Source organism: Tachypleus tridentatus, chromosome 12, assembly GCF_004210375.1.
Source record: "Tachypleus tridentatus isolate NWPU-2018 chromosome 12, ASM421037v1, whole genome shotgun sequence".
Lineage (NCBI taxonomy): Eukaryota > Metazoa > Arthropoda > Merostomata > Xiphosura > Limulidae > Tachypleus > Tachypleus tridentatus.
This window is the reverse complement of record NC_134836.1, coordinates 13,844,896-14,118,330: the sequence shown is the minus strand read 5'-3', so window position 1 is coordinate 14,118,330 and position 273,435 is coordinate 13,844,896. Positions and strand designations below refer to the sequence as shown.

At 33.4% G+C, this 273,435-nt stretch overlaps 1 protein-coding gene and 2 long non-coding RNA genes across 14 annotated transcripts; 2 read left to right on the top strand and 1 right to left on the bottom strand.

Moving 5' to 3' along the window:
* The first annotated feature begins 31,292 nt into the window (after positions 1-31,292).
* On the top strand, positions 31,293-40,062 carry LOC143234870 (uncharacterized). Of its 2 annotated transcripts, none has more exons than XR_013018839.1 (2): positions 31,293-32,097; positions 36,997-40,062. It is a non-coding gene; the product is annotated as an uncharacterized LOC143234870 (long non-coding RNA). The 2 variants fall into 2 exon arrangements; XR_013018840.1 differs by having other exon boundaries at positions 36,983-40,062.
* A 24,871-nt stretch (positions 40,063-64,933) lies between these two features.
* On the top strand, positions 64,934-71,596 carry LOC143234871 (uncharacterized). Its single transcript, XR_013018841.1, has 2 exons — positions 64,934-66,122; positions 66,328-71,596. It is a non-coding gene; the product is annotated as an uncharacterized LOC143234871 (long non-coding RNA).
* A 656-nt stretch (positions 71,597-72,252) lies between these two features.
* LOC143234868 (uncharacterized) lies at positions 72,253-200,292 on the bottom strand. 11 transcript variants are annotated; one of them, XM_076472565.1, is made up of 11 exons: positions 199,769-200,292; positions 139,552-140,193; positions 138,009-138,318; positions 100,128-100,241; positions 93,035-93,195; positions 92,345-92,444; positions 89,329-89,431; positions 84,514-84,696; positions 82,444-82,611; positions 77,935-78,142; positions 72,253-74,685 (listed from the first exon to the last, which is right to left on the bottom strand). In XM_076472565.1, exons 1-11 carry the CDS (start codon positions 199,777-199,779, stop codon positions 74,445-74,447), a joined length of 2,241 nt encoding a protein of 746 aa, XP_076328680.1. In that variant the 5' UTR covers positions 199,780-200,292; the 3' UTR covers positions 72,253-74,444. The 11 variants fall into 11 exon arrangements, with proteins under 11 accessions (XP_076328680.1, XP_076328682.1, XP_076328681.1 ...); XM_076472567.1 differs by having other exon boundaries at positions 82,444-82,599; positions 199,769-200,248; XM_076472566.1 differs by having other exon boundaries at positions 82,444-82,599; positions 92,345-92,450; positions 199,769-200,247.
* Between the last annotated feature and the right edge of the window lie 73,143 nt (positions 200,293-273,435).

The following is a 273,435-nucleotide window of genomic DNA, read 5'->3' as shown; positions in this document are numbered from 1 at the left end:
AAAATTCAGCCATTGCAGAGCACTCAACGTCAACTGGACACAGAATAAATTGGGAGAAAATTAGAATTATCAACACAGACAAATTCTGGAAAATAAGACACCTTGGCCGGGATTTGGTTTAGAGAGAGAGAAGTCTGAGGAATTTTCTCCCCAACAGGGGTGCTCAGGAACGTTGTAGTTCCTGTTTGACCCCACCTTTGGAAGATTATTTATCTATCTGTGTGTGGGGATTTTTCCTATACTTTAATTTGGTTTGTTTGATGCTATGAAGTAAAGTGGGGCAGTGTGGACCTTCCAAGTGAGAATACCGAGCAAGACGAAGACGGCACAAGGGAAGTAGGCAAGGCCAGAGCCCACAGTCCAAAGGACCGGATGGCAGGCGAGACAAAACATCAACTCAAATGGCACAATTTGGGGCCAGGCAAGGATAAATAGATCAAGTTGTCCTGGCTAGGATATAAAAATCCAATGCCTCAGATTTAGGTGTGGGGGAAACGGGAGTACCTCGAGAAACCCACTTTCACGGCCAAAGCGCCGAATATTGAAATAAAAGAAAAATAAAAGAATCATTTTATATTAACACTATTAAACCTTCACTAAACAGAGATTCCAGATTACAGGTGAGTAACCTGTGGCTGCCATTGGTTGAATCTACAGGAAATCTCTCCTCCAATCAGAAACAGTAATAATCCGAACAATCATAACACGCTCTCCACAATCCACCAGACAATATAAAAGACCGACAACACCTACATACACACTGACCTGAAGACGAAAGCCCGAAGACTTTCTAAACGTCATCCTTTGCACTTGTGTCTTCACAACAGGCAATCGCCATCCATTCTACAAAGTTTCATTGTGAATACTCTGCCAACACAATCTATCAAAGAATATCTTAGTACTTAAACTTAATATAATGGTATAGAAACTGAGGTTCATCCTATCTCTGAATAATGAATAGATGTCAGTTACTTTCAAATTTACAGTGGTTTACAAAACGTCATATTACAGTGTATTTTTTGGCTGTTTTTGATCTTAAGACGCGGAAAGTTCAATAGACTTAGCAAAAAAAATAGTGAACAGTCGGTAGAAAAACAAACAATTATTGAAATTAAAATTGAAGCTGTTAACTTGTATTAAATTCAAAACAATTCTGAAACTTAAAAGTTTGTTTATTATACAAATTATTGGTCAGTATATTTAAGAAATAATTCAAATAAATTGAGCATGAATGCCCAAAATACACAAGTTCATAAGCAATTACGAATTGTCTACTCTGACTAGTTATTAGTTATATATTTAATTTTCAGTACACTATGTAAAAAATGTATAAACATTTGTGGCGTTGAAGTCGTTTTCGTTGGTATGCATAAAGTGAGTTATCATTTCTTAATAGAATAACACACGTATTAAATCAGAGAATTGTAACAGTAAAAACTGGATGTACTTTACACATTTATTTGAAGAAGTTCATTATCAAGTGTGCTAAAAAAGAACATGAAAAAAGTCCAGTTCTATGATTCTAAGTTTCATGTATAACAACTCACATTAATCCTGAGTGGAAACATGGGCTCTATAAGGCATACTGGCAACTTAATAAAAGTTGTCTCAACTGTTTCTACATTGTTGTTATAAAGCCTGTAGCTTTTTTTTTTCCTTAAAGACACAATTCGCAAGAATCTAATATTTGGAATTTTAGTTGATTCCTGTAGTAAGTGTGTTAATTAAATATTGTTATTTTCCAATTCCAATAATGCTTCTTATCCTCATGAGAGTATACATTCTGCATTATCGCACTAGTAGCTCGATACTGAACGATTGCAAAATTTCTAATAGGAATTATTGCCATGGCCAAGTAATGGCAGTATAATGGTATAAGCTGCCATAAAACAGTATACGTTGTAAAATCTTAAATCTTTGCCGTAGCGGGTTCTTTGGACACGTTAGCTATTTTAATATGAAATATATTAGCTCAATTTAATAAAAAATATAACAACCAAGTAAAGACTAGAAGTAGCTGGTATATTGTTCAACTTTATGGAAATTTATTTAACTTTTAGCAGGAAAGTGTTTTGGTGCAATTATTTTTTAATATGCTTAAAATGTTCTTACTTTGTTATTAACATTGAAATAAGTGGGTCTGTAAAGCTATATAGAGTAGACGAGAGAGTGTTTTATTTCAGTATTTTAATTTATCTCAGATTGTGTGAATGATGTAGGTTATACTACTTTGTATTAATAATTACAGCATTCAATTAATTTTGTTAATTGTTTTATCCAGAAAGAATAGTTAGTTTTTTACACATTTTATTAACATGGCGATTACTCAAACAATATTTGTATAACTTTTAAATCTGGATTGAATGAGCTACTTACCTTCATTTTATATTAATTAATTATTTATACAGCCTTACCTGAGGTATAATTTTTCATCTAATTTTAATTCAATATAATTACCGATGTATGTTATTTAGAATTATTATGCTTCCTGTTAGTAAATTCACTCTTTATATTGTTTTTCAAATTAAAGTAAAAAATGTAATATATTCTCCAAAGCTATTTTAATTACGTTTTGTAACGATTATACGACATTGATAAATGTTACATAATATAATATCTTAATCCTAGCATATACTCTGACCACTTCAAGTTTTTTTAGATGAATATAGATAAAATACAAATGCTGTATAGTGTGCAATGCTATTTTTAGATGTGTATATTGTATCTGTAGGTAACATACGTTTGACAAAGAGAAAAACGAGAACTCTTGAGATAACTCCATAGCATTTTCAACTTTTCACACTCAGGATGTGATATTTATTACTCTCAGTCAGTTTGTTGGTAAGCGCAAAGCTTCACAATGGGTTATTTATGTTCTACTCACCACGGAATTCGAAACCAAATTTTTAGCGTTGTAAACCTACTCATTTATCTGTTGAGCCACTGGGAGGAGGGAGAGAGCTACTCTATGTTAATATATAATTACATAAAATGTATTTGTTGTACTTAACATAGTACTATCTGAATTTTACAAGCTTTGCAATCAAGATGTAAATAAATGAAAACAAATTACATATTTTTACACAATGTGTCAAAAGAAAGTTGTAAAAGAGTAGTTATGATCCTGTAATTACCGTGGTTTTATGTAATGACACAACACCAAACAATCTCACAGTTTTGGATATGTGTTCACTGAAGTCATCTATAATATTATACAGCACAAAAATACACACGTCCATTCAGTTTAGCTCCCTCTTTGTCCGAAATCGCAGGAAGCGTGTTGTTTTCCCTCAGTATACTAGATTTACTTCGTTAATACAGACACTGGCAAAGAAATTTGCTGATTTTTTTTACCTTCACTTGTAGAACTTTACAGATACCACTACATATAATTTCACTACAATTTGTTTAAAGAAATACTGTCCCTTCAAAGCTTTTATATCGTTAGACACAGAAGAAATAATTCATTGTTTAGCTTTATAATCAACAACAAACAAACAAAAATTATATATTTTGTCGAATATAGCATACTGAACCAAGATCTAAAATTCAAATTTAAACCTTGGCTAACTAATATGGCAGTAAAGAGAAATGATATATATTTATGCTAGAAAAAGTAAATTATATATATATGTGTATGCTGGGTGATTATGAAAGTCGTTTTGCAATTCATTTCCTTGTTTCTCTCCAAAGCTGTGGCATAGAAGATAAAATTGCATACGAATGTTAAAGGTATGCGAACGCAAATTCATAGTTACAGTTAAGACACAAAGTGTTCGTACCCCTGCGTCGTGAGTAGTTTTCCTCATAACTTAAAAAGTATCACGATTAGGTTAATGTAAGTAAAGTATATTACAAATATTATACTAACACACATCTACATAAATGTTTAAGTAAATTGAACGACAAATAAACTGTTTATAAACAAATAACCAAACATAGGAGGGGCAGAAAGTGTTCGTGCGTCTACTTTAATGGTCAGTTGTGTAGCCTTTTAGGTAAATTACTTAGCGCAATCTCTCTTCATAGCCCTCCATGATCGTTTGACAGTACTCGGCTGGTATTTTCTTCCATACAGAAGGCCTCCAACTCTTGCAAGTTTTTCGGATGACGCTGATGAACCCTGGTCTTCAACTCATGCCAAACTTTTTCAATTGGGTTGAGATCGGGTGAGTGCGATGGCCACTCCAGAACGTTTATATGGTTCCTCTACAACCAGGATTGCACAAATTTCAATGTGTGCTTTGGGTCATTGTTGCGCTGGAATATCCAATGACGCCCAAGCCGCAAGTTCCGAGCATCATTCTTGATATAAGTGTCTAATATATCAACGTGCTCTTCTTTTTTCATGATTCCGTTGACACGATGAAAGCTGCCTACACCAGAAGAGCTGAAGGAACCCCAGAGCATGATCAAGCCACCTCCGTGTTTAACTGTAGGGACGGTGTTCTTTGGAAGATTTCGTTCCCCCTTCTTACGGAAAATATAGCGAACATCATTATGGCCGAATAGGTCGATTTTAGTCTCGTCTGACCAAAGAATACTCTTCCAATAGGTAAAGGGTTTATCTACATGCTTTCGTGCATACCTCAATCGTGCTTCTAAATGAACAGGTTTTAAATATGGAGTTCTACGTAAACGGCATGCTTTGAACCCAGAAGAGCGTAACATGTTCGTAACTGTAGAGGTGCTTACTTCAACCCCAGTTTCCCTTACCAGTTTCTGTATGTCATTACGTGTTAAACGAGGGTTCCTACTAACTTCTCTGAGACAGAGACAGAGACCTGAGCTAGTCACCGAGCAAGTCAGACGTGCCAATATGTTATTCAGAACGAAACGTTCATCCTCGCCAGTCAGGCCGTTAGTGCCGCCTGTAATCGTCGACGGCTTACGGCCGAACCTCACGCCGTACCAAGTCGCCACGTTGATCGCCCGAGCCAAGCCTGGGGCAACCATCGAACCGTCCAGGACCCGTATTTTACGCCGGGGAGGAATCCTCATCCAACCAGCCACTACTGCAGACAAAACCTATCTGTGCCAGCCATGGAACACTGAATTTAAAGTAAGTTGTTCCCCTACTAAAAGTCCAGTCAATCTTTATTCTGTATTCCTCAGGGACGTCGACCCATCAATTCAACCAGAAGAAATTAGACAAACCATAGAACCCCAAATACAAGCCAAGGTATACGCAGGTCATCGAATTTATTCTAAGAACAGTAATCATCCCACACACTTCATGAAGATAGTGACAACATCGAAGTACAGTGCCGATTGTATTTTACGAGATGGCTGTTATTATCATATATTTCATTTTAGAGCCGAACGCCCACATCGACGACCACTCAAGAATGGTTCAAACCAAGCACTCAGATATCGCAAACAACCAACGGAAATCTTCCAACAGGAAAATACCAAAATACCGCCGAGTCCAGACCGTATTAGAAGAAACATGAAGACGGATTCAGACAACCCGACTCAGAAGACGACAACACCCATTGTTAGCAACACGCCAAGTTCCAGTAGTTCAAGAAAGAAAAAGGACAGTTCCTGCCAGACTTCAATCCTAGTTCCACAGAATTCAACAACCAGCCAGACTCAAACCATTACGAAGATAACCATCGACGCGACAGCACAAACTGAAAAACAATCTACCTCCACGCAGAAAACTCAAACCAAAATCTCGAGAAGAAACAAAGCATCACAGACCAGCGAAGAACAACTCACCGAAGAACAGCCAGTAGTTCCACCACCAAGACCACGTTTCTCACTTGCACCAATGGGCTTCAAGTGTGGAAACAAGTTCATGATGAAGTTACCACCCGATCTACAAGACTGCAGCTAACAGTTTCCACGTATACCACTAACATAGTTCATCAGTTTTTGTTTTTTTTCCCAACTACTTCCGGGCACGGTCTGGGTAGATTATTCGGCGCCCAGGCCGTGAAAGTGGGTTTTCTCGGGGTACTCCCGTTTCCCCCCACAGCAAAATCTCTGGCATCGGACCTGTAGGTCCCAGCCTCATTCTGAAAAGAGCCGTTTACCCAGTCAAAGGTATCTAATCAATCACAGTAAATTTCAAAAATCAATTCGCCAGCCGCCAGTGTACTCCGTCCTCGAGCCAAGGTCTGGCTCACTTCGCTTTCGCTGCTTTCGTCCAGTTCTCCCGTCCTTCCTCTCACTCACAAATAAACCACTCCATTTTTTGAAATGTTAAAAATAAAGTAAAAATCCCACGGATATTTTAAAATATATCTCATGTAAGGGGACGAAGAGGAACTACAAAGTTCCTGAACACCCCAGTTGGAGAGAGAACTCTTCTGATTTCTCTCTCTCTAAACTGAACCCCTGCCACGTTAGTTTAGTTTAGCACACACACTGAAGAATCACAAGAAGCAAAAACTACCACGAACAAGAGGAGGCTGAAGAAGAAAAAGGATAAGGTAAATATAGTTTCGAACAATACTTCTAACCTTAACTCTAATAACACTACTAACCCTGGTACTAACAATACTAAAAATTCCAGTGTCAATAACGCAACTAATGTAAGTAATATCAAAGCCATTAGTTCTAATAATAACAATTCCACTAGTTCCAGCAAAAATAACGCAACTAACCAGGATACTAATAATACCGCTAACAGTAACATGGATAACGCCACTAACTCTAAGAACACCACCACTGTTATACAATCACACGATTCTCCTCAATACAGAATCCCAACTCTGTTCATTGAAGGAATAAACAACACAACACGCATCCCTCAGATAGTAAAACAATGAGGGCTTATTACCCGGGCATCCTGTTTAAGGACATTAAACATCTTCCCAACGGAAGAATTATGTTAAGATGCACAGAACCACATGAGTTTGCACATATTTTGGCCCACTGGCCCAAGGATGCCTTCGGGGTCCAAGCCACCATCAATACACCAAAAAACAACACACCAAAGTTAAGTGTTATTATCAGAGGTGTCGATTTCGACATCGAAGATAACGAGATCACGGAGGAGTTAAAAACACAAGGCTACGACATTGTAAAATCAGACCGAATCATCTCTTTCAGAACGAAACAAAAAACGCCACTGGTCAAGGTAACCGTGAACAATAAAGATGATCAGGACAAACTATTAAAAAACGGTTGTCTCTTATTCTTCAAAAGACACACAACCGAACCGGAGAAAACACACCAAAAGCCTATTATACAATGTTACAAATGTCAAAGGTTCGGACACACGAAAAATAATTGCATGGCCAAAAACAGATGCGTGAGATGTGGCGGACCTCATGAAGTTGCTCAGTGTCCTAATGAGCGTAACCAAGTGAGATGCACAAACTGTCAGGGCCCTCACGCAGCCAGTTACAAAGACTGCCCTAAATACACTCAGATACGAAACAAAATTATTTTCAAAACCACGAACAGTAACAAACAAACCCTCGACACTCATATCACTAAACAACCATTACTACAAACCCCAACAGACACACAGATCACAAACTCTCGGCCACAACCAACACGTACATACGCAGACGTCACACGCTCGAAAACAACACATACATTCAACCCTACAGAATTCACCACAAATTTATTAGCAATGCTAATAGAATTGAGTGAATTCCCTGTATTTGAATCAAGGCACGAATCACTCAAGGCTCTTTGTAGCCTTGCAAGTTATTACTTTCACCTTCACCATCTCAAACCACACCATCTTTCACTTAAAATTCATGCAAGGGAAGTAAAACAACACAATGATACAACACATTAAAATCTTACACATCAACTGCCAAGGAAACCTCAAAGACAAAAGAATAGAAATATACAACATAAACAAACATATAAATGCCAACATCATCATCGTATCAGAAACACTCTGCACAGAGAAACAAAATACCACAATCCCCGGATTCATCACGCACAGCATACCTTACTCAGAAAACAAGAGGTATAATAGCCTACTTTAGCACAAAAATTTCGCATTTAATATCAATAGAAGGTTCATTTAGATCTAACATAAATGAAACCATTTTTTGTAATATACACTTTAACAACCGGCTAACTATTCCGATTCTAGCCATATATTGTTCACCATCGAAAGATATTGACATTAACTTCCTTCAAAAATGTGTAAATCGCAAACCCAAACCAATTATTATTGGGGATTTTAATTCTCCGCATACAGAACTAAGGGGAAACAGATACACACACGCAGAGGGTTGTGCATAAAAAATTTTCTTTTTGGTAACAAAATGCACCTAATTAACGACCATACACCTACACACTTTTCAGCCGCTAACGGCTCATACGATGCACTTGATTTCATCATAGCACCTAAGGACACAGTAAACAGAATCTCTAACTTTAAAGTACATAATGAAATCACTAGTGACCACTTCCCCATTTCATGTATGATTCACACGCGCCACCCTGCCGTGGCGTACGTGACTCCCTTTGCATACACCTATACCAAAACTGACTGGCTCACTTTCAATGCTACACTGGACTCATACCTACCCCACCCAATTGAACATGCTAACAACAAGACAGAACTAGACAATTATGTAAATCAAGTTACAGAAGCCATACAGAAAGCCATAAAAAACACAATCTCTAAAACAAGAAGAAAGCAATCACATAATCAATGGACTCTAACACCAGAAATTCACGCACTAATAATCAAACGCAGACAATTAAGACGAACACACTATATTACACGTGATCCATCTATCAAAACACAAATCAATAGAACAAATGCAAAAATTAAACAAGAAATTAAAACAGCAAAAGAAACTAATTGGCAAAACTTCTGTAAAAACTTAGAAAAATCAAGAACAATCCAAAAGAATTTTGGAAAAATTCAAGAGTATTGCTTCAGTCAAAACACAAATCACATGCTACAACATATCACACACAACAATAAAATTGCAAGGACGGACGTAGAGAAAGCTGACTTATTAGCTGACTACTACGAATCCTCCTTTAGCGACCTAAATTCAGTAGACTTTGACACACAACACCAACATCATGTCAACAATTTCATAAATACAAACCAAGCTTCATTCTCACCACGGTTCTCTGGTGAGACACTAGAAGCATACTCAAATTCAATCAATAGAAAAGTAACCATAACTGAACTAAAAATTAATATCAAAAATTTGAAGAATACTTCCCCCGGACATGACCAAATTCCAAACATTATTCTGAAAAAAAGTTCCACTCTCCTATTACAACACCTCACAAACGTCATGAACATTTCACTAGCGACTGGATAACAACCTGACACTTGGAAAAAAGCCATTATAACCACGATCCCAAAGAAACAAACCAACAGAACTAATCCAGATAATTTCCGTCCCATCAGTCTGTTAAGCTGCCTTGGCAAACTGATGGAGAGAGTTATCTCCAACCGTCTTCTCCATTTTTGTGAATCAAATAACATCCTTCCAGAATCCCAAAATGCCTCCAGGAAAAACAAGCAAACAACAGGTCACCTCACGCGACTAACCGAATCAATCTATAAAGCTTTCAACAACAACCAAGTAACCATTGGGGTATTCCTAGATGTCAAAAAAGCATTCGACAGCGTATGGCACAATGCCATCAAATACAAACTAAAACACCTGAAAATAAATCCCACTATAGTTAAATGGATTTCAAATTTCTTAACAGATAGAACAGCACAAGTAAAAGTCAATAAAACTATATCTAAATCATTTAATATAACCGCAGGAGTGCCCCAAGGATCAGTCCTCTCGCCACTTTTATATATTATTTTCGTCAGTGACATACCTTTCCCAAATCTAACATACACGCATAATTCACAATACGCAGACGACATTGCTATCTGGAGCACCTCCAGAAACCCAGTGATGGCCATGTCTCGCGTACAAGAATCACTAAACAACGTCTCAACATGGAGTAACAAGTGGAGAGTAGTGTTAAATCCAACTAAAACACAAGCAATCACCTTCTACAGGAAATTAAAAAAAACAAAGAAAAAATCTAGAAAAAATAAAATTATCACTCGGAAATACGACCATTAACATGAGCAAAAACATCACATTCCTTGGCATCACTTTCGACACAAAACTAACATGGAAAAAAACATGTTAACAATATACACTCATCAATTAGGAAACGGATTTCACACTTAATGACTCTAACCAGTAAACAATCGAAATGTTCACCAAACACCATTATCCAAATATACAAGGCTTACATCCGTCCACTAATAGAGTACGGATGTCAAGTAACATACAATATGTCAAATAACACACTCCAGAAAATCCAAGTTCAACAGAACAGAATACTAAGATCTGCATTCAGTCTACCGTCATTCACGCCAGTAAATTATATACATCAAATCAGTAACTTACCAACACTAAGAAATAGACTAACGGAAATATCACACAAATATTATCTAAAAGCAGAAAACAGAAACAAACTAACGGCATCACTATACAAATTAACTAGTGCACCAACAAAATACATTTCACCTTACAACATATTTCAAGAATCACAAATTACACAACAAAGTATCTAAAGAACTAAACTCATGTTAATAATATGTATCCTCTTTTTCAGATATCGGGCACAGGACAGGCAAAACTTTCGGTGCCTGTCCTGTGAAAGTGGGTTTTCTCGGGGCACTCCCGTTTCCCCCCACAGCAAAAACTTAGGCATTGGATTTTTAGATCCCAGCACAGGCAACTTTATTCCCAGACCCTGAGTCGGGTCGTTTGATTTCATGTTCATATTTACTTTGACTTCTGCCTTTCGGGACGGGACCTGGCCGTTCTCTCCGGTGCTGCCTTTGCCTCGGTCTAGGATAACATTAAGAATGACCTCCTTCACCCAAAAAAGAGTAAAAAATTATTTAATAAATAAAACTAAACCTAATAACCTTTCACGAAAGGGAACGAAGAGGAACCACAACGTTTCTGAACACCCCAGTTGGAGAAATAATTCTTACGATTTCTCTCTCTCTAAACTAAACCCCTGCCACGTTAGTTTGCGTTTGCACACAGACTGACCATTTATTACTTAAAATTTACAAGCGGGAAGTAGCACAGTACAACAGTCAAACACTTTAAAATTCTACACATCAACTGCCAAGAAAACCTCAAAGACAAAAGAATATAAATATGCAACATAAAAAAATATATAAACGCCAACATCGTCATAGCTTCTGAAACGCTTTGCACAGAAAAAACAAAATACCACAACCCCCGGATTCATCACATATACCACAGTATGAGGGGACCCTACTCAGTAAACAGCAGAGGTATAATCATTTACTTTAGCATAGAAATATCCCATCACATCTCGAGAGAAGGTACTTTCAAATCAAACATAAATGAGACAATTTTTTGCAATATACATCTTAATAACCGATTAACAATCCCTATTCTAGCCATCTATTGTTCTCCATCCAAGAATATTGACATTAATTTTGTAGAAAAATGTGTGGATCTTAATCCAGCACCAATTATTGTAGAGGACTTTAATATCCCACACATAGAACCAAAAGGATACAAAAATACGCTTAGAGCTCAATTGTAAAATATTTTATTTCCATAAACGACATTATCTTATAAATGACCATACACCTACACACTTTTCTGCAGCCGATGGTTCCTATGATGTACTCAATTTCATCATGGCTCCCAAGGCAACATTAAATAGGATCTCTAACTTTTGTGTTCATGATAAAATCACCAGCGACCACTTCCCCTTTTCCTGTGTGATTCACCCGCGCTGCCCCTCAGTGTGGCACGCGACTTCCTCAGTGTACATGTATACTAAAATTGACTGGATCACGTGTAACGCTACACTTGACTCGCATCTACCACAGTTAGTCGAACATGCCAATAATAAAACGGAACTAGACAACTACGTAGAACAAGTTACTGAATCTATACACAAAGCCATTAAAAACACAATTCTAGAAACAAGATAAAAACACTCCCACAGTCAGTGGACTTTAACGCCAGAAATTCATGTTCTAATAATCAAACGCAGACAGCTAAGACGAATTCACTGTACAACACACGACCCAACCATCAACACGCAGATCAACAGAATAAACGCAAAAATTAAACAAGTTAAAGTAATAAAAGAAATAAGTTGGCTTAACGTTTGTAAAAAACTCAGAAAAAAATAAGAATAACTCCAAATAATTTTGGAAACAATTTAAGAGCATTTCATCGGACAAATACAATTACCTACTGCAACACATCATATACAATAACATTATCGCGAGGACGGATTCAGAGAAAGCCGACTATTACGAATCCTCCTTTAGCGTTCTCAGCTCTCCTGACTTTGACACACAACACCAACAACATGTTAACGGCTATTTACACACAAATCAATCTTCCTACACACCACAATTTCCCGTTAATTCCAAATAGCCATTACAGTTCAAATAACAGAAAAACCAACACTAATGAACTTAAAATTAATAATAGAAACTTAAAAAATACTTCCTCCTGAAACGATCAAATACCTAATATCATTCTAAAAAAAAGGCTCCAATGTCCTGTTACAGCATCTCACAAACATCATGAAGCTATCACTAACAGCAGGCTATTACCCCGACACTTGGAAAAAAGCAATCATCACCACTATTTTCTAGAAACATACAAACAGGATTAATCCTGAGAAATTCCGTCCCATCAGCGTGTTAAGCTGTCTTGATAAACTGATGGAGAAAATACTATCAAATCGCTTCCTTCACTTCTGCGAAACAAATAACACCCTCTCCGAATCTGAAAACGCTTCCAAAAAAAAACAAAACATACAAACAATAGACCACCTCACACGACTCACTGAATCAGTTTACAAAGCTTTCAGTAACAATCAGATAACCATAGGAGTATTTTTAGCTGTTAAAAAGCATTTGACAGTGTCTGGCATAACGCCATGAGGTATAAATTAAGCAACTTGAAAGTAAATCACACTATTATCAGATGGATATCAAACTTTCTCACAGACAGAATAACTCAAATAAGAGTCAACAAGACCTTATCAAAATATTTCAAAATCACTTCAGGAGTACCTCAAGGATCCGCCCTCTCGCCACTCCTTTACATTATTTTCGTTAGTGACATACCTTTCCTTAGTCTAACTTACACATACAGTTCACAATACGCTGACGACATTGCTATCTGGAGCATTTCTAGAAACCCTCTAATGGTCATGTTTCGCGTTCAGAAAACACTAAATACTGTCGCGAACTGGAGCAACAAGTGGAGAGTGATTTTAAATATCACAAAAACACAAGCAATCACTTTTCACAGAAAATTAAGAAGACACAGAAAAACGCTAGAAAAAAGTAAACATCTCACTAGGCAACTCGTCTATTAACATGAACAAGCACATTAAGTTCCTCGGCATCACATTCAACACCAAATTAACATAGAGAAAACATGTTAACAACACACATTCATCCATCAAAAAACGTATTTCACATTTGTTGACCATAGCTTGCAAGCACTCTAGCTGCTCAACTGAAATCATCATTCAAATATACAAGGCTTACATCTGCCCGTTAATAGAATACGGGTGTCAAGTCACATACAACATGTTTAACAACACACTACAGAAGATCCAAACACAACAAAATAAAATACTAATAGCAGCAAATTGACTACTAACATACACACCTGTCAACTAAGTACACAAAATCAGTAATCTACCCACCCTCAGTAATACGCTATCTGAAATAGCATACAAATATTACTCAACATCAGAACACAAAAATGAACACACACACACAACAAATTCTGAGGCACTTGGATTTAACGACGATCCCAGCCACTCCGTGGCCCTGATCACTGGACGTTCCAAAGATTCTCGAATAGGTGTGCTTTTCAAGACGCTTGGGTTTTATATACAAATTATAAAAATAAAAATGTTCTGTATAAATATGTATATAGAACACAATCAGCTGTCTCCTTAAGCATTTATGGAAACTAATCATTACATGTGATAAAAGCTTCGTAGCAGTACGTTAAATGTCTCAGTAACACATAATACTCCTATAGAAATACATGACATATGTAAATGAAAACTATAAACATAAGTTGAGCAAAGTTAAAATCTGTATGCTGTCTTACGAAACTGTAGTGACACCACCAGTCTTATTAAACCACACAATTCGTCTCGTAAAACTATCTACGTATAGAGCCTTAGAAACACAATCCGCCTAGTAACACCATCTGCCTATACAAATATTATCTTTAGTAACATAGTCTGCTTTTATAACACGTATTTAATATTTTGCTTCTGTAGTAAAACTGTTAACATCAACATCATGTGAACTAAAATTGTTAGATTTTGTTACTATAAAGTTAATGTCATTTTTTTACGATCATTGTACCATCTCACGTTCTAGCGCCACCTGCACACACTCTCTCTCTCTCTAGTTGTTTTGGTATATAAATGTGTATACCCGGGAGGGTCAGGTACACTAGACCTCTTCCTCCTTCCTTTTCATTGTTAGGGCGGACTTGTTAGTATATTTACGCTAAATACACGAGGGCCAGAGTGATGAACATAACTTATATGCAATGCTTTAATTGCCCTTTTCAGGGCAATGTCCATGTATATTGTACTTACAGATTTTCTAAGTCTAGAACATAGGTGACCTGTTCTATTTTAGAACTAGTATATATATATTATTTGTTTATTGATTTTTAATTTTAACTTGATGATCTAATGTATAAATTTATCGGGGAGAGGTGTTATTTAGGACTCTCTTCATCATATATGCAATACTTGTCTACTTCGCATAACAGCTCATTTTTTCTCCAATTTTTATCGAAATATTTTATTGTACTACGTAGAAGTCTATCTGGTATTGTTTGTGTATTAGAGTATTTGTGCATGAACTTTGAGGAAGTGGTTTTGGGTACTCTATATGCTGTTGTAATTAATGTATTTTGTAATGATTGTAGTTTGGTTTGCAGTTGTTTTTTGCTTACGTTAATCCATGCAGGAGCTGCATAGTCTACTACTGGTCTTATATATGTTTGTATATTTCTGCACATCCTTTGTTTGTTTTTGTTTTGTGTTTGAATTTCGCGCAAAGCTACACGAGGGCTATCTGCGCTAGCAGTGTAAGACTAGACAGAAGGCAGTTAGTCATCACTACCTACCTCCAACTCTTGGGCTACTCTTTTACAAAAAATAGTGGGATTGACAGTCACATATAACGCCCCTATTCTCCAAACGGTGAGCATGTTTGATGTGACGAGAATTCAAACCTGCGACCTCAGATTACGATTTAAACGCCCTAACCACCTGGCCATGCTGGGTGTCACGTCTTCTGAAAGCAGATAACTTCCGGCCCAACAACATGCTCCTCGGAATACGCTTTCTGGACACCTTCCGCCTGTTACAGCAGTCTAGCAACGCGCCCTCAAATTCATCTTTGTAGAACTATGACGCATTCTATCCCTTTTTCACTACCTAGCCCTGTGGTTGCTTGTCATACAACAAACAGGTAACTATTTACTGAGGTTATACACTGTACCTTAATAAAACTAGCAGAGTAACCAAAGTATAGACGGTACCGGTGTTATACACTGTTCGTTCATAATAATGAAAACAAAAAGATGTAGATTAACCAAAGTAAAGAATAGCACTTTTATACACTACGTTAATAAAACTAAAAGATTAATTAAAATAAAGAATATTGCTTTTATACACTGTGCTTTAATAAAACTAGGGTATTATCCAAAATAAACAAAGTACCGGTATTATACATTGTAGGTTAATGAAGCTCGCAGATTAGCCAAAGTAAAGAAGGTATCAGTGATATACACTGTAAGTTATTGAAGCTAGCAGATTAACAAAGTTAAAAAAGTAGTGATATTATACCAAATACATCAGTAAAGCTAGCAAATTAACCAAAATTAATAAAGTACTGGTGACTTACTTTATACGTTGAATGAGCTAGTAGTCTAAACAATGCGCTCTCTTCACGGTCTCGTCAGTAAAAATAGTAAGTAGTATATAACAAGATATGTTCTAATTCTTGAAAATGTTTGGGATTCTAGATAAAGATTGTAGTGCTTAAAACTGTAATAGACCTAATACTAAAGTCATACAACATGTATAACTGTAAACGTTTTTCCTCAACATGTAAAAGGTGTTCATACCATAACAACTGTTTTTGTAACAGATGATCTACGTAAGTAATGTTCTGGCCTCTATTGCATTTATTGAGTCTGACGGCTTGGAAAACTGTGGATTGAACGAAACATATTCTTAATACGAATATGACATACAATTGTTGAAAGTCTCTAAGAAACTAGATAAAGAAAAAAGCATTTAAAAGTAAATAGGCTTAATATTAATGTTGTGATAAGTGTAGATGTAGGTAAAATATTGAATTATATCTCTAGAATTAGAACAGCTGTTGTGAATCAACATAATAAATAGGGGGTTATTGGTTATATAATTTATGAAATGCAAATAGGTATGTTTAAATATACAAACCCTACAATTTAATGATGGCCAGTAAACATGACGTATGGCTCAATGTGTCGTTATAAAAATTGTTAGTACAAAGTCAGCAAGCTTAGTTATAGAAAAATAACATCTGAAACACATTTTTGAGAAGTAAACCTTTCTTTGTCTCACACCAAAAATAAACATTGCGTCCATAGTATAAATCTAACACTGACCTGTATTTTCGTAAGCAAGATGTTATTTTAAAATTGCACATTTTTGGATCATCAAAAATTATTCAAATTCACAGGGAAATTCTCAAAAACAATGAAAGAGAGAACAAAAATCCGTAGATAGCTTTACAAAGACTACCTATCAGGTTGAGATCGTAGTTTAAAAGTATTTATATCAGGTCATCCATCAAATAATGTCCGATTTTAAATTTAGAAAAATATGATTTCAAATGCTTTTAATGTTATTTAATCAATAATGTATGTTTCATTATTATTAATTACTTCCTGTCAACGATACACAAGCTTCTGAATGCCACTTCTATAAAATTTTTGGAGTTTGGAGGAAAATAATGTAGAGAGAGTAGTTTTGACATCTTCATGTGTTCCGAGCTCTTTTCCATCAAGATAGTTCAGAGAACGTGAGAATAGTTGATAATCAGATAGGGCAGGGTCTGGAGAATAAGGAAGATTTGGAAGTTTTTTTCCCAGTCTAGCTCTTCAATCTTTGCAGATATGATCCTTGCTGTATGGGGCCGTGCATTATCCTGGTGTAACACAACACCTTTACGATTGATCAAAGCAGGCCTCTTTTCTTTCAGTACGACATTCAAGCGCTCTAACTTTTGACAACAAAAGTCTAATGTAATCGTTACATTGAGTGACAGCAACTCAAATTGGATCACACCAACAATATCCCACCAAACGCTTAACAAGACTTTCTTAGGGCGGAGGTCCATTTTGGGCTATGCTTTAGCCGGTTTACCGGCAATGAGCCATTGTCTGCGGCGCTTAAAATTTTTACAAAATATCCATTTTTCATCTCCAGTCACTAACCTGTCCAAGAAAGGTGAGTTACACTCAAGAGAGTGCAGAGAAGTGCAAATGTTCACTCTTGCTCTAAGGTTGGCTTCTGTCAAGTCATGGGGGATCCATTTTCCAACTTTTGACACCTTTCCAAGATGTTGCAGATGACAGTGAACTGTTGAATGGGTTGAATTAAGCTTCTGTGCTAGTTCTTCACTTATTACAGCACAATTTTCATCAAGTGCAGCCAGCAGCAAGTCATCACTAAGCTCAACAGGACGACCTGAACGTGGCGCATCACTTAAGTTGTAGTCACCTGATTTGAACTTCTGAAACCACCTTCGACATTTTATTTCATCGAGACTCCACACCATAAACACCTTGAATGTTTCGTGTAGTTTCAGTTGCACTATTGCCCTTTTTTAAACTCATAAAGCATTATGTACCTAATGTGTTCCTCAGACACATCCATCTTCATAAGGGTTTCTGCCATTAATGATCTGAAAAAGTAAAGTTGAGTTAGTTTTTTATTTGTCAGAACATTTTTACACACGTCCTACTACATATTTTAGTCATTAAATCCTTGTACAAAGACAGAAATGATGATGCACTTTCTGTATTAAATTTTCAGATATTACTTATGAGATGACCTGATAAATATATATAATTATAAAACAACCACTGTTGAGAAACACAGATAAAACTATCACGACGTCATCATGGTTTTTTTCACATATATTGTAATCGTTAAGCGTGAAACACCTGGGAATTGAACAGGTGGTGTATGTAGCTGGTTTATACTTATGGTCAGAGATTGTACAAAAATCGTAACATAAGGATGTTTGTATACCCTACTCGTATATCGTAAGGCGATCGAAATGTCATTAAGAAAAAATGAGAAACGACAAAACTTTTGGTAGGTTTTGTTCAAAACGATAATGTTTTAAATCTATTATTGGAATTAGAATAATTCAATAGAACATCTTTGCTGAGTTATGGATATGAACGTCCAAAATTCGAGCCTTATTATCGTGACGAAATATCTATTTCGGACTTTGCACTGTGGGTCGGTGGGTGTGTTACATAAGTGACCATCAAATATCTCTATTCAATCAGACAAGAGTAGCCTAAAAGTTGGTGATGGCTGCTGTTCACTATTTCCCCTTACATGAACATGGGAAAACAAACAACATACATTTATTGATAAATACATATTTTCTGTTCATAATCTTTTTCAGATTAGGCCCTAATCATTTCAAGTGATCACTGTTACTTGGAGAGAAATAATATACAAATATATCTTTGGAAGAACGAATCTCTGAAGGAGTAAAGTTGTCACCTGCACAAGTTTGTTTGTTTTGGAATTTCGCACAAAGCTACTCGAGGGCTATCTGTGCTAGCCGTCCCTAAGTTAGCAGTGTAAGACTAGAGGGAAGGCAGCTAGTCATCACCACCCACCGCCAACTCTTGGGCTACTCTTTTACCAACGAAAAGTGGGATTGACCGTCACATTATAACGCCCCCATGGCTGGGAGGGCGAGCATGTTTGGCGCGACTCGGGCGCGAACCCGCGACCCTCAGATTACGAAGCTCACGCCTTAATGCGCTAGGCCATGCCGGGCCTCACTTGCACAAGAGTTGGTTATTTTTCTGGATATTACCCAGTATGTTTATCACGAAAAAATGACAACACCGTCCTTTCAATATTGAAAACGTTTGTGTCAGTTTTGTATGGAGTAAAAAAATACATAAACTAAGAGTAAAACTTAGATATAAATTGGTAGGTTGTTCATTGTTTCTCCACATACTCTTCAACTTTCAAACTGGTCTTTAGAAAATAAGTAAAATTTGCATTTGAAATTAAATGTCTTGTATTTTTAGCTATATTGAGAGTGTTAAGTTACTACAGATCTTTATTTACTGTAATTGCATGGTGACGCTTTTGGTTTATAATAATCTGGATCATACACTTAATATAGATGAAAAACAATTGAATAGGTAGGTTATCTGTAAAATGGTATACTGGCATAGTGGTGATTAAGTCGCTCATAACATCGAAGCAGTATTCTGTTGCTAGTAGTAAAACTAATAGAATTTTAGGATGTATTTGTAGACATACTGAATATCAGCCAAAGTAGGTAATTATGTACTCCGGTTTGTGGATAGCTTTTCAGAAAGAGTTTAAAGAAGGCCTACTAGCATGATTTCGGAAATGGAAAGACTATTTTACAGAGACAGGTTGAGGTCTTTTACTTTATTTGCTCTCAAATTATTAAAATTAACGGTGATCTTACGAGATTATCCAGAGGACTGGTCGAATAAAGATTACTGATTTATTTGTGCTATATTCTGAAAACAAAGGACGAGAATATAATATCTCAGATTTTGATTGGTTTGTTTTGAATTTAGCGCAAAGCTACACGAGGTCTATCTGCGCTAGCCGTCCCTAATTTTGAAGTGTAAGTCTAGAGGGAAGGCAGCTAGTCATCACTACCAACCGCTAACTCTTGGGCTATTCTTTTTATCAACGAATAGTGGGATTGACCGTAACTTTATAACTTCCCCACGGTTGAAAGGACGAGCATGTTTGGTGTGACAGAGATTTGAACCTGCGACCCTCAGATTAGGAGTCGAGTTCCTTAACCAGCTGACCATGCCGGGCCTTTCAGATTTTGAAGAAGCCATGCTTGGCCTCAGTTAGGCAAATTTCATTTTTTTGCTTAGGTAATTGGCTTAGGGGACGAGTCTCCCGTCAGCAGTAGGTAGAAAAGGCTGCTATTAAAAAACGGTTTAAGAAAGAAATTGATAATTTTTTGTTTATTTGTTTTTGAATTTCGCACAAAGCTACTCGAGGGCTATCTGTGCTAGCCGTCCCTAATTTAGTAGTGTAAGACTAGAGGGAAGGCAGCTAGCCATCACCACCCACTGTCAACTCTTGGGCTACTCTTTTACCAACGAATAGTGGGATCGAACGTAGCATTATAACACCCCACGGCTGAAAGGACGAACATGTTTGGCGCGACGGGGATGCGAACCCACGACCCTCAGATTACGAGTCGCACACCTTAACACGCTTGGCCATGCCGGGCCCAATAATTTTTTTTGAAAAAGAAAAAATAAGATGATTTTAAATTTTTATTTTTTTCAAAAGTAGATGTAAAAGGAAACGGCTGAAGGACTTGGTGTTTCTACAAAATGTTTTATTATAGAGTAATGCTTAAAATACCTTAGTCTACCAAACGTAACAGAGCACTTATGGTAAGACAAGAATTTACATTAAGTGGTAACGGAAAATTCGTCTTACTTAAATTAATTACTATAAAAACAGCAAGCGACTGCTCTGTGTCAATGTTTTTCTTTTTCTAGGTGATGAGCCGGATGTGGCTTGGTGTGATTACTTTACTGTGGATCTATGGTTTACATCCTATTGCAGTAATTTTGATAGTTTGAGATACTTGCGCAAAGCTATTCAAGAATAGTCAGTCGCTAGCTGTCCCTAATTTTGAATTAACGGATAAGGAGAGGAGAATGTAAATATTCAACAGTACTCGCTGAAACTCCCGAGTTATTCTTGTCCGACTGAATAGTGGGATGTGATCGTTATTCTTATAATGTACCTACGACCTTTATATACAAGGTGTAATGGCTGATTTTTCTTACTCGAAACTCTTACTATAAAAATAGCACATGATTTTTTTTATTCGATAAGGGAACGCGAATATTGAACCCTTATATCCAGAGTACGGCGTGATATCATTGGGCCACGCTCGGCAACAAATAAACTTGTTATCTTTCCTGATAACTGGAGAAGTGATGAATGACATGTTTTATTAAGAAACGTTTTCTTTCGAAAAGTTAGAAAGTGATTTGTACCACAAAATATTGAGTTTATATTTACTTTAGAAGTAAAGAATAATTATTTGTTTTACTAAAAAAACTTTCTTCTTGATCGGGAAATCTTTAAGTGAATTATCTTTCTAACAATATTCAAAGACGAACCACTTTTTAATAGTGAAATATATTTCTCTACATATACACAAGTTAGAGAATTATTATAATAAGAAACAGTATATTATTGTACATAATGTTCGGACAAGATATGTGCTCCGTTTTACGTTGGAGCTACGATTCTTAAGTACAGGTAACACGCATTGTTTTTTTATTGGAGTTACGGGTTTGTAAGCGCAGAATGCGTATAACATATATCGATTTAGGTGCTGATTACCTAGTTTAAACTGAACAGAACTACAACTACCAATTTACAAAACTGAGATGGTAACTGCGAATCGTGGAATCCGATCTGGCAGATTCTCGTTTCTATAAGATTTACTACAATAAAAACATTTCGTTGCAATTTTCTGTTTTTAAAGTATAAAATTAAAAACGATGGAAGGGAATGTTACTCATTAGTGTTTATTGTTTTGTTTTAATAATATATAATTTATGTAACAAACATCTACCTATTGCATTGTGAAATATTTTACTCTTAAAACCTTGAACAGAGGAAAGGAGTTAGGAATGAGTAACGGAAAGGTGAATTATAAAGAGAAGTCTTCTAAGAGTAATAAATCATTTGGTCGTAAATACTTAATTTAATAAATAATATGCAAATTATGTTGATTTTAGGCAGAATATTGATTAATAGTCACGTGAGCATTTTTTATATATGTTTTTAGTAAGTAAGATCCAAAAGTGGCCGAAACGAGGTTTTTATTTTTGTTTTTAAGAATTTTCGAAAACACATCTTCAAGCAAAAGTTAAAGCAGTTTTTCTGTATAAATTTGCAGTGCATAATCGAATTACGTCAAAATATACATTATAAGTGCAGTAACTTTTTATACAGGTTCACACAGGGAACGAGAGGTAAAATTAAAGAAAAGCATCACGAGTGTAACAAATTTAAATTAACTGTTGTTATAAAAGATTCTGATCAAGAAAGTTGATTGAACAGAAAAATTAGGATATCCAAAAGGATTTGTGAAAATAATTAGGCTGTAAGCATGAAAATTAACAGTAAAGATTTTAAAACTTTGTTTGTTTGTTTGGGAATTTCGCACAAAGCAACTCGAGGGCTATCTGTGCTAGCCGTCCCTAATTTAACAGTGTAAGACTAGAGGGAAGGCAGCTAGTCATCACCACCCACCGCCAATTCTTGAGATACTCTTTTACCAACGAATAGTGGGATTGACCGTCACATTATAACGCCCCCACGGCTGGGAGGGCGAGCATGTTGTGGCGCGACTCGGGCGCGAACCCGCGACCCTCAGATTACGAAGCGCACGCCTTAACGCGCTAGATCATGCCAGGCATGATTTTAAAACTACATTAATGGTAAGGAAAATGTTAGGATGAGTACAATAAGTACTCTTAAGGGATGATTATGAAATAGCTAGGTTATTCAATTCTGTTTGTTTTTTTTCAATTTTTATTAATGAAGACTTTAGCAGTATCCCTGATCTTGAGCATTTGACAGATAAAAAACAAATTTAAATAAGATTTAAATTCTGAGCTTGTTGAAATAAAACTGGGAAGCTTAAAGAATGATAAGGCGTCTGGGTCAGATAATATTTTACCAATAGTTTTAAAGGAAGTCAACGACTGGATATGTGAGCCACTTGCCACACTTTTTGAAAGTTCTTGAATAGTGGACAAGTACTAGCATATTGGATATTAGATAAAGCTACTCTTACCTTGAAGTTAACCTAGTAATTATAGGCCTTGTAGTCTTGCATCATTTGTGGAAAAAGTTTTGGAAAGTCTGATAAAAGATACTTTCTAAAGTAATTTAACAAAGTTTAGAATTTCGTTGGATAGTTAATGTGATTTCACTTGCCTTACAAATTTTCTGACATGCTTTGCAAATGTTACTGTATTTGTAAATAAGGGTAAGAGTGTAGATTTCATGTATCTGGATTTTCAGAAAGCATTTCACAAAGTGTCATATAAAAAGCTTCTAAAGAAACTTATCCCTTTACGTGTGACGAATACGTTAACTAATTAGATAGAAAAGTGGCTTGGTAGAAGAAAGTAGAGGGTTGTTATATATGAAGTTCAATCACACTCGAATAATATTACAAATGGTTTACGTCAGGGCTCAGTCTTAGAACCATTGCTGATTTTGATCTACATAATGACATACATAGATAAGGAATGATAAAGAAATTACTTTAGTAGCCTTGGGTGTTATTGGCTGTGAAGAGGTTGCTGCTGCTTCACAAAAAGATTTTATATTATTTAGTGAGATTGTAAAATAAATGGCAGATGGACTTTCATTATGATAAATGCAAGATATTGTATATGAGTTATCATAATTTGAATTATAAGTATAATATGAATGGAAATAACTTTAAAAGTGTCATGAAAGAAAATGATCTTGGTGTAATGGTTTTTCAGTCTCTTAAGACATCCAAGCAATATGCTGCTGCTAGTGGTAGGGCAAATAGAGCTTTAGGTTATATGTACGTCAAAATAATAAATACGTCTAAATAAATACGTTATAAATACGTCTAAAGTGGTTATAATTTTATTTTATAGGTCATTGATTAGGCTACCTTTGAAGTATTGTGTTCAGTCTTGGACTCCTTACCTTACGAAAGACATTAAAATGTTGGAAATGGTTCAGAGAAGGGTTACTAAAATGGTACCTGTGATAGAGGGGTCATCATTCATATGAGGAAAAATTAAGATCCTTAAAATTGCTTTCTCTTGAAAAAAGAAAAATTGGAGGGGGTCTGATTGAAGTGTTTAAGGAATTTATAATGTTGATGCATTAACATTTTTCGTACTTAACAACGATAATTATATAACTATGGGAAATAAATATAAATTTAGGCAGGGTAAAAGCCATCTTTAGCTAAGACAATTTTATTTTCAATTATGATTGATCGCATATGGAACAGATTACCTTCAGATATTATGGAGGCAGTAAATTTGAGTAAGTTTTAAAAGAAAGCTCGATAAATGTGTGAATGATAAGGATTGGCTTTAAATATTTTCGTAAAGTTATTTTAATTTGGCTTAGAGGATGAAACAGCTGAGATGGAACAATTATGTTTACATTATGTGATGTAAACATAATGGTCAAGCCAACAGACCTGTAGATTTCTGTATATTCTGAATGTTGAAATGGACACTGGGAAACTGTCGTTTACGAAAACTAAATGGCTTAAGGGAAACCACCAGAGAGTAGCACTGTTTTTGACGTGACTGAGGCACGCCTGAAACTTTTTCAATGAGAACTATATTGTAGGGCAGTTATGAAGGTATAAGGCTGTCAGATAGATCATGACCAAATGTGACGATATGGGCTGAAATGAGGTGATGAGGATCTAAAACCGTTATATATATATATAGCTATATGTAATGTACTTGGCCTTTGTAGTTAAGAGTTACATATCATATTGATGAAGAGTGAACAAGCTGTGCTCTGCCCCGGAAGTACCCATAAAAAGGTAGACCAATATGCAAAGTAGTTGTTTTATGTTTGTGAAGCACAGTTACTCCGCAACTTTGTTTAAAACTTTTATGTATTGTTGATCGATTTAAGTCTATTTCTTAGTTACGATTGAAAGCTATGTTGCCGTGGAAATAGACGTAAAGAGACGAAAGTAATTACTTTCTTCTTGTTAGTTTTCATCTTCGCTAAAACTTTTGGAATAAACGAGCATAATTTATAGTATGCATGAAATCGAGAATAAAGCCATTCTTATAGTTGAGATCACATGTTGTCAAAAAATGGAACATTTCAGTGGAATGTTTTCTTTCAATAAGGTACAAAAGAGGCAAGGTCACTGCAATATTTAATATTTCCTTGTATATATTATCAAATTGATGATCGTTATCTTCTAGACAGTTTTTCTAGTAGGAGATAAGTGTACCAGATTTATCGTTGTAGATTTATTTTGGTGCCTACGCTTGCTTCTCTGTAGTTTTCATTGTTGCATTGACTAGCCGTCTGTGCTAGCCGTCCCTAATTTAGTAGTGTAAGACTATAAGGAAGGCAGCTAGTCATCATCACCAACCGCCAACTCTTGGACTACTCTTTTACCAACCGGCTGAAGGGGCGAGCATGTTTTGTATGACGGGAATTTGAAACCACGATCCTCGGATTACAAGACAAGTCCTTAACCACCTCGCCATGCTGGGCCTATGATATGAGTGATTGACAATACTGTCGCGAGCTTTGGTGAAGGTTCTAGCGTCTCGTGTGATTTATATAAAAAGCAGCCAGCCGAGAGTCAGTGAAGGAGAATATAACTGAACAGCTACAGTCAGTACGCTATAGGCCTAGGAAGCTATAACGTCTATTAATCAAAAAACTACGTAAGTTGACCAAGAACGTTATAGATTTCGAACGTTATAAAATTCTCAGCTTCAGTAAATTACTTCGGACGTTATTATTTCAACGAGGACATTAAATATCTTTGCTGGAAGGAGTGAACTTCTAACCGGTGTTAGGTCAGCCAAGAAAGACGTCATTAGCTGAAGCGAAGTGCAACAGTATCAATTCAGAATTAATTTGCTCGTCGTGAACTTGGGTTGCTAATGAAATATTCAGTTCTAGATCGGATATAAAACTCGGTATTGTCTGTAAGTTTGTAAACCTGTTGTATATAAACCACCATTTGTAATAACTATTAGTAATAACCGTTATTATAAATTGTCTTATTTTTATGTTTGTATATTAAAATATATTTGTGTTAAAGAAGGAAATTTTGTGTTTCAATCTGGTTGGCAAATAACATAAATTTAATACATATTAACTACTAATCAGAAATTCAAATTTCCGGTTATTTAAGACAGTAATATAACGTATTAAATCAGAGACACGTCCTAAATGAAGAATAATAGTAAGTAACATAAGACACTCTCAGTACGCCTAAAACCATAATCAACATCTACCATGCGACATTGCAGAGTTGTTACAAAAGTCTCCAGTAGTTCCAGAGTGTAATGTTAATTAAACGCATTCTATAGAAATCACTTTTCATGTCGACCGCAATATCGGTTATTTCATTTTGAATCTTCACTGGTGTGACGTGCATTTCACGGTCCTGGTATCGAGTGTATCTTTTATTATGCATTAGAATCTGCTAGTACTCGAATAACAATAAACTTTCCTTTGCTCTTTTCAGAATTTCGGGAAAATCCATGCGCTTTAAAGAACATTCTTTGTCAATTTAAGCAAAATATTTACATGGTTCATGAAATTATTCGAATATTTGTGAACCATAGTTGCGTCAATTCTAGATCAAGGGTTTTTGAACGTTTTTAAATAGCAAAACTTATTTTTTTGAAGAACAGCTTTCATAAGTTCAAGTGTTTTATTGTGATTGGTGATGGGTAAATTAACAAATCACTCTCTCTTTTCTCTTTAACAAAACTCTTAAGAAAAATGCACATATTTTGAACTATCTCTCGGGCTTCACGTGGCTATCTGCAAGCCATTTCTTTCACTCAGCCATCAAATATGTAAACAAAATTACAAATAGAGATTGGTAATGTGTAAATCACACTAGGAGTTTGTCAGGTAATAACAAAGAAACATCAGCTGAAAACATAATAAAAATATATACGACCTACATCAAATCCGTTATAGAATATGCATTGCAGCATGGATGAATGTTGTACCTACACAGATAGAAGGAAAATAACAGAAAATAAAAAAAAATCACTCCTTACGTCAGCGTTATATTAATATCAACAACCTTCCAGGAGGATAAGGCATTCGACTCGTAATCTGAGGGTCGCGGGTTCGAATCCCCCTCACACTAAACATTCAATCTGAAGGCGTTATAAAGTCCGGTCAATCCCAATATTCGTTGGTAAAAGAGTGGGCGGTGATAACTAGCTGCCTTCTCTCTAGTCTTACAATACTAAATTAAGAACGGCTAGCACAGACAGCCCTCGTGTAGCTTTACGCGAAATTCAAAACAAACAAATAAACAATCTTTTCGAAATAGAACTAGGTACCTTTTCCTGTTAAATACCTACGTTAAGCACAAGCCACCTAGAATTAGCACGTACGTTGTGTCATTAGATTAAATATCATTAATGTATTGAAAGAGTTTTATATGTAAATACATCCTAGTAAATTAAACTAATTAAACGTGTGTGATTATTGCTGAAACTGTTTGTGGCTTTAAAAGCGATAATAACACATTAAATATTCACAGTGTTACATACATGGACATGGCTGAAGGAAAGTGGTCAGGAGTGGTACTATAAACGAAGTAATAACAACACGTTAAATGTTAACAGTGTTACATACATGAACATGGCTCAAGGAAAAAGGTCAAAAGGAGTACTCAATCGAGATCCGAATACAAATACTTTAATGATTTTAACATTTTCCCGAAGTATAATCAAAATAAATGAAATAAAAATAAAACGAACCGTATAACAAAAAGCGATGACAATGCAAACCTTACAGGACAGAATACAACCGCTCAATACCAAGATTCATTTAAAAATATATATTTCTGTTCAACAGCACGTTCAGTATCCCAAGGTGAACATCGCTTGCTGAATTTTCTATGCTGGTTGGTGGTCCATTTTATGTATAAGTTTCTTTCCTCTGGCGTTCTTCATTTCTTTGTGGCATTTTTCATGTTCCCTTGAAAATGTTAGATCCTTTTGTCTTGGTGAAGTTCGTTACGTGCATATTTTGCGAAGTATTTGTCTATTCTGCTTTACGTTCCATCAGGAAAAGGGAAAAGGAAGGCGAATTATTCTAACTAGAATAAAAATGCTCTCAAAACAAGGAAAATCAATTATACTTTCCAGTTTTGTTCATGTCTGACATGTAAGTCATCTGTTAACACTCTCTATTTTTTTTTTCTCAGTAAAAGATGTAATATATCGAAAAATGGGACTAATTTACGGACAATGGGACTATCATTAGTCGGATATATCACCCCATCAATTCTGAAGTGTAATCTTGCGTAGTCGTAAAAACACGCAAACTTTAGTCACTGATACAAACCAATTATATTATAAATACACAGTAATCATAAAGTGTTATTTTTAATGCGATTCCTTTGCCGTTCTTGATGTTTTTGGCCATAATCCTACTTTGAGTTAGCATTACGTCGAATTACGTTATATAGCAGTGGTTCTCAACCTTTTCCGACTTGTGGCACATTACGACAATTTGAAAATTTTCGCGGCACACCTGGAAAGCCTTAACGATTTTTTAGGTACACGTTATATGGCAAGCGTTAAAGCCTTAAAACGTAAATAACGGTCAAAGCAAGCAATAATAATGTCATTGTGCATCACGTTTAGATACACGTAACACAGAAGAGTTAACTTAAAAAGCCTCAGAACGAAAATCACGGCCAGAGCAATGTGTGTTTTCTTCTAGCAAAGCCACATCGGGCTATCTGCTGAGCCCACCGAGGTGGATCGAACCCCTAAATTTAGCGTTGCAAATCTGTAGACATACCGCTGTACTAGCGGGGGCCGGTCAAAGCAAGCGATAGTATTGTCAATGTGCAGATGACAATAATATCGCATGCTTTGGCCGTGAATGTCGTTCTAAGGCTTTTTAACGATTTTGTGGTGTAGCAGAAAAATCAAAACTTTTTATTTTTACATATTTTTTCAATGTGACGCTTGTGCCTGCTTTCGAGAGCAAATCAAATTGAAGCAAGGCTCTAACGTAGACAAACAAGCTCGCATTTCATCATCGACTGTAAGAAGCCTCTCACTCTTTCTGGCTTTAATTTCAGTCAATGCTGAAAATCCAATCTCGCAAAACTACGAAGATGCAAATGAAAGCAGAACTTTAATTGCTTTTAAGCTGATTGCAGGATATGAATTTTTAATGGAGATCCAAAACTCAACCAAACTCTTTTCGGGAAACAATGACTAATAAAATTTGTCGTTTCGTAAATCAATGAGCTGTTCTTCCTCTGGATATAAATGGATAGGTCATCCAGTTATATTTGTCGACAGCATGTGACGGGAAGTAATGTTTTAGTGCGGACTGTAGGTCACTTAATGTGTTCAAAATTTGAGGGACAATTTTCTTCTTTGATGGACATTCGTTAACAGAAGGAAAACAGTCAAGGACTCCTTTCGAGATCTTTTTTTTCCACAGCGTCACCTTCTCATCGAAGGCCTTCAGTTTGGACGTTGCAGTAATAATGTTTTCAAATGGTCCTTGGAGACTTAAGTTCAGAAAATTTAATTTGTCAAACAAGTCGGAGAGAAATTGAACCTTCAGCCACCAGATCTCATCATGAAAAGAAAGTTCAAAACCTGCTTCCTCAACCTCCAAGAAAGAAATTACTTCAGTTTTTAGTTGGACAACACGCTTTAACACCTTTTCTTTCAAAAGCCATCAAACTTCAGTGTGATACAGAAGCTTTTTTGTAGTCTGAATCCATCGCTTCACAGAGAAAAGAGAAAAGTCGAGAATGATGTGGCCGAAACTTGATGAAATTCACCACTTGAATAACTTGATTCATAACAGACTGCAAATCTTTCGGCAAAGATTTGGGGGCGAGTGCCTCTGTGAATCATGCAGTGAACAATCCTAATGTTTGGATTTTGTTGGCGCACCACAGCAACGAATCCATTCTTTTTTCCTTGCATTGAAGGACAGCCATCGGTGCAAACCCTGACACAGTTATTCCGAGGTAATTTGAAGAGCAAAATGTTTTCATTCACCAACTCGAAAATGTCTTGGCCTTTCGCTGTAATTTTTAAATCTTTGCAAAATAAGTATTCGTTTACGATTTTTCCATCTTTTATGAATCGAACAAAAACCAGAACTTGAACTTTTCCACTAACGTCAGTAGATTCATCAACTTGAAGAGACTATAGCAGAAACAATTCATCTTCAGGCGCTTCGAAGTGTTCGCAAACTTGATCCTTCAAACCCGACGACAAGTTTACAATTCTGCGCGAAATTGTGTCAATGGACAGTGGAACTTGCTTAACCTTTTGGGCGGCATCCGTTCCAAGCATAGTTTCAACGATGATTGCTAACGCTGGCGCAATGACTGATTCGGCCTCCGTATGCGCTTTCTTGCGTTTTGCCAACAGTTGAGCAACCTTATAGCTTGCAATCAATCCTTTTTTCGGGCAGCTTCATGTAGTTCACAAGCTTCCTTGATCGTTCATGTTGTTGAGTTGCGAGATTCTCGAAGTATTCTTTTGGTTTATCCTTCACAGTTGAATGTTTTGTTTCCAAGTGTCTCTTCAGTTTGCTAGGAACAAGCGCCTCGTTTGATAAAGCTGTATTGCAGAGTAGGTAATTGAGAATGTTCCGATTCCAAAGTGTTTGTTTGTTTGTTTTGGAATTTCGCACAAAGCTACTCGATGGCTGTCTGTGCTAGCCGTCCCTAATTTAGTAGTGTAAGACTAGAGGGAAGGCAGCTAGTCATCACCCCCCACCGCCAACTCTTGGGCTACTCCTTTACCAACGAAAAGTGGGATTGACCGTCACATTATAACGCCCCCACGGCTGGGAGGGCGAGCATGTTTGGCGCGATTCGGGCGCGAACCCGCGACCCTCAGATTACGAAGCGCACGCCTTAACGCGCTAGGCCATGCCAGGCCCTATTCCAAAGTGATAAAACCGTATTCGATGTACTCGTTTTTGTACTTTCGTTTGATTCCTTGCTTTTGATTCAACACATTCTTCTTTGCAGCATCAGACTTACTTAAATATTTTTCCATGGATAAATGATAAAGCTAATTCATACACGATAAGCAGGAAGTTCTGCAGTTGATATAAAATTCCTACCTGTAGCGAAGTAGGTGTAGCGTACCGCAGATTGAGAACGTGTTCCAGAAAGCAGTTTGATTGTTTGATGCATTACACTGGGGAACACTCATTTTGTTACATTTAAAAAAAAACCTTTCTATAGTCAATTTGAGTGTGTTGATTTCAAATCTGAAGTCGGTTTTTGTCTGCAAGCTACAGATTTTATGCAATTTGACATTTTTATTTATTTTTTAATGTTTCGTTATTATAGGAAATTATAGGAATAGCTTATCAATTTGTTTGTGTATTTTATTCAGGTAGGAATTTGCGTTTGTAACTTTTGCGTTTGTACACTTCATCTGGACAATCTCGTTTAATGCTCCAGCAGTAGTCAGCCATCATACTTTTGTCCCAGCGCCCTTGGTAGCGTTCTTCCATGACCTTTAGGTCTTGGTGGAATCGTTCTCCTTGTTCGTCACTCACAGCCCCCAGGTTGTCAGGGAACTTATCAAGGTGGCTGTTCAAAAATTGGACGTGAAAATGCTTATACATGGTTTACGCAAGTTCACATTTGTACAATTTCATTAACCTCAAATTGCATACAAACTAGAGCTTGTAGAGAAAAACTAATTTCAGATTTGAAATCAGTGCCTAAAACTCCTTCAGAATCAGTTAAAATATCCAATGCAACTCAAAGTTACTGAAAAAGTGTTCCCCAGTGTTATTTATGACGTACGAAGCGCTTCTTGCGCCACAATTAAACTAACAGTCGAACCGTTGCAGTCGAGAATGAAATTTAAGTCTAATATTGTCAAACATGTTAAATAAAATATAAATTTACTTATAAATACGGCAAGATTTCAACCAATCCGTTTATCTAAATACCAGTTGGTAAGTCTGCTTATTAGCACGTTACCTGAAATTTTGTTTGCGGATATCACAGTTTTCTACAAAATAAGGCTTACATTAAGATGAGATTTGAATAAAGGTTATATTTATGTATTTACTGTGTAATTATCATGAAGTTGTGATTGCCAGTGCAACAACGAAAACAAAAAGTTCAATCATGCAGTCTAAATCTGTCTTTCAATGCATATTTATATTCCAACAGAGATTTAAAACATTCCACACAATATTAGATATTATATAATAATACGCAATTAAAGCAATGACAAAAAACTCAGGTTCTAGTAACATGACGTAAAAATACACAACTACATATTGAACTACACAACGTATGACTCATACAGTTACTTAAACAAGTCTATGATTAACTACTGTTTCTAAAAATAAAGTTCAGCCCTTCTGCTATATAAGTAGTTATATCATGGCACTCGCATTAACTTAAATTGATGTAAATTTAATAATAAACCCCTTTTCAAGAATAATTTATATATTACATAAAAAGGCTGTTTTCACTTCATGCACAAAGCCTACTTATACATTTTGCACCAATATTTGCCTTCTCATTGATGTCCTCCATGCAGAACTAGCAGTTCTGGAGATACAATTATGACCTTGTGTCCAGCAAAGTCTAGCATAGGATAACCAATGTAGAACTTAGATGGTCTGGTCAGACCTGCTTCCCTCACTTACTCAAACAGCTCTCTGAGTTTTTCAGATTGTCTTCCCATGTGGTTGTGTAGGTCAAAATGTCAACCACATAGTGCTCAATGTTGGTGGTTTTGCACAACATCTTCCTTATTATGCAGTTGAATATTGGTGCTGAGTTAACTAGCTCAAGTGGTATCCTCTTAAACTAATAGCATCCATCTGGTGTCACAACTGCTGCCTTCTTTCTAGACTTTATTTTCATCAAGATCTTTCAATAACCTTTACTAAAATCAATTTTGAAAAAGAACTTGGCTCTATTTAGTTCTACAATAATAGCTTCTGGGTTGCACATAGATTTAGTTTAACTTTGTCACAAAGTTCAGTTTCAAGAAGCCTATGCAGAAGTGGTTTGATCTGTCTCCCTTCGTGATTACCACTGGTGAATGGCAGGCTGAATTCTAAGACTCAATGATTCTAGCTTCTAACATTATTTCGACTTCTTGCTTGAGCAGTTTTCTAATCACATAGGACATATAGTAAGGCTTCACTTTGACTGGATTCCTGGTCATGGTCTCAGTCTTGTGTTTCGTAAAATTTGTCTTACTTGGTCTATCTGTAAACACATCTCCGTACTGGCACAGTAGATTCTATAGCTCTTTCTTCTGTTTACCAGTCAGTGCTTCACTGATGTTGACGTCTTTCTATGTCTCTTCTCCCTCCAGTGATCTTAGGTGTAGTAGGCCTTCATCTTCTGTCATAAAGTAACTATCTGTGATTTTATACATCTGCAATGTCTATTTGAATCTCAGCAGCTGCATCTGTTAGGTCTTTTCTCTCAAATTAGATCTTCCACAAATTAGTGTGGTTGGTCTTGTTCTTCCTATCTACTTTTACCTTATGCTCTGTTGACCACTTCTTGCACTTCATAAGATCCTTTCCATTGTAGGATGAGTTTATTGTCATCTATGGGTAGCAGAACTAGGACCTTCTGTCTGACCTTGTAACGTCAATCATTCTTCCTGTCAGAGAAATGTTTCTGACTGCCCTGAGCTGCAGACTTTCTTGAGAACAGTGACAGGTCTCATCTTGTTGGTTTCTTAGGTTTAACATGTGCTGCTATGTGTTCCTCAAGTCCGAATTTTCTGCTTATATCCATAGCTCTTTCAATGTCTGTATCAGACATTTTGTTATTTTTTCTTACAATAACTTGAACGATGAAAATCCTGTACTTATTTGTGGACCTCCTTGGTGAGCAAATAATACTGCCTGCAGGTACCTGTCCCAATCACATAGTCACTCCTGGTACATCTTTTACAGCATGCTCTTTAAGACTTTGCTGACTCCCTCACATCATCCATTACCTTTTGGGATTGTATAGAATGGTAAAAAAACTGCCTAGTGTTGACGAGTCTGCACACCTCTAGCAAGCAAACTGGAACCTTCTGTCACTGAATACTTTTGGAAAGCATACTCTGCAGAATACTTCCAGAAGAGCATCTGGTACTCTCTGTGTGTCTATCTTCAGCTACAACTTGGCTAATTTCCTTCTAGGAACTGTTCTTTAGCAGATGTCACATGACTAGCAGAATCTGATTATATTTCTAGTGATTCTGTCTGCTTTTTTTTTTCTTTGCTCCTAGATGCCATCTCAAAATTGACTTATGAGCCAACTTTGTCATTAAGTTTGGTATTTGCTTAATTTCCTCAATATAACTGTGTTATTAAATCTCATACAGTTCTCTCTCACACTTTATTCTTTAAGCCCTTTGCTTCTTTTTCTGGTGCTCAACTTTCTACTAGGCTTTTTCCTAAAATTTCTGCAGTGATGGATCTTCTTTCTGTACTTCCTTTAGTTCCTGAAGATTTATATTTGGGATATCACCTTTTGAGACTTGATTTTTGTTTCTTGAGCTCTTGCAGATGCTTCATCAGTCTCCTTTCTGTCTGTTTCCTTCAAATTTCTGCTACCTGGTATGGTTGCCAATCATCAAGTCATACATTAGTGCCCTCAAGATCTCCCAAGTAGTATGAATGGCAATGGGAAACTTTTTCACTGTCCTATAAATCTGCACACACATATGTACCTTGCCCATCCACATGCGCCAGACAGGTTCTCACTAATCCACTCTTGCCCACCCACTATCTTGTATGATTTTCACTTTCTTGTCCCTGGCAGTCTTCATTTACTGGCATGTTGTGTTTTGTTGGGACCTCTCAATGTTTTTCAAGTGCTCTGATAACCAGTAGCACTGTTAACCTGTGTGTTACTTAAGCTTACCATAAATCACACACTGTTTAACCACTTCCTTCTTGTGGTGAATCTGATTAGTTGCTTTATTTTGTTTCTTTTGGTAGCAGTATCCATAGTGAGCCTTTCTTTTCTTTATTATTTCCAGCCCCATCTTTATAAGTAACTTCTTTATATTTAGATTTCTGTTGCTCCTTGTGGTGACAAACTTGCATTCACTCTCAATGTGCCCCATTTTAAAATAAACATAGCATCTATTCTCTCTTTTGTCACATTTTATGGCATCCTGCTTCAACTAGTTATTTTTGGCCTTATCAGTTATACTTCTTCCAGTTCTGCCAACTTGATCACCTTATACATATTTTTCAGTGCTTTCTCCTTCAGGAATAGTGACGTTTCAGTGAAGCACATGATCTTGAACTGTTTACGTATTAGTAGATCTGCCAGTCAGTCCCTCAGTACTATTTTCACAGTAAGCCATGTCAGTCCATCTTGATAAATTTCATCACAGCCATGACACGAACTACAAAACTTTTTATTTATCAGTACTTTTTTCATTATATTTGTTTGTGTACTTTTTATAAGATGGCATAAATTAGTTACTACATTATAGAACATATTCTAAAGCTTTATAACTTGTGCATAGAATAATATAACAGGTAATCAAAGATTATAAACTGTTTTGCTCTTATCAAATAATGATAAAATTATAATTAATGCTAAAACTAAGTAGGTACTAGGCTTGTTGAAAACAGACGTTGATAAATAAAAATAAAATATTGTTTTGGACTTGCAAGTTTTTAACTTTGGGAGACTGAATGGCTGATGTCAAGTTTTATGTATGAGCCAGAACCTTCATAGTAGGTGTCTTTGATTTGTTAGCAATAAATTTTACAAGAAACAAACAGCACACATCCCATTTGTTATAAATTAATATATTTAAATAAATTAAATGCATATGCAAATATAGAGAGCTTTAAATAATTCTTTTTTAACAAAGTCCACACAGTCTGGTTCAGTTATTTCATGGCACAATTTAACAAGATGAATTGTTTATCCTGCTCCATTACACAATGGTTTGTGATAATTTCACTTCAAAAACTGCAACAATTTATCCACTCTTTATGGCTAAACATACAATCTCACAGTAGAGATCTAACTTTGAACTAAATTTTTGATGCATATTTATACCCTAACAGAGGTCTAAAACATTCCACACACTACTAGACTCTCCTCAATGGACTCAGCAGATAGCTCAGTGTGAGTTTACTATAAAAAAACACCCACTTCTAGACATTATAATATAATAACACTCAATTAAAATGAGATAAACCAAAAGTTTTAGTAACATGATGCAATAATACAACAATCACAATTCGTAATTATTGAACTACACAAAGTATAATTCATAAACAGTTACGTAAATAAACCTGAAATATACTGTTGCTTCTAAAACTAACTTAACACTCGCACTATATAACTGTCTAAAGTGTAACACATTAAACTTAAACAGAAACATTAGTCAGTATCCAACAAGCACTGTCCCTGACTTTGTCATACTATCAATGTTTTGTTGCCTACTTCATGATAGCTTTACCATTTTATGTGACTGTTTTTGAAATCAGAAAAGTTTTTTTTAGAAAAACTGCAATTGTATATGATAGGCATTTCTTTATATGCCATTTTCCCTTATCTGTCAGAAGTGTTGTTTCCAAGAGAAATATTTGTGTTGAATCTCATGTGTTTCTTGCCAAGTTAACTCAGTTTGCACAAACTTCTTAAGAATCTTTTATTTTGTCTATGAGCTATCTTTACCCAAGATTATCACAACAGTTCAGTTCTGGCTTAATCTGATAAGTGGGAAAAGCTTCATTGATGTCAAGAGTTTATTCATTAGTAACTTTATTCGTTATTTTATAGTCTCTCATTCATGATTCACAGTCATGTTCTTAGCTGGAACTATTCTAATTCCAGACATTCATCTTTAGGTGTTTTTACAAGTGGTGAAGATGGCTTCATGAAGATCATGCACTGTTTGGAATTGACGTCCATTTCTATAGACTTCCCTTGCTATCCACCCTCAAACATTTTCAATGAGGTTCAATTTGGGTGAACACGCTCGATGCTCCAAAAGAATCACGTTATTCGCCATGAAAAAGTCCTTTGTCCTGTGGGCATTGTGGATTGCAGCATTGTCCTGCTGAAAGATCCAGTCATTTCCACACAAGCGAGGATCTTCAGTCAATCAGCATGCTCTCTCCAACATGCCAATGTAGCAAGCTGCTGTTTCCTGCCTCTGTATAACCTGAAGCTCCATTGTTCCATCAAAAGAGAAAGCACCCCAGATTATGGTGGAACCTCCTCCACTGTGTCATGTAGAAAATGTCTCTGGTGGGATATCTTTATCGTGCCAGTAACGTTGGAAGCCATCTGGACAATCCAGGTTAAATTTTTTCTCATCAGAGAACAAAGCCTTCATCCACTTTTCTATGTCCCATGTTTGGTGCTTCTCAGCAAAGTTTAACCGAGCTGTTTCATGGTGTAGAAGGAATCGTGACCTTAGAAGACGTTTACGGTTTTTAAAGCCTTTCTCTCGTAGATACCGTCTTATTGTTCTTGAGCTGCATTCTGCATCCATAAAGGCCTTAATCTAGTTTGATGATCGGCTGGAGTTTTGCCAGACAATCCGTCAAATTCTCCTGCTCAACGCTGGCGAAATTTTCTTGGGCCGACCACTTTAAATTCTCGTTCTGTATCCCTCAGGGTCTTTTAAAAAATTTGCTACAGCAGTTTTACTCTGCCCAATCTCGCCAGCAATGGCACGTTGAAAGAGACCTTAACTTTGCAGCTCGACAATTCTGCCACTTTCAACCTCTGAAAATTTTTAGCCTTTTCCATGTTTTTACCCAATGTAACACAGGAGGTGTCAGAGATGTTGACAACGCTAATGCTTGAACACAAATGACTAAATTTCGTTATGTGTTTACCTATTAACGCTTCGTTTCAGTGTGGTCTTAAACTTTTGACCATCTAGCATTTAGGCTAATTTCATAGTGTTCACATTTTCCCTATTAAATGCTAAAAAGGTTTTTTATTTTTATTTTCATCTTTTGAAGCACTACTCAAATAAGTGGTTGAGTCTAACAACACAAAATGCAAAATTTTCTTCATGTTCATTGGCATTAAGATTTTGTTCAGCAGTGTACATAATTTGTTATAACCTAGAAAATAAGCTTAAAGAACAATAAAATGAACAAAAAATGCTGTTCTAATTGAAAAGATCCCAGGGTACAAGTTGTAATGTGAGATTATAAAATGTACCCTAGATTTTGGAGGTGTATACAGAAATAGGACCCACATTGTGGTGGGGATACACCATCTATCAGTCTTAACCTTCATTTGCCAGTCTCATACATTGTTACTCTTTTATTTCTTGGGTGAGACTGGAGAATGGAGGTTAAGGCTGATAAACGGTGTATTGCCACCACAATGTAGGTCCTACTTCCTCAGTCACTTCCAAAACCTAGAGTACCTTTTATAATCCCACATTATAGTTTGTAGCCTGGGATCTTTACAATTAGTGCAGCCTTTTTTGTTTGATTTACTTTTGTTTTGGCTGGTTTTTTAAGTTATAACAAACTAATATTAGTCAGAGGATTGAATTATCTGTTTTTAATGCAGTCCTTCCTTGTGATTTTGCTTATTTAACTTGGTTAAAATGTATTCATTTTAACTAAAGTATATATATATATATACACAGGGTGAGCCAAAGTAGGTGGACAGTAAAAAAACATTTATTTAGAGATCACGTATACGTACAACTATATGTAATAAGACAATTATATTAATGAAAATAAAATGTTATTTATTAACGCAAATGCTCAAATTGTTGAAATTTCCAATACTCTTTTAACACCCATATTCTTTTATCTGTATTTAAAGTATTTGACATTATGGGTTCTATTAACAATCTAAAAAAAAGAAAACAGATTAAATTAAAACAAATGTAATTATACAATTGTAATTATATAACACAAATAATATAGTTGCAACATAGTTATAATATACAATTGCATTAATATAACCGATACATAAACCTATTCCAAATGCTGTCCACCTACTTTTGGCTCACCCTGTATATATATCCAGAGGATGATATGAAAGACGAATGCTATAATAAAAAAAAGCAATCTCTCATATATATTGCATTTATCCTCAGAACATGTATTCCCAGTGGGTCTTGTGTTGATTGGAGACGGGAATTATGTGTTTATGGCATGGTGCTCCTTCTATTGAGGACCTGGTGTGCAATTCCAGATGCCATTGAGTTGTGGTTGAAGCATATTGCCATGTGACAACATGTATGCAAAAAGATAAGAGAAAACCTGCTAATTTAAAAAAAAAGAGATCTGAAAGTAAAAAGAACCTTAAGTCTGACTTTAGGAAACTTTGAAACTAGAAAGAAATCTTAATAGGTCACCATACAGGTTATTAAAATAGGTGATATTCATTACAACCATTAATAAGTTATGAATATGTATTTTTGTTTGTAATAAATTGAAGTAATGTTTTATTGTAAATTTATAAATGTCATTAAGACTATATGGTTTTGATTAAAGAATAGCTATAGGGTCAAGTTTTACATTAAAAGAATATGGCTAAATTCTCACTTCTGTAAGAATACAAGAAATGAGTTTTTTTCTGACTTCAGAAGTGTCATTAATAGGTAGAATTGTTTCATAATAAAGAATCTCATTTCATAAAATTAACTCGTAATTTTAAGTCATAGTGATTTTGGTATCCAACCTAGCTATTAAATCTTGTGTAATATTATCATTAGACACCTGCATTTGTGCAAACCACTTGAAATAATCTTGGAAAATGGGCAAGTAATACAGAATTTGTCAAAAGACTGAAATAAAGATTAGCTTAGAATCTTCAAATATCTTTTTCCTTGATAATTTGCTGTAAAACTTCTCAGCAGAATATGTATTAGCTGAACCATGAGATGCATGAGAAATGATGTTGAAATAAAGTTTGAAAACTTTTAAAAATATTAGCAACTCTCTTTGTGAATTCAACACTTTATTTAAATAAGGTTTTATTTTTTGCTTTATAATAGAGGAAATACTTATAATGTAGGCGTGCATCCTGTTGCATCTACTGTTAAAATAACTATTACTATGACAACATTATCCATACCATCTTCTTTAACCACAGTTCCACAGGATTTTTATATGAGGTGATTGTATAAGACTTTTATGTCTTTGTGATGAGAATGAAAGAGAAATATAAAATTGAAGTTAAAAATATGTTGTTTTTCACAAAACTCATTTTAGCAGTTAAAAATAAAATTACTAATTAAAAATTAGGATTTTCCTACGTGTAATAGTGGAACAATTATTGTGGAGAACTTTGTTATTGCTGTGACATCTGAATTCTCATTTATCACATGTTGTATTTTGTGTTGAAAGTAATACAAGTTATTAATTTATTTAAACTTAAACTGTTCTATTAAATTATAAAAATTAAACTTTTTGTTATATGAAACATATAATAGCCAGAAATATTTGGAGCAAGTTTCAAATTTTATAAACATTAAATTACTCATACTTGTTATGATACACTGATTTACATTTCATGTACATTACGATCAGAACATGCATTAGTAATTACTATTTTGTTTGATGTTTTCATAAAATCATCGTTACCTAATTAATTCTTAATATTCAACATAGTGACATATGCCAGCAGAAACAAATTAATTTGTAGCACTAAGGAGTTTATATGTTTATAATTAACATTATTTTAACATCCTTGTTTTGAAGAAATACTGAATAAAAAATGAATTAAGACTAATAAAATAAGGAATTGTTGATTTCATATATAAAAAAAGATTTGATTTTGTAATCCTGTAGCAAAACTATGTGTATTTTTCTTTGTAAGTAAATCATTTATGTGCTTAATAACAGTCATATTTAACTAGTAAGGATTAAATTTATTTACTCCATTTGTAACTTATATAACTCTCCAATAAATCCTATGATATGTGCTATCATAAGCGTGTAATGTGCACTAATATAAGGCCTATCAAAACACTAAATTGTTGATCAAGCTTTAACAGCAGAATATCAATAAATTTAAGAGCTTCAAAGCTTTAAGTGTTGAATAGCATTGTGCAAAATAAAGAAGTACAAAAAATCATAAGCATCCACAGAAATTATTCCAAAGGGATAAAGTAGGGTAATTTTGTGAATTAAATAAAATAATCATAAAGATATACTGAATGAATAAAGAAAGAAATATGTTTCTCATTACCCCCTATGGATGTTCACGCCAAAGGAGCTAATTTTTTACCACTTTTTCTTGTTTTTGGTATAGCAGGAAACCAAAATCCTGTTGTTTTGTTTGATTTCTTATACAAATTATGAGTGCATACACGTGTATGTGATCATTGTTTCATAATTTTGTTTATATTTCTTGTAATTATTTAAACTTTTGATTTAGTTTTGAAATTTCAATATATGTGCTTTAACAATAAATTGTTGGAACAAGTTTTAACTTTTTTTTACTATGATGTTTTTTTCTCTGTATTTGGAATGCTTGTTCACACATGTTAGAGTTCATGTGTTTAGAAACTCTATTTTTCATGTGTAATATTCAGTAAAAATGCATATTTAAACAATATACCAATGATGGATTGATGTTCTCTAAACTCAACTCCCTCTTCAGCTCCACCAATTCTTCCCAAGATTCATTGCAAAAAAACAATCAAATAAAAAAGGACTCAAATCGTCCCTTGCAAGATTTTTAGCAAAAAGGAAAAAGTGAAATCAAAAGATGTTTATGTTGTTATAACATATTTATTCTGGCTTTAGCCTGTTTTTTTAATACATGTTTAAGTATAATCTACATACTTATAAGTGTTACTGTTGTAGCAGGGATACTTTTTGCTTAACTTTTTGTTTAGTGTATTTTCAGCTACAAGCTATAGTCTTGAACAAACAAATAAGAATATGTTTGTTTGTTTTTGAATTTTGCACAAAGCTACTGGAGGGCTATCTGTGCTAGTCGTCCCTAATTTAGTAGTGTAAGACTAGAGGGAGGCAGCTAACCATCACTACCCACCGCCAACTCTTGGGCTACTCTTTTACCAATGAATAGTGGGATTGACTGTAACATTATAACGCCCCCAAGGCTGAAAGGGCGAGCATGTTTGTCACGATGGCGATGCGAACCCGCAACCCTCAGATTACAAGTCGCACGCCTTAACACGCTTGGCCATGCCGGGCCAATAAGAATATGTATATTTTCTTGGTTCATAACTTTGTGAAATATTGTATTACCCTAACATGTTCAAATATGGTTGTAATATGTCTATTTTCACCTGTTTCTTTTATTCTTAAAATAATTCTAAAATTACCCATTATTTCATGTAATGTACCTTGTGGCAGCTGATATTTGTGGATTTTGCAAAAAACTTTTTCTCTCTTTGATACTTGTTAATCATAAAGCTATGCAAATTAGAATGGACTATTGTGGTGTGTGCACCACTAGTATGAAGTTTTGTTTTTAGAGGTGTGGGCCCTCACATTTACCATTAAACTACTGGAGGGCTAAATTTTTCTTTAAATTTTGGTACCAGATTTTTTCAAGCATAAATTGAACATTTCTTTCTTAGCAAATAGATCACTATTTGCCAATTATAGATTTATTCAGTATCTGTATATGAATGTTTTATTTAATTCACAATTTTACACTGATTTTTCCCCTTAGAAAACTATTCCTTCCTGTAGAAATTACTGTGGATGCCCACATAGATGACCATATGCTTGCCATTTTGTTTGTTTTTAAAATATGTTCTGCTTTCCCACTGATCTCATGTAACTCAAATTAATTGATAAATAATTGAAACATGTTTTATTCCCACTGATAAGGGTCAAAAGTTTAAATCCTTCTCATGTCAAAATGGCATATAAAATCTGATGTTAAATTCCAGCATAATTTGGACAAGCAGATGAAAATGTTGATACATTCCCCTTGGAAGATATGCCATTCCATTGTAGGCTAACCCCCTGTCATACAACTTGGTAGATTGAAACAACTGGGGTAAAGAGCCTTGCTTAAACATACAACAGCATGTTTCTCACCAGCCTCAAACTCACAGTCATTCAACTGCAAGTCCAAAGTATGAAACCACTTCTATAAGATTCCCCTACTTATAAGGGTAATATTTTTTACTCAAAACATATCACCATTCCTATCAGAAATAATTAAGCAGCCAATCTATCTATGTATTTTGTTTGAATAAACATAAAAATAGTATTCAATAATGAATTGAGCCACATCAGCTTATCAGATTTAAAATGTTTGATTTCATGTGATGAACATAATAAAGAAAAATATGTTTATAAACACAGCAATAAAAAACACACACCAAAAACATGGTATAACCTGATATCAACAAAATACCTTTGCCAAGTCTTTGTGTCTAGACAGTCTACTTGTTCATAATGATGACAAACAATGGTAGAACCTTCTCCAAACATTGTGCATTCATTATTGTGTTACATTTGTAATAATATTTTCTTTATTACACATTAAGTTTGTTTCTAAACTGTATAAATATACCTTATCATTATCTAAAATTATCTATTTTTTCAGGGCTAGTCATGGCCAGGTAGTTAATGCGTTTAACTCGTAATCTGAAAGTTGCAGGTTTGAATCCCATTGCACCAAACATGCTCATTCTCTCAGCCATGGGGGCATTATAATGTGATGGTCAATCCCACTATTGGTTGGTAAAAGAGTAGTCCAAGAGTTGGCAGTAGATGGTGATGTCTAGCTACCTTTCCTCTAGTCTTACACTGCTAAATTAGGGAGAGCTAGCACAGATAGCCCTCGTGTAGCTTTGTGCAAACTTCAAAAACAAACAATCTATCATCTTATTGAAGACAATTTCTGTAATCTTCAAACAGATACAAGTTAGCACAAAATTACTGTCACAAATCACAAATGAAAAGAACATTTACAGAAACTATAAGAAAACTCAAATCTGTATATTTAATGTACTATTGTTCTACCCAATTACATATAAACACTTTATAGCTATTTTCAAAGCTGTTTTATTAGTAACTGATCAAACCATTTGATATAGCACCCAAATAAGGTGGCAAGCAAGGCCTACACAAAAACAGAAATTAATGAAAACCATTGGAGATCAAGTAAAGAATAATAATATTCTCAAAGGGTGATGTGTTCTTAGCAAAAATAAAGTTATTTTTGGAATTAGTACAAACATTATAAAAAAAATTGTTAAGTGGGTAATTTTATAAGGCAAGTATAAGAAAAAAAAAAAAAGCTATGTATGGCTAGCTACTGAGCCTGAAAGAAAGGAACCAAACAAGATGTGGATGGAAATGGACATATCACTTGATTGGCTAATTATCCCATGACAAATAGAGCTGTCTTGACTTTACATGGAGAATACAATTCCTACATTAGTGACTCCAACTTTGTGTTTGAATAGAATCTAATCTTTCATCATTATACCTTTCTTCTAGTTAACTTTAGAATAATACTTTTATAGCTATTTTACAATAGAGTAACATTTTATGATAAGAAATTCTTGTTGTGTTAGTTTTCCTAGTGAGGAAAACAAATAGGGCCAGACTTGTACCATGTCCCATTTTATCTGTTGCCTTCTTGTCATATTTAATAGTTTTCTGCTTCTTGACGGCCTCCTTTTGTTTCAAGTTTGACTGGTTATTCTTGGACTTGAAAGTTATACTTCTTCTATGAACTTTCCATATACTGTTCTGCCAGATTGATAATCTCATTCATGTCTTTGGTGCTCTCACTTTTAGTAACAGTGATATGTCAGCAAAGCACATATATACTAATGTTGGTTATCACAGTTTTATCAAGAATTTTAATAATTCTCTTTTTCATCAAAGTCCTCACAGGCTGATTCAGTTACTTTAGAACACAATTAACTGAACAAATTATTATTTTCTTCTCTATTATTATAATGCAATATGTGATAGGTTCACTTGAAAATTTGCCACCATACATACACTCTTTATGACTAAACTCATAATCACACAGTCTATATCTATGTCTTGAGCTACATCTGTGATGCTCATTTATACCCAAACAGAGGTCTGGAACATTCCACACACTACTAGGTATTATGATGCAATAACACTCCATTAAAACAATAAGAGAAACTCAGAAGGTTGTTGTAATATGGTGCAATAATAAAACAATCCCCAATTATTAAGTATTGAACTACACAGCGTATGATTCATAAACAGTTATGTAAGCAAACTTGTGATAAACTATTACTTCTATACGTAAATTTAACACTCTTATCAAATGTAAACTGAAATAATCATGTATATCTTGCAGCTAAAAAGCACCATATATACCTGAGAGAACAGCTATGACAAGTTGCTCTTGATACCTAGTTTCTATGATATTTGTATATATTGATTTTTTTTACACCTTCACACTATATATAATATAGGGGTTAGCTCTATAAAGTGCACAAAGCATTGAGTATTTTACGTTTTACAACAGTCATCTAGTATTCATGTATTATTAACTAGTAATTTCTGTTTCATTCTGTATTTAAGCTTTTTCAAGAAACATCAGATTTCTATAAGAAAACTAACTTTAAGGTGTAATAGAATTGTTAACACCAGAATTGTATTTTTTTTTTTTTTTTGTTTAATTTTACATAATGTACATATATATTATATAGGTCGTCAAAAATTGTGGAAATTGTTTTACTCTATCAAATTATATAAAATTGTAGTTACTGCTAAAATTAGGTGTGCATTAAGCCTGTTTAAGAAAGATGATATATGAAAATAAATCTTGGTTTTAGCTTTTCACTGGTTTTTGACTTTGGGACACTCTAGATAGCTGAAAAACAGTATATGCACTGGAGTTAGAGTGACTATGCCAGATAGCCTTTCATATCCTTTGATCACCAGAAAATACAAGTGGTTTTGGTATTACTTTGATATGGGTGTCTGTGTCATTTCTAAATAATGCTAGCACACTTTCCAATTGAAAAAAGAAAATCTTCATAACTCTGAAGAAATTGAAGTATGAACTTTTCAATTTGTTTCATGAATAAGAATAAATAAGTGTAAAAAAATAAAATATATCAATTTTAAAGTATTTTTTGAGCTAAAGGTGTAGAAAGATATAATAGTAAATAAAATGGACTTCAAAATAAAAATTATAGTTATTCCTTTATCTAATGAAGAGAATGAATAATTATAAAACTAGAAAATCATTTGAGATAATATGTTATTATCTATTATAATACTGTTATGAAAATAACAATGTTTAACATCTCCATAGTAGCTGCAATAATGCTTCATTCATACAATGATAGTATGATAGCTGTTAACTTCTTAAAAAAACACTATAAACAAATTTTCATTATTTTTCATAAAAGAAGAGAATTCTATTATAACAATAGTAGTTTAGATTAATCACTGTTTATGGTACAGTCTTAACACAACCTAAAGAAGTTAAACAAAATAATGTTAATATATTCATAGAGCACTAGCTTAGTTGAGTTATAATCCAATAAGTTTAAAGCTTATGTATTTATTTATAATTATGTGGTTGATATGTTTGTTTTCAAAGAATTTAAAAAAAATATTTGGTTACATAGTAATACCACTTTTATTTTCACTTTTTGTTGGATTTAAAATTTATTTTCTCACTGGATTGCTAACTTTTAAACACAATGAAAAATTTCTTTCATAACAAGTCTATATTAAAAGAACTGCAGTTGTAATAAACATTACCAACTTTTATTAGCTTGGAAATCAGTTAGTCACTGAGGCCTCAATTGTATTGCTCTAGACTCTAGCTGTGTTGATTTCTTTCCAAAAGCTTTAATGATAATTAAGAATTCAATCAAATAAAAACACTGGCAAATAATGCTCTTTTTTGATTCTATATAATAGTGTACACTGGTCTGTCTGTTTTTTTGTGTTCTGAAAATTAGTCCCTGCCCCCACTTGTACAATAATAAATAATATAGTTATGCAGTTAAAAATTAGAATGCACAATGCAAAAATCAAATAGTAAACTTACATTTCATTTGACTCTTAAGTAGCCAGCACTGTGATGAGTGCTGCCATGTAGCCTCTAGTCAACAGTTCAAAATTAGTGACAATGACAGACAATCTTATGATAACTTTAGCCACAACAAAAACAGAAAAAATACAAATGGTGGAAGTGGAAACTGAATCCTAATCCTTAAATAATAGACTATGGTGGTCCAAGTCTGAAGAAATTTGAAATGAAAAAAAAATCTAAAACACTAAAATTGTCCTTTAATACCCCTAATGAGCATAACACAGATAGCTGATTATGTTGCTTTAAACTTAACAATAAATGAAATAATGACAATATTTCAGTTATTTGGAAAGTTAGAATAATTGGAAATTCTAATTTTAATAAGCTGATTATTATTGTGACAATCAATTTAGTTAATTTCACTTAACTGTGTTGGAATAATCAAAATATAATAACTACAAACATTAATTTTACTACTTGATTATATTTGTGACAGTAATCCATTTATTCATAACTTTAATTAATTAATTAGTGTAAATTACATTAATCGTTATAATCAATCCTCATAGGTTATCAATTCAATCATCCATAAGCATTATGGTTATAGCAGGGGTTAGTTCCAGTTTTATTTTTAGCTTTTTTGTTAAGTGTCTGTTTAATCATAACCTACACTCCTGTAAGTATTAAGGTTATAACAGTGCCAGTTCCAGTTTTAGCATTTAGGTTTAGTGTATATTTAACTCAAATCAACACTCCTGTAACTATTATGATCATAGAATGCACTTTAAATTTTAGCTATATATTTTTGGTTTAATATATTTCTAGTTTCAAGTGAATTCTTGCTATATGTGAAGAAATGTATTTTTTACAACCATTTGAAATTCCCAAAAACCCAAGTTGCTTGAAACTGTTAAATTCTGACTGTATATAAGCCCAAATGTTTTGTTAAAACCATATTTAATTAAGATCTCTCAAAGCTTTTCAACAACAATTTGTTTCTTTTGTCTCTATAAACCAGTGACTGATATTATCAAAGTATGATCCACAAGATTAATCAGGAGCTTAGTGTTTTACTACTTAATATTAAACAAGTATTTTTTTTTCTTCTGGTTTAAATAAACCATCTAGTATTATTCAAAGAAATGGATGAGTAATCTCAGATATTTGCCAACAGTAATTCCACAAGCATTGCAATCAAGGTTAACTTTATGTATAAAACTGATTGGTAACACTTAAGTGTAAAAAATGTGGATTTTGAAAGAAGAAAATAATTCCAATTTTCAAAGATATTAATGTATTTGTCATTGGAATGTGAGTTTCTACTTATGAGAAATCTGGAACTAGTTCTTTGACTCCAAGTAGGATTTTCTAATTTTTAATAATTAAATGTACAAAGAAACACTAATGCAAATCTTGTAGTTCTATGTTGTTTTTATTGAACAAAAGAGTCACACAGCAGGAAATTGAAATAATTACTAGTGATGTATAAAGCTTGACAAGTGGAGGATTGGGTCAGAAAGCTGATTTTAACAGATGCAAAAAATAAGAAAGTGTTTTCTGTTATTATGTGGTTTTTAGTTCACTCTTTCAATATTTATTTTATTTTAGGTAGCTAATAAGCTTCTAATGTCTTTGTTGTAATGTTAACTATAGTGAGATTTAGCAGCTATTGAACCAGCTGTTAATAAATAAAATAGAAACCTTCATATAAATTTTGAAGGTACCATTTGAAGGAGGTTATAGATATTACGAAATTAACAGTTGAATGTGGATGTTAGTAAACTCTGAAGTGGATGTAATATGAATTAATGTGTTGGTATTAACGTGAGTGAATGCTGTACTCTATTTTAGGAGAAAGTTGTTAGTTTCAGAAAAACTTAGTTTACATTAAACAGTAAATCCCATAACATTACAATCTGAGTAACAGTGTGTTAAGTAGTATCAGGTATCATCATCCTAGTTAGGTCAATAATAATAAATGTCACCTAGTAGAGCTTTTTATGCTTATATTTTTGAGTAAAAATATGTTGTCATTTTCAGGCTATTTCATTGTAAATAAAATAAAGGAATATTACATAATTTTCTTAAATATTGTGGAACAGTATACATTATACTGAATTAATTCAGATATGGATTTGAAAGATACTCAGACACTTTCGTGTAATTAAGGGACAACAAAGGTTTCATGTTAGCTTTCTTATTCATTACAGTAAACTGAACAATAAAAATATTAAAAGGCTAAAATCCATGGAACTTGTATATATATTTAGTGTATTAAAATCAACAAACAAACAACATTTTATAATACATTATTAAAATTTTGTAAAAGGTACTCTATATGATATAATGCAGTTTTCCGTCATCTTCAGGATAGTGAAAAACGGTTTTTGTGTGCTATATAAGTATGAAAGCCATGATCATGTAACTACTAGTTTACAGTTGGGAAAAAATTATTTTGGCTGAACTGAATAATATTACTGCTAGAAATATTAGAGAAACCACTGAAGTAATGAAACACAGTGCAAACAACTTGATCTTTAATAAAGATGAAGGGTTAGAAAATCAGTTTTGAAGATGTCATGATCTTTTCAGTAATCTTAGTCTATCCTGATATGATGACATTTCAATCCCAGCTATAATCCTGTTAGCTTTTTTCTGAGCTCTTTTTTATCAGTTAAATATTTTCTGAGGTAACGAGCTCTAGACTGAACACAATATTCCAAATGTGACCTAACCAATGACATATACAATTATATTATAACTTATTTGTATTTGTATCCAGTATTTCTATAGATACAACCTAAACTCCTATTTGTCCTGCGAGTAGCAGTAGCACATTGCTTGAATAGCTTTGTCATCTATAACACCTTTAAGGTTATGCTCATCAAAATTTTACTCATAATTCAAATTGTGACATCACATTATAATTAAAAACCACCTACCATTTATTTGCCTGTATCACCAAATAATCCAAATCCTTTATACGATAGTAGCATCCTTCTCACAGCCAATAACATTTAAAATGTTAATGTCATTACCAAATTTAAATAATCCATTGATCATTTCTTAATTTATGTAAAACAAAAAGAGAAAAGTTCTTGAAGTACCCCAATTGTGATTGTAATCCAACTTGAATAAGCTCCATTTATAACAACTCTCCACATTTTTGTATGCAGTCACTTTTCTATCCAACGAGTCAACCTATTGCTCTTATCTACAGAGAACGTTTTCTTTTTTAGCAAACATTTTATGTTGCACAATATAAAATGTTTTCTGAAATACTATATATGCCACATTCACACCTATATGTACTTTCATCTACATAAGCAGTAACCTCTTGAAAGAATCTCAAAAGATCAGTGATGCAAGACATTTTACTAGTGAACTTTGCTGATCATCCAACAAAATTTTAAACTTTGTTACATGACTTGAGAAAACATCTTTTGTTATACTTTCAAAGACATTTTCTAAACCAGATGTAAGCCCAATAAGTCTGTAATTCTTGGGACAATTTTTATCATCTCCTTGTAAAAGAGAAATAACATTAGCCAATTACCAGTCTTCTGACACCTGCCTATGAATGAAAGATTTAGAAAAAATAATACAAAATAGCTCACGTATCTAATGCTTAACCTCTTTCAAAGTTCTTTGGTAACTATTATCTGACCTGTTTGCTTTATCACTTTTTAAACATCCCAATGTTTCCTTAACAAGCTCAGAATTAACATATTCATCTTATTAATCATTTACATTAGTAAAAATTGAAGAAAAAGTTCAACCTAATAATTCAGCCATCCAAAAATAATCAGATATTAACATTCTCGTATCATTGCTAAAAGCCCTTACTCCCATCCTAACATTTTATTTACTTTTAGTGAAGAAGTCCTAACCATTTCTTGATGACAAGAAACCCACTTAAAATAAGAATGTATCTCAGAACAGCTGGTGTGGGTATTAACACGTTTACTGATAAGGAGAGAACAATGTTTCAACCTTCCGAAGCCATCTTCAGGTTAAGAAAGAGAGAGTGTTTCAATGTGACCGTTGATGGACACGTCTTAGGGATGAGAGTATAAACGGGTACTATTTATTACCATTTGCTTTTACATTTTCAGCCAACCTTTTTTCATTTGTTTCTTTTCATTTCTTAATTTCCCATTCCACCAACTCTTCTGATCTTCTATAGTCCTACACATCTCCTGTTATTGCAGTGAACTTGAACTTCTTATATTTATAATAGTTTCCTTTAATTTTGTCTTTTATACCCACTAAAAACCAGCCAGGTTTTTTACTTTCAAGACACCTTTTCTGCATGTAAGAAACATGTTTATCTTGAATATCTAACAGTTTATTTTTGAAAAGTTTCCACACTTCATCGGTATTACTTCAGCTGTTTAATTTGTTGCAGCACAATCCTCTTTAAGAAATTTGTTTTTGTTCTTTTTAAAATTTGGAACCAAAATATCAATATCCATTTTCTCCATATACAACAAAACATCAAGCCAAATTGAGCAATGACAACTTTCACCCAGATGTTCCCCAACCTTTACCATAACCATTTCTTTATTAGAAATTAACAATTAATCTGAAATAGAATTGTTCCTAGTATGTTCTCAAACCAATTGTTGAAGAAAAGTATCCTGAACCATTTCAAAATAACCTTTCTCTCACATGAATTGATTTTAAAGTTTTTCTTTCTATGTGATTGAAATGAAAATCTCTCATGATTATAACTTCATTGACAGCTGACTTATTTACCTCCTTGTAGAGTTTCTCAATACTTTTCTGTTTCATTTGGTGATTTGTAACAAACCCCAACTAAAATCCTTCTCCTCCCTTATAAACACTAACAGAAACCTAAATAGAATCAACCCCATTGTTTTTATATTTGATATCTTCAAACTGAAATAGCTGTAACTCACAATTTACATATAAAGTCACATCTTCCCCATATTTATAATACTCTGTCCTATTGATCAGCATATAACATTGTATTTGAAAGAAATTTCTTTCATCATAAATATCTATATTTAGCAACATTTCAGATATTTCTTGTTACATCAAAATCCTCTATTTTCACCAATGCTCTAAAGTTATTTTCTTATGCTCATAGCATTACAATAATAAAAGTTTCATTTATTATGTTATTAGTTGTGTTATTTTACATAATTTGTGGCTATAAAGTACTGTATCTAAAACCTAGATAAGTGATAGAAACATGATGATGTATTTCATAACTTCCTTTCATATATTCATTTCATACACAGTCAAAGTAGAATAAAATTCATTCACAGTAAGGGCATAACTGTTTTCAGAATGAGATTTATGCTACTTCATTTATTGAAGATATTCTCACAGTTAACTTACAGGGTTAAATAAGAGAGTGTCTTCACTTTTAGTGAAATAATGATACAAATACAGACAAAATTCAGAATATTTGTGTTGTATAAAGAACCAATTTTATACAAACAGACCATTTAAAACTGTCCCATCTGAGAATCCTAAATTAGTTATACTAATCAGTACATTTTTCTCCAGACAAATTATTTTGTTTTAAATAAAGAACAGTTTAATAAACCCAGAAATACATATTATCCAGTATTTTTACATTTGTATTATTGTTACTAAATGTATCATTTGTAAAACATCTTAAACTAACATCGTTGATGAGAAAACATACAACATATTTATTTTGAAGTATGGTACCTTGATTTATTTTTCGAATAAATAACAATTAACTAAGAATTTTCTGTTTATCTACATGAAAGTATGATGTACCATTATGCTAAAACAAAGTTTAAAATTTAGATGTGCCTCTCTAGATCTCTTGGTTAATATTATAAGTTTATGATGTAAAGTTGAGATTAAGGGTATTTCTCTTTAACTCTTTTAGAGTGTATTTAGGAGACACTAACTGGACCATGGCCTACAGATCAAATTAAAATAAAGTTTTATAAGAAAAAATAAAAATACAAATTTTTTATTTATTTAGGATGAAGCAGGACAGTTTAACATTAACCACCATTTGCATCGATGCTAACAAACAAATGCAACACTCATTTTGATAATCTGTAACACTACATGTTTATGTATGATTTGTATAATACAGATAAAATATGATTTTTATTGATATTTAAAATATGTGAAACGTAATTTTTATGAAAAAAAGAATAAAATTGCATATTATTTTAAGTAAAAATTTAACAAATTTTAGAATTATTTTTATTTTTTACTGCTGGGCAGTGAAGAGTAGTTGGAAAATGCAATCTTAAAAATCACACCATGCAATATACATTGTATAGGGTGGGTCCCAGATATTCTAAATCAAGGGTTCCCAACTGGTGGGTCGCGACCCTCCAGGGGAGTCGCATAGCCTTGTTAGAAGTAGCTTGGGATAACATTAATTTTATTTCATCAGTTACATTTTCAAGTCACGAGTGCCAAAAGGTTGGGAACTCCTGTTCTAAATGCACCACTGACTTTATGTAGTAAAGTTGCTGTTGGAAGTACAGTATGTCTCCTTGCTTAATATTATGCCATCTATAAATCTGATATATAAAGTATTTTCCTCTAACTTGGAGGATATGGGAACTTGATTGTATGCATTTATATAGAAAACGTAAGTTGAAGGTATGCTTTCTAACATTTTATAGTGGTTATACCAGCTTCATATTACACCTTCATGTAGTAAAGGTAAGATTTAAGGTATGTTTGGTTGTTGTTAGTTTTGTTTTTTCAGTACATTTTAAACTGGTGGTATGTTTGTGTGTAACTCTTATTGGGGATGGTAGCTTGATATTATTAACTATTTAAAAAATTTAATTTGAATATACAAGGCTGAGTATGTGGTATTAAGATAATTTTTAATGTATAACTCAGTAAGCTGCATGACAACCAGAGGTGATATAAAGCTCTGTTGGAATGGAATGTATAAAAACACTCTATCTATGTTGAAAAATACTTATACACTGAATTACAATTTACGATTTAGGATTAGCAATACAGGAATACCCTTTGTATTAAATGGGTTAACAGCATTAGAAAACAAAGGAATATGGACCAAATTAGGGAACCAGGATCATCCATTAAGAGACCTACAATAAACTCTTCTTTCTCCTTGGTAAGCAAAATACATAGTCTTGTAACAAGGAAGAATCTACAATGACAGGTCAGTAACACAAGTGGTCCAGGTAAAAGAACAAATTATGATCAAAATGTATTGTGAACCATAATAGTGATTCATAATAGACATTGTAAGGAATTGCACAAAACCCTAATTGAATGTTCAGGCAAAGAAGCACCTTAAACATTTACGATTTAGTTCAAACAACACTTTTAAACTTTTACTATTGACTATTAAGGCTGCACAAAAAGCATAACTGTTAGACTAACAAAAAAAAGAAAATACACCCAAAATGTCTATTTGTAATTCTTATTATTCTCTGCCAACCTTCAACAAAAACGGTTTGGTATCTTGCACCAAAACCTTTTGTATGTTATTAAATAACTTATTGTGAAGGTCATATGTGTATTGAAAAGTCAATTTGTTCTTTCATATTTTACATAAACTAATAAGCATCATAATTGTAGGGTAAACAATGTTGTTATTACCCATTGAAGTTATCTCTCTTTCAAATATCCAATGTTCCTTTAATAACATACGTGTAGGATGAAACAGGAATTACCAGCCAATAATAGATAAACATTAGATAACTGTAAAATGTAGATAATTAATGCTTTGTACATTATACAATCAATGTTTTGAGGGAACCATTCCCCATATTATATATGAAGTGAAGGAGTATATAAAAAAAAAATCAGTGCACATAAAATTAAGTTTTATTGCACACATTTGTAAAATAATCACTTTAAAATAAATACATAAAGATTAATTTATATAAAGCAATGTTTAAGACATATATGTTTTATTAGAAATGGCTGCTTTTCTACTGGTAAGATTTTATACATCCTTATTGGTTGTTGTAGCTTGATCTGGGCATGTAAATGGGTATAAACCAATGTTGTAAAACATGCTTTAATCAAAGTAAGCACCATTAGCTTCATTCAACACACTTTTGCCAATGTGTAACGATGCTGTTTATGGCCCTGCTATAGATATCAGAATTTCTATGGTCATTGAACTCCCTGAAAGCTTCTTCTGCAGTTGCCTGGTTTTGAAAGCGTTTATTGTTCAAAAAGTCGTCAAAGTGCTGGAAAATGAAAATTTGTGGGAAATATCTGGGGAATAGGGTGGACGAGGCGGAACCTCGATTCACAATTCGTTCAATTTTTGTAACGTCATCCTTGATAGGTTTCATAATGCTGATTTTGTTGATCTTCAGTCAGCTCATGCAGAACCAACTTATCCAACTTTTTCGTTTTTCAATCGCACTGAGGTGGTTGATAATGCTTGATTTGCTTGTGCCTAACTTTTCTGCAAGCTCACGTACTGTTGTGCGAGGGTCTGCCTCAATCGCTTCCCTTAATGTGTTTTCACCTAAGTATGGCTTCCTTCTACGACCTCTATGGTCTTCAAGACTTTCATCCTCATGTCGAAACCTTTGAAACCACGTTGAACTATATGTTCATTAACAGATCCATGGCCGAATGCCTGGTTGATGTTCTGTCTTGTTTCAGTAGCTTTTCATCTAAGTTTGAAGTCGTTGAAGGAAATCAGACGAAAGTCCTTCTTGTCCATGCTGCCTTGGAGGCTGCAAAACTTACTCTGAGTAGAGTTGAAACAGTAGATAATTAAGACACCTTGTAAGCAACAAACGTTGGATTAAATGAACCAAGCAACCAACGATAAGTTATTCAATATTCATCTTCTAAATGTCATCGTGAGAATTCCGACATTTATTTCTGGGCAACCTAATAAAAAAAGAAATCCACCAAATGTAATTCTAGGTAACAGCATAGAACCATAATAAGGGTTTGTAGTTTGGGTACATGCCTTATGTATCCCCGGCCTTATTTTCTTACTATTTTATTATTCTCATTTGCAGATTCTTAAATTCCCAATATTTTATTTATTTTTTGTCTCCGTTACAAAAGTAGGCTAACAGAGTATGAGTTCTCCAAAATAAGGACCTCCAATTCAACTATTACATACATCAAACAGCTGGAAAATGAAATTGGTATTTACGTTATTCAATTTGAATTTATAAGATTTAATGCCTACAGATTTCTGTGTGACAGAGTTGTTAAAATTGGTTTTAGGAAACTGTTGTTCTCACACACTAAATCGATTATAGAAAGCCAGGGAAAAAATGTGGTACGCTTTGAACATGATAGCTTTTGACAATGTATTTTGAAATAAAAACTACATAGAGGAGCTATTTGCAAAATGCATTGTCGTTAGAAAAAAACATAACAAGGCATGAAAACACGAACTGTAAATACATTATAAAGCTCCAAAATTGTTTTAATATAACGTACCCAACCCTCTGTATGTCTCCATACACTTTTGGATGGATGAGGATGTCATCCTGATACTATACTTTTATACGTAAAGGTTTGAGCTATAAAAATATCTTTTTACAACTGTGGAAGATCTGGCACATTGGTAACCTACACATTGAAAAGTATGAGTTGAAAGCATGTCTGTATACTATTTTAGTAGAACACATACTGGGCATTTCATATTATACTTTTACTGTTAGGTAAATGTTAAGTTAAAGATGTGTGTCCTTAATAGCTTAGGGTTGATATATTTGCTTGAAATGTGTTATATGTGTTATCATAAATTTATAGTTGGAAATTATACTTTTATCTCATAAAGCTTAAATTTAAGCTATTTCTCCTGAGAGCTGCAGTGGGTATGATAGCTTAATCATATGCAACAAACTTTAAATTGGATTTGTTTTTCTACAGCTATTGATGGAAATGAGAACTTGAATTTTTGAAAAGTTTTAGTTGGAAGCATATTATGTTGGTATAATATTTTACATTTGTCTAGTAAAGATTAAGTCAGACGTAAGTCTCCTCTGTGTAATAAAGTTGAGTTTGGGGGTCTTTCTCCTTCCAGCTCTGAGTAGAAATATCAGACTGGTATGTTGCAGATTGTCAAGCAAATGTAAAAAATGGTGCTATTATGTCTGATAGTGAAATCCAGTAAGAAATTAGCATTATTAATCCTCTCCACAGTTTGAAACTTTGTCTAGCCATACAATAAGTGGTTACTTTTACTATTCCTTCTTCACCAAAGCCTACTTGAATGTAAGTGAATTTTCTACAGCTTTCTTACAAATTGATAATTTTATAGTAGTTTTTCAAGTGACTTGTTTGAAATACTTGTTTGTGATTTTTATTGAAATTTAACATGAAGGAGTATTATGTCATAAAAACATAAAGTAAATCAATCTGTTGACAATTTTTACTTTTCGATTTTCTATTGTTTATTTTGTGTGAATGTTATACTTTTACTTTCCAAGTTTCATTCTGGTGTTTATATGTGAATTATGTAAATATTACATCATTAAGAACACTGAATATTTGTGAACCACACTCCAGAGACACATTCTTTGCTTATATCATTTCACAAAATCTCAAAGTTTCATTTTTCAAAAGTGTGTCAAGTTTCTTTTATGATTATTAGTTTAGGTAATTGTTTTATAACAATTTCTTCTATTTAGCTTACAGATGATTTGATAGAATAAACTATAAACCTTTATAAATGTTAGAAATAGGCACCAAACTTTCATCAGTTTAACTGATAGTGATATATAAGCTATTATTTTAGTTTATGTTCTTGGACATTTTTACCCTTTCTTGTAATATTTTCTTTGGTTTGCATGTTTAGTTAAGTAATAAAACAGACAGTGATCACCATTTCCCATTTTATGTTATTATTTGTTCATAGAACTTAGATAAGCTTTAATTTTTTAAGAGCATAGTATTTGGAGAAATAAATCATGAATGGATAGAAAATGAATAACTTCCTAGCTTTGGGCTACCTCAGTACTGATCAACTTTCATGGAGCGCTTAGTGAATGTTTGAATGTTGGAACACTTCACCTAGAAAGACTTAAGAATTCACCTCAAGATAGTTGAAAGTTTTGTTGTTTTTTTACTTTTTATATTTTTTTATTACTTTAACTTATAAACAATTGTAAATTGCTAGGAATTTGTCACCAAAATTTCAAAAACATTTCTTTCACAGTATAACACTTTGTGACACTGTTACTAGCACTGACAAAGATGTATTTAATTTTACCATAATTTAAGAATTACAAAAGCTTTAATTTTTGTGATAATAACTGTGAAAAATTTTTTTTCATACTTTTTCACAATGCTAATAATTTGGGTTTTCTTTTGAAATACCAGCCATTATTGTATCACATTGCATAAAACATTCTCCAGAGTAACAAAGTTTTCCTTGAAGGTTGCTAAGTAGTGTTCATATTCTTAAATTTATATGCAAAAACGGCTCGTTTGGGCTGAGAAAACACTTTACATAGAAGAGCGAACAACGTTTCGACCTTGAAGAAAGAGGTAACTGACCTCTTTCTTTGTGAACCTGACGATGACCGAAGAAGGTCGAAACGTTGTTCGCTCTTCTATGTAAAGTGTTTTCATGGGTTTCTCGTCATCACTGATTAGTGTTCATATTCATTAACCACAGATAGAATAGTTTTGTAATAAATATTTAAAAATGTAACACGTTCTGTGTTATTTATTTACGATTCTGTTCAACAAACTGTTAGACTACAAATGTAAATATACAGAGTGTTCGGAAAGTCACTGTACACTTATATATTTATTAACAGACATGTTTAAATATAGAATACAGGAGGTAAATATGAATGACAATTATAAACAATGTTGAAAGTGGCCTCCATTGGCATAAATACAGGCTTGGATCTTTCTTATTTTGTTTTTAAACACCACTATCAGTTGCTGGTTTGAAATAGACTGAATAAAATATGATTACAAAACTGCACAGTGACTTTCTGAACATCCTGTATGATTTGCCTTCATTGAATTAACATTCTCTAATGCATTAAGTTAAATTGCTAATGAGCAAAATGTTTCAGTGATTAACTTGAATATCTTCAGCTATGTATGTAAACACATGGTAATTTTTGACTCCATTTTTGTCAGAAATATTACAGCTACTAGTAGGATTTGTTAACTGAGTTATCTGTTATTGAAAGTTCAGTAATGCTAATTGTGATAGAAAGTATGCTATCACCAGTTTCACGGTAATATCACTTTAGTGAAAGACTTCACGTTTCTGTACACAGAAAAAAACAAACGTTTTATCCCGAAAGAGTAGTTAGATTTTATCCTGTATATGTTAAAACCACTGTAATAAGTTTTGTTGATAGTGAAAGATGTATCTGCCTTCACCAGCCATTTTGACACAAGTATTAAAAATTTGCAGTATATTAATTAACTTCCGAAACAATCTTAATCTGTGTTATTCATCTTGTAAGAGATTGTAACTGTTCTATTTCTGTGTAAGGAAAGTTAGTCAAATCTCTTACAACATAAATTTTAAAAGCTTCAAGATTAAGACCAGAAATTATATGTATTCCAAATAATCTTGATTTGTATTACATGCTAACTTGTTAATTGCTGATTATGTACCTAAAAAATAAAAGCCAGAGCTAGACTTATATTTTGATTAAATGTATCACTTGGATGAATTTTTACATCCAAAACTTTTAGATAACACATTCTCTTTGCATCAATAAAAATTAAAATTGTGATCTGTTTGCCACTTGCAGAAAAGTAGACTGAAGATATGACACTCTTGTAACCACTTTTCTTACAAATATTTGGAAAAAGTTAATTTTGATAACTGTTGAAATGTGGAGATATACCACCATAATATCAATAGTAAAATCCAACAACAAAATGTGGAGATATACCATTGTAGAATCAATATTAGAATCAAACAACTATGAAGATATACCACTAGAAAATCAATAGTAAACAAAACAGCTAAAATGAGATGTGTTTAAAAACACTAACTGAAATTGCACAAATTTTCAGCATTTTGTGTATGCTAATGCCAACATCATCAGGAAAAACATACAAGTGGGTAAATTTGTATTAGTACAAGTAAAAATTGTGACCTTTGAATGATGTAAATGTAGGTGTCATTTAATAGGAAGTTTCAATAGTGAAATCAACAGTTCCTTAAAGGTTTTTCTTTTAATTTCTCTTCATTCCTTACAAGTATCTTTGGTGTTAGATAAGTCACATTTATGTGGCTCAACTTGTTGATGTATATATGTGAAGGTGGCTGAATGTTCTTTTTATTTGCATTCCTAATTTATGACTTTGTTTCCCCCTATGTAAAAATAGGAACAACCATTACAAAAATTTGGTAAATGCATCCAAGCATTGGTTCGTAGATATTTATTCAAATTCTACCTGGATAGCTTTTGACCTGGTTTTACAATATAACTGGTCATATATCTTATATTTGCTGTAGAATTATTGTTCCACTGCATCTTGAAATCAGGTGGAATACAGAAATAAATGGCATCAGTATTAAAATTAATACTACTGGTAGACAGATGTGGATTTAAGATTTCAGAAACCTTAAATGGTTTTAGCTACCATGCATTCAGGGTACCCATTAACTTGTGTGAAACATGTTTCAATGGATTGAATTTCTTAAAGTTCCCTCATTTGTTTCAGAAAATCTCAACTGTTAACACCGAACGTAATATCCAAGCTCTTGACAGGTAATTCGATGGTCGCGGGTTCTTATCCCCGTCGCACCAAACATGTTCGGCCTTTCAGCCATGGGGGCGACATAAAATGACGTTAAATGCAACTATTCGTTGATAAAAGAATAGCCCAAGAGTTGGCGGTGATGACTAGCTGCCTTCCGTTTACACTGCTAAATTAGGAACGGCTAGCTTTGCATGAAATTAAAAAACAAACAAAACCTTACTTTCAGTGTAAATAACATTCAGTGATAAGTAATGCATCAGATGTATTACTAATTTCATAGTTAAATATATTCTATACCTCACATATTTTATTACCTCTGTCTGAAATAACTTGCTGGGACTATGAATTTAGTGCAAAGATGTTAAATTAACGCAACTATATTTCAATAGAATGTTATTGAAGTATAATGAAGCATTTGTAATTAGTTTTGATTTTTCAATTATTTTTAAAGTTCTGTTAACTTTTTTATTTAATATTATATATATATATATGGCCAGGTGGGTTAAGGCATTCGACTCGTAATCTGAGGGTCGCGGGTTCGAATTCCAGTCGCATTAAACATGCTCACCCTTTCAGCCGTGAGGGCGGTATAATGTTGACTGTCAATCCCACTATTCGTTGGTAAAAGAGTAGCCCAAGAGTTGGTGGTGGGTAGTGATGACTAGCTGCCTTCTCTCTAGTCTTACACCGCAAATTATGGACAGCTAGCGCAGATAGCCCTCGAGTAGCTTTATGCGAAATTGAAAAACAAACAAACAACATTAGTTCATTTTAGAAATTCTAAACGTGTTGGTTAGTCTCATTACCTTATCAAATAAGAATGTTCAAGTTGTGTAAGAAAGGAGAATTGTTACATTGTCAACATGTTTGTTTCTTTTGAATTTCACGCAAAGCTACACAAGAGCTATCTGCGTTAGCCGTCCCTCATTTAGCAGTGTAAGACTAGAGGAAAGGCAACTAGTCATCACCATTCACCGCCAACTCTTGAGCTACTCTTTTGCCAACGAATAGTGGGATTGACCATCACATTATAATGCCCCCACGGCTGAAAGAGCAAGCATGTTTGGTGCGACGGGGATTCGAACCCGCGACCTTCAGATTACGAGTCGCACGCCTTAACCCACCTCGCCATAAACTAAGGTTGTAAGTTAATAAAATATAACTGTTTTTAATGGCATAAGTTGTGAAACTAAAAGATAAGTCTATCAGTGTAAATCTCGAATTGTAAGTACCTCTTGTATATTTGTATCACATCAGCTTAGTGAATAAAATATGAAACTGGTGAAATGTGAAATTTGTGCTTATTTATCATTTGATTCTCTGGTACACCAAAGTTTGTAAATTGTGATCAATTGTGAGGTTTAACTACGCGTTAACCTCTCTATTTATAGGAGAGAGGTTAACGCTGTGGTTAAAATGAGGACTAGAATTAGGAATTTGGCAAGGAGTAGAGGAACCATAGTCGAAGTGTCTGAGAAAAGATGCATTGTATAAAAATAAGAGGGCCGGCATGCCCAGGTGATTAAGGCACTCAACTCGTAATCTGATGGTTGCGGGTTTGAATCGCCGTCACATCAAACATGCTCGCTCTTTCAGCCGTGGGGCCGTTATATTGTGACAGTCAATCCCACTATTCAATGGTAAAAGAGTAGCCCAAGAGTTGGCGGTGGGTGGTGATGACTAGCTGCCTTCCCTCTAGTCTTATACTGCTCTTAGGAACGGCTAGCGCAATGGCCCTTATGTAGCTTTGAGCGAAATTCAAAACAAATAAACAAAATAAACTGATAAATTAAGTCGTCTTTGAGTTGTTTGGTTGGTTTCGGTGTTTCTTAAGCGAATGTTTTAGCAATACTATGAATACTAGTGAGAAGTTTCAAAAGTAATGAAACTTGTTGCAAAATTATTATTAGAATTACAATAGAGATTAACGAAAGTGAAGTATCAAACATTAAGCAGGCCATTGCAGATTCAATTGATCAGGTGCAAATAGAAAAGTGATGAGTAACAAACTTATTGGTGAGATGCATGACTCATACCTTCGCTATACCACCTCAGACTTCTCTATGACCACCTTCTGTAATTGTTTTCGTCTAAAAATGGGCTCCTTGAGGAAGTTTAAGTAGTTTAAATACACATCGAAATATTTTATTGTGGTCTGATTAAGCTCTTCACTTCTTCTTGTGTTTCTCCAGTAATTATTAATTAAGAAATAATTAATCCAATAATTAAGAAAATGACTAATAATTTCAGTTAGTATGTGGAATATAGGAAGTTTAACCAGGCCTCTCAACTTATAGGCACTGATTATCTCTTATAAGGGCCAGTGTTTAAAATTTAGCAAATGGATATTGAAAAGTACCTGCAGGTGTTGAAGAAAGGCCCAACATTTATTTTGTATCTAGTGACAGATTTTATAAAATAGACGTCTTTTACAACTTTGCGAACCATGATATAATTAGTTATATTTGTCATAAGACATTGTTAGTATTATTTTTTATTACACTTATTAAGAAATATAATAGGCCTAACATAAGGTAGTTTTGTATGTTGACTCCATTTCTATTGTCCAGCTTTAAGAGTACAATCATTATTTAAACGTTTCAGATTATTCACGGTAGTAGTTTCATCATTGGACAGGTTGTTATTATGATTTTAATTTTTTTTCATAAGCATAGAATTCAGATAAAGTTGGCCTGGCATGGCCTAGCGCGTTAAGGCGTGCGCATCGTAATCTGAGGGTCGCGGGTTCGCGCCCGCGTCGCGCTAAACATGCTCGCCCTCCTAGCCGTGGGGGTGTATAATGTTACGGTCAATCCCACTATTCGTTGGTAAAAGAGTAGCCCAAGAGTTGGCGGTGGGTGGTGATGACTAGCTGCCTTCCCTCTAGTCTTACACTGCTAAATTAGGGACGGCTAGCACAGATAGCCCTCGAGTAGCTTTGTGCGAAATTCCCAAACAAACAAACAAACCGTTCCATCAAGTATGCTTCCATTTCAGCCGTGTACTATTCGTTGGTAAAATAGTAGACCAAGATGACTTTTCACTGCTAAGTTAGGGACAGATAGTACAGATATCCTTTGTGTAGCTTTGCGCGAAATTCAAAACAAACCAAACTAAAATGTTTTAACCCATAAGGTACCCCTTTCGTTCTATTGGCCAGCCCTGGATTAACCATTATGCAAAATAAACACGCTAAGGGCAGCAAGGGAAGGGGACAATATAGTTTTTACCCTAGTTATTATGCCCGTAACTCTTTCACTGACACATTCAGCTTCAGTCGATTTTTTTGTAATTTTCCTTATCTGCTGTGTTCGACTTTACTCTGCGTTGTCAAAAGAAACGTTTTCTTTGGCTCGATGAATGACGAAAGTTTCGAGAAACTATTAAACTATGTATCTGAAGTAAGAAGTCATTGATTTGCGAAAGATTATTGTGAAGAGCAGTATAAAATGTTGATAAAACTTCAGGTAAAAAATGATCGTATGTTATGATGTCTAACCTTGAAGATGAAATATCTTTTTCTCAATCATTTCTTTTGTTGTGGCTATTTATAATAAATTATAGACAGTGGAACTGTTTTGTTTTACCTTTTACTGCTTTATTCAGTCACATCTACAGAAAAATAAGAGTGTAATACTACAGAAACACGAATCAAACGAAATGGTGACGTGTGCACAGAGACATTGCTAGTTTTATGTTTCTTTTCGGCTTCTATTTTCGTAAGTTATATTTGGGTGATTGTCTCATTTGTTTTAGTTTTATTTGCGTTAGTATTGCATAATTCATGTATGTTTTGTAATATTTTTATAAGTGTGTTTCTCACTGAAGCTTTTCTGAGCCCTAATTTTTTGGCTTCAAAGAACTTGTAAAAAACACACAAAAAACCTCCTTTGCGTGTGGGTACATGTTTTGAAATTTATCATAGCAAGAAAAAAATTTAGAAGGAAATGCCGCATTAGCAATTCCACCGTTCATAGATTACATGTAACCTATAAGAGTATTCCCTTGTGATTACGTAATAATATAAATAGATGTCAAGTTGAGATTTACTTAGGGGATAAATACAAGGGTGCTCGGTTTTAAATATAGTTTAAGACCAGGCACACTTGTTCTTATCCCCATTCATAAATAGCTAACACAATTTTGTCAGCTATGCCATTTTTAGACCCAAAAATGGAGATCACAATTATAATTCTCCTTACTTCTTTCGTGATCCTATCCTGACGTCATAATGCCATGCCCCGCCCCTGCCCTCTGGTGATATTCTTCATGAGACGAACGAACAATCCGAGATGGAAACATAGAGATAATGACGACAAACTTTCAGGTGTAATTTAACTATTTTGCGACTATAAATTCGGATCAGCATGTGTTCTATTACATTTCTAAAAAGCTGGGACAACAGTTGATTGATCGGAGCAGTCTAAAGGCGATAATTCGAGCTTTTAGGTCAAATTGCGTTAGACTTCAACATTTACGTCAGCACGATTCTTAACGTTGTATGTATACACTATACTACTAGTACGGTATTGTGGCACTGTGGTTATATAAAGATACTGTAAATAACCGACAAATCAACAAACAAAATCAGTTTTGTTGATTGTCTGAAAAAATTCATGAATTATCAAGTTTATGTGAGCAAGGTTAGTACTGAGGACTAGGCTTAACGTTAGTAGCCTCGGTTGCAGTGTATTAGCATTAGGCCTAACGTTATTGTCACTCAGTTCTCAGATACTAACGTTAGGCCTAAATACTGTAGCTAGTTTAGTGTAAGTACACTGGAAGTGCTACTGCAGCCAGGAATAATGAAGTGGACTATTTCCAATTCAAGGCCGTCGTTTTGATTTTCCTTCGCATCCAGGCATACATATAAAGTTTCAGACATATGCCTATTTTGTTGATGTATGGTTTGCTGGCTCATCTAAAGTCCCCAGGTTAAAACTGAGCTCAAAGTTGAGGTTACTACTTCAGATATTTGATTAAGGTACTCTATCCCAGGCATAGCCTAGTATTGAGTAGTTCAATGTGCAGTACAATTTACAGTTGTTTATGTTTCGTATGTGTACCAGTACAGAATGATCACTGTGTATATAGGCTACTACAGTAGGTGTTGTTTGTTGATCACAGATTGATTTGGAATACTTTTTGGCTCACAATGGATTTGCATATTACCATTGATATTGCTACTTGCATACAGCTACCATAGCAACAACTTTAATGAAATATTTGCAATGATTGAATACTAATTCTAAAATGGATTCAAACCTGTCTTGAAAGGTGTAACAACCAATCAGTATGTGCCAAATCAATAAAGGTATTTATGAATTCATCTTTATATACTGATGGACCTAGGTCCTAGGATAACTTTCTGACACTTTTTGTCTAAATATAGACCTATAGTTTAGTATGTTTGACTGTCTTACCAACATTTTTCTTTATGTATTTCAGTACAATTATATTTACAGGTATATTTCATATACCTTTTTATGATCCATATTCTTTTTTTTTTTTTTTTTCAGACTGCATGATGAAACGTGTTCAATTAAGTGGTGCACAAAAGAGAAACCTGGCAAAAAAGAACCAACAAAAGGCTTGGATTTAGTGGCAAAGACTGAAGAGTTTATTAATTTTTCCACTCGGCTTACACGTGATCTTTCAGATCAAAACCCATCCCTGTCATCAGAAGCCACTTGTACTGCATCTGACAAGAATGAAGTTGAACCAGGCTCCACACCTACAAGTACTACTTTGTCCACTTCAAGGTCAGGACATCATGATGATATTAAGGTGTCACAGGCTGGCTCAACTGGCACAAGCCTCACAACTGATCTCACTTTGCCTGTAAATTCTCCTGATATCTCTAGTGTTAATGTTGATGCAATTTGGTCTACAAGACAGTCTAAAGTTGAAATAATTGCTGAAAATGAAAATCTACTGGACTATAGTAAAATGCTTCAGTCTACAAAAGATGAGGAAATTAAAGCAAAAGATCCAGGGTTGTGGTTCAGTTTCTCTGCTGAAGATGTGGCTTATTGGATTGCTTGTGGACCCACTGACTGTCAACATCACAATGGGCTATTTGGCAAATCTTGCTAGACTTTCAATAGTGGCAAACCAACGACATGCTGTTCACAAAAAAAAGCATTTCTATGGGGTAAAAGCCAATGGTGAGCAATACAAGAACAGTGCAATTATTGGGAACGTGTCTTGGATCGTATCATAATTGTAATTCATACATTAGCTGAATGTGGCCTGGCTTTTTGACGAACAGATGAAAAATTTGGTTCACTGCAGAATGGAAAATTTTTAGGGCTGTTTGAGATCATAAGTCAGTTTAATCCATTTTGAAATATGAAAATTCTGGAAAAGAAAATCCTTACTTATCCAAAACCACCTGTGAAGAACTCATTGAACCAGTGGCTCAAAAGGTCCACGCGTTCATTCGTGTTGAAGTAAATTCTTCTGTGTATTTTAGCTTGTTGGTTGACTCAACACCAGATTTATAACATATAGATTGGTTAAATGTTGTACTTTGATACTTAAAAGATGGGGAGCCTATTGAACCCTTTTTAACCTTTCTGGAACTGAAAAGCCATACTGGTGAGGAAATGGCAAACCAGGTATTGCAGTACTTACGTGAAGTTTGCAAACTTAACTTTTCAAAATGTAGGGGTCAGCCTTACAACAGTGCTGCTAATATATCTGGATGTTATAAGGGGATGCAGCAAAAGATTTTAGAAGAAAATAAGTTTGCCATATATGTGCCCTGTGTAGCCCATTCACTAAATCTAGTAGGCCAAAGTGCTGTTGACTGCTGTCAATAGGCAGTTAATTTTTTCTCTACAATGCATTTGCTCTATACATTTTTTTCAGCCTCAACCAGCTGGTGGAAAATTCTTAAAGCTTGTCTTGGAAATGAAAGTGTGTTAAAATCCCTCTCTGATACCAGATGGGAGGCACATGCTATGGCAACAACAGCAATTTTGAAGTATTTCTTTAAGATTTTGGAAGCTTTAGAATGTCTAGTCATGAAAGGGAGACACTAGAAGAGAAGCAGACAATATTGCAAATAAGATGCAAGAGCTAGAACTTGTTTTTATGCTGATCATGTGGGACGAGATTTTGTAAAATTTTCATAAAGCAAGTCAAGTTCTGCAAAATGAAGATGTGAACTTAAAAACACATGCAGATCTGTACAAGTCATTAGCTCACCAGCTATGTACTTTAAAGGATGACTTTGAAAGATTTGAAGCAGTTGCAAAGAAAATACTACCAGATGTTGATTATATTATGGCTCAAACTCACAAACTTGTTGGAAAGAAGGTAATCAAAGGTGGAGATGCACAAGAAGTAGATCTGAATGCCAGAGATAAATTTCATATCATCAACTTCTACACAGTTGTTGACAAACTAGAAACCAAGATGAGAAGAAGAGAAAAGGTGTACAAAGAAATAGCAAACAGATTTTCTTTCTTAAGTGATGTGACAAATGATGTGACTTCATCTGCTGAAACTTAAAGGTACTCTTAGTGTTCTGAAACACTAATTGATACTTACTCAGCCCACTTGGACACTAATATCTCTGCCGAGTTTCAGCAGTTTCACTCGTATGTGCTGAACTTTATAAAATAATATCATAAGACAAAACTGAGTGTGTGTTTCCAAATGTAGATATTGCATTGCGTATATTTTTAACATCAATGGTTACAAATTACACAGCTGAGCATTCATTTTCTCAACTCAATCATGTTAAAAATCCCAACAGGAGAACTATGAGACAGGACAGTCTGGATGCCTTGTCTCTGCTAAATATAGAAACGGATTTGATATGCCAAATTAATTTTGAGGAATTGATCAAAGACTTTGCAACTGAAAAATCTGGAAGAAAACTTTTTAAAATTTAAATGAATATTAAGTTATAAATTTGCTTACAGGGTTTTAAGTTCAAAGTGAGAAATTGTTAACATCAAAGTGAGAATTTTTTTTAATAAAAGGGTTTTGAGTAAAATTTTCATTTTTGTGAACATCAAAGTGTGAATTTGTTTGTTTTTGCATTTCATGCAAACCTACACGAGGGCTATTTGCACCAGCCATCCTTAATTTAGCGGTGTAAGACTAGAGGGAAGGTAGTTAGTCATCACCATCAATTCTTGGACTACTCTTTTATCACTGAATAGTGGAATTGATCATAACATTATAACACCCCCATGGCTGAAAGGGCAAGCATGTTTAGTGTGACAGGGATTCAAACCTGCGACCCTTGAATTGCAAGTCAAGTACCTTAGCCCACCTGGTCATGTTGGGCTTGCGAATTTGTTAACATCAAAATGAGAATTGTTAACTCAAATTTAACCCTTTCAGTGTGGCTGGCAACCTTCCTTTATTCCTGTTATTCTTATGTATTGAATTTAACATATATAGTATTGACTACAATCACTGAATATTTTAGGGACTTTTGTTGAGTTATTGCCGAGATATCATGCTTTTAGTACCGATAACGTAATTAGTTGAAGTATCAAACATATATTCAGCGCCATGCCAAACATTAAAAGTTGTTATTCAGTGCTGAAAGGGTTAAAACAAATATACAGTAAAAATAATTCATTTTAATTATAATTAATCAAAGAAATGATTTCCCTTATCATTTCTAAATAAAATTCCTCAGTCATTGCTTGATTTTGAACCGTGCCCAATCTGTTAAATAAATAAAGTTTTTATTTAATAAAGTTGTAGGGAAGAAAAAAAGGGTTATAAATTTTCAAACTTTTATTTCACTTTCAGCATTTATTGAGTCTTATTGTCTTGTCAGTTAAGCAGTGGAGGGGCTGAGGGGGGCACCATTGTTGGGCTGTACTTAGGGCATTAGTTGCCCTTATCCAGCCCAGCAATGGGCAGTCTTTCTATAAAGGTAGTCGAAGAGTATCTATCTCAAACAATATGACAGCAATAAGAGTAATTAGCTTTCCCAGTTATCTCCTTAAATAATTAGTATAAGCAGCAAAATGTTCATGGGACCCTTGTTCTTGAGCTTTAAATTTTTCTGTTATCCATGTAGAACCATCTTTTGATAAAAGTGTCACGGTCTACGAATTTCTCCAAGTTCAACTGCTCTAAGGCAGTAATAATAGCACTGTCTGGATCCAACATCAGGTGTTGTACTGCTTGTCCATGAGTCCAATAATTTCAAATGTGCCTAAAAGGCTTGAGGAAACACACAAAATCTTTCTTAATCATGCCATTAAACACTAGCATATTTACATATTTCTGTTCTTTTCTTGATGATAGTTATGTATAATGTTGTGCATGTGAACATTGTGAAGAGGACCTCATTCAGCTTGGTTGATATCACCATGTCAGTTTTCTCATACTTCTTATTGGGGAAGTAACCAACAAAGGTTGAATACCAGCATTCTACCATTTAACCATTTGGTTCTGAGGATGAAGTAACAATGGTGCATATGTGTCACTACTAATGGCAAAAGTTCTGGGTCTGAGAGAGAGGTTCCTCTAGTTCCTGTCAAATTTCTGATTCTAATCCTCATTTTAAACACAGCTTTAACCTCTCTGCTATAAATAGAGAGGTTAAAGCTGGGGTTAAACCTCACAATTTACAAACTTTGGTGAATCAAATGGAAAGTAAGTACAAATTCACATTTCACCAGTTTCATATTTTATTTGCTAAGTTGATGTGATACAAATATACAAGAGGTACTTATAAATCAAGATTTACACTGATAGACTTATCTTTTAGTTTCATAACTTTCACTATTAAAAACAGTTATATTTTATTAACTTACAGCCTTAGTTAATTTTAGAAATTCTAAACTGTGTTGGTTATTCTCATTACATTATCAATTATCATTAAGAATGTTCAAGTTGTGTAAGGAAGGAGAAATGTTACAACTGTCAAAATTGTTTATTGAAAATGTATTTAATTTCCTACATATTAAATAAAAAATGTGAACAGAATTTTAAAAATAATTGAAAAATCAAAACTAACGACAAATGCTTGATTATACTTCCATAACATTTTATTGAAATGTAGTTGTGATAATTTAACATTTTTGCACTAAGTTTAAAATTTAATGTTCTTCATAGTTCCAACAAGTTATTTCAGACAGAGGTAATAAAAGATATGAGGTATAGACTATATTTAACTGTGAAATTAGTAATACATCTGATGTATTACTTATCACTGAATGTTAATTTTCATTAAAAATAAGGTATGATAGGTGAAGAAAATTTGTAAATAAGATGTACATCTAAAGATTTGTCAAGTAACCAAACAAAATCACATATGTGTTAATTTATTAATTTGATGGCCCGGCATGGCCAAGCGCGTTAAGGCGTGCGACTTGTAATCTGAGGGTCGCAGGTTCACATCCACATCGCGCCAAACATGCTCGCCCTCCCAGCCGTAGGGGCATTATAATGTGACGGTCAATCCCACTATTCATTGGTAAGAGAGTAGCCCAAGATCTGGTGGTGGGTGGTGATGACTAGCTGCCTTCCTTCTAGTCTTACACTGCTAAATTAGGGACGGCTAGCACAGATAGCCCTCGAGTAGCTTTGTGCGAAATTCCAAAACAAACAAATTAATTTGATATTTAGTACAAACTGTATTAGGGTTATTAAAAAAAAAAAAAAATGGATTATGAGAAGTCTATCTCATGCATCTTTATTGTATTTTGAGAAGATATTTTGATTTTGTTAAAAACAGTGTCCCTATTTTGTCATGTGGTGTATTATGGTATTTTATCATTTAATAAAGAAATATTAAAAGGATAACATTAGTCTTTTTAGATTAAAATCAATCTGTTTCACTTGTAATATAAAATGAACTAGATAAATGTATGGCACATCTAATAACCCAGAGAGGATTATGTTTTGTCTGGTATTTAAGAATAACTTTGTTACTGCTAATATTTCTCAACATTTGTGTGTCAGCTGTGGTACAGCAGTTTAAAGTAAAGTATTTTTGTGGCTTTTATTAAATGATAATAATACTTGTAAACACAAAGTAACAAAAATATATAATTCCATAGTTTTTTACAGAATGAGACCCTTAAAAATTAAAATTAAGTCAGTCATTCTGAGAACCTACATTTTTTCTTTATAAAAAGAAAATTGTGAAATGCTGATAGGGCAGGGTTAAGGTTATGGACTTAGAATGCAAAATTTAGAGGTTTGATATTGTATGGTGGACACAGTAGATAGTCCAATGCAACTTCAAAAACAAACTTTTCTCAACTCATGTAATCAATGGATTTGTTGGTTTCAATCTTAGATTCAAATAAATAAATTGTCTTTGATGGTATTAAGTTTTTAATTATACAAATTAATATTTATTTAATTGGATTTCAAAATCCAAAATAAGGTGCCATTTGAATATTTGTCAATCTCTTTCTGTATGTAAATGAGAAAACAATATATCAATTCTAGAGTTTTTTGCACTTTATAATAAAATTATTTATTACCCATAACATTGCATACAAATAGTGCCACAACAGATTATTTCCCCAAACAACTGCTGTGATTATTTCTGTGCAAGAAATCATGGAGATAATTTTCTCAGTTTCTTGATTATAAGAGTTCAAAACTTTATTGTCAGTAGCCTCCCCTACAGGATAATGTTACACTTCTACTCATACATCGAGACATCTAATATTACATCTGCCCACATTAGTTATAGTCATGTAGCTATCAAAAACATGTTAATGAATAAGACACTGGCCTCTTGTGTTTATATACAAACGTTAGATAAAAAAACAAACAAACTATATATATATAAAGGAATTAAATTCTATAAACCATTTGTATGGCAAATTAGAGATCCGTTCATTATCTTACCTTTAGGAGGAGAAGTAGGTTATTAATAACATCCGATCTGATCCATGCCTCAACTTTTATACAGTTCAATACGTTATGAAACATCATAACAAAATCAGGTATTGTATTTGGATGAAATATTCTTCATCAGTACATTGAATTAAAATTGCATAAAGTACCTTTTTTCACGACTTAAAATGAAGTTCATATAAATACACAAACCATCATAACTTAAGCCTATGAAACTTGAAATTGAGAGTAAAGTAACATGAATGATAACTGACTGCAACACTAAACAACATGTGGTTCCATTTGATTATTAATGTATTTATTTAATATAATGCTTATTTAAGTAAATTATTAGGAACTCCATTACACTTTACATGGCGTTTATTAAACAGCTTTTGTTATTTCACGCTACCTAAAAGAACATCTTCCCGAACACAGACGACAAGATCAATTTAATAATTGGCACAGCATTTTTGGCTGCTTGTTTATGGGAGAGACTAGTGTGAGAATATAAACGACTAACTACTGACATTCTCTTCTGTTTTGAGAACTTGGTCCATTGAAAACCTTATATTAGTTAGAACGTATTTATGGCACTTTTATATCCAGTTGAATATGTGCTGGTGATTGAAAAAAATTTTTGTGGAAATTAACCCCTTTTTCTCTAACCTCGGGAATAAAATTCGCAATAAAGTCAAATCATTCCAAGTACGTCTGAAATGTGTCATCAGCTTTATATAAACACACCTTTAACAATATTCACTGGAAAGTCAAGTCAACTATTAATAATAATTTTGACAGTAAAATCAACCAATACTGAGAGAAATACATTCAAAATTGTCTCAGTTGCAAATTAAGTCATATATCATGGGCCAAGCAAAAGTGTATGATAAAAACATAAGGTATGTTATCTCTAAACCATCGAATTATAGTAATTATTTTAAAAATGCACTGTACAAGTAGAATTTTTACTTGTACAAATATTGTTAGAGAAATGTAGGATTTTTTTAGCTTTAACGTTGTTGTCTAACAAAACTGTTAAAGAAAAATATATTTTTAAACGTTACACAACAAAAAATACAGAAACATTTTTTTTAGTAACAGAGCAGCCATTTCGGATTATCCATTTCATTTGGCTAACGATATTGACATATAAAGATAAACTTCTCGTAAATGTCCAAAGACTTATCATCATCACAGACTAGAAGAAAGTTATCTTGAGCACGTATTTATAAAAGCTTTTGTCAATTTTTAACATTAAAGACAAGTAATCAACAAATGTGATGATGATGATTCCACAAATATTCATACCATTCTTGGGAGAGTTGAAAACGTCCCCTGCTGGTGCAGCAGTAAGTCTATAGATTTACAACTCTAAAATTAAGGGTCGATTCCTCTTGGTGGACTCAGCAGATAGCCTGATGTGTCTTTGTCATAAGAAAGCACACACACACACACAGTTAAAAAAACAAAACGAAAACAGAAATGTTACGAAACACCAATTTACCCTTTAAAGAAAAATGGGCAATTTTTTATAATAAGTCAACACGTAAAAACACAAGCACATAAAATATATGTGTGTGTGTACAAAACGTTTGAATTTGTAACCACTTCTAAGTTATTTTGAAGTTTTTGTGTTTTTTTTTAAACCAGTGTGTTATCCTTATAAATAAGGAGCGTTTGATACAACCACTAACAACTTGAAAAAATAATATAAGCGTATTGGGTGGCATCTTCCTCTTCATTCCTTGTTATATGCATTAAAGTTAACGATTTATGTAGAAGTTTCCGTTATGGTTTAACCTGTTTCTTTCGATAGAACAGTGTTTGTAACCTTGACTGGGGGACTGGATAAAGAATGACTTACTGTGATCATAGGTGTATTTGTGTAACATGTGGATACTTTATTTGATATGAAAGATTGAATTAAGTCATCAGAAGTAGAAATCCTAGTAGAAGTAGCAGCTAAAAAGGAGGCAATACCTGTAGGATTGACAAGAGTTGGTGGTTCCAATAATCCTATATTTCCATCACGGTACCTAAGATATAAAACTCATTATAAGTTGCATCAATTTCTATCTAAAAGTCCATTTCAAGATAGTTTTACAATTTATTATTTGATTTCACATTTATAAAGCTAAATGCTGTAAATACACAAAAACTCAATAATATGTTCAGATTGTTTCACCTAAAATATGAATTGTGTATAATATTAATTTTTCATAAGATGTTTGTTTAACATTTTGTACAATACTCATAAAGTTAATGTTTCTGTTTGGCGATTAGTTCAGTGTGATGCGATATAAGTGTCCCAGTATACAGTCATGTGAAAAGGTTAGGACACCCTATAAAAGCCTGTGTACTTTTGTAACATTTTTGGATATATAGATATTTAATCTCAATGTTAACAATACTGAGAGATTATACAAATATAACTAAACAATTAAAACTGAAGAAAAGAATTTTCAAGATCTTCTGTAGATGTAATTCTACAAAAATGCATATTCTAACTGAGGAAAAGTTAGGACACCCACACATTTATTCCCACTTAAAATGGCTCAACTCACACACAGGTGTATCACACCAGGTGCATATGATCAGAATATTGTTACTCAGCATTTTGAATGAGGCTTGGCCTATTTAAACCTCAGACATTTAGTTTGGTGTGCTCCTGACTGTTGAAGTGAGAGTTAGCACCATGGTAAGAGCAAAAGAGTTGTCTGAGGCCTTCAGAAAGAAAATTATAGCAGCTTATGAGTCTGGTAAGGGATTTAAAAAGATCCCAAAAGATTTTGAAATAAGCTATTCCACTGTCCGGAAAATAGTCAACAAGTGGAGGACTTTCAAAACAACTGCCAACATGCCCAGGTCTGGTCGTCCAAGCAAGTTCACCCCGAGAGCAGACGGCAAGATGCTAAAAGGGTCTCCAAACACCCTAAAATGTCATCACGGGACCTACAGTAGGCTTTGGCTACTGTTGATGTGAAAGTACATGCCTCTACAATCAGAAAGAGACTGCACAAGTTTAACTTGCATGGGAGGTGTGCAAGGAGGAAACCTTTGCTCTCTAAGAGAAACATCAAGGCCAGACTGAAGTTTGCCAGAGAGAATGTAGACAAAGACCAGAACTTCTGGAATAATGTTTTTTGGACAGATGAGTCCAAAATTGAATTATTTGAACACCAGAACAAAGGACATGTTTAGTGTAAACCAAATACAGCATTCCAGGAAAAGAACCTCATACCAATTGTGAAGCATGAGGTGGAAGTGTCATGGTTTGGGGCTGCTTTGCTGCAGCAGGACTTGGATAGCTCACAATCATAGAATCCACCATGAATTTTACTGTGTATCAGAGGGTGTTTGAGAATCATGTGAGACCATCTGTACGAAAATTAAAGCTGAAGCGGAACTGGACCCTGCAACACGACAATGATTCAAAACATACCAGTAAATCTACCAAGGACTGGCTGAAAACTAAGAAATGGAGAGTCCTGGAATGGCCGAGTCAAAGCTCAGATCTTAATCTCATTTAGATGCTGTGGGGTGACTTGAAACGGGCTGTACATGCAAGAAACCTCTCAAACATCTCACGCTGAAAGAATTATGCATTAAGGAGTGGAGCAAACTTTCTTCAAACCGATCTCAGAGACTGGTAGATGGCTACAAGAAGCGTCTAACTGCAGTTATTTCAGCCAAAGGGGGTAACACAAGCTATTAGGGGTAGGGTGTCCTAACGTTTTCCTCAGTTAGAATATGCATTTTCGTAGCATTACATTTACAGAAGATCAGAAGGTCAGCTTACATTAGTCATATATGTAGAAACCTGTATGTATGACCTCTCACATATTTCTCTACACTATCTGGCATATGCATGACATGCACAACTATCAATTACTCCCATTAGTTGCAGTTAATAAATATTAATAGTACTTTATCTTGTGTATAGGCGAATCCAGTTTTCTTCTTCGTGGTCATATAAATATTTATAATCTACAAATCATAGTAAAATAGATCAGATATGACCTAGAAATGTTTTATTAGTGTACTTTTTCTGTTTACTTATTCCTGATGCCATTTCTTGTTAAGAAAAAAGTACCATAAGGCTCGTCAATATGCACAGTAACTGCACAAGTTTATCATTAGCTTATATACAAGTATCAAATCAAAATTCCAACAGTTTGTATGTGATAAGGATGTAACATTCACGCTGGAATGTATTTTATCCTCATTCCCAGATGTTTAGTGAACACTGGGTTCTGATATGTTTTTTCAGTCTTGCCTGGTCATCATTTTACCATTCTCTTTACCGATTAGGAACATTTCTTTACTAAAGGATGCTATTGCAAGAAAATTTATAATTATTATACGTGCTGCAATATATTATCCCTTTGTAAAGATGGACTCAGAAAATGAGAGTAACAGCATTGAACATTTGCTACAGTGGTACTTCCTAATGTCATTTCTAAAAAGCATGATCTCTCCATATTTGCATATGAGTTTTACCAATACATTACGCAGTTTGTCGTATAAGCTATTCTTAATACCAAAACTGATTTTATAACCATTGTTCAAAATATCTTCGACGTGACATAGCTTGATGGTTAGGGCACCAAATTTGCAATCTGCGGGTTGAGGTCTCGAATCTCGTCACCAATCATGTTTGCCCATTCAGGCATGAGGAAGAGTAACCCAAGAATTGGCGATAGGTGATGATTGCACGTTGCAGTTATAATGCACCATCATCTCCTTCTTCACCTTGAAATATTTTACTGTTAAACATGTTGAAGTTATTAAGTGTTTTAATTCTTTTTTTTTTTCTCTTTAATTCCTGATAGCGTCACTAGTCACTGCAAACGGATTAAACTAGGGTGGAAAGCTGGCTTTAGATGAAATTACCGTTGACTAAGAAAAATTCAGTGACTAACAATTCAAATAATCCTAAGTCGCCAAGACACAACTGACTTCTAGTATTGTGTTGGATAGGAGTGATGTTAGAAAATTTAACACTATATTTTTACAAAAGATGAAATTTGGGGGGTGTTAGGTTATCCCCCCGATGGTACAGCCGTATATCTGCGGACTCACGCCTCTAGAATCCGGGTTTCGATAGCCGTTGTGGGTAGAGTACAGATAGCCCTTTGTGTAGCTTTGTGCTTAATTCCAAAACAAAACAAAACAAACTGTTAGGCTATTCTTCATTATCATAAAACATAACAATTTTAATTCAGAATTTAAAGAACTCTAATTTTGATAATTATCAAAGGAAGCTGTGTTGAAAGAAAATTTACCATAAGTTCCTCATTTCGGTTCTTCGATACCGCATCAGTTCTTTATATTCGGAAATGCGAAGTTTTTTACCGTCCACTATACAGGTTCGCTTAGGTCGAGGTTTGTACCGATAATTCGGGTACTTTTCCATGTGCAGTTTACTTATACGAGATTGTTCTTCATAATAAGGTTGCTTTTCTGAATTGGACATGGCCTTCCATCGGGCTCCTGTATTGAATTACTTACAATTTAACTACTTTATTGGAACGTGAAATTTTGTTATTAATTTCCATTATCAGCACTTTAGAGTTTTTATTAGATAATGTATTACTGATCACATTAAATCATGAAATTATTGATATGAAATTAATGCGAATCTTAATGGACATAAATAATGTTACTCAGGTTATAGTATCTAAGAGCCACTCATTTGCGTCTAATAACATAAATTTAATTGTTTAGTAAAAAGGTGAAAGAGATTCCTATAGAAAGCTCAAAAACACAGTTACTAATAACAAACCACCTTGCCCAACTAATGGCATAGCAATATGTCTGCGGATTTACCACGCTAAAAACTGGGTTTCGATATTCGTGGTGGGCAGAGCACAGATAGCCCTTTGTGTAGCTTTGTGCTTAATTACAAAGCAATAACAAACAACAAAACACCTTACTACTTATCGTGTTGTAGTAATAAAACATTAAAGTAAGATTCGAGACTTCTTTGGTAATTATCGTTTGGTACCTTTCTTGGTTTTTCTTAAAAAGGCTTCAAAATAATTTTGTTTGTTGAACAACAAATATTGTGACTTCTGTATAAGGCATTTTTATTCTTAGAATAAAAGGTAAAATCTTATTGCATACTAATACTTTCATCATCTTATTGATAAAACATTGTTTGTAGTTAAGCACAAAGATACACAATGAGATATCATTGCTTTGCCCACCACGGGTATCAAAACCTGATTTATAGCGATGTAAGTCCGTAAACATATCGTTGCACTATTTGAGGATTGATAAAAAATAAATATTTATAAATTTATCGTGAATTATAATATTATCTGTTTCGTTTGTTTTTAACTGATGTTTAAAAATTACACCATGATACTTTATCATTATTTGCAAAACAGTTTAACAATGACGAATAGATAATTTAAAATTAAGAATTAATTCCTCTCTAAAAGCTGTTTGAAAAGCAACTCGAAGCATACATGTTTTGGTTTATGAAAATACATATTTTAGTTGTAATGTGTGAATAAGGGATTGATTACTTGTTAGCGTGCTCAATATTGTAAATAGGGAAGGTTTTTGATTCGTGTCCCGATGCCACAAAAAACATACTAAAAAAAAGAAAATAATTTGGTGGTAAGTGTTAGACTATATATTTATTTTTGGTATATTAAACAGCTTATCTGTAGAATAATTAAGAAGAAATTTGTTGCGTCAATGCTACATATTTTTCAAATCATATATAAATATAAATTCACTGTGGTGAGTAAAAAACAAATAAGTACACACAAAGTAGTTTTACAAGAAAATTCTAAGCAACGGAATCAAGAATAACGCAGAATACAAATTAAAGAAAGCAATATATACTTTGTGCTTTACGTCTATTTAAATAAAACTATGATTTATAAAATTAGTTCAATAGATTTGCGTACAGAACATCTTGTTTTTATTAGTACATTCAAAAAGTGTAAAAAATCTTCTGTATTTTTGGCAAAGGAAATATAAGGTGTGATAATTAACACTTGAATCTGAATGAACTTGAAAAATATACGAAATGCAAATGATTGGTTTTTGAATCATTCCTGTAAAAATAGTGGGGCATTTTCACTTCTGTAATTAAACTTTGTCCATATTTGCTCAATCAAATTTATAGAATTTGTATACGGAATGTTTGTGTATGATTATCGCACTTTGAAGTTGTATGCGAAGTGTTTGTGTATGAGATACACTTTGAACTTTTATATAGAGTGAATGTGTACTACTGTCACACTTTCAACTTGTAATGAAGTGTTTGTGTATCATTCTCACACTTTGAACCTGCATTCTAAATGTTTGTGTATGACTCACACTTTGAAGTTGTATATGGAGTGTTTGTGTGTTACTGTCACGCGTTGAAGTTGCATATAGAGTGTATGTGTATTACTGTCACACTTTCAACCTCTATATGAAGTGTTTGTGTATGACTTACACTTTGAAATTGTATATGGAGTTTTATGTATAACTCTTTACACAATGAAGATGTATATGGAGTGTTTGCGTATTGCTGTCACACTTTGAAGTTGTATATGGAGTGTTTGTGTTTTATTGCCACAATTTGAAGTTGTATATGGTGTGTTTGTGTATTGCTGTCACACTTTGAAGTTGTATATGGAGCGTTTGTGTTTTACTGTCACAATTTGAAGTTGTATATGGAGTGTTTGTGTTTTACTGTCACAATTTGAAGTTGTATATGGAGTGTTTGTGCATTGCTGTCACACTTTGAAGTTGTATATGGAGTGTTTGTGTATTGCTGTCACACTTTGAAGTTGTATATGGAGTGTTTTGTGTACGACTGCTGAATATCACTTTTTTTTTGCTTTTAGTCTTAAATGCAGAACAAAAAAATCAAAATCATTTGTTTTTTCCTCCAGAAATGTATACACACAAAGAATCATAGAAGAAATGTTTACAAATATCTGATTAAACTTTATTGTTATAGTTATATGTATATATTTGAAAACTTTCAGTAGTAATACAACTACCATTTTGTTTAATCACGTTCGTTTGGACACAAGAAGTGAATCACAAATACCAACGATTATCGAAGCCAAATAACGTAACAGTGAAATTATATTACTAAAAATTAAATTTGAAATGACCGAAAGAGGCTTATACATTTCATAATAATTTTCAAGAACTGACAAGATGTATATTTTATTCTGATGGTAGTGCATACAGCAAGTCACAAATACACGATATACACTCATACGTATATCGCTAATGTTAATAAGTGTGTGAGTTTTGTTGAAATTAATATTTTTGACAATTTTTTCTTGTAGTTTTGATAAGCAATGTCTATAATTGCTAATCTTTCATACCAATAACATTGAAAGAAAATGACAAAATTTGATTCGCATGGAAGGGATCACTCATTTTTATCAAATTATTATGAAATATTTCCAAAATTGTAAGCAATTGGTAAATGAAATATCTTGTAATTTTGATATAAGCCGGAGATGAGAGTAGCTAATTACGCTGTAACATAACACTGTCTTAAAGGCTTCAGTATATTTTTATAAATGAGTTGTTGTTTTTCTACAACGTAATGTACATAGTACCTCCATCAGTCATTTCTGAAATGGAAATAAAGCTATAATTACGAACTTCTCTGTATTCTGTATATGTAAAAACGGTTCGTTTGGGTTGAGAAAATTTTTTACGATAACCGAAGAAGGTCGAAATTGTTCACTCTTGTACGTAAAAAAATTTTCTCAACCCAAACGAGCTGTTTTAACATATATATTTTTCTCTACAAATGGGTTTTCTCGACATCACTGATTATTTTCTGTATTCTCTTTGAAACGATTTTCACGACGGTTATTTCTATAACAGTTATTACTTGTACAAATTAGGAACAATTATGTATTTTATTTGTTTTTGTTATACAATTTACATGGTTGTTTTATATATATGTTGCACAAAGTTTTACTTAAACTACATTGCTGTAACTAATAATGTTCTACTTCAGTTCAGAAGAAACTTGTGAAAAACCAATGTTTTAGTATCTCTACAGATGTGTAAAATAAGATATGTTAAGCGTGTTTTGTTGATAATCACTTTGAAAATGTTATAGATATTTGTTTCAGCGTTAATTTCATACGCAAAATTTGTACTGTGTGATTAATGCCCAGGTTGACATATATCTTATTTATTAAGTTGCAAATCTAATGACTTTATTATTATTTTTTGGCTATTTGTTTTCATCGGGGTGCAAGACAGTCATATTCTACAAGCAGACTTCCATACAATGTGTCCAATAATGTTTGCTGTCAATTGTTTGTCCAAACAACTAAATATTGTGAAGTTTATCTCAATACTAATAAGTCGTAATTTATATTTTTAGTTTCCTTAAAACTATTAATTATTTTATTTGGTAAATAAAGGCTTGTGTTTTTAAAATACTAACTTTAAGCCCACGCCTCTTGTTACACCAGTTTGGAAAACAATCCATGTAATTTTAATCTTTGTTTGTAAACGTATTCGACAAGATAACTTCATATTCCACGACCTATTATGGGTTTTATAAGTCATAACTGATAACTTTCCGTTTTTATACAAACAGATAATCAAACTGCAAAAATGTATAAAGTAATAAAATAGTATTTGACTAAATAAGTGAAACACTTTTACTGAGATATTTATGTGACAACGGTTTGTGAGAAACTGAAAAAACAGTGTCATGAAAAATACGGTTAGTTTGGAAAGTACGCTATAATTAGTGTCGCTGGTTCATTATTAAAGTATAAAAAATAATAAATACTTACCTAATATTTTTGAAATGTTTGAGTTGTGCATGTCAGGATAAGCTTTCAGAATTTTTCGTCTTTCGTCTTTAGCCCATACCATGAAGGCGTTCATTGGTCTTTTGACGTGAGGTTTTCCATCAGTGTCCGTTTTTGATTGCCGAATAATCTTGGCACCTAATAGTTTAGCTGTTGATTGAATTTAGATTGATTTCCATAAAAAAAAAACATCTAAATGTTGCTATATTATTTTTAACGATTCTTTTTCCAGTACATTAACTGTAGCTCAGATTATGAACAATTATTGAGTCCTAAATGAAAAACAACGAAAAACCGAAGAGACTAAATATGTAAACTAGAACTAGATGTAATACTAAGGAAAATTAAAGCTAGTCATTTAAAAGCTGAAATATCACCTGGTTTAAATAGTTTTGACTCAGTTGCATAATCAATGGTATTAGGGGTGTGTGCATTGTAAATGTTAACTACCTGTAAAAACAAAATTAAACCCATTTCCATTTGCACGATATAGCTTTGTTTAAAGATTCAAAATAAAATATATAAAAACTTAAGCCACTGTAAATACATATCTTAACTAAAATACAAGAAATGTACAGTAAACTCTATATTTAATCACGTTACGTTCAACGGAGTATATTATTTTCAAATATTTATTGTTCTCTGAAATCAGCTTAAAAAAGACAGCTTTTCACTTAAAAAAAGAACATATCGGGTTTTATTTTCAATTTTGAACATTTTAGATTTCGAATTAAATTATTTTTCATTTGTGACACATCTGGAAAATATAGTTGTATACCTAATGTTTTCATCACAATCTATCTTTAAGATAAACATATTACATTTAAAACTTTTTTACAAATTTGTGTCTGCACACGTAGTTTTGTGTTGTTGTTAATTTCTAAGACGTGATAAAACTTTGGATTTTGTTATAGATGTGAATGAAAATTGGATTAATTTGTAGCTTTAAAACTTCGAAGTATGTGGCCTTTTATTAATTTTGTAACCCAATTGTTTTGACATTGATGAACAGGAATAATTTGTATTTTTAATCTATGAAATTTATGGAGCACATTCGCCACCGTTGTCATGTTATGTCTTTATCAACTGACAGAAAAAAAGATACACAATTAAAAACGATGGATGTATGATCAGAAACTGTTAAAATAATTTCAATAAAAATAATATCACATTTTAAAAAATCGCAGGCATTTCGTTAACCAAAAATCAAAAAGATTGTTGTCTAAATATGAGTGTGATTTTGTTGCAAGCAATTCGATAGATAAATGATTTATGTGTTCACAGTATTAATCTATTTATGTAGTTGGTGAATAATTACGTTGTCTAACACCCATCCTAGCTAAAAGTACTAATTTTTCCACTAATAAACAAACTAACCATTACTGAATTTGTTATGATGTTTTTAATATATTTGAATAAGTTAATAGGGCTATGTCTAAATTAATTAATAAATTTAAAGCAGTATGTATTATTAAGTTAATAAGTTTAAAGTGATATGTTTGACTGAGTTAATAATTTTGAGGTGATTGGCCTGACTGAATTAGTAAGTTTAAAGCGATATGTTTGAGTTAACAAGTTTAAAATGATATGTGTCACTGAGTTGATAAGCTTAAGGTGATATGTCTGACTTAGTTGGCCCAGCATGGCTACGTGGTTAAGGCACTCGACTCGCAATTCGAGGGTGGTGGGTTCGAATCCCCGTCACACCAAACGTGCTCGCCCTTTCAGCCGTGAGGGCGTTATAACGTGACGATCAATCACAATTATACCACTGTTCGTTGGTATAAGAGTAGCTCAAGAGTTGGCGGTAGGTGGTGATGACTAACTGCTCTCCCTCTACTCTTACACTGCAAAATTAGGGGCGGCTAGCGCAGATAGCCCTCGTGTAGCTTTGCACGAAATTAAAAAAACAAAAAGTTTAAATAAGTTTACCTATTTAAACAATAAGTTTAAAGTGATACGTCTGATTGATTTGGAGCTCTTTGGTGTTTACTTGCCAATGGATCACAAAGATCCAACAACTCTTACTCTGATAAGTAATAATCATCTCGCCTTTCTTATCGACGTCGCTGGTGCTTGCCTCTGTGGTGTCTTTCTTTGAGCTTATAAGGTCACCAGATAATGTTTTGGCAGTTTTTCTCATGCACATATGCAGTGATGATCCCAGTTCCAAGCCATGCGTGGTTTGTCCAACTGGCAATCCAGAACTTGGTGATCGGTGAACTCCTTGTATCACTGCAGGTGTAGAACACAAATCGTCAACAGATATAAACAAACAAACACTACTAGATATTAAAAAACAACGGTGAACACCAACCTTATTGATTAGCCAACCAATATCTTTTGTGAATTTGGAGCATAAAAATAATAACTGGAGCATTATGACACGTATTTATAAACAGTTATTATGAAATAAAGTCAAGAATAAAAATAGCCCATAATGTATGTTAGAAACCAACAATTTTAACTAGGTTGTACAGTTTAAAAATATGTTAATTTGTTTTTCGTCCCGAATAGTAGCGCAAAGTTATAAGAGAGCTGTCTGTACATTAAATTTCAAGTGATAGACTAGAGGCTGAGATAAAAGATTATTGAAGCTCTGATCGATATTCTAACATATAATAACATTAAACCTCTTTTTCTTCAGATTTAGGGAAAAGCCGAAAGTGATCCCAAGGACTTGAGAGAAATATGACGTTTAGTATGGGAATCCAGTCGCTAAATAACAAGTACTTGCACTCTGATGAAGCAATATAGCGCAAATTAAAATTCTGATATCTACCTTAAGTAACAGAATAAAAATACGTATTAAATTAATTGTTGTTGTAATACCACAGTTACTTGAAGAACCTTTACAGAACGTTATAGTGTTACAAATGATACACACACACACATACACATATTTGTATATGGTTAAAAATATGAATGAATTTTCGTTCGGGTATCAATTCTTAAATGCTTCAGCGAAACAAAAAAACACAAAAAACTAAAATTCTGATTTGGCTCAAAGATATCGCTTAGTGTTTGATCTCAACAAAAATTGTTAATTTTTTTCTGAGGCGTGTTTCGATTGATTTCACATATTTTTGTGTGTTACAACAACCTTCAAAACATATAATCATTATTATTTAAATGGACTTTTTAAGTGAAAAATCTCATACATGGAAATAATATTGCAGATCAGGATATGAGATAGCAAGTTCTATTTTTTGGTAATAAATATGTTTACCATTTAGTTTATCTGTGACTTTTTAATTACATTAACATGCTAGCTCACCTTCTGTCTGATAACGTTTATTTTGAATAAATATCTATATACTCTGAAACTGACACCAGTTTCCATAGCAGTGACATACAGACGTTATTAATGTAGCAAAAGATTAATTAAATTTATGATCACATGAGATGTAACATTCTGACCTAAGCAGTGAATAAAAAGCCAGCCATGAGCGTCAAACACTTAGTCACGAGATAGTGTATTATTGTTGTATGTCATTCGTTATTAAAGGTATTTTTAGAATTGTTTATCGTTGCTGTTTTTTTAAAATTAGGTTTTTCCTTCTTCGTCTTCTGTTTTATTCCCCTCGATTCCATTATTTGAGATAATTAATGTTGATGTTTATATTTTCGTTCATTAACGTTGGTATCGAGTACTGACCACGCATGTGTTTCTTAATTGTATTTGTGGTAAATTATAAAGTTTATTCTAAGTGTTGTTACAGTCTAATAAATTGTGTTTTTGTTGACTCCTGGGTGTAGCAGCGCGTTATTTTAGACCGTTAAAAGGATATTGCTAATATTACACACATCATCAAATGTATTACATGAGACTGGAAAAGTGCTCATTTACAGATAATAATGTGTGTAAAAGAGCCAGAAGCATCATTCACACCGGAGGACACCATCCTTTTGAGTTAAGCTTTGTGAAATTATATCTAGAAATGACATTCGAACGAGAAGTAAAGGTTTTATTTTTTTACTTATGTTAATGGATATGTTTATCCTCATCCACCATCAATTGTAGTATGTTCTCAAGAATAAATATTTATTTACAACCGAAAAGAGGTAAGTAACTGCTCCATCTAAGTAAACGCAACTTGGATTCATTGTCATATGATAACAATAAATCTCAGCTTGGATTCATTGTCACATGATAACAATAAATTAAATACCTGTGATTAGCATAGCGCAGATGGTCCATTATTAAGCACAAAGCTACAACCCAACCAACTACAAGTTTTAATACACATAGAATAATGATTTCCTGGTTGTAGTCGCGCAGTTCGACGTTCACTACTGTACTAAACGAACAGCCAATTGATTTTAAATTTCGTTCAAGCAAATACTGGCAAAATACTATTTATTTTATAGTACTGGACTGAGTGAGATTGGGGATACTGAAATCAAGTGGCTTTAGAATTTTTGCGTAGCTGTTTTAAAGATGTGTAATGTTTAGGTTTCTTTGTTTGTTTTGAATTTCGCGCAAAGCTACTCGAGGGCTATCTGCGATAGCCGTCCCTAATTTAACAGTGCAAGACTAGAGGGAAGACAGCTATTCATCACCATCCACCGCCAACGTTTGGGCTACTCTTTTACCAACGAATAGTGGGATTAACTGTCACATTATAACTTCCACACGGCTGAAAGGGCGAGCATGTTTGGTGCGACCAGGATTCGAACCCGCGACCCTCGGATTACGAGTCGAACGCCTTAACACACTTGGCCATGCCGGGCCCAGATGTTTCGGACAAAATAAAGCATTTTCAGTGATGTCGAGAAAACCCACTTATAGAGAAATATAGATGCAAAAAACGGCTCGTTTGGGTTGAGAAAATATTTCACCTGACGATGACCGAAGAAGATCGAAACGTTGTTCGCTCTTCTATGTAAAATATTTTCTCAACCCAAACGAGCCGTTTTTTGCATATATAAAATAAAGCATTTGCCATTTTTTTAATTCCGAAAAAAATAATAATGAAAGCAGGAAAGTCTGTAGTAGTTTGGTTTTCTTTTCTTTTACAAAACTACCATAGTGATTCCATAAAACTAAACGTCCTGACTTAATGTTTTCTTCACTTTAATGACCACTTTCTTTAACTCTGTATGATAATCATCTGTTGAATGCTTGCTACTTTATTTTAGGCTTTAATAAAATGTCATATTTAACTGTTAGGTCCACCAAAACCCGACATGGCTAAGTGGTTAAGAAACTCGACTCGTAATCTGAGGGTCGTGGGTTCGAATATCTGTCACACCACCCCCCGCTAGTACAGCGGTATGTCTCCAGATTTACAACGCCAAAATCAGGGGTTCGATTCCCCTCGGTGGGCTGAGCAGATAGCCCTTTGTGGCTTTGCTATACGAAAAACACACACACACACACATCTGTCACACCAAACATTTTCGTCCTTTTACCTGTGGGGGCGTTATAATGTAACGGTCAATCCTTTCCTCTTGTCTTACACTGCTAAATTAGAGATGGCTAGCGCAGATAGTCCTCGTGTAGCTTTGCGCGAAAAATTCAAAACAAACCAAACCAAATAGCCACCAATTTCTTCAAAGTGAAAGATTAAATTTCTTTGAATTTTCGTAGCGGAATTATACGAATACTATAATACAATATTTGATTCTTGAGTGAATGTCGAATTCGAGGAATTTGTTATATTATAAATTATAATACAATTTATGATTAAGTGTAGATTTCCGTTTTTGTCTAGACCAACATCAAGATATAAATATTCTACAAGGAAGGAACTACATTCTTATCAAAGAGAAATATACCTGGGAATGAAACATGAAACAAATAGAAGTGAGCATTAAACGTTTTAAGTGGTTGGTATGTTACAGAATTTGTGTTAAATATTAAAAAGATTTTAACCAATGAAAAATAGGGCACAGACACTTACTATTGACGTTACTAACTCACAAAGACGTTCAACGTACCATTTGTCACTGTGCTAAACATTCAGAAGCTTTCTTGATTATAATAAGTTATAAAGTAATAAATATAAAAGCTGTTAATTTGTACTTTACTTAAGCTTATCCATACTTGGGGTAATGTGATGTAATACGACAACACTGTTGGGAATGTTTTATTTTGATGGGTGCGAATTTAATAATTATTTTGATAATCAAAGCAATTTAAATATCTATACAGAAAATGTGATTAATAAGCTAGTACAAAAAAGGTAATTATTGAAAATAAGCATTCAGTTCATGTACAGTAGGCATTGTGAAGAATAAAATCTAAAAAAAATATAAAAAGTAAATAACGAAACTGTTTGTTTTTATGCTGAAAATAAATAATATTTGTTTGCATGAACATCGTACCATTCTAGAACTTTCCTACTACAATAAAACATGTAGATTACAGAACTGTCTAATTTGAAACAGCCCACACAACTTGGGGATTTCTACGCTGATAATTTGAATCAAAAGTATCATCCTTATCTTACAAGTTTTTCGATAATATTTAATCGCTGACGAAAAAGTAACAAAACCTTTAAGAAAACGGTTAATCTTAGTTTTCATCAACAAAAAACCTAAAAAAAACATACTGATTCTGTACAAACTATAAAGTTTAAACATTCGATTTTCTCACTTGAACACAATTTTAACATTAAAGGTAACCATCAATAAAGAGTAGGTTTCACATATGCTATAGAAAATAGTTCATATCTAAAATAGTTTTCTCAATGACCAATTTAAATATAAAGAATTACTATCAAAACGTTTAAATCTTTATTTGGAAAAATAACAGAAGACTAATTCATCTTTCTTGAGTATCGTTTCTAGAACTGAGTTACATTACGTTACAATATCTGATTTGCTATTAAAGTTAGTTGTAAGAGATATGTGAAGACTTACATGGATGCCCAACAAAACCAGTTAAGGGATGATGATTGATGTCCCTGATGTGAGGTGGAAGAAGTCCATATAATCCACCTCCAGGAAAAATCGTCGGTCCAACCTGAAGAAAGACAAATAATTATACAACTGTGGAAGGTTTTGCTGCTTTATACCAGGATCATTCTAAGAAGTATCAACATTACGTTAAAATCCATGTTTAATTAATTCTATGTTATTATCACTTGTGAACACTGATTCCGAAATTCGTACAGGAAATTTGTTAATAACGTTCAATGTGACCGCCATTTATGTCTATTACTTGTTTCTTTCTCTTAAGGGAACGTGATATAGCTGAGTGATACTGCCCTACTTCCAACTGTTGAACTTCACTTGGGATCGAATAATATCTTTCAGGTCTCTAGAGATAGCGGGAGTTTCACAATAATTCAGACCTCAGAAGACTCCATAACCAAAACTTAAAAAGAGTAAGATCTATAAACAGTGCGTGGAAAATGTCTTTTGATTATTTGATCTCTAAAAATATGTCTTAACGGTCTGTCCTAATACATGAAGATGATTTGTATTCTCAATACGGTTGGTATGTGTATTAAAACATTAATTAAAATAAAGTACAAAACAACGTTTCGACCTCTTTAATTCATGAAAGTGAAACGATGTTTCTTTCGCGATAAGTTTTATTCTTTATTTTTCTTTTCTATTCATATTGTTTATTAATGTTTTACTTTGTAACTAGTTTTGTATTCTCAACACGGCTGGTATGGGTATTAAAATTTTAATTAAAGTAAAGTACAAGATAACGCTTCGACCTTCTTAGGTCATCTTCAGGTTAACAAAAAGAGTTTGCAGCTGACCGTTGCCGAGCATATGTTCTAGAGACGAGAGTGTGAACGGGTACGGGATTGTACCTAGTTTTATTAATGTTTTACTTTGTACCTAGTTTTATTAATGCTTTTGTCTTAAATAACTGTGTTTTCTTATATAGTTGTACAACTTTATTTTAGTGTCAAGGTAAGATGATTTAAAGAAATTATGCAATAATATCAAGCTTCATAACAAAAAACAAAAAACTTGGAAAGTACGCGTTTTTAATGAGATAAAAGTATCATAGACTACAAGAACTGCATGATGTGTAATTTCTGTTATTACGGCCCCTCAGTAGCACAACGGTATGCCTACGAACTTAAAGCGCTAGAAACCGGGATTCGACATAGTAATGGGCAGAACACAGACAGCCCACTAGGTAGCTTTGTGCTCAACTTCAAACAACAACTATTATCACGTTGGTTTTTGTTTATTGTTGGTTTATTGTTATGCAGCTTTAAACCTGTAAGCTTCCAAGCTCACTGCTAAGCCACTCACTGGAGAGCTGTTACACTCGTCCAATTAAAACAACGACGAACAGTCTGTGTATTGATTTAAACAACTGGTGTAACTGCACATAGAAAAACATTTCAATATTCATAACCACACCAGCATCAGGCCTAACTACTCAAGTTTTGGGCCACACAATCAAGTTGTTTCTGTGATACCGCACTCTCAAAATCTTCACTTATTGCGCTGTATCACGAACTCTTAATTAACACTCATTCCAAAATCGAAAATCTAAAATACCTAAGGCTACACCAAACGACGTTAACGTATGTTTTAAATCACATTGCTTTACCAAACGACATTGAACGCATACAGTGTCTTCCCTTGAAGATAGTTTACAAGACAGATGTTGCAATACTTTCTTTTTTCAAAAACATGTAAAGCAAAAGCTTATTTTAATAGTTCATGAAGTGAACTGCTAGTGAGACACAATAAATGAAACTTTTAAGTTTTTTCAGTGGTTGTGTTTCCAAATAGCTATTTTTTGTCATGTAAAGTACACTTATTATATTTTATTATCATAATTATTCTTCCACATCCAATGGACTGTTGAATATGTGTATTTTCTAATAGCCACATCGGGCTACCTGCCGTGTCTACCGAAGACTGTTGAATATGTGTATTTTCTAATAGCCACATCCTGCCGTGTCCACCGAAGACTGTTGAATATGTGTATTTTCTAATAGCCACATCCTGCCGTGTCCACCGAAGACTGTTGAATATGTGTATTTTCTAATAGCCACATCCTGCCGTGTCCACCGTAGACTGTTGAACTAATAAATTATTTACTCCTTAACAATTTACATTAAGTAAACTGTTATTAAATAGAAACCTTGGTGGAGTGAAATACAACTTACTACTAACTGTGCAGGCGCTCTACAGTTTGTTTGTCGAATGTGGTGCAAAGCTGCTCGAGGGCTATCTGTGCTGACCGTCCCTAAACTACAAGTGATAGACTAGAGGGAAGGCAGCTAGACATTACCAGCTACCACTGACTCTTCAGCTACTCTTTACTAACCAATATTGGGATTGACAGTTATGCTATAATGTCCGCATGGCTTAAAAGGCGAGACATGTTTGGTGACTAATCTCTAGCCCATACTAGGCGCCCGTTACTCTAAAGATAAACCAACTTCCTGTTAACTTCGTCAGTACTACAGAGATAAATAAACCCTGCTACCTTTGCTTACGCTCCAGAGAGAAACAACTTACCGTTAACTTTGTCAATGTTATAAAGATAAATCAACACCTGCTACCTCCACTGATGCTCTAGAGCGAATCAACTTACCGTTAACTTTGTCAATGTTATAAAGATAAATCAACACCTGCTACCTCCACTGATGCTCTAGAGCGAATCAACTTACCGTTAACTCTACCCCTGCTTTAGATATAACCTATCTTATCGTTAACTACGCCAGTATTCTAATTGTAAACCAACTTACAGCTAAACCTGCCATTGCTGTAAAATAGACCAACTTACCAGTGATGTCGAAAAACCCACTTGTAGAGAAATATATATATATATATATATGTGAACCTGACGATGACCGAAGAAGGTCGAAACGTTGTTCACTCCTTCACTTTAAAAAAAAAAAAAATCTTAACCCAAACGAGCCGTTTTTACATATATAGACCAACTTACCGATATCCCTACCGGTGATCTAGAAATAGCTATAGAACAAGAGGTGGGAGATGTTGCAGGTGAGAATCCTGTCTTCTTCTCCTGAGAAGTTGGACTACAACTGGTACTTACAAGAACAAAAACTATTTTGAAATTAAATTCTATAAATATTTACAATACTCGGAAAATAATCGTGCATGAAACTACTCTTTCAATGAATTAGGCCTGGGTTTAGTTCAACTGTTTTATTTAATAACTAAACTTTAGATACGTAAACCATTTTTTTACATTTGCCGCTACGATTGTTTGCTTTTCTTTTTTGCTTACTGTTTACAAAATAAATTTTTAAGTTTGAATAAATATATACATGATTGAAAATTATAATACATTTATTAATGCAAATATATTTTACAGAAAAGATTGAGGTGGATGAATCGTTACGTAAACCCTACAGATGGCTCTCAAAAGAGCAACTAAAGAACCTCATATGAGATTATAGCTTTATGGTGAATTCTGGTTAAGGGGATGACTGATGGCATATAGTAAAACACATTAATACCTTCAAAGAGTATCAGGTTAAAAAACAAAAAACTTTTTTAGTATACAAGAATTTCACAAGGTTGTCAAATAACTTTTCAAAAGTCAAAAGTAGAGTAAGAAATGATTTTGCTTTTTAAGTTTACAAACTGAAAGACAGTTAGATCTCTGTACCTGCCGCTTGATGACTTGGGTTTGGTGAGATTAAGTGGTGTTTCACCCTCAGATTTAGGGCCCGACGTTCTTGGGATAGGTGTTCTGTGACGAATCTTTTCACATGTGGAACTTACAGGGCTACTTGACACTTGTGCACTTTCACATACCCATGGATGGGGCTGGAAAGAAAGAAATTCACTAATAGTTCTCTATTGATAAATATAACTAATGGAGTAGCATAAACATGATTTCACATTACATACCAAGTTACAAAACTTTGGATGCAATACATGTAGCATTATTATCAGTCATACTGTAACATTAATCAGTGATGTCGAGAAACCCACTTGTTGAGAAATTTATATGTAAAAACGGCTCGTTTGGGTTGAGAAAATATTTTACATAGAAGAGCGAACAATGTTTCGACCTTCTTCGGTCATCGTTAGGTTCACAAAGAAAGAGGTAACTGACCGGAAGCTGACAACATGTTTGAAAGGGGTTGTGTAACTGAGTGTCGAAATGTAGAGGGCGGTATTAGATGTTTGAATATATAATTTTATTTACTTTATTATATTAATATAGATATAAAGGCGTACCTTTATATTGGTACCTTATACCTTTGAATTTCAAGTCTAATCTAAATCAACTTAATCATAAAGCCTTAATGGCCAGTTTTGATGTTATATCCCTCTTTACAGAAGTTCCAACCACTGAAGCCTGCAAGATAGCCTTAGAACTCTATATCCGAGACCCTAACCCAACTATAGAAATTCCCAGTAACCAGTTAGCAACCCTCATAGAATTCACCACGATAAAGACAAACTTCATGTTCAACAACCAAAACTATATGCAAACAAATGGCAAAAACATTGTTCCATTTATATCTTTAACTAGTCATAGATATCAGTTATTGACCTTCACTTCTTTTATTTGAGAGCGCTTTGCAGTTCCACTTTAAAGTACAAACTGTTAACTCGTCATTTTTACAATATCTGGATCAAACAAATTCGTTAAGAAAACCAAATTACATTGTTCTTACTATATATGGTCATGTGTTTAAAAACAATTACTGAATAACAAATACATTTTGTTTCTTTTTTTTTGGAAAAGTTATATTTCATCATAAATATAATTTATGTGATTTCTTTAAATAAACCTACTATTGATGTTCAACGAAGAATTTACACTCACAATGAATCTAAACTATTATAATAGCTTTTCACAAATTAAGTGAAACATAAAATATCTTGTATGCAAATTTATATAGCTATAACAGGCTGGTAAAAATTGTCTATTTCAAGAAACTATGTAAAATGTTGTTTATAAGCCTAATCAGTCGGCTTAGTGACATAATACATTAATATATAGTTTGCACTGAGAAGCATGACTGTTGGCATTAAAAAATGTAAACTGGTTGTTTGTCCAGTTCGCTGAGAAGCAACGGTAAATGCAACTGGTGTAACAGAAACTTGAGGATGTAGAAACGATATGCCCGCTGTTGTAGTGACTAAACCAGTTTCTCTAGGGAAATGCAGTAGCTGAATAAGGAAGTTCAGTTGCTGCCGAGAGTTCTTTATCCATAATTGGAAAAACATGAGCATTTGAGGAGTCAGGATGTCAGATAAGGTTGTTAGTCTTGGTATAGACTTTACACCCGCAGCTGCCATATAATGTCCATTGTTAGTCTTGGTACAGACTTTACACCCGCAGCTGCCATATAATGTCCATTGTTAGTCTTGGTACACTCTTTACACCCGCAGTTTCCATATAATGTCCATTGTTAGTCTTGGTACAGACTTTACACCCGCAGTTTCCATATAATGTCCATTGTTAGTCTTGGTACAGACTTTACACCCGCAGCTTCCATATAATGTCCATTGTTAGTCTTGGTACAGACTTTACACCCGCAATTTCCATATAATGTCCATTGTTAGTCTTGGTACAGACTTTACACCCGCAGCTTCCATATAATGTCCATTGTTAGTCTTGGTATAGACTTTACACCCGCAGCTGCCATATAATGTCCATAGTTCTGTCGTCCAAGAAATTGTTAATTTTCTTGATCAATCGAAGCATGTATGAAAACATTCGAACAATGCTTAACAGAGAAAAGTTAAAAATACCACATGTTGATCACAAACACTAAGTTTAATTGATTAAAATGTGTTCAATATGTTTTTATTCCTGATAATAAGAACAACAATATGAAACTAACTGAAATACCTTTATTGAACTCAAAAAGTATATGTAGTGATTTAAAATCTTGATTCATTATTCAATCTATCACCTAATAATATTTGTGAGATATTTTAAGGAACACCGATTTCTTAAAGGCTGATGTAGTAACTGCTCTAATAAGTGGTTCAGTGGAAAATGTTATATAATTTGTGTTCTGAATTATATCTCTGACTGAAGTGAAACAAAGAAAAAGATTGAAGAATAGAGTTTCACAATATAATTCAGGGCTTACAGTGGCACAGCGGTATGTGCGGACTTAGAACGCTAAAATTCTAGTTTCTATACCCGTGGTGGGCAGAGAACAGTTAGCTCATTGTGTAGTTTTGTGCTTTAATTACAAAAGAACAAACAGAAAATACAGACACATTCAACAGGTGGAGACAAGAACCAAATATAGAACGTTTGCATTTCTTTATCTAGAACTCACGAGAACTCAGAGATAACCTGAACAAATCAACTCTGTCCAGCTTATTATATTAAGAGCTGAACATGACTTACTCTCCCAGAATGCTTTGCTGCTCATACCACTTGTTCACTCCCATTATAAAAAAGAAAATACAGCATATTCCATAGTTCTACATCTTAACATATCTGAAGTGTCCAGAAACTTGTTATTTTATGCTTAAGAGAAATTCTCAGCAGCATTAGTGATAGTATAATATACAAATACGAAAGGACAATTGCAGTTAATTATTGTAAATAAGTGGCAGGCTCAAGATTAAGATTAGTACAGTTCAAAGTTGGTTATTTGCTTTTTGTACAAAACTATGAACCTACGCAAATGTGTGTAGTTTCATTTTTAATCTTGTAAATAAGTCATTACAAATACTGAAAGCAATCATAGATCTTGCTTTAACCACTCATTTTTAGTTCGTAGTATCTGAAAACCAGATTAAATGTGTTGAAACAAATGGATGCATTTCAGCACGTTCAGGAATTCATATGTTTACAGCAGAAAAAGAGCACAGTTTTATTAAATGACTGACAAGTTATAGATGACCTGGTATGACATCGTGGTTAAAACACTCGACTGGCAGTTTGAGGGCTGAAATCTGCGTCACTGAACATGCTAACCTCTTTAGTCGAGGGGGAGTGACCGTCAATCACATTATTTCTTAATGAAAGAGTAGTTCAAGAATTGGCAGTTGGTGGTGTTGACTAGCTGCTTTCTCATTACAATTTTCTCTTGAATGTGGTGCAGTTGAAGCAACTATAGTTTTACAGCTAATTTTAGCTAGTTTTACTTCATTTACTATACCAATATTATTCTGATGGATAGCTGAATATTCTAATGCTCACAACTACAAATCAGTACAAAGACAATTTTAGCACTCAAACGGACAGTGTTGCTTAAGAAAATGCAGAAAAATACATTTTATGTAATGATTCTATCATAAAATCAAATGGAAAAATTGCACTTATTTTCTTTCATTTGACACTATTAAACACCGCTTTCCATTAAATGGTATATCTGCTTTTTCTTGGCTACTTTGGAAAAACTTATCGCAAATATGACGTTGAAACTTAGAAAGCTGAAGATTTTTATTTGGCCTCAGGCTGTGGCCAGTCCTCATAGAATTAGAGGATACTCTAACCCTGGCTATATATAATTTTGAAATTCCACTTTGCTGTGCACTAGCACACAATTCGTTGATGTTAATTTCATCCTGGTTTGGTGTCCTCAGTTTATCAGCATCAGCCCGAAACATACGACAAAACAACAAAAAAAAAGTAAAATAAAATACACATAGATGACACGTTTCTTCGGTTGAAGCTTTCTGATCTGAGCTCTACCAGTAAGTCAAACTGCCAAAAGTCAAAGCACACAAGCCATACAGTCCTTTCAGTATAATTTGTATTGTCATTGACCTTACTCTACTTTATTTTGTCAGTGGGCGTTCTATGCACCTACACGTTTGTCAATTCACAGCAAATGAAAAACCTATTGGCGCATATTACTGAATTCATCCATCTAACATTTATAATAATCTCGACATTCCATCTATTTTCTTCATAATTACTACTAGAGATGACCAAGGACTCTCAGAAGATTCTAAGTTTTGCACCCAAGGAAGCCTGCATTGAGACTGTTTTATCAGATGCTTATCATTTATGTTTTTGTGGTGACGATCTACTATTGCTTTACACAAATACTCTTGTTTTAGAAGCATATCAGCAAACGTCATGAGAAATTCTCTCGAGTTCATATCGGAGGTAAAATCCTCAATCATAGACTTCAGATGCTCAAAAGCCACATTTTTGTTTTTGATTATGGTACAACTGCATTGAAACCATTCACCTGACAAGTCTTTACTCGCTTCTTTTGTTATTCCAGTGACTATTTAAGTGTATGGAATTCATTGTTTTCAGACCCATTCTGGTCAGCACTGAACAGTTTATGCATAATCTATATAAGTGTAATTCACTTGTTTTACAAGTGAAACTGAGTGAACAATTCCTACTAGTTCTGAGATACCAATATCCTAGCCAGGACTAGAGACAATTATTTTTTGTTTTGCAAGTGACAGCATGAATATGAAATTAGAAAGCCACCCGTGTACTTAAACTTGGCTTGAGAAAGAAGGACATGTCTTCCCGTTTAGATAGTGCAAATTATTATCAAATGTGGTTCAGTTCTCTCTTGGGCTACTCATTTTGAAGTTTAATCTTGGACTAATAGATAGCTTGATATTTAGACATTTTCTTGACGTTCATTCAGTGTATTCCATTCAGTGAGGTAGTCCTCATTCAAATGCTTTATTGGGTTAAACACTGAGCTACCCATTCCAGACAATTACCTAAAATAGATGAAAGTGATGAATGGTGAGGCTAGATTTCAATAATCAACAACGATATAGGGCCAAATAGAAACTTTTCACTTGTTTCCAATTACAACAGGGGACATTATTATAGCAGCTCACATTCAGTTGTGTTTTATACCCTCTGAATATCGAAGTATAAGGAAAGACTTGTGCAATAGCTTAGGAAGTTCAGTGTTGCAGTTCTCCAGTAGCTTGATTGAAATTGCAAACTTGGCCTTCATACGAGCAGCAAAAGATAAATATCTAGTAGAAAATTTCTGTTAGACAAATCTACGTCATGGGATTGCAGTGTCTCCCTCATTTACCAACTTATTTGATACACAATTCATTCATCTGGAGAATACGATTTTAAGGCTCATATTTAGGCACAACGGGAATGCAAGGAATTGTAAAAATATTCACATGTTTTATATCTATAAGTATAAAAACAAATCTTATAGTAGGGCACTAAAGTTTATATTCTTATAGCTTTCTCCGTGATATTTTGGCACATATATTTCTTACAAGTACTAGTAATAGGCACTCCAATAAGACATTCAACAGAAATTGTATTGTATATATTTATTTATTTACGTGTGGCGTATGTTTTTTGTTTTGGCCTTGTTTTCTAAATTGTTGTATTATTATTTTCTATATCTTGGATTACGATGAACTGAAAACAGCTACTTGAAAGACGTAATTTTTCATGAGTTAATTATAGGAACTACTTATAACAAATGACAATAATGTAAAGCAATTCTTCAATAGACTGATCAACACTCTAATATCAACCTTCTTGTGAGTTTATAACGTGCTAAGTTTCTTATTGGTATTTTATTAACTTCAGTTTCATGCATCTCATTTATAGATCTTTCGTAAATTTTTAAGGTTGAAAATAATTAGTATGTTTACGACCATGTGTTCCGGATATATTTAATATTCCACAAAATGTAGGTACATATTAAGTATATACAGCGAGCTCTCATCCAACACAAGGGATACAAACCTCGAGCCAGCTCTTTTGGACAAATCCGTGTTGGATGAAGTTGATACGTTAAGTGTTCTATGAATGTTTATATATTTTTTTTACGTAAATGAAAAGCCATACTTATACAGCATTGTATACGAACTACAAATGTAATGAGAAATATAATAACACATGTGAGATCTTGTATCTGTAAATGAAAATATGTTAAATGAAATAATACAGTATTGAGTGTTATTTTAACACTCACCTATGGATGATGAAGACGAATACTTTTCGTTGATGAGAAAAAGGATATTTGAGATTTTTAGATGAAGAAAAGTCTTTTAACGTTAATATGAAAAATACGGACTCTTCAAAATAAGTGCTTAATATATTCATGGACAAATGTTTATTTTAGTTTATTAAAAATACTTCACAAAAAAATATGATTTTGGTGTGTGAAAAAATTATAATGATAATTCAAAGAATGCCAAATTTCGTGAAGATATACACAACCTATTGAAAGGTAGAAATATTAATTCTATAAGTACTTCAAACGAAAGCTAAAAGGAGACACGGTCGGTCAAATTAACCGAACCTGTGTAAAGAGAGAAAATTATAACGATCTAAAGCGCTCTTATGTTTACGTGTTGGGTGAGCCGTGCTAATTGAATTTACCGTGTTCAATAGATAATTTTTGCTTTTACTTTCGCGTGTATAAACGAATCTGTATTGGACGAACCCTCGATGTAGGGGAAATTTTTCTATCATACTTTGGCACACTTTCTTGAAGGCTGCTCCTTCCTTCAGAAAGGTATACAGTCAAATATTGGAAGATTCCCAAAGTCACAGGGAAGTACAAAGAGATCACTTGCGTTTAATCTAATATTGTTATTAAAGAATGCGGTGATTACTAGACGCAATTAATAATTATTCTGAATAGCTCTGTTTGTCAATAAACGCCTTATGACCTGTGCCAAAGCTTTTACAACAGTGTTTAGTACTGATGACCATTATTACAAGTACAACCAAGGACATTCTAAAGTGGCAGGAAAAAATAATGTTTGGTTGAATTTGTTAAATCTCACGTGGAATGCAAGCCTACCTGGAGGTCTTGAATTTTCTGATGTTGTTGGACTATTTGCCCCTCTTGAAGATTAATCTGTTCTTGTTGCCGTCTCTGGATTTTATAATTTTCCACGCTGCCCTCAGCACCAAACTGAAAATTAAAACCAATCAATTGCGAAGAGTCGTCTTTGCACATTTTTGTCAATGAATTAGTTGGTTAATCCAACAGAAAATATTAATAGTTTAACATTAATAAGGTGAAGAAGTGCCTGCGCACTACTTTTTGAAGAAAGTAAGAATAAATACTTTTTATACCGCACATATAAAAATATGGCGTCAAGTAGAAAGGTTATTTGCTGAAATAAAAGAAAAATCGAACTCAAATTAATCCTCTATTGTTAATACTCTGATCTTCAGTTTTCCAGAAGTACAAACACATTGTTAGTAAAAGTTTACTCCATTATTCTTGTTTTCGTTTTTCATTCTCATTTTTTAAAATTATTATGACGTTAAACACTACTTTAATACAGATTTGAGTTAAAAGTATTAAATAACCAGTTATTTTAAATAACAGACTTTAAATATCCTTCATTACCTTTTTTCCCTTTTCATATTTATGAAAAAAGTAAATATATTGCGCTTGATCGTTAGGCGCCATTTATTATATTTATGGGCTAAAATAAATATACACGAAATATAAGTTGTGTGAAATTGCTATTATGAGTTTTGCATTTTTACTACCTAATTGAATATTTAAAAATATATGTAAATCCATGGTATTTATATATAATATAATTACATGACGGCTTTGATATTTTGATGTTGTTGTTGAGTCTTTTTTAATATTTTTTCAAACATTTTGAAATTGGTGAATATATTTCTTATAAAGAGCAGATAACCCTCGTGTAGCTTTGCGCGGATTTGAGAAACAAACATTTCTCAGAAATAGGAGTTCTGAGTAGATACTATCGTGTCGTTAGGTGATATGATAAAACAGTGTAAAATGCACTCTTATACGTCTACATAATAAATACACACTGACAAGAGTGTCCGTGTTGTATGTATTTTTTCTACAAGCCATACAGTTGGTATTAATGGTTCATGGTTTCATCAAAAATTAAGAAACGTTTTTAATATCACTTCTCTAGTTTCATTAATTAGGAATTGTCTTCTCGCATAAAATCATCCTATATGTGTAGAATTATGTATAAACTACCGCTATTAAACTTTTTGTTTCATAGCTTCATGTTTATGTTCTAATTTCTTTAACATAAAGATGTTGACTATTACACATGAATCCTTGTTTCCATTTATACATGATCAGTTTGTTTTCAACCTTTTGTGAGGTTCAGATATTATACTTATTTTAAAATTGGGCAAATACAAAGTTTTTCTAATTAAAATAATGATGCTTGAAACGAGAGGTGAACACTGAACTTTATAAATTTATAAAATAAAAACACCAGGCCATCTGTAAAATTTTAAAGTCCTCCTACGTTTAAAACTTTACGTCAACACCAACGTATAGAATAACAACGACAATAAGAAATAAAGCTTTTACAGAAACACCACACATGTTTTGTTTTCCTCCATCGTCTTGTCATCTGAACTAATGATGCAATCCTATATATAAGAGTATGAATTAATATATATATCTAAAACTAAAAATACGAGTTTGGTTTGTTGATGAAAATTTTACACATAAAACGTCTAAGAGCTCGTGAGTTGAAACAAAGGAGAATGTATTATGATATGTGAACCACATTACATCTTAAATATCCAGAACCTTTTGTGTGAGGACAGCTGACATACTAAGTAGTAGCCTATCATGTACAACGACAATCGTGGCGTGAAACAGATTAAGAAAGTGAAGTGTAATATTACCAATGTTATTTAAGTTAATTTCAAATTAGATTTTTATGATCAGAAGTCATAACGCAACATTATTTATCCTATTTTAACATCGATTACTTCCTTATTCATCTTTATCATAATTTTTTATTTTAATTAGCTTTTAAGGTTTCAGACTTATTACTGCTATAATTAAAAATTGGACCTGTGATGGCAACATTGATCTGACTTTGTTTATGCATGTATTTACATTTTTAGCTTTTAGCTATCCTGGGTAATAATGGCTTTGTCGTTGTTTAGAAAAATGTTTTAGGTATTGTAAACAAAATACAGTTTCGCTTCAATTGAATGAGGAAGGAGCAGTTCATTAAGACCAAAACTCTAGCTTAAAATATAATGTTTCATAAAATATTTAACCTGAAATATGAACTATTAATTAATATGTAATAAATTATACGCCCCCCAGTGGCACAGTGGTATGTCTGCGGACTTCCACACTAAAAACCGGGTTTCGATACCCGTGGTGGGCAGAACGCAGATATCCCATTGTGTTGCTTTGTGCTTAATTCTAAACAAATAAATAAATATATAATGGGCAGTATATAGCATAGCTTTATAACTTTTGGTTTAGTGAATTTCTCTTGTCTTTTAAAGGTCAGTGGACATATGATACTTAAATGAATTGAATTGGTGATTGTTAATGGAGAAATGTTATTGAGATTGTTGGAGGGTGTATGGTGGTAGCGGAGAACGTCGTGAAATTGGTATCTTGTTTTGCAATGAGTACTTTGTGTTAGAATAAAGAGTAATATTTAAGAAAATAAAAAAGGAATTACACAATCATAAAAATAGCAAGGTTGAGGGTGAATATAATTGTTATCAGCTGTTTGTCTCCGTGTGAATGGTGTCTCTGTGTCTGGGATGATGCACGCTTCTTAAAGTGCACAGCAGCATACACTATGAAACTCTATTGTCGGACTAAGCTTCTCGATAATACTAGGCATAGCTAGCATTGGATCAACTAATGTAAATAAAATAACATTTCTTTTATACTGGCCGAGAACCTGTTGTTAAGACTTTTTTTTATCTCTGTTAAGAAATAATTACACAGGCCTACGATGATTTTATTGTTTTGAAATTTTTACACGTTCTACAGTAATTCCTGTTCTCTGAATCCAAAAAGGATATTCATTCTTCTCCATCATGTGTTGATTTTTCAGATACTTTTCTATAAGGGAATAATTTTCATTGAAATCGGGTATAGAATACTCTATACCAATAACGACGTAAGAGTCTTATTGATCGTTCTAGAACTCACCAGAAACACACTACTATTATATAAACGGCTAACAGACCACATGATATGTTATTTCTGCATGGTATTTGTTTCTGCGTGCACTTTGACATTTCGTTATCTTTTCAATATTATTTATTCGTCGCCATGGCAACAAGCGGTTGAGTAAATGACCCAAATATATTCTGTTATATTTGTGGTAAATTTGATATAAGAGTTTTTTATTCTTCCCGTTTTATAAAAAAATCCTTATGCTACATGACAAAATAAATATAAATTTTGAATTTTGCGTGGTGAATTATTAAATTATTAAAACCAAAACGACTTTTATGTACACCTGATAAATACAGATATAACTCTTTCATGCTCAAGGATAAACTTCACCATTTAATTGCTCCCGCTGGTTCAGCGGTAAGTTCACGGATTTACAAAGCTAATTTCAGGGGTTCGATTCCCTCGGTGGACATAGCAGATAGCCCAATGTGGCTTTCCTAAAAGAAAAGATACACACACACTCACCATTTAACTAAACAAATTATTGAAAACAAAGTTATAGTCGTTGTCTGATGAGATAGCAATAACTTTTTATGAACTTACAGCACTAAAATTTGGGGGTTGGATTTTCCACACACAGCCTAATTTCTCTTCCTTCTAAAACAAACAAAACTTGTAATCGTTTATCGATACAATAAAAAAATAAAACGATTCAGATTTAAATTATATTCCATAAAATACTTATTGTTTTCCTCATGTTAATTTGTTTGTTTGATGGTATACATGAAAAAGTGTTACTGCAATGAGACGTATCTCTATAAGGAAAGAATTATGCTGGCTAGTAATGTTTTAATTTTAATGTTTACATCACCACGTCCATCTGCTGCTGTCATGGTGAGTTATCTGAACTATAGGGTACAGCCATATATTTCCATTCCTCTCAGACCTTTCAGTGTCAGCGATTCGGTCATGAGTTGTGATTTTAGTGGCTCTCAGCATTTGATTTTAGGTTATTTCTGACAAGTCAATTCCTACTACTGTCTCTGCTCCCAATTCCTTCCAGTGACATCTCTGTACGTGATGAGTGACTTCTCAGGGTGGTGCTGATATTTGTGAGAGATGTCGTTCCATAGAAATTATGCTCTTAGATCATAATCTTTCTCTCTTTAATACTGGATCTTATAGTTATATTCATACACCTAGTTAGTAATTTATTGCCATTGATCGTTTTGTTTGCTCCCCTTTACTTTTCTCTCGCTTTTTGTTGGAGAGTTGACAGAGACCCATAGGGCAGTGATCAGTTTCCTGTCGTTTCAAGAAGATTTGCTACGATCATTGTCACCTGACCTGCATGTCTCAGTGGAAGTTGGACATAGCCAAATAGCCCTCTTTCACTGCTCTCTCACAACTTGTTCCTGCTGTTGTCTGTCTGCCATTAATAGCAAACTGCGTGATAGCAGTGACTGACTGTATCATCCAGGCAGCTGCTCAATCTATTTCTAAGACCTTAACATCATATCCACGGTATTTTCCTCCATGGTGGAGTTCTGTTTGCCAGGAGGTATGGAAGGATAGAAAACGGACCTCTTACATGTATCCCACTATTTTAAACCGCATTGTTTACCAGCAGGCTCGTGCCACACATAAATTAGATGTCAAAGCCAAAAGGAATCTTGGATTAAGTTCAAAACTAGCATCGTTTCTACAACCAGTACCAAATAATATTGGACAATATTCGAAGGCCAGTATAAAGTATACTTCCTATCCACTTTCCATCTTGCTCTCCAATGGCCAGGAATTTGCTGATGTCCAAAGCATCGGAGATACTCTCTGCAAGGGCTTCTCTCGTGCATCCAGCACTTCTGTTTCTTCTCCTACCTTCTTAGCAATCAAGACTCAGGCATTGTTATCACTTCTTTTTTTTAGGGCTTATCGTTTCTATGACTATGAAACGTGATGAGGAGAAACCCATTGGAAGTAAAAATATATTTTAAACACTATGATATAGGTATTAAAACTTTATTTAAAATAAAGTACAGAACAACGTTTCATCTTTCTAGCATAAAGATGACCTAAGAAGGTCGAAACGTTGTCTGTACTTTAGTTTTATTGAAGTTTTAATACCAATAACTGCAGCATGACTATGATCATCCCTTTACACTGGTGGAAATCAAGCTTGCTCTTCATTGGTCTGGGAGTACATTGGTCAGATGTGATGACTATGAGATGCTATGTTATCTCCCTCCTGTCTTTTTTTGTTATACTTCTGGCAGTTTTTAACTAGATCTGGCAGAATAATGTTTTTTTTTTCTGATTTTGGCACCGGGCTAATGTCCTTCTTTTCTCTAAGTTTGAGAAGGATCCCAAAATTTCTTTTAACTATCAACCAATTACTTTGACTAGCTGTCTCTAAAGTCTTAGAGAGGATGGCTAATGCTCATCTTGTTTAGTTTCTTGAATCAAACATTATCCTCTTGCCCACCTAGTATGGATTCAATCACCAGCACTCCACCTGATTTAACTTGAAACGTCAATCAGGAAAGCCTCTCTCAAGAGAGAGCATCTTGTTTCCCTGTTCTTTGACATCGAGACAGATTACGACACTATGTGTAGGTGCTACATTTTGAGGGACCTCAACACTTATGGGTAACATGACCATTTATACATTTTCATCTGAAAGTTTTTACTCGACAGGCGATTTCAACTCTATTGGGGTTTAACACTTTTCTGTTCTTTTTCACAGGAACTTGGAGTCTCTCAGGGCTTGTTTTGAGTGTCACATTTTTCAATATTAAAATAAATGCTATCACTACTCAACTTCTTCCTACTATTGCAAACGGTCTCTACGTCGACAGCTTTCACATCTTCTGTCATTATCTAACACGAATTTTATTGTGCAACAGCTTCAGACTGTCCACAAATGTTTGTCGAAGTAGACCACAGCAAATGGTTTTACCTTTCCTTTCTTGAAAACCATATGCATGCACGTTTGCTACTAAATTGGTATATACCCTGATTTGATTTTCGTCTCGGTGATGTTGATCTTCCCATGGTCTTTCAGGCAAAATTATTGGGGTTTATCTTTGACCATTAGCTGGCTTTCATTCCTCAATTAAGCAGCTACATGTCAAGTTTACGAGGGCACTAAACATCCTCTGTATCGTCCCTTCCATCTCTTCGGGAGTGGATCAATGTTCTATTTACACTCACGATCTATCGTATTTTTATTAACTTTAAACTGCACTATTGGCTTTTGGTTCTGTTAGGAATTTGGTCTTGAGGATTCTGGACACCATTTACAATATGGGGCTTCGGCTCTGCATCGAGGCTTTCTGCACTTCTCTAGTCCAGAGTCTGTGTTATGACTTAGTGGTTGCTCACAGGATCCCCTCTACAGTTTTCATGTTTACTGCCGAGTTGTATGCCATTTCTTTTGCTCTGGATCACGTAGAATTTATGCAGTACATTAACTGACCTTCTTAGTTCTTCTAACAGTTTTGAATACAGTAGCGTTAATGTCCTTTTAACTTGAATATAAGCGTAGTTTCACTGATTTGTTTTTAGCCAATCACTAATTCTCAACCTTGTATATCATGAAGTGATATGATTACTTAAATCTTAGTTCTGAGAAGTGACAGGTTGACGAAGCACATAATTAAAGTTCTGTGATGGATTTACTATTATATATGTCTTTTACTACTGATGTTTGTTTAAGTTAAATTTGTATTTAAAAATGTACATAACTGATACTATTAAATCTGCATTTTAAAATTCCCGCCTATTCACTAAAACTTTCGAAGATTCTCGAGTGTAAGAATAACAATATATGTGTGTACGTAAACACGTCTATATTTTTTTGCGGGCTGAAATTTCTGGAAACTTTCCTTACGCCTATAAATGTAAACAACGCGCCAAGACACTTTATATATTATTAGTTTAACAGAATTAGTATACTATAAACATTGGAAGCTATAACTGTGTTGAACGCTTATTAATCGGGAATGTTAGATATTTGACCAGGATCGATGATAAACTTCGAACATTACAAACCATTTAATTTCTGTAGATTCACACTGGATATTAGTATTTTTATGAATACATCACTTAACTTCAGCAGCGAAAACCTCAACGTGTGATCAGCACAGAACGAAAAACGCAGAGCTAGCTAGCTCTCTGTTGAGTGAATTGCATTTACATCAACTCAGGATTAATTTACTCATCGCCAACCCTCGATAATATACCAATGAAGTTCCAGACCAGATAGGACTCAATATGGTTTATAAATTCGTAAAACTCTTGTACATATACTGTACATTGTGCTATTATTTGTATATTAAAATATATTTATATTATGAATCGGGTGAATCTATTTTGTTGACAGCTATCATAAATTGGATTGAAATCAACACTTATTTAACTTCTAAATATAAATTACAATTTATCTCACTTTCACGCTACTTGAAATTGTAATGCATAACAACTCCTACTCTGTTCTTTCCAGTTCAGTTGAGGATCAGAACGAGGTAACAAAAGCTTAATGTTGTCTAACGCAAACTAGAGTTTATCATTAAACACTTGTATTAAAACTATTTATCTCTCCAGAATGTAGCTTTACTAGCTTAATATTTTATTATTACTTCTTTACTAATTGAGTTTAAATTAGAAGATAACTACAAAAATGTCCAGCTGCTCATTGCTGTTGGTAACTTGCTTAAAATAAGCATCAATGTAACATGAGAATGGCTGTAGTTACACTGATTACCAGAAGATGCATTATGAAGCATGGAAATTGGTAATCAGATTGAATAACCATCAATACTTGTCTGATTTAAGAACAGGCACTCTTCCTGGTCCTCTTTAACACGTACATCGTGGATTCCGTTCAACTTAGTAGTCCAACCAGATTCTCTGTATTAACCTTTGTTGGAAATATTCTAGTGGATCCATCAATGCTGAAATCAAAGTAAAGACATAACTATCCATTTGCAGGGTATTCAAGTGGTACGGTAATATAGAAATAGCCTTCAATACTGTCAAAACTACATTCATGTTCTGTACACTCAAAAATACACATGCAGGTGAGGGCAAACGATCACCATTCTCTCTGGAAGAAACACTAAAGGGAAGGACTTTTAACAAAACAGTCAACTTCACCTTCGCCAGTATCAGTACCACCATGATATCCAGAGCTACCAAAGACATCAATGCACTAGAAAGTGCAACAGAAAATGAAACTGAATAATATCCCCTGCTAATGTTATCACAAATTTTTATATTCGCTCTTATAGGTTATGCAACCAGAGATCAGTATGAGTGTTATACATCTAGGTAAGATTGAATTTCCTTGTTATGTTATTGTTATGTTATATAACGCCAATTATTGAGATACTCTTGTTAGATTGGATAGTGGAGTTTGCCTTTCACTCTTGTAATACTCTCGAAGCATGATTTTATTTGTAGCAGTAGAACAAAAACATCAGGAACATCAATTTAATAGTTCCTCATGTCTATCACTGGGCCGTGGTTGGCTTGACAAGACTCAGAAGGTCCAAAATAAATATTCGAAACTAGGCACAGGATGTACATTAGTTACCTTCATCAAAGCTCTGTTATATTTTACAAGTCTGAGAAGCAATACAGAGTTCCAACAGTACATATAAACAAAATTCATCACTAGAACCTTTAAGTGTAAGAACCAAGCATTCCACCATTAAGTCACTGCCATTTTCAGTTACGACATTCCAACTCCACAATGACTTCAAACAAGGGATTATTTAAAAAGTATCTTAGGAGACAGTCATAACAAATGTATCTCCAAGTGCTACACATTTATACACTATTTCTGGTATAATCGTTTTCGGACACCCTGTATACCATTCATATTTTTCATGCGATTAGAGGAGGTTTCGCACATGTCTAACTTACTGTGCATTGTATGTACACATATCTCTCTAAAATAACAGCAACAACTGAATATAAAGTTATTCAACTTTATTTTCGGCATAAGCATTTTCGGACACCCTGTATATCATTCGTCTACTGAATGGGTTTTTGGTGCGATTAGAGGAGGTTTCTCACATGTCAAAAGAACTATGCGTTGTTTCTAAAGAGGTTTCATGCATTTCCAAGCTACTGTGCGTTGTTGTCAAAGAAGTTGTATAAATTTTTAAAATATATTTTGTAGCCAGTTTGTAACAGTCTGCTCTGATTGCTCTGCGTATTCAACCATTGGCTTTCAGCATGAATGGAAAGTCCAAAATTTTCTCTCTTTTTTGTTTACTCTAATCATAGTTTATGAATAGTTCGGGGCACTATCATTCAATTAAAAGGGGTAGCTGCATGAAATCGCTATTTGTAGCATAAGTTAATCACATTTCACATCACATTGTGCCCCATCATAAATACCAGGTGAATAAAAGTTAACTGATAAAAGGGGTGATAACATTATTTTATTAGCAGTTTTTCACTTTACTTTTGCTAAAATATTATGAATTCCAATAATCATTTTGTAGAGCGTAGGAACAGATTTTACCTCGTACTGTCAACATGTTTAAATGCAGTTTATATACTACATTCATTTAACTTCATATTACTTGACTGTACATTTACTACCTTATAAAATAATCTGAACGTCCAATGTTTTTTTCGTATATGGGCGGTGAACTCAGCAGATAGCCCATGAGAAAAACACCTACACACACACCTCTTATATGGGTAAAATGTAAGTGAAGAAGGTATTTGTAAGGTGACCATCATCTTGTCGCATTTTGAATTCACGCGAAGTGTATCTGATTATTTCTAAAATAACAGCCTATCAATAACAACCATGCTACTCAGGGTTTACCTTCAGTAATCATAGCTAGAAAGCCTTGTGTTGTCAATACCACCATTAGGTCTTGGCATTAAGCTTTTATTTCTTTAAAAATGTAATAAGTAATGACATTTAATCTTAGAAACGATCTCGTTCCATTGCTGCCTTTTCAAGTTGTACATTTATTTTTTAATTAATATAAACAGTAAGTACAAAACGATTCGTTTAGATACACAGGCAGAAACTTCACAAATAATAATTATATATTTTATACACAACACTTTCGCAGTGACAAAAAATTCCAAAATATACATAGTGTTATAGAGATGCTTTACGTTAGAATTTTAAATATGATTTACTAACTTGTTTAAACGAGTAGTTTAGAGCAAGAAACACTAAATATGCTAACCAGAATGATAACACGCAACATATATTAACTGCCAAATGCTAAAATTTCACGAACTGACAAGAATAAAGGTTCCACTCTCTTAAATAACGAGAAAAGACAAACTGTTTCCTGTTTTTGAAATGAAATTTTATGAAATAGCAAAATTAAATGAATAATACAAAAACAATCGTAGAAGTTTACAACATTACTCATGTCGTAAAACATTCACATTAATTCCATGAACGTAACATTATTAATTCATAACTACCGGCGACCCTTTTGCTTGCATTTTTCTTATTCTATCATTTTAACGACGCCATTTAACATACGCCTTCTTGCAGGCATATTGTGTTACGCTGATAAATCCTGGTTTATTTGATAAAAAAATTACACGATCAGACGAATAAACTCACTTTATTAATAAAACTACATATACGTAACTATTTAATAAAACTACACATAGGTAACTTTATTTAATGAAACTACTGGTAAAGCAAACAATAAAGTAAAATAAAGGTATTATAATAGTGAACAGAGTATGACAAAATTGAGTGCTCATGCATGATAGGTTTTAAGAGTTTAAACAGAGAAACTCATGAAAACAAATAATAACATTCGTACTAAAGAAAAAGGTCTTTCTAAAAGTCCTGAAACGAACCAAAGTTAAATAATTGCAAAATAATGTAAATGTTAAGTGGTAATGAAGGCAAACTTAGCTGTTACGCAGAGACATTTGAAAACGTGTTCACAAAGAGATAAGCATACGGTTTTGAACAAACTATGCATGTACATTTTAGACCTAAGTAAATCGATAACGCCCGTAACAATTGTATTTAATATAAATGTTCATTTTATTGGGAAATTATAAGTGTTGTTTGTGTGAAATACTTTACAAAAATATAATAAAAAAAGATGAAACTGAAGCCAGCTGTCACGTAACACAACAACATTGTGTACCACAATCATTGCATTAAAAAGTTAGACTAAACAATAAACAAGTAAAATCATTCTGAATAGAAAAATCAATAAGCAATCCGGTATCCTCAAACAAAGGCCTTTCCAAGGGTGCCAGATTTGTAGCGTTTGATCGAGAAATTTGCAAGAAAAGTTTCGGAAAGACAAACAGACATACGCAAAGGTATTATTTATAAACAGATTACATTATAACATGTGACGTCATACATAAAACCAAAATTACACATTTCATGTTTCAAATTGTTTCTAGTTGAAAAAGGTGCAACCACCAGAATCAAACCACGTTTAATTGACATATATATAGAATTTCACAGACTTTGTAAGTAATGGTTTGTACAAAGAAAATCATTTCCTTTGGTATTGTTTATCTTGATGCATTATAAATGGAATGTGGAGTAGTGAAAGGACAAATTCCATGTGCCACTCACTATGACCTCTTGTTTTCCTTCAGAATAAAGCTAAAATGATGAGATATGGGAAGAAGAAAAGAAAGAGGGAGCACTTTGATCTAAATGACATGATTGTGTTACACCCACCCTCCTTCCAAATGACATGATTGTGTTACACCCACCCTCCTTCCAAATGACATGATTGTGTTACACCCACTCTCCTTCCAAATGACATGATTGTGTTACACCCACCCTCCTTCCAAATGACATGATTGTGTTACACCCACCCTCCTTCCAAATGACATGATTGTGTTACACCCACCCTCCTTCCAAATGACATGCTGCTCTGACAAATGGAAACCTAGTTGGAGAGCACGTGTTGGCGGGATGAAGGAGGTCAGAATCGGTTAACAGTTTAAAGTGTTAGCTTTTGTTTCTTGAATAAACAATTATCTTTTGTTGTAAATTATTATAAGATCTATTACGGTTTTTACGTTTTATCTTCTCTTTTAAAAGTAAATTGTTGAATTCTGAACCTAAACCGTAAAATGGTTTTATTTTCTGCTAATTACCCATATAAAGCGATGAAACTATCGCTGATTAACAATCTTCTCCAAATTTATTCTTCAGGTTTTTTTATCGCGTGTGTTTGTAATATGTAGATTACGTAAGGTTCTGTATAACCTTTTTAAATTACGCCCCCAAGTGATAGAAAAGTAAATTTGCAGAAGTTTCATGTGATATATTTTATACCCAATAAATATTTTAGGTTTACTTTAACTACCCATAATACCATGAAACAAAATATCAAGAACATTAACAGTGCTCTAAAAGAAAAGCCTTAGCCTTGTGAGCTGAACAACGTCTGTGACTTATTAAACACTGTGTTTGAGAACAGAAGGTATCATTGTTATATAAAACTATCTTCTTTGTCATCATAAATAAAACATATGCCAATAATGAAGTCACTTATCGAACGAATTGGTTTGACGATAAAATGCCTTCATTCAGAACTATAGGTAAACGGGTAGGAGATATGCCTAGCAGCATTTAAACACACAATTATTATATATATATTTGTAACCTTCGTAAGTTAAACCACAAGTCTTATAATACTACGCATAAATTGTAAGTGAATAAAACCTAGTTATTTAACTTAAGAAAACACATAATGCAGCGTATTTTGTACGTATCTTTTATATGGAATTTTAAAAATGTATAAATTACACAAAAAGTGGTTCTAGAACACTTAAAATCCCCCTCTGGGCAGCGGTAAATCAGGGGTTCGATTCCCCTTGATGGACACAACAGTTAATCCGATGTGGCTTTGCTATAAAAAACATACACACAGAACAATTAAAAGAATAAATATTGATGTTCTTAAATAATTTTCTTTTGATTTATGAAGACATTATCATGTTGTAAATTATTATAAAGTATATTATTTCTGTGCAATTTACTCTTTTAAAAGGAAATTGTTAAATTCCTAATCTGGGGGTCATATGGTTTTCATTTTATGCTAATTGTCTTTTGAAAGTGCTGAAACTATTTACAGAGCTATGCTCAGAGCTTTTATGACCCTAAATGTTTCAAAAATTCATTCGGACTAGTAGCGACCTTGTGGTTAGCGTGTCGGGCTGTGGACGAAAGGTACAAGACTGAAGACATGATGAATTTTAACGTGCTCTGGACTTTCAGCTGGTTTGGCTTGTTTTAAATTTCGCGCAGAGCTACGCGAGGGTTATCCGCATTAGCCGTTCATCATTTAGCAGTAATAGACTAGAGGGAAACAACTCGACCATACTACCAACCGCCAACTCTTGGGCTACTCTTTGGCTAATGAACAGTGAGTTTAATCGTTACTTTATAACGTCTCCATGACTGAAAAAAAAGGCGAGCATGTTCGTTGACGGAGCTTCAAACCAGTTTATAACAACCAGACCTTGTTAAGCCCACTTTCAGGTGTGAGCTTATTAGAGTAAAAGATAAAATTGGTTCAAAGAACAATGAACATTCTTGTGGAGGCAGGGCTTATGAATATCGTTAATATTTTAACAGGCTGTTAAACTATATAAAAATGGGAAGGTAGAAGAAATTTCATAGCTTTAGTTAAGATATTTGCGTAGTTGAGAGAAATGTAGGCGCAAAGGGTGCCAGTTTTAAGAACCCACGGTATTTTTGGTTTTCTTTTTTTGCTCTCTGCTCCAGAGCAAAGCAAAACGGTCGTAATTTTGTTTGTAATATTCTTGCGCTCACAAGCCACTGGACAGATTTCAAGATATGACACCAGAGACGGGTGTAACGCGTTCTATTTTTGGCTTCCTTTAGCCTCAGAGAATGTACTAAAATGTATATAAAATAGCGTAAACACTAGTCATACACTCACTATGTTGTAGGTATAAAACGTGTTGTAACGAGCTGCTTTATGGAATATTTTCAGTTTAACTTTTTTTCTGAACTGCAGTGACATAATTATTGTTACTATTCATATTGAATCATTTTTGTCTAGCATAATTACAGTTACTTATACTTGAGTCTAATATAAGTGGAATCACTCGAGCTCTGTATTACTTTTGATAAGAATTGGACAAAATTTGTATAACTCCCTTTAAAGTATAATATGTGTAGCTTTTGTAACTTCTACTTTTTTAGGTGAAGCTGTTTTGCTCTAATTTACCTGTAGGTGGTATATATGAAATGTCTTTGCTCCAGATCACCTGTTTACGGTATAGATGAGACTGATTTGCTCCAGATCACCTAATTACAGTCTAGGTAGAACTGCTTTATTGTGTATTTTCCGTGCATAGTTTCAGGTAAAGTAGGCACATAATTCAAAAATAAATTACGTATAAGATATTCTAATTTTCAATTTCCCTCAGTTTTGATTGTATTTGCTACAATCCTTGTCTTTCTGTGTTAAATATTGTTGTTCGTTAGACGGAGGTGCTTAAACAACAACTTGCATTTAAAAAAAATTCTAGTATTGTTTATTTGTAATTAATCTACTTCTTAAATTTTCAGGAACAAGTATGCATATTAAACACTGCTGCACCGTATGTTTTACTTGTACTAAATAACTAGGTGTTATCCACCTACATTTTATACACTATGAAAGTCCTAGTACATACGTGTTTATCATTATAAAAAGATCTAATAATTTTTTGTAAAGCGATTACATAATGTACAGCTCTTTACCAGTTACCCTGTAAAAATATCTTGCTGTTTTGACTCAAGTTACAGCTGTAACACACCGTTCATTCTAAGACATTTGAGAAGGAACATAAATTACTTCATAAGTAATATTTCTTACTCAATATAATGTTGTGTTGAAATCAGTGTATCGTCTCTGGCGAGTTTTGTTTTGAAAATAATGTTTTAGCTTCTCAAATATCGATACTGTAGGACAGCACGCCGCCTAGACGACTTCAATTCACTTGTAATACAATCTGCACAAAGATTTACGGTAGGTTTCACGTTGGTGTTTACAAAGACTACTCTATAACTATTTATTTTTTTCACGAAGCAGAGTTTGAACACATTCCCCTCCACGTGCTTCAAATGAAATTTCTTCTATAGTCTAGCTAATAGTGATAATTAGGTTTTAAACTCATGGTTAGTGAAGTAAGTAAGACATCAATGGCTAATTTCTAATAAAATCTGCAGTCATTCTGGATTTTACCTGAGTAAAAACTATAAACATTTCACTAAGTTTAATATAAATTTGTGCCGTGCTCCAAAGGTAAAATAAAAAAAAGCGTATAAATAATTAAAGAGTTTCATAAAATAATCTTTTGTAAACTAGAATTTTAAACTTTAATTGATTCTACTAAACACTTATTGTAATAATCATAACTAAAAATTAGAAGTAAATTGTAACTGGAAGATATTAGTTGTGGAAAAATATATTGCAGAACGAACCGCTAAACACTCTGAATATATTGCACTGTGCTTCAAGGCTTGCCCTCTGCAGTGATTTCTTATTGTGAAATTATTTTTTGTAGTCTAAAGTAATCAGCGCAGATAGCCCTCGTGTAGCTTTGTGAGAAATTCAAAACAAACCAAACTAAAGTAGCCAAACCCACGTGTTAATATTGTTAATGTAGCTTGTTTTTCATTCAGTATATATTTTAATATTGACATCTTGAGAACATATTTGTGAGCAAACGAAACATCAAAGTTAGAAAATCAATCGAGGAATAAATTAATTGAATATCTAATATAAACATCGTGAAAATAGTTTAGTCGTTCTCTCTATACTTTTTGCTTTAATGTGTTTGATTTACAAACTTTATTTTATTTTTATACGATGCAGAGCAAAGTGAAAACAACATAAGTTAATGATTCCAGTATGGGTTGGATCTGGCACACTGTTCAATGGAATTTTTAATTTCATTACAAAATTAATTCATCCGAATCTTCAGACTTAAACCACTAGCTATATTTAAACTTACTGTTGCAAGAAATTACTGTTTTCCATTAATACATTAATATATTGTTTGGAGAAAGAGAATAGAGATCATTACAACATTTGAAATGGTAGAGATGTGGGTGCAACAAATGTACTTGTGGTTAAATGCTTAATTGAAGGCAACTATCGAATAGATAAATTAGCATTATGAAAGGTTGTAATACCAGTGGAACTAAAAGTAATCACTACATCATCGATACATATATACATATAAAATTGATGTTTCTAAGTTAAGTAAAACTTTCCGTTACAGTAGCAAATTAATCTAAAAATATGAAGCTCTCTGCACCTTGCCTTTACTTAAAGCTATATGAATGTGAAGCTCTAAGCACTTGTCTATATTTAAATCTATATGAATATGTTTAATTAAAGATTTTCAGCGTTTCATGAATAGTTTTAATTTTAAAAAAATGTAAAAGTATTTCAGCAGTGTTATTTCATCAAAAAACAAAAAAAATTGGGAATTAATGTGAATTAACTATAAATGTTAATTTAAAATGTATAGAAAACATTTTCATCAGTAGTTTTAATGATACAGTCCGTGTTAATTCTACACATTTGAACAAGGATCTCAGGATTTATCCACAGTAAATAACATTTAAGTGATTAATGACAAAAGTTCGTAGTACGTTATGCGAGAAATTGGTAAAGAAAGAAAAAAGGATTTCATTTTCACAAGAATTCGTGTGATGTAAATAGTGTGTGTGTGTTTTTCGTATAGCAAAGCCACAAAGGGCTATCTGCTCAGCCCATCGAGGGGAATCGAATCCCTGATTTTAGCGTTGTAAATCCAAAGACATACCGCTGTACTAGCGGGGGGGATGTAAATAGAGATAATATCTTTGAAAAAAGCGTTGTAGTTCTAAATCAAAATACATTCAGGTACTTTACTCTCAACGTGTGTTAATTTAACTTTAAAGTAAACTATTAGAACTATCAATAAAAAATTAATAAACTACCCAAAAACGTGCACCCGTTACAGCAGAAGAAAGTTAAGATTGTTTGAAAAGATAAAACTACAAAGAAGCTTGCACTGTGATTATTAGATAATTAACTTTTAGTTCGTAAATGTAATAACGTATCATGGTTTTCTTTACAGCTATTTTCACTAAATATTATTAACTAGAAATGCTTAAAATAATTTAAGTGCTTGCACTGTGATTATTAGATAACTAACTTTTAGTTCGTAACAGTAATAACGTATCATGGTTTTCTTTACAGCTATTTTCACTAAATATTATTAACTAGAAATGCTTAAAATAATTTTTAAAATATTTTTAATATATGCATTTTTCTAGTTTATTTCATTAATGAGGACTGTTCTGTGTTATTGGTTTAGGATTACCATAGTCCAACCGACAGTGACATAATTTTGTGATTACGGCCGAGGTTAATGAATTAAGTGCTGTTTAATAGTTACATCTTTTAACTTTCTGACATACTGATTTATGACTTTATGTATATCTAGTCAGTTTATTACACAGGATTATCTCTCATCAGCTAATATGGAGCTTTTAGATCATTTCAGTTCTGAACTAAATAGCTTATTTTGATCAGATATTCTAGATAATAATTTACAAAGACGTAGGAAGGAGCTGGCATATGTTATCAGTTATAAAAATCATGGGATTATAGAAGGTCAATATTTACATAATTGTTGTCGTAAAATATAAATCTCAGCTAATTTAGAAAGTTCTGTTAAAAGCCATAACAGATGATGTTTGTTATTATTCTTATGATTCAAAAATCAGATTAACGTGAACTGGTAGAGCGATATCAGTTCCATCTACACATTTCACTACGATGAGACTACAGTTTGTTTAGTTGTAAATGTAACTTGTCGACCGGTTGTGGTATATCATGCATATTCTTAATAAAAAGTCCCTGACTCAACAATGACCTCCCAAAAATTTGTAGATCTGTTTTTGTTATTGAATTGTGAACTGTATGTGAGTGATGACAAGTTTTACTTAACCAGTTGTGATAAACAAATCTTTGACGCCACAAGTTCCAAAAAGAGAGTAAGAAAGCATATAATAATATCGAGTTTCTGTTTAGAAAGAAACCAAACAGATAAGGATGGTGAAACATCAAGTTATCTGTTTGGTTTACTGCCAGAAATTTCAGGTTGAGAAGCAAATATTGGGTACTAGAATATATAGAGAGTTGTAAATCACTCAACAGCTGACCCAGCCGGTTCCGTACTAGTAAAAACCAAAGCTAAACAGTTCTAAGCAGAGAAAACATCAAATTCTTATAACTCCTGCAACTTGAAAGACGATGGTGATGAGTTCGCTTAAAATAGAAGTTTCGAGTTAGAGATAAGAGAAATATTATTTTTGCAGAAAGTGGACAGACTTGTGTTTCGCGTATTACATTTCGAAACGAATCCTCGAACATGGATGTTGTTTAAACAAAACTAATGTTTGTTAAAGTGATCCTGAAAATACATTTAATCATGTATACTTATATATCAAAACAATTATCAAACAATAGTATCGCTTGTAATGTCACTTCATTCAACATCAAAGTCACTCCTGACACAACCGAGGCTGTCTGTGCAAACAAAAATTATTTTCAACCTTATTAAACCATAGGATTTATAGTTCAATTATTTAGATCCAACAGGAGGATCACTTTTCTAAAGAACTAGCTGCCTAATCTCTTCTTTACTACTGCAATTTTAATATTCTATATTCTTACATAAAGTTTTAAACCTCAGCATCAGATGTTAATTTCCTAACAAATGAAAAATCTACTTATATATTTACGGCTCTATATAATTGTCAAACTACTTCAAACAATATATTATTCAATAAGAATAACTTTATTATTCTTTATTAATTTTGATTTCCCGTCATTGAAAAAAAGACTTCAATTCTAAACTGCTGGAAGTCTCAGTAATTTTTATATGAATCTTTTTCTAAAGATCAAACCATTCCTTTGGTGAACCATTGATAATGATTAATAGTAAACAATAATGTGGATTGTAGGAACTTTGGAAAAAAATATATCTGTATATTTAAATAAAAATACTAGTCTGAAGATAATGTCTTCAGTAAAAATAAAACAAAGCTTTACTAAAACCTTCAAAAATATAGATGTTTAAAGTCTAACAACTCAGTGAGCTATTTATGCTAGTAATTACCTTGTACAAGCGATAAAATAAGACACAAGTAACTGAATCACTGTCTGTGAGACAATTTTAGGGGGATTTCAGCACATGAAAACTTATCTTATAAACTACCTTGACAACATTTTTAAAAAGCTATAATTGAAGTCATAATTTATTTATTTGTTTATAAATATGTTTACACAACGTTGCTTATACATCATGGTTTCATTCAAGGAATGATTTTCATAGAAAGTAGGGTACCTCAGAGTAGCTATTATTTAAGATTTCTATTATATCATTAAAGGGGTTCTCGATGTAATAATAAAAAAGTATCATATCAGCCATATATGAAACAATATGTTCTTATATTATACATACTGGTTACCTGACATTATGTTATATTAAAAATTTCTTATTAGAAGTAACAAAGCTAAGATGGTATTCTTTGGCGTAGAAAGTCATTATATATATTTACATAAATATACCTACAGCTTCATCTGTGAATTGTTAAAAAACAAAACAGATCAGCTTATGAAACTAATTATCCCTATGCCACACCATTTGGAGAACCTTCCAATTTATTTATTTTTAGTGACTATGTTTTACTATATTGTAAATCATAACCCATTTTGCTATGTTATGTTCTTCGTACAGCTTGTTTCATTGTGTTGCACTTTGTACTGTTGTTGTTCTTTGTACAGTACAGCTTGTTTCATTATGATGTACATTGTTCTGTCGTTGTTTAAGTACAGCCTGTTTAATTATGATGTGTATTGTACTGTTTTTGTTCTTAGTACAGTCTGTTTCATTATATCGTACATTGTATTGTTGTCATTTTAGTACAGCTTGTATCATTATGTTGTATCTTGTTCGGTTGTTGTTCTTAGTACAGCTTGTTTAATTATGATGTGCATTGTACTGTTGTTTTTCTTAGTACAGCTTGTTTCATTATGTCGTACATTATACTGTTGTTGTTTTAGTACAGCTTGTTTCATTATGTTGCACATTATTCTGTTGTTGTTCTTACTTAAGCTTATTTCATTATGATGTACATTGTACATTGTTGTGTTTATTGTTCTTAGTACAACTTGTTTCATTATGCCGTACATTGTACTGTTGTTGTTTTAGGGCAGCTTGTTTCATTATAGTGTACATGGTATTGTTGTTATTCTTAGTACAGCTTGTTTTATTATGTTGTACATTGTTCTTAGTTGAGCTTGTTTCAATATGACGCATATTGTACTCCTTTTATTTTAGTACAGCTTGTATCATTATGTTGTACATTATTGTTTTGTTCTTAGTACAGCTTGTTTCATAATAAGGTAAATTGTGTTGTTGTTGTTCTTGGTATAGCTTGTTTCATTATGATGTACATTGTTGTACTGTCGTTGTTTTAGTACAATTTGTTTCATTATGTAGTACAATGTACTGTTGTGTTTTTAGTACAGCTTGTATCATTATGTTGTACCTTGTTCTGTTATTGTTCTTAGTACAGCTTGTTTCATTATGTTGTATCTTGTTCTGTTGTTGTTCTTAGTACAGCTTGTTTCATTATGTAGTACATTGTACTGTTGTGTTTTTAGTACAGCTTGTTTCATTATGTTGTACCTTGTTTTGTTGTTGTTCTTAGTACAGCTTGTTTCATTATGTTGTACATTGTATTGCTGTTGTTCTTAGTACAGCTCGTTTCACAATTTTGTATATTGGTATATTGTTGTTGGTCTTCGTATAGCTTGTTTAATTATGTTTTGTATCACAATGTTACCGTTTTCAATGTAGCTTGTTTCACTATGTTATATATCACATTGTTAGTTTTCTTAGTGAAGCTTGTTTCACCATGATGTACATCAAAATACTATTTTTCTTAATGTAGATTATTTCACTGTGTTGTACATCACACTGTTATTTTTCTTAGTATAGTTTGTTTCACTGTTCCAAAACATAACGTTTTTGGATAACATGGGATCTATTGGTCCATCTCGACTATTCCACACTCGAAACTAAGTTAACTTAAAATAAACACTTAAAACTAGCTCTTAGCATTCATAGGGATTTTTCTTATTTTCACTTAAATTTACTGCCTCTACAATATCTGAAGGCAACATATTCTATAGACCTACCACTCTGTTAGAAAATTAAAGGTGTCTTTGATGAAGATGGCTTCTACCCTGCCAAAATTTATATTCATGTCTATTAGTCCTACTACCATTATTGTTGTATGTATAAAAAAGATGTTAAATTAACACTATCAATTCCCTTAACAATCTTACACACCTCAATCCTTTAACTCTTCTGTTTTTTTTCAAGAGAAAACTACTTGAGAGATTCTAGCCTATCCTCATATCCCTCCATCCCAGGTACCATTCTAGTAACCCTCCTCTGAAAGTTTTTCAATATTTTGATGTCTTTTTCCAAGGTAAAAATTCTAAGACTGAACACAATATCTCAAATGTTGGCTCTCACAGTGGCATAAACAATGAAATTATAAACTATGAGACTTGTATCAAATGTTTCTGTAGATACAACATAAACCCCAATTTGTTCTACCACTAGTAACAGCAGACTCCTTGGATGGTTTCAGATCCCTTTCCTTCATAACACTGTTAAGTATAGTCTCATCCAAATCAAACTTATAATTCAAATTATACATGTGCTCTACATGTTACCTTTCCGAGGATGCATTTTTATACCAAGTCTAAGTCTGCATTTTGTCGTTCAAAACTAGAGACATACCTATGAGGAATATAGACAATGGATGATTGCTATATTTTCTATAGGAACAACGTTCGTGATTATTGCGGTTGAAATCTATGGAGGACAACCTCTAGTTAAAGAAACATATCCTTTGGCAACTTATGCTTATTTGGCACTTAAATAAATAATCAGTTTCCTTTACGAAATCGGTTCGAATCTCTGTTACCGAAGACGTTCGACCGTCAGCTGTGAGGACGTTACAATTTACGGTCAACCTCACTATTTGTTGGTAAAAATAGTCGTCCAAGATTTGGAGGTGGATGGTATTTGACTAGCTGCCTTCCCACTAGTCCATCACTTATACATTAGGGACAGCTAGCGCAGATAGCATCTTGTGTAGTTTTGAACGAAATGAAAAACAAACCAAACAAAACTTATACATAAATATAACATTTTGATATATTTATTTGGTAATATTTGATAACTTCATTTATGATATGACAGGTTATCAGCCAACGTCATATTTATTTTGTTTTGTAGAGGAGTAATACGTTATTCTGATAACAAAACTTGGTTCTCAAATACTCTTTATCAGATATTAAATTGATAGAGTCCCACTGTAAGACAGCTATAGGTTTACATATTCACAACCCTAAAATCTGGGGTTCGATTTCCTAAGGTGTACACAACAGGTAAGCCACATATGGCTTTGTTGTAAAATAGCTAATTAAACTAACAGTAAAAAATAAGATCTTATAAATTAAGTTTTGAGTGTGTGCAGTATTAAATTCAATTTTTTTTCAGTTTCATAATAAATGAAACTTTTATCAAAGTTTTTTTTTCTTCAGAGAAACATTAGTATTTTTCCATACAAAGGTAATGAGTGAATTTTGGTCTTATGTGATCACATGCATTTATATCGTACGCTACCAGCAGTATTTCAGTATATGTGCTTTCACAATGAGATTACAATTCGGTGTCCCCCAGTGGCTCAGCGTTATGTCTTTGGACTTACAACGCTAAAATCCGGGTTGCGATACCCGTGGTGGGCAGAGCACAGATAGCCCATTGTGATGCTTTGTACTTAATTCAAAACAACAACAACAACAACTTCTAGTCGGTAACATAAACTGATGCTTATTTTGAGCCCATGATGTAATGAAGTTCTTAATACATAATGGCAGAACGATATAACATTCTAAGATTTTTTATATCCTCTCAAATACAGCCTGGGTGAAAATGATCAAGAAGCTGATGTGACGAAGCTCATCAAATGATCGTATTTAACAAGGATTATGTTTAGAAGGCATACCTGATGGTCAACATTTCCAATTCGGTTGTTGGCTATAATAGGGTTTGAAGAAAAACGTAAAACCACCAAGACGTTAGCTACACACACACACACACACACACACATATATATATTAATATATACACTTAAAACAATCACTTACCTTCTTCAGATATTGCTAACTGAACAGTAAATCCGTAAACGAAAATATTTTAAATCAAAGATAGCGTGACAATGTAATGAATGAACGTGTATAATAATGCTTACAAACATTTAAAACAATAAGAAGTTATATATATGTAAAAATAATTTATTTTAACTCAAAAACAAACCCAAACTAAAACAAAAAAAATGCTGCATCAACTAAAAATATCCCAGGGTACAAGCTACAATGTGGATTATAAAATGTACCCTTGGTTTTGGAGGTGATTAAGGAAGTAGGACCCACATAGCGATCGGTATACACCATCTATCAGCCTTAACCCCATTTATTTATAAGAAATAAAGAATAGCAGTAGATATAGAATTAGAAATAGAAATTACACCCTCGACTACTTCTGATAGAGCTCTTCTTTCCAGGCCATATTTAGTGCCTGGAGCCACTAGGTGAGATGCAATGTGCCTCCTAAATACATCTCATACATTCTCAAAGTGATTTAAGAATGAAAATATAGAAATGACTGTCTTATACTTTATGAAATATGTCAACCAACAATGTGAAGAATGCACCTTATTGAACATCAGATCTACAGGTTAGTCTGGCAAGTTATACTTTTCACTACCTGCACATTGGTACTTATTTATTTTAGTTCCTGGATTGAATGCTCTACATTTGCAGCGAATCAGATTTAAAAATAGCGATTGTTAGTTTGTTTTGTGATTAATTATTTACCTTGTTAAGTATTTGAGTAACTGTACCATTATATTACAGTTGCTTTTACCAAATGCTATTAATACCTTAAGAAATATACAGAAAATTTGCAATAGTGTGTGTGATTGACCGAATGTAATTTGCCAAATGAATTAAATTTCCAAATATTTTCCCTAATGTATATAGATCGTCCTTGAAGAATTAAGGAAACTTTAAATTCAGTGATTTAAAGAGACAACTGAGAATAATTGTGTGAACTTGTTGTATACTTATTTAATAGAACATAATAGGCAGAATGGCAGTATATTTATAGCATGATAATATTAACAAATAATAGTCTGAAAGTTTTCGCTCTTATAAAATAATAGTATATTTCTACTTTTGTTACCGGCATACTTCCTAATATATCTTTCATCTAACAAAAATTGTATATTTATTTCTTAAACATTCATTTGCTTGCTAAAAGTAGATGACAAAATTAAGACTGTTTACGATGTTTAAGGTCATTAAGAGATTATTTGTGACTTACTAATTTATTTCAAGACGTTAAACACAGTTGGATAATAGAAGAAGTTAGAGTTGCAAAAAACATTTCTTGTTGGATAAATCTGTACAAGTATGTTCTTTGATCAGCCATCGAAAGCCACACTACAACCATTTAGACTGTTTTTATAGATGTGTGTTGATCTTCCTTTAGGTTTTTACTTCGTTCAAGGCCAGTTGGGAGTGAACAAATGGGTCACGTGACATTACTAAGAAACCAGTTTGGTAACTTTGGTATTTATCAATAGATAATATAAAATGAATGACTGGTCGCAGCTGGGATTTTGAATGTTGATCCGCCTGTGTATTCGTATAGATAAGTACAAAATAACTAATTGCAGAACAATGTGTTGTGAACTATTGGTAACTTATCTAAACTACATAGAAACCTAAAAATTAGTTAATGGAAATTCCAACAATTCCATTTGAATTTTTTTAAACAGTGAACCATTTTTAATAAAGTAGAATAAATTAGAATTAGATAGCCTAAATTATATTACAAAGAAAAATATTTTATGTTTAAGCTGGCTTTTCCTGATTTTTTTTTGCGTTTAATATCTTTATTTTATTTTAGCTTACAGTATTTAAATGCTATTGATTCTTTGGCAGAGATCCAGAAACTTTGGCCGTAAAAGATACTAGCAACAAAATTCAATTCTGTTCTAAGTAATACCTACTACATTTAGTCTTAGGAATATGACATGTCAGTGCCCTTAGTGACTGTTATATCACCCAGCAACATCTCTAGCCAAATTTGGACAGAGGAAGACGGCATAACAAGAAGGATCAAGATGATAAGAGCGCGTTTACTGTGTTCTGCCCCAAGGGATTCTGCAAGAGAACTAAACTTCCTTTAAACTGACATCTTCTGTAAACATAGGAACTAAATTTTGTTGCTTGCCAAGTAAGCCATAAATTTTCAGCCATTCATTTGTACGGTGAATCCAAATGAAAATAAAACTTCCGTACAGCTAACCCTTGAAGAATTACGCTTGTTTTTTCTTATTTTCTTTTTTAACATATAAGCTTAACATATTGATTACAGATCACAATTTACTTAATGATTTGCGACCAACTAAGATTGTCAACTCTTCGTGTAGTGTGAAAAATTACTGCTCGTTATGTTTTGGCTGATATATATATATAAGACCAATTCTGTATCTACATCTCAAACGAATGGGTTTTATTGAGTTGACACGGATCTACAGCACTCTTATGGCCTACTTTGATTCCTGTCATGCAGATAGTACAGAAAGCAACTTGTGGACTACTGTCTTTGCCTATCATAAAAACAGTAGCTTAATATAATACTTCTTTTCTTTTTTGTTTTTCACAGAGAAAATACTTCTGCAAACTACCTTTGTTGCAAGTATTATACACAGATCCCTAATAGGCTACTTTCTTTGCCTGTCATAAAACCGCTACCCTTATGAGCAACTTTCCTTGCCTCTCAAATAGATAATGCTCTATTGGACTACTTTTCTTTTCTGTCATATAGGCTACTTATAGGCTACTTTTCTCTAATATTCACTCTTGTGGGCTAATTTCCTTGCCTTTCCTATAGACAGTATGCGCTACTTTTCTTATTTGTCACACATATATACATAATGAATAATTTATACGGTGAGCTTCATTTGGTTAATCTCAGGCCTCAGTCTGTATGAGCAAGCTCTTTTCATTACTGGCTCTTGCTAAAACATTAAAATAATATTAATAGACGACTACGTCACACTCACCTAGAGCATGCTCGAGCGCACTCGATCTAGTCGTGCATCTCATACTTGAATGTTCTTTTAGTGACCGATATAGTCTTGGTGACAGCATGGACAAGTAAATTTATTAACTAAATTTTATGAGTTTAATCCTGGAATACGGTCCTTAAATCCAAAAAAGAAAGAAAAGAAAATGTATGCGATAGCTAGGTTTAAAACACACCTCAGTTGTACTTTTCTTTAGTGATTTTTAATAGTGAAAGAATATTTACCCACGTATGTAAAGATAATAACAGCAAAATATATAAGGTTCTTCGAATGTGGAGGGATTATAAAATATTTCTTTTATTTAGACGGGTGCGAAGTATTCTGTAAATGACATAAATAGGAAAACTGCTTTTCCTTAAAAGTTATTTGATATTATTGAATTCCTTCATAAGTGCTAGAAATTTTGTATGCACAGTGGACTAAAATCTAAATAAGGTTTTTTTTTAAAAAGACACTTGATAGAAATTTGCATGTTCAAATAACCAATAAATATTAGTATTTTAAACTTTATTTTGGAAAAGGCTGCTATTTTTATAAACTATGTTTAAAAAAAATGAGACTTTATCGTCATTTTGATGTTAAACAGTAATCTTTATACACTGATGTTGTCTGCCGCTCCCCGCTAGTACAGCGGAATGTCTACGGATTTGCAATACTAAAGTCAGCGGTTCGATTCCCCTCGCTGGGCTCAGCAGATAGTCACATGTGGCTTTGCAATAAGAAAACACACACACGTGTTTTCTGCTCAAGTTTTCTAGCAACTGAAAAACTTGACAAGAGTTTCTAAAAATAGTGAAAATATAATTCACATATCAAAAGTAATGAACTGTTTTGTAAGGTTCCAGATAGTTTTGCAAGCATTGTTTTTAATGATTGCACGTAACAAGTTTGACATTAGACAGACTTTAAAACTAGTATTCATGTATACCATACAAAAAATAAAATGCTATAGCAACTTTGACTACGAACAAAATATTGTTAAACTAAATAACTAAACATAACTTAATTTAAACCTTTATAAGCACATTTATTACATTATGTAACACAAATTTTGTTCCTGAATAGTATGTGTTATTTCTTAATTGCTTATGATGTAAAAGTACAAAAAATAGCCATTATTCCCTTTAAACTTTGCTTTTGTGATTTGGATAACGAAATTTAGAAATTAACCTATTTTCTGTGTACAAACAGACACATTTGCACATTTTCATTCACATGAGGTCTGAATAAAACAACATATGAATCAAGATTTACATGTATTTATACTAAAGTGATACAAAAACGTTTAGAAGTGAGTAGTTTTTTCGTGATTTACGACTGTAATGCAAATCACTTTCACATATCAGCCCACAAATATAGTCTCGGCATTCGACTTTGATAGACCAAGATCTCTAATCAAGTCATTGAGGTCTCTTTGGTTGGGGTTGTATGGGTTTCTCTCACCAGCTGCACCTCTGAAATTGTAATCCGTATCTTCAACATTCATCTCCTCTTCTGATTTGCTGCTCTCTTCTGAGGATGGCTGCTTTGTCTCTGCCGGAGTGGGTACAGGGAGCTCAGGGCAGTGTGGCACTGAAGCGATGGATGATGAAAGGTCCGAAAACACGATAGCAGATGCATTTTTGCCAGCCCGACGTTTGGAAAGCTCCACCATGCAGAAGTAGCAATTGCTTGATTGGTCAGTGAATACACGCAAAATTCTTGGAATAGCGAACTTCATGGCTCTCTTTTTCCCACTGTATCATCCTGCAAAAGAACAAAATATTATTGTTATTATGAAGAAGAAATTTATTTCATCCACAACTAATGTGTAAGAGGTTCATGTAAAATATTTTATGTGATATTTTTTCTATACTATTAAAATTTTGAAAAAATAAGTTAAAAATATTTAAATTTTAAAATTTGTATAATATAAAATCTTACTATTCAAGCAAACAAAAATTGTCCATCTTACCTGTTAGTCTTGATCCCCAACAGGCATGCTGAAATATACCTTGTAGGCTTCATACATTTTAGCAGATACTGTCACAGAGTACTTTTCGCTCTTGTCTTAATAAATTAGCCAAATACATAGCAGAATGCGTCTGGAGAATGCTTGCAGCTTCTTGATGCCATCTCTGATAAAACCAGATAGGTCTATGTGTTCACTTAGGCAGTTAGAACAAAAATGAAGTGGTGAGTGGTGAGCCCCTTTATATATATTACTATGGAAATTCTAGAAAATTCTAAAAGGTTCTCGAAAATTCTCGTAAGTTCCACAACATTCTAGAAAGTGCCTGAAAATTCTTGTAAGTTCGAGAAAATACTCTATCAACTACTCAGCACTGAATCTATCTGGAATGTTCTTGAAAATGGGTAAATTTGAAAATTTCATTAAGCAGTTAACAAAAAAAGTTTGAAGAGTAAAATAGGTCTTTTCCATTTACTTTAGGCATACGTAATTGAGAAATAACACTTTCTGCTCAGGAACAAGAAAAAGTAAAAATATTATTACTCAGTGAAATATTGTTAGCTACTTTTATCGCTTGTCATATATACAGCACCCATTTGGACTACTTTTGTTCTTTATCACACAGACTCCTATGGACTACTTTTGTTGTCTGTCACACAGCACTCCTCTGAATTACTTTTGTTGTTTGTCACACAACACTCCTGTGGATTACTTTTGTTGTCTGTCACACAGCACTCCTATGGACTAATTTTGTTGTATGTCACACAGCATTCATGTGGATTACTTTTGTTGTCTATCATACAGTGAAGAAGCTGTGCACAGGCACAATATGATCAATGATGAAGTGATGCATACTTGACTTAACTTCTCAATGTTGACAAATTTCATATAGGATTCATCACAACGTGATATCCTTTTAACCTACAGATTGTTTCAACGTGTTTTGAAACTATTAAAATGGATCAGGAATATGGGCAACAGAACACTAAATACTTATGGCTGAAAAAGCGATCTGTAGAAGCGAGTAATCTGAGGGTCGCGGGTTCGCATTCCCGTCGCGCCAAACATGCTCGCCCTTTCAGTCGTGGGAGCGTTATAATGTGACAGTCAATCCCACAATTCGTTGGTAAAAGAGTAGCCCAAGAGTTGGCGGTGGGTGGTGATGACTAGCTGCCTTCCCTCTAGTCTTACACTGCTAAATTAGGGACGGCTAGCACAGATAGCCCTCGAGTAGCTTTGTGCAAAATTCCAAAACAAAGAAACAATACAAGTGAGATCTGGCGAAGGAAAATTTCATAGCAACATAAACTTAAAATACGTTGCTACAAGGGCGTTGATTTTCAATGTGAAACAAAAACGGCATCATATGAATAGGAAGTTATAATTGTTTTACTTTTATGGAGAAAAAAGGTATATTTTGTTAACAGCGAATTGCACTAGGAATAGATGATTTAACCTGACATTATTTATAAAAACAACATTAGTAATCTTTATAACATGAGCATACCTTGCGTACAAGTAATGGAATGGAACTATTGAAAAAAAGAACAACAACTACAATGTCACAAAAAAGTTGAATGAAAGGACATTTAAACTTTCCAGATTATTAAGTTCGACATACTAGCACTGAGGACAGTATTTAATTCAGCAATCGTGAATTATATGCTTCCTTTGCCTTTAATAAACGATTTTACACTACTGTTTCCAAGACATCAGACTTTTTTGAAGAACAGCCATGTCATTGTTCTTCGATTTCGTCTTGTGGTGCTTCTTTCTAAAACTCAGCTAATGTCATAAGAATACAGAGCTAAAGCAGCCCAATTGTACACACGCACACAAACAGTTGACAGTTATATTCTTCAATGGCATTCTAGTTTCTTCGACCATCTTCCCCATGAAAACACTTTCTGATTCAGATTTTATGATTGTATGTTTGTGAACATTCGTCAGCTTCGTTATCATCCATTTTACATGTAACATGTACAATATCTCTGAACAACTGAATAGTGAAACCATGATTATACCGGCATTATTAAAATCTTACTGAACATTACAACGTAACAGCAAGGTATAGTGTATAATGGTATATTAAGATGTTACTTAATAACATAAGGTAACATTAAGGTACGGTATATACCATTAACATGTATAATACATAAGCGATACGTATCACTTAACAGCTGACTGTAACATAAAAACCATGTTGTATACCGGTGGTATGTAAAAACTTCACTGAACTATACAATGTAACATTAAAATACAGTGTATGCTGAAATATGTACAATGGAACTAAATAACATAATGTAAGTTAAAGGTATAACTTATACATATAAGTCATTAAAAATAAAATGTAAGACAAAAACCTAAATCAGCATTACGTTAATGAAAAGAAAGCCCTATGAATAGAATGTACTGTCACTATGTAATACAAAATACATGAAAATGCAATATTCATTTTTACTAAGTTTCACATCACTAAAATTCTTCCAGTGTTTTTGCCAAACGATTATAAACATACTGCAATCTCGTGAGTGAGTGAGATGTATGGATCATCTCCTTCTTCTTAATAGACACTTACTTTAATCAATTCTTATTGGTATATTTTTAAGTACTTTTGAATATTCTTTATATTTCTAATGTTATATTATTTTGCGTTGTTACTTTAGTATATTTAGTAAGTAAATTTTGGACTAACTTAAGTGTCGTTAGTTGGCCGAACTTTGTAAGACATTATTAGAATTAAGGCCGAAAATGTCCTCATCACTGAAGGCGCCGAATTAATTGGGTTTTAATCATTATGAGTTTTAGTTTTCTGATATTGAATTTATTATACTAACTTGTATTTAGCTTATTGTACCCTTGTAAAATCGATTTCATTAACTCATTTATAAGTTAATGTTTGTTTAGAACTAAGGACAAAGCTACTTAGTGGGCTCTCTGTGCTCTACCTAATCCGGCTATCGAAACCCGAAACCCAGTGTTTAACGGTATTGGCCAGCAGACATACTGCTGCGCCACTGAGGGACGTAACTTAATAAGAAGTTCGTAATTAAATTATAAAATACAATATGATATAGTACAGAATGAAATATAAAATTAAATTATTTTATATATTGGTACAATATAAATTATTACGAACAATAAAGATAAAATTTATTTTGGTATCGTGTAACAATGCAAATAAATAATAAAGTGTAGTTTGGTGATAGCAACTGTGCTACCGAAACTAGTTGGTTGCAGCTAATAATACAGTTTTACCTATCATTGTACCAAAAAACGTCGGATTTTGTGTTCTTTACTCTTAATATTTTATATTATAAATGTTAACTGTTAGTATGATTTTGTTCTGTGTTTTGTGTCATTATAGGATACGCAATACTAAAGGTATACGTCAGCATGTACTTTATAAATGAAGTACATGGGATACTTTATTAAATAATATAAAGGTACTAATTTTCACAAATAAATGAGTTACTGTTCAAGTTTTATTATGAATCTGAAGAAAGGGCTAATGCATGTTTTCTTGACACTTCCCGCACAACCTTCTAACCACAGAAAGATACAATATTTATGTATTGTTGAAATATAGAACTTGGAATGTTAGAAAAATACACTGTCACCTATTTATATATAAATGCCATAGGGTGGTTTGCCTGTTCGCTTATTGTGTGGAATAATTGGGATTTTTATACGATCCAACAAGTGAAATAACTTAGTCATTATTGCTACAGTTGATATTGTTGTATACCACTAGGTTAAACACCAAGTAGCTTAATTTGATATTGTATACCACTAGGTTAAACACCAAGTAGCTTAATTTTAGATCTGCTATGGCGTCATGATAGCCCGTTTATCTATACGTATCACCAGGTTCAAATACTCAGTACTTCAGTTTTCTTTCGCGTAAGACGACATGGAGATGAGTACAGGTATTTACGTGAATTATTATGTTATTAACTATAAGGATATTACAAGATAACTTAGTTGTGCTCACTCTTAGTTCTATATTTTTAAATGCATAACATATTGATAAGGATTGTTATTTTTGCTTTTAACCTTTCGATGTACATTTATTTCAAAAACAAAACAGTTGTACAACATTGTACGAAGAAAAAAACGCATTTTTAACTAACTTAAGATTGTTTATATATCTGCAAACGTTTATTTGTTAAAAAGTCATACTGAAAATAAAATGTATTGCTTTAAAGAATCATACTTTTGAAGCTGTAATGTTATTCAGAGCAAAGTGATATAATGCACTATATACATTCTGTCCACCGTGTATGTGTGTGTTTTCTCCTAACAAAGCCACGTGTGGCTATCTGCTGAGTCCACCAAGGGGAATCGAACCCCTGCTTTTGCGTTGTAAATACGTAAATTTACCACTGTTCTAGCGGGGTAGTCCAACCTGAGGAATGTATCCCTGTATTTTAGCGTTGTAAGTCCAAAAACTTACCTCTGACTCATAGGAAGATACTTAAAACAAGTATATATTTGTTATGACTATATAAACTATATTCTTTTACATGAGTAAAGTTAAACTAGGCTTCAGTTTCACCTGCAATTCCAAAATCTCCACAAGAAAATATGAGATGAAATTGGAAAAATATTTCTGATAAAAATTAGCAGTATGTTGCCAATCATAAGAGTTTGAAAACTTTAGGTGAAGCAAAACTTTGCTTGAAAATAACGTGGTTCAATACTGACAAATACTCACTCTGAGTAACAAAACTTTAAAAATTTGAACACTATCCTTCGGTTGTACATAAGTAGTGTCAGTGTGATATTATTAAACTGACCCCCCCTCCCTTCATGATTTATTTATAACCTGTTGTTATGCTCTGGAGATTTAAGAGTTTATTAATTATATTAAGTAATGAGCTTAAGTGTCAAAATTTTGTTCCCAAGTAATACTAATAGTGAAAAAAAAAGGTCTAAGATTCTTTTTGAGATTTATGCCTAGAAATGAACGTGATGTAAACGGATCAGAAACCATTGCGCTGTGTAAACTGAATAAATCTCAAAGTATTCATTTGGTTAGTCTTAGGCCGAAAGAGGATCTTCTATATAAGTAAAATAATGATTTATAGGATTATATTTTGAAGTTCTTCATATAAATAATATCAGACCAGTTCAGCTAATGGGCATTAATTAAAAAAACAGCTAAATATATGCCATTTGAGCATTAAAATCGACTGTGATTGCAAAATGGTAACTTTATAATTAATAATGTACATACACACATGGACAGGCGAGAATTTGGGACTGAAATATGGGGAAGGAGCAAAATTTGGTGAATTAATTGCTATGAGTGTCGTGTGTATATTATATCTCACACAAAAATATGGAGTAAGCACCCATTGTTCTCTCACTCTCTTGTAACTCCGCCTATGCATTCATGTAGAACACAACTTGACGTATACAAGTAGAATATTATTATTGGAAATTAAAGGGAAAATATCCACTTTCTTTCTCTTAATAAAAATATTCACTGTTCCTAGATTTTAAAATTTTTCTGAGGCATATGACCATTATGAGATCTGCTTTACATGTTATCTCTAATAGTAAATTTTTAATAACCTATTTATATTCTGTTTATTTCAGTAGTAGCCGCTACCTTCCAGTGGTTCAATGGAAAGTTTACGGACTTAAAATGATAAAATCCTGCTTGGATTCTCCGAGGTAACCAGAACACAGATAGTTTTTTGTGTAGCTTTGCGATAAATCAGCAACAATTTAACAGAAAAACTTCGTATCTTTAGAAATGGGAAATGAGATAGATATTGCTGTGAGAAAACAAATATAGACTGCTGGAAGTCGAAATCACATTTCCCAAGTTGATTTTGTGGGACCCAGAATTATCTTTTGATTTTAAATGTCATGCACTGAGAGCATACAGCAGATTATGGTTCGAAGAGAGAGTTTAACATGAATATAAACAACAAAAGGTAATACTTAAGATACGTTTGTACGATAGTTTATCAGAACAGTTGGCTTTTTAATAACATTCAACTTCAAATTAGAAACCCTCTCTAACGCTCACCGCTAGTACAGTGGTAAGACTACAGATTTACAACGCTAAAAACAGCGGTTCGAGTCCCCTTGGGGGGGCTCAGCAGATAGCCCAATGTGGCTTTGCTATACGAAAACACAAACATACATTCTCTACAAAGTTGATATAATGCCATTTTTTGTAAATACAAATTTTATTGAAGAAGCCGGCCAATGATGTTCCCAAACAATGCTACTGGCATTAGAAAACATGCACGTGCAGGCAAAAGAATTCAAATGCTACAAGAACAGAGCAATCTAAGCACCTGCCATGTTATAAATGTCACAAATAGGTTCAAAAATAGAAGCAACATACGTGATGTAAGAAACAATGTTTTGATGTTTGACACTTCATCCGTTCCCTTTCTTAGCTGTGGGATGCTTGGAGTAGACACTAAAATACAGAAAGCGCCGCCACGTCAACAACTCCGCCTATTTGTCATCCCAAATAACAAGGCGCCATCCAGATCAAACAAATGATAAAAGTCCAGAACAAAGTATCTTCATTTTGTAGAAATATGACGTTCAAATAGTTCCTTGATGGCACGACATAAACGTCCACCATTATCGTTATGCCGACTGTGAATGGAAACAGCTGGTGTCTTTTCACTAACCATATTATGGAACGATGCCAGCTTTTCTTCCACGATAACGTGATTTTTGTAAACCTTCATTTCGTATTCACCCAAAAGCTTATATCACCAGGTTGAAAGCAAGATACAGATGCTTGATCAGGTAAGAAAGCTTGAGCATAACGCATGGATCGGGTCTGAAGCCTATTTTTTGACAAGGATATTTGATATATCACCGAATTAAAGAGTTGTTAAGGTTCTTTACTAGAACCTTAAGCCAAAATATAACCAGTAGGTTGCAGGTAAATATTATATAATATTTTGTTGGTTTTTGTTAAACACAAAGGTGCCCAAAGGGATATCTATGCTGTGCTTACTACGGGCATTAAGACCTGACTTTTAGCTGAGCCACTGGGGGAGGACGGAAATAATAGTTATCAAAGAATTTACAATACTTGAAATTGTGTAAGTAACAATTCAACTAAAACGTCTTGGTAAAACATGAAAGGATAACATTTTATAGAAATTATTAGAATTTTTAGAGGTACTTTTAACGACTGTTAATTTCTTATTATTAATATAATGTCATTTTAGCCACTACGTGAATAACAACTGAAATAAGATGAGGCTTTCAGTTGTTTTTTATCGTCATGTGATGTACAAAACGACATTCTTACAATACAAACCTAATCTTACAATAAAAAAGTGCATGCAAAAATTACACTTTGAGAGCGTGACTCCAAGTTCTACACTTGTTTCATTGTTTATAGACAAACCTTGATTTTTTTTTATAATTTCAAAATTCAAAAATAGACAATCAGCTCATGGTAAGGCTTAATAGATTACATTTATACAAAAGTAGCGACTGTGTTATACTGAAGAGTGACTAGAACAACCAGAATCTATACATAGACTGTGAATCAAGCGAATCACTTGTGGAGTTCTTGGAAGCGAAGTGTTTAAGAAAGTAATACACGGTTAAAACATAAACAAAAGTAAAAAAAGACAATTTGGAGCACATATGGTAAAGATGCAATCCGGAAATAAAACAGAAAAAAAAGTGGTAGTAAACTGATACCGACAATTTTCCGTTCCGGAGCCAGCGTCTGTGATTACATGTTATGGCATAAGTAAGCTGGGAGTACCTACGTGTGACTTCAATAAAACCAAAAGTTCGAGAAAATATATTACAAGTTTCTGATAAGTACACTGATGGGAACATTGATTTGTTATGTTGACATTTTAAATTGTTACGATTTTATCAGAACTATAATTTATTTACGCGACAGGTTCAGTAAGAAAAACAATGCTTAAATGCTTCAAATAATAGCTCTCGACGTGCCGCTCTTACCATATATTTTACTTTGGGAACTTGAAGCCTAACTGTCCTGTCTTCCTCACTTTAGCCAGATTAAAATTTCAGTGTTATAAATTTCAAAACTGTTCGATAATTTACAACATAAGTTATTACATTGAATGTGCATGTAGAATTTCTAGTGTTAAATAAAAACAGGTAAGTGTCACATAAAAGGCAGTAACACCAGCTTTATTCGTTACCACATACATATCAGATTTACGCAAACTTGCCGTCCTTAAAATAGTAAGTCCAGACGGTTTGATAGTATTACAGTATAGTATTATTAACGGCTGTACTTAAAATGTAACTACATTTCAATAACTTTGTAGAAACAGAACAATGAAACTAATGTAGTTTATCATTCTCACGTCTAGTATTTACGTATAGTTGATCAGTTCTATTTGCTATAATTTTAAAAAAGGCAGTTAATTTGGATTTACTACAATTTTAACATATCGTTGGATAAGTGCGTGAGGTTTTTACAATAGGGAATAAAGCATTGCCGTTAATGAATGTGTTATGTTCTTTGATTAAGTATATTCAAATATTAGCACCTCAATATTCAGAAAAGATGTAAATTTCGTTATCTGAATTTAAGGTAAGTAAATTATTATTAATGATTTCTTAAAGAGGTTATTTCATTTATTCAACCTGAACAACAACCACAGGACATAACAGTACATTTAAAGGTTCGTTTTCATTTACTGGTGCATAAAAATGTCGGAAGCTTTTGGGTTATAAGGCTTTTATTAATTTCGAATTTGTCTTTATGTTTATGAATGTTATAAAACGTTCATTAACCAATAACTATACATCTCTAATGAATAAGCACCTTTCCCCCAAAATGGAATTGAACCTTCCAGTATATTCCACGAAATTGAAACAAAAATCCTTTGAGTTACAAGAAGTAAGAACATAAATAGAAACTACCTCCCCCACCCCAATATTTCATTGACAAATCTGAAATCTTTTAATGACATAAAGAGAAAATTGATGTCCGTGGCGGCGTAACAAAGATACCTAATTTTGTTTCTTTGTGCTTAATAAAACACACAAATTGAAAGTATTAGAATTTAATAAAAAAAACAGTTACTTTGGAACTTTGTCTGGTAAGTTTCTTCAAGAAGTACTACAAAAATATGAGCAATAAACGTTTAAATGCGTTTGTTACATTTAGCAATACTTTTGAAAATAATAAATAATAGCAGAAGTTCCAAAGTGTAGTAGAACTCCACCACGTAACAAAACAAAGTGTTTCTAAATGTTGCACAGATATTAAACATTTGATTAAATTTGAAAAGTTTGACCATTTACTTTAAAATAAATATTACCTATTCTTCGTTTAATCATTATAAAAAACACACATTAAATTACATAACTGAGTAATATGGTTTTAAAAGCTGATCCACTTTGATATAGTGTTTTATCTATATTAACAAGTGTTCGTGCGTTCTGCATACAGTCTCACAAAGTATTATAACGGTTCTATCAAAAATTCATTCACAATCACAGACGCAAATAATAAAAAAAGTAGAAACCTTACCTGACTAATTCGTTTCTGATGATTTTTCAGTTGTTCTCTGAGTTCTTGAAGCTGGTTTATCATATCAGTCAAACGGCGTTCTTTCTCGTTTATAGCATCACTAGCACTAGTTAGTATTGTCTTCCTATTATCATCACAAGTAGTTAGTATTGTCTTATTATTATTATCACAAATAGTTGGTACTATCTTCCTGTCATTAGCACAAACAGTTGGTATTGTCTTCTTGACATCAACACAAGTAGTTGGTATTTTCTTCCCGTTAGATTGGGTTAGGATTTTTATTTCAGGATGTTGTAGAACTCGTTCCAATCTAAAGACGTTATAAAGTACTGTAAATGCCTGCGACACAATTTTATGATATTATTAAGTATTTTTATGTAAATTCTGTTGCTTTGTTTTTGTTCGACCATACCATTTTTCACATATTAGTAATGTAGAACTCATGTGAACATTTTATATATCTTAATGCTATTCGTTATGTACAGCCTGAATGACACATTATGTAATACATAAACAAAACAGTCAGGCCAGGTATAACAAATGTTGAATATATTAACGGTATTCATTAATTATAGCGTGAATGGCACATTATACAACACATGAACTAAATAAATGGCAAGATCATAAACTATAGATGTTGCATACATTATCGGTTTTTGGTACTTATAGCCTAGATGGCACATTATGCGACACATGAAACAGTCAGGTCAGGAACCACAAATATTGTACACTTTAACGGTATTCTGTGCTTATAGCGACACATGAATTAAACGGCTAGATTAGAAACCATGAATACTGCTAAAAGTATTTTGTTTTGTTAGAATGAGCAACTTACATTAAAATAACTTTATATTAAACACGTATACATCATAAGAAGTATTCTGTTATCAATGTATATATATATACTCTGCCATCCTAAAAGCTAAAAAATAGCACAGAATAAGTGGTAGGTATCTAACATACACACGCACCGCTTATTCTGTGATATGCATTTGTGTTTTTTAAGTTATATTATTTAAAGTGTGATTAAAATATAAATTTATATAAATATCATATTCATAAATAATAACTCATTAAATTATTTAAAACTTGGACCATTGTATCAATTAGTAAATTCTAACAAAAAACGTATTTTTAAAGCTAATAGTTACTTTTAGTAGGAGAGTTCTTTGAAAGATCACACACATCTTACAACTATCGTATATTGATAATGTGAAGAAAGTAGAAAAGAATTATAAATTTATGTTTACGTCTTATTCAAAGGTTTTACTAAATTTGATAGTGTTTATATCTAATCATGAAAATAGAGGGCTATGTGGTAATTTAAACAGCCATTGTAATGTTAAGAACACAAACCATGAAAGCATGATTTCTTGTAATGAGTTGATCCAGGTCTTCTTAGGAAAAGTCAGAGCTATGCCTTCTCTCTCTCATTTGAAAGAGAACTGTGCTACCTCTCAATTTAAAAGATTCAAGTTACTTAAGAATATTAGGTGTTTCACAAGTTACTTAATTTATACAGATTATATAGAGGCGTACTTACCGTCTGAAACCAGTGTTGGAAATACTTGTATGACAGTTGTATAAAACAGCTGATTCATCAACCAGTGATGCGCTGGTGTTCATTTTAGAGGCAAGCCTCTTCAACACGTCATCCATCGAGCGCTTCCCATAAAGCCCATTAGCTGACCGTAAGGTTTCCAGGGTTAGGGATGATTGTGGCGACTGGTTGGCCTCAGATTGAGCATGACTTTCCCTTTCAGAAGTTTTGTGACCCTCTTCAGATTCATATTCTGAATCTGTAGTAGTCTCTGAGTGGTCAGAAGAAATGTTCTGTAAAAGTCTTCGCTTTCGGTTGTGCAGCAGCCTAGAAGTTGGTGTTAGGTCAAAGTCCTTAATACCACTGTCAAACGAGTCGATTTCAGTGTTATCACAAGAAGCTTCTTTCGATTCATATGATCCACGTTCAACCTCAAAGTAACTCAGCCGTTGAATAATATCAGAGTTCTTGCGATGAATATTGTCTTCTGCAAGATCAGGAGAATCATCTTTGTTAGGATTTGTCGCCGAGTAGTGAGAGTGGTTGCTTTTCTCTACGTCTGACGGAATGTCGACGTTGTTTTCCTGATCTAATTCATTCGTTAACATCTTTGAGGGTGTACTCTTGCGTTTTGAAGACATCGTTCTGTAGGAAAAGTAAAAGAGTAGCTTAGAAATAATATAAGAATTTAATTACTGATGGAATTGTTTTCATATAGTTAAATAGAGGGTCTAGGCTTCATAATTCCGGATTTTGAAGATTAATATATACTTTGTTTATTAGTTGTCAATCACAAAGCTATACAATAATGTATCTGTGTTTCCCCAACGAAGGCATTGGGCCATTATTTTAACATTATAAGCCCTTAAGGTAATATATATTGATATATGAGAAGTATAGAATATTCTTCAACAGCATAAATTAGTCCATGATATTAATGCTTACGTTGTACATTGTTTAACGTCGTTTCGACTTTTTACTAGAAATATTTAGTGAAATATAAGAAATCTACCATGTTTTTCGGCGACCCTATTCCTTCATTATTTTCTAGTAAGTGTACTAGATATTATATAAACATTTTGATGAATGAAATTGCTCTTATCATGTATTGAAATGATTTCCCAAATTATAACACCCTTACGGCTGAAAGGGCGAGCACATTGAGTGTGACGGGGATTCAATTACAAGTCGGGTGCCTTAACAACCTGGCCTTTCAGGATTAGTAGTAAAAGAAATTTAAATGTCAACTGGTGGAAAGAGTAAATAGATCTACAGGGTCCAGTAAATTTTTGTTATTAATTCATATGTTCACATACATAAGATGTTTTTGAGTGTCTATTAGCATTGCTCAGTGGAAAATAATAGAGAAATGAAAGCAAGAAATTACATGCACTCAGCCATCAATTTGTGTCTTTACCAGACGATTTTTTTTCGAGATTACTCGCGAATTTTGATGTCACCAATTGTAAATATTCTTTTATTTAATGTTTTTCCCAGACATACTTTATACAGGTGGTTATCGGGTTAATCAAACCAGATACACCGTCATGGGTGGAGAACTTATACAATATAGAGCGCATGTTCGGTGAATTAAAACATATGCCTATCTAACGTCTTCTTCCATATATATCTTGCTTCCAAACGCGAAGATTTTAAATTTTGGTCGAGACTATCTTATTAAGTTGTGCAAAAAAAGTAGATTTCTTATCAGAACAGCTAATAGATGGAAAAATATTATAAGCTTTAATTGAATGTTTGAAATCACAGTTTGTTTCGTTGAATCATGCAAATAGGTTGCATTGCATTATTAGGGATATCTATTCAAATACTATTCAAAAATAAGTTGACCCGAGTATATAATTTCAGATTCAAAAATCTGAACTACTTACACATCACGGATTTTAACTGGGTATATATAAAAGCACGTTGCTTGAATTACGCTCAAGAATATCAGCAAAGTATAACTTTAAATAAACATTACCTATGTGTATTTATAAGATTTCGGGAAATACATATATAACTTTTTCAGTATGTTCCAAAAACTCAACAAGCTCTCCATAGCACATTGAAGTCTTCTTGTTAATTCCCAAACAAAATTTTAATTTCCATTAACATTTTTAACACAAGAGATAAACTTAAAAATTATCTTAACGTGTGAAAATATTATATTTTCAAATATGTTATCCAAAAAGGCAGCTAGACTACAATGCTTTCGATAATAGTGTCATTACTTTTAAGAGATGAATTCTACTCAAACGCAACTGAATAAATTATGTATTTAATTTTCTTCATATCAAGAATGCGTTACTTTATATATTTTTCAGGCATACTGTACTACAATATTAAGAATAAAAATTACAAAGGCTCTAGCCCTGATGATGGTATGTTACTTAAGCTAGTCAGTTATAACCTATGATAAATACTTTATCTTTCATTGCACCCACACACACACACACACAATGTTTTTGTTTTATTCACTTTATTAATCAGATTTTCAAGTGGACCAGCAATACTTTGAGCACTAAAATCCAAGATTCAGTTACTCGTAATAGAGAGAGCACACGTAACTCATTGCTTACCTTTGTTCTCCGGTAGGTCAGCGGTAATATTGCCTACCTAGAACGCTAAAATATGAGCCTCGATTCCCTACAGTGGACAAAGCGAAGCCCAAGTAGTGCCTCAGACCGTTACTATGTTTGTACTATCCCAGCTGCATTATGTTGATGAACTGTAGTGTTGGCTGAAAGAGCTGTTGGCGCCCCATATGGCTCATACAATATGGTAAATTTATTATTAGAATCTTTTCGTTGCTCACACTTTTAAGCTCTAACAACTTGCCACACAAACAGTCCGACATTTAAAAATGGAAAATGGATGATTTTGATGTTAGCCTAACTAAAAAATAATAATAATCAAAATGAATTGCACTATATGATTTATAACTGTATAAAATGTAATTGTTTCATCTAATTAAATACCATTAGGTTATATGAGCAATATTTGTGATTTATTTTGTTTGTTTAAAATTAAGAAATATATCACGTTTGTAGTGGAGGAAGAAATCCGAAGACATACTACTGGAGATATTATGATTTATAAATGAAGTTAATACTAATGAGTCAGTTCTTTGTCCTAAAATTATAATATTTTTTTTTACCTCTTCGAAACAATAATGATCCATGTAATTCTAGTTTGTTAGCAGTAACTCACGACTGACATGATGAAACTTGGCGATTCGTAATTTTGTGACTTTTTATGATCCTAAAACGGAAAAAAAACTCAGCACAAGACTTAAAATTTTATATCTAGAAAAAACATAAAAGTCTGTTCATTTAAGTAAGGTTTCACCAGTCACTGCTGCTTCACTTATGTGGTCGCTTTTGTCACAAGTTGGCCTACAAAGCCGATTGTTTTATTTTTAAATATCTTCTGAAGTTCAGTTCGGTCGACAGTTCTCAATAGCTTGACAAAAGATATCATATATAACATTCTTGGTGAGAGAACTTCAAATGAGGGGAGAGATAAAAACAGAGGAGTTTTGAACAAAGCAAACTGATTAATAAAATCAGGAAGATTAATGAACGTTTTCAATGGATACCCATTTATAAAACTCGGCAAAACAATAAGAGTTTGTTTTTGGAATTTCGCGCAAAGCTACATGAGGGATATCTGCGCTAGCCGTTCTTAATTTAACAGTGTAAGTTTAGAGGGAAGGCAGTTAGTCAATACCACACACCGCTAATTCTTGAGCTACTTTTTACCAACAAATAGTGCGATTGACTGTACATTATAACAACCCCGCGGCTGAAAGAGTGAGCATGTGTGGTGTGATGGGGATTCGAACCAGCGACCTTTATATCACGACTCTAGCGGCCTAACCACCTGGCCATGTCAAGCTCAACAAGAAGAGAGAAACAATGGCCCGGCATAGCCAAGTGGTTAAGGCACTCGACTCCCACTCCGAGGGTCGCGGGTTCGAATTCCCGTCGCACCAAACATGCTCCCCAAACCAATCGAAGAGAGAAACATCTCAAAGCATATAATAAACTCCAACGTGTAGACCTCATGTACAATAACAGTGGACAAAGTGTGGAATATATCAGTTATGACCAAAGAGAGAGAGATTAAAAATTAGTCTATTCGGTGTAAGAAAGACGACGGAATAGGGAAACACTTGTAGTTGGTGCTCTAAGTTTAATGAATTGACGAAGTTTTTACTCTCCATACTAACTAAACAAACCGAAAGATAAAGAAAATTCTTACAAAGTCATCAACTGATAGAGAAAATTAGCAATTAACTAGAAGCTAAAATAGCAATATTCAACAACTCCATGAAGTTACCAAAATTATTTTTTTTACATGCGACGATGACAGTAACAGATGACGCGTAGTTTGCAAATGTAAAATACTGTATGAAAATATAAATTAGGAACAAGTTCAGTTAAAGCTTAATTACTTACCGCATTTCCTTCTCATTACACAAGTTTCATTTCCACAAATCCGTAAGTTGAGTTTTCATAAAAACTGCAGTAACCACATGTCAGACATGTCGTTACTGATTCTTTAAATGAATTTACCAATGACATAAAACACTTTGCATTTTTTCAGTTAGAACGCGATACTTTCCATCATTAATTCTAATTTGCCGAATTTTACACACGGTTTGTTTTTAAGGTTATCGTCAACTGGACTGTAAATGTAGTTAATCTAGAAAGTAAGTTAAACGAGCTCCATAAGGCTTCTCATGTCACCCTAGTTCTTTTCTCAACATTAATTACCTGAATGTCTCAAACTCACTAATTGCTACATTTATCAATTTATTTTCAAATGAGAAATACCAATCCTATCTCTCATGTTTTTTTACGTACTTATTTATCACAGTAACTGATTACTGGATGCAAACGTATTTCACCTTTGTCTTAAATGTGCAAAAAACAAATAAACATGATTTGTTGATTTTCCCACCTTATATGTTTACCTCACACCCCCCCCAAAAAAAATGAACAAAAAACATTTAGGGAGGAAGTGAAGAACTAGAAATAAGTTATATATCAGTTGTAATTACTTTTTGTTTTGTCTTTATCAATAATGGCAGGCCTTTACAGCGTGTTCAAGTATGTCAATTAGGATCGTCTTGAATGACTGAATTATCGCCCATTTTAACAGAAAGTAAACTTTAAAGGCTTAAGATATTTTAGCTAAAATATATTAAAATCTTATTAGAAATTTAAGTTACTGCTTCTGCCACTGTAGGAAGGCGGAGGTTATGTTTTCAACCCGTGTATGTTTGTGTTTTTATTAGTAAGATTTTTTTTAAAAATGACTTAATGGATTTGGGCAAAAGTTAGCGTATATTTGAATTATGACTTAACTAAGGTAATGGTCACAGCAAGGTCATGAAAACCAAAAAATTCGCTGTCTTTTAACGCTGAAACTGATTTTTCACATTAATGTTGCTCAATTATTCAGTGGAAAATATTTCTATTTTAATGAAACTTGATGGACATATGTAGAATATAATTTCTCATTGTCTTGCCGTCGCGGGTTCGCATCCTCGTCGCGTCAAACATTCTCGAATAATCCCATTATTCGTTGGTAAAAGAGTAGCCCAAGAGTTGGCGGTGAGTGGTGATGACTAGCTGCCTTCCCTCTAGTCTTACACTGCTAAATTAGGGACGGCTAGCAGAGATAGCCCTCGAGTAGCTTTGTGCGAAATTCAAAAAAACAAACAAAGAAAACAAATTGTCCTGTCACAAATTGTTCGCGTCCGTTGATAAAGACGGCCGACATTAATGTCACTATAATTTCTCACTGAATTTAAACAAGCCTTTGTACATGGGAAGATTAAAATACACTGCTGGCCAAAATCTTAAAGCCAATGATCATAGCGAAAAAATATGCATTTTCAACCACTTATTCGAGTAGAGCTTCGAAAGATGAAAATATGAAAAGGGAAAATAAAAATAAAAAACATTTTTAGTATTTAATAGGGAAAATGTGAACACTATGAAATTAGCCTAAATACTAGCTGGTCAAAAGTTTAAGACCATACCAAAAAGACGTCCTAAACAGGGTAGGAAATGCCCAACAACAGGTCTCAGTAGTGAGTTGCACGGCCGTCATTGCGAATAACTTTAAAACATTTGCTTTGGCATGGTCGATATAAGCTGAAACGAAGCGTTAATCGGTAACCACGTAACAAAAGTTAGTTATTTGTGTTCAAGCATTAGCGTTGTCAACATCTCCCACTGATATTTCCTGTGTTACATTGGGTAAAAACATGGAAATGGCTAAAAAGTTGACAGTTTGAACGTGGCAGAATTGTCGAGCTGCAAAAGCAAGGTCTCTCTCAACGAGGTGGTTAGGGTGCTCGACTCACAATCTGAAGGTCACAGGTTTGAATCCCCGTCGCACCATACATGCTCGTCCTTTCAGCCATAGGGGTGTTATAATATGACGTTTAATCCCACTATTTGTTGGTAAAAGAGTATCCCAAGAGTTGGCGGTGGGTGGTGATGACTAGCTGTCTTACACTGCTAAATTAGAGAAGGCTAGCGCAGATAGTCCTAATGTAGCATTTTGCGAAATTCAAAACAAATCAGGCCCGGCATGGCCTAGCGCGTAAGGCGTGCGACTCGTAATCCGAGGGTCGCGGGTTCGCGCTCGCGTCGCGCTAAACATGCTCGCCCTCCCAGCCATGGGGGTGTATAATGTGACGGTCAATCCCACTATTCGTTGGTAAAGAGTAGCCCAAGAGTTGGCGGTGGGTGGTGATGACTAGCTGCCTTCCCTCTAGTCTTACACTGCTAAATCAGGGACGGCTAGCACAGATAGCCCTCGAGTAGCTTTGTGCGAAATTTCCAAAAACAAATCAATTCATCGGTACCTGTTGTGAGGCCAATCAAGAAACGGCAGCTAGCTACCTGTGACAATATCAACTCAGAATTAATTTGTTCGTCTTGGCCCTGGATCATTGATAAAATATTTAGTTCTAGTTGAGTGTAGTTTGTAAGTTTGTAAAAACTGTCGTATATAAAACAATAATAATTACTAGTAATAAGTGTTATTATAAATTGTATTGTTTTTATATTTGTACATTAAAATATATTTGTGTTAAAAAAGAAATTATGTGTATCAGTCTTGTTGGCAAATAACATAAATTTAATATACTAACATTTAATTAACTACTAAGCTCAAATTCAAAATTTCTGTTATTCGAGATAGTAATACGTTAGCACGCGTAATACAATATGCGTAACAGAATTCGGAAGATACTGCTTTCGCTTTTAACGCGGGCTGATGCTGAATTTTAAGCAACTAACAGTGTTTGTGGATTATTGGAACTATTGAGTTTGAGAAAGTAACGTTAATGTGTTGTTGTTTTGAGAAAATCCGAACACTTGGTAGATCACTATTATATGTCTATATTTAACGGCTATAGAAAAATATCTAGTTTGATTTACTTTAATGGTGAGTAATTGCAGATAATACTGAACTATACTTTCTTAATATTAACTAAGAATCATGAGCAATTTTTGTATCTGAATTCAAAATATGTTGTTTTTTTTACATGTGATAAAGGCACTTTTAAAATCACAGCGGTGCTTAGATACATTTTAACAGTTGCCGACATTAAGACTTGTACGTATTTGGTTGTTTGTTTAGAAACAAATCATGTAAAGATAATTTACAAAACCCGTATCCTACATTAATGTCATAATGTTCTTACTATATCATATGATGACATTAAAATAAAAAAAAAAAAAATATTGCGATGATATGAGATACAAATTTCATTTTATATTTATTTTCGCTTAGAATAATAAAATTTGCAGATTGCACGTTACCTACCGGTATTAAGTAATGTGCTAAATTAACAGTTTTACAATAACTCATGTTAGGCTAATTTTCCCATAAGACATATAGATATCATACTAGTCATTCCTTCTATTTACCTATAATCTTTCTGACGTGTCTAAAGGACCTATAGCAGCGAATAAAGTATCGTCTGAAAGTCATTTTGTTAATAGTTTCACCAACCACAATTGAACTGCACTTAAATCTTTCGCTTTAATACAAAATTTTTATACTTGCACATTGTTTGGAAGTTTCGCACTTTTCAGTAACTGATTAAGGAGTCATACCTTCAGAATCCGTTCATATATAAAGGCTTCAAATACAAATTACCTTTTCTTTTAATACTAAAAACGTCTATATCGTGGATTTTAAAGAGACAAACAAGCTGGAAAATCTAATAAGCTGATCTTAATTTTGTACGTTACAAAATATATGTAGTTTACAATTTTAATATTAAACATAAAGATCACGTGGAGGGCAAAACCCATATCATGGCCAGGTTCGCGTAATATCAGACGTCATCAATCTAAATACTACGAAAACTGAAACGCTAAGTTTATGTTCGCGCCAGAAAGGTCCATCAGTAAGTATTTTCTATCATCGACACAACTAGGCTGTTGACAGTTAGTACAGTTATCATATGGTCAAAGTATGGGGTTGCTATCCGTATGGAATTGCTACGTCTAAATCAAAAATGTTTATTTCAACAAGGTATCATTAAACATCAGATGATAGTTTTGAAAATTTCTCTTTTTAAAAGATGAATTGTATTGGGTTGTAAGTTAGACAAAACAGGAATAATTTCGTTATCTAGAAACGCACATGCATGAAGTAGTGAAAATAATACTTAACCTTTTATCTTTATCGAGGATTACTTCTCTAGTTATATCTGTTAAACTGTTTATACTTTCTGAATAATATCAATATGGATAGAAATACATTGAATACTTCAGTCGATACTTTAAGAAATTGAAATTCTCTGTTCATGTAAACCACTTCTCTCTATTAGTGATTTGTCTGCCTACTTTAACCATACATGATAAGGCAGAAATACACAACGATAATAAAAATATCTTCAGTAGGTGTGTATATCTAACATGGACAACCGATGATGGAAAACAAGAACAATTTAATTAATTGTCAGATATCATTATAGACTGCTATACTTGTCTAAAGAAACTGTGCATGGAGTTGTTAATAACCATCTTCAAAGTACCAATGGTCATTTAATAGGAGTTGAAGTATTTCTAAATCTATAACCATATAAATCTGTTATGGTTATCAAGACAAATACGTATCACAAGAAAACGTCTTATCCATCACTGTCTCCTCATTTTCTACTTTGGATTCTTCTCTTAAAGACCTTCCTTTAAAATTCCTAATGTGTCTGCTTTTATCACAAATCAATTAATCGTGCTTCTCAATCTGTGTTTATTAGTTCTAGTCAAATATTTAGAAATTCCACAAACATCTTGTACGGTTGTATGTGCACTATAGACAATAAGCTGTATTCATAAAAGTATAGTATAATATCAAGATATTGAGCCTTTGGTATATAATACAATAAAATTTTTATTATTCACAATCACAGGTGCACCAGATATCAGCTAATGTTTTACATAACTACAATTGAATCAAATATATGATAATGCCAGCAGTAGTTTCCAGATCGCGTGTCAGGCAAGTTACAAGGGACGTCGCGAAAGTTTCACCAAACGAATAATAATTAATACATAAAAAATACAAACAATTAAAAAGTGCGACATTTTAAGGGGATGTGTTCGCCATGGAATCCTAACATGGCCAATTCTGAAACCAGAAAACCCGTAAAAACGCCCAGAAATATCGGTAACTGTCTGTGACACTACTTGATATTTTTGAACCAAATCCAACTTAAGTTGGTTTGCTTACACATGAATAGTTCGCAAAAATTCCAGATTGTATGTTCATCGTTGATATACTGAGCAAAAGACAAAAATTTCAATCTTGTCCTTAAGTTTGAAATGTGTAAAAAAATATCTTTGTATTAAATACCATTTAAATGGGCCGAAATACAAAGGAGTAACTGTCATAAAAACCATAATATTATACTTTTGTTTGTAGTGTCTTTAACCCCCTCGTAATTACTAGGAATGAGTAAGTCGCATATATTTGTTAGTCAACTTGTGGGACCCAAAGAACAGTATCTTTGTACCAAACCTTATGCAAACTGGTCAAAATACGGTCGAGTTATTAACTAAAGCCCTAAAAAGTATGCTTTTTTATGAGTTATGACCCGCTAAGTAGAATCAATGTGATCAAATTTAACTTTTATTGTTTCAAATTTACATTTGTACCAATTTTCATTTTAATTGTTGTAAATATGACCCCACAAGAGCCCAAAATATTCAAATATTAAAGTTCCCTTCACCTTTGACCCCATAAAATCCTAAAAAGATCTATTTTTTTAAAGGAGCTATATCCAAGTGTAATTGACCAAGGTGTAACCCTATCAACTTTCATATGAGACGAACCAAATGTCATCTAATGTTTCACATTATCACAGCCGAACTAGATATCAGCAATGATTTACACAACCATTACAGTAGAATCAATTTTTACTAATGTTCAAAATAATCACAGGTGAACCAGATATCAACTAATGTTTGACAGAATCACAGTTAAATCAGATATCAGCTAATGTTTTACACAATCACAGCTGCCCCACATATAACTTATTGTAATATTTTTATTCCCAAATTTACTCTTGTGTAAGATAAACCGCAAACTCAAAATGTTGACATTTTTAGACTTCTATTTAATGTTCGCTTTATTGATCGCCGCAGATCTAAACTCTGTCTGTCTGTCTGTCTGTTAAATTTGGAGCAAAGATATTAGAGGACTACCTGCGCTACACGTCCCCAATGTGTGAGTGCTAGCTGGATCAGAAGAAAGCCACAGAGTCATCACCGCTAGCTCTTAATTATTTTGTAACACATTGTAACACCTCCAAGGCTGAAATGGCGAGCCTTGTTCCCTGATGCGATTGCGAGTCGAGTGCCCCAATTAGCCCAGCTATCATTTGTTTGTTGTGCATTTGACATTCACATGTGGAGATAGACCATTAGCTATTAGCGTTATTAGCGCACCTAGAAGAGATGATTTGACAGGTACTCGATTTTATCTGTTAAGCAGTCTTGTGAAAAATCCATACCAAGTAGTCGTGCTGTGTATGGACTATCTTAATGTTAAGTTTCATTCAGTTTGAACTGGTATAGGTATACATTATTTAACTAGTGCAGCTGACTGATTTCTCTAGCAAATCAATTCGCTTTTGAACTTTCATGTGTCAGTGACAGATACCAATAATATTTTATAGTTCATGTTTAATCAAACAGATTATATTTTGTAAGTCTTACCTTAAAATATTCCATGCATGTATTAATCCTTGACAAACTTTGATATATATCAACTAATAAATAGTATCATGCAAAGCTGGAAGTATCAACTAGCATCTTACACACTCAAAGGTAAACCAGATATATATCAGGTCGAAATTATTTGTCAAACGTACCCATAGTTATTGATCCCGGAACTACTTACACAAATAATGAAGTGTTTTGTTAAATACGAAAATGAATGAGTTTACCAAGTTGAATTTTAATACCTGATACGACGTTTGATGAACTATTTAACCAGAGTATCACATGTTTAGTGTGATTGACATATCAGTATACATTGTTCTCAGTTTTTACCTAGATGTTCTTATTGATAATAACCTCCACATGTTTATATATTTTGATATATGTAAGAACATTTTACAAATCAGTAAGTCAAAATATAACAGATTAATGTGGTTGATATATTCTTAACTTTCACTCAGACGTTCTTATTGAAAATAACTACGGTATTTTCCTATATTATTTGTAGTTTAATTCTGATTTTCTCAACACCGAGTTATATATTTTTTTAAAAAATGTACTTAATTGGTATTTATCTTTCTAGTACTTTCAATGAAAACCTTAACACATAAAATATTGTTCATTTCACAACTGTATCATAGTTTGCTGGGACTGTACTATCTATTTGTTATGTATTCCCGTGTTTTTTTTCTAACACTAAAGGATATTCTGATTAACTATTGATTACATTAAAAAGAAATTAATATTCGAAGTACTAGAGCTAACAGACTGATTGTGACCAATAATTTACGAGTACATTAATTAACTATTGTTTACAACATCAATGCAAAAATCAAAACACACGAACTAATCAAGCTGGTTAAAACACTGTATGACTTGAACAATACTGTCTGGAAAATATGTTAAAAACACAAAGTTAGAAAAATAATAGCTTACGAACTGGTAAGAAAACATGGAAATTTAATGAAAATATAATTTACCATAATATCTAGTAACCCAAGTGAAAATTACCATTGAAATCACAGTAATTTTCTGAATTCCTCGTTAGTTTCTTTACATATTTTTAGCACAACAAAAATAACCAACTATATTAATAACCTATGAGTTGCCATGAATCAGTATAAAAGTAACACAAAGGTATCTGCACTGGAATTTTATATTTATCGTGTTAGCGTGTATTTTAACAGAAGTTTGATGTATTTTAAATTACTGATAAGTTGACTTTAAAATCGCCTAATTTAAGGTAGAAAATTACTTTTCTGTTGCAATTTCTAAGTTTTGAAGATTAAGAGATGTGTCAAATACAATGATGTGAAATTAGTAACTTCCACTCACTTGCTCTTCGAAGTGATAGATGAATTAGCCTTAGACAGATGACACCCTCAAAGTCAAAACAAATGTTATCATGATATAATAAATTTCTCGGAAATTTTCATTTCATAAGAAATATATAATTTTGATAATGACAACTACCAACGACTTGTATGTGTTTCTTTCAGAGTTACTGATATTTTTAGCACTCTAGTGTCGCCCCCCGCAAGTACAGCGGTATGTCTTCGGATTTACAACGCTCAAATCACGGGTTCGATTCCCCGCGGTGGGCTCAGCAGATAGTCCGATGTGGCTTTGCTATAAGAAAACACACAGCACTCTAGTGGTTCAGTGCTAAAGCTTATAACGATAAAAATTGGGTATTTTGTAGCTTTGTGCTTAAAAACAAAGAAATAGAAAATATTGAGGCAGTTCAAAATTACAAATTGTCTGATTGCATATAATTGTATATATTATAATATAATATTATATATTATATATATAATTATATCACAAACAGTTGATAACATACAAAAAGACCCCCGCTAGTACAGCGATAAGTCTACGGAGTTACAACGCTAAAATTAGGGGTTCGATTCTCCTTCGTGGAGTCAGCAGACAGCCCGATGTGGTTTTGCTATTAAAAAACGTACATATAAAAAGCATAGTGTACGCCAGACTAAAAAAAATTATTTTCAGTTTCTGATAGATATCTTCTTAACTATCCTTACATAAACAGAGCATCTTCAGGCACTAAATCTCTGGGTTGATTTAAGCGAAAACGTTATATATAAATCTCATTTTAAACCAGTTCTCTATTATATGCCACAATGAAAATTAAATTCCTTCGAAAAAGAATTTTTATTGTGAACTGTCAATAGTACACTACACGATACCAAACAAAATATGTTCTCAATTTCGATCTGAGTTTTATGCTGACTGTGTGTAATCTGACTGAGTTTATTTCAAGATTTCATCCAAGAAGCATAAACATGAAATTCAAATTGACCTTGATCTCGTAGTCCCGAAGTTAAGAAAGATAAATCATAGTACACGTGGCCTGCGCCAAAGTCACCCTATTTCGCCACAACACCTTTTTTAATGAGTAAAGCACGAATAAACAAACACTAGGGAACTAAGTGAACCTCAGTGCAACAAATATATCTCGCAGTTTCTCGTTAAACTGAACACAATAGCTTACTTATTGCCATGTATTAAAAATCATATACTAAATGGCCAAAAGAACGAAAAAGAACATTCTTTATACGTGGTAATTACCAAAGCATAACCTCATGTACCGTCAACATTTCATATTAAAGCAATTGTAGCCGTAAGACATTTTATGTACAACAAGGCTTAAGCATAACTATCTTTAATTTAGAGCTGTTGAATAAAAGGATAGAAACAAGTCACTCGCTACGTGTTTAAACACAAAACGTGGAACATCTGATCCGCATACTAATCATTAAGCTATACCCGACACAAGGATGTAAACAATTGAAGACTAAACTGATCAACTTCAACACGACATAAAGGTGAATTTGAAAATCGACAACTTCGTTTCACAAAACAAATACATGTTTGTATCTCATTGTAAATACTGGCTTTAGAAACGTGCAGACACTGCAATAGGAGCTGTCAAACTGTACTTCATCGAGAGAATAATATAAATCAATGTGTCACAGTCCAAGAACTCACTTTTCGTTCTTACAAACCAGTGAAGGCGCCAATGGATAATTAGCCCCTCAAATATAAAGTATATAAACTTTTGATTATAGTCTTTAGTCACCCTTAATAACAAGCCTTACACATTCGTGGCTGCTTTTGCTACACGTTACCGGTTATACTTTTTTATATTATATATATATATACCTATTGTGTAAAGATTTAACGTACCAATTGTGAGAGGCTACAACTTCATCTTTTGGTCTCTATAACTTTGATTGGTTCGCTTTCTTTGAATTTTGTTAATTGGAACATAACATGTATTTTGTTTAATATCAAAGGCTGAACACAATATAGTTAAATAAATTCATAATATGTTATTCTTTCTTTTAAAGATAGATAACCATAAGCACATTACGAAGTACTAAAGAGAGATGTATGAAGAAATATAATACGCCACACATCTCAATCTTATGTAAACGTACAGGTATAGTAAAATTATACACATAATTCATATTTCAGACAAGTTGTCCAATGTATCATATGGTACAAGACGTTTCTGCTCTTTGAAATATGCCATTATTGTATGGAAGGTTAATCTCATTTTATGAGAACGACGTTCTAAGTTGAATGTAGCATACTTCCACATGTGCTGTTCAGCATTAGTTTAAGTCGTGTAACATCTAGAATCTAACTTGGCCTGGTCAGAGGCATAGAACTTAATCAAGTTGAACCGCCCTAGAAATGATTTAAGTTATAATTGATTAAGTGAAAACCAGGAAATTTCCTTACAGGCTTTAACGTTATCCAAATTCAAGAGTATACAGTAAAATCACTGAAATAATCTGAAATTTCTGTACCTCTTTCTTGTTCTGACAAGAATCAAAATGTCTTTTAGTAAAAAAAAGTTCGAAATAAACTTACAGAAAACTTTGCATTTGTAAATTATTACATAGCCACTTCATAATTAGCTATCACTTTTCGAAGTGTCAGTTTAGTCTACAAAATGTAAATGTATCTGTTTCTTGGATTCTAATGTTTAAAACTCTCCTCACATAACTATTTTCAATGTTTAAGGTAATATTTTTCGGTTCCATTCTCAAGCGTGAAGGAGCAAACCAATGCCGTCTAAACATATACTAAATGAAATAAAAGCCCGGCATGGCCAAGCGTGTTAAGGTGTGCGACTCGTAATCTAAGGGTCACGGGTTCGCATCCCCGTTGCGCCAAACATGCTCGCCCTTTTCGCCCCCCAATGGCTCAGCGGTATGTCTGCGGACTTACAACGCTAAAAACCGGGTTTCGATACCCGTGGTAGGCAGAGCACAGATAGCTCATTGTGTAGCTTTGTGCTTAATTCAAAACAACAACAACAACAAATGAAATAAACTGTAAAAATAAATTAAAATTGGAATTAAAAATATGCCAAGACCTGTATAGAAAGATTAATCACAAATTAAAATTAAATCCTCATTATAAATTTTTCAACATATATAATAATAATATTAATACGCCAGTACAGAGAATTAGAAGTGGTAACGACAATAATGCTAACAGGAGTAAACACATTGAATGGCATCTATGAAACCAACACGATTTCAATATTTCAGCCAGAGCAAACAGTCATGAGTTACATTCAAGTGTGAATTACCTCCTCTGAAAACAGTATCAACCATTAGTTATATGAGGAGTGATTAAGTGAACCATTATCAGTTAATCACAGATGACAGTCAAAATAACAAATGGATACCAAAAATGTCCAGTGTTTTTTCAACCTTTTCATATCGCCCTAATATCTAGTATAACAAGTGTCGAATGTCACTACTGGCCAAAAAAAACAAACAACATTATGAAGTAAATTGGATCTTTCAGAAAGGCTTTTGTGAACAGTATAAAATAGTATAAAGTTCCAATTCCAAATTTTATAAAACCTTCAGTAGAAATGTTTAAAGTTGGAAGCACAATATACGAAAACGAAGAAATAAATCCCAGATTTAATCATTTAGCTCTTCTACCTTTAGATTATGGAAGCAATTATAAATGAAGGAGAATATTTTATTCCTTTACTAAAATAAAAGAAATAACCAGTTCAGTTACTCTACATGTTATAATCTTCAAGCCCGGCATGGGCAGGTGGTTAAGGCGCTCGACTCGTACTCTGACTGTCGCGGGTTCGAATCCCCCAACAAACTGGCTTTCCTGTCGTGGAAGCTTTATAAGGTGACGGTTAATTGCACTATTTGTTGATAAAAGAGTAGCCCAGAAGTTGGCGGTGAGTGGTGATGACTAACTTTGCACGAAATTCAAAATAAACATAACCTTCAAGTTGTTTGAAATCAGTGAAATCTAAAGAACGACTATAGAGAAGGTTTTGTATGTGAGTGAGCAGTAAAGAAAAAGCTTTTACAGCAATAAACTACTTGTAAATAATTAATGAAAGGAGCTTATGACGAGGATATTCTCATTTATCATCAAATCTTCGGGCCAACCATCATCAAGGGCAAACTTCTGAAAACATTTTTGGTAAAATTAATTATATTCAGAAATAGATATATCTATGAAACAATATATGCTAATCATTATTTATAAAGCAAATTTATATTACTTTTTCTTCTCTCATAGCTTTCTATAGTCGGATGTTCTAGAGATAACATAAGAATAATTTAGGCTCAGTTTATTAAAGGACGGGGTATACATTATTTTCTTCATCGCAGTGAATTTTATTCCACTGAATTTCAATTTTAGCATATTATTTAGTAATATTCTTCACGTGGGTGATCTTTGTTGGTAAATCTGTCTTCTGTAACTGAAGAGGGAATATGATAATCATTCTGCATAACAACTGACAGATCTCTTTAAGAGGTTATATACATCATTCTTTCACGAAGTGAACTCGATATAGCTATAAAAAAGGTAAAAGCTTAAATAATTATTTCTTTGTTTGTTTCAGATATTCGTGCATAGCTACAAAAGTGCTACTGCGCTAACCGTCCCTAATTTTGAACTGGTAGATTACAGAAAAGACAACAAGTAAAGAAGATCCGTGAATAACTCTTGAAGAGAAGAATTTACGTTCTCTTTTTTTTTTAAGGCATACATACCACAAAGTGCAAAATACGATTTTGCTACAAAGGAAGACGAACCATGAAACCTCAGATTCATCGTCCAACACATTAAACACTAAGCAATGTCCATATGAATAAAATGCCTTTAAAACCAGTTAGTTTCTGCCACTGGAGAAGGGTAAGAGGCTCATTTTACTGTAAACACTAGCATATTGAAACTGATAATTAACTCTGAAATCACAGCAATGTTTCATCATTATCGTTGCAGAGGCAAACAATTTGAAAAGATATTAAACAAACAAAAACAGAACTTCTGTAAAATATTCCAAATTGTGAATCTGACACTCAGGCTGATAAAGGATCTTAAATGCTTGTGGACTGCAAAACTGAATCACATTCACAGTAGTTATTAAGCAAAATATAAATAAACCCAGGATAAATTCCATTAATGCAAAGAAAGAAACAAAAATGTTTATGGCATGTATATATTTATACATACAATATGGTGTGCGACTATTTAACTATCCATGTATCTAAACATACGTGACAAATGATGAAATTGGCAACTGGAAAAAAAAGCACCTGATAACACTCAACTTATTGAGTAAAATAAATTATTGTTGTCTCCACGTGAATGAAAATAATGCATTAAAGGATGCATACGTTCATGTCTAGTGTGATTTTCCCCTTCATGATAAAAACTAGACGATTCTCTCTGCAAAAGTTCACACTGTATTCTCTATTTTTTATTACATCCAAGATATAATTAAATTTTCGGAAACTAATTTGAAAATAAACGTAATAATATTTTATCTAGCTGGTATGGCCATTTGGACCTGTTTTAACCAGGCGTGTGTGTGTGTAATTAATGTCTACGTAAGCCTAAAAGATGCTACTACATGATATTGGAATCCAGTAACACGTAAGTTCGGAAGAAATTACCTCATAAAGCAGGAATTAATAAAAACATGGTGCTGAATCTTTCAAACATGTAAGCTTAGAAGTTATTACCACGTAAAGCATGAATTAATAGTAACATAGTACTGGATTTATTTACCATGTAAGCCTGAATGTATTTACCGTGTGAGAGAGAAATTAGTTACTCTGAAGAATTGGATTAATTCTTTGCTATATAAATTTGAAAGTATTTACTACACGACGCAAGGTTCCACTACTACATGACATTGGAAGTATTTAGCACGTGAAACAAAAATAAATTGCAACTTAGCTTATACGTAACTGTCATGTATGGCTTGATCTATTCACTACAAACTTTTATTGCATATGATTGAATTTAAGCATAAAGTAAAAACATAATATATCATCCAGTGATCAGCGTCAAACTAGAACAATAAACCAACTGTCTTAATTAGAATTTATTCACAACTTACACAGCGGATTAAGTTTTGCACATAGCAATTTTTCAATATGTCTGTTTTATAAAGTTTTCGTAGCAAACGCATAAGAACATGTGAAATATAATACTTTTGTTATATCTGGCTTTTCCACTAGGAAGACGCCAGTTTTAGTTTATAATCTATATTTACATCAATACATTTTGTTGCACTGTCCACTGAAAAGAAAAACATAGAAAGGTATTTCTCTCATTACCTTCCACAACAAGAAATATTACAGATGTTTACTTTTTTTCTATACAATTATGACGTGCTGTTACATAGGATTACATTAGACATACTAGCGTTTAAGGTAACGCATCCCTTCTCCATACAATTATAATAAGGTATTACGCGCGATGGTATTAATCACACACAACTATCAGTTTTTTCACCCACGTTGCTAATAGTGCTATTTTGTGCCAATGCACTTCTTTGACGACGTTGGAGCTGTCATGGCTAGGAGTTTCATGCCTGTAAGGTTACTGTGGCTGCATCATGACTATTGCATATACAATGAAACTTGTCCATATGGCAGGATCAGTTAACTGCGAATAATTAATATATAAAAGTCAGGTAGCATCAATCATTTCTACATTTATTTTAGGAATGATAAACAGTTTGATTTTTAAGTTTGTTTAAACTTAACAGATATGATAAAACCATTTCTGACTATACTTATATATGGCTTTTCAGACAATGTCGGTTAGTTGTGTTAGAGCGGGATTAGTTTGGTTTGTTTTAAATTTCGTGAGTTACACTAGAGCTATCTACGTTAGCCGTCCCTAATTCAGCTATGAAAGACTAGAGAGAAGACAGTTAGTCATCAACACCCACCGCCAACTCTTGAGCTACTCTTTTACCAGCGGAAAGTAAGATTAATCGACACATTATAACGCCGTCACGGATGAAAGGGCAGACATGCTTGGTGTGACGAGGATTCGAACCTGCGATCCTCAGTATACGAGTGGAGTGCCCTAACAACCTGGCCATGCAGGGCCTAGAGTAGAGGAAAGGCAGCTACTTACCACAATCTACCGCTAACTATTAGTGTACTTTTCTGCCAACAAATAGTGGGGTTGATCGTCACAACATAACGCTTTCACGGTTGAAAGGGTAAGAATGTTTGGTGAGACGGGAATTCAAAACCGCGACCTTTAGATTGCGAGTCTAAAGATCTAACTACCTGACCATGCCGGGCTAGGTAGAATACGAAAGTCTTTTGCAGGTAGGTTTAGATTGCATTATTTTCTTTTTGCTCTTGTCTCTGATTAGAATTGTCAAGAACTTAATTGAGATGATGATAAAAAAGACATCTGCTAATAAACGTAACACACAAACAATTACTGTTTCAAAAACAAATAAAAACAAAGAAATATGAAAATGGTTTGAGAACATCTATACTTTTCTGTTTTTGTTTTTGTTTTTCTTCAACGAACTACGTTGAAAAAACTGCTAACGTCAACTTGGGGAATGAACATGATATTCATTTTAAGTAAATCTGTAAAATCTACGTTTGAATCGGAACGAAAGAGCGATGTTGTCGGGACCTGCAGCCCCTTTCTTCATACCTTGAAGTGCCGCCCTCACTTCCTCTGGTGTTATCGGCTCCAGGATATTGGTGTTGTTTGCCCTAGTTAGTAGTGGGCATCAGTTATCAATAGCACCACCATGGACCTGATCGTAGTGGTCTTTCACCTGATATTTGCTGAGGTTACATTGGACAGCATACCGGCCATCCGATATCTCCTCAGCTAGGCCTTTACGTTCAAAATCGAACATTTTATGGAACCTTTTTAAAACCACTCAGTGGAGATGTCTCTTGTATGGTTTTCGGGCAGGTTTTGGGTTTTTAATCGCCTGCTTCGAAGTTCTTTCATTGTTCTGAGACCCTTGTGAATGGAAAAGTTCATTAACCCATTGTTTAGTCACAATTTCAACCTCCTGCCATGTTGCTTTGTCGAGTTTCTTCTGATCTCTCAGGTGATTGAGGTACGAAAAAGATTTGGAACTTTGTTCAGGGACAAGTATCTCTTGACAATTTAGGTCTTCAAATTGTACGATATTAACGATCTCCATGAATCATGACGAACCTGGACAGGTGGTTGTACCTTATTGAGGTCGTTACGTTTATCCGAGACTTGCTTAGGAGTCTTTCCAGGTAGATGTCCTGTACAGAGAACATTGATGTTCTTGCAGCCCGAGTATACTACTTCCACATTCTGGAGAGCTCGTATTTCTTTCTCGGCCCATACTACCTGGCGGGGTCGCTCCGGCGGCGCCCTGACTCCTTGAGATAGTATTCGTTCGACATTTCTGATGGTAGGATGCTGATGTCTCTTATGTTGAGATAAGCCCGACCTAGCCTTAAATTGCATTTCGCACATCTCGAAGCCGAAGCTGTTAGAATCTGCTGCAAACATGAAAGTTCGCCGATAGGGACACTTTGGAACATGACAAGCGACAGCGTAATGGTTGCTATCATCTTTTCCATAGAATTTACATTGTTCTTGTGCTAACGAGTTGTGATTGTTTGCCAGGTGGGCTGTAAACTTAGAAAAAGCTGTAAACACTTAGAAAAAGTGTAGACACAAGTCACATGCCATTTTTCTCATGGGTAAGTTCACAAACACTGTTGAGCCTACCCGTTCTGTGGTAATACCTGTTTCTTCTCTTAATTCATAATTGCCGTCCACCGTAATGACATAGCTTCATTTTTCTCGTTAGGCGAGATTGTATAACTTATGCCGTCCACCTGTGTGATTCGGCGACTGTCACTAGTTAGGTAGGTACCATCATGGTGTGGTCGACACTCTCCTCGCGAGGCGAGATAATATAACTTATGCCGTCCACCTGTGTGGTTCGGCTACTACCTCCAGCGGTAGCAATGTCAGTTGCAATGGTTTCACTTTGGGTATGTGAACTCTATTCCTGATGTTAAGCTATCTTTTTCGTCGCCGCCCTGGCACCCAAATAACGCCAAACCATAGCTTTTATCGACTTTCCATATTTTTAGAATCACCTTCTCTGATATAGGGTCGGCCAGGTCCCTATAAAATGCTAATACAGGGTAGAGCTGCAACTCCAAATAGCTGATGAGTTCGGGTTGAATGGTTACCGTCCCTCGTCTGGGGTTTACTTCCCCTGCCTACAGAAACGTGTATTTTTGGTGTTCTCACGTGAGGAGGTTTAGTTACAGGTTGTCATGGTGACTCCTGCCGTTTACTCGCGCTTGGTTGAAGTTCTTCACTTTTACATTCAGAGCACTGGGCAGAAATCACATTGCGTCACCACCAACCAACGGTCATCAAAATGCTTTGCTTTAATTAGGCAGTCGGATTTCCCCGGTCTTAGAATGTAGGATTTTCAGCAAGGCTCTAAAAATATGCATTATAGATAGTTTAAACTAGCGTTCACAGTGATGAAAGAAACTGGAAGAATGAAATAAATAAATAAGATAGCTAGAGCATCGAAGATATTGGAAAAAAGGAGATTTAAAACATAACACGTTAAAAATAGTTTTCAAAAATAACTCTTAAATTTGAAGATAAACATACTAGTTTCAAGAATAAATTTGTTGATATAATTTTAATTTTAGGAGTGTTAGAAAGAAAATGAATTATTTTAGGGCTATAATGAAAATGGAAAACTGTAGTATAATAAAAATTGCTGCAATTTGACTAGATTTGAATAATATCGTTATTTTTTTTTAATTCTAGAATATTAGTTATTAAATATTGACTGGCTTTTTGAAACAAAGGTTGAGATGGGTCGTTATATGAAGGATGAAACTGCAGCGTGTTGGGACTAAAGATATAAAATCGGTAGTTGAAGGGTTGGAATGAATCTGTATGAGTTATAATTAGCGAGTTCAAGTATAGAAGTTTTTAATTAGCAATTGGTTATAGGCCACGTGATGAGACATATGAATTCATTGAAAAATTGTTGAATGAGATCAAGATTCTTGCTAATAAAAATATCCATGCAATAATAATGGTTTTTTTAAATTTAAAACAAATTGTTTGCAATTGTAAGCAGTCAAATAATGAGGTAAAGATATGTCTTGAAGTGGTTCAGAATGGTTTTCTAATTCTAACAGCTGTGGTGTCAAAAAGAAAGGACGCCATTTTAGTCTCATTGTTAATCGCTAATAAGGATATTGAGGATTACTGGATAATTTGTCTTGATGTTTTATATATACGTTGGAATAAAAGGAAATAAAATTTCGTTGCCTAATTTTCAGAAAGTCAGTTTTGAGATCACGAAAAAAAAGTCTTATAATCAATAAATTAGGATATAACAAATACACATAGTATTCGCATAATATTTACTTTCGAAGTCTAAGTTAAAGGGAGGTCTAGTTCAATCTACACTCTAATCAACGTGTGATATTGGGTTAAGCTAGTTTCGAAGAATTTCACTCTTCATTAGTAATCCTGAACAACAGATAACCGAAGAGAAATAAGTTGGACCTATAGCGAAAAATATCAAACATTCTGTTGGTCTAAGTGTGCTTGTATTCACTATGAGAAATACCTATACATTGAATAGGTGAAGTGAAGAAAAAGTGTCATTAGCCACCATTAGCAGTATGTTTGAATATGAATAGTAAGTTAAAAGTTGATATTAGAGAGATTATTTTTTAAAAAAAACTTACTGCTTTCAATTCAAGTTAGGGCAAGTTCCTAAAAAGTTGGAAATGATAATAGGGAAGAGTAATGAAGTAACAAGTGATATTTTTATATGAAATGTTTATTGCTAGTCAATTTACAATTAGGTAAGATCAACTTACTGGCTACTAAATACGAAAAGAAAAAATACCAAACAGTTAAACTCTTAATTGAAAAGAGTGAAAGATTTATAAAACGAAGAAAAAACAACTAATAGTTTGTTAAGAAATAAAAAGGAAATCAAAATATTCTGACAATAAACTGATGATAAATAATATGAAAACTGACGAGAATAATTTGTGAATTCTTTTAAAGGTTAAATGTTAAAATGGAGATTTTCTTCTTAAAAGATGCTGGGAACAAGAGTATTATTGATCTTGAGATTTCTAAGGAATTTATTAGAACTGACCAGAATCGTGATAAATAAAATAACTTAGAGATTAAAAACATTATAAAGTAGCAGGGCTGGAGAAAGTTTTCTTTCCCAAGATTTAAAGGGCGTCGCAGATCTGATATATATTTGATCTCTCCATTTCATATTTGTTAGGCTACAAAACAATAGGTAGCTGTTGAAGAATCGGAAGATACTAGGTTTGCTTCTACTTTCAAAGAGGAAGATAACAGTTTCCTGGGAAATTATAGACCATTTAGTTTTATAGTGGGTTAACTTAATAAGCAACACTGAGGAGTGATAAAAAGAAGCTATGCAAAACCATTTAGTGAATTGTTGCAATATAAAAATAAGGTAACGTGCATTCACCAAAATAAAATTCCATCTTTGTAATCTTTTTACCTAAAGAATCGAAATGGCGTGGATTTACTAAAACCATGCTAGTAGAAAATATGGAGAAAAAAATTAGTGTGAATATGTGGTAATTGGATGGAGGACAGTAAAAGATTCTTACTAATAGAATCCCGTCAAACTAGGCCTTTGTTCTAGTGAATTACCTCAGGGATCCGTGCTGGGGTTATTTTATTTACATTAACAATATTGACAGGAGAGCTACATAGAAAATTAAAAACTTTCTTAATGACATCAATCTTTGGTATTTCTAGCTATATTAATGATGTTTAGATACAACAGAATGACTCGGATCAATTGGTAAATTGGATAAATATTTTGTAAATGGACTTTAATAATAATAATTGCAAAGTAATATTTTAGATCACAATTTGGATCACACATTTAATATCGATGGTCACCTAGATAGTGTTTCAACTGAAGAAAAGCATCTTGGTGTAAATATAGCTCTTTGTTATGAGTAGAAAAGCCAGTAAAATTTTAGAGTGTATATATGCGTTAGTTAGAAGACGAAAGCGGTAACTATGGTTCAAAACAAATCATTAATAAATCTTCCTTATCTAAGAAAATATATTGATTTATTGTAATGGCTTCAGAGAAGTGGCACTTTGATACTTCCAAAGTTGGAAGTGTATCTTAAAAGCGGTAGGTTAAGATCTAGTAGTTTTTTAACTCTTGGGAAGGTCGAGAGAGGAGTTCCGTGATGAAGAGAAACTCCCTTGAAGTAAAAATGTATTCTCAAGACGGATAGTATGGGTATTAAAACTTTTATCAAACTAAAGTACAGAACAACGGGCACATGTCTTAGAGACGAGAGTGTACACGGGTATGGGACTGCAGGGGGCATTGCAGTAAATGTTTGTTTGTTTGTTTTGAATTTCGCGCAAAGCTACTCGAGGGTTATCTGTGCTAGCCGTCCCTAATTTTGCAGTGTAAGACTAGAGGGAAGGCAGCTAGTCATCACCACCCACCGTCAACTCTTGGGCTACTCTTTTACCAACGAATAGTTGGATTGACCGACACATTATAATGCCCCCATGACTGAAAGGGCGAACATGTTTGGTGCGTCCTGGATTCGAACGCGCGACCCTCGGATTACGAGTCGAACGCCTTAACACACTTGGCCATGCCGGGCTCTGCAGTAAATGTTGGGTTATTTATAATATAGGTAGAAATAAATGTGTTTATTTATATTGATTTAATTTTGGTTTAGCTTATTGCGTAAGTAGAGCTCCTTTGATTTTGCATTTATTTCTGTTTGTTTCCCTACTTATTATCTGGGTGTTTTCTGTGATTATGTTGTGTTTATTTGATTCGCAGTGTTAAAAAACGCGTGAAGGTGTTTTATAGTGTTCGTTGAATCTGGTTTCCATTTTTCTGCTTGTTTCTTCAATATAAAAGTCGTAGCAGTTGTTGCATTGTATTTTATAAATAATGTTGGTGTTGTGTTTGTCAGTTCAGTTTTACACAGCATGGACTTTAGTTTTGTACCAGGTTTTTGAATATATTTAGTGTTTACTGGAATGTTGTGTTTTGTTATAAACTTTTTTTCCAAATGTTGGTTATTTTTTTGCTCATATCGGAAATGTATGGTATTCAGCAGTGTAAAGTTTTGTAGTTTGTTGTTTTCTTGGATTTATTATAGTTTGTTGTTGACAGTTTTGTTGATCTCTGTGTGTGTGCGTGCATAATTAAGTTTATTAAAGTTTATAAAATTATCTGAGGTGATCGATAGTGTAATGACCTCTGACTGGCATAGTGAGAAGACAATAATTCAAGAGATCAAATGTTTAAGATTTAGAAAAGAAAGTTTTATTTTTCTAACTAAGCAACTGGTTCACGGATTACGTTTCGTCAACACAGTACAAACTTTAACCAGAGGAATCGAATGTTTTTTGAAAAGTAAAGAGCGTATTTAAATTGGCGCTTCTTTTTAGGATGAATGTACAATAACAGTCTTGAAAGATCAAATGATTCTTCGTTGTCTGTATGTTATGTTATGTTATATTATGTTATGTTATGTTATATTATGTTATAAAACATTCAATTTTAGATAACGAAAAGTCGGGAGCAACGATTACTCAAAATTTCATCGACATTCATCGTGGATAATTTGACAGGATACAATGTTTTGTTTACCTTGTTTGAAGATGACATTTAGAACTGTCAGTGTAAAACAACAGCTCACTGGAAAACGAAGGTGGCGGTTTAAGCATTTTCTCATCGGGTCTTTTCAAAATAACTCACACTACCGACATGACTCAGGAAACAGATATTTTATACAAACGCGGCAAATAAGGACCTGTCACAAGCTACCTGCGACAGATTATTATCAGCTTTTGTTTTTTCAAACTTCTGGTCTTTATTTTTTAGTATCCTAATATTGATTTTATTACACACAGTCTTTCTCTCGCGATTATTTAATTAATTTTTACGAATATAGCGGAGTGAAGAGAAGAAGAGAATCTTTCTGATTGAACATTCTGAAAACGTCTGAAAGATGTGCCTCCTCCAACTGGCTCAGCTGTAAGTCTATGTGCTTTAAACGCCAAAAATTTGGTTTGGCTGGGCACAGTACAGATAACCACATCGTGTATCTTTGTGCTTAGCATCAAACCAAACCCAGATATAAGAATATTGTGTGGTGGAAAGAAAGAAAGATCAGTTTTCTTTTTTGAAAATCCCGGGAACTTCCAAAGTACCTGTCAAATTCAATCTGCACTAACACCTAGTTATTGAAACACAAGAAACATAGAGGATTTAGCGTTAATTAAACTTGTTGTTTTGCTTAGCGATTCTCACATTTCTAAATATTCTTTCGTCCTTAATCATATTTTTAATCTCCTCGACTTCTATTTAATTTTCAATTCATTTTGGTAGTTTTTATGTTTATTTATTTTCGTTAATTTCAGACTAATCTGTTCTGTATCTATATCAACTTAATGCCATTATTTACCTTTAAACCGAAAATATATAATGAGCTTTCGGAAAATTCCGAACTATCGTTTTATTCGTACAATTATATTCAAGAACATATTTTGTATTTATCGCATATTAACATAATTTCTATCTAGAGGTTCATTTTCAATATCTTTACATTCACACTAATCCTTTCACAAAGCTCCCAAAACTATGTTGGTTACAAAATGGTGTGATTAATTAGTTACCATAACCAGATCAACAATCGTATTCATCCACGGTTAGTTATCCAAATTAGATAACAAATTATTTTCATCCACTACTGGGACAGTCACCAAAATAGATTAACAATAGTACTTACTAGTCGTTCAAGAAAATTAGATTAACAATCGTATTCATTCAGTTTTGGGTCATAATTTAAAGCAATTTAGTTGGATTACTTAAAATTAACATTATTAGAACAGCAGGTGTTAAACAATTTTAATCATTCCAAGCAAACGCTGTATGTTTCAGAGTGCTAAAAGAAAGGAATTACAAACATTTTAATATGGTTGTTCTTTCAGACATGTTGATGTGTTATATACATTTGTTCTAAAAATTGTTAGAGCTGCTAATTTGAACATAAACTATTAAGACACCTTTGTAAAAACAGAGTTACTAAAATCCCTACAGGTATAATAAGGACATTGATGCGATTGGGATGCGGAATCTGTTATAAACCGTCTTATAAAATCAAATTAAAGGAATAAGGTTGGTTTGTTTTGATTTTCGCGCAAAGCTACACGAGTGTTATCTGTGCTAGCCGTCCTTTATTTAGCAGTGTAAGACTGGAAAAAAAATAGTTAGTCATCACCATCAACCGCAAACTCTTGGGCTAGTCTTTTACCAACGAATAGTGGGATTGACCGTCACATTATAACGCACTCACTGCTGAAATGACGAGCATATTTGGTGCGACAGAGATTCGAACCTACGCCCCTCTGATTAGGCGTCGAGTGCCTTAACCACCTGGGCATGCCAGGCAAGAATAGCAATATGAGTTCACATGATATATATACGTATATGTTTATTAAGTGCATGGAATAAATTAAAAAATGGAAACGAATACCAGCAGGTTCACAAAATAGGCAATTGGTTTTTAGAGACATACATTTATTTTATCAAATAACATATTAAATAAAATGCTCAGAGTACAGCTTTTAGAACACTTGATATACTGTTAAATTACAGAACATATTTAAAAATCACGAGAGGCGATGGTGCGTATGTAATTTAACAGGTTAAAAATGATGCGCTGTTTATCAAAAATATTTAATTAATGTTATGAAACATCTCTTGTACAACTGATGAAAGAAAATGATGTGCCAATACGCCTTCTCTGTTCAGCTACACACTCATAAACGTGCGAAGTACATGGCTAGTTCAATTATTGTATCTCCCTTACAACATATGTTATTGAAACACGAGTAATTTTGTGATAGCCTACATTTATATATATTTTAACTCATCTACGATTACCAACATCATATAAAAATTCATTGATAATCGGCACTAAAACCTTTGACTGGAAGGAAATATTTATAGTGTAATTAAAGCTAGAGTTAAAACGTGTCATTTAGGGTAAAACAAAAGTCTATGCTGGAATTTGTTTTTCTAAATTTTCCCAACTCTTTTGTTTTGTTTTTCGGAATAAAGTATTTATTTTGTTACAAAGGGCGAGCAAAAAAAACACAAAATATTTAGCTATTGAAACTGAAAATAATTTTGATGTAGAAAGTACACCAGTAATTGATATAGATAACAAATCAATCACACTCATTACAGATACAATAAACCTTATATTCTTTAATGTGAATAAAACACCAAGGAGTTCATACATTAGAGGCCCTTCGCTAGTACAGCGGTATGTCTACAGATTTATAACGCTACAATCAGGGGTTCGATTCCCGTCGCTGGGCTCAGTAGATAGCCCACTGTGGCTTTGCTATAAGAAAAGCACACACATACATTAGGTATGTTTGGAACTGACATATTACAAACTCTGATTATAAATAACGAAGTACAAGACTTTAACATATTTAGTTAAAATATGCGGAAATAAATCTTCACTTTTTTCTTATAGAAAGTTCATAGTTTTATAGATTGTAGTACACAGGAGTGAAATTCTGACTGTACTCAGTACCGGTGCTTATGTTTTAGACAACACCAGTACCATGACTGAGTTGAGCTGTGTTGTGGCTTTTTGGTTTACACGTATATTTCTTTCTTTTTCAAAAACAAATCCACTTCACCCAACTGAGTACCTCTACGTTTTGAGAATTTCAACCTTGATAGTGCATATAATTAAGTAGAATAAATGTGTTTGTTCTTTTAGGACTTTTCTCATTAAACATTACACTAAAGCAGAAATATACCAATACTTAAAACTTACTTCAAGTGTTATAAACTTTTAAAGCAGCAGTTTTAAGAAAATGAAGCAAAAATAAATAAGAAATATTATTATCATAAGACAAGACTTTCCAGGTTCAATTACCAGATCTCAAGGTAAAAGTTATCTTACCAAAATTCCTTCAAAAATTATTTCAAAACATGGCTTAATAGGCTTAGTTAAAAAAGCAGATTTCAAAGCAAAACGTACTTTACTAGACCCTGTTAAAAATCATGTCTAAACAAGGTTTCTCAAGAGTCAGTTAAATATTCATGTTAAGACAAAACTCAGTAGATTCAGCTGTTTAAACATATGACAAGACAATATCTACCAGGTTCAAATAAAAAAAAAGGAACATTATAACAAAACGTACTTAGCAGGTACAACTGTAAAAACAAGTTACAAGATAAGACTTGCCACATTAAATTAAAACAATTATGTGAAGACAAGACTCACTTTGTAGGTTTAGCTATAAAAACATATTATAAGATAAAATACCAAATGTCATTAAAATAATTATATGGAGATAAGATTTACTTAGTAGATCTCGTTTTAGAAACATGTAACAAGACAAGATTTACTTATCAGGTGGAAAATCGGGTTTTGATACCTGTGGTGGGCAGAGCACAGATAGCCCTTTGTGTAGCTTTGTGCTTAATTATAAACAACAACAACTTATCAGGTGGAGTTGAAAAATATATTATTAATTTGGTTAAGAATTCATTGAGCAAGAACTTGATAGTTTAATGTAACGTGAATGATAAACATTAGTTACACTGACAAATTTTCTGATGTTTTTAACAATGTTCACAGCAGAGGAGTGGTATGATTACATGTATATAGAATAAATCCATATTAACTTTTTCAGGGTACAACAGAAAATAACTCATGAATGAACATCGCGGTAAATTAATAAAAGATACAAAATTAAAATAAATTATCTATAAAGAAATTAACCATTTTTATACATACATTCGAGTCTGTACATTAAATATAATTATTTTTTGTTCACCATAAGTATTTTATGATGTTTACAATTCTATGAATGCAACTCATCTGCTGTTCTGACAGCACTATTTCGATATAGATTTTTAAAGCTTTCCTACCTACAAACCAAAGCTAGACGTGTCATATATCTATATTATTAAAGTGTTGTAAGTTCTCGAAGCCTAACATCTTTTAAAACTAACAATAAATTTAGCCAGTAAATTACAGACCATGATTCTAGTGACTCTAGTATGAGTATTCATCATTTGAGGAAAGACTGAAAGAAATGTTTCACAACCTTCTATAGAATGAAACACTGCAAATGCTTACACTGTTAATTACTGTTTTAGTACAAACAACACAGGAAGACTGTGCCCTTCGCTGCACAGTAATAAAATGCAATTTTTAATATGTATAAATATTAGTTAATTATGCACAAACACATTTAGAACGATATTCTTGTTTCTAGATAATTTCAATAAAGTTTCAAACATCTCACCCTCCTTTAAAGTTTTATAGACTGTTTGCGAATGTCGCCACAGATGACACGAATTTCATTGAGAAGTAACGTGTATAATTAGGTTAGATTTAAATTAACTCCTACAATGATTTTTCACTGTTTAAATTACAGATCAAGGGTAAAGGATAAAACAAAATAAGAAAAACTGGTTTTACTCCAATCTTGAAATATTTTATCATATGGAAAATGTTACATTATAGCAACTGAGCACTCTTTATCATTTCAAGATTTATAATTTAATTGTTAATAAGGTCTTAAAATTCTCAAGTTTCTTGATCTTAAGATATATTTAATATCCCTACCAGCCAGAAAATTCTGGTGTTCGATTGCATTGTATAGCTTTATGCTAAAAAACAAAAAGATATATATAATAAAAAATAAAACGGTAATATATTTCGTGTATTATAAATATATTAATATTTCATTTTAGCAGCTTTCATTCTAATTAGGATACATAACAAATGTCGTTGGATTTAACTCTTATATAGTGTCAACTACAGATGGTTGAGTAGATTACATTAAAATGAATTTGAATAAGCATATCAGTAAGTCAAGTAGATGCCATAGTTGATATAAAGTCGCAATGAGAAAGCACCTATCACAGCTATTAAATTGGGTTATTTTCTGTTAGTATGTAGTGTGATGTTACCGAATATTAGAAGGAATATCTGTTGTACTTAGTGGCATTGTAAATCATAGGAATATGGATCAGTTTGGGAAACCAGGATAATATAGCAAAACAAAAAACTACGAAAAGGTTTTGTTCCTTGTAACAGATGAAAATCCATGAATACACAGGCAAGTGGAAAAAGTCGTTCATGTGTCAAGACAGATTTCCATCTGGAAAAGCGACAAAAGCCATATGTACTCAAGTTAGTTCTATAACATATTTTTTAACCATTGCATGCTTCAGTAAAATGGAGTATAAAACGAGCAGTTATTTTATTCAATAGGAAGTCATACCAGTCAAGTCGTCGGAAGCAGAGTATTTAGATTTCCGTGAGATAGATCGGACTGTTGAAACAGGCAGTGAGAAATCGTCCTCCTCATACACTAAATGGTTTATGGAGAGTTTACAGGAAGTAGAGTGTGGTTTGAACATGGTATCCGTACAACCGAGTATTTTTCAATAAAAATAATTTTGCAAGGTTATCGTAAACATACATGGCAGAACGGCATAGAGAACCTCCAAAATCATTTAAAAATAACATACTCAACCTCTGCACAAACAGGAACTAACAAAAAAGTAGCTTACAAAACATCATTATCACAAAAAATAAGACATTTACCTAATAAAATGGAACTTATTTAAGTCCCGAAACAATTGATCATTTATAATGTCATGTCTTTAAAACTACTTAGAAGCTTTATGTTAAAGAAATGGTAAAACTAAATTTTTAATTTTAGTGTAAAATAAATCATTTTGAAATAAAATACCAGACTTATTTTTAAAATAATCTCTGGAGTACATTGAGCAAATGTATATTTTCTTATCCATCCCTCCTCCCACAGTGTATTAGCAGCAATTATTTGTATTAAGAAAACCACATTGGAAATAAAACATCTCTTGATTGTATGGAAATGTCAATTAAAATGCTGTATATTTATTATACCGAAAATATAATGAATTATTATGTTATATCTAAACCGTATTTGATATTTAAATACATAAATGTCAAACGATAAATTATTTATAAGCATGAAAGTCTGCCATTCCATAACGAAGAAACTAAATAATATGGCAATATCCAGTAAACGACGACTGGATATTTCCCTACAATTGTATTCATCATAGGAATATAACTGAAAATAAAAAAACAAGCATAATAAGGCTTCGTGCATATCCTGCCTGCCTTATAAGGTATTGCTGTAATGGCACGTGTAGCGCGAGAGAAATGGGATCAACCTCGTTCCGATTGGCTGGGTAATATAAACTTTGTAGAATATATATGGAGGGCTTTCATTAAATATATATATATAGGGAGTCTCATATTGAATTTCTTCGAGGACACAAAGTGAGACAGGCGAATCGGAGAAGAAAATTGGCCTAGAAAAGAAATGAAACATGTTTTGGGAAATTCAGTCCTGTTGCCTTTATATTTTGTGCGCTTCAAACGGAAAGAATAGAATATAATCGTTAATATTTTACCTCACGTTCTCTGAAGGGTCGTGTTGAACCTGGATCAACCTAGTTGTTGAAATTAAGCAAAAGTTTCTAATAGTATAATATATGTGTGGGGGGAGGGTGTAAAGGAAGAAAAAAGGCAAAAACATCTAGAAAACACGAACTGTGGAGATGAGATATAGAGAAAGCGAGTAAAAAGCCAGGAAAAGGGAAAAACGAGAATGACAAGAGCAATTAAAGAAAAAGTAAATAAGAGAAGATAAACGGGTAAAGAGGGGACAAATTACATTAGTGAGACGCAAGAAAGGACAGTAATATAATACAATATTCAGGAAAACTATATGACAAATGACTAGAAAATGATTGAAAACGACTGTAAGAAAAAGTACAAAAAATAAACATTTTTAAATTAGTGGAAAAGGGTTAGAAAAAATGAAGTGTTAGGAAGAAAAGAAAAAAGCAAATAGTAAAGAGGCTGAAGTATATCCTGAAGGAGAAAAGAGAAAGTACATATACATGAGAGTTGGAGAGGGGAGGACTGGAAGAAAATAAATGTATTACACAAGAAAAATTATGAAAGAGCAGAAAGAAAGTGTAAAAATAAAGAGCATCAGTAAGTGTGAAGATAAAAAAACAAACTAGATACATGACGCAAAGAAGGTAGGCAAGAGAGAAAAAATATTGATACTTGTCATAAAGAAGTTATATGAAAACATTGAGTGGGCAGAACAGGAAAAAAAGATTAGATACATGACGCAAAGAAGGTGGGCAGGAGAGATAAAATATTGATACCTGTCATAAAGAAGTTATATATAAAACACTGAGTGGGCAGAACAGGAAAAAAAAGACGAGATGCATGATGCAAAGAAGTGAAAACAATTAGTGGGTAGGAGAGGAGATAACTTTAGGTACCTGACACAAGGAAGGTGTGTATATAAAGAACAACTACGTGGAGAATTTTGAATTTTAGTCCCGAGGAGCTGAACGTGACTAAGCCGCTCGTACAGTCTCTGCGAATGTGTCTAACCAGCAGCACCTACTGCCTAACAATGAATATAAACGACAATTTGTTTGTTTTGAATTCCGTGCAAAACTCTACTAGAGCTATCTGCTCTAGACGTCAATAATTTAGCAATGTAATATTAGAGGGTTTGTTTTGTTTGTTTTTTGAATTTCGCACAAAGCTACTCGAGAGCTATCTGTGCTAGCCGTCCCTAATTTAGCAGTGTAAGACTAGAGGGAAGGCAGCTAGTCATCACCACCCACCGCCAACTCTTGGGCTACTCTTTTACCAACGAATAGTGGAATTGAACGTCACATTATAACACCCCTATGGCTGAAAGGTCGAGCATGTATGGTGCGACGGGGATTCAAACCTGCAACCTCTAGCCACCTCGCCATACCGGGTCGTAAACAACGATAAACATGACTGACTATAAACCCGAGAGTTCAGAGTCTGCATCTCTTTATCACAAAATTTCACTTTAAAGTTACGTTGTAAGAGTAAGGTTCAAATTCCACTATTCGATTAGCGTAGCCCAAGAGTTTAGCGGTACGTGGTTTAAAGTAGCTGCCATTTTTCTAGTTAATCAGTTTCTAATTAGGGACGGCTAGTGCATAGAGCTATTGTTTAGCTTTAAACGTATATCCGAAATGAATAAACCAGTGTTTAATGACATCTTGTATCGAATTCCGTAGTCCTCGATCCTTAGCAAATCACTAGGTCACTTCCGGCCTCATATGAACAGAAGAAGAGAAATTACTGAAATTCTTGTAAATTGAGAGTGAATAAAACTAACCGTTTGAAAAACGAAAAACATAAATGAATAGTTTTGTCAGTTGTGTTTTGTTTTCTGTTCTCGTCCTGTTTTCAGTGATGTCTGGAGCCAAGAAGCAGACAAAGTAGGAAAATGAGAGGAAACAAGCAGACAGTTTGTTTTGTTTTTAATATCGCGTAAAGATACTCGAGAGTTATCTGCGTTAGTCATTCATAATTTAACAGTGATAAACTAGAGGAAAGACAGCGAGTCAACACTACCAATTGCCAACTATTGGGCTACTTCTTATCAACGAATAGTGAGATTAACTGTACATTATAATGTTCCCACGGCTAAAAGGGCGAGCACGTTAAGTGACAGGGATTCTAAATTACGTTCTAGCCAGCAGGCCAAAAGTAGACAGAGAGAGAAGTAACTAGTATCCAGTTAATAATCTCTAGTAGAAGAAACATTCGTCAAATCTTTAAAGTCGCGGTTTCGTCTAATGTAGCCCTTGCAATTTTGTCACTTGTTTGCAAGTGCATGTTGTCCTTATATGCTTTGTTTTTCAAAAAAATATGATTGTACTTTAGTAAGCTTGACTCCAACGTCTTCTTTCATTGCTTCAGTATACTAGAGTTACAGCAGTCGTTCTTCGTTTCAGTGTGAGAACTAGATACTCACAATTTACCTAACTGGCCAGTCCTCCATTGTTGCCATATTAATTTATTTGTAAGAAATTAATTAACACTAAATGCCAGAAAAGTAGAAAATAATTTGAGTTAAAAATATAGGTAATACTGAACGTTTGACGCTATGAAAACAGCAGAGGAAACTATATGTGCGACAGCAAGAAAAGAAAGTGTATGTTAAAAAATGAGCATCCTAGAAAGACCAAAAAAACATGAGGGAGACGAAACATCTTTGTTACGCTAAATATTTTAGAAAGATTGATAAGATAGAAGGAGCAACTGAAACTGTACACAGATATCATGATCTGTATTTTTCATGAGAATAAAAGAGACTGAATATGTCAAATATAAAAATTAAACGAAGATACCGGTCGTTAGCTGGTAAGTAAAAGAGAGCGGCATTTGATAGAAAAGAAACGGTGTATTTCATTAAACAAAGAAATACAATAGAATAAAATATAATGAAGAAAATAGAGAGAAATAAATAAATTAAGAAGTAGTACTTTGTGCCACTAAGGATACCCGCTGTCAACCGAAATTTTGACCTACTGATCAAATGGAAAACAATAGTTAACAGCACCCTACCACCCATTGTTCATTCTAAGAAAATATTTTCTCTTTCTTAAAATGTGGGTGTGTTTTAAGAAAGAGAAAATATTTTGTGATATAGCATGAAATCGAATCTAACTCTCTAGCACTGAAATCCAGCGCACTACCACTCACAATATATTAATAACAAGAGATAGATAGAAAGTTGAAACATTTATTTTACTTTAAAAAAATTGAGGATATTACCAGAATATACCGAATATTTAATATGAAAAACAAGCTGAAATGATGTAACAAGGATGTAAGAAGCAAAATATTAAACTGAAGCTGGCCAACAGTGCCAACTTTCTCTCTTTAAGCATACCTCGTCAGAGTCTAGTACCCCAGACACAAGGCCACTCACGAAGGACTAGTGTGCAAATAGTGATAGAGCAGCGTTGACACCGAATAGATATGATATTTACACAGGTAACCTTGTCCGAGTATTGTGGTTATGCTGTATTAGAACACTTACCTGTGGTGTGGTTTAATATTGTGAGCTTCAACAACATAATTCATATTTCTCGGACTAAAGCACCATATTTCTGTTAATTACAGACTACATATGATAATAACTGTCCTGCTTGAAAAACCGTAGTGTACACGTACACATGATTTATTTTGTCATTTTCATGCACTTGTTATTCCCATTTCCACACCATTTACCAGTCATTACCTTAAAACGACAGGAAAAAATGTCCTATTTTATAGTTTTTCTTTGTGTCTGATTCGGAGAAATCAATCTTCGGCATCAAATTAATATTCTAAAGGAAGACCAGACGCTAAGTTCATCTTTATAATGTGCCTAACATTATAAAAAACAAAAACTTGTTGAAGGTTATGTGAGCCTATTAACTCGGTTATAACGAAATAACCAGTGACTTAATGTTTAAGCTGTTGTTGTTTGTTTTTAATCGTTTAGAGCAGATGCCCAGTTTTATGGTTGAAAAAGCTTTGATATATGTGTTTGTATTATATATGCTTCATATGGGTATTCTTTTATGGAAACATTTATCAACAGATCTTTATGAACTTATGTCACTATGAAAGAAAACCGTCGTATATGCATTTTATGTAGTTGAAAAATTAATTGTACATAAAACACTGGTTACCATCATATCTATATTCTGAACTGGTATATACCTATATATATATATATACACACACACACACATGCACATTTCAAAAATCAGATCAAGAAATGATAAATAAAAAACACGGGTTTCAACCGTTTTTTTATTCGTAGGTCAAATCGTTAGGTTCATTAAATCTCTCTAAATAAAATATCATACAATTCCCAATATCAGGTACAAATAGTATAAACGTTGGAACAACTTTATTACCGCTATAGAAAATTCTACCAGTTGTTGCGACTTTTCACTAATTCACAAACGTACGAAATTATTATTAGCCAATATACAGAAATATTTAAAAATATTCAATACTGTAGGAAAATCAGTCGTTCGACAATGCGAAAGCACTAGTAAAACAGTCGAAAATAGTCTTTCGTTTATTATACATCTTGTGCAGGAATTGCATATTTTCGTGATGACGAGAAACCCACTTGAAGTAAAAATATATCTCAGGACAGTTGGTGTGGGTATTAATACTTTTACCAAAGTAAAGCAGAAAATAACGTTTCGACCTTCTTAGGTCATCTTCAGGTTAACAGGTTTTACAAAACATTGTCCTCTGCTTTATTTTTGTAAAAGTGTGAAAACCCATACCAGCAGTCCTGAGATAAAATTGGATATTTTAATTATCACTAATGTTGTTGGCTAGCCTACTTGCTGTGTTATTAAGTACAACGGGAAAAGGTGTGGCCAAGTGACTGGTTCTCCCGAACTATGAAAGATGCATGTCTCGCGTCCCATTACAACGAAACCTCGCTTTGAGGCCATGAGTGTATTGTAAAGGTGACGTTAAAATTACATTACTTGACCAGAAAGGAGTAACCAGTAGGTGCTGTTGACTAGCTGCCTTTCCTTTAGACTATCATTTTGAAATTAGGTTATAACAGCAGCGATATCTATCATCTTATAGTTGAAATTTTCAACCCCTAAAAACTTCCCAGATAAACAGGTTGATTTATGTACAGGAGCAATGAACAAGTGTGTTCGAACCTGAACACATACAAAAAGAGCGTCTGTTTTATATCTTGTGTTGTCTCTATTGCTAAGACAGGTGAAATAATTTAAGTAAAAACTAGTGGCTGTGGAAATGGGACATATGTAAAAAGCAGGTTTTTAGTCCAAAATGTATCAGAGTTTCATTACACCGAACATTATTTGCTACGATATAGTAAGTTATTATAAGAAAGGTTATTTCTTTGCACATCAGCCAATAAAAACGTTGACTATATACTTCTCTGTTTATTCTTTCTTTGAATTTTAGGCCTTGTTTGTATTTAAGAAGTTTTAATTTATTCTCTTAATATCGAGAGTTGTTTAATGAACTTTTTTTTTCTATTTCTTCAGAAATTGAATATGCTTTATAGACCCAATTATCGAGTGACTTAACCACGTACATTTACACTATTTTATAACTATTTCACTCCAGATGTGTGTATGTGCAATAAGGTTCGACTTTCAAACGAAATTAATTGTAATTTGGTAAAGTGTTTTGTACTACATTTAATTAATCTCTCTTCTGTTTCAGTTATAAATTATTACAATATGTCGGTTAACTAAATACGTTATTTCATTTAGTATAAGTTAGTATGTAACAAAGAAACCCAGCGATTTTTTGGTGGATGTAATGCCGCCTGTGATAGATTTCAATTATTCCTTGTTCTACTTGTCAGCATACAAATATACATAAATTATCAGGCATTCTTGGCAATTGGAGGACATTAAGTGTCTGATGCCGCTCGTTAGACAAAGCCTTTGTTGTTTCGTATCTTAGTTAACGTCGCCGTTAAAACGAGAAAACTTGAAGTCTATCGGACCTTTCCCTTCAGAGACTGTAGTGGTTCACGCTGTGTTAGACCTATTCAGGCCATCTCTTTATTTACACAACATGTGGTTAAGTGTCAGGCTCGGAAACTGACTATTCAACAATACACCCTTTTATCTTTCTATTATTACATACCGCTTCAGCTATCACCTCCATTAACCAAGAAGCCCATAAATATATATTGAAGTATGTCCAAAAATACACATAATGTGAACACGGTACTTTTCGCTTTTCATTATAATAATAATCGGCGTATGTGGTTAAAACTGGTTCTATAAGAAAGAAAAAGAAGTACAAAATCTTGTTAACTCTTTATATAATTTTATTTATTATATTAATATAGGTATAAAGGCGTTCCTTTATATTGGTTTATTTTGGGTTTAAGTTGTTGTATAAGTAAGGCTTCTTTAATTTTACGTTTGTTTATGTTTGTTTCTTTATTTAGTATTTGAGTGTTTTCTATGGTTATGTTGTGTTTATTTGACTTGCAGTGTTCGAAAACGTGTGAAGGTGACTTTTTATGTTCTTTGAATCTGGTTTCCATTTTTCTACTTGTTTCTCCAATATAGAAGTCGTGGCAGTTTTCACATTGTATTTTATAAATAATGTTGGTGTGGTGTTTGTCAGTGTAGTTTTTACATAGTATAGACCTCAGTTTTGTGCCGGGTTTTTGAATAAATTTGGTATTAATTGAATGTCATATTTTGTTACTAATTTTGCCAAATGTTGGTTATTTGTTTGCTGATGTCGGGAATATATGGTATACAGCAGTATATGGTTTCGTGGTTTTTGATTCGTGAGCTGTATTTACTTTAGTTGGTTGATTTTGCTTTCTGTCTAGGTGTGTGCGTATAATGTTTTCTACGGTTTGTGGAGGAAACTTATTGATGTTGGTGAAGTATTGTTTTATTTTGTCTAATTCATCGTTAATTTTATCTGGTGAGCATAGTTTTATGGCTGTGTTTATTTGGTTTCTTAGTATGTTGAGTTTTTGTTTTGTTTCATGTGCTGAGTCCCAAGGAATGTATAGTCCAGTATGGGTGATTTTTCGGTGGATTTCTGTTTGAAATTGTGTATCAGTTCTTGTAATTTTGAGGTTAAGAAATGATATTTGATTGTTTTCTTCCTGTTCACATGTGAAGTTGATGTTGGATGTATAGAGTTAATGTGATTGAAAAAATTAAGTATGTGTTCTGTAGATTTGAATCCCGCAACCGTGTCATCTACATATCTATACCAGTATAGTGGTGGATGTAATGCTGTGTTAATTGCTTGTGTTTCAACTTGTGTCATAAAAATATTGGCTAGAACTGGTGATACTGGGTTGCCCATGCTTAGGCCGTTTGTTTGTATATAGTTTTGGTTGTTGAACATGAAGTTTGTCTTTATCGTGGTGAATTCTATGAGGGTTGCTAACTGGTTACTGGGAATTTCTGTAGTTGGGTTAGGGTCTCGGATATAGAGTTCTAAGGCTATCTTGCAGGCTTCAGTGGTTGGAACTTCTGTAAAGAGGGATATAACATCGAAACTGGCCATTAAGGCTTTATGATTAAGTTGATTTAGATTAGACTTGAAATTAAAAGAGTCTTTGATAAATGAGCTGGCTGATGTTACATATTTGGAGAATGCCCATGCTATGTATTTACCAAGGTTGTAATTAAACGATTCATATGTGGACATTATTGGTCGTAATGGACAATCTGGTTTATGAGGTTTGGGGATGCCGTATATTTGTGGTGTGCGTGAATCGGTTTTACGTAGGTAGGAATAAAGTGTTTGTGAAATTGTGTTGGCTTTTTTCATTTGTAGTAGTAATTTGTTCAGTTGCGTCTCGTGTGTCTTTTGTTGATTTGTGTGTATTGGTTTAAATTTGTTCGTGTCTGATAGGATGTTATTCATTTTTGGATGTATTCATTCGTGTTCATTATGACTATAGCGTTACCTTTATCTGCTTTTAGAATTTTTATGTTTTGTCTTGTTTTAGGTTTTTATGCAATTAATGTCTATTTTGTAAGGTTGTTTTCAGTTTTCTGTTTTGTGAAATTATGTTGATGGTTTTGTGAGAAAATTCTTTGAAAAAATCGTTTAAGATGTTGTTTTTAGGTGTTTCTGGAAAATATAAATTTGTAATTTTACCTGGGAAGGTTGGCTGTTGGATGTCAATAAAATTATCTAAGTTGTCTTCTTTCTGTTGGTTGTTTTTGGTTGTTTCCTTTAGAACTCTATATCCGAGACCCTAACCCAACTACAGAAATTCCCAGTAACCAGTTAGCAACCCTCATAGAATTCACCACGATAAAGACAAACTTCATGTTCAACAACCAAAACTATATACAAACAAACGGCCTAAGCATGGGCAACCCAGTATCACCAGTTCTAGCCAATATTTTTATGACACAAGTTGAAACACAAGCAATTAACACAGCATTACATCCACCACTATACTGGTATAGATATGTAGATGACACGGTTGCGGGATTCAAATCTACAGAACACATACTTAATTTTTTCAATCACATTAACTCTATACATCCCAACATCAACTTCACATGTGAACAGGAAGAAAACAATCAAATATCATTTCTTAACCTCAAAATTACAAGAACTGATACACAATTTCAAACAGAAATCCACCGAAAAATCACCCATACTGGACTATACATTCCTTGGGACTCAGCACATGAAACAAAACAAAACTCAACATACTAAGAAACCAAATAAACACAGCCATAAAACTATGCTCACCAGATAAAATTAACGATGAATTAGACAAAATAAAACAATACTTCACCAACATCAATAAGTTTCCTCCACAAACCGTAGAAAACATTATACGCACACACCTAGACAGAAAGCAAAATCAACCAACTAAAGTAAATACAGCTCACGAATCAAAACCACGAAACCATATACTGCTGTATACCATATATTCCCGACATCAGCAAACAAATAACCAACATTTGGCAAAAATTAGTAACAAAATATGACATTCAATTAATACCAAATTTATTCAAAACCCGGCACAAAACTGAGGTCTATACTATGTAAAAACTACACTGACAAACACCACACCAACATTATTTATAAAATACAATGTGAAAACTGCCACGACTTCTATATTGAGAAACAAGTAGAAAAATGGAAACCAGATTCAAAGAACATAAAAGTCACCTTCACACGTTTTCGAACACTGCAAGTCAAATAAACACAACATAACCATAGAAAACACTCAAATACTAAATAAAGAAACAAACATAAACAAACGTAAAATTAAAGAAGCCTTACTTATACAACAACTTAAACCCAAAATAAACCACCTCTACATTTCGACACACAGTTACACAACCCCTTTCAAACATGTGGTCAGCTTCCGGTCAGTTACCTCTTACTTTGTGAACCTGACGATGACCGAAGAAGGTCGAAACGTTGTTCGCTCTTCTATGTAAAGTGTTTTCTCAGCCCAAACGAGCCGTTTTTGCATATAAATTTGTTAACTCTTCTTGAATTACAACTGTTGCCCTGGCTTGGCTAAATTGGAAGATGTATTGATGTTTATTCCAATTTGTTGATACTGAGACATATAAGCTAAATATTTTTACTATGAATCTCATTCGAAGGATATCATTACATAAACTTGTTAAGATAATAGAGAGACCACTATAGGTTATATGTATATCATTACATAAACTGGTTAAGATAATAGAGAGACCAGTAAAGGTTAGAAGGAAGTCATTACATAAACTGTTTAAGATGAAAGAGAGACCACTAAAGGTTAAAAGAATATCACAACATAATCATAACTTAGTTCTTATGTACACTTGAAAATAAATCTTTATTTATAACAATACTGTGTGAAGATTCCTAAAATTATTGAAATAATTCTAGACGAAAATATAAAATAACAGATGTTTAAATGCACAGATGGCAATATTTATTTTGCGACTTTAGACATTGTGGATAGATGCTGTGTTATTGTTATGGAAGCTGTTAAAATAATTCTCTTCCACAGTTCAAGTGGTTAAGAAAGTTTCCGTTTTAGAATGTGAGATATCTCGTGTACCACAAGTTTAAATATAATGCCCGACTAAATATTTATGTGCGCATTTTCCTTCATCAAAAATTAAAATGCCTCATACGCTCGATTTTTTAATTTTTGAAAAATCTTTACTTAATTGCGAGTCACATCGTAAAGTCCTATACACGCGGTTTAGATGGAAATTTGAGAGCATATGAAATCTTCATCCTGACATTTAATATGATATGAAACACGAATATTTTGAATATATGTATTTAATATAAATACAGTGTATTACTCCTCTGACTAACCTAACCTTCAAGGGCAGAGGAAAATTCGAGTTTATAAACAAAAACAGTATTTCATATTTTTATCTACATCTTCTGTACTTTACACAACATACTCATTTAAAGTAAGCTTGGTTGGCGCCTGCAGGAAAGTGAGACATTTATTTGCATGATTATCTGGAGTAGTAACGTGATATTCTCAGGTAAAAATTGATCCGCAGAAGATTGGCAAGATAGGTCCACAGAATAATAGGAGATTTAGCCAAGAACTATATTACAAGATAATTCTATGAATCTCGCTGAGATTGTGAAAGAGAGAAGCTGGGAACAATGTGAAACAAAAAGAAGCAATGATAACTTATTGTCACAAAACAAAGTTTGTTTATTTTCATTTGTACGATGACAGTCAGCTTTAAAGGATAGCTAAAATCCGTTTATTTACTCTAAAACTCTATGAAACTCAAATATAATCAGACTGAGAAAACATAATGGCATATTCAGAACATTAGAATGCCATACTTATTCTGATCGTCTTGCGACACTCACTGATCGTTGCTCCTTCACTCATAAGAGGGATTGTATTCTTTAGGCATTATCTGACCTGCCAGTGAAATATATCGTTGTCTACTTTCTCATATAGTATATACAGCTTTTTTTAAGAAACGTTTCCCGTGATCTTACGTTAATGATACAGAAAATTGGAATGGCAAAACAAAAGAAACATAATGACGTTTTTTTAACGATCATACTTCAATAAGTAAAATATTTTGAAAACTTCTATATTACAACAAGAAATTAGCACACATGTTGCATGGCTATACAGTAATAAAGTGTCTGGTAAGAAACAAACAAAACATAGTCCATGTATTCACCACGGTACCAGGTAAAGTTTCGGTTTCACCCCTAGATGAAGTTGCTTGACGAAAACAAAACTCTTCTTTTAATCTGGTCTAAGAAAGGGAATTATACATTAAGTATTTAGTTAAAAAAGGTGTGCAGGCACTGAGCCAAAACTAGTTCAAATTACACATTACTTCCATTACTTATGAAAGGTTTGTAAGTCAGCGAACCAGTAGACAATAACTTCTCTGGTTGGAAACTACATACTTAAGAAAGTAAGGCAGCTTTACAGTGGGCTCCATACTTTAGTGGAAGTACTTACTTGAAGCTGCCTTTCTTTCTTGAGCATGTGCTTCCGGCTCCTCTCCAGAAGATAACACTTATATGCAAACTGTTTCGGAGTTTCAAAAAGTGTGCACACCCACACATGTGATTTTGTTATTTATTATCAGCATAGTATCTAACAAACAAGTACACTAATTTGAATCAGTGAATTATAGGCAGTATAATACATGCAATGTAATGACATAAGTACTTTTAACGTTAATTTACTGGTTCTGTGTAATGAATATAAATACGTGAAGTTTGATGAAACATCAGTAAAAATTCATTAACTGTCTAAAATACATGAAAGACGGCAGAGTACTATGTCAGCATAATTCAGCAGGCGTTAGATGCACAAAGTAAGTAAATATATCTTACCTGTTACTCTGTATTGCCCTTTTAAATACATGACATAAGTGAATATATTAACTGTTGCTATACACTGCTTTTCTAGTATATGTCATATGTGTGTATATGTATTGTCTCTTGCTACACTCTCCCTTTTTAAGTATACAAAATAAGCGTATATACATTTCCTGTTTACATAAAATACTTTTTAAAATTATGCAACATAAATAAATATATTACTATTCCTGCATACGATTTCTTTTATAGCTTCTTTATGTTTAACGTATTCGGTCCAATAGAACAATCAATAATTCTGTTTTGTTAGAATTATTTAAGCATATATTTCATTTAGTTGTAAAAATATTATGATTGCTTTCTTATATTTTCACTTTCATAAATATTTGTATATAAATTATCGATGTGTGAAGTACACGTTACTAGGGCCTGACAAAATTTAGCACTACTAGCCCAAATATCACAAAAAAGTAAAATAGTTTAGATTAAATTATTTTCTATCAATAAATAATATAATTCTTGTAATTTAAAACAATTAAGACAAAACACTAACTGGCGTATTGTATGAAGATAGTTCTTTTTTCTAGAGAAGTAAACTAGAATTCAGCATATAACAGTCACTTATTTTAAGTAATATTTTGAGTATCTGTGATGAACAACTCACAAAGCATTCCATTTAGTTCTATTAGTACTTCCTTAAGGAAGGTAGGTCTGTTTTCCAAATATGAGTTGGTTGTCCAGTTTCTTTCCAAGCAGCTCTCACATTATTCCCCAGATAAAAAGAAGGTTTGCTTTCTAAATATGGGTTAGTTGTCTAGTGTCTTTCCATGCAGCTCTCACATTATTCCCCTTAAGAAGGAAGTCCTGTTTCTCAAATGTGGGGGTGGTTGTCTAGTCTCATTAATTGAAAATTTCGCACCTTTTAACAGCAGATGACTTCCAACTATTATTATGAACAAGCAAAAGGGCAATATTAAAAATAGTTACAAATAAGTAGATGTTTCAGTTACTATACGTGCAATAGCAATTTGTGACCATTCACTACAATACTGTTTCATTACGAAACTAGTATTAAGGTTTAATGGATTTACGCTATAAAGTTCCGAATCATCATGCGCTGGAGGATGTTTAAGTACTAAACAGTAAGAAACTTCGTCTATCAGAGGTAACTGAAAATACTTCTTGTCAGCAAACTAAAATCGAATAAACTAGACCATGACGCCCGAACAGTCGTGGTTTGATATATGTACTTCAAAATTATGGACAGGTCTATTCACTTAAAAATGTAAAACTCAGAACTATTCACAAAACTTTCCGTTTTTTTCACTCGCAGGTGTTTCTACTACATCAACGTTTACAAACAAGACTTACGTGATGATAAATGAATGCTCGTTGTACACACTGCTTTGACACTTCAGTTTAGAAGAACGACAAATGATGTCTGACAAACTTCCCTTGTGACTCTTGTAGTCTAAGTCTTAACAAGTCCCTCCCTTTAAGAAAGCTTTCATTTTTTATCGAACAACTGATAGCTTTCTTAAAGGGAGGGACTTGATCTATCTAATTATATTTCAAATAAAACATATAGCTAGCTATTGTTATTCTCTATTTCATGAAATTACCATTCAATGAAACTCTATTATAAAGTATCACAAATTGCACTCGAAGAGGTTTTGCCATATGAGCTTAAATCATTGTTTGTTTGTTTGTTTGTTTTGGAATTTCGCAGAAAGCTACTCGAGGGCTATCTGTGCTAGCCGTCCCTAATTTAGCAGTGTAAGACTAGAGGGAAGGCAGCTAGTCATCACCACCCACCGCCAACTATTGGGCTACTCTTTACCTCTTGGGCTACCCCACGGCTGGGAGGGCGAGCATGTTTGGCGCGACACGGGCGCGAACTCGCGACCCTCAGATCACGAAGCGCACGCCTTAACGCGCTAGGCCATGCCAGGCCCAGCTTAAATCATAAGATCCCTTAAAGAAAAATGACATCTTGTAGGTTTTTCATACGAATACATATAACGATGTATTCATAAAGTTAAGTCGACATTACTTTTACCTATATTCTAGCACTAAACAATAACAGTAAGTAAAATATTAACGACCTCTGCTTTACTAAACGTATCTAAAAGAAAGTAATGATGAAATTTGTGCCATTATCTCAAAAATTAAAACATGAAACTCATAAAGTTTTAATATATTATTAATAATGTTAAACGGAAGAATTCTTATTTCATTTTGTAAAACAGACGTAGCCTACATATTTATCTTTAAATTATTAAAGTATTATTGAATGAACCATTTTTTATCTCTGTAGCTTAAAATGATGCATTATATTATTTTAAAATTATTTTTCGCATGTTATCTGTTAGTAAACAGGAGTCACGTGAACTGATAAACTTAATATTTACACATTATAATGGCCCGGCATGGCCTAGCGCGTAAGGCGTGCGACTCGTAATCCGAGGGTCGCGGGTTCGCGCCCGCGTCGCGCTAAACATGCTCACCCTCCCAGCCGTGGGTGTATATAATGTGACGGTCAATCCCACTATTCGTTGGTAAAGAGTAGCCCAAGAACAACCAAGAGTTGGCGGTGGGTGGTGATGACTAGCTGCCTTCCCTCTAGTCTTACACTGCTAAATTAGGGACGGCTAGCACAGATAGCCCTCGAGTAGCTTTGTGCGAAATTTCCAAACAAACAAACACATTATAATATTGCGTCTTCTTCGGAAGCCAGTAATGACATTATTGTGTAAAAGCTTCTCTTAAAATATAGGAAATAAACTTAAAACTCGTTTCAACCTACAACTTACTTTTGGTGGGATTAATTAGCCTCCCAGTGGCACAGGAGCATGTCTGTCAACTTATTATTCTAGAAAACGTGTTTCGATACCCGTGATGGGCAAAATACAGATAGTCCATTGTGTAGCTTTGGGCGTAGCTTCAAACAATAATACAATCACACTATGTAACATAAATTTTGTTCCTGGATAGTATATGTTATTCCTTAATTGCTTATCTTGTAAAAGCACAGAAAATGCCCATTATTCCCTTCAAACTTTGCTTTTGTGACCTGGATAATGAAATTTTGAAATTAACCTATTTTCTATGTAAAACCGGGCAAATTTACACATCCACATTTACATAAGGTCTGAATAAAACAACATATGAATCAAGATTTACCTGTATTTATACTAAAGTTATACAAAATGAATAAAAATGTTTGGAAATGAGTAGTTTTTCGAGTTTTGCGACTGTAATATAAATCACTTTCACCTATCAGCCCCCAAATATAGTCTCCCATCATGTTTTCGTTATACGCTTCTAGGTAGCGGCATTCAAAGTCCAATATATCTTGGTGGAAGCGCTCACCTTGCTCCTTTGAGTATGCTCCCATGTTCACCTTGAATTTATCAAGATGGGCGTCAAGGATATGGACTTTCAGGGACATCCTGCAGCCCATTTTGCCGTAATTCATCACCAGAGCCTCAACCAGTCCCACATAATTTTTGGCCTTGTGATTGCCCAAGAAGCCCCAAACCACTGCGACAAAGCTGCCCCAAGCTTTTATTCCCTTCCTGCTGAGCTACTTGGGGAATTCTGGCGCTCCAAGAGTTTCTTTATTTGTGGTTCAACGAAGACACCAGCTTTGACCTTTGCATCATACAGCTTAGGGAAGAAGTGTCGAAGGTACTTGAAGACTGCAGATTCATTATCAAGAGCTGTGACAAATTGTTTCATAAGACCCAATTTTATGTGCAGTGGTGGGAACAACACCTTCTGAAGGTCCACTAGTGGCTCACACTTGACACTGTGCCTCCCCAGAGAGAACTCGGTTCGTTGTGACTAGTGCTTCCTGTTGTAGTGCGCTGCAGTGTCCCTGCTGTCCCACAGACAAAGGTGACAGGAAAACTTGGTAAAGCCTCCTTGGAGACCCATCGGGAATGAAATTGTAATCTGGGTCTTCAACATCTACCTCCTCTTCTGATTTGCTGCTCTCTTCTGAGGATGGCTGCTTTCTCTTTGGTGAAGTGGGTACAGGGAGCTCAGGAGCGATGGATGATGGTAAGTCCAGATACGTGATAGCAGATGCGTTCTTGCCAGCTCGACGTTTGGAAGGGTCCACCATGCAGAAGTAGCAATTGCTTGAGCGGTCAGTGGGTACACGCCAAATTCTTGGAATAGCGAATATCATGGCTCTCTTTTCCCCACTGTATCATCCTGCAAAAGAGCAAAATAAAATTATTATTATGAAGAGTAAATGTATTTCATCCACAATTAATGTGTAAGAGGATCATGCAAAATATTTTATGTTATATTTTTCTATACTATTGAAAATTAAAAAAAAAGATATTTAAATTTTAAAAGGTCTAAAATTTGTATAATATAAAATCTTACAATTCAGGCAAGCAAAAATTGTCCATCTTACCTTCTAGAGATTTTTTGCAGTACTCGCAGGTAAAATAAGGTACCCAGGGTTTGTCTTGATCCCTGACAGGCATGCCGAAATATGCCTTGTAAGCTTCACACATTTTAGCAGATGCTGTCACAGAGTACTTTTTCCCTCTTGTCTTGATAAATTGGCCACATTCATTGCAGAATGCGTCTGGAGAATGCTTGCAGCTTCTTGATGCCATCTCTGATAAAATCAGATTTGTCTATGTGTTCACTTCGGCAGCTAGAACTAAACTAAAGTGGTGAGCCCCTGTATATATATTACTATGGAAAGTTTTAGAAATTTTTCGTAAGTTCTACAACATTCTTGAAAATTCTCGTAAGATCTACAACATTCTAGAAAATTCTTTATCAACTACTCAACACTGAATCTACCTGGAATGTTCTGGAAAATGGGTAAATTTGAAAATTTCATTAACCAGGTCACAAAAGCAAAGTTTGAAGAGAAAAATAGGTCTTTTCTATTTACTTTAGGCATAAGCAATTAGGAAATAACATTTTCTGTCCAGGAACAAGAAAAAGTAAACATTTTGTTACATGGTGTTATATGTGCTTATTGTAGCTGCTTCAATTTATTATTATGATTGGTTTGTAAACGTAATTTAGAAAACACTGAGATAACGCTTTTCGTACAGTTAGTTTTATTTAAATCTCTCTTTATTCTCTAATGGAATGAACTCAAACGTTTTACCCCAAAAAAAAGTTGTTTCAACTGTAAAAGTCAGTCAGTGTGTGTTTTCTTATAGCAAAGCCACCCTGGCTTTCTGCTGAGTCCACCGAGGGGAATCGGACTCCTGATTTTTGGGTTGTAAATCTGTATACTTACCGCCGTACCAGCGGGGTACAAGTCTGTCACATCTGAAGTATTCACTTTGTTTCAAGTTTACAACACTGATTGTAACACTCTCAGACTATAAAATAGAATTTAGGAATTACGAGTTGTAATTTGAGAGTAAAAAATTGTAAATAATAATTTATCACATTTTGTGGAAGCATTATCTGCTAATTGATAGTTTGTGTGACATTATATCTTGATAAAACTGATAATTATTTTTTACAAGTCTTTATTTTAATGCTAAGTAATAGCTGGTATTCCAACTGACCTGGTAAAGCATTAGTACTGAGAGAAAGGCCGTTGTCAAGCGTAGTATAGAGCCAGTAAAGAAAGATGTGTAAGAAAGCATTATCAGGCAACTGTTCGTCAGCATAAGGTGTTATACAACCACATCTATTGTTAATAAACGATATAAAGAGCATTTCCTTTGCTAAATTTCATACAAGGCTATTCGAGTGTCATCTGCGCTAGTCGTCACTAATTAACACAAGCACCCGCCAACTAATCAAATAATGGGATTCACCGTCATTTTATAACGAATCCCAAAGCTGAAAGGGTGAGCATGTTTGATGATGCTATTCAAGCCCGCATCCCGCAAGTTCCTAGTCTATCGTCCTAGCCTACCATAACCTAACAGCGTTTCGACCGAAGTGGAGATACTATTATATTATTTTTATTTGGAAACTTGTACTTTATAATTAGTAAAAAAAACTTTATTTGTTAAAAATATATATCTCAATTTGTTGTGATTCAACGTCACATAAATTAATTTGTTCATAATTTTTTGATAAACATTTAGACCTAAACAACCCTAGACATTTTAACGCTGTGATGCAATACTTTAAACATTGCTGTGTTCTTAGGTATGATATTTCCGCGAATCAGAGGAAATGTATATCCAATTTACTGTAGCTTTTACAGATATACAGTCTTTAAATAAATATCACGTTGAATTTGTAGTAGTTTCTGAGTTGATGCGAAATTACCTGCAATTTCAAAATTTTAGGATTAATGGAAACAGACACTCATTCACAAGAACAGATTTTAGAGTTCTAAACATAGAGCCAGACAGGTCTTAAACAGTGAAACCTCAGTTTTAAGGATATTTTAATGTAACGGATTTACCGTTATATGTTTAATTTAATACTTAAGATTGTCTCAGTAGTTTTCTTTTTTCATGTGACGTATATTCGTGACTGTGTATTGCGCAAGTTCTGCCTGTTCTCAAAATGTGTAAAAGATTATTGAGAGTAAGAATTAACAATATTTGTTTTACGAAAACGCACTAAAACATTTTTGAAACTTCGAGAAACTCGCGCGATTCATATAAAAGTTGTTAGTAAAGAGACAGTACAACAAGAATATTATTACTGGACAGCTACAGTCAGTGTGCTATAGGCCTAGGAAGCTATAATGGTGATTAACGCTTATTAATTGGAAAACTAGAGAATTTGACAGGAACGTTTACAAATCAAAAATTGTTCAACTTTAGTGAATTAACTTCAGACATTTCGCCGAAAGAGTCAGCTTGTGTGAGGCCAATAGAGCTAGCTAGCTAGTTTAAGCGAGATATGACAATATCAACTCAGAATTAATTTGTTCTTCACGGACTTGGATCGTAGATAAATTATTCAGTTCTAGACCGCGTACAAGACTCAGTATAATTTGTGAGTTTCTAAAACTGTAGTATACAAACCATCATTTGTAATAAGTGTTAGTATTAACCGTTATTGTTAACTGTAATGTTTTTGTTTGTATATTAAAAAGAATTTGTGTTAAAAAAGAAAGTCGTATGTATCAATCTTGTTGGCAAATACCATACATTTGATACATGTTAACATTTAATTAACTTCTAAATTAAAATTAAATTTTCCAGTTATTTGAAATCGTAATACGTAGTATACGTGACATAATAACTCTGAGCCTCGTTGGAGATAAATTATCATACATAACATTAAGTACTAAACAAATTATAACTAGAAAATATATGAGGTTAGGGTATACTATGGGATGGGAGTGGTAGTACTTGCCCCGTCATTTTTGACGGGTTATATGCTAGTTTTTATATAAATCTCATCAAACTCCTTCTTTTAATAGCTTTACGGCAAAAAAATAAACCGATATAAGGTCATAAAACACGGGTCAAATATGAACTTACTATAAACGAAGCTAATGAATGAAGCACTGACACGATAACGAGGAACGAAGCCCCTCTGTGAGGAACTATAAAATGTTGATTGTTTTGGACTTCCGGCTTCTCTTCCCACAGCTGTTTAGATGAGAAAACGAGAAACACTGACGGAGTAGCATAATAGATTGTGCACAAAGAGAAAATTATGAAAAAACAACAACACCTTATTCAAATGTTTTAGAACGTTCCAAGAAAACCCTGATAAATCAATATACTTTCACAAGATATTTTTACGCATATTTATTCTCCGGTATTATTAACCTTCTTTATTTGTATTAAATTTAATAACTTAATGAGCTGTACAAAAAGTAGCACTGAAGCTTGTATGTATATAAATACATATATTTTTTTTTATTTTAACTCAAAAACAAGTCGAAACAAAATAAAACAAAAAACACTGCATCAAGTGAAATGATCCCAGGGTATAAACTACAATGTGGGATTATAAAATTCACTCTAGATTTTGGAGGTGACTGCGGAAGTAGCACCCACAAAGCGGTGGGGATACACAGTCTATCGGTTTGAAGCTCCATTAACCAGTCTCATATAAGAAATAAAAAATACAAAATAACAATAAATATAGAATTAGAAATAAAAACTAAGAGAGCGAGATGTGGGTGCTCAAGCCCATAACATCCCTGCAGACAGTTATGGGAAGGTGACTGTTAATTTAAATAAAAAAAACAAAGAAATAAGGTACTACCATTTGGGGGTAGGTAAGATAAAAACGTACCCTTTGATGTTAACATTCCAGCCCACCATATGGTACAAAGGCACTAACTGACAGCACAGCAAACGAACTAGACTAGCATGAAGTGTCTCATCCAGCTGTCCATACTAGTATAGTTCCCAACGACCACCCATTCACCAAGTCTACTGTGATTATCATGCTCTAAACAAGCCTTTATATGAGACAAGGTGTATACACATCCGCATAAAGTAGTGCCAAATTTTTAAATGACCCTATTTATAACTAAAAATAGTTATTAGAAAATTTAAGAGATTTTTCTAATTTTTATTTCTTTATAAAACTTTAAATAACTTTATGTGAAGTTTCTTTATTAAATCCATTAACTATTAATTTTTGTGTCAGTATTTTAACATTACTGATAAAATATTGTAGAGCATTCAATCCAAGAACTAAACTAAACCAGTACCAATGTGCAAGTAGTGAAAAGCATAACTTGCCAGACTATCCTGTAGAACAAATGCTCAGTAAGGTGCATTCTTCACACTGTTGGTTGACTTGATTCAGTCATTTCTATATTTTCATTCTTAAATCACTTTGAGAATGTATGAGATGTATTTAGGAGGCACATTGCATCTCACCTAATGGCTCCAGGCACTAAATATGGCCTGGAAAGAAGAGCTCTATCAGAAGTGGTCGAGAATGTAATTTCTATTTCTTATTCTATATCTACTGCTATTCTTTATTTCTTTACGTGAGACTAGCGAATGAAGGTAAAGACTGATAGATGGTGTATCTCCACAGCAATGTGGGCCCTACTTCCGTAGTTACCTCCAAAACCTAGGGTACATTTTATAATCCCACATTGTAGGTTGTAGCCTGGAATCTTTCCTGTTGAAGCAGCATTTTTGTTTTATTTTGTTTCGGCTTGTTTTTGAGTAAATAACAAACTAATTTAGCTGTATTTAAATACAATTTAGCTGTATTGAAATATAATTTATTTTCACTATATACATACTTGGATTTGGATATATTACTTAAATTAACTTTTACTATTAATATTTTTATTTTATTTTGTGGTTGATTTTCTTACTTTGCCACGTTTATGAAATCAATTTGAATCATTAATTTAATATGTGGGTTTAGAGCAGTATTAAACCTTCTTATAACTTGGCAATACCTTGTAAGATATCATTGACATCATAAACTTATTAGTTAAGCATATAAAACTGGTTTCATTAATTGATAACTTATATCTAAGTTCTGACTTCCATACCTTTGGTAAGAAATCATGAATAATTATACTCTACTAACAACTTACGAAAATAAAATCGAAATATGTATGTAAAAGGAATTAAACATTGCATTATACTAACGGTGTTTAATAACTACAAATAACATAGATTTGTCTAAAACTAAAGACGGGTTATTTCATTTACGCTTTGTGATCTCAGAAATTTGTTCTCATTTGTAAGTCATCTTCATATAATCATGCTATATCTATACATTAGTTAAATGTTCTATTTGTTTAATAGTTGAAAATCGTTTTATACCTAAAAAGTTATCAGGTGTTAATAATTTAAGAGCACTGTGTTAAATTACTGCGTGAACAAAGTGTTTTCTGTAATTTAGTAAAGTATGTTTTGACCCAATATTCGACGAAACAGGGGTATTTCCTTGATGATTTCCTTATTATAAACTACAACGTACTTTAGATATATTTTTTCAACTTTATGTAGGCCACTTTGCCAACATATACATCGTTTGATTAACATATCTTCAAATAGCAATTACGAAAACAAACTTTACAAAAAGTTAATCACGGCTGCTGTGATTGCTTCCTGCAGTTTGATTCCTTTTATGCTATACTTTCCTACACGATTTGGGATAGCTGCATTCAACAAATATAGAAAACTATTTAATATCACTTCCACAGAAATATGTTTAAGCATTTTTGAAAAACAAAGATAAATTACATGGCGAATGAGAAATTATGTCACGTGCTGTTCAAAATTAGACGAGAAACGGAATTTGTAAGCTGTAAATGAGGTATTAGATCCCGGTGTTTATCGCTATCTGCACATACTTCTACACAATAATTTCTTTTTAACCAAAAAAACGTGTTCTTTTTAACCAAAAAAACGTGTTCTTTTTAACCAAAAAAAAGTGTTCTTTTTAACCAAGAAAACGTGTTCTTTTTTTCTCTACTAATTTTATGTCAACTACCCACTCTTTATCAAGAACATTTTGAAGGTCTCTCTCGGTCATGTATACCAGATAATAAAGAGGATTGGTTATGTTACCCTAAGTGCACTCTCCAATCCTCCTCTCACCTAATGGGTTACAGATGGGAAGAACTACCCCCTAAATGATGATTGAATAGGGTTTAGTGGCAGAATTGTTAAACGTACAACTGTCAGGAATGTGTGCATGTTTTAAAGCATGATCCACGTATATAGATCACACAAATGTTCAAAGGGGAAAGTTTTAATAACAGTTAGACCAGAGATATAACATTTCATCAAGTATTTTTCGTAGTTCTGGAGAGAAATGTATAACAAGTAATCTGGATAAAGCATTATATGTGTATATTACATCTACGAATAAATATAAGTGTTTTTATGAAGTGGAAGGCAAAGACAAAATGTAATTGTTCCATCAGATAAACTTTGTTATTAGAGTGAAATTATGACAATGTAAAATATATGTATTTTATTCTTTCATATGATAATAACTTCTGCTCAGAGTAAACTATGCACTTCGAGCAAAACTAAAAATCAACATGGACATCAATGTAGTTAATTAAATATAGAGTCCTTACGTTTCTTATAAATATTAGAATGCATTGTTTCACCAGTTGCTTATAGCTACTTTCTTATTTTTTAAGTATAATTGACTTCTCTAAAACAAAATTCTATTTTCCATGTAATTATTAAGTGGAATTTTAAACAAGTAATGTACTATGGAGGAGTTTTAACATGGTAACATTATACCTTTTATTTCTGAAACAATATCATGTATTACACTCAACCACCTCAAGCATCAACCGTTTTATGAGATGTGGGACCTAAGAAGATAAAGGTAGGTTTCATACACAAATTCTTATGTTTATTACTTATGAAACAAATTGTTTCCTAGTAAGATTCACCTGTATTCAAAATAAGTTAGTAATATTAATCATATTATGTTTCTTGAAATCACGTAAAACAAAATGACATTAAAATGTATTTTAATACACAAATTCTTATGTTTATTACTTATGAAACAAATTGTTTCCTAGTAAGATTCACCTGTATTCAAAATAAGTTAGTAATATTAATCATATTATGTTTCTTGAAATCACGTAAAACAAAATGACATTAAAATGTATTTTTATATAATTTGATTCTTTTTTATGCAATAAACCTTGTAGGAATTCTGAAATTGAACGCGAGTCTGTGTATATTTTTTTAGATAGATGAGCTATCCACAGACAAGCGCTATATAAATATAACTCTTCTGTATAATTGCTGTCACTGCAGGAAATAAATTATCTGAGTAACATTAACATGTGTATTTCAAAACTGTTAAGCCTAAACTTCCTCCTACGAACCTGTTCGCCATGTGGTAACAACATTCTTGGATAATTCATTTTATTTCTATTTTATTTAGTACGTGCTTCATATTCATGATAGCATAACTTTAAAGAGACATCACAACAGCCACCCCATTCTAATAGCCCCACAAGTTAATTTCTTCAGTTTTGTCGTGCGTTTTTTTTTCGTCCATTCTCCTGCCTTTATTTTATTTTTACTCACCGGCACAGAGGGAGAGTACACTTATTATGATATGAATATGTCAGGTGCTGCTTTAAAATTGGAGTCCAGGAAGAACGAGGCTGAAACCAACAAAAAACAACAACAACGACATAGTTTCCTGTGTCATAACAGTGTAGCGCCAATGACAAACGTATCAACTTAAATCTCGTTACCCAACTGATACACTTTCAATCAACATCCTATTTTAAGTTCGTAGATTCTTCTGATTTTTCGTTTTCTAAACAAGTAATAAAAGTAAATATTTAGAAGATATATAAACATTCAGGGAAAGACAGTCACGTTTTTGTCTTCCGAGTTAGTTCAGTTCCTCTATATTCACTGCCACGCCATCACACACACGCACAGATATAAATAAAAATATATTCAAAGAAACTAAGTGTTCAGCGATTGTAATATTGGCTGGAACAACTTTGTTTGGCCAAGTATAGGGGTTCAGTTTAGTGAATTTATTTAAAGTGTTTTAATTTTTTTTGAAATTTTTAATACCTAACTATTATGAAGAATATATTTGGTATTTCGTTATTATGTACTGGTATTGTTACAAATAACTCAAACATTATTCCACTGTGATTATTTTTAAAAAAATTATAGTTTTGGGGCAATCACTGCCCCAAAACTCTGCTATGTATTCCGGATCCTGGATTAAAGAATTGCTGTGTTATCACCGAAAATGTATGTGATATAAAAAACATCTGCTTGTTTCTCTACCTTTAAAATCACATTGAGCTTTTGATGTGGAGTCTGAAACATAAATATTTATGATGTACAAGTTGTTAAAACGATGTGGAATCTGAATCATGCATAATTGTAATGTAAAAATTGTTAAAGATTCAATTTATAGCTACCATAAAGAGAGAACCCGACGGATGTAACAACTGCTCATATACGAATACATGCCTAGCAATTTACTGCGTGTGATGTTTCCTGTCAAAACTTTCGGTTATGAAAAGCTGGTACATTTATACTCAGATCATCTTTCAAATGTACGATTATAATCGTTACTAGTTTCCTTATTGTACTGGCATTAAGCCTAAACGTTAGTTGTTCTATTAACTGTAACTATTTCATATCGCTAAGGTATATGTTTTATATATCTCTCAAATATGGCATGCTGTGTTAAAGAAACGACAAGCATCTATAGAAAATCGAGAAATTCCATGGCTTGTTATTAAATGAAGGCTAAAAGTCATATTTTCATATATATACTATTATAAGACCTGAAGAAGACTTTTCATTTAATTAAATAGTTTAATAAACTCATGCTTTCCATAAAACTTGTAGATTTAGAACTTCGAAGAATACTTACATTAACTCTGAAATATGACGATTGTATAAACCTTCCTGAGGAATCTAGAGAAATTTACTTCTGAAACGTGGGTAACTTTAACGATCACAACTTCTAATTAAAGTATTCGTTGTCTTAGAATTAACACTTTTTTTTTCATCTGGAAGTAAAATAATTTCACGATAAAGCATTATTGTCTATAGTTATTGTCAAAATGATTAATCATTTTTTACATCTGAAGAAAGGGAAAGTATCACGGCACAACTTCATTGCCTGTAGTTATTGCTTGAATGATTAACGCTGGTTTATGGATCTATATACTGTGAGCATTATTTTTGATATTCTAAATAATTCATCTTTCTGAGAGTTACATGTTCACAGTTACCAATAAGCCATTACTCATTATATTACAAAATCGTTTGAAATGGCCTTAAAAGCAACTGTTTGTAAATCTTACAAGCAGCGAAACAATCACATTCAGTAAATCATCAGTCAATTTGAATAACTTGAAAATGCTTATATTATTACGAAACGGTTATACGAGAAAACGTGTTGGAGTATTTATTGGATCTCCAAAAAATTCACGAAATATTGAAATGCAATTTGAAATGAAATAGTAAACAAATTAATCATGCAATTATTATCATTGAATGATACGAAAATTGACAACATTTCTGAACGAACTTTACTTAAACTACATATGTTTGACACAGCATTGAAGCTGAACTGCTGAAGACTTAACCTGTTGGTTCGTATTAACCACCTCCTTGTTACACCTCTTAACAGTTTTCTAGTAGCATTTTACACACAAAAACCCATTAATAACCGTCACAGACGTGGACTGCATTCATTTTTATTTCTCAACTTTATTCATCAGGTAACTTTAACAATTACAACTTCTAATTAAAGCTTTCATTGTCTTAGATTTAATACACCTGGAAGTAAAAGAATTCCACGATAAAATATTATTGTCTACAATTATTGTCAAAATGATTAATCATTTTTTTACATCTGCAGAAAGAGAGTGTATCACAACTTCTTTGCCTATAGTCATTGTTTGAATTATTAACGCTGGTTTATGGATCTATAAACTGTGAGCATTATTTTTGAAATTCTAGATAATTAATCTTTCTGAGAGTTACATGTTCACAGTTACCAACTTGATAAATGATACTTCATCTAGTGTGTATAATCGTATTTTGAATAACACTTTAATACCTTTAAAAGTTATGATAGTATCGTTCGCCACACCGAATCGGTAAGATCAAATGCTTCTATTTAACGTATTAGATCGTTATATCACGAAAAAACGGTGGAAGTGTCGTCACAGTAAACTCTGAGTGCTACAGTTATATGTTCATCAAATTGCATTTATTTTATATAGCACTTACTGGTTTAAAACATTATCATAATCACTTGGAAAAAAAAACTCGAATCTTGCATTTGTTTTTGTAAATATCTTTCAATACTTCACCATATTAGCATTTACTCAAACACCCTATTGATAATTCACGGTATTCTTTACGTCTAGCTGGTAACAACAGTTCTGTGCCATAAAATCTGATTGGTGGTTATTACTTACAGCCAACACAGTCAACTTATTTTTATGTTAACTGCAGTGTATGCGGTACGTGTTCAGATATAACCATCCCCTAAAGGCACAGTGATTTACGGATAGCAACATTTATTAATATTAGTACATTTTACAGAATTTCTTACCATTGTATTATTTCTTCTTTGGTCGGATATTGAGCTAAAAGTTACCGTAAAACTTGTTCTATTCTACCTGATACAATAATTACAAAGTTCTATTCGCTAATTTCATGTCGTAGGACATTCTTGCATTTAGTTGCTCCATCAGTATCAAAACAAGCAAAGAAACAACATAAAACTTTTACAATTTTTCTTCGTTAAAAATTAATTTAAGTTTCATAGAAATAGTTTAAGTATTGCATATATAGCAAAACATATTTTTGTACTTACAAAACAACCATGCAGAATTGCCAGTCAAGTAAGTAACAGTTGCAAATTGCAGGGTGGCCTTTAGTTTGGTCTTTCACTATTCAACAACGTAATACGCTCCTGAATTCCGTGCAGCGTAAGAGTCTGTTCCACGAGTCTAATATAGGCTAGTGCTAGAGCGAGATGTGCGGGCTTTTTTAGTTCAAAATGTTTGCGGTCGATGAAATAATCGAGAGGGCGGAACGCGAGTATTTGCTTTGTCTTCGAACACAGAGGATATTACAATAGGCTAAAGCCACCAATGATAATCAAGTCGAAGCTCACTGGCAAATAGAAAAGTACGAGAAGATAACGGAAGTAGCTGATAGGCTAAGGCAGATTGTTATACGCTCGGGAGAAAAAGACGTCTGATTCTTCGTCTCGTTCTATGATGTGCGTTATACGGTACACGCAGTTGGAATGTTGGTCTTGAGCATCTTTCTTACATAAGACAGAGCACGCGCTGTAACGTCATCCAAGTGCGTTATGAAGGAACGTACGTGAGTGTGAATTGATGGTTGGAGTCTGATTATTTACCAGAACGGAAAAACTGATGAGCGCTGCCACACTTTAATATTTATGTTAAAATAATGAATATTACAAAGCTAGTTTTTCGGTTAAACTGTTTTCTATATTTGACCTTTGGTTCAAAAAAAGAATACACCATACAAATAATTTTAAAATGTGGTGTTTATTAATTAATTTTATCAAGCAATTTGAAAACTGATTGTAAAAATTCTTTGGAAAAGCAGGTTTTTCGTGAAAAGTATTTTTCTTATTTTAGATTGTGTTTACCTTGTTAGAAGCAACTTAGTATAAAACAGTGTACATGAGTGAAACAAATAAGAAAAATAATACAAGAAACATTAACGCCAAATGTTTTTGTATATATAAATGGAAATAAGAAAGAAATCTACTTTCAATCTCATCACTTTCAATACATTAGAAATTACTCACATAACACTGTCATTTTTAATTAATTTCTTTCATTCATATGATTACTCAATATTGACGACTTTTTAACTTCGACATGATACAGTTCAAGCATAATTTATATCTAAGTGAAAAGAGGCGACCGTAGAGGTCGCTCGCTTTGACATTGGAATGACATGAATTTAAATAGACATATCCAGCTTGTAGATATCTGAAACGTCACTTGCTTTAGCATGTCTTGAAACCCAACAGCATACACCAAGGTAATATGTTATGTTCTGTTAGCTGGTGAACTCCCTGCTGAAAGATGTTTAGCTGTAAGTGTTAAATCAATTAAATTCAAAGTAGTTTAACGTAATCGTCATGGTTTAAAATCTAGTTCCACACTAGTCATTAGTGTTAAAGGATAAAGGAAAGTGTTTAGGCGAAAACATGTTTTTGAAAAAGTTCCAGAGGCGTTTCTCCCAGTTCTGTTGTACGTAATGCTTTTCAGTATATTAAATAACAACTTAATTAATTTTTGAAAAATACTCTTGCTTAATATCTCAGAAATCGAAAGCGACTGAAATACTTACAATAGAAAATGTAAGCATTTGCGCGTCTGAAATGGCATTGATATCTTTCAGGAACACCAATAATAACAAACACTCGCAACAGTAGACGTTTGTACCATACGAGAGCGTGCGATGTTGCTTTTATTATGAACTGATTTCAGGTACTTTCTTGTTTATTATATTCTATAATCTAGAAATTATCTGTTTTCAGGGGTTCATTGAGCTCTTTGAATCTTGCGTATTGCAGCTGCTGGGTGTTTTGCATTAATGAGGAAAATCATCGGGAAAGAATGGAGTGACGAAGACATAATTCTAGAATAAAATATTAACTCTAATTAAAGCCATATCAGTAGGTTTTTTGGTACTTTTTATTAATTCTTTCACGTTATTGTAAACAGTAAATTTTAAATCTATAATTCCAGTAGCGATATAAAAAAGTAACACATGCAGAATTCATTTTTTGTTACTCCATTTACAAAGAAAGAACAGAAGATTTACACAACATTAGTGGGCAGCAATCGGCTGTAACCGAGTTGATACTTCACCGAATTAAAAACAGAGAAAAGACTGAATTAGACTAATCATCCGAGAGGAGTCAAATATATCAGGAGAACATACACATAATTAGCCTTATAATGTTCTAACATGATATATTAATATCAATTCAATAATGAAAAACAACAATCCGTCCTTAACATCAACTGAAAAGTCAGAGTAGGTTAAAAAGTAAGTCTGTCGCTTATTGATAGTCCATCATCCCACATCTGTTACTGTTCGTTGTTCTCATTTACTGTACTACTTGCATTTGAAAAAAACTTGCAACTGTATGACGAATATTTTGAGGTTTGTACAAATTTGTCAATGTGATGTTACACTCCACATAAAATGTGGTTCAACTCGTTATATAACTGGAAAGTTCTGTAACTTTTATCCGTAGAACAAATGTTGGTATATACTTAACACTAGCTGCTATAAAGCAAAAGTTATTTTAAAATTATAGCGTTTTAAATGTATCATTAAATAAAAAGACTTATCATTTTATTAATCTGCTTTTTAAGTCAATGCATTGGGTTGAGACATCCTTCCTGCTTACAATAACAATATTTGTTTTGTTTTAATGCTTACCAAGTTGATACCACACGAGGCAGGAAAAACAGTCAGAAAAAATGATAGTTTTTTTGCAATTTTTAATAAAATGTTTTGAGAACTAATCAGTTCTGAAATAGCAATCTGCTTCTCTCAGTGCAAAACCGACATAAACTTTTAAAATATGAATAATATCCTTTATAACTGTCCTCAAAAATAAAGATTCGTCAACACTTTTGGTGAGAAAATAACTTAAGAGAATGGATAAATAGTATCTTAGGACGGCTGGTATGGGTATAGTATCTTAGGACGGCTTTTACCAAAATAAAGCAGAGAACAACGTTCGACCTTCTTATTTAACAAAAGATGACAGTGAAAAAATGACCAACATTTGGAAAATCTTATAACAAAACACAACATTCCAGCAAACACCAAATTTATTCAAAAACCAGGTACAAAACTAAAGTACATACTGTGTAAAAACTATATTTATAAGCATAAAGTACATACTGTGTAAAAACTACACTTATAAGCACAACACCAACATTATTTATAAAATACAATGCAACAACTGCCTCGACTTCTATATTGGAGAAAAAAGTAGAAAAATGGAAACCAGATTGAAGGAACACATACACACACACACAAAAACACCTTCACACGTTTTTGAGCACTACGAATCAAATAAACACAACATAACCATAGAAGATATCCAGATACTAAGTAGGGAAACAAACATAAAGAAACGCAAAATCAAAGAAGCGCTACTTATACAATAACTCAAACCATAATTAAACCAAAATAAAGGCGCACCTTTATACCTATACTAAGTAATAACCTAACATATAGAGTAACGCCCCCTACAGTCCCATACTCGCTTACACTCACGTCGCTGATACATGTACCCAGAAACAGTCAGTTGCAAACTCTCTTTGTTAACCTGAAGATGACCTAAGAAGGTCGAAACGTTATTCTGTACTTTGTTTTAATCAAAGTTTTAATACCCATATAAGCCATCTTGAGAATATATTTTTACTTCAAACAGGCTTCTCGTCATCACAAATGCACTTCAAAGTATTTTAAAAAGTTAATGAGCAAAGAGAATCAAAAAGGAATTTGTACAGAAATATACTGAGATTTCAGTATGTTGTATAAGTATATGTTAATTAACAAAACAGGCACAAACAACACCAAAGCTATATTAAAGACGATGTATAAATTTAAAGGCTGACCAGGGCACAGGTTGTAGTCTGGGATATATATATCCCTTGGTTTTAGAGGTGACTGAGAGCGGAGGTTAAGACTGGTAGAGATGTATTCACACGCAATGACGGTCCTATTTCCTCCTATATCCCATATTACAGCCTTCACTCTGGTGAACCTTTAATTTGTGCATAATATGGTTTGTTTTTGGATTTATTCGGGCTTGTTTTATTAATGGAAATGTTGTTTATCACAGTTTGGGATTTGCTGGTTTTAAAGGAGTCCTTCTTTGACTGTTAATCTATACTTTAAAGTTTGAGTAGTAATTTGAGCAGTAATTTGCGATACACACACACACGCACGTATAACAATAAAATTATTTTATAGTTTAAGTTTGTTGAAAATATCAGTTCACCTATAGGCTACTACAATTATGGAGATCACAGCTCTTGTTATCAGAACGTGACCCTTTTGTAATGTAGCAGCCCATTTCTAATATATATCCAATACGATTGCATGAGCAAGGTCAAATATTTAATTTCATGTCTTTTGGAACGTTTCCAAGTCGCTTCTGGTGTGGATTGATAGTCTGCAACGTCGGCCGGGTCCAATGCGATTGAGCCCTAAATCGAAAGTTGAACAGTGCATTTATAGTTTCATATTCCTTTCGGCCTACATGACACATACGAGTCTGATTAATCAACTCATTATGCTACTTTTATACAGAGATGGAAATATTATAACTCGGGTTTAAACTGTCACGGACCTGTATTCATAGCTTAGAAGTAATAATTGAAGAAACTTGTATCTTTATGTTAATACAAACTTCACAACAGATTGAATCTATCATAAGCTATTGGAATCTAGTCGATATTGACGTAATTATATGATCAAAAAGAATATTCTACGTCTCGTTAAAGGAAAAATTTATTTATTTCATTTTGTATGTATATATTGTTAAGGCAGGTAAGGGTTTGAAGTTGATGATGTTGAACTTCACAAAACGTGAAAACGACTAGTTCAATGTACATATAATTTATGCACCTGCTATAGAGTATTTCACACGGTTCTGTACATATTTTATTGTAAAAATTCCATTTCGAAGCTAACTCTGTGCATTTCACGTCCATGCTGACTGTATCTGCCTTTCAAGGGTAAAAGACTCACTTTGTTTTTAATTATTATGCGCGCCAAGCTCCAGTTTTATCCGGAAACTTTAAAATTGAGCATCCAAAAATAACAGTCAGCTACAGGCATTTTCGTATGCAACCATTTCTTTGTTGTATTATATTGGAAAAAAAAGAAGAAGTCATACATTGCAACTACTATATTTTAAGTAAATAGCTATGTGTAACGTTATTTTAAACATAAAAATTTTAATGTACATAATAGACGTGTTGGTAAAGACCAAGCCATAGTACTACAAAGTCAACACATTATAATTGTCAAATACAAAGAATTTTTTTGCCAATCAAAAGACTACACCTGCTTATACCCAGAACTCTACAGTGGTTCGACAATAAAGTTAAAGGCTTATTACGCAAAAATCAAAGAAACAACAACAACAAACAACGGATTATGGTTCCTGTTTCGGACACAGAACAGATAGCTCATTGTATAATTTTGAGCTTAGTAACAAACTGACGTAGTTTGATTTACACCGATCCGTTTCAAGCAAGCGATCAGTTGTTTTTTTTATTATTTCTTAAAGACAGTTACTTTTTACTGTTCTAGCACCTCTGAAAAACATAAGAAATCGTCACCTGACAATAGGGTCTAAGTAAAACAACTCGTTAGCGGTTGAAATTTCTAAGCACACGCATAATACTTATCACAATGAAACTCAACGATCCATATGTATACAAAAATAAAGTACATGCATTTCTTTATACTTTATGTATCCGTGTGAGATATAACTTCTTTTAAAAAATAAATGCTATCCTTTCTCTGTCAGTAATATCTACAAGTGCTCTTTCTTTGTGGAAAAAATGTTTATTAGAGTTGCAATTTTCCTTTACAAAAAGGACGACATCTGTAGGTACAATTCTAAAACAACAATGCAAATAAAATTAAAGTAACGGTTAACCAACATGTTCCAGTATATAATTTTAGAACGAAAGAAACTATATTGTTTAATTCCGATACGTATTTATTACTGTAATATCTACTTTTAAGTTTTATTAGTGCGTTTAATGTCAATTTTTGAGTTGTATTTGTGAAGAATCTATTTTTTAACATTATTAGTGCAGAATTCACTATATTTTTTGTTTTTGGGTTTTATCACTACAATCTCTACTTTCTATCTCGAGAATCTACTTTTTGCCCCACTCCTCAATGCTGAATTCTTTCAGCTGTGAGATGTTTGAGGGATTTCTTGCATGTACAGCCTGTTTCAAATTACCCCACAGCATCTCAATGGGATTAAGATCTGGGCTTTGACTCGGCCATTCCAGGACTCTCCATTTCTTAGTTTTCAGCCAGTCCTTGGTGGATTTACTGGTATGTTTTGGGTCATTGTTGTGTTGCAGGGTCCAGGTCCACTTCAGCTTTACTTTTCTTATAGATGGTCTCACATGATCCTCAAGCACCCTCTGATACACTGTAGAATGCATGGTGGATTCTATGATTGTGAGCTGTCCAGGTTCTGCTCCATCAAAGCAGCCCAAAACCATGAAACTAACACCTCCAAGCTTCACAGTTGGTATGAGGTTCTTTTCCTGGAATGCTGTATTTGGTTTATACCAAACTTGTCCTTTGTTCTGGTGTCCAAATAATTCAATTTTGGACTCATCTGTCCAAAAAACATTATTCCAGAAGTCCTGGTCTTCGTCTACATTCTCTCTGGCAAACTTCAGTCTGGCCTTGATGTTTCTCTCAGAGAGCAAAGGTTTCCTCCTTGCACACCTCCCATGCAAGTTACACTTGTGCAGTCTCTTTTTGATTGTAGAGGCATGTACTTTCACATCAACAGTAGCCAGAGCCTGCTGTAGATCCCGTGATGACATGTTAGGATGCTTGGATACCTCTTTTAGCATCTTGCGGTCTGCTCTTGGGGTGAACTTGTTTGAAAGTTTAAAAGTTGTTTTGAAAGCCCTCCACTCGTTGACTATTTTCCGGACAGTGGAATGGCTGATTTCAAAATCTTTTGGGATCTTTTTAAATCCCTTACCAGACTCATAAGCTGCTACAATTTTCTTTCTGAAGGCTTCAGACAGCTCTTTTGCTCTCATCATGGTGCTCACTCTCACTTCAACAGTCAGGAGCACACCAAACTAAATGTCTGAGGTTTAAATAGGGCAAGCCTCATTCAAAATGCTGAGTAACGATCTTCTAATCATGTGCACCTGGTGTGATACACCTGTGTGTGAGTTGAACCATTTTAAGTGGGAATAAATGTGGGGGTGTCTTAACTTTTCCTCAGTTAGAATATGCATTTTTGTAGAATTACATTTACAGAATATCTTCAAAAGTCTTTTCTTCAGTTTTAATTGTTTAGTTATATTCCTATAATAACTCAGTATTTTAAATATTGAGATTAAATATCTATGTATACAAAAATGTTACAAAAATACACAGGCTTTCATAGGGTGTCTTAACTTTTCCACATGACTGTATACTAAGTGTATTATTTTGAAAGTATAGTAAATATATGTAAATACCAGCGTTCTCACTGGTTTCTGTGTGTATACAAAGTGTATTATTATTAAAGTGCCCCCCGCTAGTACGGCGGTATGTCTCCGGATTGACAACGCTAAAATCAGGGGTGCGATTCCCCTCGGTGGGCTGAGCAGATAGCCCGATGTGGCTTTGCTATAAGAAAGACACAAAAAACACATTATTAAAGTATAAAAAATATAGGCAAATATCAGTGTTTTCACTGGTGACTTTAGGCTTACTAAGTATATTATTTTTATAGTACAATAAATATATCTGAATATTAATGTTTTGTTTTGAATTTCACACAAAGCTACTCAAGGGCGATCTGCAGCAACTCATCACCACCCATCGCCAACTCTTGGGCTAATCTTTTACCAACGAAGAGTGGTATTGACCATCACATTTTAATGCCCCCACGGCTGAAAGGGCGAGCATGTGTGGTGCGACGGAGATTCGAGCCTTAACCCACCTGACCATGCCGGGCCCTAAATATTAATGTTTTCACTGATGTCTATATGTTGACTAAGCATATCATTTTTTATGTACAGTAAAAATATGAACATATCAATGTTTTCATTGGTGTCTCTATGCTTACAGAGTATATTGTTTTTAATTTATAGTAAATATCAATGTTCTCACTGGTATCTGTACGCTGACTAAGTATATCATTTTGAACATATAGTAAATATCAAGGTTTTCATTGGTGTCTCTATGTTTACTAAATATATCAGTTTTAATGTCCAGTAAATATATGTATCTATCAATGTTTTCACTGTTTTCTGTATGTTGGCTAAGTATAAAATTTTTCATGTACAGTAAATATATGTAAAAATCAATGTTTCCACTGGTGTATGTAGGTTTACTAAGTATATCATTTTTAAAGTGTAGTAAATATATGAAAATATCAATATTTTCAATGTTATCTGTATGTTGACTAAGTATACCATCCTTAATTTATAATAAATATATGTAAATATACATTTTCAGTGTTGTCTGTATGTTGGTTAAGTATATAATTTTTAACATACAGTAAATATATGTAAATATCAATGTTTTACTGTTGTCTGTATGTTGACAAAAGATAACATTTTCAATGTATAGTAAATATATTTAAATAACAATGTTTTCACTTGTATCTGTATGTTTACTAAGTACATGATTTTTAAAGTAATGTAAATATATGTATACATTAATACTCTCACTGGTGTCTCTACATTAACTTATTTAATCATTTTCAATGTATAGTAAATATATGTAAATTTCAATGTTTTCACTGTTGTCTGAACATTTATTAGGAATATAAATTTTAATGTAAACTAACTCTACATAAATATCAATGTCTTCGTTGGTGTCTGTATGGTGAATAAGCATACCATTTTTAACTTATAGAAAGTATAGGTAAATATTAATGTTTCACTGGTGTGTGTATGTTTACTAAACATATTAATTTAAAGTATATACATCAATATTTTCAATAGTGTCTGTATGTTGACTAATTAAATACTGTTTAGTGTATAGTAAATATATGTAAATGTGTATGTTTTCATTGGTATGTGTGTGATTACTAGATATAAAATTTTTAATGTGCAGTAAATGTATGTAAAGATCAGAGTTTTTACTGATGTTGTATGTTTTGCTATAAATATCATTTTTTAATGTATAGTAAATATATGTAAATATCTATGTTTTCACTGGTGTGTGTATGTTTACTAAGGTTTTTGTTTGTTTTGAATTTCTCGTGAAGCAACTCGAGGGCTATCTGCGCTAGGTGTCCTTAATTTAGCAGTGTAAGACTAGAGGGAAGGCAGCTAGTCATCATCACCCATTGGCCATCGCCAACGTTTAGGCTACTCTTTTACCAACGTATAAATGGGATTGACTATTACATTATAACGTCCCTTCGTCTGAAATGGCGAACATGTTTGGTGTGACATAGATTGGAACCCGCAACCCTCGGATTGTGAGTGCCTTAACCACCTGGGCACGCCGGGCCATATTTGGTAAGTATATTATTTTTAATGTATAGGAACTATATCTATAAATATCAATATTTTCACTGGTACCTGAATGTTTACTAAGTATATTATTCTTAATGTATGTAAATGTCAGTGTTTTGTCTGGTGTATGTATGTTTATTAAGAAAATCATTTTTAATGTATAGTAAATATAGGTAAATATCAATGTTTTTACTGTTGTCTGTAAAATTTACTGCTGAGGGAGAATGTCATTTTATGATATTTCTTTATCTTAAAATTAATAACTTTGGTAGACATTTAGAACTTGATGTTTATTTTAAACCTACTCCCACAGTATTGTATAGTAGATGCTTATCGTAAACTTACACACACAAGATTGGTGAGATATGTTAATAACTTTACACCTACCAGCTGCTCCCTCAACATTGGCTCAACAGCAAATCTGAGGGTTCATAACACTGAACATCGGGTAGCGATATACCGGTGGTGAGGACAATACAGATAACCTGTTATGTAGGTTTGCGCTAAGTTATTAAAAAAACATAAAACCTATAAACTGCAAAAATGAACTTAATTAAGATGCTATTTTGCAGAATATATCGTCTTACAAGCAAATACTATTATATTATGGAGAGTTTTGAAACAGTTTACATTTGTCTTTGATCGAGTTTGTTATTAAAAAGTTGTTAGTGGAAGTTATCATCCCTTCTAAAGTATGTTATATATATGATGCATCAAAATGTTTGTTATACGTTAGTTACAGTACCTGGGTAAGGACGGCTAAGGATTAGGAAAATAGATCAATAACCCTATAAATAAAACCTAACCACAGACATCATCACTTAAAATACACAGAAATGTTTCTAACTTGAAGGATGTTTCAACACATAGTTTGTTTTTTGTTCTTGTTGCTGTTGATATTACATTAGTTTTACAACTTGGATCAACATACTGAAGAGTATCTGCAGTCAACTTCAGCCGATAATAGTTCAAGTTTTTACAGACCTCTAGAGGACACTGGATGAAGACTTCAATGTAGTGGTTCTGACAACGAAAAATAATAGATACTTTTTGTATTAAGAGAACAAAGTTATCGTTAAATAATAATTTTTATTTATTGGTATATTCTTAAAATGTACGGTTATAGGTAACAAGTGACTCTTCGGAGAGGTTATAGGTAAGAAATATGAGCTCTTTGGAGAGGTTATAGGTAAGAAATATGAGCTCTTTGGAGAGGTTATAGGTAAGAAATATGAGCTCTTTGGAGAGGTTATAGATAAGAAATATGAGCTCTTTGGAGAGGTTATAGATAACAAATATAAACTCTTTGCAGAAATGTAACAAAAAACTATGAGGTATTGCAGAGGGTCCAAGGTGATAGTTATATATATGATTCGAACGGAGAATTTCTATGAAAACTTCGATTGTTTGTAGGTTTGTTTTCGTTGTTTTATTCATACATATGAAAGCAACCATTCTTTAACTGTAAATATTATAAGGGTTTATTTTCAAATAAAGAGATACTAAGTACTGACTGACGTGCTGTAAATTTTTCAAAACTGAACCGTTGGAAAGAAAGTAATTCTTTTCATGAAAAATTATAAGCTTCGAACAAAAATTTATTTTATAACACAATTTCAAGAACAGAACAGATGTAACAGTAGTAGTTCAGAAATAAGTAGCAGTTCGTACACAAGTATAGTATTTTATAATGCAGTCTTACTAATTATTGTATTAACGTTTAACGTGTTGATATCTCATAAAACTTAAAATTTATTAAGGCTATGCAGCCTTTTGAAAAATTTTTGAAGTATTACTACTCTTTTTGGCTTGGGCCTAGCGCGTTAAGGCGTGCGCTTCGTAATCTGAGGGGCGCGGGTTCGCGCCCGAGTCGCGCCAAACATGCTCGCCCTCCCAGCCGTGGGGGCGTTATAATGTGACGGTCAATCCCACTTTTCGTTGGTAAAAGAGTAGCTCAAGAGTTGGCGGTGGGTGGTGATGACTAGCTGCCTTCCCTCTAGTCTTACACTGCTAAATTAGGGACGGCTAGCACAGATAGCCCTCGAGTATCTTTGTGTGAAATTCCAAAACAAACAAACAAACTTTTTTGGCTTATAACACTCATATTAACAGACGTATTTATTAGCATACTAAATACAAAAATGCAGGTTTAAATATTTTTAGTATAATTTAATGAATCTGAATGCGATGATAAACTGCAATGTAATCACAATTATGGCATGGATTAAAATATTGTGTCTTTGTACTAGTGGTAGCTTTAACAGAAGTGGATTAATATATTGTTTTCTTGTACTGGTAGTAGTTTTAACATACACGGATTCGAATTTTGTTTTCTTGTACTTGTAGTAGCTTTACCATACATGGATTTAAATACTGTCTCCTTGTACTTGTAGTAGCTTTACCAGACATGGATTTAAATATTATCACCTTGTACTTGTAGTAGCTTTACCAGAGATGGATTTAAATACTGTCTCCTTGTACTTGTAGTAGCTTCACCAGACATGGATTTAAATACTGTCTCCTTGTACTTGTAGTAGCTTTACCAGACATTGATTTAAATGCTGTCTCCTTGTACTTGTAGTAGCTTTACCAGACATGGATGAAACTGTTATCTCCTTCTACCTGTAGTAGTTTTATCAGACATGTATTTAAATACTGTCTCCTCGTACTTGTAGTAGCTTTACCAGACATGGATGAAAATATTATTTCCTTGTACCTGTAGTAGTTTTATCAGACATGGATTTAAATACTGTCTCCTCGTACTTGTAGTAGCTTTACCAGACATGGATTTAAATACTGTCTCCTTGTAATAGTAGTAGCTTTTACGGACATGGTTTTAAGTACCGTGGGCTTGTGCTGGTAGACGATTTCATTGATTTTCACATAAGAAACACTTACCTATCGTCTGACGACACTTTGCTGAGGCTCCATCAAGATATTAAGTGCGTAAATTTCCAACAATGAGTAGCTACATCTTGTATAAAACTTCTATTTTTGAGCTGTTACAGTTGCTCAAGTGGATTTTTATTATCACATGGTGACATTTCCATTTATGTGTATCCAACTGCCAGGAGCTAGATTTCTAATGCTATAATTTGACTTTCTCGATTCTGTCGAGTTTTATGAACGGACGACCTTTCTTTGTTCCTGTTACATCCTTCAAGGTGTTTAGCATTGCAGTAATAGTTTTGTAAAGCTTTCTCAAGGACCATAACCTAGAAGTATTTATATTCAAAATTGAAATATAAAAACAATACATTATGATTTTGATTGTTAATAAAAAAGAATTTTGCTACTTCTAAATATTTGCTATGTGATCTTCGTAAAATCGTTTTACGTTAAATGTTATTTATCTTTGAAAACACTTTCACAAAAAAGCACAATTTCAGCTCTACTCATGTTCTACAAAGGAAACGGCATATTTTCATTGCACTATTTACTGTTCTGTGAGAGTTGAATGCCAAATCATACTCCTCCGTAAGGACGAGTTAGATTATAGAAGAGATCGAATTGTGTTAGAAAATTTATGGATTTTAAAGATCGTAACCTGTTAGAAAAAGAATTTATAAATTACTTTACTTTTAGATATAAGATAAACATTCACGCGTACAGAAGGGGGAGCGACTAGGAAGGAATTGTTGAGCATATTAACCGTAATTTGGCAAACAGTTTGAGCGATGTAACCTTGCATTATCTCAAAAATGGAAAGAATAAACTGATTGTTTTTTGTAGATTCTTCAAACTAAGTTTCTTAGTTTCTTTTGACACTTGACATGTCATAATATGAGGATCAGAATGTACCCGTTCGTTTTTGTGCTCATCTGTTCAAACTGATATTCATTCAACAAGTACAACACAATCAACACGTGAAGTCCCATATCAAGAAATCTCAAGAAATGATACTTACAATATTATCAAGGAAATTATAGAACAACATACCAATAAATTAATGTCATATACACTACCATCAAAATACAAAAAGTACAATACAATCAAGAGATGTCAAGTACATCACCATCAATAAATTTAAAGTATACTACTAGGATAAGTCAAGTATCTCATCATGAAGTGATACCAATATAATACCGCGAAGAGATGTTAAGTGCACTATATAAAGATTCGCCAATCGTTAAGAAATATCGCGTATAACGTCATTAAGAATTCTTAAGTACATCATTAAAAGATGTCAACCATTACATGTTTTCATATGAAATATAGCATTATAGAGAGATGATAACCATAACACCATCAAGAGATGTCAAGCAGAAAATCATGAAAATGAAATAGATAATTACCATAAGAAGCCAAGTGCAGAACTATTAAGAGATTTTAAGTACAACCTCATCAGCTGATGTCAATTACAACACTATCAAGTGAAATAGAAAATCAATCGAATTTTAGCGTAATATCATCAAGAAATATCAAGTAGAGCATCATCAAGAGGAGTCAAGTGAAACAAGAAGCTCGTAATCTGAGAGTCGTAGGTTCAAATCCCCATCACACCAAAGATGATCGCTCTTTCAGCTATGGGGTCGTTATAATGTAGGTCAATCCCACTATTCGTTGGATTGACAACAAATATAGCTGCCTTCCCTCTAGTCTTACACTGCTAAATTAGGGATGGCTAGAGCAGATAGCCCTCGTGTAGCTTTGCGCGAAATTAACAAACAAACAATAACAAGCTGTGTTATGTACAATATAAAACTTAAGTGCACCACCAAGTACAGCTTCAAGATATTCCTAGTACCGCGTCATTAAGACATGTCAAGTAGCACATCATAACGAGATGCCAAACATACAATCAACATATTTCAGGTATAACACAATCAAGTAATGTCAAGTAGAACTTCAACAAGAGATAACAAGTACTTCATCATCAAGAGGTTATAAATGAAACGTCACCATCATCAAAATATATAAAGTATAACAACATGAAGGAATAAATTATTTTCACTTAAGAAGTCATTTGCCCTAAAGTAAACAAACGCAACTCATATCTGAACTTAACAACTCTATAGTGCTGAAACAAAATTAATAAAAAACCGCATAAACTCAAGTAGTAGAATCTTGTTTCAGAATCTCAAAATGATATCTAGTCGTCAAATCGTGTTGTCCATCATGCAGTCAGACTCGTGATTACTTAAATATTCTCTCTCACAGTTTGACATTTTGTAAGCTGTGTGTGCTTGTGTTAAAATTGCTTCAGATCAAATTACCTCAATGCCAACGTAAAGTTTATCTGTAACGCTTACTATATGTGAAACGAATAGTGGCCAACGGTCACTTTTGAGAATGAGACACATTTTCAACATGAATAGATTATTTTAAACCACAACTTTGCTATGGATCGATATAATAAGGAATATACATATTGCCCATTACACCCGAATAAAAAGTTTAGCATAAACATTGTAGAATGATAGAAACTAGGAGCTAGTTTTACCAAAGGTATAATTTGGATTATTATTCTGAATAATTAAACCATTAATAAATATTATTTTACATCGATCTTCAGAAACATAATATGAACAGTAAGTTTCAATTACTACTAGTGGAATTTTACAGATAAACTTAAATTATTATTAAATGCAACCGAAACTAGGTGGAAATTCTCGGTAAATACACACATAAGATAATGAAAATTAATTACTGATAAGTTATACTAGTAAGAGTAGTATTTACTTTAGGAGGGAAATTGTCAGTAAATACACATAAGAAAATTAAGACTTATCGCTGATGAGCCAAAACTTGTAAGAGTACTGTTTATTTCAATAAAAGGAATTACTCTGTAAATACATGTACAAGTTATTGAAAACTTACCGCTGGTAAACAAATTCATGTAAGACTACTCGTCACTTCACGTCACTTCATACGAAAAAATTATTCGTAAATACGCATAAAGAAAACTCACCGTCGGTGAGTAGTACTTGTGAAAGTACGTTTTTCTTCTGCAACTCTACATGTTAAACATTGCACATTGTACTCCTATAAGTACTTCTAGCTCTGAAACATTTATTCATTCTATCATGATCGTGCACAACATTGAAGATGTACAAGCATATTATTATTACTCTTTTTTATGTAAAATTTATCTTTATTAGCGTATGTCAAATGAATGCCTCATAAAACAACAAAGCCCTTTGCTGGTCCTTTTAACAGTGAGGTAAGAGCTTCAACTTGATATCATTTTGCCAGTGGACATTATTTTAATAAAACTTTCTAATGCAGTCTGCATATAATTTCTCTAACAATATCTGATAAAACATAGCTGGTTAATCAATGGACCTTGCCATCACAAACGGCACCTTGAAAAAGTTACTTCCAACCAACCTGAATGAAGCCTTTCAGTTGCCGGAATATACGATTTATTGTCAAGATTCAATAGCCTAGAGCAAAGAATTGTGTGCTACTGACTCGATAGCTAACTAGATCTTACACTGGAAGACTTGAATTATTTGAATGGAGAAACTCTCCTGTGATTGGTCCTTTGTTCTCTGTTTTTTATAAAGCCATAATTATCTTTTCTTGTCGTAATGCGCTTCTTTTTCAAATTAAAATATATAGAAATGCAAAAGTTGTTGTCTTCAACAACTAAATCGGAACGTTGGGTAACTTTTAAACTAGATGGGCGTAAGTAAACGTTTTGCTTATTATTGTCCAACCAACTTTATAAGTGCATAAGAAAGCCACGTATAGGTCATCACTTTCTCTTCAGATTTACAGGTATCAATAACTCGAGACAGAAGGTTGGTAAAAGATATTGAAAAACATCTCAGTTAATAAAACATATTCACACCTTTGTTACACAAATAAGATATTTAATATGGCGTTTATGAAAACACAGAAAGATAATATTGCAACTAAGCTAGCTCTTCTACTGTGATGAATCACTAATGAACTTACATAAAAATTTGAATAATTTATAAACACAACACGAATTTCGTGCATGAATCAGTACTGAATTTCCGTAGTTATTAAATAACTTACGTCACAACAAACATATGGCTTATCAGTATGTAGATTTGTAAAAATTGTTAAAGATTCAATTTATAGCTACCATTAAGAGAGAACCCGGCAGATGTAACAACTGCTCATATACGAATACATGCCTAGCAATTTACTGCGTGTGATGTTTCCTGTCAAAACTTTCGGTTATGAAAAGCTGGTACATTTATACTCAGACCATCTTTCAAATGTACGATTATAATCGTTACTAGTTTCCTTATTGTACTGGCATTAAGCCTATACGTTAGTTGTTCTAGTAACTGTAACTATTTCATATCGCTAAGGTATATGTTTTATATATCTCTCAAATATGGCATGCTGTATTAAAGAAACAACAAGCATCTATAGAAAATCGAGAAATCCCATGGCTTGTTATCAAATGAAGGCTAAAAGTCATATTTTCATATATATACTATTATAAGATCTGAAGAAGACTTTTCATTTAATTAAATAGTTTAATAAACTCGTGCTTTCCATAAAACTTGTAGATTTAGAACTTCGAAGAATACTTACATTAACTCTGAAATATGACGATTGTATAAACCTTCCTGAGGAGTCTAGGGATGTTTAATTTGTTATAAAAAGTTGTTAACTTCTAATAAAAGCGCATAAAAACAGTCCTATGTTGTGAACCTTTACTATACATTCGTTAGACCTTACGATACAGATAATAAGAAAGAGCCTGATCAGCTGTAATTAATCTTCACCTAAGATGAACTAACCTGTATTTTTCTCTACAAGTGGGTTATCTCGTCATCACTGATCACTAATCTGTAGTCGCTTCATTCTTGGGGTGTTTAGGGCTAGTTATTGTAAGATGAATATATGAAATTATGAACAAATCAAAATTCAGGGAATATTTTTACTTTTTTACACATATTAAAGTTTTGTAATATATTTTACAATTTCGGTTAATATATATTTTCACTGTTTACTCTAGAGCTTGTAACACCAAATTTACAAAGCAAACAATGACATGACTTCTCTTAATGATGTCTATATAGTTATGACATTTTATACAATTCATAAAGCAAGTATAGTATTTCTATCTTTCAAATATAATAGTTCCATTGATTGTTACTAATGGTTGGTCATAAAATCCTTCGAATGATTATTTACTTCTATTACTGTTGGTAATAACATTTTATTCACGAAAAAATTGCACACGTATTTGATCTTAAGACTAAAATATAACACTGTGGCGGTCAACATTTTGATGATTGAACATAAGCAAATAAAATATCATTTGTGCACACCCAAAATATTAAAAAAAACAATGAACTTAAAATTGTTATATAATATGATCATTTTTATTAAAATTGTGACACAGTTATATAAAAAACTAGATGTTTTAGCAACGTTCCACACTCCTGAAGATAATGTGTCAAGCTGTGTCCTGTTGTAAATAAAACTAATCATAAGAAATCAACGTTATATGTTTGCTTTTAGTATTTTATTATAAAATGTTATGATTGTTTCTTTCCTTTTTTTAAGAAATCCAAGTGCCTAGCTTTCAGAGGGCCCGGCATCGCCAAGCGTGTTAAGGCGTGCGACTCGTAATTTGAGGGTCGCGGGTTCGCATCCCCATCGCGCCAAACATGCTCGCCCTTTCAGCCGTGGGGGCGTTATAATGTTACGATCAATCCCACTATTCGTTAGTAAAAGAGTAGTCCAAGAGTTGGCGGTGGGTGGTGATGACTAGGTGCCTTCCCTCTAGTCTAACTCTGCTAAATTAGGGACGGCTAGCACAGATAGCCTTCGAGTAGCTTTGTGCGAAGTTCAAAAACAAACAAATAAGCTTTCAGAGTTCTTTTTTCTGTTTGTGCGTGAAACAAAAACTGTGGCGCTGTAGTCAAATAAATACAGAACACGTTCATATTACGACTTTGGGGACAGCGCTTCATTAAACAGTACTTTCCAGTATTTGGTACGTCTGACAGTTCCAACTACTGAAGAGTCTAAAATTATAAAACTTTTGCACGAAATTTGACATATCTTGTAATATACACATATAACAAAACTTTAAAGTTTTCTGAGTTTTACCCTTCAACACCTTTCTTTATCTTCCATACAAACAATTTATCGTTTTATCGACGGGATGCCACGCTTCGCTGAGCTGCAGATAGAAATCATCATAGCTTGACGAGACAATTGTGTATGATCCCACTGTTGTTTATTCGTATCATTATGGTCACGCTCAGTAAACACACGGTATAATATGTAGGAAACCAGGAGATTAATTTACCTTGAAAATCAGAGTTATATTAAGTTTGTTTTTTTAAATTTTAAATAATGTTCTAGTCATAAAATAGAACTAACGAAGTGTAGTTTTTACCAGATTGGGAAGTCTGTAAAACATATGTTGAGTAAGTGTAATTATGTGCAATTACAATTTTGGGGGTTGATGAACTTCAAACACTTTCTGAATGCATGCGTGAAAACATTAATTCATCATGTAATACAAAATATCATAGTACATTATTAATAGAACACATAGCTTTAAATGAAGGTTATTAATTTGAAATATTTTGTAGCTTTTACTTTGTCATTATGACAACAGCTTACAGATCAATTATCAAAAAGTTCAGCATATTTAGAAAGTTATATTTCCAGTTTGAAGTTCCTTGTAGCAATACCATACATCCAGATCCAATTCTTACTTTTGAGGTTCTTACTAGAGATTCATCATGCTTTTGTAATTTACTCTTTGTGGTTTTTATAACAAACGTATTTTTACAATTGAGCTTAAACTAATATAACACAACACAATATTTAAAGACCAGGAACCTGTTAAACCACCTCGATTCTCCCGTCCTCTAAGTCAAACTAAAAGTATTAAATAAATAAACTTAAAAAATTAAAGCCAGCCTTTATCAATCATATATCTATCAAGCTTTCTTTTAAACTCGGTCAAATGTGCTTCTTCCACAACATCCAAAGGGAACCCATTTCATAGACCAATGTGCTTCTTCCACAACATCCAAAGGGAACCCATTTCAACCACCCTACATCAAAAGTACAATTTTTTCAGCTGAAGAAAGCTTCTACCTTGCCTGAATCTATATTTGTGTTCCCTAGCTTTACAATTCTCTCTGTTAAGTATGAAAAACGTGATGCATCAACACTATCAATTTCTTTTACAATCTTAAACACTTAAATAAGATTCCTCTACCTCTTTTTCTCAAGAGAAAACAGTTTTAAGGATCTCTCCTCATAAGGCAATCCCTTCATCCCAGTTGTCATTTTAGTAACCATCCTCTGAGCCTTTTATAACAATTCAATGTCTTTCTTAAGGTAAGGAGCCCAAGATCGGACACAATACTTCAAATGTGGCCTAATCAGTGATCTATACAATGAAATTATAGCCTCGTTGGACATGTACCGTATTTTCCGCCTAATAAGCCGAATTTCTGGCCCTAAATTTTGGACCTGATTTTTGGGGGTCGGCTTATTGGCCGATCACTCCTTTCGGAAATTTCTTCTTCTTAGGAAATGTTTTACTTTTGAAAATTACCATAGGCGGTAATTTTGTCCCATCAGCAAAGCACGTTTAGACTACAGTGAAACGTTGTTTCTGGAATTTCATTGGTTACCTAATTACAGTGAGTGGAGCCAATAACGAATGACATATTGATTCCATCTCTGTCTCAATACGACACGTTCTGCTTTACAACAGAACGCCAATGATCACACACAACATGCATGCTCACGCTGAAACGAGACTAAGAAATCATTTTGAAGAAACTTGTCACTTCTTAAAAAATGGCTTCGGCTTATTGGGCGGTAATAAGCAAAAACCCTCATTTTCAGAGCTGAAAATTGGCCTCGGCTTATTAACCGGAAAATACGGTATTTAATATTTCTATAAATACAACCTTAACTTCTGTTTGAAATACCACTAGCAACAGCACACTGCTTGGATGAATTAAGAGACTGATCTATCATTGCATCATGAGCCTTTTCTTTCATGACAGTGTTAAGGTTATCCCTATATAAATTATCATTCAAATTATGGAAACCCTATGCAATATGTTGCATTTATCATAACTAAAACCCATCTAACATTTATTTGTCCAATTCACTAAATGATATAAATCCTCTTGTAAAGCAGCAGCATCAGCAACTTTAAGTAATTTATTGACCATTTCATCATCTATGTCATTAATGTAAATTAAAAAAGAGCAATGGTCCTAAGACTGAGCACTGACGTACACTACTTGTGATACTGACCCATTTTGACTGGACTCCATTTATAACAAACATGCGCTTTTTTCCATCAAACCACCCTTCTATCCAATTAGCTAATGTATCTCCCACACCTATGGAGATAAGTCTCTTTATAAACCTTTCATGTGGCACACATTATCAAATGATTTCTTCACATACCTATAGAGATACGTTTTTTTACAAGCCTTTTATATGGCACTTTATAAAACTTCAGATACAACAAGTATTTCACCCTTACAATTATCTACACATGCTGTAACATTTTAAAGGTATGTCAAATTTTGAAGGCATGATTTTCTCTTAATGAAACCATGTTGACAACCCAATAAAGTTCTAAATTTTGTTAAATTACTTTGCAAAGTATATTTTATCAGACTTTTTAAAACGTTTCTGACAACTGATGTAAGGCTAATAGGCTTATAACTACTAAGACAACGGCTATTACCTCCCTTGGAGTTAAGAGTGACATTAGCTAATTCCCAATCTATTGGTACTTGTCAACTCTTCAAGGATTTGCAAAACTATGGCAAGTGGCTCACATATCCAGTTCTTTCAAACTCGGCATAGCTAGGTGATTACGGCTAATTGACTCAGAGGGTCGCGGGTTCGAATCCCCGTCACACCAAATATACTCACCCTGTCAGCCGTTGAGACGTTATAATGTGACGGTCAATCCCACTATTCGTTGGTGAAAGAGTAGCCCAAGAGTTGGCTGGGTGATTATGACTAACTGCCTTCCCTTTAGTGTTACACTGCTAAATTAGGGACAGCTATTAGAGATAGCCCTCGTGTAACTTTGTGCGAAGTTCAAAACCAAACAAACAATCCTTTCAAGTCCCGAAGAAAAATTATTCGACCTAAGAGCTTTATTTTTTCCAATTTTATTTTAACAATCTCAGAATTTATGCAATTGTTTTGAAGAACTTTGTCTTATTCTATCAGCTGTTCAAAACGTTGTCATTAATAAAAATTAAAGAAAAAGCAGAATTTAATATCCTATCTATTTCATAATCATTGGATACAAGCCTTTCTTTGTCATCCCTCAAGGGTCCTCTTCCCATTCTAACATTTTGTTTACACCTAATGTACTTGAAAAAATCCTTTCTGTTGATTTTTATATTTTCAACCAAATTCATTCATGCATCCTTTTGAATTTCTTAATTTCCTGTTTGATCAACTTTCTCAGTTTCTTCTATAATCTTCTAAGTCTTGTATAATACCAGATAATTTAAATTTTTTATTCTTTTCTTTAATTTTATCTCTTACACCGTTTGTGAGAAAACATCGTTTTTACTTGCAGCTATACTTTTCTATCTGTAATGAATATATTTGTTTTGAACATTGAAAAATTTTTTTCAGAAAATTTCACATTTGTCCAGCGTCTACAAATAATTCAGCTGGCCAATGTACAACAGATAATTGTTGTTGCATCCCATTAAATTTTGCTTTTTTAAACGTGGAATCAAAATATCTTTATTCCTGATTTCCACATGTAGTAAAGCATTAAACCTAATACAGCAATAATCACCTGTACCTAGATGTTCTCCAATTTTCACTCTCTCAATCGTTTTTGTATTAGAAGTTAAGAATAAATCTAAAATAGCGTTGTTTCTACAAGGTTTTTTACCCAACTAGAGACAAAATCCATCTTGAACAGTTTTCAGAAACCTTTCTCCCTCATGGTTTGACTCTAGCATTTCCAAATAAATGGATCTGAAATCAAAATTACCAAAAATTATAACTTCATTAACAGCTTAAATTTTAATCTCACTGTAAAGTTTCTCACTAATGTCACCAGTTTCATCTGGTTACTTGTAACAAATTCCTACTAAGAGCCTTATTCCTTGATATACATTAATCGAATCCCAAATAGATTCATTCTTCTTGCTATCATCCTTAATTTTCTCAATTTCAACTCTACATACAGAGCCACTCCTCCCCCTATCTTTACTACTCCATCCCTTCTACGTAACCTGTAACCATATATTTCAAAGAAATTTCTATCATCAAAATCATCCATGTTTAACCATGTTTCATTTATATCAATTATGTCAAAATCTTTAATTTTTACAGAGTCCTAATTCTTACACTTCTAACGTTACTATCGTAGCAATTAAACATATTCTTATAACTACTGTTATACTGATTTCCTATGCTAAACTTTCCTTCACATCTCAATTTTGTTTCATTTAATTTATCTTTGCCTTCACCACTGTAGTAGTCCTAGTTTAAAAACTTTCCTTACAGATGAGTTAATAGCTCTTGCAAACATACCAGGCCTTTTTCTATTTAAGTGTAAACCATCCGTTCCAAAATGTTCCCTCCTCACACTTAACTGATCACACAAGTTGAACCGGCTAACATGTTCATCCTTATATATTAATTTCAGCCTAGCATTTAGCCATAGTGACCAACTCAAAACTACATTTCCTCAATTATAACTTAGAAGTTTCCCTGACACAATTAACTTATGGCCTTTGTTTTAAAATTATTTTATCAACCAACTCCTTGTAATTGTTAAGTAGCTCCTCTGACGTACATTTCCTTATAATGCTAGTCAGAACATGCACAATAAAATATGCATATTTCCAGTCCCCTTTATTATATGTTTTTCTCTGTCATTTATGTCTTCCACCTGTTTCTCATGGTAACATAAACTGAATCTCTTTCACCTTATTTACCCCACATACTATTCTATCCACATGTCGTTGTCAAGGAATCACCTATAATCTCTTTAAGTTCATAATTCTTATCCTTGTCTATTCCTTTTGCTTTCCCTCTCTCATATTGTTCCTCGTCTACATAAACCTAGGATTGAAATCCGTTGCTCAATGGAATACGGTCTTTAATATCACGTTCACTTCTTTAAACCCTAATACTATTCTTTCTAATACTTTCCACATATTATACTTCTCTTTACTTATTTCCTTAACTTTAGCTAGGACAACCTTCAACGTTTCCTCCAACCTGCAAACTCTACATATAAATTGAATATCCTCAGTACTAGCTTATCTCGACTTTTCTAACAAGCTCACAGTAAAAATGTTGCTTTTATACGAGTAAGCGACATCGAATCACAGCAAATACAACCTATAATAATAATAAACTACCATATAACACCAATATACATTCAGTTGTTTACTTTATCTTACATTGCATGCAATAATACAATGTAACATTGAAACACATTCAGTGTTTTAATTCATAAATAGGAAATATTTTTTTTATAATTTTAACATTGGTTATTCGTAGATACTTATGATTGAAAATCGTTTCAAATTCGATCCAAATAGCATCACTTCAGTTGTTTGTGTACTTTTATTGCAGTGTTTATTTTGTCTTGTATATTTCCTATTGCAATTCTGCGAATAACCTACGATCCCCACTTCCATTAAAAGTTTAAGCTTTCATATATATTTTTTTGTTTTTTATATGTCCATTGAATGGACTCAACATCTATAAGCTTTCGGTATATTCATATCCCCTATTGCTATAACGTTTACAATAATTGAAACTAGAATCACAAATTTATAAAGTCTAATCTTTATTGTGGCTTACAGATAAGTGCATAAAGCTGCCAATATGTGTGTTCGACAACACTTAAATAATTATGTATTTTGCTATTATAATACCTGCTCACCACCGCTCTTATTACACTATAACTAGCATAATAATAGGGAAAAAATATGGGAAGATATAAATTAGTTTAACATTTCGCTGTTTGTGCAGCAAAGAATCTATTACACTATCTGTTAAAGACTTATCATAATTGTTTGAACGCTCGGTAACGCTTATATCAAGTATTTTATAAAAAGCAAGAAATTAAAACTAGAAAATGATTTGTATTTTTAAAATATCTTTCTAGGTTAGATGTGGTTTGAATTGATATAAAAGGTGATTCTTTAGATTACGTGTGGAGGGCTAGATGCTCTTGTGTCGTTGTAAACTTTCTTGGTCATTGATTATCGTACACTTAATTTATTGTGGAAAGTAATGATTAAAATTTCGCTTTTAAATTAAGCAAAAAACAACACAATAGTTTATCTTCTCACAAAGGGGATCGAAAACCGATTTCTAAAGCTGCGAGTCCGAAAACATATCCCGCGCCACTGGTGAGGCTAGTTAGGTTTTTATTCAATTAAGTGATGATTACGAAACTCTGTGTTCCTAAATATGAGCTTTTGGTATAAGTTAGTTTTATTTTTAATCTAATATATTACAAAGACTACCCAAAACTAGTTAGAGCTCATGAGCCAGACAGAATTGGTAATGCCGAAAAGTCATGCCAAACGATTTTTATTCTAGTGAACAAGGATGACAAACCAATTCTACAAATGCATGCTGAACGTTTCAAGTGAGTCGATTTATCAGTTTGCATGTGTTTGAAAGTTTCATCTGTGTATGCATTAACACTTGAATGATCGGGTGGGTCTGTATAGTGTAGGCAGTAGTTAGCAATCTTTTACTTTCTATACTATTCTAAGGGAGTCATTATTACAGGGTCAAGCCCCAGACAGAAAGAGAAATGGAATTGGGGTGTCTGAGAGTTTGCAGAGAGACAGTAAGGGTGACAGCAGTGTTTCGGATACCAATTGCAGAGAGTATGAATACTCCTTTTATTATTATTTATTGACAACATATACAATGCATATGTTTGTTTTGGTTTGGTTTGGAATTTAACACAAAGCTACTCGAGGGCTATCTGTGCTAGCCGTCCCTAATTTAGTAGTGTAAGACTAGAGGGAAGCAGCTAGTAATCACCACCCACCGCCAACTCTTAGGCTACTCTTTTACTAACGAATAGTGGGATTGGCCGTCACATTATAACGGCCCCACGGCTGAAAGAGCGAGCATGTTTGGCGCGACCGGGATGCGAACTCGAAACCCTCAGATTACAAGTCGCACGCCTTAACACGCTTGGCCATGCCGGGCCATTACAATGCATAATAAGTCCATTAATACTAATACCCTTGTAGGTTTGTAAAGATTTATAGATTAAATAACTTAAATACCAGAAGAGTAATTATTAAGGATTGCATTTTTTTAACCATTTCAGGCCTACGGTAAAGTGCACAGAGTCAAACATGAAATAAGAGGAAATTGACAATAACCAACTTTATTGACAAAATCTAGTCAAAAGACCAAAACCTGACACTGAAACATATATCATATGCAGTATGCAGTCACCAAGTAAGAACTAGCAACATCACAAATTCCAGGGACGTTATGCCATGACACACACTCTTGAATGCTACGTAATTACGAAACTTTGTTCCAATTTCTAATTTTGCAATATGAATTATGTTATATCTCTAGAAGCTGAAAGCCTCACTTATCATTAGTTACTTTGATACTATGACAGTCCTTTTACAAATAAATGTACACACACTAACAAACGAAAGCGCCAAGTCACATCATATGCTTCGTACTGAGTTAAGTACTTGAAAATTATGAACTTTTTGCTACTTACACCATGTAAAAATTTTCACACAATTTTAGTTCACTATAATTATAATTATCATAACATACAATAAAATAATAAATATAGAATATATAATTATGAAACTTAATATTTAATATCGAAAAACATTTTTATATCCTTGAAACGTAAAATTTTATATTTCGAGTTTAATTTACGGTTTATGTTCGAAAGTTACACTAAAAGTGAAATAAAAGTGGTTGAAAACATAATTATGTACAAACGTATAGTCCTCTGCTAGTACAGTGGTAAGTCTACGGATTTACAACGCTAAAATAAGGGATTCGATTCCCCGCGATGGGCTCAGCAGATAGCCCGATGTGACTTTGCTATAAGAAAAACACAAAACACACGATCATGATGGACACAGCGTAGATAGTTCATTATGTAGCTACAAACAAACAAAAACGTTTTTGAGCAACTTCCAGTCCTCCGGATATTTAGCTGCATTAAGAATTAATCTCCCATTTATTATTTTAAATGACTTGGGGCCACCAGTGCCAAGTGTTTTTGGCGAGGAGCGTCCTCTCATACTGTCCTAGTGTCCTTAGTGACCCTGCCAATAATGAATACGTTCTAAATTCTGCAATTGAAAATATTGGTTGTGAACCTACATCTCTTATGAATTAATGACTTCGTGAACTTAGAAGGTTTACTGACAATACTGTTTACTTCGTTGTGTATGAGATTGGGATTTATTTTCAAATTAGTGGTTCAATTCGATAATCGCAACACTGCAAGAGGTTTGTTTGTAGAAGAAAGCCTCGTATTTAAATTAGCCATATTGTTTTGGGTAAAACGCTTAACTAAACACGTTTGGTGTTTTAAGATCTTTATTTCTAGAAAATGTCAGAAATAAATAAAAATGAGATTAATATACGTTATGGAGCTAATAGGTAAGAATATAGAAAGCTACCAAAAGATAAAACATTTTTTATTTCATTAAATCTATGTGAAATTAAAAAACGAAATAGTTTTAAGTGGAAAAGTCAACGAGAGAAAATATTTTTGACTATTGTTTAATGTGAACGGAAGGTATATGTATTAATCGATCGCTACTGTATAGCTGAGAAAGACTGATGAATAATTCGGATAAAATATAAAATTCAGATTAAAAAAACTCTCTCGAAAAAGTGCAATAGTTCATAACAGGCTCAGTAAAATATTTTCTCAGCTATTTTCAAATGACTTCCAATGAGTTAATATGTGCATAAAAACCAAAGTTAGCGAACATAATATTATTAAATATCTTCCAATAGACTGCTATATGCATTGTAAAATAAAAAAATATCCATAAATGTCTACTTTTACAGTGGGACAGGCATAAGCTAACAGATTTATAACGGCCCTGGCATGGCCAGGTTGTCAGGACGCTCGACTCATAATCTGAGGGTCACGGGTACGAATCCCCATCACATCAAACATGCCGTGGGGGCGTTATTATGTGACGGTCAACCCCACTTTTCTTCATAAAAGAGTAGTCCAAGAGTTGGCGGTGAGTGGTGATGACTAGCTGCCTTTTGTCGAGTTTTACACTGCTAAATTAAGGAATGCTAGTGCAGATAGTCCTCGTATAGCTTTGAATGAAATTCAAAACAAACAAAATTATAACGTTCAAATCTGGGATTCAGTTCCCTGCGGTAAACACAGCAGATATCGCAATGTAGCTTTGCCCTAAAACAAACAAACGAAAGCTTTTTCCCTTATATTTCAAAAATTTCATCAATGATTTTAAGCCTCAGACACCGACTGTAGGCGCATCTGCTTGTAATTTTTCGGACCAACCAGGATAGAAACATCCATCGTAAGATATCTTTTTCTTTAACATCTCTTTGTGATTTGCATTCGTTTCAGCTGAAGCGGGACTCTAAATAGTAACAACTACTGATTTCGTCCGTGAAATTATTAGAAGGCATTGATCCAGCAGTGTGGCGCAGGGGTTGAAAAAGCCTGAAATGTCTTAAATTACTGGATTACAGAATTTTTGATTGATTTACATCAGACGGGGCAAAATATTCTCTGTGGAAGACTCAATGCGTTAACCGATTATTTTATTTGAAAATATATTAATGATGAAAAAGAGATAAATGAATTATGAGTAATGATATTTAAGCGCCTGCCTTCTTACTAAGCGTTAAAGAAATTTCCCGTAAAACAGCATATTAATTTACGAACAATTAGCTTCGTGATGTCAGAAACGTAAAGAGGTACGCGTCTTATCCAGCTCAGCATGTATCGAAGAGAAAAAATAATGGATATTACATTCATTAAAATTTCAAATCTGTGAAATACCTTTCCAACGTTTATCATAGCTACACAAGAAGTAAATATTATTTCGAAAAAAACTGATTAATTTTAACGTGTTATAGTTTGAAAGCTCTAGCACTACTAATTAATAAATAGTACAGATATATAATCGAAATGTAGATTGACTTTGTAATTCTAGTTGGATTTATTGAGATTAAAATGTTCAAATTCGGCGTATGCAATGGAATCAAATGAAAGAAAACCAGAAGAATTACGCCTTTTATTGAAACTCATAACGTACTGAAGGTGTTGTGATTTGCCTTTCTAATTATTTTCAAAACTTAACATTAAATTTCCAGTAGCCCAGCCTTTACTAATTTCCGTATTTTACGTCTTGTAAGACGCACTTTTTCTTTAAAAATACTTTGAAAACTCCTCATGTGTCTTCCAAGACAAAAGTGATGAGTTAAGGCCAGAGGTTAGTTTAGGATCTATCCAAAACGACCTCTCATACAGATCGTAATCTGAGTACTTACCAGTTACAAGTATTTTTAATAGCATAAAACATTCAGTTTAACTAATATTGTCGATATACTGTATTTACTCAGTAGGTTGAGAAAACGTCAAGGCTGCATCAAGGTGTTGTCTGCTGAATCAAAATATTTTTTCTTAGGATTGTTTTTCCAAAATTAGGGTGCATCTTCCATGATGTAACGTCTTACAAGGCATAAAATACGGTAAACCACATGATGATACTCATTTTATTGAGTGTGCAGGGCTCTAAAATAATTGACAATAAAAAAGGCTAAAAATAAATATTTTCTTGTATGCACGAGCTAGAAGACCAGCTTCAAATTAATGACTGACTTGAATGCAGTTCACATTTCCGTCACGAAAGTGATTATATATCACTTTATATGAAGTCATGAAGAACATTTCGAGCAGTCAAATTTTTAAATGTACAGTTATGACAGAAAGTATTCGTACCCCTGTATAATGAGTAGTGTTTTCCTCATAACTTAAAAATTATCACGATTAGGTTAATGTAAGTAAAGTATATTACAAATATTATACTAACACACATCTACATACATTTTTATGTAAATTAAACGACAAATAAACTGTTTATAAACAAATAACCAAACATAGGAGGGGCAGAAAGTGTTCGGGCGTCTACTTTAATGGTCAGTTGTGTAGCCTTTCAGCTGAATTACTCGGCGCAATCTCTCCTCATAGCCCTCCATGGTCATTTAACAGTACTTTACTGGTATTTTCTTCCATTTTTCTTTACAGAAGGCCTCCAACTCTTGCAAGTGTTTTGGATGACGCTGATGAAACTTGGTCTTCAACTCATGCCAAACGTTTTCAATTGGGTTGAGATCGGGTGACTGCGATGGCCACTCTTGATGGCTTATGTGGTTCCTCTGCAACCAGGATTGCACATATTTCGATGTGTGCTTACGGTCATTATCGTGCTGGAAGATCCAACGACGCCCAAGCCGCAAGTTCCGAGCATCATTATTAATATAAGTGCCTAATATATCAACGTACTCTTCTTTTTCATGATTCCGTTGACGCGGTGAAGGCTGCCTGCGCCAGAATAGCTGAAGAAACTCCATAGCATGATCGAGCCACCTTCGTGTTTAACTGTAGGAACGGTCTTCTTTGGAAAATTTACGGAAAATATTGCGAACATCATTGTGGCCGAATAGGTCGATTTTAGTCTCGTCTGACCAAAGAATACTCTTCCAATAGGTAAGGGGTTTATCTACATGTTTTCTTGCATACCTCAATCGTGCTTCTAAATGAACAGGTTTTAAATATGGAGTTCTACGAGGACGGCATGTTTTGAACCAAAAAGAGCGTAACATATTAGTAACTGTACAGGTGCTTACTTCAACCCCAGTTTCCCTTACCAGTTTCTGTATCTCATTACGTGTTAAACGAGGGTTCCTACTAACTTCTCTGAGAACCTTCCTTTTGGTTCGTTCTGAAATTTTGGTGGGGCGTTCAGAACGAGGGAGGTTAGCAATTGATCCTGTAAGCTTAAACTTGGCAATTATGCTTTGAACAGTAGATTTTGGCACATTAAGTTGTGTAGCAATACTGGAAAGAAACACACAAGACTTATATTTTACAATAATTCGGTTTTCTAAATCACTGGACAGTTGTTTCCTGTACGCATTGATGACCAAACATAGTGACGGAGACGGCGCTATATTGCCGGAAGTATATTTTTTGCTGGCTAAATTTCAATAATTATGAACCCAGTGTCTAGTTCTGGAATGGTATAATGTAGTTTATTCGCCAAACTAAACAAAATATTTACGGGAATATCAGTTTTTTCGCACGTTCTAAATGTACGAACACTTTCTGCTCCTCCTATTTTTGGTTATTTTGGTTTGTCGTTTAATTGACATAAAATTTTATGTAGATGTGTGTTAATATAATATTTATAACATACCATACGTCTATTAGCCTAATCGTGATACTTTTTTGAGTTATGAGCAAAAACCTACTCGGGATGCAGGGGTACGAACACTTTCTGTCGTAACTACAAACAGTTGTTGATGCCATTTCACGAATTGAAAGGAATGCATCTATCACATTCAGGAAACGTAATTTTAAACTGACGTCATTTCATATATATGTGACATGGTAGAGGATAGTGGAATTCTGCAAACATTCACTACTTTACATAGGACGCTGTTTCCTCGAAGAAGGACTCAAATGCATCATGGTTGTCGTTCTTAAGCATTTTAGTCCTATGTACATTGACTTACATCTGGCTGCGACAAGACAAAATAAACATTCATTTTTTTACATGTGTTCACTAAATGAAAGTACCTTGAAGTACCTTCAAAGCAGCAATATATAGAAACATTTTACTAATTTTTAAACAAAATATTTTATGATGAATTAACGTTACCTGACTAGTGAAACATATTTATTGGTTTTCTGTTGACAAATCAAAATATTAAAAGTTGGGTTTTCAGTGTTGCTTTTTTCACGAAATAAACCTATGTTGCTTGAAAATTCTTAAGAAACACATAAAACACATAACAACGTTTACAGGTGTTCACCTTATTTACGTGCACCGTAGTATAGTTGGTCCGACTGTCAAAATAAAATATACAGTCTAAAACTAGAGCTTTCTGTATGTAGAGTGGTAATATCAAAACAAAAATTATATTGCTTTTATAAATAATAAACTAAAGCAAACGTAAGAAAGAAAGGTTAAAGTATACATTTGACTCGATTTGTAGTTTGTTTTTTTGGAATTTCGCACAAAGCTACTCGAGGGTTATCTTTGCTAACCGTCCCTAATTTAGCAGTGTAAGACTAGAGGAAAGGCAGCTAGTCATCACCACCCACCGCCAACTCTTGGGCTACTCTTTTACCAACGAATAGTGGGATTGACCGTTACAGTATACACCTCCACGGATGGGAGGGCGAGCATGTTTAGCGCGACGCGGGCGCGAACCCGCGACCCTCGGATTACGAGTCGCACGCCTTACGCGCTTGGCCATGCCAGGCCCTCGATGTGTAGACTGGTATATGAGTTTTGTGGTGTTTATGTACTTATTTTTATGACATACAATACACGTTATACAAACTTTTGCCACGGAATATTTGAAGCACTATGCAAGAAGTTATATTTAACGACTACTATATTTAAACAAAAGTAGGGTCAACTTTTGAATTTAGATTTTGTAGAAAGTTGCTGATGCTGAAAGTAAGACTCATAAGTGTAAGAATAAAATGGTCTCAACAACACCACATGCTAAAATACCTAAGTATTCAAATCGGTTGTTTATTCCATTCTTATATAAATATATATATATATTTAGTTTTATGCCTATCTTAAGAACTATCGTGTTTGTTTGTCAAGTATAATAAGACACCCAATTGTCATATAAGGCTTAGTATATGTAGTCTGAGATCATTATTTAGAATATTTACTTTCAAGTAGAGAGATAACATTTTCTAAACGTATTTTCTACTGTAGCTGGTTGCGTACTTCCTTATTAAGTTCTACTTGTTAGTAAATGTATATGGCTATTTCATAGGTTAAAATATTAACCGTGAAAATAACAAGCGTCATTAGTTAACACTGTAAAAATGTTGTTATAAATTTAAAACGTCTAAACTGGCTTTGGTTAAAGTCATAACATAGAAAACCTTAATTGATACTAAGGAAAACTTAAACAGAACACTTGTAAACTGATATCTCAAAAGACGCAAGGCAATGGAACGAGTGTCTCCTGAACCTGAGTATAATTTTTTTTTCATTGTGTAAACGCTTGTAAGCAGGATCTATAAGATAGAACAGCTGGCGCATATATTTGGGTCATATAGTTTAAAACAAATAAAATATGAAATATGAACATCAGTGATTCAGATAACCATAAAAGTTGTTTAAGGAACAATTTAAGAAATAAGTTCATTATTTATTCTAAAGTACATAGTAAGGGGGAATACCCGTTTTTAAACAGGTTTCTTCCACCAAGCCAAGAATAAAATAGTTATTGTAAGAATCTGAAACATAGCAGCGTTTTGACTTATATTAAATTCTTTTACCACTTTGAACTCCTGGAGTCCATTTTCGTGGCAATAATTCCAGTTACGGTGCGTATAAAAAACACCATGACAATAATTTAGGTGATCAGTAAGTAGAACTTCAATTATGAATTATTAATTGCACCATCAATGTGTGTTACAAGTAGTGTTCTTAAACCTAAATACATAATCTTGAGAAGTGGGATAGAACAAGAAACTGGGACTAATACTTTACAGAAAAATCTAACTTAATAATACTGATTTCGTTAAAAGCATTTATAGTGATGCCGTAACAAGTAACCTATTTTGACATAATGATAGTAGTTGTGAAAACTGAACTGCTACATCACTTATAAGTGATTTCTTCAAATATTTTGATGAGCTAATAAGTTCGCTTTAACACTTTTGAAACGTCACTTTAAAAATTCATACTTTTAGTTTCATCAGTTAATCTAATCTAATAGTTATTAGAGAAAAACGTCTATTTTTCTTGAAATAAACTTCTTAGAGTGATTCGAGAAGTAATGTATGCAGCTATATACTGTTATTGGAACTTATGCTCAATCCACTATCTACGGTCACGTAACTTTGAACAAACGAATGAATAATAATTTACTTTTCTTAGAAGATTCTAAAAGAGAATAGATGGCGATGGGTAAGACAAAGAAAGAAGTTAGTACAAATAACTCCAAACAACTTATAGTAGCATGACTGACAGCATTAGCTAAACAATACATCGTTGATAATCTATAAAAATCTACTTTCAACCGCCTTCCCTCTTTTTTTTTTGAGTTATTTTTATTTCTGAAACAAAAATCAACGAGGCAGATCCTCCAATCCCTTTCTCTTATGTCTACTACAAGATAAAATTGTTTTTACTTTTCATAGTCTCAAGAGCCTCTCTCTCTCCCCCCCTTTTTTTTTTTTTTTTTTGCTGCTGATTAAAATGACAAAGGTTGGGTTATATGCCTTAGGCCACTTTTTAGCCAAGGTTGTTTTTGACAACGACTCTGATACGTAAAGCTGGATTTAAGGTTTCGATCAGCACCTGCGGCAAAGTGTTAAGGGACTGGGGTGCCACCCATGAGACTCTTATCGAACAAACGGATTGCTGGAAACAGAACATTCTATGCTTTCTTTTTTCAAACGTGATTAAGAAAGCACTAAAAAAATATATTTATTGGTAAGTACAAACAGCCATCACCTGATTTATGAAATTATCAACGTGTTCTTACTTTTCAGACGTAATTAGTGATAATGATATATACTACTAAAAATCTTGTGTAATCTTTGTTGCGTAATGTTATTTCCTTAAAACAAACACTTCGAAATATGAAAACAACAATATGGTATAGTATACAACAATATATTGTAACGACAATTTTATTTAAAGTTAAAGGCTTTTAGTAATTTAATAAAACAAATTACAAACAGCTGTTTATGCAGTAAGGTCAATTCATCTATTTCTTTGACCCTCATTTAGTTCCCGTGGGTTAGGGCTCCTGATTTTCGGCCTGCAGCGCTTCTTTATTACAAGTGATTTGAAAATAATTTAGTATAAAGATTTATACTGCTTCCAGTAGAAGAATAGTCTAGTCAAGTTGCATTTGCTCGGTTATTAAATAAAGTTTTTCACCTATACTACCAATACTGTCCCCCGCCCTTCAATTTGCATGCAGGTTTCTGGTTCTTATAATTAAGCCGCACTTTCCCAAAATTATTGGGAACTAGTGCTCTATGAGTACCTCTTCATAATCTTAATAAGGTACTAAAGCACACTTTTAAAAAAATCTGAACTATTTCTCCCCAGCTGTGCCTCTAATTTAGCTCAAAAGAACAACTACATACTAACATAGTTACGTAGATGTGTGACGCCGCCGAATATGGACTACTTTTGTCAAGAGTGTGTAACAACCCTTTCCAAAGTAACATATTCTTGTTCATTTTATAATGACGTGTTTATAGAATTGGGGCTTAAAAGTTCCTGAAAATTCATGACGTTAGAAAAAACACGTATTTTTCTAACATCATGAACAAATCTTCACATAGAAAAGTGGACACGAGTCAGGTTAGTGTATCCTTTTATTTCGTAACACAGGCCGGCATGGCCAAGCGTGTTAAGGTGTGCGACTCGTAATTTGAGGGTCGCGGGTTCGCATCCCCGTCGCGCCAAACATGCTCGCCCTTTCAGCCGTGGGGGCGTTATAATGTTACGGTCAATCCCACTATTCGTTGATAAAAGAATACTCCAAGAGTTGGCGGTGGGTGGTGATAACTAGCTGCCTTCCCTCTAGTCTTACACTGCTAAATTAGGGACGGCTAACACAGATAGCCCTCGAGTAGCTTTGTGCGAAATTCAAAACAAACAAACAAATTTCGTCACATAGATATTTTAGGTGACTATTCTCAGTTTTCTAAACGAACACTTAATGTATACCCAGTACTTTAAAAATATATTTATCTTGTACTTAACAACACTGGAAAACAAAGGAATACAGTTAAATGTACACATCAAGAAAATCCTGAAAGACAACTACGAAAAGCGCACACAGTAAGCAAAGTGCGTGTTGCAAAGGTCAGTGACAAAAGGTGTCTATATGGCTCCCCCCAAAAAAAAACGCAAAGTAATACAGAAGGATCTTCGACTGGAAATGAGATCAACATTATGTGAACTAGTCAATATAAAGGTTATAGTTATGCCTCCTGTTCAACTAATGGATATATCAAGTAGCTGTAGAATGAATTGAGTATTAAGATCAAACATAATTAATATACGTTGAAATGGACACTGAGAAAGTGTCGTATTCGAACACTAAACAGCTTATGAAAAGTTGACTTTGGGTATGATATCTTTATACAACCGTAGTGGCTCGTAAGTGAAAAAAGTTAGAAGAAAATGCAATTATTTTTGTATTTATTATTATTCGAAATACGCTCTTTTAATGTTATGTTATTTCAAATTTTTGAAATGGGAACTACGTTGAATAACTGTTGTAAAGTTGAATGGTCGTCAGATAATGTATGACTGGACGTGAACTATAACGACACACTAATATTCCAAAATCGTTTTAATATAATGTACGGGACCCGGCAATGCCAGGTGGTTAGAGCGCTTGACTCGAAATCTGAGTGTCGCGAGTTCGAATACCTGTCACACCAAACAACCATGGGGGTGTTATTATGTGACGTTCAATTCCACTACTCGTTGGTAAAAGAGAAGCCCAAGTGTTAGCAGTGAGTGGTGATAACTAGCTGCCATCTCTCGAGCCTGCTAAGTTAGGGACGGCTAACGTAAATAGCTCTCATGAAACTTTGCGCGAAATTGAAACAAAAATTTAATGTAGGCAACTTCTGTACAACATGGTATAAGCACTTGAACAAAAAAAAGCTGAAATAAAAGATGTAACTAATTTCGTTTAAACTTCTTCAATTTTGTGAGGCATTAGAAACATGATTTTATACAAATTCTACCGGCTTGAAAACCATTTTATTTTGTGTTAAGTCATATAAAGCGTATACAGACCAGATTAACAATCGTAGATGTTTATTCGATCATCCGCTACATTCTCTGTTACTACTCATTACTTTCTCCATGCATATAGATAATAACATTAATATAGAAAGTATGCAAACACACTGTACTCAGATAACATTTGCTAAGGAGTTGAAACTGTAGACATAGTCTTACGCCACTCACAAAACGCTTCAGAAAAGCATCTACACATGTAAACGTTATTTGCTTATCAATTGAATTAATTTTATTTATAAGTTTGCCATGAGATCCATAGGAATTTCATTAACTGATATCAAATTCTGTGATCCAGTTGGTGTGTGTGTTTTCATTTAGCAAAGCCACTTCGGGCTATCTGTTGAGTCCAAATCCAGTTGGCTTAGCAGCTTTCAAATGTTATCTACAAATAAGAAATTAAGTTAAGAACTGTTCATAAAGAGTAAAATACTTATCCATAAAAATTGGCTGTAGTTTAGGTGAGATCCTTGGATATATGATTAATTAGCAATAGCAGTTGTGTCACACTATAATGAGAATTTTAAAATACAACATAATTTCATTCACAAAATGATATAATAGTCTGAGTATGCTTTTCCGCACATCATTTTATAGCATAATAAAAGTAATTAGCTGAAAACAAACAACATTTGACATAGTGTTTACTTCAGTAAGCATACAGCTAAAATGTACATAAACGTAATTATACTTAGCTCCTTTCTCTCGCCAGAGACACAATTAAATTTTCTGTAACTATGAGGTTAAAGCGCATGAATAGTTTCAAGTAAAGTAGATATTTTTACAAGGTTTGATATATGATAATTTTCTGGAGCACGGAATTCCTCACGTGTAAAAAGTAAGTTTTGTTCCACCTGTGTTTCTCATCACGCATATGGAAAACGTTTGCTACTGCGATTCTGCTGCATTATGATAAACAGTTATTTGTACCCTTTCTCTGTATGCAAAGCCAAATAAATTAGGTTTATTTAAAAATCATTAATTGTTCTTATATATCAACTTCTCAATCACTCTCACAAAAATACATTTACTAGGGTTTGGCCATTTCTGTTTTCCAATGCATTTCGAATCAAGTTAATTAATCTTAACGCTTGCTGCGTGAGATTGCGTAAATACTCGTAGAGGTGTTAATGATTAACGATCAGAAGGCATGAGACTGCGTTAGTATTCGTAGTGGATTTAGTGATTAGTAGACAGAGTGTGTACTTAAGTCTTTAGTTGCGTCTATATGCTTTCACTTTCTTTCCCATTTTGAAACAGCTATAGGTGCCTCAAAGTTAATAGGAATATGATCAGCCACAGGTTTTCTATCTCGAAACATGTTTATATGTTTCTAACAGGCAAATATTGTGACACGAATGATATGCTAAGCAAGTAAACCTGAGTAACATCACGCGTTTCACGAAAAACATAACATTAAAAGAGCGTGTTTCGAATAATAATAAATACAAAAATAATTGCATTTTCTTCTAACTTTTTTCACTTACGAGCCACTACTGTTTTATATTTTATTAGAAGTGAAACTTCAGTTCTTAATTTTGCTGAGCTCGATTTCAGAAATATATGAAACGTCCTTCTGTTATCAAAATTTACAATTGTTACCCATAATATAAGTGTGGAAACACAATACAGTTCGTAAAAATTTCATACGACATTTTGTTAGTGATTTTTAACACAGTAGTATCTTTAATTGAAATGTCATATACAAAGTACGGATAATTAAGAATCCAGAATACCGCTTGATCAGTTTGAGAAGACACCAAACCTTGAGTAGAAGCTTTTAGTGACACGTTAAGCGTCATAATCTGAAACTAAATGAAGTCGAATAGCGGAAGATGGCTAATTTAATCTTTTCCAGAAATTTAAAACCATTTAAAGACCAAATGTTATAAAAGTGAGTGAAATATCAACTAAAAGTTATGTCATAAAATATATTTTTCAGCACTAGTTATTGTAAACAATGATATGTCCCGCTCTAATGATTATATTACTCATTTAGTTTCTTTTTACCAAATACAAAATTGAAAATGTAATCAGTGACATGAAGATACAATTAATCTGTACTATAAATCATTGTCTCCAAAGACTGCGGACTCACACTACTAGAAACTCCGTCTCAGTACCCGAGCAGAGCAGAACGTAAATAGGGAGATAGCCCATTGTATAGCTTAGTGCTTAGTTCCAAACAAACTATAATCATTAAACAGTTGGTTTGGGTATAATATTCAATAGTAAATTAGGTGAAGTGCCATAATGTTATTCACACAAATACATTTAGTTTACTATATGATGAGATGTAAAGAGACATAAAATCCCGTTAGTGTTATATTAAATTGAACCATATTATACATTAATGTTACATCACAGATATTTTAATCCACTAAATAGCGCAACTGAACGAATATGCAAAATATTTTCAAGGCGGTTTTAAGATTTGCTCTCTACAAAATAATCAAAACGCATTTAAAATACATAACCATGCGGTGCAATAATTAAGAAGTAAAGCAACAAGTTCATAAATTTTCTTTAGGCAGTAATATTCACCAACCATTTGTTTGTAGTGCTATGTCTACATCTAATTTGTTATTTAATTTCAATTATTTCTTTGAGTTTAATAAAAATGAAAAGTGTAATTTATGTCATTAGCTGTAGCTATAATCACCCTTGTGCAAATTAATGAAACAAGACGGAAAATTACGATTTTTTCAATTTTTTGCGTTTTATTTCTGAGAATCCAAAAATTACTCACAAATTAATACATGATATGACCACCTTTATTTCTCAGAAGATCATTAACCCGCTTTGGCATCGAGTCCACGAGTTGACTGCAATCTTGAGGTACCACACCTCAATTATGGCCTCAATAAGCTCATCTTTCGTTGTACAGTCTTTTCCCTGAAGTCTTTCTTTACAAATCGCCCAAAGATTTTCAATAGGAGTTAAGTCCGGAGAATTTCCAGTCCAGTCCAACACCTTTATTCGCGTTGTAGTCATAAAATTCTTCACAAGTTTCGATGTGTGGCGCGGAGCCAGATCTTGCTGAAAAATGCCAGATCCATCTGGAAATCTCTTTTTCAATTCTGGAACGACTCTTCTCTGCAAAACTTCGATGTACTGTGGTCTTCGCATCATACCTTCTACGATATGTAAGCCTCCGACGCCATAGTAGCTGAAAAAGTTCCAAAACATCTTCTTCAAGGGATGTTTTACGAACTGATTGATGTGAGATTCTCGACGTTTCTCACCTGGATATCTTCGAACATATAGACTTCTTTGACCCTGTACGAAAAAATCAGTCTCGTCACTAAATAACATCTTCCTCCATTGTTCTTGCGTCCAGTTCTTGTATTTCAGACCCCATTGATACCGTTTTTTCTTCATTAAGTTGGTAAGAAGTTGTTTTTTGACTAGTCTTGGCCCGGCATGACCAATTGTGTTAAGGCGTGCGATTCGTAATCTGAGGGTCGCGGGTTCGCATCCCCGTCGCGCCAAACATGCTCGCCATCCCAGCCGTGGGGAGTTATAATGTTACGTTCAGTCCCACTATTCGTTGGTAAAAGAGTAGCCCAAGAGTTGGCGGTGGGTGGTAATGACTAGCTGCCTTCCCTCTAGTCTTACACTGCTAAATTAGGGACGGCTAGCACAGATAGCCCTCGAGTAGCTTTGTACGAAATTCAAAAACGAAAGAAACAATCAAGCCATAGGTTTTGGCTATCCCAAAAATAGATCAACTGTACTGCAAAACACAGTTAATGACGCCGTCTGTGTGAAAAAATGACTATTAAAGGAAATCAGCGGGTCCAGCGAGCCTACAACGTCCGCCATGCTGAAAATATTGTAAAATAACCATTTGTTTCAATTAATTAGCACAAGGGTGTAGCTTTTATATCCTAGTTTCAAACAACATACCTCAGACTAAAATTTTAGTATTATATTAAATAGCATGAGAATATTTAGTTTATTCAGCCACGGGATATTTTCTGATTAGCTACTCCTCGTATAGTATCTGAAGCTAATTCAGTAAATGTGTGCTTAAAACGAAACTCTGTGTGTGTGTTTTTAATGCTAGAAACAGTAAATGTATTATTTTAAGACATTTCACCCATTACTTATTTAAACGTCTTCCACATCATGACAGTTAGGAGGAAATTATAACTTTTTATGCTTTATAGTATTCTAAAGAAAAATTGACATATTAACATTACCATATACTTTCCACTTACAACTATAAGTAATGTTACGAAAAATGTTTTTATAGTTCTATATATTTTTCTGTAGTTGTCAGTTACTTTTTATAAAATTATTGAATTTATAAATCACATTATATTCTAAGGCATAAGGGGAAATATGAATATCTGACGTTATTACATAAACAGCGAAGTTAAATAATGTTATATGAAATACCAGTAAAATCATTTAATTGATACTTTAGTTAAATTTCAAATGAATTTGGTTAAATAATATTGTCTCGCATTTCGCTGTAGTAGCTTGGATAACAACATTTCGGTAAAATATAATTTTCGTTGAATTTTTCTTTACATAAAATTTAGAAAATGTTCATCATTTCACTCAAAGTACAAACCTAGCCTTAGTCTTAGAACTACAAATGACCCTATTGCTAACGTCTTCGATTCTGCATTATCTATTCTCTGTGTCGTTAACCTGAAAAATTTATGAGAGTGGGGATTTTGGGTTAAGGATTGATAGGGAAGGATAAATAAGAGTGCTACAATAAGATATACTATATCGGACCTTATGAATACCGGTCACTTACCTTCTAGATCAATATATGACAAAATAAACAATTAATTATATATTTATAGCCTGGAAAACAAGTCTTGCTAGGTCATTTAGCTTCTCATAAATTATCTTCCCATCTTCATATCCTACATTGTTATTTGTCTTACAAGTAAAAAGAATCAATCTTGAATGGTTGGAAAAACAAACAAAAATAACTCTTCAGCAAGTTGGAAATCGGAGAAAAATTCATTTAAAATAGACTAGGTTCGAGTTATCAGGCTATTATTGGTAAGCATTTATTTCCAGATTACCGACTGTCTGTATACCAAACAGAGGTATAAAAGATACTCTTCGTTTTCTACAGGAGAATGTTTTTAATTTGGTTGTTTTGAAAATCTTAATTAGTATAAAAAGTTGCATTTTTGTAAGCATCTGGAACATAGTTTGGATAAAGATATAAGAATAAATCTAAAACGTGAGATTAATCTATTCTACCAGAAAGTTTCTACTATCCTTCATAAGTCCACAAACGTTGATAAACAAGTTTTACTTATGAATATGATAATATCAACGCTAATGACATTACCAAATTGAATTATTACTACAGTTAAATATTGTTCTTCTTATCAAAGTTTACTATTAATTAATCAATGAGTATCCTTCTTTTCCCTGTACAAAAATTCTATCTGAGAACAACTTTACTCGCTCAGTTTCCTGAAAAGAAATACAATCAGCACCAACCTTGGTTATTACTGGTGTAACGTTCAAATACTAATACAGGTCATTGTCATATAATCTAGAAGGAGATGCATGTAAAGGAATCCATGCTCATGTCCTATGCGTATGTATTTGAAGTCAATTATTTGATCTTTCAAATAATTACAAAAATTACAACTTTTTACTAATACACCAAATATTCACTAAATACAAACTAAAATATACTACCAACATACTTCCTTCATGGGTATTTGAAGTTCTGACGTTATGGTCACGCACGGATTTGAGAACAATGCAAATGAGGCATGCTACTGTTTTGAGAACGCAAAAAAAATGACCATTAGGAAAGTTTATATTATTAATTGCTGTAGAAAAAATTGCTCGGCCAAAAAGAAATCCCGAAAACTATTAAACTAACACTAAGTCATATGATAATACTCAATCTTTATAAAGCACTCAGGTGAACATCACTGCTTTTAAATGCTAAAACTGTATAAATGAACAAAGAAACGCTTAAAAAAAGAGTTTAGTGCCTACAGTTTCTGGCTAGTTTTTATTGAAACCGTGTGAAAAATAATAAAGATCTACAATAAAAACGAAACTAATTTTGGGTCAGACGTCAGTAAAAAATTGGAATATCAATCTGAAATATAACCAACTCTGTAATACAGAAAAAAGTAATCATTCCGATATTGAATAGTCAATCACTGATCGCCGTTAGTTACTTTTAATGGGCCCGGCATGGCCAAGCGTGTTACGGCGTTCGACTCGTAATCCGAGGGTCGCGGGTTCGAATCCCGGTCTCAACAAACATTCTCGACCTCCCAGCCGTAGGGGTGTTATAATGTGACGGTCAATCCCCCTATTCGTTTGTAAAAGAGTAGCCCAAGAGTTGGCGATGGGTGGTGCTGACTAGCAGTCTTCCCTCTAGTCTTACACTGCTAAATTAGGGACGGCTTTCGAAGATAGACCTCGAGTAGCTTTGTGCGAAATTCAAAAAACAAACAAACATACTTTTAGTGTGCCACCTTACAAAGTAAGAATTACTGTGTATTATTATTGTTAGATACCTCTACAAACGTTCAAATGATCGCGGTCAATTATGGAACTGCAGCAAATCCTCTCAATATTAAATAATAAAAATAATTAGATGTTGATATGAAATTTACATTTGGTCTATAGAAAATGGACTGGCAAGCTCAAGTTACGATGTTGTGTAGATACACGGCGTGGTTGATTTTCTTCACTTGTTTAATATAATATTTACACCCTAAGATCAAAAGTAGTTGTCTCATACAACTACGTTTTCAAGATGTGTCTGTTTACCGTATTTACCACATAAATAAGAACCAGACTAAAGCAAACAACAAATGAGCAACACAAAGCATGTTAAAATTACTAAATCATAATGCATTTTCAAAGCAAGACTTGTGAAATGTTAACACAACTATTTTCATAAGTATTGCTAAAATTGAATTTGGATGAAATTTTCTAAAACAGCATTAAATAATTGTCCATTATTATTTCGACATAATGTATGTATGAGAGAAATGATTGTTTACAAACATACATATAATGAATCACATGTAGAGAGAAAGAGTTTTACTTATATTGAAGAGAAGCTTTTTATATAGGTATAGATTTTGAAACGCTATGTAACTTTCTTCCTGGTTACTGAATGTTATATCTCTAGAAGCTGAAAGCCTCACTTATCATTAGTTACTTTGATACTATGACAGTCCTTTTACAAATAAATGTACACACACTAACAAACGAAAGCGCCAAGTCACATCATATGCTTCGTACTGAGTTAAGTGCTTGAAAATTATGAACTTTTTACTATTTACACCATGTATAAATTTTCACACAATTTTAGTTCACTATAATTATAATTATCAGAACATACAATGAAATAATAAACATAAAATATATAATTATGAAGCCTAATATTTAATATCAAAAACTTTTTTATATCCGTAAAACAAGTAGGATTTTATATCTCGAGTTTCTAAATTTAATTTACAGTTTATGTTCGAAAGTTACACTAAAAGTGAAGTACAACTGGGTGAAAACATAATTATGTACAAATCTCTAGTGTCCCGCTAGTACAATGGTAAATTTACGTACTTACAACACTAAAATACGAAATTCGATTCCCTTTAGTGAATTCACCAGATAGCCCGATGTGGCTTTGCTATCAGAAAAAACGCACACAAACATATATTTGATTTACGGTAATGTAATTTTACAATAACGTACTTTTTATATTATTGTTTAGTAAAGTTTGAACATTTGTTAATTAGTGGTTAACTCACACATTGTTTGAACGGTTTTTTGTGTAGTAGATGTTAATTAATAGAGTATCGTGTCACCTCATTTGCAAGTCATGGTGCGAGGTTAATATGTTAGCACCTGTTTATTTTGTTCTTACCGTGCGCCATTACAAACAGCAACAGTACTAAGAGCTGAACGGGTATAAAGAGCCTTTCTATAAAATAAAGCTATGTTTTTTTAAATTTCATGCAAAGCTACATGAAGGCTATCTGCACTAGCCGACCTAATTTAGCAGTGTAAGACTCGAAGAAAGGCAGTTAGTCATCACCACCCACCGCCAACTCTTGGGCTACTTTTTTACCAACGAGTAGTGGGATTGAACGTAAAATTATAACAACACCATTATTGAAAGAGCGAGCATGTTTGGTGTGACGGGGATTTCAAACCGCGACCCTCAGATTACGAGTCGAACGCCTTATCCACCTGGCTATATCGGGCTGATAAAACTGTGACACAATGATGTTATTAAACGATATAAAGATAAGGAGACAACATTTCAAAAGAGAAATATTCGATATTCTTCATAGAAGCGGAAAAACCTTTCTCGTGAGATCGTTTAGAAGGAGCAGAGAGCAAAATTTCCATCAACAATGTGAAAACTGTTCTTATGAAAGAAAACTATCCGATCCAAACATCCACTGAGGATCGAAAAGTAGAAACCTTCAAGTGACACTTCGATGGATTCTCTACATACTCGTCAAGTACTCCCCTGTACACGTGCGTGCAGTAAGAATTCCAGAGGATGTTTTGTGTGGTCTAGAATCAACCTCGTCATCTGTCTTAAAATTTATCACAGTTAGTTTGAATTGCATGCAAAGGTACTCGAGGTCTATGTGCATTAGCCGTCCCTAATTTAGCAGTGATAGGATAAAGAAAAGAAAGACCAACTCTTGCACTACTCTTCTAGTAACAAAAATGGGATAGATCGTCACATAATAACACCTCTACGCTTAAAAGGGAGAGCATATTCCATAACAGGTATTCGTGCCCGCGCTCCAACCATGGTTCATCACGGTAGAAATTATAATACTTGACCATAGTGTGTGACCTTAGTCATCAAAATAAGTGAAATGAAGATGAAGAACGAGGTTCTAAGACCAGTACGGGACCTAAAACATCGCTCTTATAAATGCGAGTAACCTCAGTGTAATACATACTTTTTTTTTAGTAAAAACCTTTTTTAACCTACATTCAATTTCCCTGTAGGACATAGAAAGCTAAAATCCGTTGTTCGATTCCCGCGGTGGACACAATGTATAGGCTTTACTCTTAAACAAATAATTAGATCTGCGTTCAGTATTCCTTTATACTGGCTCTCAGATAAGAAACAATAAAACGTACTATTTATCTTGAATCGACTTTCACTAATTTTGTGTCGAAAGGTCCTTGAACGGCATTTTTGTTTTCTGTCATAAATGTTTGAAGGTTTTCTCAAAAAGAACTGTTCATAATCAGAAACATTCACTCGTTAAACAAATATAGTAATACAGGCTAAACGAATACCTGAAAAACAGCGGAAAATTCGAACAAAATGAATTTAGTATTTTCTTGATCTCATTCAAAGCAGTTCTACCATGTTAAATAAATATAATTTGTGTGTGTTGGCATTGCTATAGCGATGAAAAGTTACAAAGTTTGGAAACAATTGCTGAAAATGCATCTATACTTGTGGCGACCCCTTGCACAATGTTGGGAAAGTAAAATATATTTAACATGTTGACATTATAGATCATCTTTTAATGAGGTAGTCAGACAGGAATATTACATACTATAGCCTATAAACGACTTTTTATGAGCCACTTTTAGCGTCTTTCTATGCGAAAAAAATATTTAATGTTGGTCTGTTTTATAGTTTGCTCAATTACTATTCAGGTATTTTTACTAAAATAAAAAAGCAAAATACTAGTTGCCTTAGGATAATACTGCCAGGTGATAATCTTGTGCTGGCCAGACGTAGCGTCTGAAGTGAAGACGGCTGGTTTTATTCCAAGTTGCTGATAGTGGCTCTGTTTAACTGCTTAATGTGCATCTTTTTTTCCATTTTGGGGTTAACGTATACAAAAAAAATAAGCGTGCGACTTCAATGAAACCGAAAGAAAAGTTATACGTGAGCGTTTAAGATTTGTTGTGTTTGTTTTCTAGAATATTATACACATAGTTAGATACATATCCACCGCTGGGACAGCGGTGAGACTACGGATATACAAAGCGAAAATCAAGGGCTCGATTTATCTCGGTGATCACAGCAGATAGCTCGAAGTGGCTTTGCTATAATAAAAACACACGGTACATACACAATGGTTAACTGCCATCTTTACTAATTTTTGAATTGAAAGCTGGAGATATAACTACAAGAGAATATTACCCACTGCCAGTTAACCCTTGGAAGTTTTCGTAGCAAAGGTAAGCAAAGCACGAACTAAATTATTTACAGTCTGTGCACAACAACCACTTAGCCTCACTTTGCCCGTAAAAAAAAAATGTTGTTGTTGTTTTTTTCTGCGAATTTACAGCATTTATTTGGTTTAAACACCACGTGCTTGTACCAACCAGGAGATAAATCCTTTATGTTCAATCTTCTATTATTGTTTCTTGTTCTGCAGCAGGTAAATGGTCAATATATTTATTAAATAATTTAAGTCAAGAACTCACAACTACCAAACTGTTTGTTTGTTGTTTTTTTTTGTTATTCTGCGCGAACAGATTTGTTGCTTCAAAAATCAAGAAGGGTTTTGTTGTAAATATTTCTTGGAAATATGAATATTTTATTTTGTTATAGTCGAGTTTCACAGCATAAAGTAAATTTTCAAAACATTCGCTGGGATAATCATGGGTTAGAGGGTGCTTTCTTTTAAATGTGCATTTGTGCATATCAAACATAGACTAGACTTCGTATGATGAAATTCTGAATTTAGAGGAATCCCAAATCATTTTGAGTATAAGAATTTAACGTAATACATATATAATTTTCTGTAAGCTGTATAGGACGTCTCTTAGTGGCACAGCGGCATATTTGTGGATTCACATCGTTAAAAACCGGGTTTCGATACTCGTGGTGAAGCAGAGCACAGATAACCTATTGTGTATCTTTGTGCTTAATTCTAAACAAACAAACGTATAGAGAAAATAGATTATTTCCATACTTTATAAAATAAGTTTCGTGTGTCAAGACATGAACAAGATGGGTTGTGTGAGGATATGGGTGCTCAGACAGTAAAACCAAACGTAAATATCTAGTTAAATTATGTTAACCACAATAGGATGCACAAAATCTCAAAATAGGAAGGAAACTTACGCCTGAGGTAACTTAAGCTTAGAGATATAACAAAAGTTTTAGTTGTAGACTTTTTCCCAGTACATAAAAGTCACAAGGAAAATGTTAATATCTTCAAACTAATTTCTAGTTGGTTCAGTTGTGAAGTAACCCAAGCGTCTCAGTAAATAGTTATATAATGGTAAACATTCTAAGTTTTCTGATTTAGTTAAACAGACTTGTAAGAATACCAAATGGAACAGAAGAAACATCTCAACAGCTGCCAGTAAATAGCGTAACTAAATGATCTTTGAGTATGCTACATGTTTTCACAATGTTGTTAGGGATTTCATACATTATTTAACACATATAAAAATCGAACACGTATTGTCATGAAACCAACAATAGCATGGTTGTTCTCAGGTGTTAGTTAACCAAGTAAATATGTGTCATTTTGCTGGAAGCTATAAAAGAGCAAAATCAATACAACCTCTATCCAGTTTGAAACAACCTGAAGCTGGAAAATCATTAAATCAAACGATCCTACTTAGATACCTTATCTGTAACCTAGAGATGTTTATAAAGAAAATAATGATACTTTCGAACACAGCTGTTGTATCAGATCCTCTTTTGAAAAAATAAATACATTTTAATCAGGACAGTTATACAAGAATGACATAAAACACGAAGACTTCATTGCAATTAGGAAATTACACTACAGAGTTAGAATGATCATTTGAGAAAACCCAAGAATTTTAATCTCCAAGTACAATTATTGAACAATATAGAATACAATAGAATGAGTACAGCATTCTGTTGAAAATATTAATCCTAATTAAAAATAATAACAAATTTAGAATTCAAATGTTACTTAATATTCTAAGTTTCACTATTCCAAACCATAAATACTTATGCCTGAAATATTGTAAAATATTGTTAGAATTTGATATTTCTGAATTCTTGGGATTATCACAACTTAACAAACATAGGCCAAGCCATCATAAGAAGGAAGGTTGAAATGCTCGTTAGCTGTACACAAAGTGCATTCTGTTAATCATCAAATTATAGATTCATTTACGCACTGTTCACTACTTATGGGGCCTACATATTGCAGCTAATTTTGTAAATAACTTACCAGAAACATCAGATAAAACCATCAATTTTCTATGTAAAATACATTGTCGTACCTGGCAGTATTTAGAAGGATTTATTTCTAATATCGGTGGTCATTTTCTTTAAAATTTTTGTGTGACTCATATGTTGTCAGGGGACCTGTAACACATGTATTCATAGACCCACAAGCAGTTGTGTTGAGAGTAGTCGATGGAGTTCATAAAGACTCTACTGGTAATTCTAAAGTTAATATACTGAATATATCGTTCAACAGCAGTTAAAATACTGCTCACTTCAAACTTATCTTTCTACCTTAATAGTTGAGTTTAATTACGCATATGATTATTGTTAAGGAAAAAACGAAATACTGGTAAAACGTACGTCGAATAAAGAAATAAATTACCGTAACAATTTTAGCTATTTTACCGCGTTGCAAGTATTTTCAGCACAAAATCAACAAAATTATGTACATAATTTACGAACTACTATATAGACTTTGTATCTTCAACTGTAGAGATCCTTGACAGACGTTTTCTTGATATAGATAACTTTTGAGAAACAGTGATAAACGTTTATAGTTGTTCAGTTGGTAAACAATAAATTTATATATATAATTACACACAATATATTCTCTCTTTCATATTTCTGCTAGCGTATTGGAAATACCGTATACGTGCTTTTGATTTAGTGAAACTGCTGATGAAAATTTCAAGTAAACTAATGCCCGTTTGTTAGAACAATTTCAAAAATCATAAAGAAATGACAAGTGTGTTTAATAGTAGGTCAAAACATGTGCAAAATGTCCATAAACTTAAGAACGATCCGCTTTTGAAAAGCACACTAAATTCTATCTCAGTTTTTTTTCTTTTTAAATAGTGTTTCTTTTAGTCCTAGCTTTACACAATATATGCCTGCCTAGATTGCTCGAGGACGTCAATCTAATGGATGAAGGGCCAAGATAATTTCGGGTGTTAATTGTAGTCAGGCGAGGACGTCTAGTTTACTTCGTTTTGCTTTTTAATGAAAGAAGGAGACATTATCGTTAGTAGCGTCGGTATTTAGACTTGACAGAAAATTTACTGCAGAGACGCATTAGAAAAACACCAATTGTCAACAAACCTTCATTATTTCAACACAGTTAATATCACTAACGATTATATTTATAAGCCAAAATTATTACTCATGTCTAATGCTTTTATGTAAAAAAATATGTAATTTTTTCCAGTCGTGGATATTTCTGTGTAACAGATAAGAATCATAGTTTAATATTTAATGCATATTATGTTTTATAATACTTCTAATGAGGTTTAATGGGGAATTTGCTGCAATTCATAGAGATCGTATAAGAACTAAAATGATATCAAATGTATCAACTAACGTAATAGATGTAACGTGAGAATAGTATCTAAGAAGTTTATTTGGAAGGAAACATAAATGGAAACTTTATTAAAGCTTTGGTAACCTAACGTATCGTAAGTATATCAAAGCGTATGACGACTTAGAGCATCAGTTTACTTTCTATCTTATGATAATGAATCAAAACGACACTATCGCATTATTCTTCATTATTTGCAAACATTACAAAGAACCTTAAAGTCCCATCAAATATGAATAAGGATACCGTTTTTCCAAAAAACAGTTTCAGATATACAACACAATTTATGACAGATTATATTTCGCTCAACCAAAATAACCGCTCTTCATCCTTTACAAAAGAATTAACACAAATAACTATTATTATTACTTTCAACACATTTGACCAAAATAAATACTCTTAGCCTTTCCAAAAATTAAACACAATAACCTTTTTCATCTTTTTCTGTACACTTGAGAAGATTTCACATTAGTTTTTTTCAGATATTTAATAGAAATAACCACTCACAGTCTTATTGATAGGTGTAACCTGAATAAGCACTCTCAAATCCTTTTCATACGCCTAGACAAAATAAACATTCTCAGTCCCTTTTAGGCAATTGTAAAGATTATCAGTCCTATCAAAGCACTTACCTAAATAAATTACTTTCCAATTCTTTGTAGATACTTATCTAAAATAAACACTGTAATTTCTTTCCCTATATTTAATTAAATTAATTATTTTCAGTATTCTTTAGGAACTTAGCTGAAACACCTAGTAACAATTCTATGAAATCACGTAAATAAAATAAACAATTTCGAGCCTTCTCAACATCTAATTGAAATAAGCACTTTTCAGGTCTTTACAGACACTTGATTAAGAGATAACATTCAATCCTTTCCACACGAGCCGAGCGTGGACCTATAGTTAGCGTTCCAGGTTGTGGATCCTTCGTTCGTGTACTGTTACCGCCAAAAGAAAGAAAAATTGCATTTTGAGGTATTGGTGCATTATAAAAGTGAGGGCTAAGTTCAATTTTTTGTCTCGAATGAGTAGCTCACGAGTCTTTTTCTTTTTGTTTTCAAAATTAGTGCCTTTTCAAATACTTAAGTAGTCACCATCAGTCATTTATAACCAATTACGTAAACAATTATTCTAATTTTTCCCATACATTTAACTGAAATAAGCATTTTTGAATCCTTTCTAAACACTTACCTTTTACAACGATTCAACTCGCGCATTTCCTTCGTCGTTAGTACTTTCGTGAAGATAAATGCTTACCTTGTGAAAGTATTTGGTTAACCTAGTTTATTTGCTAGTAAGGATAGAATAACAATCTGTTTTTCAATATGTAACATTTTTTCCTTTCTAAGCAGTGTAATATTACATACTTTAAAGTATTATTCTAATAACCTTCAAACATTCTATTTCACCCAATAGATTTTATAATGTTATGAACAAGAAATTCTGTGGAAGGGTAAAACTTTGACAAAGTTTAAAAAAGTTATGATCAATATAACAGTAAAGTTCAAGCCTCGAGAGCATGCTAAAACCTAACGCATGTGAGAATGCGCATACTATGTACACAAATAATCAGAAATTAATGAGAAACAAACAACAACATCACATTTACCTATTTTAAGCGTGAAACTTTCAATATTTAGTGAATGATATAATTATTATGAACATGTAATATGTCTATAGTAGTTTTCTCAATTGGTTTATTAAATCAAAAAAATCTCTAGGCATCACTAACACATTCTTAACGTAAAAATACGTCTCTTTGTGGATGAAGGTGGAGATTCTGTGAATCAAAATATCGTCAGTAATGCTCTACAAAATCATTTCAGAGCAAACAGTGTAGTTACATATCATATACGATCACTAGAAGTTAATTGCACATGTTTTGAGAAGATAACGACAGAGTTATAAAAAAATAAAGTAAACATAATAATGAGTGTTTTAAACAATTAATGTCAAAAATCTATAACATCCCAACGGGTAACTGATAGAAACCTAATGCATGCTCGTTGTCTTCAAAATTCCTGTAGTTGTTGAACATCGCTTAGGCCTACATTTGACAGATAATACCGCAAACGAACGACCCAAGTGTCAGAAATAACACCCCATCGGAGAATAACTGTTACATGCGACTGCATAGCAACACCGAAATTATTCACTACATAACATCAATAATATCTTTTGCTCGTAATATTTACATTCCACAGGTTATATTTTCAGTCATAGTTCAGTATTAGTTACGCATCACGTAAAAACTTTACGCGTTATTTTATCTAGAACTGTATTAAGATAAGCCTAAATGAGCAATTCTGCAAAGTTATATATAATTTTCAGAATACGTCCTGTTATTAGTGTTATATTCTACCGTTTCAGCGTCAAACACCTTTGAACACAGTATCTCTTATATGTACAAGGATTGTTAGTTTTATGATTTAAAATAGTTTTTTCCTTTTAAGTTAGCTGAATGTTAATATTACGTTAAACGGATTCACAGTAACTATTCTTAAATGCTATTAAATTTTACATACCTCTATCGCTGTTATTGTTTATGGTTCTTTGAATTCTAGAAAACATTCTTTGAAATTTTATTTCAGAATAAAGTAAATTTGTATTTTTTGTTTATCTCGGCGAAAGTTTTATAATATTTTGTCTATATTTCTCAGAAAATTAATTTGCTTTTTGAATTTTAATAAGAGGTATTTCGTAACCCTTGAAAAACAAACATTTACTCTAGAATTTTAAAAGATTTTTTGTGTGTAAAATTTATGGTGAATATTAACTCTTACCTCTTTCCTGATTGTTCTACGGGTGAGAATTTTTATTATTCTTTATAAAAGTGTTTCTCTTATTTCCGCTAACACAGAAATGAACTTGAACTTTAGGCAACCATTTGATCCAAATAAGTCTATTTTAACGTTTTCAACATAAGCTTCACAATATCAAAAAAGTACGAGAAATATAGTTACTTGTTACACGTTAGTTCTTTTCTGAGAATAATTAACACCGCTATTAATGTACTCTTCTGCAAACTTTGGCCTGCCTTCATCTAATGTAGTGATCGATATTTCACGAGTTCTTCACTGAAATCGTATATCAAATTCACCTGTAAAGTCCACTCGTAGACTATTGAGTTTCTTATTTTCTCACATATGAGTATCTTTTTCCTACTAAGTGTTGGTGTTCGGTAAGTCTCAGTCACATTTGAAAAACCTGAAAGTAAAACAGGCTAATATAAGCTATTCTACTTCTATCTCACTTCGCCGTTCACCATAGGACGGATCCTTGTCAGTCGCTGACACCAAATCTACCTGGCAGCGCTTATTTCTTCTGAGCCGGAATAATGCCCAGTGTTTTTATGCGAGCAAGTTTACTGCTGCTGTTCGTTCAATCCAACTATTGCATGTTGAACAGCACCTATCTCGGACGATCTTAGTGGTTATAAATCATAGGAAATAACGATGACGTCCGGGGCTCGTAGGTAGACACATTTTTCTTTCTTCTCAGCCTGAGGGGTCAAAAGTCAAAAAGTGCAATGAAGAATGTAACAATGATCGAGTATCGACCTAATTAATACACAAAGTGTCATTATATTTACTAATATTAGGAACTTAAATTGATTAGTACAACATAGTAGCAATGGGGAAAAATCTTTTAGCTACAGTAAAGTTTTACTCTTCACAGAAAATGTGCGTCGTAAGAACAGAGTCTCAGAGAATGATGAAACAGTGATATGTTTAAGTTTGAGACCAGCTTTATTTCTAACGAATGACAAATTCTATAACTCCCATTTTAAAAAACATGCACTTGATGAACGTACAGTGTGCCTAATGTATTTTATACTGGGAACAGTAATGTATTGCGCTTAGTTTATTGCTGTGTGAATACACCAGAAATTTATCTATTGTAATTGGGCATTCTTGTTTGGGTACTTGTATAAGCTTCGAGGGCGCGTCTCAGGTAAGATGCAGACGCAATCTAAAAACGCACCTGTGAACATTTCTTTATTGTGAGGATGTTGGATTTTTAAAAATATTATTGACATCGCTGAATAGATTCGTGACCAAGGAAGTCAACCAGATAATTATAATCCAAGTCAACAGCAACATCTAAAATTATGTATGTAAATAGTAGAACTGACTAACGCCTTAAGAATTCACCTAACAACCAAAATAGAGAAATATGACTTCATGATATTTTGATTGAAGATTAATAAGAACTGTTATTTGCAAATGTATCTAAATGTATAAAAGCTATACATGTACTTTTTTCTAGCTTCTTAGTAATATGAGAAAACGTTTAACTACATGTGTCATTATTTGCCTTTTAATATAATAATTCTTAAGACTTTAAAATATATTCAGTGAAGATCAATTAAACATTGTAGTTGTCCTTTTTACAGATATTTTTGTGATTTATTTAGCTACTTAAAAATAAAAAAATGTTACATAATTTCTGTTTGTCAGTACTCCCATTAAACGAACAAATATTATCTTAAAATTTGAATGTTAAACAGTTTGATGTTGTATCAAAATACATGTTTCATATGTCAACAAGTTAATGTTACATTATAGCACACAAGTCTCATTTGTAAGTACTCCTTGTTAAACACTATAATGTCATATTTGCTGGTACTGTCTATTAAGTGGTTTGATGTATTAAAATTATAAAATTGATAATAATACTTGTTTACCAGTAATTTCTGATAAGCACTCATATTTTGAACTAAAAACACATGTCTTGTTTGATAGTACTCCCTCTCATAACCTAGTATTTATATGCAATATGTCAATTTAGTTTATGAGTAATCCATGTACCATGATTTATTGTGATATGAAAATATAAAAGGGTATTTAAATTTCTTTTTCACATATGGACAAGGTGTTGCGATCCGTTTATATCACAAGTTATAATTCGTATACAACTTCGTCCAAGTTAAAATACAAAGATATTTTATAACTTTCTTACAGACCAAGACTGATCACTTGAGAATATGACTTTAACCATTTAAACCACTATAATTAAGTGAAATCATTCGTTTTAGAAACCCCCCAAAAGACATAAGTAGAATTAGTAAGGAATATTGTGGTACCAAAATAGCTTCAACATTGTGTGTTTGAAGCGAATCACGAATCACTGGCTAGGCCAAGTGGTGAGGGCGCTTGGTGGCAATTAGAGAGTCGCTGGCTTGTATCCCCGTTACTCCAATCGTGCTCGCCCTCTCAGCCGTTGGGGCGTTATAAGTGATGAAAAATCCCACTATTCGTTGGTAAAATAGTAGCCCAAGATATGGCAGTGAGTTGTGATGACTAGCTGATTTGCACCTACTCTTATATTGTTAAATTACTAGCGCAGATAACCCTCGTGTAGCTTTGCTCACAATTCAAAACGAACAGATACTTCTCATTGATATCTCGCTGATTTAGTTTGCTTCATTAACACTTACTATATTAAGTAGTTCACTTTGTTGTCACAATATGATGTAGCTCTACTGATTCACTTTGTTATGACAATACGATGTAGCTCTGCTGATTCATTTTATTGTAACAATACGATGTAGCTCTGCTGATTCATTTTGTTGTGACAATACGATGTAGCTCTGCTGATTCATTTTGTTGTGACAATACGATGTAGCTCTGCTGATTCATTTTGTTGTGACAATACGATGTAGCTCTGCTGATTCATTTTGCTGTTATACCATTGTGTATCACTGATGATTCATTTTCTAGGGATAATATTGGGTATATTTGGTCGTTCGTTTCGCTGTAAGAGCATTACGTATTGGTGAATATTCGTTATGCTGTTTTAACAATACATATCTTGTTAATTCACTTTGCCTTGGTAACACATTCTATTTATACATACTTATTTCGTTATTATAACAATGTTCATTTATCCAGGCTTATTTGCCTATGATAACACTACATATCTTTACCGGCTCATTTTTCTGTGATACAGTGTGTATCTCAGTTTTTGTCTTTTGATAACAATACTTGTCTCTCAGTTTTTTGTCTTTTGATAACAATACTCGTCTCTCAGTTTTTTGTCTTTTGATAACAATACTTGTCTCTCAGTTTTTTGTCTTTTGATAACAATACTTGTCTCTCAGTTTTTTGCCTTAACTGTGATAACAATATATACACTGCTGGCCAAAATCTTAAGGGCAATGAACATAAAGAAAAACATGCATTTTGCGTTGTTAGACTCAGCCACCTATTTGAATAGAACTTCGAAAGATGAAAATAAAAAAGGGAAAATGAAAAGAAAACCTTTTTAGCATTTAATAGGGAAAATTTTAACACTATGAAATTAGCCTAAATACTAGCTGGTCAAAAGATTAAGACCATACTGAAACGAAGCGTTAATCGGTCAACACGTAACGAAATTTAGTCATTTGTGTTCAAGCATTAGCGTTGTCAACATCTCCCACTGACATCTCCTGTGTTACATTGGATAAAAACATGGCAAAGGCTAAAAAGTTGGCAAAGTTTGAACGTGGCAGAATTGTTGAGCTGCACAAGCAAGGTCTCTCTCAATGTGCCATCGCTGGTGAGACTTGGCGTAGTAAACCTGCTGTTTCAAATTTATTAAAAGACCCTGAGGGATACGGAACGAGAATTTCAAGTGGTCGGCCCAAGAGGATTTCGCCGGCGTTGAGCAGGAGGATTTGGTGGGTTGTCCGTGATTCTTTTGGACCCTCTAGCGTGTTCGCCCGAACTGAACCCCATTCAAAATGTTTAAGGGTGGATGGCAATGGAAGTATATAGAAATGAACGTCAATTCCAAGCAGTGCATGATCTTTGTGAATCCATCTACACCAATTGGAATAACATTCCAGCCAACCTTCTGCAAACGCTTGTATCGACCATGCCAAATCGAATGTTTGCAGTTATTCGCAATGATGGCCGTACAACTGACTACTGAGACCTCTTGTTGGGCATTTCCTACCCTGTTTATGACTTCTTTTTGGTATGATCTTAAACTTGTGACCAGCTAGTATTTAGGCTAATTGCATAGTGTTCACATTTTTCCTATTTAATGCTATAAAAGTTTTTTATTTTTATTTTCCTTTTTCATATTTTCATCTATCGAAGCTCTACTCAAATAAGTGGTTGAAAATGCATATTTTTTTGTTATGATCATTGGCTTTAAGATTTTGGCCAGCATTGTATGTCTGCTGATTCATATTTCTGTGATAACTGTGTATCTCTGATGGTTCGTTTGTATGTCATAATAATACTAATCTGTTCTGGACCATTTTGCTGTGATAAATATTCCTACTTCTGCTTATTCCCTTTGTTTTGTAATAGTGAGTGTCTTTGCTGGTTTATTTTGGTGCGATAACACTGTAGATCTCTGGTAGTTCATATTCCTCCCGTAATAACACTGTGTACTTCTAATTGTTCATTCTTGTGTGATAATATTGCATACCTCCGTTAATTTATACTGTCGAGATAACACTGCGTATCTCTGATGGCTCATTTTGTAGTAATAATAATACTCTGTATTTCTGCTGGTTCATTTTCCTGTCATAACATTGCTTATCTTTGCGAATTTATTTTGGTAAGGTAACACTAATTATCCCTGCTTTGTTAATTTTTTGTGACAACACTACTTATTTCTACTGGTTCGATCTAAAGTGGTAAAGCTACGTATCTTTGCTGGTTAATACGATATAAAAACACGTTATTTCTGCTGATTCATATTAGTTTGATAATATTCCATATTTCTCTTGATTCATCTAACTATGACAACGCACTTATATCTGCTACTTCACTTTGCTGTGAAAACAGAATATATCTTTACTTGTTAATACAATGTCACAGTACTTTCTATCTTTTCTGATTCACTTATATGTGATAATATAATGAGTTCTGCTCAGTTTTATTGCTGTGTTCACACTGCGTATTTCAAAGATATTATGCTGCGTGTATCTGATGGCTCATTTTGCTATGTTAACACAGTGTATCCGTATCTCTGCTGGTTTAGTTTATAAAGATAATACCTACAACTCTGTGGTTAAATATTTCTGATGTGTATCTATTCTGGTTCATTTTGATGTGGCAACACCGCGTTGACTTTATGTTTCTGTATAATTACTTTTCAGGCCAATTGTACTTATATATTAAGAGTGAATACCAAATACGTTTGTTGTTTTTTTTGGCACAATTTAAGTTAATCTAATCTTTAGCGAATATTTCAGCCGACAAGTTTCAATATCTTCATAAGTTACCATTTACTCATATTACATCCACTGGCTCATGTTACTGTAATAATTCTGCGTATGTTTGCTAGTTAATACGATTTGACAATACTTAATATCTCCTCTTGTTCATACTACTCTGCTGGCTGACATGACTGTGAGACTCAGTGCGGTATCTCTGGTTTATTTTCTTGTGTGTCTTTGCTTGTTTATTTTGCTTGGTTAACAATACGTATCTGTGCTGATTTAATTTTTTGGTTCATTTTTCTTTGACATCACGAAGACTGGGCTTCCAACTCTAACAGGTATATGGAAACCTACATAATACTTGCTTTACCAAGGTGAAGTATTAGTGAAAGCGACTGTGATAAATGAATACCAAGCTATTGCTTCTAAGGAAAACAAACATGATACAGAATAACTTGAGTTGATTAGCTACTCAAAAACACATAAGAATCCTGTCTTGAAAGTTAGTATTCTTGTTCAAACAGATAAAAGTTCAAGCTCTTGCAGAACTGGTAACGTAAACAAGTTTTTATCACTTTGATAATAATAAAGAGACATGAATGTGATAATGCAACATTTAAATTCAAGCTAGAAACTATCATCGTGGCCTTTTGGTTAAATAGTTCTACCTCTAGAAAACACACAAACTCGTATGAGAATTTCGGTAACACATTTACGATGAATTCCTGTTTTTATAGCGTTTTAATATTTATTTCCAATGACGTAGAATGCCAAAAACAACTAGATAAAATAAGAGATAAACAGATTATTGATGTTTATCTGAAGGAATACAAAATTTAAAAACAAGATGAAAAGCAAGATGCAAAAATGAGCAATAGATATTTAACTTGAAAAAAAGTAAATAATTAAATATATCATTCAATAAGGGATTGAATCGCATTTTTAAACATTCATCGTGTTTCATCTTTCTTAAATTAAAGGTAGAATAATAAAATAATAATTGTTACTGAATTACATCCTTGTACTTGCGTATCAACTGAAACAAGCACTCTAACTAGTTTTCAGATGGAATGGAAAATGAAAAGGTTGCAGGTAGGTCACCTATATCACCTGGTAAGAAGTATCATAGTTACGTCACATTAGACAGACTGCTCTTATCCTGGTAACCAATCTATACTTCGCCTAAGAGAGCGAACAGCGAGAAGAAAATCACGGGGCGTAACACAGGGGTAACTTCTAACCAGCGTGCATGAGTCGCGTGCTCAGGATTCAACAGAGATCAAGTTACCAGTTGCAAAGGTATTTGAGGAAGAAGACTGTAAATCAATAAATTTACTTTGTTGTCACGTTCTTTTTCACACTACACGCCATATTAAGTAAAATGAAGGAGAGTATTTGATGTTTACATTAGGAAAAAACAACTTATATCCAGAACGCTTTCGAAAGGTGAACCTTTCTTTTTCAGGGGTAGTCAAGTCTTCTTGAACCTAATTTTTTTTCCAATATATGATTACACTAATTTATGAAACTGAAGAAACGCTAGTCAAAAACAAAACCGTTGTTGTTCAGCCCTTTGTTTTATGTTTTGTAATTGAAGGTTTTCTTAACAGAAAACTAAATAACGAGTAGAAATATTTAGAAAGGCGTCAGTGAAATTACAAGTACTATACACTAAAGTGTAATGAAAGCTAACTTATAAACAACCTTCACTCCGAAGATTAGCTCTTGTAACGCTCCCCAACGGTACAGAGATATATCTGCGGATTGACCTGAAGTTGTAGTGCGTGTTTTCTTTAAAAACTTGGGTAGAGTTCTACCAGACGATCAAAGAGAAGTACACAGTAGTCAATGTTGTGGAAGAGAAAAGTAAAAAAGAGGCTAAAGAAAAGTAAAAAAGAAGCGAAAGACCATTCTAGTAGAATCACCTGTTTTGTTGTCTGCATGATGAGCTTGCTGTGCTTTAGTTGTTACTAGAAATATTCTAGTAGAATCACCTGTTTTGTTGTCTGCATGGTGAGCTTGCTGTGCTTTAGTTGTTACTAGAAAGAATCACCTGTTTTGTTGTCTGCACCATTCTAGTAGAAATCACCTGTTTTGTTGTCTGCATGGTGAGCTTGCTGTGTTTTAGTTGTTACTAGAAATATTCTAGTAGAATCATCTGTCTTGTTGTCTGCATGGTGGGCTTGCTGTGTTTTAGTTGTTACTTGAAATATTCTCGTAGAATTATCTGTCTTGTTGTCTGCATGGTGAGCTTGCTGTGCTTTAGTTGTTACTAGAAATATTATTTTGTTTTTGTGAATTTTATTTGGCTTATTTCTTATTTACACCTAATATAACTCGGTTTAAGGTATCTACACAATTTATTTACCTTATTTCATGTCCAAATCTACTGTTTTTGTAGACCACGTCCTATTTGATACTGATAAGAAAACTCGTTTTAACTGATAAGAAAACTCGTTTTAACCCAAAATATTACAAGTAGATAGGAAGAAGAAATGTTGGTGCCATGCCAAACAAAAGTTACTATGAATTTTTTTGTCTAATAACGAGCGTACTAGCCATTTTTAGAAATAAAATATAATTTTTTTAAACGTAGAAACAAGCACTCGAAACCGAGACTGTCGCACAGGAGAAGTGTCACATCTGAAGCACTAAGACTAGTCAACAGCCATGCTCCTGAGGATAGACCACGGCGAGAGGTGACTGATGTTCGCAGGAGCTGTTTTGTGCTCGTAAAGTTTGGGGCCGCTTAGAGATGTCTCTCTAAAACTCTCAGGTTGTCGCCAACCAGAGTACTACTCTCGTCAAGACCATCAAAAGTGCTGAACAAAGGCAAGTAATTGCTTGGAATGGACGGAAAGAGGAGCACACTGTGAAATGCCTGATCTTGAGATTAGACAGTCCAGTTGTTGATGTAACTGACCACCTGGACAAGGATGAAACAAGGTAACTGGACAATCGTTGTATACAAGTTTCATCGCTGATTCGACGCTGCAAAGAGTATTACCATCTGTTGAGCCGAGTTTAAGGCTAATGGCTTTAGTAGATCGAGAGAACATACTGGTCAACACATTTGTTGAGAGTTTATCCGTCATGTTTATGTAACAATACTTGGGGTGAGAGCTACAATGAAAAATGTTCCAGGATACTGTTGGGTGTGGCTGGTGGCTTGAGAAGAAAGCTAAGTAGACCACTGATGTTTGCAGGATCTGTTTGATGCTCATAGAGTTTTGAACCGCTTAAACTTTCAGGCTGATAAATGTACAAGGGTGATGGAATTAATGGAAGGAATGAGCAAATGTAAGCAAAGAAGTCTTTTCTTAAAGCACAAAAAACGTCTTTGACTTACGATGTATTTAAGAAACAATCATTAATTACGACTGCGTAAAACTTTTATGGATTAGTTTGTACTCACTTACTTAATGTTTATTTATCATATAAATCAGTTGACTTAATTTTGTTTAAAAATAGACTACAACTACAAAACATTTTTTTCATACGTATCTAACCTATTAAAAGGAGGCCAAATATATACTAAAGCTTTGTAGAAACATATGTTGATTATTGTGTTGTAACTCATAGTGCTAAACATACTCTAATTATTACGTTTTAACCTGAGTTTATTTAAACTGATAAAGAATGTAAGTGATGATGTTTTCATTTGTTATATGTTCAGAAACTAGTTCAGGCTATTCAATCAAAATATTATTATACAACATAGCTTTAACATTACTATGGAACATTATTCTAAACATTGGTTTTAATTACGTGATATCTTAATAGTCATCATCACCCACCGCCAACTCTTGGGCTACTCTTTTAACAACGAATACTGGGATTTACAGTCACATTATAACGTCCCCACGGCTAAAAGGGCGAGCATGTTTGATGTGACGGGAATTTGACCCGTCACCCTCGGTTTACAAGTCGAACGCCTTAACCCACCTGACCATGCTGTACCTGTGCAAGCCGAAATTTCTAAACACTCTCGTCACACCTAGAAATACAACAAACCTAATGCGCCAAAAGACAGTTTTCGTTGTAGGTTTGCTACAGCTGGTATACTATAAATATCGGAAGCTATAACTGTAATTAACGTTTGCTAATAGGAAACTTCAGATATTTAAGCAAACCGTTTAGCTTCAGGGAATTCACATCGAATATTAGCATTTTTCGAAAACATCACATAAATTCAGCGATGGAACAACTTGACATGTTGAATGAATTGTATCTACAGCAACTCGAAATTAACTCGCTCATCGTGAGCCCTCTATAAGACATCAAGGAAGTTCCTGACCAGAAAGAAAACTTAATATTATTTGTAAGTTTGTAAAATATTTGTACATATAAAGGGGAATTGTATGTGTGTGTTTTCTTATAGAAAAGCCACATTGGGCTATCTGCTGAGTCCACCGAGGGAAATCGAAACCCTTATTTTCGTATTGTAAATCCGAAAACTTACCACTGTACCATCTGGGACGGGAGATGATAAAAGCAATAACATTCATTTGCAGTCTAGATTACTTTTGTTACAAATATCAGACATACTGATTTTTTTTTATTTTAACAACACTGGTTTCATAACGCTTTGCCACATTTAAGCTTTCAAAATCGTAACATTTAACACAAAATAAATAATAAAAACGAATAAAGATGATGATTTTAAATCAACTGATTAATACTTAAATAATAAAGCAAAATTGAAACAAAAACATAAGTGATGAGTCGTTTTCGCCTTTCTGGTAGCGTATGTTCAGCTGCCCCACTTTAAATCAACGTGACCTTTTGTTTTACTAACATTATATAATCAAATGTCTTACCGTGAGTCAGAACAAATTTCATGAACAATATAGTCCCCTGGTGGTACAGCCGTCAGTCTTCGGATTTACAATTCTACACCAAGAGGTTCGATTCCCCTCGGTGGACTCGGCAGATAGCCAGATGTGGCTTTACCATAAGAAAAACACACACACGAACACTATAATAACTTGCTTGAAAGAATAATAATTTCAACGAAAGCTTGTTGTTGTTTTTGTACGCAAAACAACACTATGGAGTATCACCCCTGTCTCTATCGCAGATAATCGAACCCCATATTATTCCGTTATATGCTCAAAACTTTACCGCTTGGACAGAAAGACACCACTCGAAAGTATTAGAAAACTTTTATAAAATTCATTGTTATTGTTTTTTACATATTACTAGTAGCCCTAAAAACAAATTACACAAACAAGCTAATCGCCAGTTCCATATTTGTTACTATACCGAAACTGGTCTAAACACTATCATACAATCACGGTATTTTTGTGGAAATACTTTTTTCTTAAAATTCATATATTCACCACTATAAAAATATACATGTAAAATTTATTATGCAGGGACGAAATCATCGATATCTTATAACACGTTCATCACAAACGTCTTTATTCTTGTTCACGAATGCCAGACATTGAGACAACCAAATACATGTTATTTTTCAATATTGTATTTGGTACTGTTTATTCCCTTAACCCTAAACCTGTAAAAAGTTGCACCTATAAAAGAGCAGCCAATAAATTAAAAGCTTTAAGGTATTCTAATTACAATCTAACAGTAAAAATTAGGATTAGAGAGCAATGAAATAAAATTACCTGGCATTGATCAATATTGGATATCCTTTTACAGACACTAGAAAGTATAATTAGCCTTATGCTAAATGACTAAAGTTTATTATTGATATTACTATCCCAATAGCATGTTATAAAAAGCACACAACTTATACTAAAAGAACGTAGCTATATACTGGTGTAATTAGCCTTTTGATTTATTATGAAAAGCATTCAACTCATGCTAGAAGTTCTACTTCGGATCTATTCTGGATTGTTGAATTTCTGTAACAAAGTTTCCAGGACTATTCTAATTCGGATTCTTGAACGAATTATGAATTTCATTTATTCGTTATAAACTTTTCTCGATTTAGCTCCGTATAAACACATACACACAGATATAAAGAGAGAGATAGGTATTTAGAGAGTAGTCAAGTTTTGTAGTTCTCGGTATAGGTGGAAAGAAAATTCCATACAGATGTCATAAGTAGAAAAAATACAAATAACAGCTTGCGTATATTTGTTAAGCCAAGAACTGTTGATATGTCATCGCAGAAAACATTCAACTCCAAACCCATGGTGACCTCATGTTCAACGTATTTCCTTTCCCTAATATACATAAAAATAAAAGTTTTTATATTGTTGTGCTTTTGGGAACGTATAAAGTCTCGATTCTAGATAAACTTGTGCCATGTATGCTTTTCTCGCAGCTTTTTTTTTTTTTTACTCTTATATCTTCATTTCTGTTGGTTTAATCTTCAAACCAGTTTTAAACAAATGCGCATCTATAAAATAAAAAAAAAACATACTGTGGTCGAACTACAGTTTAGTTTGAATTTTATTTAACAGAAATTTAAATTAACTCAGAAGTCTACCCTTTCTCTCTCTTCTTCGCCCATACTCAGAAAAAAGAAAGTAAGTTACCCATAATAAGTTCAAAACCGCTTTGATAAGACACATACTGTGGCCAACTTTTTTACCTTTCAAATTAATCTTTTGTACCTGAACTGATTCAGGACTGCCGTATAAAAAGGGTTGAATAGTTATACAATTGAGAATTTCTCATTTTCTTTGAAAAATCTAGCTTACTTAACATCGCGTTTGTTTAACTCAGTTTACAGTAGATTGTGTAGACACAAAGTCCCTCTTGAAAGTTTCATGGCTGCAAGTTCAGACAGCAGTAAAATGTGGAAACTTTGCAGAGACTGAATACTTTTTGCAAGACACTGTAGATATTGTAACAGATGTACTGTTATACATTTATTTTAATATTAATGTTTGTTTCAGTTAAATATATATTCAGAAATGCGTGTAACTTATGTTATTAAATCTGTATTGCGAAATTCCTGCTATTCACTAATTTTTTTAGATTTATAAGCCTAAGAATCATCAATGTATATATCTACATAAATACCAATATTGTTGGGCCAGTTGAGCTTCCTAGAACTTTGCTTTAAAGTTTATAAATCGCAACACGCGGATAGATAGTTATATCGTATCCTAAAGATGGCTGGTACAGGTATTAAAACTTTAATTACAATAAAGTACAGAACAACCTTCGACATTCTTAGGTCATCTTCGGGATAACAAAGAGAGTTTGCAGCTGACCGTTGATTTGCACGTGTCTTAGGAATAAGAGTGTGAACGTGTACGAGAATTTAGGGGCGTTGCAGTTAGTGTTATTAGATGTTATGTTATTAATTAATATAGGTATAGAGATGTTCCTTTATATTGGTTTAATTTTGGTTTGAGCTATTGCATAATTGGAGCTTCTTTGATTTTGCGTTTGTTTGTATTTGTTTCCCTACTTAGTACGTCGGTATCTCCTATAGTTATGGTGTGCTTATTTAATTTGCAGTGTTCAAAAACGTGCGAAGATGTTTTTTTCGTTCTTTGAATCTCGTTTCTATTTTACTGCTTGTTTCTCTGATATAGAAGTCATGGTAGTTGTTTCATCGTATTTTATAAATAACGTTGATGTAATGCTTATTTGAGTGTTTTTTACACAGTATGGATTTTAGTTTTGTACGTGGTTTTGAACGAATTTATTGTTCATTGGAATATTATGTTTTGCTCTAAGTTTTTCCCAAATGTTGGTTATTTTATCGCTAATGTATAGTATGCAGCACTCTAAAGTTTTATTGTTAGTTGTTTCATTGAATTTATTATTGTTTGTTTGTTGTTGACTGTATTTTTAGTCTAAGTGTGTGTTTGTGTACAATTTTTTTCAGCGGTCTTTGAAAGTAATTTGTTGATGCTTAAGAAATTTTGTTTTATTTTGTTGATTTTATCATTAATTTTATCGATTAAACATTGTTTTGGGGTTGTGTTCGTTTGGTTTCTTAATATGTTGAGTTTTTTGTTTTTGTTTCATGTGCCGAGTCCCAAGGAATGTATAGTCCAGCATAAGTGATTTTTCTGTGGATTTCTGTTTTGAATTGTGTATCAGTTCTTATGATTTTGAGAAATGTTATTTGATTAGTTTTCTCGTGTTCACATGTCAACTTAATGTTGGGGTGGATGGTGTTAATGTGGTTGTGTGTGTTCTGTAGCGTGAATCAAACAATTGTATCTTCAACATATCTGTTCCAGTGTAGTAGTGGATGTAAAGCTGAAATGATCTCTTGAGATTCAAGGTATCATAAAAATGTTGGCTAGAATTGGAGATATGGGATTGCCATTCTTAAGCCATTTATTTGTATGCATTTTAGTCTTACTACAACACCCCTTAAAATCTCGTATCCGTTCACACTCTCGTGCCTAACACATACCCAGCAACGGTCAGTTGCAAAGTCTCTTTGTTTACCTGAAGATGACCTAAGAAGGTGAAACGTAGTTCTGTACTCTATCTTAATTAAACTTTAATACCCATACCAGTTGTCTTTACATTTTTACTTTAAGTTGGTTTTAGTCATCATGGGACAGTTATCCAAACAAGGTTCAGCAATTGCTTTATGGACACGGGTTTACAATAGTCGGAAGCAAAATATTTCATTGTCTCAATTTATTGCACCTATCTCAACTTATTCGAAAGTCAGCGGCAATAATGATAAAACTTTATGTATTATTTTATTTTTTAAATATCTTACTGACTATTTTGTGAACCGTAAAAGAACTAAAGTCTCATTCTGATATGGCGTTGATTTTCGATGCTTCGATAGAAGCACCATTTCTCTCCTTAAAAATAGATGGCAGGTAGTTTTACTAAACAATCACGAGCAAATAAAATGACACGCGTGTTGAAAGATGAAGGATTGGAATGCTTTTAACAGTTAAGTTAGAATAAGATTTCGACTTTGTTTTGTTAGGACATTAAGTCGAACTTATGTTTTATTGTGATACAGATATTAAGAATTCATATATTATATACATTTCATTTGTTTTTTGAATTTCGTGCAAAGCTAGATGGGGGCTATCTGCGCTAGCCGTCCCTAATTTGTCAATGTAAGACTAGAGGGAAGGTAGCTAGTCATCACCACCTACCGTGAACTCTTGGTATACTCTTTTACCAACAAATACTGGGATTGACCGTACATTTAACGCTCTTACGGCTGAAAGGACGACCATGTTCGATTGGACGGAAATTCGAACCCGCGGTCCTCAGGGTTGCGAGTCAAGTCAATTTTTTTATTTCAGTTGGTATATTATAAAACTCGGAAGATATAATTGTGATTAACACTTTTAAATCGGGAAATGCAAATATTTGACCACAAAACGTTTGCAGGTGTCAAACATTACAAACCGTTTAACTTCAGTGAATTAACTTCGGACGTTAATATTTCTACGAGAGCATTACGTATCTTTGTCTGTGAAAAACTAACGTTATAGAAGCTAGCAATAGCTTACCTGTTAAGTGAACTGTTTCATTATCAACACGGAATTAATTCATGTGCCATGAACCGTCCATAAAATATTCAGTTCCAGATCAGATAGAAGACTCAGTATAATGTATCTAGCTGCCCTCCCTCTAGTCTTACACTGCTAAATTAGGAACGGCTAGCACAGATAGCACTCGTATAGCTAAGCGCGAAATTCAAAGCAAACCAAATCAATGGAACTTTAGAAACGTAACACTGTTGTCCTAATATAATACAAAACACCTATTAATATTACTCACATTTTTTCGAAAAACTAAAACATAATTCAAACTAATTTTTGTTGCTTATTTCTGTTTGGACTCTTATTTTCGTTCATTGAGACACACACACACACACACACACACATATATATAAGTATTATCGTTTTGTATAAAAGATTGTTTTTCCAGTGTTTCACTTGTATGCAAAATTCGATCTGTTGTTTGGTGTTAATTTCGAACGGTTTGTGTTTGTTGTTTCTTGTGATGTCGAACATTATATTCCATCAAAGTTCAAAATCACCAATTAATTTTTAATATTAGGCATTACGAATAAATGTCAAGTTTGTACTGGTTTAAAATTAGGTATACAGCTACACAATGGATTGCCTGTGCTCTGTCCATCACGAGTATCAAAATCCGGTTTGAAACGATTATGTATTTCACATTAGCTATTTTTCATGCTATAAGTTTCCTTCTATTTTTTTGTTTTAGATTACTTAAGCATTGGTTAATCGCTTGTTCCAAGTTTTATGATTAGCTTTAATTGGTTTCAATGTGAACTTATCTTTGGAAATTAGTTATGGGCACTTTTCCTATTAGACCATTGCTCTTTGTTTTACAGAATTTTATTTTATATTTAGTTCAAGTCTTTTACAAACAATGTTTTCTGGCTTTCTTTCTTTTGACATCAAGAATTACAAAATATTTTATAACAAAAATAAACCATATCGTCATTAAGAAACATTACCAAATCACCTCATGTAATAAAATCAAATGTTCAACAAACTGCTTGACTTCACATATTTTTATTCTATTATCACGGAATATATATTTCCGGATGTGAGAAAAATGTTAATATGCAACTGTTCAGAGTATAGCAGTGTACCAACAAACACTGGCCCATTTCAAGTACTGATCTTATGCGTATATATTCACTAATGGTTTTTGAACATTTGAAGATAAAGTTATGATGATTAAAAGTTTTATTTTAGAAAATGAGTTGACATTATTTTAACTTTTATGTCGTTTGAAGTTTTTATATTATTATTTATACAACGTCTGTCGCCACCAACTAGTACAGTGGTATGTCTACGGATTTACAACGCTAAAATCAGACGTTCGATTCCCTTCGGTGGGCTCAGCATATAGACCGATGTGGCTTTGCAAAAGAAAACATACGCAAAGTCTGTCACTGTTCTTTTAAGTATTTGTATTTCTATAATAGAGAGCGCAGTAAATTTTACGTTTTCCTATTCATTTGTTAGTTAAATTTTTAACCAAAACTATGCATTTGTCTGTCTGTTTATCGCGAAGAAATAGCTTCTTATAAATTAGCGCACGCTGGTTTATGTTTGTAAAGATTAAACTAATTACGGTTTTATAAAAAGCGTTTTTCTTTATACTTTTAATTTTAGTGATTATACGTAAGAGAATAAAAAATAAATAGCTCTATTAAACTCTTAATATGGTCATATGAGTTAACTCACACTAAAACCAATTTAGAAAAAACATCAAATATATATAATGCGCTCGTCAAAAATGTGGAGTTAGTGGTTTTAAATTTCGCTCAAAGCTGCACGAGGACTATTTAAGAGTGTAAGACTAAAGGGAAATCAGCTAGTCATCACCAACCACCCACTGCCAACCCTTTGGCTACTCTTTTACCAACCAATACTGGTATTGGCCGTAACTTTGTAATGACCCCACGGCTGAAAATGCGAGATTGCTTGGTGTAACGGTAATGCGAACCCGCGAACCTCGGATTACGAGTTGCATCCCTTTACGCGCTTGGCCATATCGGGCCGTTAACAAGGATGGAAAACATTTCAAAGCTCCTTGTCATATATTTGAACACATGATTAAACAGAATCACTTCTTTAATTTTTCACATGTTGAAATAATTGACAAAAAGCAATATTAAACGTAGAACAATTGACGTTCTCTTTATTTTAACTACATTGAATATACAAGTATTAATTTATATTTATTCTTATTTTTCTTCTTTTTACTCAGTTGTTGTTTTGTATTAAATAGTTGAAGAAATTATTTACGGTTTTCTTATTCTGTCTGAAGAAAATAAATAAGAGAAAGTTTGAAACATATGTTATTGGTTATCCGACAATAAATAAATAAAAATTATTTAGCTTTATTTAAAAGTCATTGATAAAATTATGTTTCAATAATTATACTGAAAAATATCTCAAAAGTAACAAAGTTACAGCATTGTCATGACAACAGAATTCTAATTTAACCGACAAGATTCTTTCGTGAAATACGTTTACCATAAAGCTGTTGAGAATTTAATTAAAATATGGGAAGAAGAGGAAGGTATATCAAAAAAAAGATACAAAAATGGGTCTGCTGTTTAATTCCATCTTGGTATGTAGTAATTATTTATCGATTTATTCGTTAAACTTGCGAGAATTTTTCTTTTTTTTATATGGCCTAAACTGTAAATGTTCTGATTGAGCTTAGATATACTTGTATACGCCTTGAAACTATGGACAATGATGAAGTTATATTCTTTACAACATAGCTCAATTATATCTTTCTTTTAGTCCCACGCATATTATTATATGTTATTATTTATTTTGACAATTCACAGATGATTTCATAGTTTAATAATTACATGCAATACAATACTAAAAAAGTACTTTGCTCTTTCAACGAAGTTTAAAGCGATTTTATGTTGTTTTTCAATTGACACAACAGGTGAAAAACGAAGTTTTATAATAAATATTAATTACATATTTATAACAAAACAAATCTTTAATACGAAGTTTCGGAATGTCCTTAAATTCTATCATCAGCCATAATATCTCAAAAAGAAAATTAGTTCGTAATATTCGAATTATATAAAACAATATTAGCATACAGCGAGATTTCAAATTCAATCGGAAGTTTAGAAAGAACACATTTAAACGGTAACAATATAACGGAAAAAACGACAAAACGTGCGGCTTATATATGTTTATTAAATAACATTGTTAATAGCAATTATCATAAAGAAAGCCTTGAATATGAGCATAAACACTGTATTCTTAAAATAATAGTGAATATTAAATAAAAATAATGAGAATCAGAAACTTAGAATTTGATGTTATTCTTTAGTGTGATGTGATCATTGGAAATGAGAGGTTTTCTTTAATAACTAGTTCATAATCTATGGTTTCGTCGTCGAGAATTATGAAACTTTAAAAAAAACTGATGTGGTTGTTATTCTCACCACGAAATCTGGTATTAGAGTCCGGTGAATAGCTTTACTTACAACCGCTTCTTGCATAAATTATCATATGTATGCATTTGTAAGTGACGTGTAGTTTTATCAATACAGGTTGCTTTATAGCTACCATATGCGTATTTATATACGTTTTGTATTTATATATGTTTTGATTTTAAACATATTTTAAATTCTTAATGTGGGCAATATGTTTCAATGATTTTTAAATTTCATATTTGAGTTTTAAACTTTGTCATTGAAAGATATGGTAAGAATCAGTAATGAAGTATAAGAAATAAAACGATAAACCATTATTTTGTCATAACTTATGAATTTTTGAAATTTCTAAGTGAAAATTGCTTTGGTTTGTTTTCAATTTCGCGCAAAGCTACAAAAGGACTATCTGCGCTAGCCGTCCTTATTTAGCAGTGTAAGACTAGAGGGAAGGCAGCTAGTCATCACCACCCACCGCTAACTCTTGGGCTACTCTTTTACAAACGAATAGTGGTATTGAACGTCAAATTATAAAGCCCACACGGCTGAAAGGGTGGGCAAGTTTGGTGTGAGTGGTATCGAACCTGCGACCCTCGGATTACGCGTCGAGTGCCTCAACCAACTGGCCCTGCCAGGCCTAAGCGAAGACAGGAGTAGCCAAAACAAATATTATACACTTTGTTTAAAATAATTAGAGCAATGTTATGTTTGAAAAAGTCTGAATGATTTGTTTATAATTTCGCGCAAAGTTACATGAAGATTATCTACGCCATCCATCACCACCCACCGCCAACTCTTGGGCTATTCTTTTACCAACGAATGGTGGGATTGATTGTCATTTTATAACGCCCCCACGGCTGAATGAAATAGCATGTTTGATGTGACGGGATTCGAACCTGCGAATCCTCAGATTGCAATTTGAGCGCCTAACCACCTGGCCATGCCGGGTCTGTCTGATATGAAACAAATGTATAAGCCAATAAATATATTCTTAGAGTAAATAAATAGATGTTGAAAAGAGATTGTTTATTTGACCGTTTGAAAACTCTAAGTTACTGTTTTCTTCTATCTCACATGTAAAGTTTATAAATGGGTGTGGTGAGTTTTGGTATTTTAAGAAAAAAATCTTCTTCGTATGAAAGGGTAGAAAAGTATCATTGTCGTACCTTCTATATAATACAGGTTTTTTTTTAATAAAGGGAGTAATTATCTAGCTGTTCACGTTCGTATTAAAACAGGAAAATATTTGCAATGGTCCGACCTGGAGGTGATCCCCTCGCCACTCCATCTATCTGGTCATAAATATGACCATTTGAAATGATTAGAAATCATTAGAATGAGGGTGAATTTAAAAAGATTTTTCGAATTCTTTTAATTAAAGTTAGTTCATTAAAGATTTTTTCTATTGTCGTGTTTTTAATATTGATTTTGTTTTCACGGTTACATGAAACAACGTTTTCCACTAAATACTATAAATTAACTTATGTAACGTCTGCTTAATCTTTATTATTTATCATATGTGTGACACAAGCTTAAACAGAAACATAAGTAATAACGTTTAGGTTTTATTTTGTTTTCCAATAAATATATTATGCTTGATTTATCGGGTTTTTTATTTCGTGTTGGAACCAATTTTTGACGCTGCTTAGTTTTGTAGTATTATAATATAATTGTACAAGCTTTTTATAATATAAAAATGTACTTCATAAGTATTCTCAATATATTAAACACAATGATAAAAACAAGTTTGATAATATGTCGCTAAAACAAAAGATGTTTGTAAACTACCACAATCATATTTCTGATTTCATCTATCATCAAAGCTTGTTTTATTATTTTACATTTCATTTGAATTATAAAGCTGTAGAATAATAAGAAAATAATTTTTTCATGGAACAAGATGATAAAAGCTAAGTTAAATCATTTTGCACTTTACCATTCTAAGTTTTGTTTTGTCGACAATATCGCTGTGTGAGACTGTTTACAATAAACTTAAACACACAAGTAGCTAACTACAGTACAATAAAATATATATAAATTTTTTTCATTACGCTAATGATCTTAAACACAATGAAATTTTATGCGGTTTCGAATCAAAACAAAAAATAGCATTTACAGACTCAATGTTCACCCATACAAAACTATTATTACTTAATGTAAAAGTTATTTCTTGCATGTGTGTGCGATTAGTGGCTGTTCTTTACTCTAAATCGTTCTATTATCTTGGTGTAGCTTTATATTATTTTTGGTTACTTCAATTTAAAATCAGTTTTGCACACGTTGTCAGGATTACTATTTCGGTCGCAATCGACGAACTAGAAGGGTCAGGTACAACGAAGACCTGTATCTCAAGACGGCTAGTATGGGTATTAACACTTTTATTAAAATAAAGAGTAGAGAAAAACGTTTCGACCTTCTTAGGTCACCTTCAATGAATTACAACGTTAGAAGCCGGGTTTCGATACCCGTGATGGGAATAGAATAAACAACCCATTGTGCAGCTTTATGCTTGACTAAAAACAAACATGCAAATACCTTTGAAAAGATCATAAGACGAAACATTGAATCAAATTGCAAATATGTATTTTTAATCTATTAA

Coding starts and splice junctions, on each gene's coding strand:
- LOC143234868 (XM_076472558.1), bottom strand. CDS start 192,756: ATGGTGGGCTGGAATGTTAACATCAAAGG. Junction 100,242..138,008: donor ATCAGAAACGAATTAGTCAG/GTAAGGTTTCTA, acceptor TTTAATTTTCAG/TTTGGTGCTGAGGGCAGCGT. Junction 84,697..89,328: donor TGGTTTTGTTGGGCATCCAT/GTAAGTCTTCAC, acceptor CTACACCTGCAG/TGATACAAGGAGTTCACCGA.